This window comes from Pseudorca crassidens, chromosome 8 (genome assembly GCF_039906515.1).
Source record: "Pseudorca crassidens isolate mPseCra1 chromosome 8, mPseCra1.hap1, whole genome shotgun sequence".
In the NCBI taxonomy this organism is placed as follows: domain Eukaryota; kingdom Metazoa; phylum Chordata; class Mammalia; order Artiodactyla; family Delphinidae; genus Pseudorca; species Pseudorca crassidens.
The window spans coordinates 27,306,903-27,595,260 of NC_090303.1; the positions used below are offsets into that span (position 1 = coordinate 27,306,903).

The 288,358-nt window shown below is 35.4% G+C and overlaps 1 protein-coding gene across 4 annotated transcripts; it reads right to left on the minus strand.

Annotated features, from left to right (window-relative positions):
• Positions 1 to 28,767: 28,767 nt before the first annotated feature.
• Positions 28,768 to 195,663, minus strand: PCLO (piccolo presynaptic cytomatrix protein). Of its 4 annotated transcripts, none has more exons than XM_067746086.1 (22): positions 193,885 to 195,660; positions 191,503 to 193,517; positions 174,560 to 176,747; positions 169,037 to 169,173; positions 163,155 to 163,245; positions 140,296 to 140,421; positions 120,997 to 121,105; positions 120,391 to 120,458; positions 119,107 to 119,321; positions 113,062 to 113,112; positions 109,832 to 109,956; positions 100,912 to 100,938; positions 93,599 to 93,692; positions 92,299 to 92,370; positions 90,562 to 90,742; positions 88,763 to 88,957; positions 87,413 to 87,487; positions 72,058 to 72,199; positions 67,970 to 68,043; positions 35,975 to 36,109; positions 35,416 to 35,561; positions 28,768 to 33,467 (listed from the first exon to the last, which is right to left on the minus strand). In XM_067746086.1, the coding sequence occupies exons 1-22, from the start codon at positions 195,359 to 195,361 to the stop codon at positions 33,327 to 33,329; spliced, it is 7,884 nt and encodes a 2,627-aa protein (XP_067602187.1). In that variant the 5' UTR covers positions 195,362 to 195,660; the 3' UTR covers positions 28,768 to 33,326. The 4 variants fall into 4 exon arrangements, with proteins under 4 accessions (XP_067602187.1, XP_067602185.1, XP_067602186.1 ...); XM_067746084.1 differs by having other exon boundaries at positions 87,413 to 87,595; XM_067746085.1 differs by lacking the exon at positions 100,912 to 100,938 and having other exon boundaries at positions 87,413 to 87,595; positions 193,885 to 195,663.
• Positions 195,664 to 288,358: the final 92,695 nt, after the last annotated feature.

Genomic DNA, 288,358 nt, shown 5'->3' on the forward strand with positions numbered 1-288,358 from the left:
CACAGATGTAGAAAAGAATCTTATGGTTACCAGCGAGGATGGGAGGGAGGGATAAACTTGGAGATTGAGATTGACATATACACACTACTATATATAAAATAGATAGCTAATAAGGACCTACTGTATAGCACAGTGAACTCTACTCAGAACTCTGTAATGATCTATATGGGAAAAGGATCTAAAACAGAGCAGATATATATATATATATATATGTATATATATATATATATATATATATATAATTCATTTTGTTGTACACCAGAAACTGACACAACATTGTAAATCAACTATACTCTAATAAAAAATTTTTTTTAAAAAAGCAATGGAAAAACATTGAATCTTAAAGCTAGGGAGGAAATGATGATATTTCCCTTCTAGGTAAAAATTTTCCTTCAGACAGTTCCTTCTTGCCTAGTGACCATGACGTGCAGCCCATCTCCAGTTGTCCTTCCTCCAGAGTTCATTGCTCAGGTGTGGGCACGTGACTAATGGGCAGCAGATCCAAAGGTGACAGGTAACCAGTGAACTCGATGGACAGGCTCATTAAGATTAGCTAGACCAAACCGATCCACTTTCCAAGGAATTTGAACTAATACATAAAAGTAATATTCAAGTTATCAGAAGCTGTCATGTGGTTGAGGATCTATCCCAAGAAGCCATGAATTAGCTCGTTATATTCATAAAGTTATTCTAGATTTTGACTTGGAAATAAAATTAGGTAATTTTATAATTTTAAAGTCATCTGTAGGGGGCCTCTTAAATTTACCAGCACATGTGCTACATTTTTATTCAATATCTGAAGTCATAGATTGTTGTCTGATTCAATGAGTTTATTTACTTCTACTTAATGAGGTTTGTATTTTTTTTCTTCCCCCCACACACTGACAAACCACCTACTCTATTAAATAAATGTGAATTTCATGAACACAGTGAAGGATTTATGTGTGTCTGTGCACACACATCTCAGTGTCACTTTTGAACTGATCTCAATTATTTTGGAAACTCACTATTTGGTCCTCTGAACACCTCGTTTCTAATGTGTGGAGGGAGGGTGTTTCCCACCACCAAGAAGTTTTCTGGACGCCAACTTGGTGTCCTACAGTTCAACTCAATTCTAACACTACATACTTGGAAACAGCATCAGATTCCACAGGTTATGGGCTCAGTCCTACCAGACCACATGGCCCTCCACTGCCACCCACCTCCTTACAAACACACACACACACACACACACACACACACACACACACACACACACACACACACACACACTTCAGATGTGAATCGCAAGTCCAGGTTATCACCTGTGCTTCTGACTGATTGACTATAGATCAGCAATTCCAGCGACCCTCCTTGGTTTGGGGTAAATTTGCTTGAGTGGCTCACAGAGCTCAGAGAAACATTTACTTAACTGATTGTTGGTCTATTATAAAAGAATAAGACTCAGAAGTAGCCAGATAGAAGAGATGCCTAGGGTAAGGTATGAGAAAGGGCATGGAGCTTCCTTGCCCTCTTTGGGTGTGACTCCCCAAATCTCCACTTGTTCACCAACTCGGAAGCTCTTGGAACCCCTCTTTTTGAGTTTTTATGGAGGCTTCCTGAAAGGCATGACTGATTACAACACTTATGGCTGAACTCAGTCTCCAGCTCTGTCTTCTCCCCTGAGGCTGGAGGTTCAGGGGTGGGGAGGAAAGCGAAAGTTCCAACATTCTAATCAAATCTTTGACTCAGCTAGCAACCAGCCCCCATCCTTAGGTTCTTTCCAAAAGTCACCTCATTAACGTAAAAACACACTTTTGTTGCCCTTATAACTTAGGAAATTCCAAGACTTTTAGGAGATTTGTGGCAGGAACAGGGTTTGAAGACTGAATATATACTTTTTATTATAAATTGCAACATCACACTCACCAAAATAGCTTTCAACATTATAGATTGTGAACTCTATCAGGAAGGACAACTTGATTTAGTCAATTAAGTTTTTGGTGCTGTAGTTTACAGAAAAAATATAACCCTGAATTGTGGTGCTAATGTCACCTGGTTCAATTTTCTCTATCAGCTGACCTCAACTTCGTAATCCCATACCTTATACACAGTTTTGTTAACTCCAAGAGTTTGCTCTTGTAACAGGCCCTCACAAACAGTAGAGTATTAAGGACGTCAGTGAAAAGAAAAATTCCATTGAGATAATTTTTAAGTGCCTGACACCTCTGCCTCCTAGTTATCCTAGTTCCTTCACATAAATTGTGTTCAAGTGAGAGAATGTAATTTTATTTATTATTTTTTAAAATATTTATTTATTTATTGGGCTGTGCCAGGTCTTAGTTGTGGCATGAGGGATCTTTTAGTTGTGGCATGTGAACTCTTAGTTTTGGCATGTGGTATCTAATTCCCTGACTAGGGATCAAACCTGGGCCCCCTGCATTGAGAGCACAGAGTCTTAGCCACTGGACACCAGGGAAGTCCCAAGAGAACGTAATTTTAATAATAAATCACAAAATTGGGTGTGTGTTAGCAAGCTGGGGAAAAAACAAATTCCCGAAGTAGCAACCAGGAGGATTCCCTCCAAACAGGACAGAGGAAGACTATGCTTGGGAATTTGAGCAGCCCCAGAGGAAAGCTCTAAATACGCCAACATCGGGATTTCCACAAGGAAATGTCCCCGCCAGATCACTCTACATAAAGATCACGGTTTAAAAAATTCATCTGCTCTCAGAGTTTCCATTTGGGTTTCTAATGTACCACTCTTAAATATGAGCAAACACGCAAGCAACAAAACAGGTAGAAAAAAAAAGAAAAAGAAAATGTGAATTAAGTGGAGAGAAGAAAAACATTATTAAAATATCATAAGTATCCTCAGAGCCATGAGATATTGCATTCATAAACTAAAATGGATGCTTTGAAAAAGTAACATTCAAAGAACTAATAGAGATATTTTGAAAATTGAAACTATTAGAGCAGAAAAGAAAAAAATTCACAAGATTTGGAATATGAAGTCAACAATTCTCGCATAAAGTAAGGTAAAGAAGCAAATAAATAGGAAACAGTGAGGGGGAAAAAGAAAGGAAACAGTCCAAGAGATCTGATAAAAATTTCCAAAAAGAGAAAAAAAGTCCGTAGAAAGGATAAAGTCATGAATAAAATATTTTTCAAAAGATTAGCAGATCTGGAGAATATAAATTTGCACTCAAAAGGGATTCACACACAGAGTGCCTAACATAATGGAAGGAAACAGAGCCCATCAAAGTATATACCTGCGAATCAGAGGAATATTGACAAGGTGAGAGAGAAAGAGAGAGAGAGAGACAACTAGGTTTCAAAGAAAAGATAAGAATTTGAATGATTTCAGTCACATTTGGGCCTAGAAGACAGCAGAGAAATACCTTCAAAATTTTGTGAGACACCAATTTCCAATCTAGTGTTCTATACTTCGCCAAGCTATTAAGTAGAAAGATGATAGAATAAGGGAATATTCACATATGCAAATTCTCCAAAAATGTTTCACATGCATCCCTTTATTAGGAATATGCTGGAAGATATACTCCACCCAAACAGGAAGTAAACAAACAAACAAACACTCCCTTCTTCCCCAACAGGAGATGGAACCCAGGAAATAGGAGATCCTACAATGAAGGGAATTAAAATGATAGTGAAGTGTGTCCAGGACCAAAGGTGGGCACAGAGAGGATTGAGTCCAGATTTTAGCAGTTCAGAAGTTTCCAGGAAAGTTATTTTTTAGTAAGAAGAGAAAATTCGGAGAAGACCTAACGTGTTTGGATATAATAAGAAGTTTATTATATAAGAGAAGGAGCCTTTGGGGGTGAATTAGTGAAGAGTACATAAGAAAATATTAGCTCAAAGTTAAACAAAATGTACAAGAAAAAGTGATCATAGTATACGGTATTCAGTCCTAAAAAACGAAACCAAAATTTCACTCTTACCAAGGTGAAAGGATGTGTGTACATATGTGTGTGTGTGTGTGTGTGTGTGTAGTGGGGGGTGAGAAGGGATTTAGAAAAGATATAAATCCTCATCTTCCAAAAATGGGAAGTCAAAAGGTAATTTCAATGAGAAAATACAAGAAGTAGAAACATGTTTAAACATGTTACATGGAGATGCAGAGGTAAATACCAAAAGATCAAGTTGAAAAATTCAAAGCGGTTGCCACTTGGAAACAGGAAGTGGGATGGTAGAAGCTTAATAGAGTCATTAGAAACTTCAAGCTTTGGGCCAGCCTTTCCATAAATAACAACCTCAAATAAAGGGAGGAAAGTAAAAGGAAGTGAAAAATAATAAAATCTGGAAGAATATAATGAAAAATGATTCTGTGCCTTTCTCTATGGCTTGAATATGTAGCAATGAAGATATATTTATAATAAAAGACTTATTTTAAAAATTAAGTATATACATAAATAAACAAGTAATGTACAAACACACTGGCCTAGCCAGCCTATGGTATAGTGAACACATCGTTATTAGCAGCTTTTGGAAACAAAACCTTATTGTTCCTTTAGTTTTATCATTATGAGATTAACATTTTAAAAGGAAAAGAAGCATAAAGATATAGAAATTTTCTCCCACCGCTGTAAATACTACTCTTCTCTCGTTGCCCTTCATGTGACAGTAACACGTTCTCCAATGATCACAGTGATTTGTGTACTTGAATAGTACTTTTACTTAATTGCCTGATTCTGCTCATGATACTTCTTTTAAAAATTAGACTAGTTTTCTGATATGGGGGGAATTTTCAAATTCTCTAAATTTCACTGTTTTAGGTGTATTGAGTATCAGAAAGTTATAGTCTTCCTATCTTAATACAGACATAGACTTTTGTATATGACAAGACAGGTTTAAATACTAGCTCTGCTGTTCAATAGCTGTGTAGATGCTCAGCTTATATTGTATTTCTGAGTTTCAATTTCCTCATTTAAAAAATGGCAACTATAATGCCTACATTGCAGGTGTGTTATAAAGATTATAAATAATTTGTGTAACATAGTAGGTGCTCAATAAATGATTACTTTTGCTATTAATTTAGGTTCGCTAGGAAAGGGAAAAAATGCATCTTATATCTGAATTTTCTAAAATATGATGTCTCAAATTGATAGAGACCGTGATTTTTTTGACATAAAATACAATGGAATAGTATTGGGATGTTCTTCACGAACTGCAAACAGCCTGTTTTCTGTTTTCCACAGGAACTGCTTTAGGGATGCTTTTAGGACAGCCTGAGTGGCATATTGGTGGTACTAACGGTATAAAGTATTGATTTTGGTTTATATTAAATGCAATTTTATTTAAACAGGGCCCCCCCCTCCCCCCCTCCCCCCTCCCCCCTCCAAATACACTCTCTGCATAAAGACAAAAGTCTCCACAAAATACTGAGAGGTAGAAGTAGGGGAGGGTGCATTTGTATAGGATGTTGACATTTTTTATCTATATAACTATGTATAAGTGAATAGAAAACTAAAACACTTTAAATCTAGATTTTGCTATTAAGGACAAATGATGAAAGCAGAAAGCTGAAGACCCAAAGCTGTCAGAAAAATCTGACTAAGCCACGTTAGTCATTTAAGAAATAAATCATAAATAGATCACAATAGAAAAGCTGTCATCTCTGAGGGACTGCTGAGCATACACTTTGTGCATCTTCTCCATTAGCAGGATTGGCACTGATGAAAGAGCTCTTGGTGCACTTAGTATAATCATTCAGTATTGATCCCACATCTTTAAACCAAAGCTGTAGGACTCCAGCAGAGGGCATGATTCACAAATGCCGCAGAGGGGGAAGCGTTATCTATTTATTCTATCTATCTATCCATCTATCTGGAGATGGATCTGAAATTTCCAATTTCTCTCAACCTCAGATTGCTTTCCTTTTGTAGTGGGCTCCATTCAGGGCGTTAGTAATGAAAGCTAATATACTTCATGTTTTTTACCCTAGAAAATGGCAATGAGGGCTTCCTTGGTGACGCAGTGGTTGAGAGTCCGCCTGCCGATGCAGGGGACACGGCTTTGTGCCCCGGTCCGCGAAGATCCCACATGCCGCGGAGCGGCTGGGCCCGTGAGCCATGGCCGCTGAGCCTGCGCGTCCCGAGCCCGTGCTCTGCGACGGGAGAGGCCACAACAGTGAGAGGCCCGCGTACCGCAAAAAACAAAACAAACAAACAAACGAAAATGGCAATGAGAAACAGGAGGCTGGTTTTCTAGAGAGAGATTAATTATTGAATAAAATATTTAAAAATATTTACTGAAAAATGATTCTTTTTGGCAAATTGCATTTTTCTTTAAAATGCTTGACTATGTTTCTTTCTTTATGGATATGAGCTGCCTTATTGAGTCCAGAATCTGAAGGAGGGGGAAAAAACATATTTTTTAATGCCAAGTTAACAGCCTATCTTAGGAAGGAAAGGTGACTACAGTTGGGAAAGCACCCAGAGCTTGATAAGAGTTCTTAATAATGAATTCTAAACAGCACATGTATGCACACACACATAAACCCCACCACTGAATAATAATTAGCTTTTCTTCTCAGGCGAGTGTCTTAAAATCTATATGTTGTAATTTAAAAATATTCCTGAGGTCAAAAATATTCAGGGAATATGAGGAAACTGGTAGAGGAGCTGAGGGACGAATCTCCATCATCAGGATTTCTCCGCCTACCCAAAATGTCCTGACCTCAGAGGAGCTTCCATACAACGTTCCTCTGTGGGTGGGGTCACCCCACCCCACCGCCGACACCTTGTCCATCATAAACTTTATGATGACTGGAAGAAAAAAATCCCCAATAGCTCTCTCTCACCTTCTGACTCAAGATCCCAACATTTGATCTCGGTGTTTCTGAAAACGATGGGTTTGAGTTTTTAGCTTTAGCTTGTATTTGGCCCTCAGCCCTGAATCTGTCCTGTTGCACATAGGAGATTTCAGACATTATCTCAGATTGGGTAACATATAACACATTGAAGGCAAAGTGATAGTTTTAATAGTGACTTTTGATAATGTTGATGATGGTAATGAAAAACAACACTGTGCAAATAGAACAAAGAACAATGGAGAACATAGAAAACAAATACGAATAGAAAGGGCGATAGGCTGTTTCAACTGAGGTCCTGGACCCCAATGAAAAAAATAAAATATCCATCTCAATTACATATCTAAAAGTATGTAGGTCCTGGGATTTTTCTTCTTCCTTGGGAGCAGACACACTTTCATTTTCCATTTTATGAGAGTACCAAAGAATTGCAGAGGCAGTGGCTTGGCATTCCTTTGAAATATTTACTAAGGAGGCATTTCAAGCTCTACTAAATGTCTGCTGCACTATCATTAAAAGTCAGTATTAAAATTCAGGGACCAAAAGCATGTTTACACTAGGCTCAAACATTTCTTTCATACATTAAAAGAACATCAAGCCATCCAAAATCATTTGTTAAAAAGGGCTCTTCTTGTTTACTCATCAACAAATAAAGCACTTGGCCAGCATATTCTTAGCATTTTTAGTGTTCTGTTTGTATAATTTTTTATTTTTATTTATTACATGTAATAAAGACATAAACACTTATGCTTCCTAAAATTTTTACTATCAGATTCACATCTGATTTTTTTTAAAAATGCTTAACTCTATTCCTGCACTCAAACTTCTCAAATTATTTGAATCTATTTGGCTAGAAGGCATGATTTGTTTTCCAAAACTGTTTTTTTTTAGTAAGCAAACAAAAATTCCAAAAATAAAAAATCTTTTTCTCGAAAGGAAACTTAATAGAACACTAAAATTAGAGTTTGCAGATTCTAACCTAAGACCACTAAATTTCTGACTTTGGGAAACATTTCAAAAGCCTCTCCTCTGAGCTAAAGGAATAAGTAGATAACATAGTTCACACAACATATTTCTGAAAATTCCAAGATCACCAGACTTGAAGCTACAGTTGAAACATTGTATCTCTCTTTAATTGCACATTTATACAATTGCAAATTGTGTAATTTTTTAAAGGGCAAACTTTACCTATGCATTGTACTTGGTGTAAGAAATAGACTATTTGAGGGAAACATATTCATTTGGGTTAAATATCTAAACTTTACTTAAACAAACAAAAAGCCGTGTTCAGTATTTTCTAAAGTAGAATGGAATATGAGGTACACTGGTTTCTAATTCTAAACCCAATCCCAATTTTTCCATAGTCTTAAGTTTTAGTTGCCTTTAAACTTCTCTAGCCTGTTTCTGTGTCGTACAGTGGATTCTTGCATATGAGTTGCGGTAGCTGGGGAAGTGGCCACGCCTTCATGAAAACCTGCTGTGTGGAGACTAGTGGATCAAGCACGTTGATGAGCTACCCCCATGAGCCCTGAAGCCATGCATCCCAGCTACTCCCAGCCAATGGCTAAGCAGGACAGGGGATGAGACCCAGCCCAGGCCTGCCTGGAGTCATACTTCCAACGAACGAATTTTCCTTGGAGCCTTCCCTTAGCTTGCCCAAGATTTTCTCAGACTTGTTCTGTGATCTGAGGCTCCCTTGCTTGCCCAGCCTTCCTTTTCTTCTCTGTCTTCACAGTTGTCACCCTTCCATCTCATCCTGAACGCTCTCCCTGCCTGCTTCCTCTCCCCACTGCCTTATCCTTCACAGGTAATACCCCAAATCCCTGACACATCCAATCCTGCCCAGATGTCTACTCCAGATGTCTTCTTGGAAGACACAAACTGACACAAATTGTATACAGGTGACGAGATGTGGTTTGGGGTCACTGTCCACTTGGCAAGTGAGACCTCATCTTGAATGAAATGTGAGGCAAAGAAAGTTCCTGCATAAAGAGGCAGCCCAGGGCTTCCCTGGTGGCGCAGTGGTTGAGAGTCTGCCTGCCGATGCAGGGGACACGGGTTCGTGCCCCGGTCCGGGAAGATCCCACATGCCGCGGAGCCTGCGCGTCCGCAACGGGAGAGGCCACAATAGTGAGAGGCCCGCGTACCGCAAAAAAAAAAAATAAATAAATAAGGCAGCCCAATTGCCATGAGTTCATGAGTGGTGACTTAGGAAGATGTCCCCAGAGAGAGGAATGTCCTTGCTGGTGTGATGATTAAGGCGTTTTAAAGATATAGGGTTAAAAAAGCCCATAAGGACAGCACAATTGACTGTTTACTACTGAATTAAATTGAGGCTTTATAGAAGGACAATGACAAATTGAGGGCAGTTAACAAATAATTAAAATGTGATGGCTGGAGGACCACTATTGTAGTGTGAAGTAGAAGCCCTTGTTTCCTGTACTGGAAGAGCAGATGCAGTAGGGGAGCTGACCCACATTTCATATTTAGAACTGCAGAGCTCCAGAGACAAATTAAATGTTCAGCACAGACAGTACTGGTACCCTGAGGTCAGGGCAGTGGCTGGAAAAACGTGAACCTTGGAAATGCTGACCAAAATGGCCTTAACGCTCCCCTTTCCTTGACTAAACTTTAGACAGGCTTCATCCTGCCTCTAAGCCCCTGACCTCTCTTTCCTTCGAGCATTTACTTTAGAAAATGTGTTATATATTTTTCTTTGTCCTTTTCCTATGTAAATCCTTTAAAAAAACATCTTGACTGCTTTACAACCCAGGGAAGTATTTCTGGGGTGAACTGGGAGCCATCCTTTCAAAACCTAACCATCAGGAAGCTAGGGCATCTTCTCCCAGTTTCTCTGGGAAAGTAGGAGACTAACTTCCATGGGCACCAATTATACAGAAGGCCTAGTAACAGAGAAGAACATTTGTGAACTCAGGAATGACTCAATGTGCTAGACACACCCCATTGTCAACCCTGCCCCTGACATCCTCCAGCATACTTTTGCTAGCTCACCCCAGAGCTGGAAAACCCTCTTGACATTTGTTTCCATGGGGTTGAGGTCAGATGAGTTCTGGTCTCTCTCCCCTATTTCAACAGCCTTGAGTAAAGTTTTCCTGTGCAATTTTTGTTTTCACAACATCCCTGAGAATAGTAGTTCTTCAGATCCCTCTGACCTTGGGGACTTACAGAGGGGAGGAGGCTGTCCCTCCTTAGTAAGAGCTAATGCTTCTCCAGGCAGGAATAGGCTGCAAGACACCAAGCAGGTGTCCTTCTCAAGAGTTGCCCCTCCCTGCATCCTGGCTACTAGGCTGATGACTATGATTAAATCCTAGCATCATTTAATGAGAGATATGATGGGCCTGAGAAGGGAGGAATGAGGTTATACACTGAAGAAGCTACAAGTGGTAGCCAAGGGAATACCACTGGGATTAGGTTTTGAGGCTGTTTGATCAAGGGGGCCAGAATTAAAAACTGAACAAGAGCAATATATTGACTCGGCAGCATCTTCTTGGAATGTTTGATTTTATACCTGGGTAAGGACCCCAGAAAATGGAACACTCACCGCTAAGAGTGGCTCTTAGAAGCTAAGAATAAGATGGTTCACACTGAGCAAAGTGCAAATGCCTTTGTTGCCTGGCAGGTTGTAGAGGAAGAAGAAGAAGACTCAGGAATGTGGGCCCGGTGGAACTGATGTTATGTGAGGTCAGAAGACCCATTAGAGGATGCCAGCATTCAGGGGAATCCAGCATTCAGCAGGGCAGTCAGGAATGCATTGGTAGGGGTACCAGCATCCATAAGTTCAGGGGCGGCTCATCTCGGAGTGGCAGGGCAGTCATTAGAAGAAGTGCTCATAGAGCTGGTCTGATCACTCTCCATGAGGATGAGAAGCCCTGAAGTAATCGAGTCTAGGTGGCAGTGATTAACTGCCGGAAACAAGGGGCCCATAGGATTGGAGTAGTAGCCAAAGGGGGCTGGACTTGCAGGGAGTTACAGAGATTGTTAATAGAACATGACACCACCACACGCAAAATAGACAGGTAGCCACTGAGTGTGCTGTTTGACTTGTACAATCAGAAGCAGCCTAGAACGGAAAAGCAGGAAGCTGAGGGCTATTGTCTCAATAAAAACTCGAAATTCCTTGCTCAGTTCTCAAACCTAAAACAGAATTCATGGACTGAAGAGAGGACCACGTATCCAGGAGGAACAAGTCTGTAACACCACAGCAAGTGTATGCTGTACTGATTCGCCAGGTCCTTCTCCAAAGAGACTTACAGCCATTTTCTCATGTGATTATATACTGGGGAGACGGAAACACCCAGAGGACTATTAGACACAGAGTCCGAGCTGACAGTGATACTTGTAGATTTAGTATATCATCATGACCCCCTAGTTACTCTGGGGATTACAGGAGCCATGGAATAAATGGAATCCTGCTAAAATCTGGCTTAGAGTGGATCCACTGTGTCAATAGATATAACTGAAAGTCATTTCTTGGTCTCCAAATACACAATTGGCATGTCACTTGGAAGTTGGGGTATGCCCCATGTTGAGTCCTTGAATTTATTGGAAAGACCAAGTGGAAGACTCCAAAATTACTTCCTTTACTCTCCTCCCAGCCGAGATAGTAAATCAAAGCATCCCTGGGGGACAGGAAGGAATATAGAAATTGGCACCACCATTACAGACGTAAAGGATGCATGGCCCTAATGTTCATCATTCTGGCCCTCAGAGAAAATGAATGGATTGTGGAGAGTGACCACAGACTACTATAAGCTCAGGCAAGTAATGGCTCTGGTCGTAGCTGCTATGTTATATGCGGTATTGCTGCTAAAGCTTACTAATAAGGCTTCAAGTGCATGGTATACAGACATGGGTTTTGCAAATGCGCTTTAAAAAAAAATTTGTTCACAAAAGATCAGGAAAAAGTTGCATTTTTGTGGAATGGACAACACCATTTACTTATGGCTTTCCCCCAGGACTATATTAACTCTCTCACTCCTCTGACATAATTCAGATTTCTTCTGAATATATTATCTGGACAGATTATCACATTATTACACTGATGACATTACATTGATGCTAAGTTAGGCACTATGAAAAACTGGTGGCTATTAAATTGGAGGCCTTGCTAAGACACATTTCAGAGAACTGCTATTTCAGTAAAGTTTTTAGGGGTCCAGTGGCCAGGGACATTTGCAATATCCCCTGAAAGGTAAAAGACAAATTGATGTGTCTTACAATTCCTATAATAGGAAAGAAACCACAACTCATGGTAGAACATTTGGGGTTCTGGCCGGAACACATTGTGCACATAGAAATGCTATGATGCTTAAGTACAATGATATGGAAGCTTACCAGAATTGAATAAAATCCCAGAGTGGAAAAGGGTTCTGCAGCTGGCCCAGGCTATGGTACAAGCAGTCCTGCTACTCGGGCCACATAATCTTGTAGGTTCTATATTGTTAGAAGTGTCAGTGGTGGGAAAGATAGAATCCAAGTTTACGGCAAACCTTAGTGAGAGAATCCTAATGCGTGCTACTGGGCTTCTGGAACAAGGCCATGCCATCTGCAGTGGAGAATTCTACTTCATTAGAGAATCGTCTCCTGGCATGATACGTGACAAAGGGGCACCAAGTGACCATGTGTCTGGAACTGCTCATAATGGGTTGAATTCTCTTAGGCCCACAACCTCAAAAAGCAGAAGGCTGAGCAGCAGTCCCTCATAAGTTAGAAATAGTGCATTTGGGATCAAGTGTAAATGACAACAGAGGGCATAGGCAAGCTGCATGAGCAGGTGGCCCAGACCCCATGTCATTCACAATTGTTGTACTAGAGCCCCTTTGTGGGTAAATTCCCTATGACGAGCTGAAGAAAGAGGAAAAGGCCTAAGCTTAATTTCTAGATGGGTATAAGAATGCAAACTGAAACTGGATAACAGTGGAGAGCAGTATTTCTTGATAATAGTGAAGAGAGAAAACCTTCCCAATGGGTAGAAGTCCAAACGGAGAATCTGATCACTCACTCTTTGTGGAAGGAGAAGTGACCTAAGGGGAGAACATATGTACATTTCTGGCCATTTGCTAATGGCCTAGTAGACTGGTCAGGAGCATGGAAGGAAAAGATTGGAAAATCAGAGACGAGAAGGTCTGGGATAGCTGTGGATGGATATGTGGGAGTTGGCACTGAGTATAATTTTTGAATCATATATTAATGCCTAACAGAAAGTATCCACCAAAGAAGAGGCACTGAACAATGAAGTAGACAAAATGATTTGGCTCAGTTGACATTAGCCACTTTTGTCATTGTCCAGTCTAGAACTGGCATTAGGGACACATGAATGGAATGGCCAGTCACACTACGGGTATTTCTTGATCCTGGGCAAAGATTTTTTTTTTAATGGGCAAAGCTTAAATGATGTTTATGCTTACTGCTTTGTCTTTAATTGTCCCCATACGTTTCTATTGTGTTTAAAATATAGAACCAAGAATTATGATAATTATATAAACAAGTCATGAGGTTTAGAAGAAAATTATCAATACCAGAATTATGTAGCAAGACAGTATTCAACCAGAAGCACAGTAAGTTCCACAGAAAGTGAGCCTTACTTTATTTAATTAATTAATTAATTTATTTTTGCTGTACGCGGGCCTCTCACTGTTGTGGCCTCTCCCGTTGCAGAGCACAGGCTCCGGACGCGCACGCTCAGCGGCCATGGCTCACGGGCCCAGCTGCTCCGCGGCATGTGAGATCTTCCCGGACCGGGGCACGAACCTGTGTCCCCTGCATCGGCAGGCGGACTCTCAACCACTGCGCCACCAGGGAAGTCCGAGCCTTACTTTATTGATAGCACTTATTTAGATTCAGATTTTGACTCAGACTTTGTAGAAAAATCTTGTTTTAAAACATGGCTACTTATAGTGATTTGGTGGGGGTGGGGGGAGAAATTACATAAAATGGGAGCAAATGAGTCAGCAGAAAGGTTTTGTTTCAGGAATGCAATTGCATTCTCAATTTTGTTAGATTTGTGGGGTACCTTGCAGATTATGTAGTTCAACTCTTTAGTCTGGGAAAATCAGGCCTTGAGAAGGGAGACAGTGTCATAGCACTAATTAGTGGTAAAACTAGTGTTAGAATCCAGCTATTCTGACAGTCTATTATTTTTCCACTATGTCATATAGTCTATTGTACTTAGAATAATGTTATTTGAAAATACTGTCGTTACCCACATGAAATTCATATTCCTTGAAATAACTGATCTCTTAATTCGTCTTAATGGTGGCCCTGAATAAATCCTGCATTTGCTTTGTCCAAAAGAAGAATTAGGGTTTCCCTGGTGGCGCAGTGGTTGAGAGTCCACCTGCCAATGCAGGGGACCTGGGTTCGTGTCCCGGTCCGGGAAGATCCCACATACCGTGGAGCGGCTGGGTCCGTGAGCCATGGCCGCTGAGCCTGCGCATCCGGAGCCTGTGCTCCGCAACGGGAGAGGCCACAACAGTGAGAGGTCCGCGTACCGCAAAAAAAAAAAAAAAAAAAAAGAAGAATTAAAAATGCAACTTGAGGAAACGGTGATAATGCTGAAAAGTATGAACATTGATAACAGGTAACTTTCTAAATTATGAATTTATACCAGCTGTTTTCTCACATATTTAATAGTGCCATTTTTTAGAAAATGTTAATCAACCTATTCTACCCCTGGACACTCTTCTTTGATTACCATGTACCTTCTTGAGATGAGGTTATAGATTATCCATCCTCAACTCTAAGATTTCATTTAAAATTTAAATTTGCTTTTGATCAGTTTAACGACAAGAGCTCACTTTCAGGGTTTTTCCCATTTCCAATTCTAAACTTCAGATTATTTCTGTAGCACTAGCTAATCAGCATTTCACACCGCTTTTCTTGAATTTTTTTTTCTTTCTCAGATTCCTCATCAGTGTAAGTATTTTCATCACTCAGGTGATGATTCTGAGATCATAAGGTGACAAAAGTTTATCTGAGAATAATTTTCTCCTTCTTCTCTATATATTTTATAAATTCAATAGCCTTTTACTGTGAAATATTTTTATTATGTAAAATGTACTTTGTATGAGCACCTTACATTAAATTCATTGACAAAAATATTGAATGACAAGAAATGTTCTATCAGAAATTGTAAGAAAAAAGGTCCACTTGTCTAAGATTTGACTGAATGCTAGAATCAGAAAGGAAATAACATAAGGCCAAGAAAGTTAAAGTGATTTTTCCACTCTCCTATTCTCTAAAGTACTGAAACTTGTGAAAATCTTTTACTGTTATACCAATACCATTCTGGCCTCAAAGTCCTTTTTCCCCTTCTCCCTTTCCACACCACACTTTCTGACAAGCCATCATCTCCCTCCTAACCTTACTGCTTATAAAGACTAAGACAGATGTAACTCTCTGTTCTATCAGTGTTTCTCCTGACTTTCATCCCACCTGGTATTTATCCTTTTTCTTTCAAGAGAAAAGGAAAAGTGTCTGTGTGTATGCAGTATGTATGTGTAAGTGTATGTGTGTGTGTGTGTGTGTGTGTGTGTGTGTGTGTATGTTGAAGATGGGGGGTGAGTGAGAAATAAGTGACCAAAATGGCCTTAACATTTCATTCAGCTTTGCCAAACTTCAGACAGGCTTCTTTCTGCCTCTAGGCCCTGGACCTCTCTTTCCTTAGAGCTTACTTTAATTTTTTCTTAATATAATCTTGATATACAAAAGATATATATTTAATGGATAAGATTCAATGAGTTTGGACATATACAAATGTGGAAACCATCACCACAATCAAGTTAGTAAACATATTCATCGCCTCCAAAACTTTCCTCATGTCTCCCTTTTTAGTGATAAGAACACCTAACATGAGATTTACCCACTTACATTTTTAAGTGCACAATTCAGTATTGTTAACCCTAGGCACTACATTGTACAGCAGATCTCTAGAATTTACTCATCTTGCACAACTGAAACTTTATACCCATGGAAAAACAACTCCCCATGCAAGTGGGTGAACCGAACAAGAAGCATTTGCAATAGTTCAAGTGCGAGAGAGAATTGGAAAAACAGAAGGATGCAGTTTTTTTAATGGCTTGAATTTGAGGGGGAGAGTATAAGAGAAGAAGGTGTCAAGGATGTTGTCCAGTTTCTTGGTATGGTTTGGCAATAGGAACCACTATGAAGTTTTAGAAGGGACCTGTTATGGTCAGATATGGATTTTAGATAAGTCACAGGTGACTGTGCAGGGGATGCATTTGAAAGAGAGGAGGTGGCAAAGCCATTAAGAAGCTACTGTGGAAATCCAAGTAGGAGTTGATAGAGTCTGAATGAGGCATAACTGAATCAAATATTCTAGGCAGCTGTAATTCATTTAGTCTGCAAGTCCTAACTACTGTTAAAAGGAAGTAATTCAATAGTGTATGACTTTCTTTTCAAGGTCTACAGCAGATTTGAGTAGTCCCTTTCAAGGGAATATGGGAAGCATTCAAAAGCTCTAATCAATTGACAAAAATAGTTCCTTGAATTTCACAGGTAGAACAGAAAATTAAATTCTCCAGCTCAACAGAATAAAGCTGGCCCCCACATTAGAAACTTTTCTTCATTGAAAGCAGAAATGTCATCTGATGAAGGAAAATTGGTCAGTTTTGCTAATAATCAGTTATTGTCTCTGGTTCAGCTTTTTTCAAACTTTTAGGTGCAATACTGTATATTTTGAAGAAAGTGGTAATCTCTTATTTTTTTTGGAAACATTCTTTGAAGAATAGAGACTAAAATATGTTTAGAAATATATTATTTGAAAAATTTTCAATTGATAAATAAAAGATAGAATCAGATATTGCCCCCCTGGAATCATAACACTTATTTTATAGCAATACCATTATTACCAAAAATCAGAATTTATGACAGTTTATGCAATCTGATCCTGATACTTTATAAACCTCTCTTTTCAGGTCTTCTTTACCATTGTAAGCTTGGGAAATACAGTTTCTCAGTATTTTTGAAATAAGCAATGCGTTTTCACAACACTTGTTTACAATATTCCCTTAGCCTAATTCTTAGTCTCTTGTTTCAACTGGTAAATTCTAGTCCCCTTCTAAAACTTTACTCATAGTTCCCTAAAATTTCCCTGATTTTCCCAGGAAGAATTAGTTATTCCATCTTACTTAATTTTTTATATTATTCTTTTACCCAATCCAATCATCATTCACTTTCTTTACTTCCCTCCTTAACAATTATACCAGGACTTCCCAGGTGGTCCAGTGGTAAAGGCTCCACCTTCCAATGCAGGGGACATGGGTGGGTTTGATCCCTGGTCAGGGAACTAAGATCCCACATGCAGTGGTGCAACTAAGCCCGCGTGCCACAACTACTGAGCTCGTGTGCCTCAATAAGAGGGCACACTTGTCACAATGAAAGACCCTGTATGCCTCAACAAAGATCCCCCGTGCCACAACAAAGACTTGACACAGCCAAAAAAAACCAAAACAGTTATGCCTTCTATGGTCTGGCAACGTAAAGGTCCTGAGACCTGTGCTCCCTTGCACATCTATCTTTTTGTCTAATTCACTTAATTAAAATTTACAGTGTCTGTTCTCTGCTCCTAGAAATAAACCAAGTCAAGGCAGGGGAAAGCCATATGGAAGGAAGATCGGTGTGACTATGTGCTGTCACTAAGCTCCAAAGAGCCTTCAATACAGCACAGCATCCTTCTCTTCCTGTCTACTTGCTCTCCCACTCATTTCCAGGACTATTTTAAACCTCCTTTGCTCTTCAAATATCTAACTTCTATTCATTTCCTCTTCACTCAAAGCAGATGACCTCATAGCTCACTGAGAAAAATATAGCCATCAGAAGCAAAGACTCTTAACCTCTTCCTATCAAACTTACAATGTCTACTTCTGTACTAAAGATCTCCCTTTCTTTTTTTGTTTAATTAGGGTAGTAGTTTTAAGCCTTGGCTCCACATTGATAGTAGCACCTGGGGAGCTTTCAAAAAATACTTCTACCTGGGCTCAAACACCAGTGATGCTGGTTTAAATAGTCTGGGTTGGAGTTTGGGTATCCATGTTTTTGAAAGCTCCTCATATGATTCTAATGCGTAGTCAAGACTGGGAATCAATCCTTAGAAAAATTTTTCTTTCTCCTCTTAAAGAGGAGTTGCTGAACAAGTATTAACATTCCATCTTCTCATATCATACACTCAAACTAATTTGTTTGTTCTTTATATATAGAGGGAGTTTAGAGAATCACTCCCTCTCAAATTCATTTTTTCCATTGACACTGCAATTTACTCAATCTTCTCTCATATTAAAAACCAAACCAAAGGGAGGACCTTCAAGATGGCGGAGGAGTAAGACGTGGAGATCACCTTCCTCCCCACAAATACATCAAAAATACATCTACATGCGGAACAACTCCTACAGAACACCTACTGAATGCTGGCAGAAGACATCAGACTTCCCAAAAGGCAAGAAACTTCCCACGTACCTGGGTAGGGCAAAAGTAAAAAGGCAAAACAGAGACAAAAGAATAGGGACAGGACCTGTACCTCTGGGAGGGAGCTGTGAAGGAGGAAAGGTTTCCATACACTAGGAAGCCCCTTTGCGGGTGGAGACTGCGGGGGGCAGGGGGGGAAGCTTCGGAGCCACAGAGGAGAGCGCAGCCACAGGGGTGCGGAGGGCAAAGCAGGGAGATTCCTGCACAGAGGATTGGTGCCAACCAGCACTCACCAGCCCAAAAGGCTTGTCTGCTCACCTACCGAGGTGGGTTGGGCCTGGGAGCAGAGGCTTGGGCTTTGGAGGTCAGATGCCAGGGAGAGGACTGGGGTTGGCTGAGTGAACACAGCCTGAAGAGGGCTACTGCACCACAGCTAGTCGGGAGGGAGTCCAGGAAAATGTCTGGATCTGTCTAAGAGGCAGGAGAGCACGAGGAGAGGGGATTCAGAGCACCACCTAAACGAGCTCCAGAGATGACGCGAGCCGTGGCTATCAGCATGGACACCAGAGATGGGCATGAAATGCTCAGGCTGCTGCTGCAGCCACCAAGAAACCTGTGTGCAAGCACAGATCACTATCCCCACCTCCCCTCCTGAGAGTCTGTGCAGCCCGCCACTGACAGGGCTCGTGATCCAGGGACAACTTCCCCAGGAGAACACACGGCACGCCTCAGGCTGTTGCAACGTCATGCCAGCCTCTGCCACCGCAGGCTTACCCTACATTCCGTATCCCTCCCTCCCCCCAGCCTGAGTGAGCCAGAGCCCCCTAATCAGTTGCTACTTTAAACCCGTCCTGTCTGCATGGGGAACAGATGCTCTCAGGCGACCTACATGCAGAGGTGGGGCCAAATCGAAAGCTGAACCCCAGGAGCTGTGTGAACAAAGAAGAGAAAGGGAAATCTCTCCCAGCAGCCTCAGGAGCAGCAGATTAAATCTCCACAATCAACTTGATGTACCCTGCACCTGTGGAATACCTGAATAGACAGTGAATCATCCCAAAACTGAGGTGGTGGATTTTGGGAGCAACTCTAGACTTGGGGTTTGTTTTCCACATCTAATTTGTTCTTATTTTTATGTTTATCTTAGTTTAGTATTTAGAGCTTATTATCATTGGTAGATTTGTTTATTGATTTGGTTGCTCTCTCTCTCTATATATATATATATACACACATATATTATTCCTTTTTCTCTTTTTGAGAGTGTGCATGTGTATGCTTCTTTCTACGATTTTGTCTGTATAGCTTTGTTTTTACCATTTGTCCTAGGGTCCGTCTGCCCATTTTTTTATTATAGTTTTTAGCACTTGTTATAATTGGATTTGTTTATTGGTTTGGGTGCTCTCTTCTTTTTTTAATTACTTTTTAATTTTAATAAATTAAAAATATTTATTTTAATAACTATTTATTTTATCTTTTTTTTTCTTTCTTTTTTCTTTCTTTTCTTCCTTTTCTTCTGAGCCATGTGGCTGACAGGGTCTTGGTACTCTGGCTGGGTGTCAGGCCTGAGCCTCTGAGGTGGGAGAGCCAAGTCCAGGACATTGGTCCACCAGTCTTCCTGGCCCCTCATAATATCAATTGGCAAGAGTTCTGCTAGACATCTCCGTCTCAATGCTAAGAACCAGCTTCACTCAACGACCAGTAAGCTCCAGTGTTGGACACACCATGCCAAACAACTAGCAAGACAGTAACACAATACCACCCATTAGCAGAGAGGCTGCCTAAAATCATAATAAGTTTACAGACATCACAAAACACACCACTGGATGAGGTCCTGCCCAGAAGAAAGACAAGATCCAGCCTCATACATCAGAACAGAGGCACCAACACCCTTCCACCAGGAAGCCTATACAACCCACTGAACCTACCCTGGGGGCAGACACCAAAAACAACGGGAACTATGAACCTGCAGCCTGAGGAAAGGAGACCCCAAACACAGTAAGTTAAGCAAAATGAGATGACAGAGAAATATGCAGCAGATAAACGAGCAAGGTAAAAACCCACCAGGCCAAACAAATGAAGAGGAAATAGGCAGTCTACCTGAAAAAAGAATTCAGAGTAATAGTAAAGATGAGCCAAAATCTTGGAAATAGAATGGAGAAAATACAAGAAACATTTAACAAGGATCTAAAAGAACTAAAGAGCAAACAAACAATGATGAACAATACAATAAATGAAATTTAAAATTCTCTAGAAGGAATCAATAGCAGAATAACTGAAGCAGAAGAGCGGATAAGTGACCTGGAAGAAAAAATACTGGAAATAACTACCACAGAGCAGCATAAAGAAAAAAGAATGAAAAGAATTGAGGACAGTCTCAGAGACCTCTGGGACAATGTTAGACACACCAACATGTGAACTATAGGGGTCCCAGAAGAAGAATTGAAAAAGAAAGGGACTGAGAAAATATTTGAAGAGATTATAGTTGGAAAGTTCCCTAATATGGGAAATGATATAGTTAATAAAGTCCAGAAAGCACAGAGAGTCCCATAAAGGATAAATCCAAGGAGAATCACACCAACATATTAATCAAACTATCAAAAATTAAATAAAAAGAAAAATTTTAAAGCAGCAAAGGAAACACAACAAATACCATACAAGGGAATCCCCATAAGGTTAACAGCTGATCTTTCAGCAGAAACTCTTCAAGCCAGAAGAGCGTGGCAGGACATATTTAAAGTGATGAAAGGGAAAAAACCTACAACTAAGATTACTCTACCCAGCAAGGATCTCAATCAGATTTGACGGAGACATTAAAAACTTTACAGACAAGCAAAAGCTAAGAGGATGCAGCACCACATAACCTGCTTTACAACAAATGCTAAAGGAACTTCTCTAGGCAGGAAACACAAGAGAAGGAAAAGACCTACAGTAACCAACTCAAAACAATGAAGAAAAGGGTAATAGGAAAATACATACCGATAATTACCTTAAATGAAATGGATCAAATGCTCCAACCAAAAGACATAGACTGGCTGAATGGACACAGAAACAAGACCTGTATATATGCTGTCTACAAGAGACCCACTTCAGACCTAGGGACACATACAGACTGAAAGTGTGTTGATGGAAAAACATATTCCATGCAAATGGAAATCAAAAGAAAGTTGAAGAAGCAATTCTCATAACAGACAAAATAGACTTTAAAATAAAGACTATTACAAGAAACAAAGAAGGACACTACATAATGATGAAGGGATCAATCCAAGAAGAAGATATAACAATTGTAAATATTTATGCACCCAACATAGGAACACCTCAATACATAAGGCAAATGCTAACAGCCACAAAAGGGGAAACTGACAGTAACACAATCATAGTGGGGGACTTTAACAACCCACTTTCACCAATGGACAGATCATCCAAAGGGAAAATAAATAAGGAAACACAAGCTTTAAATGATACATTAAACAAGATTGACTTAACTGATATTTATAGGATATTCCATCCAAAAACAACAGAACACACTTTCTTCTCAAGAGCTCATGGAACATTCTCCAGGATAGATCTTATCTTGGATCACAAATCAAACCTTGGTAAATTTAAGAAAATTAAAATCATATCAAGTATCTTTTCCTAACAGAATGCTATAAGACTAGATATCAATTACAAGAAAAAAACTGTAAAAAATATATTGGGCTTCCCTGGTGGCACAGCGGTTGAGAGTCTGCCTGCCAATGCAGCGGACACGGGTTCGTACCCTGGTCCAGGAGGATCCCACACGCCATGGAGCGGCTGGGCCCGTGAGCCATGGCCAGTGAGCCTGCGCGTCTGGAGCCTGTGCTCCGCAATGGGAGAGGTCACAACAGTGAGAGGTCCATGTACTGCGGAAAAAAAAAACTAACAAAAAAAACACACGAAGGCTAAACAATACACTCCTAAATAACCAAGAGATCACTGAAGAAATGTAAGAAGAAATAAAAAAATACCTAGAAACAACTGACAATGAAAACACAGTGACCCAAATTCTAAGGAATGAAGCAAAAGCAGTTCTAAGAGGGAAGTTTATAGCAATACAATTCTACCTCAAGAAAAATCTCAAATAAACAACCTAATCTTACAGCTAAAGCAATTAAAGAAAGAATAATTTTAAAAAACCCAAAGTTAGCAGAAGGAAATAAATCATAAAGATGAAATCAGAAATAAATGAAAAAGAAATGAAGGAAACCGTAGCAAAGGTCAATAAAATTAAAAGCTGGTTCTTTGAGAAGATAAACAAAATTGATAGATCATTAGCCACACTCATCAAGAAAAAAAGAGAGAAGACTCAAAACAATAGAATTAGAATTGAAAAAGGAGAAGTAACTGACACTGCAGAAATACAAAGGATCATGAAAGATTACTACAAACAACTATATGCCAATAAAATGGACAACCTAGAAGAAATGGACAAATTCTTAGAAAAGCACAACCTTCCAAGACTGAACCAGGAAGAAATAGAAAATATAAACAGACCAATCACAAGCACTGAAATTGATAGTGGGACTGAAAATTTTCCAAAAAAGAAAAGCCCAGGACCAGATGGCTTCACAGGCGAATTCTGTTAAACATTTAGAGAAGAGATAACACCTATCCTTCTCAAAATCTTCCAAAATATAGCAGAGGGTGGAATACTCCCAAACTCATTCTACGAGGCCACCACCACCCTGATACCAAAACCAGACAAAGATGTCACAAAAAAAGAAAACTACAGGCCAGTATCACTGAGGAACAAAGATGCAAAAATCCTCAACAAAATACTAGCAAACAGAATCCAACAGCACATTAAAAGGGTCATACACCATGATCAAGTGGGGTTTATCTCAGTAATGCAAGGATTCTTCAATATACACAAATCAATCAATGTGATACACCATATTAACCAACTGAAGGATAAAAACCATATGATCATCTCAAGAGATGCAATAAAAGTTTTGGCAAGGTTCAACACCCATTTATGATAAAAACCCTCCAGAAAGTAGGTATAGAGGGAAATTACCTCAACATAATAAAGGCCATATATGACAAACCACCAGCCAACAATGTTCTGAATGGTGAAAAACTAAAACCATTTCCTCTAAGATGAGGAACATGACAAGGTTGCCAACCCTCACCACTACTATTCAACATAGTTTTGGAAGTTTTAGCCACAGCAATCTGAGAAGGAAAAGAAATAAAAGGAATCCAAATCGGAAAAGAAGAAGTAAAGCTGTCACTGTTTGCAGATGACATGACACTATACGTAGAGAATCTTAAAGATGCTACCAGAAAACTACTAGAGCTAATCAATGAATCTGGTAAAGTAGCAGGATACAAAATTAATGCACAGAAATCTCTGGCATTCCTATACACTAATGATGAAAAATCTGAAAGAGAAATTAAAGAAACTCTCCCATTTAGCATTGCAACAAAAATAATAAAGTACCTAGGAATAAACCTACATAGGAGACAAAAGACCTGTATGCAGAAAACTATAAGACACTGATGAAAGAAATTAAAGATGATACAAACAAATGGAGCGATATACCATGTTCTTGGATTGGAAGCATCAGCATTGTGAAAATACGTATACTACCCAAAGCAATCTACAGATTCAATGCAATCTCTATCAAACTACCAATGGCATTTTCCACAGAACTAGAACAAAAATTTCACAATTTGTATGGAAACACAAAAGATGCCGAATAGCCAAAAAAATGTTGAGAAAGAAAAATGGAGCTGGAGGAATCAGTCTCTCGGACTTCAGACTCTACTACAAAGCTATAGTAATCAAGACAGTATGGTACTGGCACAAAAACAGAAATATAGATCAATGGAACAGGATAGAAAGTCCAGAGATAAACCCATGCACATATGGTCACCTTATCTTTGATAAAGGTGGCAAGAATATGCAATGGAGAAAAGACAGCCTCTTCAATAAGTGGTGCTGGGAAAACTGGACAGATAGGTATAAAAGAATGAAATTAGAACACTGCCCAACTCCATACACAAAAACACACTCGAAATGGACTGAAGACCTAAATGTAAGGCCAGAAACTGTAAAACTCTTAGAGGAAAACATAGAACACTCTATGACATCAATCACAGCAAGATCCTTTTGAACCCACCTCCTAGAGAAATGGAAATAAAAACAAAAATAAACAAATGTGACCTAATGAAACTTAAAAACATTTGCACAGCAAAGGAAACCATAAACAAGACCAAAAGACAACCATCAGATTGGGAGAAAATATTTGCAAATGAAGCAACTGACAAAGGATTAATCTCCAAAATTTACAAGCAGCTCATGCAGCTCAATATCAAAAACAAACAACCCAATCCAAAAATGGGCAGAAGACCTAACTAGACATTTCTCCAAAGAAGATATACAGATTGCCAACAAACACATGAAAGAATGTTCAACTTCATTAATCATTAGAGAAATGCAAATCAAAACTACAATGAGATATCATCTCACACCAGTCAGAATGGCCATCATGAAAATCTACAAACAATAAATGCTGGAGAGGGTGTGGAGAAAATGGAACCCTCTTGCACTGTAGGTGGGAATGTAAATTAATACAGCCACTATGGAGAACAGTATGGAGGTTCCTTAAAAAACTACAAATAGAACTACCATAGGACCCAGCAATCCCACTACTGGGCATACACCCTGAGTAAACCATAATTCAAAAAGAGTCATGTACCAAAATGTTCATTGCAGCTCTATTTACAATAGCCAGGACATGGAAGCAACCAAAGTGTCCATCAACAGATGAATGGATAAAGAAGATGTGGCACATATATACAATGGAATATTACTCAGCCATAAAAAGGGAAGAAACTGAATTATTTGTAGTGAGGTGGATGGAGCTAGAGTCTGTCATGCAGAGTGAAGTAAGTCAGAGGGAAAAACAAATACCATATGCTAATACATATATATGGAATCTAAAAAATAAAAAAAAGGTCATGAAGAACCTAGGGGCAAGATGGGAATAAAGATGCAGACCTACTAGAGAATGGACTTGAGGACACAGGGAGGGGGAAGGGTAAGCTGGGACAAAGTGGGAGAGTGGTAGTGTATATATGGACATAAATACACTACCAAATGTAAAATAGCTAGTTAGTGGGAAGTAGTCACACAGCACAGGGAGATCAGCTCAGTGATTTGTGACCAGCTAGAAGGGTGGGATAGGAAAGGTGGGAGGGAGACACAAGAGGGAGGGGATATATGTATGCATATGGCCAGGAAATCATTATAAAAATTGTTATTGGCCTTAAAAAACTAAAAACAGAACCAGCATATGACCCAGCAATCCCAGTACTGGGAATATAGCCTGAGAAAACCATAATTCAAAAAGAGTCATGTACCAAAATGTTCACTGCAGTTCTATTTACAAAGCCATGGAAGCAACCTAAGTGTCCATCAACAGATGAATGGATAAAGAGGACGTGGCACATATATACAATGGAATATTACTCAGCCATAAAAAAGAACAAAACTGAGTTATTTGTAGTGAGGTGGATGGAGCTAGAGTCTGTCATGCAGAGTGAAGTAAGTCAGAGAGAAAAACAAATACCGTATGCTAACACATATATATGGACTCTAAAAGAAAAAAATGGTCATGAAGAACCTAGGGGCAGAATGGGAATAAAGATGCAGACCTACTAAAGAAGGGACTTGAGGACACGGGGAGGGGAAAGGGTAAGCTGGGACGAAGTGAGAGAGTGGCATGTACATATATACACTATCAAATGTAAAACCGATAGCTAGTGGGAAGCAGCCGCATAGCACAGGGAGATCAGCTCGGTGCTTTGTGACCACCTAGAGGGGTAGGATAGGGAGGGTGGGAGGGAAGGAGATGCAAGAAGGAAGAGATATGGGATATATGTATATGTATAGCTGATTCACTTTGTTATAAAGCAGAAACTAACACACCATTTTAAAGCAATTATACTCCAATAAAGGTGTTAAAAAAAAAAAAAAAGACAAGACAACCCTCAGAATGGGAGAAAATATTTGCAAACGAAGCAACTGACAAAGGATTAATCTCCAAAATTTACAAGCAGCTCATGCAGGTCAATATCAAAAAAACAAACAACCCAATCCAAAAATGGGCAGAAGACCTAAACAGACATTTCTCCAAAGAAGATATACAGATTGCCAACAAACACATGAGAGGATGCTCAATATCACTAATCATTAGAGAAATGCAAATCAAAATTACCAGGTATCACCTCACACCGGTCAGAACGGCCATCATCAAAAAATCTACAAACAATAAATGCCGGAGAGGGTGTGGAGTAAAGGGAACGCTCCTACACTGTTGGTGGGAATGTAAATTGATTCAGCCACTATGGAGAACAGTACGGAGGTTCCTTAGAAAGCTAAAAATAGAACTACCATACGACTCAGCAATCCCACTACTGGTCACATAACCTGAGAAAACCATAACTCAGAAAGAGTCATGTACCACAGTGTTCATTGCAGCTTTATTTACAATAGCCAGGACATGGAAGCAAACTAAGTTTCCATCGACAGATGAATGGATAAAGATGTGGCACATATATACAATGGAATATTTCTCAGCCATAAAAAGAAATGAAATTGAGATATTTGTAATGAGGTGGAAGGACCTAGAGTCTGTCATACAGAGTGAAGTAAGTCAGAAAGAGAAAAATACCGTATGCTAACACATATATATGGAATCTAAAAAAAAAAAAAAAAGGTTCTGCAGTACCTAGGAGCAGGATAGGAATAAAGACACAGACGTAGAGAAGGGACTTGAGGACACGGGGAGGGGGAAGGGTAAGCTGGGACGAAGTGAGAGAGTGGCATGAACTTATATATACTACCAAACGTAAAACAGATAGTTAGTGGGAAGAACTGCATAGCCCAGGCAGATCAGCTCGGTGGTTTGTGACCATCTAGAGAGGTGAGTTAGGGAGGGTGGGAGGGAAACGCAAGAGAGAGGAGATATTGGGATATATGTATATGTATGGTTGATTCACTTTATTATAAAGCAGAAACTAACACTCTATTTTAAAGCAATTACACTCTAATAAAGATGTTAAGGAAAAAAAAACCCACAGAGGCGTTAAAAACAAACAAACAGAAGAACAAACCAAACCAATCCACCAGCAAACGAACCAATCAACCAACCAAAACAAAAAACTTTAAATTTCTCCAGCCTACCTGTGGTGAGCAGTTTTCTGTATCAGCTTGGCTAGGCTGTAGCACCCAGTTATTCATCCAAACACGACTGGAGGCATTGCCGGGATGGCGTTTTGTAGAGATATATAACATCTCTAAACAGCTGATTTTAAGTAAGTTGATTATCCTCAATCATCTGCGTGGGTGTGGCTGATCTCATCAGCTGAAAGTCCTAAAAACCTTTCAAAAGCTTAGGCTCCAAAATGAAGAAATTCTACCTGTGGACTGCAGGTCCACTTCTGTCCAAGAGTTTTCAGTCTACCTTTGATACAATCCAGAGGTCTAAAAAGAATTAAATATTTGTTGAGTCCATTAAAAAAAACTGGTTCTGTCCCCATCACTCCACTCAAAACAGGCTACACATGTTCTAATTAACCTTATTTTGCTAAGCACCTTTTTCAAGTGGCTACCCAACTGACCCGTGCTTAGAAAGTTCATGCTTTTTTGCAGCTCTGCTTTATCTCCTGTTAGATATGAAGGGTCCATTCCTGTGCGAGTCGGCTGGTCTCACTATTTTGTTCAGTTGTTCAATTTATAGATATAAATAGATGTTGGATTTTATCAAATGTTTTCCACCATCTTATGATTTTTATACTTTAATATATTAATGTACTGGATTTCATTAATTCATTTCCCAATATTGAAATAATCTTGTGTAACTGGGATAATTCAACATGGCCATGAGTCTACCACTTTTATACACTGTTTGATTAGGTTTGTTAAATTTTGGCTTTTGGTATTGGCATCTATGTTACACTTGATCTTAGCAAAACATTGAGAAGGGATAGCACATTAAAGTTTTTCAATCAGTTCAATGCATTCCTAAATTTAATTATTTTATAGAGATAAATAGAAAGAAAAATAAAAGTAAAAATTCAAGTTAAGTAGATTTCCTACACTGTTTTAAGGTTAAAGAAATGATATATAACATTCTTGCCACAGAGAGAAAGTTATCGAATAAACTAAGATACATGTAAGTCCACTCAAAGACTTACCTGCTGGCCCAAGAGGGTAAATTTGAGGATTAATAAGAGTAACAACTTCAATGAATTAAAATGTATCAAATATGTTAGAGTTCAATTTCTTGATCTGGGTGGTGGTTATAAGAATGTCTGATATAATAATTTATTAAGTTATACATTTGTTTAATTCTGTTTCTGTAACCGTGCTGTTTAAAACATACTTTTTAAACTGAGTGAATGTATCCATCATATAATTTTCAGAGAAAATGTTCCAGAAAGTTCCATGTCTATATTAAGTATCAATCTATCAAGTTGATAAACACAAGAAGTCGAAGTTGATATCTTCAATATTTATTAGTAAGGCTGAGGCCACAGCCTTTATACAGCACAATTTGCGTAAGTTATCAAGATACTTCTTGTATACAATCACAAAACCAAGACATATTTTTACATAGAATAAAACTCAAGACAGATTTACAAGCATTTTTATACAAATCTCATGTATTTCAGTTCAATTTACACAACATTTAGCCCAAGAATTTTTATTTGTTCATTAGATTTTCCAGAGAGATTTGGGTAGAACAGAAAAAAAGGACACATTAGCAAATCACCAACACAGCATGCAACATACAGTTAGAAACAAGACATATCTCCAAGTACTCTATTTTTTATCTTGAAATCAATTTTATTAGGTTTTTATTTTTTCAGACAAGAAATTTATTTCCTTTAACATCAGATGTGTTTTTGTTAGGATATCAGCACACACATTAATTGGTAGTGGGAGCACCTGAGCACATCACCAACAAATATACAGACACAATCAAACAAGAATCATATTCACATGCTGAATGCCACAAGGATTTAATATTTCAACTTCGTCTAGGTTACCAAATGTATAATTATGTACAGGGTAACGAATTAAGAAAATGCTGTCAATCTACGTATCAGATAAGGAATCACTTGATTAAATGCTTTTGATTTATTATCTTTAATAATAACAACATGGAACATACAGAAAACATCAATGTGTCATATTCAATGAGATTATCTGTTTCACTCATTCATTCTTGTGTTACATCAAAGGCAAGTTATTATTAAAGAGACAGCTCGTAATTATTCATTGAGCTTTCTTTTACTTCCAGCTCCAAGCTCAAAAAGAGGGAAAATCACTCTGTCACACATAGAGTTATAAACACATATATAGCTGTAGTTGGCTGCTTTTGGAATATTAGACATTGTAGCAATGAAAATAAGTTTTTAAAAATATTGTTAGTTATGATTTAAATAATAAAGTAAAAAAATACTATAAACATCTTTATGATATCTTAATGAAATGAAACACTGATCAAATCGTTTCTAATAAATTGGGCACAATATAGTATATTATTTCATTTTATTTCACATCACCACCAACCTAGTTCACTACCTCTATCACCATGATCATCACAACCGTTCCTATAATAAGAATCAATATCAGCTGGTTACCAGCTATAATATTCCCACAATATGACTATCTTAATGTGTGTGATCCACAAAATTAAATCCACTGATATGCTGAAAATATGCATTTACTAGTGTGATTAATTACAATATGGGCAACACTAAGGAGCAAAGACAATCACTACCCCTTAGTCTTGGATACTCTTCCTTTAAACTGAAGTGATAAATAAAGAGTTCAGAGTCGCCAAAAGTCTCCTTAACCTTAAGTAAAACAGGGAAACACCAACTTCTTGCTCCTAGCGTTGTCTGTGTCTGTCACGACCATTCTAGATATCCCTGTCTTTTGTAAAAATTCACTCTGTGCTTTTGCTTCACAGCTAAAGGTTTCTTGAGGACCGAATTTTAAACCAAGAAGCAACTTCCGTCTCTGATGACTCAATGAAGTTGTAGGAAAAATTAAGATGCTTTTCAAGGTATAAGTGCTATAGTCGGACTAATCACGTGTTATTTAGAGACTACAAACTTTGTCTCTATTAGGATAAAAAAAGCTAATTCTGGTAAAACAAATGAAATAAAAAGTGGAAAATCATGTGCTGTGATATATACAAAAAGTAAAAAACACCACGAGCCCTATTTGCAATTAAAAAAGAAATAGTTTTGTTGTAAGAAGGGTAATCAATATCATTCAGAAGAAATGCATTTGTAGAAGGATCAGTGTTGCATAGAATAATTCCAGTACAACCTAGGTGTTTGGTCAGCTGCAAACTTGGCACACTTACGCTCTCTGAAGGGGGATGCTGGTGCACAAAAAGAAGCTCTGTCACTTAACTCTCTGGATTGGCCTGGCCCCATCACCAGTTGTTGGAACAGAGGGGCACCTGTAATGGAAAGACTCCTACTTTTTCAGGTCAAATAGCTACCAAGGTATGACCTTTGTTTCGGTGGCACCTCCTTTTGTGTATCCTAAAAGAAACTGCAGCTGGAATGAAGTAAACTAACTGGTCATAAACCTCTCACGCACACTTCTGGATGTAAGTGGCTGCAGAAAAGGATCCACGGGAGCCAGAGTTTCCTTTAAGGACAAACAGCAGAGCCTTTTTATGTCAGAAAGAGATCTTCCTGAACCCTTCCCTTCCCCAGTTATGAGTGATGATTATAAGCTTCCTAAAGTGCTAAATTCTGCTGGAAATAACCATGGCAACCATCAGCAGATCTAGTTGTCTCTAAAAATAGAATCCTAGCAATATCAAATCCTTAGCGATCCCCTCGCTGCACGTTCATTTTACAGCAATATCAATGATAAATGACATTGCATTTTCGGGGGAGAGGGTCTTAAAAAATAGAGGGAAGAAAAGTGACTTATCTTTCTCAGATTGGAAAGGAGTGAATTTGTATTTTTTATGAATATAATAAAGATATGTAACCTGGTATTTATTAGAAATTATTTTTTAATGTCTTAAATTCAATCAATTCCTCTCAGATTTCAAGTATGTTTTTCTCTAAAAATGAGAAGATTCAATATCTGAGCAATAGATTTGGAGATGATTTCTCTGATCCCACTAAAACCTCACCTTTGAATAAAGAATCAGCTCTTAAGCTCAGAATTCACAGAGAAGCAATTTAATTAATTTATTTTTGTGGATATGGGAATAGGATAAAATCGGCATAATTTACTTAATTTATGATAATCCGATTTGCAAGTCATTTTCATTGAATTTTCTCCCCTTTTTAGGTTAAACGAAAGTTTATATTTTAAAGAAAAAAATAGTTTTGGAGCCAATGTACTGCTTTTATCCATGTCAGTGCTTGCTATTGGTTTGGAAGATGCTTTTTCACATATAAAAATTGGGAAATAAAAAACTGCATAATACTTATTCCTCACTTATGTGTATAAAACTATATTTGGAAATGTGCTTTCATCTTCTCTCATAGATCACTTAGCTTGATCATCCCAACATCCCATTAGGAAGGCTAGGAATATATAATTATATTTTCCCACAAATAAGAAAACTGAGGAAAATTGAGTTTAAGTGACATGTGCAAGGTGACACAGTTCGTCAGTGGCAGAACCAAGACCAGAAGCCAGGCTTTTAATCCTAGCCGAGTGCATATCCTATAAGTCCACGTTACCTCCTTTGTTCACGTTGTTGGTTGATGGGGAAGAGGATGCTTCATTTTAATGACTTAGACGTTGGTCCTTTATTCCATATTATTAAAATAGCTCAAAGGATATTTTCAGTTTAATATAATGTTGATTTTTCACATATTTTCCCAACATTGATGAACTTGATCACTGTGATACTGTCACTAAAGTAGGAAAATAGAGCACTAAAGAGAACTTGAATTTAGTGTCAGGATTTTCATTGTACAAGTTAATGTACTAAGGGGAAAAAAAGACCATTGTGGAAGAGCAGGAAATGACACCAATTTAATCAATGTCACAGATTAATACGATTTGTTTGCCAGAGGAAGAATTTTCTCTCTGTCCATGTATCATTCAAGAGAAAGAAAATATATGGGATAATACATTTATTTGCAATTCCACAAAGAACAAGTTATCATGCTTCCTAGAACATACTAATTTAATCTAGGTCCTTTGCTACGTAGACTGAAAATGTCTTGGATTAAGGGTAAATTATGGAGTTTTTGATGTTTCAACCAAGGTTCCAAAAGTTTGTGGGGCAATATTCTTTTTTGTTAGCCAGTCATGGTTTTATTTCTAGATAAATGTCATTTCATTTCTACTTAGTATTGTCTTAACTATACTTTATTTCAAGTTTTACTAGTGTGCTTTTACAACATGAATTCTAAAACTGGTGATGTTCACCCTTGTAACATTTAGACACAGAGAAAACCTGTACAACATGATCTAAAAGCTATAATTTCTACATCCCTGGTTCTCTTTTTCCTGTAAACACAAGCTCCTTACTTCTAGTCTGGACACATATTGTAGGTGTATCCTATGTCAGAATCTCAAAACAGTTAGTTGTCTAGAAGATAAGATGAAGAAGAGACTTTTTAAAACTGAGATTTGTTCCATTAGTTTTTTCCTTTCAACCAAGTTCTTTTGCATAAAGGATTACTTTTGTCTGCATTAGAAAACATATTAATCTTTGAGTCTCAGCCTTTAGATAGCTGTAGCTCAACTCTACTCAAAAATTTTTGCATTAAGCAAACAAAATTTCTCTCACCGTTTTTCTTGACAGCCACAAGAAATCCAAGGTTTGAGAACTTTTTTTCTTGTCTTCAATATATGAACTTTTTCATTTGAGGTTTTTTTTTCTATGTTCCACAACAATACATTTGCAAGCCTTTGAGTATGTTTTTGCCTTTTGTTCTTCTTCTCATGGTTACCCCTGTAAACATAGCTTAGAACAATAGTATTCGACTATAGTCTTGATTTAAGACTGTTTAAAGCACTTTCTATACCCTGAGCAGACACATGTCTTCAGTGGGCTTGAGTAGGACTGACCAAAAGTTTGTGCCAGTTGACTATTCTTTTTCTGAGATCCACTTTGTCTAGCCAGATACAGGCTTCACCAATCAAGGTCTTTTTCATAAACTTCCCTCCATTGGAAAAAAGTAAAATCTAGAAAAAATAGCCAAAATTATATATATTTGTGTGTATATTTTCAACCTCTTTTATGGACATTTGCTCATCAAAGAAGTAACAGAGACAAGAAAGGGTGAGGGTGAGAGAAATAGCAGGCATACTTGTAGGAGAACTAATAACTAACATGTCCTCAAAAGATTTGCATAATATTAATTAATTTACCTCAACATTTCCCAAAGGCAAAGACATATCCTGAAGGACAGGAGAATTCTAGATAATATTAGCTAGCTAGATAAACCTAGCTAACTCTAACTAGGTTTGTGATTAAACTGATTGAAAGTTTCAAAAAAGAAATTTGCTAGGTGCATGTTTTATTACTTAATGAAATATTAACTCAAATACAGAATTATTTGAGTGGTGAGTACATAAATACGAGTTTACAAGGCGGATAGAACATAATACTGTTTTAAATGCCATTTAATTTACTGGGAATTTTATTATAGGAAGCACTTCCAAAGTGGCTTCTTGTCATATGTAGAGCTTACACTAGTTGAAATTCCACGGGATCTCATACTCAAGGAATATTTTTCTTTTAGGGATCAGTTGAAAGAAAGGTAGAGAAATTGAGATGGAGATAATCATTAATCCTTGACAATTCTTCTCTCATGCTCTCTCTTTCTTTTCAGAATCTCCTTCAGATAATTCATCTTTATTCCTGATTAAAATTTACTGTTATGTTTCTGACTTCAAAATCTACTTTTCTGTCTCTTTTAGCCTCTGGTTTGGGGATTTCAAATGGCACATTATATGTTTTACTTGGACCCTGCCTTCCTATCAAGTTTATCACATTTCAGAAAAACTCATGTTCTTTCTCCCTATCCATCCCTTCTGTAACTACTCAATCTCTGTGATTGACACATTTGTTCACACAGATTTCAGAGTATCCTTTAACTTTTTTACTCCCTTCAACTCTAATGTCAATTAATCCTCTCAGTGCAGTTTTTGCTTTGCAATATCTCTTATATAGGTCTCTAGTACAGGCCTCTAAGTGCCAGTACCATGGTCTTCTCTTCCCACATTTTTTCATCTCTTCCCTCCCTCCTCCTTTTTCCTCTTTCATTCCATGTCTCTCTATCTACTAAAGATATACTATGCACAAGCATTGTGCTAGGCTACAAAACAAAGAGCAACGAAAATCAAGCCTTGCACTAGAGAAGCTGATAGTACAGAAGCAGTGAGAGGTAAGTACACAAATTGTTGTACAAGACTGGGATTAATGGCCTAATGAGATAAGCAAAACATTATGTGAATAAGGTGTGATAAATTATACCCAGGGTCATTATTAAAGAGCTGTTTACATCAAAAGACATGGAAAATTGCGATAGATGGAGAGAGATGGAGAAGGGAGTATTGAAGGAGAGGAAGAATATGAGCAAAGAATTAGAGGTTTAACTTGATTTCAAGATTCTGGTGTGACTGGGGTCAAGCGTGAGTGGAAATGTATACAAGGAGATGAAATTAAGTCAATACAATTAGAACTCACCTTAGAGGACTCTGAATGAGTCAGGTTAATGATGAATCACTGGAGGGTTTCAATGTAACCTAGCCAGTGTTTTTAAAAGATACCTCTGCCATCAGTGTGATAAAATGAATTAAAGGGTAAGATATTGATGGCAAGTAGGCCAGGTATATACTGCTGAGATGATTTGCATAACAAAGATGAGGACACAAAGAGAATTAGTGTGGCAGTAAGCATGGAAAAAATCTATGTAAAAGAAACTGAGTTGGTAGGAGAGGCGACTTGGTAGCTAAATGGGTGGGATGAGCGGGTTGGGGAATTTTAAAGGGCCCCTGGGAAGTTACCTCTAAAAATTAACTTATAAAATATCACATAGTGTATGATTGGCATTTAAATATTGAATAATTAAATGGGAAATAACTACAGTATAAATGAAAATCTAAAAATTGGAACTGTATGAGTTACCTGAAGAGAATGTCCAGCAGGACTTAGGCTGAATCTAAAAGTTTCATTGAATGAAGGCTCTCGATCATGTCTACATACTCTTGTTTTTTTCTTGATCACCTTTTTTTGGGTAGAAATATTCATCACATATATTTTCACATATAAATCTGAAAATAAGAATTCAGCTTGTTAAGTGTCCATTAATAACACAATTTTCCACTGAAAGAGTTATAATTGTATATGGACAGTTCTCCTACATTTTACACAAAGCCAGTAGCCTGTGAACAATTTGTTTCAGACAACATAGAGTAATTAAAATATACATCAATTTTCTTAGCAACTTAAATGTTTTCTTGTTGTATAATAAATACATCACTCTACATTTGTGTTGAAAAAATCTAATTTTTAACTAGTAAAATATCAACTTGCTCTATATAAGAGAAACTCATTCTTATTTCATATTTTTCAGATATATTTGGTACACAGCCCAAATTTTAATTAGCATTTTTTAGCTATTTAGGACATACTCCTAAAGAGTTCCTAGATACATTATATTGCTCATGATCATAAAATTAGATACCTGGTAAGTGATCAGGAGATTTAAATTTGTAGGTGATATTTCTGCATTGGAGGATTTCAACTATGAGTTGTTCCCCATCTGTCTTCATTTCTTTCTTCAGTGCAATCTTGATTTCTCCCATTACCTGAGTTTTAACTGGAACAATTTAATTAAAAAGTTAAGGAATATGTCATGCCATTAATTAAGTGGTTAGTTCAATAATTTACTCGTATTTTCATTTATTGAGTGTTTATCAAGTGCTAAACACCTTATCGCATCCCGTGGATACACAGATGAATAAAATACAGTCCCAGCCCTTAAGGAGAGGAAGGCCTCATGGGGAGACTGATAAATTATATGCTTACAATGAAGTATGTTAAGTATAATGATAAGCAAGTAACAAGAGGGGTATGGAAGAAATGCAAGTAGGTATTACTCAATTGTAGATTTTTAGGCCAAAAGAGGTAATAGATGAGACTACAGGGGACTATAGGAAGACAGTCATACATAAAAATAATAGAATTCTAATATAATATATAGGCAGTATTAAGTCAAGTGAAATGCAAGAAGTTGTTTGCCAACAATTGCTCACTACTTACCAGGCTTGCAAAAGAACACTTGCTAATACAACTAAATGTCGTTGTATATTATATCTACTTCCATTCTATTTTTCTTGTAAAAGAAGTAGGCAACAAGAGTATATGGCAATAACATTACACAAGGGAAAATATGAGTGATTGAAATGAATTCAATGTATTTCTTTCTAGTGTTTATCTTGAATCTTTACATTACTGAAGAAGCTATTCATACTAGGTCAAATTCTTTATAGTTTCATCCTTTTCTCTATCGATGCATATATTTATCCACTTACCATTCACCAACAAATATTTTATTTTCCACCCTACTCTGTGATAAGCACTCTGTTAGGAAGAATGGATACAATGATAAGCCAACATACACATGCTTATTGGTTTTATGGTTTTTCTGTCTATTGGGAAGAAATCCATCAATGAAATATTTTCGTCAATAAGTGTACAATTAGAAAGAGAGGAAAGGTTCTGAAGTACAAGAGCATGGATACAGAAAAGCCTAGGAAAGGGCTTCATGAGCTGAAACCAGAAGAATAAGAAAGAATTAACTAGGTGACATGGGCGGGGAAGAACATTATAAAGAGAAGGAACAGTGTGTTCACAAAAGGCAACATAATGGGACTGAGGAACTAAATAAATATTCGTGTGATTATAAGATACTGTTAAGTGGTACTATGTTAAGAATTTGGGTTTTACCTTTAGAACAACAGGAATCTATTAAAGGTCTTTAACACGGATGTAGATCATTTGTTCTCAAATGTTTCCGTCTCAGGATTTATTTATAGTCTTAAAAAAAATGGTGGTACTCAAAGAACATTAAAATTTCTAATTAAAAAGTAAAATTGGATATTTAAAAATTTATTTATTGATTCAGTTAAAATGACAACAATATATCTATAAATAAGTATTTTAATGAAAAATAACTGTATTTTCCAAAGCAACAAAAAATAGTGAGGAGTGACATTTTATATTTTTCAAATTTCATTAGTGCTTGGCTTAATAGAGGACAGCTGGATTCTCATACCTGTTTCTACACTAAATCCAGATCAATATGCTGTTTTATTTGAAATATATGACAGTCTCACACAGATATATATACATAGTTGGAAAAGGAAGGAGTATTTTAATATCCTTTCAGACAACTGTGGACAATCTTTGATACTACATTAACACTTGAAAAGTGGTAGTTTCTTTAAGATTAGTGTAAATGTGAAATCTGAAACCGTATCAATGAACCTTTGGACTGTTACTTTAAAATACAATTGTCTATCTTGCACCTTGAATGGACCAGTTAACTATGCCTGAATTGGTAACATCCTATATTGTTCGTTTTGGAAAATACCGGTTTACTGAGTTATGCAGGTTTTCAAAAACATTGACACAATTCATACAATATTAAAAGCACATTTGTTAATATCACCATCGATATCATAAAAAAATTCTGACTATTGAAAAGCTGACAAGCTCAGGGAGGCAGGTATAAGTTTTGGAAATTTTTATTTTTACTTAAAAGTTGATTTTTATTATTGACAACAACTATTGCCAATTGTTTTTATCAAAGTGAAAAACTCACTTTGTTAATTTTTGAGAAAATGGCAGCTGAATACAGTCAGCCTTCTGCACCCATGGCTTCTGCATCCATGGATCCAACCAACTGAAGATCAAAATATCAAAAAAAAATTTTTCCAGAAAGTTCAAAAAAGCGAAGCTTGAATTTGCCACATGCAGGCAACTATTTACATAACATTTACATTGTATTAGGTATTATAAGTAATCTAGAGATGATTTAAAGTATATGGGAGGATGTGCATAGGTTATATGCAAATATCACATCATTTTATATAAGGGACTTTAGTGTAAGCAGATTTTGGTATTTGTGGAGGTTGAGGAGGCTCCTGGAAACAATCTCCCATGGATACCAAGGGTTAACGTTACCAACGTTTGAATAGGCAGAGTTTATCCGTCAGTTGTCTTTCAAGTAAAAATGATATTTCTTGTAAAAAGAGGCTGGCTCAGCTTGCAACTCAAATAAATTGCACTAACATGTTTTCTCAAGTCAACGTTCATATTTTGGTATGCAGCAGAAGTGCTTTGTGTGTAGTTCCCATTTTATCACACAGAATAGTCTAGAACATAGACTATTAGAAACACATGTACTTAAGGGTCTAGGTTTAATAACAAGAATCTTAATTTCTTTATAAAGGATATTGTTAAGTGAAACAGGCAAGTTTTTCATATAAGTGCATGGTGGTAAAAAATAAATAAATACAGTCACTATTACTACAATTTGGTGCTGCTGCCCTGATTTATGCTAAGTCACCAGCAGTTTTCTGCAGCATTGCTTTTGCATTATCAATGTAAATGTCAAAACAGTAAAATGGTAAATAATGTCTTAGTATACTTAAAAAATAATTTTGACCTGGATGCACTTCAACAGTCTTGGGGACCCACGAGGATTTCTGAACCATGCTTTGAGAATGACTGTTAAAGAATATAGTTGAGTAATCTCCAATTGGAAATTAAAGTAACAAAAGCATCATGTACAAAATCTATTAGATTGTAGTTATTTAATCATTTCAATTTAATTTTATCACACATTTGGATATGGGTTTTTAGAATGCATTTCTTCCCTGCATTAATTTTTGCTTTAATTAACTTATATTTTCATGTCTAGATGTACCCTAACATGTGGAAAACTATCTACCAATACCATACTTTGGCCTGCTCTCTTCCTTCTTTCAAAACACTAAGTTCCCCAAATAGGCAAAGTTGCCCTCCATATGTTTTATAAACTGAAACACAGTTCTTCTAGACATAGTTAAATCGTGATAATTCAGCAGCCAATGATCATAGATACTTCACAGTAGCTGGGTGTTAGCTTTACCCTTGAGAAATTCAAGAAAATAAAGTGCAAGCCAAGGATTTTTTTATACAGCTAAAGTGTCTTTCAAGCAGCAAGCCCATAAGTTTAAGCATAAGGAACTCAAGAATACCATAGAAAAATTCCTTCTCAAGAAATATATGAGAGGATGAATTTCATCACATCAAAGAGATAACTAGAGAGACTTCAGCCAAGGGAGTGATGGTGAATATTTAATACATTTAATTGTAGAACTGAGACTAAAGTAAGAGTCAGAATATAGGTGGGTAGAAGGGCAGCATGTAATTGTCATGTATTCTGATAGAGTATAAAGAATGAAACTGAAAGAGATGTATGACAAAGGGAGAGAAAGGGACAAGTAGAATGAGATTGTTGATTTTTGTATAGGTAAATGGTAGGTGACACAAGTTATACTATTTAAAATTGACAAGACAGATGGTAAATGGTAAGTAAGAAGAGCAAACATAATAAAAGGTATAAAAAAAGACAATGATTGGAATAAAGATACAAAGCTTTCTTAATTACAAAATAAATTAAAAAAAATTAAAGACACCAAACGGAGGAAGAAACACAACAAATCTAACATCATATACACAATAGTTATAAAACAAAATGCAGAGTTGTGATCAAACATATCTGTCATATTAATAAACATGAACAGGCTCAGTGAGCATATTTTTAAAAAGATATTCAGATTGGCCTATAAAGCAAAGCTTATGAGCTATGCTATGCTAAAACTTAGTTTCGTTTCAAATAGTCACAAATACATAAATTGTAAGCATGCCAGATGTATGGAAACAATAAGAGAGTAGGGGTTGATATCTTATTGTGAGGCTAAATAGAAATCAGTTTGAAATGTAGTAAACAAGACCAAAAAAGGACATTTTATAAAGTTAAACATCCATAAATCATAATGAAGACACAACAATTATGAATATCTATGCACCATTAAAATAGGTTGAAACTAGAAAATAAGGTGTAAAGATGTAGGAGATGAAAGCCAGAATAAAGAGAATAATAAAAAATACTTTAACACAGTATTTTCAGTACAAGACAGGTGAAGTAGACTAAAATACGTAAAGACAGAATACTGAGACACCAGAACAAATATAGCAGATCTCAGGATGTATATATTAAACACTATACTCTGATAAGAAAACAAATATCTTTTCCTCAATTAAATATGGAACATGGATCATATTGATTGATTATGTATTGACTTACAAAGTAGACAACGGTAAGTTCTATAAAATGAAGCTAATACATTGTCTGATAACACACACACACACACACACAAAGGCTTTAACGAAACAATTCTTGGCTGAACAGAAAAATACAATGAGAAAATACAGAAGTTCTGAAAAACAATGATAATGAAAACACTATCAGAATCAATGAGAATTAAAATAGTGATCAGAGGAAAATCACCAGTCTTAAACACCTATATCATTTAAAGCAGTGATCAGAAGAAAGTGCATATATGCATTAATATTCCATCAACCAAATTTTAAAAAATACAATAGATTTAAAATTCCAAAAGCTAGAAAAAGAACAACAAAGTAATATACAAGAAAGTACAAGAAAAAAAAATATAGAAAAATAGTAGATAAAATTAATGAATCAAAATTCTGGTACTTTGACTAGCATCAATAAAATAGAAAAACCAATAATGAACTTAGTCAATAACATGTGGCCTTAATATTATGATTTACAAATGGCATGTGGCCTTTTAACTATGACACTATGCTCCTCTCAGTGATTTGGTGTAAACATTTTAGTGTCCTGGATATACCCTAATACTATCAGCTCACATTCTGTTTACACATTCCTGACAGGCAGAAACAGCAAACATGTCTAATATATTTCTTTGAACTTGTGAGGGACCATCTAGCTCAGGTTACTGAACGATTTTAAATAAGTATAAACAAGCCCATTCAAATCAACCTGTTTTATTTTAAAGAACTTTGCAGGAAAATGAAGAATCTTCAATATAAAAATGAGAAAAGAAGACAGATGTTAGAATCTCCTTTCTTTAATACCTAGAAAAACTAGGGGAAAAAGTAAAGTTCAGGAAAGTATTAGCCAGTAGCAACTAACCAAAGAATAGTCTCCTGCCAGAAAATGCTGAGTGGTGTGTAGGAATGGAAAGGCAGATTCTGGGAAGGCTCAGCTTAGCAGCATCCCCAACCATACCACGTATCACAAAATTTTGCCAGGAAAAAGAGAGATGAATTGCCAAAATCCTGAGAATTATCACCAAGTCCCCAGCACAGAGAAGTGGATGAACAATGAGTTTAGGCAGCCCCAGAAAAGTTATACTAAACCCTTGAGAGTGGCAGCTTTGGCTAATCGCTAGGAAGATCTGAGGGTTTCACTGAAAATAGGAAAAACAACAAGTGCTCCCCATTTACTGGGGATCCAAGGTTAAGGAGGAGCAAAATCCAAAGCTGAGAGAGTCTTTTCATTGCAGTAAGACATACCTGGGCTTGGTTGAGTGAATGCTGGCAAAACAAAAGCAAAAACAAAACCAAAAACCATTTAAATCAAATCTCAAGAGAGAGCAAAACGTAGTCAATCAGGGCAGCAAATCTACCTGTGAAACAGCTCTATTTCTTTCCTCCAAAGGCATAGAAAATTGGATAGAACTACTACTGCTCCATCTCTCAAACAGTAACTGGGATAGAGGGGAAAAAAGAGTATTCTACCGGATAAGGAGGGAGTCAAGGAAAATACTCCCAGTATTTGGAGCCAATAGGAGTTGTGGACAGAATTGATCACACCACTGAACATGATGAAATGAAACATCAAGACAATTTTTTTCTCAGAAAAATTCACTGTTATGGGTCATATTCCTCTAAAACTCCAACATGCCAAGCATATAAAATTTATTGTTGCTGTTTACCACTTTCTCACTTCAGAAGAAAGGTAGAATTAAACACTTGCTAACTAAAGTTCTCAAAGCATCACATTGCCTATTTTTTTCTTGGAAGGTTAAATTCACATGCTTCACAGTGTGGTACTTGTGAAGTTCTTGTTAAATTTTTCCTACTCCAGATTGTTCCTTATTTTTTATACTAAAGGAGGAGAGGAACATACTTACTGAGGTGGTCTCAAAGGACGCTTGCATTAATTATGAGTTATCACTATCAATCGTGCTTGCCCTTTCACTAGTTCAGAAAACCTTTGTCATTGGAAACAGATGCATATGGATGGTGACAAAAACCTCTGTTTTCACTCTCTCCACAGGATGAGGGAGAGTGGTGGGTGGGGGGTCAGAAACTATAGATCTGCTTGGGCCTCTGAACTGAAGAAGACAAGGCACACATAGAGGCCATGTGTGGGTGTTTTGTCATTGTGTTTGGAGTAGAGAGTAAATGGGCAGTAAAAACTGCTTTGACCAGCCTCCAGGTCTCTTGGTGTCCCAAAATTTATGTTTTGGTTGTATTAAAAGAATAAAAATTAATCCTACTCTAGAGAAGATATTTATCTTACAACATGATACATAGCTATGATTAAAGGAGAAAGAAGACTGTCTTTTCTCCATTGTATGTTCTTGTCCCTTTGCCTAAGAATTAATTGACCATAGGTGTGTGGGTTTATTGCTAGGCTCTCTATTCTGTTGCATTGATCCATATGTCTGTTTCTGTGCCAGTACCATGCTGTTTTGATTACTGTAACTTTGTAGTATTGTCTGAAGTCTGGGAGGGTTATACCTCCATCTTTGTTCTTTTTCCTCAGGATTGTTTTGGCATTCTGGGTCTTTTATGGTTCCATGTAAATTTTAGAATTATTTGCTCTAGTTCTGTGAAAAATGTCATGGGTAATTTGATAGGGATAGCATTAAATCTGTATATTGCTTTGGGTAGTATTTTCATTTTAACAATATTAATTCTTCCAATCCAAGAGCATGGGATATTTTTCCATTTCCTTAAGTCATCTTCAATTTCCTTTATTAATGTTTTAGTGTTCTCAGCATGTAAGTCTTTTGCCTCCTTGGTCAGGTTTATTCCTAAGCATGTTTTTCTTTTGGATGCAATTTTATTTTATAATATTTTATTTTTATTTATTTTATTTTTGGCTGTGTTGGGTCTTCGTTGCTGCGTGCGGGTTTTCTCTAGGTGCAGTGAGCAGGGGCTACTCTTTGTTGTGGTGCACAAGCTTCTCATTGTGGTGGCTTCTCTTGTTGTGGAGCACGGGCTCTAAGTGCACAGGCTTCAGTAGTGGTGACACGTGGGCTCAGTAGTTGTGGTGCATGGGCTTAGTTGCTCCAAGGCATGTGGGATCTTCCTGGACCAGGGCTCGAACCCATGTCCCCTGCATTAGCAGGAGGATTTTTAACTACTGTGCCACCAGGGAAGCCCTTGATGCAATTTTAAAAGGGAGTGTGTTTTTACTTTCTCTTTCTGATATTTCGTTGTTAGCGTAAAGAAATACAACAGATTTCTGTATGTTAATCTTGTATCCTGCTACCTTGCTGAATTCATTTATCAGTTCTAGTAGTTTTTGTGTGGAGTGGTATAGGGAAAGCTGGATAGCCATATATAAATCAATGAAGTTACAACACACCCTCATACCATACACAAAAATAAACTCAAAATGGCTTAAACACTTAAATATAAGACATGGCACCATAAAACTCCTACATAGGCAGAGAACATAGGCAGAACATTCTCTGACATAAGTAATACCAATGTTTTCTTAGGTCAGTCTCCCAAGGCAAGAGAAATAAAAGCAAAAATAAGCAAATGGGACCTAATCAAACTTACAAGCTTTTGCACAGCAAAGGAAACCATAAACAAAATGAAAAGGCAACCTATGGACTGGGAGAAAATACTTGCAAACAGTGTGACCCACATGGGCTTAACTTCCAAAATATACAAACAACTCATACAACTCAGTAACAACAACAACAAAACATCCCAGTCGAAAAATGGGCAGAAGACCTAAGTAGACATTTCTCCAATGAAGACAAACAGATGGCCAATAGGCACATGAAAAGCTGCTCAACATCACTAATTATTCGAGAAATGCAAATCAAAACTACATTAGTCAGAATGGCCATCATTAAAAAGTCTACAAATAACAAATGCTGGAGAGTGTGTGAAGAAAAGAGAACCTTTCTACACCGTTGGTTGGAGTGTAAATTGGTGCAGCCACTATGGAAAACAGTATGGAAGTTCCCCAAAAAACTAAAAATAGAGTTGCCACATGATCCAGCAATACCACTCCTGGGCATATATCTGGACAAAGTTATAATTCAAAAAGATACATACACCCCAATGTTCACAGCAGCACTATTTACAATAGCAAAGACATGCAAACAACTTAAAAGTCCATCAACAGAAGAATAAAGAAGCTGTGATCAATATATGTATATATAACGGAATACTACTCAGCTATAAAAAAGAATGAAATAATGACATTTGCAGAAACATGGATGGACCTAGAGATTATCATACTAAATGAAGTAAGCCAGAAAGAGAAAGACAAATACCATATGATATCACTTATATGTGGAATCTAAAATATGACACAAATGAACTTATTTATGAAACAGAAACAGACTCACAGACATAGAGAATTTTGGTTGCCAGGGGGGAGAGGGGTGGGAGAGGGGTGCAAACTATTATATATATAAAGGATAAACAATAAAGTCCTACTGTATAGCACAAGGAACTATATTCAATATCCTGCAATAAACCATAATGGAAAAGAATATCAAAAAGAATATATGTATGTACAAATATATATACACACACACACACACACACACACACACACACACACACACACATACATATATAACTGAATCACTTTTCTGTACACCAGAAACTAACACGACATTGTATATCAACTATACTTCAATTAAAAAAAAAAAGAATTGGGGCTTCCCTGGTGGCGCAGTGGTTGAGAGTCCGCCTGCCGATGCAGGGGACACGAGTTCGTGCCCCGGTCTGGGAGGATCCCACATGCCGCGGAGCGGCTCGGTCCATGAGCCATGGCCGCTGAGCCTGCGCGTCCAGAGCCTGTGCTCCGCAACGGGAGAGGCCACAGCAGTGAGAAACCCGTGTACAGCAAAAAAAAAAAAAAAAAAAAAAGAATAGAAAGAAGAAGAGATGATGGATATATACAGGGCATAGTTCAAAAATGAGATGACAAAATAATAGGTGGGGTGAAAATGGGGATAACAGAGCTAAAACACAAATAATCCCATTTGAAAGCTGTTAATGAATTAGAAACATCCTGGGAACAAAATTAAATAAGATAGAAATCAATATTATTGACATAGAGGGAAGAAGGCTCAGGATGATACAGAGAGAAAAGTAAAGAAGTTACAGAACAATGGCAGATATATTAGAACTGAAAAATATGATCCAATATAACTTACTGCTCAGAAAAAGTAAATTCAAGAGAATAGGAAATAACATCTATTTAAAACATAAAGATATTTCTCTGAAATAACAGGAGAGTGAATCTCTGGACCAAAAAGATCATCCTACACTCACTGAAGTGATAAGTTGGTACACTGATATATCCAGCTTAAGCTACTTCAAGGATACAGAAAACATTCTTTAAAAATCCAGGGGGAAAAAAAAAGTCCTCTGAAAGAGTACATTTGTGTATAAAAGAAACAGCCTTCCTAAAATATTTAAAAGACTATGTCAAGGGTATAGAGGCTATAGTAATGAGGGAATGAAAAAGAGAGGAGAGAGAGGGGGAGAGAGGGAGGGAAGAGGGAATGAAGGGAAAATCTGAAGATGAAATCCAGGCCACCAATAAAACAATGGAAGAGGAAAGTGGAAGAAAGTGGATGAGTGTTGATTTCCTTTAAGCGGAGAGTTAATCAATAAAATTTAAATTTGAAATAGAGTATTAAAAAACATAATTACTCAACCTCTTAATATTTTCCATTTTGTTTCTTAAACTTAGTGAGATCTTTTATAAACTATGGCTAAAATATTTATCGAAATATTTTACGTGACTAAAATAGTTATTGAAATTAAGTTATTTCTTTATTTTTACAATGTTATATTCTTTTCTGTTAAATTTAAGAACAATATAATTATTTTTTGACAAAGAACAGGACTAATTTAATTCTATTTTAACAAAATTGTGTGTGTCCCTCTCTTTAGCTAGCTGAAGTGCTCCAAGTAAGTGGAACTGTACAACTGGCTTACTTTTATCTTGCCCAGCTTTCTTTTTTCACACTCTCCAGTGCTTTATTCTCCTTTAAGATATGCAGTGTTCTTTCCACTTTTTTGTTTTCTTAAAAAAGAGTTTACATATATTTTATCTTTGAAAAAATGTGTATGTTTTATCTGTAAGCAACATTTATACACATACCTAGATCTATATCTCCAACTACTTTATATTTTTAGTAAAGTATATTTTAAGAAAAAATTGCAATTAACAGAACACAATCATTATTTCACAAGAAATAAAGTTGGTAAAATCCCCATTTTACAGATGAGAAAATAGTGGCTTGCATGTGTTAAGTAACTTGCCAAATTGTTAAGCATCCTAGGCAGAACTTTACTCTAGATCTTCTTATTTTAAGCACAGGGCTCTCTTCTCTCATGCACACCTTATATTTTCTTATGAATAATATTTGTAGAACACTGGCTCATTCACGGAAATATTCATTTAAAAATATTTTAAAAAAATATTATCAGAATGAAAGGATTTTTCAGGGGCTATTTTGCTATTTTATTTTACCCAGACAGAGGACTTTAGAAAGCAGGGAAGGCATAGCAAACAATTATTTTAGTTGGTTAAACAATAGCTAGAAGTTATCGTCTACCTTTATACATTAGATTGATTATACAGAATATTTATATTAAAGAACAAAAACCAGCAATAAATACTTTCGGAAATATTCATAGTTATATGAGAGTCTATATGGAATTGATTTAGGTACACAAAGTAAAAAGTGTCTATTGATTAAGAAAATATTTCTTTTTTATTTGCATTATTAGTATTTTTAACACTTAACTGGATGGAGTACAAATTGAGGTTTACGTTTTCCCAAAATTGTAAGCATATTATATTGCAACTTGAGCAGTTTTTGCCAATGCAAGACCATTTCCAGCAAAAGTCTCTTTAGAGGCAATGTTTAATGAGCTGGAAGTGAATAAAATGTGGAAAAGTAAAGAAGCAAAGAATGTTACTTTGTAAAAGGAAAGTCTGTGTAAGGAAAAAAACAGCGAATACAATTCTCAACACTTAGATTTCTTTGCATTTGCAAATTTTCGTTAATAAATACTACATAGCAATGTTGCAGGTCACTGGTGCTAGCTAATACAGTCTGAAATGGTTTTAGGTAAGACGCATATTTAGCTCTGACAGTCTATCACCTCATAATTTGTTTCCTAGCTCCTATCACTCATTCCAAGTCTAAGAAAAGTTCAATATAGAATTAAGATGGATTAAAAACCAGGAATTCTGGCTTCTAGCCCTGTGAGATGGCAGGCCTGTCATTAAATATCTCTGTTTTGTATTTCCTCATATTGTAAAGTGAAAATATGTAATACGATTATTTACAGACCATTTATAATATCTGTCAACTTTACAGAATAATAAATTTTTAGGCATTTTTTGATATTATCTATATATTATTTAGTCCTGACCCTCTACTAAGCATATTCTATCCTAGATAATTTTGTCTGTTTACTCAGGAATTCTAAACCTTCTCATTATAGAAAGTCTTAATAATGTGCTAATACCTGTTAATAGCCAAAGTAGTGATGTATAGTTGTATTTTCCTTCATTTCAATTATTTTTACTCTATCAGTTTTAGTCTAAGTGATGATCCTCTAAAAAAAAGCTAGCACAACAATGGCAAATTGTTAGCGGAATGCCTAAAATGGTAATTATTCAATAAGCATTAATTCTTTTTTATGTCTCAACATTTGATGCAATGGAAGATCAGTTCTAGAAGTAATTGACAGTTTACACCTAGCAAGCGTTTCTATAGCATTAGGTCAATTGCTCAATCTATTCAAAGTAAACAAACAAAACAAAAAAATATATCTTGATATATCCATATAAATCAAGACTTTTTAAATGGAAATTTCTTTAATTAAAGGTCTTCTTCTACTTCACTGAGCCTTTCAGAGAAAGGAAGTGAGCTAACTGTAGCTTGTTCTATTCAACAGTCTCTCTATAATTTGCAACCATGTGTATCAACCCTACCCTACAGCCTATAATAAATTTTACCTTCCATGCTGAAATTCTCTCTCTCTTCCAAAAGTTCAAAGTGGTACTCACTAATTTGATGGTGGTATCCAATAATTATCTAAAATTGGTACTTCCTTTTTCTTTACACCATGTCCTTGAGTAGCAGGGAAAGCTACTAGATCTTTTAACAAGTCTGGTAATCTTATTTGTATTGAATTTCATCTCCTAGTATATTGATGTTTTCTAGCGGCTGTATTCAAGTCATTGATATGTTTTAAACTTAGTTCTCAGAAACATGTTTTCTGGACAAAGGTTCTTACCTGTATAGAACACTTTATATGCAGGATTGAATAGAAGGAGTGAAGAATTAGTTTTTAAAGGTTTATGCTAGTAATTTAATGTTTGAAAGCAAAAATGAAACTAATTTCTTCATTCTATATTGTATTAAATTCTATTCCAAGTACTCTCACTGTAAGATCTCCTGAAGTTGACGCTCCATAAATCAGCTTGCTCATACAATGAGAATGACACCATGCAGCCAACTCCATTATCTGACTTCTTTGCTACCTTTGTATATAACAGATGACTGTAAATGCTTGGGTCCAGCACTTTTTACTAAAACATACCATTAATAAAGTGTTAGAGAATTCCCAAGACAGGATATGTGAAATGCTTTGTGATTAGATATAAGTAATTCCTTTATAGGACAATTCAATATATTTGGTTTTCAAATTAAATGAATCCTCATCCCAAATATATTTCACAAAATGTAATTTTCCACTCTCTAACAGTTTAAGTATATATTCATCTGTAACCAAGTGAATAAATATTACTATAATATTATGGATAAAGAATACAGATTAAGTAAATTTTAAAATAACATATGTATAGCACAGAGAACTGTATTTAATATTCTATAATAAACCATAATGGAAAAGAATATATAAAAAAAGAAAATGTATATGTATACATATTATAACTGAGTTTTATATATATATATATATATATATAACTGAGTTACTTTGCTGTACAGCAGAAATTAACACAACATGGCAAATAAACAATACTTCAATTAAAAAACAAAAAAATAAAATAACATGTAAACATCAGTCATATCATCTCAATTTTTCCTAAACCATTTGAAATAGACAAAGGAATGACTAACTTCACTTTCAAGAAAAGAGACTCTAAAGCTCAGGTTGATTAATCTGCCAAAAGTCACATAGCTAGATTAGATGCTTCCAGCAAGACACCCCAAGGTTAATGCCAAAATTTTGATTATCTATTATGTAACAGCGATTATGTGCCAAATTCATGTATATGCTTGTGAGCATGCCTGTGTTGGGGGGTGTAAATTTCAGGTTTTGTGGGGAAGTTGTGCTGGAAAGACCAGGTACAGACAGGAGCAAATGCTCACCGATTCCCTTTCCAAAGCATTAGTTTGTGATCATATACTTCTTGATTTGCTGCATGTAGGGAATTACAGTATACTCAAATGGTATCCACAATGCATTCAATTTCTTAAACAACTCTCCTATTCCAGGCACATTATGTATGTAGACTACTACAGCCTTTAAAGGGTAAAGACTGTTCCTTATTTATCCTGGTCTTTTTAGCCCACAGAAAAGACACCTAGAATATGTTAGATATTTAATGAATGAATCTGTAAAACTTTCTCTAATATTTACAGCAAACCTACAAATGAGGTATCATTTTCATTTAGCTCTTAAGAAAGTGATTGATAAGGCTTGACTTAAAAGCCCATGCTCTTCCCATTAAACTAAGCTGAGACCATAGATCTGGAGATATTTTGGAATCTTTTTTCAAACCTATGGTTTTCACCCCCAAATAAATGCTTTTTTGTCAGTTTATTAATTGCATTCTCTGTTTACGTGCATATACAAGCCTCTGTTATTCAAAGCCACGGGGAGACATCCTAATACATGGTCATGTCTCAGGGCTGAATGGAGCCGAAGGAGGAGGCATTTTGTTATGTTTTCATTAAGTTTTTTTTGCAAGGCAAAAGAGTTCTATAAGCTTTCATTAAGGCCCTTATTTGAAATAACCCAGATTCAAGGAGATATTTTATACAATAAGGCAGGCATTTGGGTCTAATATGACTTAAGAGTTTTGTGAAAGTAGGCCAGGCCTGAACATTCTCTATCTCTTTTTACATAAAGAAAGCCTTTCTTTCTGAGACAAAGCCAGAAAGAACATCATTTTAGAAGGAAAAAATAGATTTTTCTGATTGATCTTCAGTGTTTTTGGCATCTTTTGTCCTTTTGGTGCATGATTCTTAGCATTCATTTTGCTGTGACTGAAAATAACCAGAGCTCTTTAAAAAAAAACTTTTAATTAAAGCCTCCCATCCATTATCTTGTATGAGACCTAAAAAAAACCCCCAAAATCCTCACAAAAACAAAACAACATCCGCTGTTAGAGAATAAAAATTGAAAACCTAAAAGGACATTACATTTTAAACATGTGCAGTTATGAAATACCCCTCAGATGTGTCAGGAAAACAAATCCTAAAATGACTGAAATGGGAGAGCTGGTATGATATAACAAGAGGGCAGTAATGTTCTTTTCCAGAGAAGCGTCAAGTTTAAGAAACAAGGCTAGTTTCCTGAGTTCACAAGGCATTGACTAGACCTCCCATCTAAACTTCTTGACCTCTGGTCTAAAACCAGGAAGATTACCCACCCAGGAGAAGTGATGGGTCTACACATATTCTCTTTTTACAGAGAAACCTTAGCATCGTCATGTAATGATTTTAGAAAATAAAATCAGGTAAGAGTATAATATTAGGGAAACTAGAAGTTCTTGTGAAAAATAAAAAAGTTTGTCTCTGTAAGAGTGAAGCTACCGATCCACTGTAGAACAATCCCCAGTTTCTTGTGATCAGGCAGTCAGGTAACCTCTGAATAAACCTGAGAAAACCACCTGGATGAGGGTTAAATAGATTATGAGAGTCATATGTTTCCATTGGCCCACTAGGTTACTTATATCATTTTGATTTCTTTGTGTTTAGATTAATTCTACCACTCTTAACGTACAGTACTTTTGATCCTCCTCTCAGTTGTAACCAATTCTCCAGTTTTTCACTTACTACTAATGCAATATTTGTTCCATTCTATAAAACCATTCCTCAATTCCTCAATACAATTTTTGCAGCAATCACTTTGTCTTCCTTGTCCTCAACTGCCATGCTAGATAAAAGAGCACACTATAATTCTACCTCAGTCTTGTATTCTCAGTCCACTTGGACTGTATGTGTATATATTTGCCATTCCAGTTCCCCTCTTCATCAGTCTTACCTGCTTTGCCCCAAGAAGAACACTCGCTTGCACTTCATCACCGGGGTGTCCTTACCTTATATGACTTCTGTGGGGTTTTAGAAATGAAGAGCCAGAAGGAGATGTGAGGGTAGGAGCAGAGAGGCTGGGCTATTTTTTGTCTTCTTTGTCTCCATCCTCTTTGTCAGCTAGTTTTGCAGTGGCCGTGCCTTGTTACAAAGGCTACCACTCCTGTCTGCGATCTCCTGTACCGTGGCTGTATATCTTGCTGGGTTCTGGCTATAGCTTCCCTCCCCATGCTTCATTAGACCCAGGGTAGGAATGGCTTTTTGTTGTGGCTGGTCCTTAATACGCATCACCTTTCCTTGTTAGTTCCTTTAACCTTCCCCACCTTGTAAATGGTCATTAAATTCTTTTATAGTTCCCCTTTGAATGTGTTACCTGCTTCCCACTAGGGCTTCGCAGGACATCCCCTGTTGCATATAAAGTCAGACAGTAATCCAGGGTTTGTTTTGTTTTGTTTGTTTGCTTTTTCTCTATAGGGAGACATTCTCCCAATTCCATCTATGAAACAGTCCCCTTTGATTTGTGGTGCCACTTTGAGTTCCCATATATTCCTGGGTCTATATCTATGCTTTGTATTCTATGTCATTGTTCCTTTCATCTTGCACAAGTACCAGGCTCTTTTGTCTTTATGTTTTAACACCTTGGAGGGTAACCTCACCCTTGTTTCAGTCAGGATAGATTAGATTCTGCTGTAGTAAGAAACACTACCAAAAGAGATTATCATACTAAGTGAAGTAAGTCAGAGGAAGACAAATATCATATAATATCACTTACATGTGGAATCTAAAAAAAAAAAAACAAAAAACAAAAAACAAATGAACTTATTTACAAAACAGAAAAAGACTCACAGACATAGAAAACAAACTTATGGTTACCAAAGAGGAAAGGGAGAGGGGAAGGGATAAATTAGGAGTTTGGGATTAACAGATACACACTACTATATATAAAATAGATAACCAACAAGGATGTACTGTATAGCACAGGGAACTATATTCAATATCTTGTGATAACCTATCATGGAAAAAAATCTGAAAAAGCATATATATATATATGTACATATATTCAGTTTGCTGTACACCTGAAACTAAAACACTGTAAATCAACAATACATCAATTAAAAAAAGTTAATTTAAAAAAACTGCAAGATTTTATTCTCTCTCACTGTACATATCCAATAAAGGTTGGCAGGGTCTCTGCTCTTTTTAGTCACACCATCTCAGGCTGATGGGGAGTCACAATTTTCCCCCTTGCTGACTGCCATGTCTGGAGGAAAAGAGAACTCTACAAGTCTCTACCAGCAGTTAAATGTTCAGTCCAAAAATGGCACACATCTTGACCATCCATGACTCATTGGCTAGAACTAGTCAAAGGGTCAACTGTGTCACAAAGGAGCCAAACAGTCTGGGAGTCAGAGAAACAGAAATAATTAGTGAGCAACAATAATGAACACCAAAACTTCCTTTGCTCCTTTTCAAAGTTGACTTGGATGTTGAAAGTTCTCTATTATTTCATATGAATGTTCGAATAATTATATTGAGTTCCTCAAAAATATCTAGCTGGTAATTTAATCAGAATTTTATTAGATTTACATTTTCATATTTAAATTGTTTCACTACAAAGCACGGAATGATTCTACATTTATTCAGATTTCCTTTTATGCCCTTTAATAGAGTCTAAAAGTTGCCATGGATATCTTGGTTATTGTACAAGTTAAACCTAAGATACTGTTCAGTTTTGATATTATGAGTGATATTATTATTTTTGTTGCTTTGTTGCTATTGTGTATTTATGATTAATTATTGGTGATCTAGAGTAATTCTTATTCGTTCTAACATTTATCTGTTGATTCCATCAGATTTTCTGCATACATATTCAAATTGTATACAAATAATTTGTTTTATTCTTTCCCTTCCAATCACTGTACCTCTTACTCAATTTTCTTTCCCTATATATTAACCGAGACCAATGCTATGTCAAATATTAATAGTAGACATCCTTGTCAATCCTGATCTTAAAAGGCATGTGCCAAAACTTCACCTATAAGTAAAATAATTTTTAATATAATCTTTACAAAATTAAGGAAAGGCCCTACCTTTCCTAATTTGCTAGGAACTGTCATCAAAAACAGATGTTTAATGTAAATCAAATGATTTTTCTTCATCTATGTAGTTTAATTTATTATATTAGTGAATATATTAAAATTATGTATTAATCTGTCATAAATATAGTTTTCCAATTTACATTATTATAAACAAAGCTAAAATAAACATTTTTTACACAACTCTTCACACATGGATAAAAGAATTTAGCTAGAATATAGTAGAATATTTAGGATATGTTGGAATCATTAGCCAATGATTAATCAAACATAATGCAAATTTTCAAATTTAGTTGTTACTGTCAAATTAGTCTCGAAACAGTTTATACTAACAATTTATGTACTGCTTTTCTATCAGCACTATAATAATTTTGTCACACTTCTGCAAATTCTGAATTTTTTTAAAGGACTTTTAGAAAAATAATATATACATACACATACTGAATCCTGATCCATTTCTTTTATATGCATAACAAATATCTACTTTCAGTCTTCATATTGTTTTTGTTTATGTTATAATTTTTTGAACAAAAGTTTTATTTTAATTGCAATGTGGTCAAATTTGTTAGTTTTTTACACTACAGTTTTGGTTTTGTGTTTAAATAGTTTTGTTTTTTAACAGTTCTTTCATATTTTGCCATTAGGAAGAAAGTCTCTATTTTCTTCTAATAGTTTTTCACTTTAGATACTCAAAACATCCTCAGTTATTCTTTATTGCTTTTTTACAGTGTGAGGTAGTAGGAATTTATTTTTCTTTGCAGGCAGCCAAATTTTCTTTAATCATTTCTTTATTTGCAATGCAAGTTTTGTTATAAATTAAGGTTTCATATACAGGAAAATATTTTCTGGTCCATCTGCTCTGTTTCATTGTTCTACTAGATAATACATGTGCTGTACCACAGTATTTTGTATACTATAACTCTCTAATTAATCTTGATAACTAGGAATAACCCTACTTTATCATTTTTATTCAAAACTTCCTAGCCTTTACTTCCTTTATATAAATTTCAGGGTCAGCTTTCAAAATTCCACTACAAACTTTTAGTTATTTAATTGAACTTTCATGGTATTCCCATATTAAGTGGGAAACAATTACAATCTTTATGATATTAATCTTTATGACATGCTCTATATGCCTATTCATTCAAGCCTTCTTTTTGGAATTTCAACAGTATTTTGCAATTTTCTCATAAAAGTGTATTTTGTTAGATTTATCTCCTGGAATCTTAGACTTTATCTCTACTGTGAAGAGTTTCTCTTTTTAAATAATGTTTTTGAATTGGTCATTATAGGTGACATAAGAAGGCTATTATTTCCTGCCTTGATTTTTCTATTTTTTCTGACTCTGATACCATTTCACCAGCTTTATTTTGAATAATAATTGTGTGATGTATATATTTCCACTTCTTTTATTTTCAACTCATCTGTGAGACTTTTACTTTAGGTAGATTTTCTGTAAATAGCAGGCAGCTAGATGTGTTTAACTACTTGGATGAAATTTCTCTTTCATTAGGTGATTTTAATACATCAACAAGTTAGAAGTAATTTGGAATTAATTTTACTTTCTGTTTAACTCCTTTGTTTTAAAACTGCACTTTTCTCTATTGTTTTCCTTCTGCCTCCTTAAGGAATGCTTTCATCTGTAAGTAACAGAAAAACTTACTTAGAATGATTAAACAAATAGGGATTCATTTCTTAATATAAAAGAAATCCAGAGATTAGCACAGGTTTGTCATTTCAGTAATGAGGCAGGCACCCAAGTTCTTTCTTTCTACTACGTCATTTTTAGTACTTGTTTTTTTTGCCCTTTTTGTCTAATGGTTGCAAGATGCATGCTACATATCCAGGCATCACGTCTACCTTCCAGACACAATAATATGGGTCAGAGAGAAAAGGATTTTACACCACAGGGTTCTCACAAAAATCAAATTAGCTAACATAGTGCTCAGCATGTTTAAGCTCTTGACAGATTTAAGTTATTTACATTTCCTCTTTACTATAATGGAAATCATTTCTTAGTATCCAATTTTTATAAACCCCAAATCATTTTGATCCCCAAGTCCAGGCAGTATATTGTACCCTATCCTTCTGGCAGGAACTTCACACTGATACCTCCAGAGTGTACCAATCACTAATTGGTTTAGGTGAACAGTGCCTCCTGGAACTGGGCTTTGCTCATCTTACATACATGAGCAGCACTGACCTCAGGCTTCCTAGTAAATGAAGCATGCAAGATCATTGATACTCCTGATAAATACAAAACACAATTACTATTAAAGTTGAAATTATTAAGTAGAGAATTTAGTAACCTATCTTCAAAGAACAAAAAATAGAATGTTCTATGGACTAATTGCTACTGCTTGCCACCACTTCTGAAAACCTGCTACCAATTTTACTATTTCTGATTGACTGAAGCTAAGCCCTTTTCTAATCAAAAATAGCTATCATTTCCTCAAGTGCTTCAACAGCAAAATAAAAGCCTCCTATATTCTCTCTATACTCAGTTTACACAGTGATACTCTGAATAAGTAGTTAATATTAGCTCTCTTTTAAGTCCTCATAAGTCAATCATTTTCCTCAAATGACAAAGATAGTATCTGGTACAAAAGCACTTGGCATTATTATCCCCCAAGTTAGTAAATTAGACTTTCTTTGGTTTCTTTTTTAAAGGTTGAAATTATAGGAAATGGATGAACCATAATTTTAGATTGGCCAAAGTATATTGAGAATATACTACTAGGTATTGCAAAGATCGGCATGTCACTTTAGCTCACAGTAAAATAATCCTTGAAATCAGACTCACATAAAAATGCTTCATCAATAGTGGATTGACATGAGTAAGTTTTCTGAAAAAGAAGAGTAAATTATTTTTAAATAATCAAAACACCAATAAATATTTTAAAAATTAAATAATCAGTGCTTTGAAAAGAAAGGCAATGACCTGTAAATTTTTAATGGAAATTTACCCAAATAATATTATCTTTTTCAAAATAAATTGATTTATTTTACTTTTATTTATTTTTGGCTGCATTGGGTCTTCGTTGCTGCACGCAGGTTTTCTCTAGTTGCGGCGAGTGGGGGCTACTTTTTGTTGCAGTGTGCGGGCTTCTTATTGCAGTGGCTTCTCTTGTTGTGGAACATGGTTTCAGTAGTTGTGGCACATGGGCTCAGTAGCTGCGGCTCGCGGGCTCTAGAGCACAGGCTCAGTAGTTGTGGCGCACGAGCTTAGTTGCTCCGTTGCATGTGGGATATTCCCAGACCAGGGCTCGAACCCATGTCACCTGCATTGGCAGGCGGATTCTTAACCACTGCGCCACCAGGGAAGCCCTATGTCAGTTTTAAGAGGACTGATAATGCAGTAGTGCATCCAAGATTGTAAATCTATTGTGGTGATATATGTTTAGCCAGAAGAAGCCGAAATAAAAAAGAATAAAATGTTGAATTTCTGGAAATAGTCCCCATGCCACATTGGAAATGATACGCTAAATGAATTATCCATTAATACTTGATGAATTTTGAAACTTTTTTCACGTTATTATAGAATATCAAAACACATTTCAGAAATTTATTCTAGTCCTCTGTTCTGTATTTCATTCCAAGCAAAACTCTTCTACCGTTTCTATGTAATAAGTAGTTATGATACTTATTTTTATTATTATTCTTATTAGTTACATTCTTTATCTATTTAAAAAAATTCCCTTTAATACTTAGTAGAAATTTTTCTAGCATCTATTTAAGAGGTTTTTGTGTGTGTTTGTTTTGCCATATCCCTGACTGCTCCATTCAGATTCATGGATTTCAGTACATGTTTGAAAGTATACGCGGATATATTCTAACATAAATCTCTTATTTTATCTTTCCAGTATCCCTTGTCTTCTTCTACCACTACACTGGGAAGGTCTGCCCCCAAATCCAAATGGGTCTGTTAGGTTGAAAACCACCATATTTCATTTTCTTTGCCAGAGTGATTGTTCCAGAGGTGGGCATCTGAGCCACGTAGGAAAAAGTAGAGTGCTTCACTTAGGATATTTGAGACATATTCTCTCTTTCCCTTCAGTTAAGAGCTTAAAAGTGGGTCCCAGAACAGCTGGGAGCTCTGTCCCCAGCCTCATGGAACAGCCTGAGTACAAGGTTAACTTGCAGGGAAAACTGAGAAAAGAGTTGAGAATCTAGAACAGGCTGGAGGCTGGTATTTCCTGAGGCTATTTCCAGCTATCAACTTCTCAGTTATAGCAACCTATAAACATTCTTTTCTTTTAAGTTAGTTTGTGTTGTTATCTGTCTCTCAACAGTGAAAGATACTGCCTTATATAGGTATAGTTGAGGAAATATCATGTTAAAAAATTGCACCCTGGATGTAATGAACAAATAAATGTCAAAATTACTCAATATTGTTTTCTAAAAATTTAAAATACTTTAGGTAGGTTTAATGGAGTATAAATAATATGTAGTAAGCACTCATGTAATGACAGGTCAGCTTAAGAAATAAAACATAAATTCAGATGAAGCCAATTATGGAACCCTTCCCCAATTGCGTCCTTTTCCCACATCCCCAAAGTAATCATTATTAATTTGATGATTATATTTTAATACTATTACTATGTATATATGTATCACCTAAGCACTTCTCACTACACTGGACCCTAAACCTGGTCTGAGACATCATCATCTGTTCCCTGGATAAGTGCAATAAATACCCAACAGTTCTTCCTTCTTCTGCTTTTCTTCCCTGCAGAATAGTCTCAAAAGAGTAGTTGGGATGAATCTTTTAAAACTTAAGTCAGACTGTTGCATTCCTTGGCTCAAAACCCTCCAACAATGTCCCACACCACTTTCAATAGGAGGCAAAGTTCATGCTGTGTTCTCCTAGGCTCCTGTTCCTCCTCTGACCTCCTCACCTCTGCTCTTCCTTGACACACTAGCTCCCTTTTCATTGGATGTGTGGGGCTCATTTCTCCTTAAAAACATTTTGTTCTGCCTGGACAATTCTCCCCCCAGGTATCCGCATGGCTCTCTTTCATCTCCTCCAGTGTTGACACAACTGTCTCTCAGTGAAGCTTTCCCAGAAAACACTATTCCCAACTTTTTTTTTAACTGCAGGTGCCCAGAATTGAGCTGCTCACACTCCTCAATTCATAGCCCACAAGCACTCAATCAGCATTGTCTCTGCCAGGATCCTTCTTTGTATAGTATTTAATTATCTTTATAGTTTTCCCTTTCATCCCAATAACTTCAACTCATCACCCTCCCAAAAGCAGCCACCCAATCTTGTATATTTACTACAATCCTTTCAATTCAACTTCCATATATTTGTTTATGTAAATATTTACATAATGAGGTAGCTATAAAAAATCTAGTATTACTTTGTATTTATTTATTTTTAATGGAAATAATATTGTGCTATAAATCTCTTTCTTGATTATGACAAATTATATGCCAACAAATTTGACAACCTAGAAGAAATGGACAAGTTTCTAGAAACATACAGCCTAGAAGAGAAATAGAATCTGTAATTTAAAAACTCCCTACAAAACAAAACTACACTAAAATCTGATACATTTGGGTTGGCCAAAAAGTTTGTTCGGATTTTCCATAGCATCTTACGAAATAGTTTTTGCGTAACTATTCACTTCAATTTCACAGGTGTATTACTAGGCTTGATTTATCCTTTAGTCTCTTGGAGTCTTAATGTCTTGATTCAAAAAATATTTATTGTGTGGGTATTTTGTAGAAGTCTCAGTGTTAGACATTGGGAATATCATAAATATTATAATGTCTATTTTAGAGGGTTATTGTGAGAATGGAGCTGCCAAATTTTTAAAGATCCCAGCAAAATGTTTAGCAAATAAATATCAGTTGTAATGTTGCCGTGGTTATTGCTGTTAAGGAGGATGTGCTGGGTTTTTTGAGAGGATGAGTCATCAAGTAGAATGGATAATATGTATATGTATTTATTTATTCAATAGCAACAATGTCACAATAAAATATGTAAGGTAAAGCCCTGTTACTGCTACTTAGTATTTCATACACCAGTGATAGTTGTCTGTGTGCCAGAGGGTTATGTAAATTACAGGAATCACAGTGGTATGTTATTTAATGGGTAAGAAGCATCTTCTGTGATAACAGTCTAAAACTGCATTTGCTTGGTGCAGGAAAATACTCAGATGCACAAGATGACTTGAGTAGATAGCAAAGCATATTTTTAAAATAAAACATTTAAACAGGCAAATGCTTCTTTTCTACAATTGTATTGTCGCAAAGCAAACAGTAGAATATACTGATTTTTTTAGAGACCAGCAGTCACTTAATAAAGCAGTGTGGACTTTCCTCAGAGTGTATTATCTCATGTCTGGGTTACTTTCTTACCTGTAAAACTGGTTCCTTTAGGGAAAGTGTTAGTTGGTTGAGCAAGGGCTACTTTTGTGAAATGTGCTGTTTTTGTGGGGTTTTTTGGGTCAGTTCTACTCTTTTTTACTTAAATGTAGGGTTTCTTTTTCCTGTAGAAAGTTATATAAATTTCCAAATGACTTTCTGGATAAATCAGAATGTTTCAGTTAGAGAAAGTAACTAATAAACTAAATGGTAGAAAAATGAATTATCTTCAATGAATTTTGCATTTTCCAAAATTCTGAAATTTATTTCTTGCTGGGCATTTAGAAAATTCATTTTGACTTTTGATTGAAGTGAAAAAAAGGTTAAAACTACTTGGTAGTTTGAATTCTACAGCATTTTTTCCCCAGAGATTTTGTATTTTATTGTTATTAGTTACAGTTAAATTTCTTAAAAGTGAAAGAGCTCCCTGTGTATAGCATTGGTGCTATCAGAATATCTTTAATGAGTATGTTAAACAGGGTACTTAGTTGCAATAACTATTACTTAAAAAGCTTTAAGAGAATGGATATTCATAATCATTTAGGGTAATAATAGGAAATTATTTATTACAAACTGCCACTTTTTTTCTCATACTTGTTAACACTGATCATTATCCCTCATTTTTTATTTCCTCATATATCAAAAGGTTGAATCATTTTACATAATTTTATGACTTCTTTTTCAAAAATCAATTCTCCCTTGGCCCAACTCTTCATTTCCCCAAACCCTTAATAAAATTGCCAAGAAAAATCTACTGTCAAGTCTTTTTATATGTTTCTTTGCTTCTTTATATTCATATTTCTCAGAATAATTTTGTATTGCCCTCATTAATTTATTGATATTTAAATTTTGGTAGATGAAGAGTTAGCCTTCCTCCACCTTGACATATAGTTATGTCACAATCTTGATTAAACTAATGTTTGGAATTTACATTAATGTGACTAATATTGTTCACTTCTGAGACCATTGGGTATTTCATGGAGTTCTCAAAGATTTCTTTTGTGTTTTATCCTCAAGTTATTAATTACTCTGTTTTACAATTTGCTTTGCTTTCTATGTACCTATTCCTAACTGTTCCCAAAATTTCCAAGAGTACTCAACCCCTCTGAAGACCATTTTACACTTGGCTAGATACTGACGCCTGTCAATTCCTCTTTTCCTTCCCACACTAACACCTCACTCGTCATCCACTTGCAGCTAGAACTCACCATATCTGCTCAGATTTTCCCACGTGTTCTCTCTGCCTGCTGCATGACTACTGTCTTTAGAATCTCCTCATTTCACCATTGACGTCCCCACTCTTCTTTTCTCTACCCTTCTTGTCTCTTGGCTCTCAAGTTGTGTGTGTGTGCGGGGGGGGGGGGGGGGGGGGGAGGGGTCAGTGTGAGTTTGAGTGTGGTTTATTCTCTATGTTGGTAGAACATACCCTCAAGTAACTTCCAGATAGGTAGCATGGGGACCTAACATTTTTTGAGAACTAGACATCCCAAAATGATTTTATTCAACCCTTATACTTAATGGATAGTTTGTGGATAGAACTTTAGTTTATACTCTCTTCCACTTGGAATTTCAAGGGCATTACGCATGACCCTCTTCTACGTGTCAATTATTGCTGTTGAGACATCGTATGGATTCTTATCCTTCCTCCTTTGTGTGTAATGTATTTTAATTAGGTTTATGGGAATATCGGAATCTTCTTTATATCTCTTGCTGTTTTGAATACAGTAATTTTATGGACATTTTTAATATCAGATAGAACAAGATTTAAAATGGTTTTATAAGCTACATAGTACCTATAATGTAATTGATATTAATCTCGGTTAACTGGCCATAATCATCAACAATGTTAGTTTTCTTTCGAATAGTTGCAGCTAGTTTTATAAATTTATTTTTCATGCAATAGCACTGTAACCATTAATGTTAAAAAATCTTGGAAAGTACAATAGGCAAGAGTCAGTTGATATTAGATTATATATCTGTAGATTTTAACCCACACTGTTTAATTAGTTGACTCTGGGTGAATGGTGTCATTGCTCTATGTCTCTGTTTCCATAACTTTAAAATCGAAATCATTATTCTATGTCTATATCCCCTACTGTTTTGTGACAATGAACCGGATAATGTAAAGGCATTTAGAACAAAGTAAAACTATATATCTGTAATATTTATATGTCTTGTTTTGTTAATTTTCTACAACTATGCTAAGAGAATATTCTTAGTTTATATTCATTCACTACCCTTTGCTATGTTTTAACGTCCTTATCTTGATTCAAAAGCCCCTCTCCCATAAATAAATCAGAGCACCAACTCCCAACGCAAGCAGTTTGGGGACTTCTAGGCAAAGAAGACATTTTCAAAAAATATTAAAAACTGCCATTAGAGATATGAATCCCTGAAAGTCTAAAATATTCTGGGCTTAAATTTAGCAAATGTCAATTCTTTGATGAGTGCTTAAGGATAAGAAACAGTCAAGATCTATTCCAGAAATTTAATTCATTTAATTCGTTTTTAGTGGTCAATTAATAACCTCCAGTGATGCATCTGTCTCACAGTAAAGACCCAGAATTATTTTTTGTTTCAATAATAGACAATTTTTAGGATATGCTTTCAATGTTAAATTCCCAGTCAGTAATCCAGGACTAGAAATCAGTAGCACTGAATTTTAAACTCAGGCCATTTAGTAAAGCATAATAAGGTCTAGAAAAGACATCCTTCATAGAGGGGAGACATTACTATACAAGGGATCACATCAGATTTATTCTGGGAAGAAGAGTAGTTTGAAATACTGTAATAAATATATGTATCATCTTTTCAAAACAAACTGGAAAATGCAGGACCTTGAAAACATCTTTTCTGGTGGAATGCCAAAGGCAGAAAAAGAAACCATTTTAGAAAACATGAGTTTAAAAGTCTTGGGGAAAATCAGGTCAGAAGTATTCACTTACATGATATAGGCGATGACTGGGACAATGACCGCTAGCATTTATTGACTACGTGCCAGCCACAGTGCCAAGCGCCTTACACTCGTTATTTCCATCAATCCTTGCAATACACTGATAAGGTAAAATACTACTGTTATTCTTACTTTTGTAGATTAGGAATCAGAGACTTAGAGAATATGAGTAACTTGTCTAATATCATACATATAAAAATCGTCATGTGCACACTGGCGTATAAAGATATACCATGTCGTGCTTCCCTAGTGGCGCAGTGGTTTAGAGTCTGCCTGCCGATGCAGGGGACATGGGTTCGTGCCCCGGTCCGGGAAGATCCCACATGCCGCGGAGCGGCTGGGCCCGTGAGCCATGGCCGCTGAGCCTGCGCGTCTGGAGCCTGTGCTCCGCAACGGGAGAGGCCACAACAGTGAGAGGCCCGCGTACCGCAAAAAAAAAAAAAAAAAGAAAAAAAGAAAAAAAAAAACCCGACAAAATTTACATCATACATATACCTCAAGTCCAACACAAGGTTAAGTCCATATTTCTATGGGGACAAAACAAAATCTTACACTTTAAATTGGTATCTTCTTCTTATCTGCTTAGAACAAATAAATTTCTGTCTGATTCGATAATTTTCTCCCCAACCTCTGCCTATATATTTTTCTTAATGTAAAATTGTTCATAAAGGTTTTTTTTAAAATATCTTTATTGGAATATAATTAGTTTACAATGGTGTGTTAGTTTCTGCTGTACAACAAAGTGAATCAGCTATATGTATACATATATCCCCATATCCCCTCCCTCGTGAGCCTCCCTCCCACCCTCCTTATCCCACCCCTCTAGGTGGACACAAAGCACCAAGCTGATCTCCCTGTGCTATGCAGCAGCTTCCCACTAGCCATCCATTTTAAATCTGGTAGTGTATATATGTCAGTGCTACTCTCTCACTTCATCCCAGCTACCCTTTCCCCCACCCCTGTGTCCTCAAGTCCGTCCTCTACGTCTGCGTCTTTATTCCTGCCCTGCCACTATGTTCATCAGTACCGTTTTTTTAGATTCCATATATATGCGTTAGCATATGGTATTTGTTTTTCTCTTTCTGACTTACTTCACTCTGTATGACAGACTCTAGGTCCATCCACCTCATTACAAATAACTCAGTTTTGTTCCTTTTTATGGCTGAGTAATATTCCATTGTATAATGTGCCACATCTTCTTTATCACACTTGTAATAAATGTTTAACATTTACTCTTCTTGCTAGATTGTAAGCTCCATGAGGGCAGTCTGTCTTAATCATTGTATGTAGCACAGTACTTGGCACATAGTATTTGCTCAGTAAATATTGTTGTCTGACCATAGTTTAAAAGAAAACTATGTTGAAATATTATTTTAGATTTCTTTTTAAAATTTACTAATGATATGAAAATTTTATTACATGAAGAGCATAGTGAAAAGGTCTTAATGAAATGATTTATAAAATGAATCTACACCAAGTGTTTTGTCTCCTTATTTAGCTATTTCCTTTGATATGATCAGTACCAATTTGTTTTGTGTTTTTGTTATACTATTTCAAAGGAGGGGACTTTCTAGTGCATTAATTGTAAGTGTACACACTACACCCTGTGAAAAATAATACAGAAAAGCAAAGAAATGTGAAAATGAATTTTTTCATAGATTTTGAAGACTCGACTAAATAAATGGAGAAATTTTGTGTTCCATTTTAAAGCTCCTACAAGTATAATGTATATTTACTTGGTATCTAAGTAAAATTTCTTCACTTGGGACTTTAATCATCACAGTACTTCACATAGTACTTCTTTGTTTGTTGTTAGACATGGATGCTTTCTAACTCTGGCACGTGGCTAGGCCTAACTGAGATACCCCTCTCTGTGGTATGCTACTGTTCATGTGGGGGCAGGGACCCTGCTACAGCCAGGGCACTGCTAGCCCACTGGCAGCTTCTCTGAGGCCAGAATATCCCTGTAGCTGGTCCAGGGTATACCTGCTGGATTTTGAAGTATAACTTTCCTATAAAGGTTTAATATTTATTGCAGTTTTCTTTTTCATATTATTAGCAATCTCTTATGTATCTCTTATAGAACTACTCATAACTTCACATAAATGTGTTACCTGTAAATTTGCTTATCGTCAAAATGTCATAAGTAACTCAGTCAAAAATAATTTGTCCAAAATATTGCTGCCAAAAGGGCATGACTCACATTACATTACATATTCCATATGGTTCCCGTCCTCAACTCCCACCCCTCTGCTCAGTAACTAATCTGAGATTAACTGTTGATAAGGGTCAGTTCACTAAAATATAAACACATTGACTCATAAGTTTAAATAAAATATAAAGTAGCCTCCGACTGGCTTCTTCTTGGAAAACAAGCATGTTTTGTGTGGGACTGATAGGAACTAAGAAGGTAGCATTAGGATGAACAATTTCTATTCTTTTCAAATGTTAACATCTATACTAAAATAATTTAATTTATAAACTTTAAGGTTAAGAGAAAGATGAAGTTAAGTAGTTAAAACTTTTGGGAAAAAGCCCCCATGAATTGCTTCTCTGTATACATGAAGTATAGGGTCAGATGAAAATCAATGGCCATTACTTTAATACAAGATTATATTGTTTATTCATTCACTTAAACATTCTTGAAGCAACTTTATGGGCAAGGCTTTCTGCTAAGTGCTGGGACACCAAGATGAATAAATCATAGCTCTGGTCTGAGAGTTGTTCAGCCTGATGAAGGAGACAGGCATAAAAATAGGTAAATTTAAGTCAAAGAACAATAATAACACAAGATGAAAATTACGGTATAAATAGGCACAGATTTTGTGAGTGATAGACAAGTATAGGAGGAGAAAGAGGGAAAACTGAATTCAGGGCATATGTCGTTTGAGGCATCTATGGAATTTCCAGGTGAAGTACTGTACCAGCCCTACGCCTGTGTGCCCTTGGATGCATCTTTGGTCTTTCTCTGCCCTGCTTTCAGAAGAGCTGCTCCCTAGCATGTTTTCCAGCCTCCCCTGTTAGTTGGCTTCCAGCTGATTTGACCAGGCCCTGGCAGAGACTGGAGAAGGGGAGGAAGGGAGAAACTGGGATATTTCTCCCCATCCTTGTCTATCTCAATATATATTTCTATCTTTTGTTGTGTCTCTTCCTTACCTGCTGATCCCAGCAGACAGGCTTATCTTGGTTTCAGCTCTCCCTGCCCTCCAGCCTTTAGGGACAGGAGCTTTCTTCTGCTACCTCCGTACCCCCTGCTGGGTTTCTCAGCATCTTCCACACGTATATAATAATTGCCAGCCATAAATGTCCTATTTTTAAAATAGGTATATTTTTAATATGGTTTCTATTTTCTTGGTTGGGCACAAATGCCTGGTGGATATCTGAGTCTGAATTCCAGGGAGCTTGGATGGCAATCAACATATAGACAAGAGTTGATGAGTTTATGCAGAAGGAAGATGGGTAAAAGGAATGGTGGATTGAGGATGGGACCGTGGGACCATGGCAACAAGTAGAGGAAGCACAGTCTTTGAATGAGTTCAAATAAAAATTTTTAGTAGAACCAGAAATATGTGATATCTACTTAAGTCCACTAGGAAACTTAAGCATCACTTAGACCCAGCATTTTTCAGATCAGGTTTCTAAAGATAGAAAGATCAGGTCACCAGTCAAGACAAGATTTGAACCTTAAATCTGGGTTTCCTATTTCCTCATCGAATGTCCATGTGGTACCATGGCATTAATGATTCTTTTTAATAGCGTGTGATTTGGTGTCATTTTCATGGATTCAATCACTTGCTCTTACCTTGTGTGATGTTTGCACTTCAGTTTCTTTTCATGTAAAACCAGGTACCTTCATAGGTAATTGTACGAATTAAATGAGATAATATGTGAAAAGTACTTAGAATAGTGTTAAGTACTTAGAATAGTTAAAATTATTGAGAGTGTAAATCATGATGTATACCAGTGCTATCAGATCTTATCAAAACATTAGGAAAAAAATTTTTTAAACGAAGGAAAAGTCATTGTGCACCTTAGAGATACTGATTTTGTGTGGAATAAAAGGATTTTTTTTGCATTTTGTAATACACTTATAATACTATTTAATAAAACAAAGTTTAATTTAAAATTAAGTTTTCACTTTAGAAGTTAGTTCAGTCATTATTTTTCTACAAAAAGATTTTTACACCATTAGTTTCCTCTTAGTTCCACATTTTTAAGGTTTGCCATTGACTTAAATGAGGTTTCATGATTTTCTATTTGTATAGTATTTTAAACAAAAACATTTTTTTAAATTTCAAGATATTTTTTCCCAGAGAAAGTCTTCAAGTTTCATTCTGTAATCCTCATTCTTCTTTCCCTTTAAAATTTGTAGTACCCCAAAGTGCTTAAATGTTAAATATGAATGTTAAATGAAGTGACAAAGTCATTCTAATTTAATAGATCATATGGATAATGGTGACTTATTTCCTACTGCTTTTGGTATTAGTACTTAGAAATTAACGTTCATATTAAAACAAAAACAAAGCAAACAGTATAGCATACAGATACAACCAAAATCCAGTGTATTGTAAACTGTAACTTACCTTCAGTGTCTGCTAGTCCTACGCCTACTCCTGGCTGTTTTATAGTCTCTTGCCCATTCTGCCCCATCTTTCCTCTGTTTAAAAAGGAAATAAAAGTTTATATATTCAATTATAATCCTAAATGCAAATGAGGAGTCCAAGTTTGAAAAAATAGAATGATATCATATATTCAGACCTGCAACAAATTACTTGAATGGCAAATGTTGTACGAACACAATAAATCACTCTATATCATATTAATTTTAAAGTGGAACTTTGTTTATCATTCCTATTGAGTCCAAACATAGAACCTCAAAATTCAGTGTCCTATTCATGGACTCATTTATCAAAGACATGACCATCATGAAATCTTCAAATTTTGTTTTAGAATTTTTTTTTTCTGCCATTTTTAACTCAAGAAGGAGAAGGGTTTCTTATATAGTCACACTTTGTTATAAGGAGTTGTATAGATCCTTTGGTGAGAAGGGAATGTTGAATTGAATAATTTATAAATATAATATTATAATTACATGGATTATTATTTCTTTCAGATCCTTCCTGTATTTTCAGCTGTGTGTAGCACATTGGCTTTTGAAGTCATACAGCTTGGTTTCTACTTCTGGCTTTGCTACTTTAAGCTATACATCATGTAAGGTAAATCTTTCAATCTGGTGAAGACTATTTCTTCTTTTGTAATTTAAGGATAGTAACATGAGCTACCATTTGGTTATGGTAAAATCACATGGAAAATGTAGGTAAGTGCTTAGCATAGTGCCTGAAACATCATAATATTCGATAAATATAAAGTACTAATAGGTAGATGTGTACATAACAGCTTTAGAATTCAGCCAAAGGCTGCAAACCATTTTTAATTTCAGCCTTAAACGTCTTCGAAGGCCAAACAAATGAAGAATTCATTATACTCTGAGCACTGTGGGTTCAGAATATTGATAACGTAAGAGCCAAACGATGATAGGTCACTTCTTATTTCTTCAGAGAAAAAGCTACATGGCGTACAAAAGATTTGGAAGTTGCCTTTATATGTAGTTATATAAGATGTTCTAAAAAAATGGAATAAAAATGCTTAAGTGTTAAAAATGGTGCTTGAACAAAGGAATGTCTTGATACTAGACTTTCTAGACAATAATTCAAACATAGCAGTATTTACTAACAATTCATTCTTACTCTCACAAAAAATATTTAGTTTGCCCAACCAGCTGAAAATGTAACCATACTTATTGCTTAAGACTCCAATTAGATCTTACTTGAAAACTGCTCTAACGATCCTCTCATCATTCTACTGAAATGGTTCTGCACATAACGAAAGAGGAACTGATGTAAATTCAAAAATCATTTTATCTTGAAAGCCATTACATTGCTCCAAGATGACAATTCTAGGTCAAAGTTTTAAACACAAATTTTTATTAAGTGATTATGTGAAGGATAAAGTGCATGAAGAAATGTTATAAATTATATCTATAATTATATATAGTTTGCATCTGAATATATACAAAAAAGTCTTGATTAAGCAATGCACAAAACTTCAATTTGTGTAATTACTTCAATGAGATTCAAGACAAACAGCTGATAAATTAAAAAAATTAACTTTGTCTGCCAGGATTAGACATGGAGAAAGCTTAATAACTTAGTAGCAATCTCACCTTTAGCAGTATACTATACAAGCAGAGCGGGCCAAAACACATCTTGTTACTGAGCCAAACTCAATTGAAAGTGAGGATCGTTTTAGTAGTGCTAATCGAGTAGATGAGAGTCCTGAAAAATTACTATCCTATACTTTGCCAAACTTTAACAAAATAAGTATAATTTTTAGTAATTGTAATAAAAAATTTTTTGATAATTTTTATTTGATCTTGAGGACTGCATTTCATATTTTAATGATGCTATTCAGCTGCAGTATTTGCTTCTAATGAAAACTGATTTTAACATTTGGTATTTAGCCAAAATGTGGATTAGGTGCATTTCTAAGATTATACAGAAAACTTGCAGCACTGTGAAGCTAAATGAAGTACAAAGGAAATGTAACTGTGTGGGTCTTAAAGGATGCAATTTTTCTGAATTCCCAATAAATAATCTTCATCCCAGGACATTCTGACTGCACAGGTTATAATTTATCTTTGTTAAACAATCACCAAATAGTTATTGAATACTTATGCTAGCCCAAGCAAAACTGTGTCAGATACAAAGAGAGACAGAAAAGAACCACCAAATGCTGCTTTTTACTTATATCCGGTAATGCTTTAGAAAAGAGAATTTTCTTTGTGCTCATATGGCAAAAACAAAAGCATCCTACGCAGTTTTAAAAGCTTTTGATTTACAAGAGAAACAGGAAAATGGGAAAAAGCAAAATTGAAATGTGGTTTGTATGTAAAAAAACCAATCTACTTCCACTTCAGACATTCAGATATTGAGGAAATAATGTATTTTACGCTCTGAAAGTTGTAACTTTATCATCAGTGTTAGATTATATATTTTGAAAGATACAGATAAATTGGAAGGATAGTAAGTGATGTGTGGTGCAAAACCTTTACAAATTTATATGATATTCACAGCTTGGAGAGAGGAGTGTAATGAATTTGTAGAAATTCTCTTCAGTTAAATTGGATCATCAGAGTCTGCGGACTAATGAGATCACACTCCTTTTAGAAATAACTGTCAATATAAAAAGAACTGATTAAATACAAATAACTCCATTGAATCCACAGCCTAGGTCTCAAAAAAAATAGACAGATAATCCAATAATTAGTCAATTTAAGTAGGAAAAATGTAACCCGAAAATCACAAAATAAACACATTTTTCACCTTACAAATCCATTTTCCCCATTATTTTGCTTTTATAAACGTGAGCCATTATCTAAATATTAGAACTATTCTGGGGATCAAAAGGAAAGATTCATAAAAAACTGTGATATTTAAACAAAGAGAAATAGAAGTTCCACTCCCAGAGATGGTTTCACTTAACAGAGAAAATGAAAAAGACCCTCTAACAAGGGCCCAGACTAGGGATCTTCAAACTCACTTTGCAAAGGGCCAGACAGTGAATGATCTGAATGGTCCCTGTTGTAATTATACAAGTCTGCCCCTAGAGCACAGACAACATTAGGCAACACATAAGCAAACTGGTGTGGCCATGTTCCAATAAAAGTTAATAATGGACACTGAAATTTCAAATTCATGTAATTATCATGTGTCACAAAATGCTATTCTTCTGGGGTTTTGGGAAACATTTAAAAATGCAAAAGCCATTTTTAGTTCTTCACAGACCCTACAAAACCAGGCAGCAGGCTGGACTCACCCTGGGTTAGATCCTGGAGCTGCATGGCCCAATGTTGTTTTTGTAAACTTAGAAAACTAGTTACTGGAGAAAGTCAGGAAGTTTAGATTTTGATATTGGAATAGAGATAACATATTTATCTTGGATGCTGCTAGATTTTGCCACCGATATGACTAAACCCATTCTAACACATTTTAAATACAGTCTGCTTTAGTTTTGCATTTTATTTGCAATATGATTTTCTCGAGGCTTAACGTATTATAAATTAACTTTATTCCAAGAATATCTATTTGGGGACCTATGTCCTGCTTGTTATTTGTTCTAGAAAATATGGATCCACTTCAAAATCTTCTATTTTAATGGTAGAGGAATTTATAGTTGAAAAGTCTATATGAGTGGCCCAATGTGCTATTTCAAATGTGATATATGAGTTCTTTAAATATGTTCAAATATCTCCTGATTCAAAATCAATTAATCTATGCATTATGCAATTAAAGCAGCCATGTATTACTGCTGCTGAACTTGATTCAGGCATAGCTAAGTTATTATTATTTTAGCAGTTTTTCTATTAAATACAGAATGCACTGATTAAGTAGTCCTGGTGGTGACCAGCATTCATGCTTAGAATTCACTAAGTTAATCCAATCTTTCCTGAACAGTCTATTTTTTACATAGGCATAAACAGCTGAAGTCCTTCAGGGACACTGACTCAGACTTGGATAATTATCTAGTTATTTCCTTTTCAATGTTAAGAAAAGCTTACTCATGAGGCTGTTAACGTTCCAGTGGAAAAAAAAGCAAACAAACCACCACTTACATCCTTGGAATAGGAAATAGATTAGTGTCCCCTGCAGTACTGCTGCTTCCTTCACTGTCCACGCTATACCCACTGCCAAAGCTGCTGCCCGAGGAGCCAGTGGACACGGAGCTTTCTGCAGGCCGGTGATTGGTGGGCTTGGCTGCATGGTGTGGGAAGAGTCAACACCACAGTCAATCAATGAACCTCCCATTGATATCCGAATGCATACTTATATGTTTCTTCATTTACGGGTGTAAAGAAACAGCTCTAGCAAGAACTCCACATCTCTTAACCTGCCTTTCATTTTCTTTTCCTTAACCAGTAACTCTCAGTGGCAACAATAAAGCCCTTGATTGTTTTTGTTGGATATAAAAGAAAAAAAAGATTAACTTCTAGGAATCAACCATCACATTTTTAGACTGAGTTAAACAGTATTATTACTTGTGATTTCTTTATAGAGTATTGCAATAATGATATGGCAAACAAATAAGAATTGTGGCTATTTCATGGAGAAAGGAATTTAGGAAGACTTGGGTAGATAGAAATGACAGAATATGTGAAAATTGCTTAATTATTTCCCATATTAATAACCAGTAATTTGTTTTTCTCCTGAGAAGTGAAGATGCAAAATAGAATAGATAATTTCAGGAAATGACTGAAAATCCTGGACTTGTTTGTATGTAGCTCTATCAACTACCTCCAGCATGTTTTTAAATTTGAAGATATTTATTTCCCCTTAGGCACATCCTAGTTTATGACTGGGATTTGTTTTAAATAACCCATGAGTTTGATTTTTTGTATATAAGAATCCATATTCCCATAGAAGAGTTATGAATTTGTGTTATAAATTATGCAGTAAGAGAATGGTAATATTGTTAGCAGAGTTCTAGATTAGAGATTTGGGAGGAAATTCTGATGCAAAAGGAATGAAAAGAAGGCAGGTGTAGGTGATTGGGATTGACATGTATACAGTGATGTGTATAAAACTGATGACTAGTAAGAATCTGCAGTATAAAAAACAAACAAAAAAACAACTAATACTAAACTTTCTTTGGGTTATTTGTATGGAAATATGTTAATATAAATGTTTCAGACATTACATGAAATTTCTAAAAATCTTATATGTTCTGGTATAATGTTATAAATCATAATTCTAGTTATTACTTTAAAATGTATATCTCAGAAATAACTAAAAAAAAAAAAAGAAACAGAAGGCAAGTGTTTCCTCTTTTTTTGTGGGGGTGGAGATTCTCTAGGCAAATTTTTGAAATTGTCATTTGTCTTGTGACATATGGTCAGAGTTTAAGAGCATAAGCTCTGATCACACGGATCTGGTTTTGTATCCCAACTCCTGCTGAAGTTAACTCTAGGTGGTCTCAGTTTCCTCACTTTAAAATAATGGGGTCAGTAAAGCCCCCCTCATAAGATTGTGATTATGAGGAGTGAGATAAAACTGGAACTCACTCTTCTTTGTCTTGTGATTTAATTTGCTGTACCCCCAAGCTCTTCTTCAGGGCTTTATCGTCAATGGCTGTTCCCCACTGAACAGCACACCTAGTCCCGGACAATGAATTCACCTTGATTCTCTTCTAATTTTAGATGTATTCTAGGCTGCAAAAGTACTTAAGAGTCTCTCTCCTCCATAAATACTCTCCTCCTGTTCACTCAGGAGTTTCTCAAGCAGTTGGACAGATCCACACAACGGGGTAGAGAGTTGATAATCATTTAATGATTCTAAATTATCAACATTTTTCTTAAGGAAATGTATAAAAACACAATGACAATCCGGTGGGTGGAGTTTTAACCAATATACCCAAATAAAGTGAAAAGCATAGATGCTGTGAGGGAAATCATCTGAGGGCAGGAAACTCTCCATCAGATTAGCCAGGATCAAGTCTTGCAAAGGCTTTAGCTTTTCCTCGCTTCTTCCCTTCTATTTCTGAACTAGCAGTTTCTCTAAAGCCACCAGAAATTTTCATACTATCTATTCCAGTGATAGTAGGATTCCTTTCTCAGAATAGAGAAGGAAGAAACATTTGATAATTAGTCAGTTATATATCAGGTATCTATAAATTGGGAATAGCTAGTTAGAAAAGGCTCTGAATCCTGTTACATAGCCAGTCACCAGTGAATTAAGAGTAACTCATAGGACTAGATTTCCAGGAAAAGAATAATAGTCATAATGTTTGTTTAATATTTTCTTCAACTTATGTAGAAGAAACCCAGCTGACGTATTTAGTGTTAAAGACCTTTTAAAAGGATAAGTTAAAAAATGTAAAGGTAATATGACTGATATAAAATTATGAACATTATAAAGAATATTAAACTGTATAAACAACCACATGAGTCAGATAAGTCAACTGATTGTAAACAAGGAAAAGCTATCATACCTTTTGATTGTCATTATATAATACAACCTACTAGATTGTTAACAATTTTTAGTATGATATTGAATGTAAAAATTTAATTTCATCAACTGGAAAATCTCAATATACCATTTTCAAAGACAAACCTTAATTAATAGACATTAATTTTAAAATCAATTTATCTTTACTAATTTAAAACTTTTTTTTATCCCAGAGAAATCTCACAATATATCAAAATATCCACATTATAGAAATGATGTCTTCTTATTTACATATCAAAATATCCAATCTTTCTTTTGCAAACTTTGATTTTACCTGATGCAATTTCTAGTTCTATTCCTCTTCTAGGAAATTTGAGAAATGTGAACAGAATGTAAAACAATATAATAATAGAAAAGGATCAAGGATAGAAATAAATTTAAGGAAAGCCAGTTTTGTCATACTGCCTAGGTGAATAGAAATTTCATTTGGAAAACCTGTGCAAGTGTCGTCAATATTTTAAATGCAATATTTTAAACGCAAACAAGTCACAGTTTATAAGAAATATTACAAGAAAGAAAACTAAATATAGGGCATATATACATATTTCAGAATAACTCTAAGTCTGCCTTAACATCTTTGCAAAACAAAATTACACGTAATGTTGAATCTAAAGAAATTTTGGGCGGTTAGGTGAATAATTCAAATGAGTCTAGATATTAGGCATTATCTCAAAACATCTGGTGCATGACTGAATTTTTTTAGACTTAACCTGGTATGTAAGCGTAGAGATAGATAGCCTGACAGTTAGTTTCTGAAAATGACTTAAACTAAAATGCAAAGTGGATCTTCCCTGTACAGGGCTATATATACATAGCATAAAATGAGACTAAAAATACAGAAATGGTGAGGTTTTGATAAGCTGGTGCTAAGAGTCCAAAAATTTTAAAAGTTCTTTTTCAGTTACTTGAAACAACACGTCTATTTGCTGATTTCGTTTAATTGAATCAGCCCCCACATAAGAAACCATCAACTCAATTAAACTGAACTAAATCTGTATTACTGCAAACTTCTTAATGAATAAAGTGCTTTTAGGATTTAATATTGGAGGCCAGGTCGTATGCAATTTCAAGACATCTCACGATTTCAGTCAAATTCTTTAGTTTGCCTCTCGAAGTCCTTTATCGTCTACTTCTTTCCATATATACCTCCCATAATTTTCCTTTGTATACCCTTCACTGAAGCCCATTCAGACCACTCACTCTGAATCCCTATAGTTCGGCTTTTTTTCTCCTGAGCTCTAGCCAAGCCTCTTCTTACCAGTTTTGTTATACCCTCCTCTGACCCTGTCACTTTCTCATATCTAAATTATACTCATCCAGAAAGGCTCAGCTCAGACAGAACCTGCTTCATACATTTTCCTCATCTTTACAATCAGAAGTGAACTTCTATACCTAGACTCTCATAGCACATAATTTTTGTCTTTTATGGCAACTGTCACTTTGTATCTTTAATCGTAGTTGTTACATTCATGTGGTTATTGGAAACAGAACCTACCTATGTTAGCTCCATGGTAGCATTCTTAAAAGCTTAATCCTGGGACTATGCTTAAGCAATATTTAATAAATTGACAGTAAAATTATAATAATGATAACATATTAATAATTCTTTCCTTTAACCAAACAACTTAAAACATCTGAGTGATTTAGTAGATTTTTCATTTTTAATCCAGTTCTGTTGATACAAATCAAAAAAATCTCATCAAAGATACCACAATATAGTTTTTTAACCCCACTTTCTTTGTCAATGAAATTTTGGGTAACCTATTTTTGGCAGCTTTTAAAATCAGAGATTCAACTTTAATCTGTCATACTGTATATAAAAATGTGATCACTCAACCAGATGTTCTGTTATCCCAATTCCCTCAAAACTGGCTTGACTGAAATATTTAATAATACATGAAACATGGGAGAGCATAGGCTTGTGAATTTAAAAAATTCATATCAGACCATGAATATTATATATATATTTCTAAATTGAAGTGACAAAATAATTTGTATGGTAACATTCCATGGGAGGCACTAGATGGTGCTAATACAGACACTAGTACTTAGGCTGATTGCACCTCTTGGTATACAGACAGATGGTGAGCTCCAGTTTATATTTCAGTGTAACGTCTCTCTTTCTATGTTCTTGTAGAAAATATTATTTTAAAACATTAAAACTAAATATGACTTTCCATAATTTTATGATTTCAAAATTAACAATTTAAAAATATTCTACTTGCTTTTTCCAAATCTTGAAATCAGAATTTCAGAAATCCTGTATTATGTACCTGTGTATTACATATGGAAATATTTATTTTACATTAGAATTGAGATTTATTTAATAATGAAAAACATTTTTGGAGCCATTTTCTTAAAGAGTTACATTTTGGGGGGCCTACCTTCTTTTTGAATTTTTATTTGTACTATTTATTAAGTACCAGCCAGAAAAAAGAATGTATCATATAAATATGAGATGGAAGAAGTCCACTCCTACAAAGAGGGTCCCTATATGCTAGAAGAATAAATACTAGCGTGTTGAATAATTTTGTGACTCAGTTATTGAGGGGGCATTTCAGGTAAACGAATTTTATTTTCAGTGAGGCAATTCAATCTGTTTTAAATTATTCTTTGACTTCTTCATTTTCTGCAGCTGCTAGGTGGTTAGAAAACATTTTGTTTTATTACTCCTCTGTGGCTAACCTTAATTAAACCTGGTAGTGTCTCTTTGACTGAACATCTGTCTTCAATTAGTTTGTTCTGTTGATTTTTCCCCTCTACTATATATACATACTTAAAAAAATGCAGAACTATCACTGTGCCTACCACACGATGGCAGCACCATGAGCAAAGTCTCGGATCAGAATTGTAGATGATTTTATAATTGCGGAATCATGGAAATTAAAAGCTGGTAAGGACTCTAAAGATAACCTGTTCCAGAACCATCATCTTGCTTATAGAAAAACTAAGCCCTGGAAAGTTTTAAGTGACTTGTTCCAGGTCACAAATCAAAACTGAAAAGTGCTCATCCACTTTTCTATCATATTGAATTGTCTCAAATTAAGAGAGGTTACCTACCTTAGAATTCAGTGCCTGGAATGTATGAAGCCTCACTTCCATTGGTTTTATATCTTTGGTCTCGCTCAAAGGTATTTCCAAATATTTCAGGAGTAATTTATTATGTAGGTAACCTGTAATTTCCCAAATTACTTGGTTGATGCAGTATTAGTATTATCTTCATAGATACAATGTATAGGATTTTAGGATCAACTGCTTGAAATTAAGAGAAAACAGTCAATAATTCTTTTGTTTATTCCAATAGTATAATGATGGAACTGAAATAACTACCTGGCTATTTTAGAAATTATATACTTACAGCATGCTTTTTTTTTTTGGTTCTTTAGCTGGTTTAACTTTAATTTAGCTGGTATTAACTTTAGTGACCTTTTCTACTTTATCTCCTTTACCTTTCACTCTCTATTTATCTATCTACCTTTTATTATTGCTGTTGTTTTAGTTGTTATATTTACTAAAGAGACTTTGCAGTTTTATCTCATTTGTTGATTGCATTTGGATGTAGCCCTGAAAAATGTCAACTTTTAATTTCCTCTGTTACCAGCACTGTTGGTAGTTTTCCCCTTGAATTACGTGCAATAACATTTTTAGGTTTTCTACTATCATCCAGGGGTATTAAGAAGGGGTGTTGCATCTTACAAGGACTTTAGAAATTTAATATACTTTTTTCTGAATTTACTTCAGTATATTCATTATCCAATTTGGAAAAATTTAAAAGAAGACACTAGAAAAATGGCATAGGTAGCTTCAATACAACTCTTTGTAGGAATGTTCACATACCTCCAAATTACAAGTTTTCACAAATAAAAATATTTAAAATAGACAACTCTGATTTCTACAATATATCAGTCATTTGTAAACCCCTAGGTGGGGTCAGTGAAAGGAAGGATGTCACTGAAATACTTTTTAAATGAAAAATTATTGGTGATTATATTACCTCTCTCCCAGGGTCGCTGAGGATGAAATTAACACTAACACTTGGCTTGGTCACTCAGAAAAAATAATTATATATATCAGAAAGTTACAACAAACTTATAAAAAATCAAAACATGTCCCTCAAGATATTCCATATTATTCACATAGTAGCTTCTTTCAGAGAGGGAGAGGAAGATGTGATGCCTCTATTTTCTATGTCGTGGGAAAGGTGGTAAAGCTTTAAATCATGTTCGCACTCTTCCCTCTCCATCCACACTGGCCTTACAACTGACTTTTTCAAGACATTTTAATAATCAGTTCAATCTTTTTTGATCTAATGCATCACTATTTTGCAGGTGTCTCCCATTCACTCCCTAGCTTTATGGATAATAGGATCAATGATCACTTTAGGGAACAAAAGTAAGAGCATATAACTTCAATACAACATGTGTTTGAAATGAGAGTAAAGTTAGCTTAATAACATGGTAGAGAAGGTTTTTTTCTTACATAAATACAATATGTGATGGCTCACTGTACTATAGTTCTTGCATTTATGCTATAATGTTGCCTTTTAGGTGTGTCTTCCTTTCTAAAGGTGTTTTTGGTTCAGAACTTATTTTGGAAGAAGACACTTAAAATAAATACAGTTTAAGTGGGGACCAAAATTTCAGAGTAAATAATGGAGTTTGATTAAGACATCACAAAGACAGTAAATTCATTTTATCTTTAATAAGTTTAGTTTATAATTCTAGCTACGTCCAAATAAATAGAATGAACAAAGAGTTTATCAAGGACCAAGTTTTGGTTTTGTGCTAAAAAAATGCTAACACAATTAAGATCTTTACCTTTAAATAACACAGGAAAAATCTTTACCTTTAAAAGATTAAGAGTAAGGAGAAATATATTTGACAGAAAAAAATCTTCAAGATCTACATCAATTTTTCAAGGGCAACTCAATTTTTCAATATTTATTTCATTCTCCTTTGAAACTGAAATATTCTCTCTCAGTTTGCTTGCAAAACAAGTGGTCCTGTTTGAGTGAAAGTAATTATAAAAATAGTTTTGAAAAATGTCCTTATATAATCCTGAAACTGATCACCTAGATCATGAATACTAAGATAACAAGGATGTTACCTTTAAACGGAATCCAAATAATTTGATTTATATAAAAATCCTGCCCAAAGGAGACATTTCCAGTGTAAACAAATACAAATTAATAATAGCATACTGATTTACATGGCTAATGCTACAACAAACACTGAGTATTATTTTTCATATCATTCAAATGTAGTCAGTGGCCATAAAGTAAAGAGGAATTTGGACAATTATTTGGTAAACACCTGTCCAGTCCCATGGAATACAATGTCTCTAATTAATTTCATTAATATTCCTACCTTCTCCAAATAGATCATTTTCAAACACTTTCTCTCCTCCTATACTTGGTTATATCCCAGTGAACTGTAAAGATTACGAGAGATAACCAGACCAGAACAAATAACAAAATAATTCTATTTTCAGATATTTCTAAACATGATGGTGTCTGTGTATATAAACTTAAGTCAATGACTAACTGCAATGTTCTACTTCAATTTCAGTTGAAGATAGACAAAAGTCATGCTTTTGTCAGTCTTCAAATTTTTCCCACATATCTTTAATCCGTTATTTGATAAATATTACTAGGATGGGATATTTATGGGGACAGTGATTTTTGTCTATTGTGTCCACTGCAGAATCACTAACACTTTGAAGAGTTTCTGAAACATACTATTCATTAAAAAAACTGTGTGTATGAATGTGAATAAATGATGAGCAACTAAAAGGGGTAATTCAGATAATATTTTCTATAAATGATAAATATTTTCAGAATTCCCTTTTTAGCTTTAATTATTTAAAAACACAATAAATTGTATGTTTGAAATTAAGGATCAAGGATTAAGTAAGAGGTAAGAAGCTTAACATTTCCTCAAATTTGAATCAAAGTGATGATCTTCAGTGTTTCTATTGTTATTTATGCCAACAATGAATTTGCAAAGTATAGGACCACTAATATAGATAATACAATAGAAGATTAAAGAAACAAATAATTTATAAATGTTTTTTCCAATAAATTTTATCATCAAAATAAGGACACAAATAAAATGTATTCTACCTTTATAATACTCCCTTTCATTCTACCTTAGGCTAGGAACAACTTGATTAAAGTTGACAGACAACTTACCAGTCAAACTGCAAATGTAAATAATGAAAATGGGCATATAATCATAACTTAATCTAAATCATGCCCAATAAAATATTTAAAATAAGAATATAAAATCATTTGTCAATCTTAAGTTATAAATTAACATTAAATAAGAAAAGAAAGTAGGGGTTCCAAAATGCAATACAAGATAGAAAAGGCATAGAAAATTTAGAGGCAAATATGATAATTATATCTTGTAAGAAATTTCTAATTATCCAACATCATTGACTATTGATAAAATTATGATTGTACCCAGGTATAGATCAGTGGCTCTTAAATATTTTGGTCTCAAGACCCCTTTTCCAGTCTTAAATATTGTTGAATTTCTTAAAGAACTTCGCTTTATGTGAAATATATCTATCAATATTTATCATATTCAAAGTTAAGAAAAATTTAACATAAGCAGTTGACAAATACATATTCCATTAGCCATCAGAGCAATGATGTCATGACATCTCATGGAAATGTAGGAAAAGTCCACTGCACACTAAGGAAGGAATGAGAGTAAAAAAGGCAAATAACATCTTAAGAGTCTTAAGAATTTTTTGACCTTGTAGAGTCCTGAAAAGGTCTCTGGGACACCTAGGGATCAATGGACACACTTTGAGAATCACTGGTCTACATCTACAGTGATGAAAATGAAGTATGAACTGTGAAAATGAAAAAAAAAAAAAAACAATTAGCACCAACCTTTTTTGACAATCATCTTAAACCAGTATATACATGACAATCATTCTATGGTGTCTTTTATTTTTTATTTTCTGCACTAAAAAAATCAAGTTCTAACACCTTACTTGAAAAGATTTATTATTATTATCATCACCCTCTGAATTTCTCTAAGCTTCTTCAGAATTTGTTTCACCCAGAACTTCACAACTCTAGAATTATAAGGTCTGAGTTAAATATTATATGTATCATAAAAATTTGCTTGTCTATTTTTGCCTAAAAACCCACAAAAAACTATATTACACAGAAATCCAGAGTAAATAATGAAATTTGGCAGGCATAAAACAATGCAAATTCGTCCCAAAACGGCTTTTCTCTACATTGTCTCTTCAATTTTCTTGTACATTAATAGTTGGATGGAGCCAAAGTAGTTATTTACTTTAAAAATGTCAGTAGCAATAAGAATGCTTTACAAGAAACTAAAAGTATATATAGAAAGTATAAATATATCCATATAGAAAGAAATTTGAATTGTGTAGTATAAAAATTACATTTTCTCTCTCTCTAGATTCCGACCTCATTTTACCTAAAGAGTCAGATAAAAATATAATGTGACCAGTATGTATAACTGAATCACTTTGCTGTATACCAGAAACTAACACAACATTGTAAATCAACTATACTTCAAAATTTTTTTTAAATAAAAATAAAAGCTATAAGATCTCTGAAAAAAAAATGTGATCTATAGAACTTAAAATAATGTGGTTTTTAGTTTCAAATGTCTTAATGAGGAAAAGTAGATTTTGCTTCTGTGTTCTTTTAAGAATAAAGTAGAAGTAGAAATTTTATTCCATTTTGTTTCTTATGTTTAGAAATAGGGACCTACCTCCTGACATTTTCTCTAATTTTTTTTTTTTTTTTGGCTGCACTTTGAGGCTTGTGGGATCTTAGCTTCCCAACCAGGGATTGAACCTGGGCCCCTGGCAGTTGAGAGTGTGGAGTCATAACCACTGGACCACCAGGGAATTCCTAACTCCTGATTTTCATCAAACATTTTCTTCTTAAAAACTTATCTCTTCTTGTTTGATTTGTATTATTAATATTTTGATTAGTTTCTGTTCAAATGATCATTTAATTAATTTTAGCTTTCAGTATTTTAAAACACATTGAGGTATAAAGCTATGGTTCTATCTACATTATTTCTCTTTATACATCTGAAAACCGTAATACCCCAATCAAAATATTGCGGAAATGTTTTCATTTGAAATCCGAAAGTTTTTTTTGTCACCTCAATGATTAAAATATATATCTACAGACTCAACAAAGTAATAAAATAAAAAGGCTATTTTTCACGGTCTGACTCATTATACATAAAGATTCCTTTCATCCTATCCCATCCCCATATGTCCCCCTCCCTCCCAAAGATTATCTTGCACAACAGAGAATGGGTGAAATATCATGATTTTACATAATGTAGTACATTCGGATGAAAAGTGGGAAAAAAATCAAGTAATTCATGGATAGATATCTGGAATTAGGCAATGTCATTAAGCTTTAGCTATTAAGCTTTAGCTATTAATTTAGCTATTATTAAGCTTTAGCTTAAGCTATTAGCTTTTGGCATTCTTCTGCCTCTCCCCAGGTGGCACTTCACCCAGTTCCAGGATCCTTCCTACCCAGGCGATAACGTTCCCAGCCCCAAGCTCAGATTGTACCCTCTGTCCATGGTCCCGCAGTGTCCCCATCAGCCTTCTCATCTTCCATGCTTCTCATTTCTTTCCTCCATCAGCATTTACTTGCCTGTCTCATTGGCTCTGGGTCCTGCTCTCTGCTGGTAATTTGGTAAATTAACTTTTTAAAAATAAATTTGTTTAAACCTAAAATACAATAATTTGCAATCAAAAAATAAGTTTAACTTTGTTAAAGACATGTCATAAATAGCATTTAAGGCACTTTGACATGTTAAAAATTAGGCCTTTCTCTTCTCGGATCATGTATTAATAGTCCCGCTCAATCATATAGGCCCCTGGTTAGATCACGCGACAAAGGCACACTGCAGTATGAACCAGTAATTCCTTACGTGGATGGCTTGACACACTCATGGCTAGTACTAGAAAAGAACAAAAGTATCCATTGATGATACGTCAGTGAATTCACCTTTGGGAGGGAAGGTGCACAAACAAGAGACAGTGTCATATGTTCAGAGCTATATATTTACTGTCTGTGCCTCTGCATGTGCAGCAGAGATATTTCTGGCAATGAATATTAAATGACTATAGAAAGATTTGAAAATGCATAACCAATCTTTCTAAGAAAATATGGAAACTCTTAAAAACCCAGAACTTTAGAAGAACACTTTGATTTTCAGAGACAACAAAGAAATACAACCCTTGCCCCCAGAGAAACAGGCAGAAAACTTTGAAAGCTGAAATCCAATTTGATGCTCTCAGATTTTTGCTGGCTATTTGCTGTGTTCACATCATTACAGTTTGTTTTCTTTCTATTTTAAACTATGCAAAGTTTCCTTTTTAAAGCTTTGCTGCCTTTCTTTTCTTTGCACAAACACATTGAAATGAGGAATGTTAAGTCTGTTTCTATTAACCTCTTACACACATTCCAGAAGACTTCACCTCCAAATGATCTCATTCTGATTTCTTTCCCTTTTGAACCCTCTCCTTTCCAGAAACAGAGAACACCAAATTCTTTCTGATCAAAAGTGACCATCTGCTTCGGGTCAGAACAGAATGGACCACTGATGAACTACTGCCTTTGTAACCAACACTTCTCTCCACTCCCAGTGCCCGCCCTGTTTCCCAACCCAGCCACCCATACCACTTGCCCAAGACAGCAGCTCTCACAGAGAGATGGCTTAGTCAGAGTTCACCACGGCAATATGGATAGGAAACTCTTCTTTGACAGGTGCCGCAAAGGAGCCTTACGGAAAGTGGAGTTTCCAGCAGCGGTCTGTGGAAGTAGCTTCAGGACCTTCTCCTAAAATTCGGCCACAACAAGGGACCTTCAGTCATAGTTCCTCACACAACTCAGTCAATGATTCATCTTCTTACTAACCTCTCCAAGCTCTCATCTTACTGCCCAGGGTGGAGGGATACTTCTATCTATCCTGCATGAGTGTTTCTAAACTTAAAGCTTACCTAAAATCTCAGATCAAACAAAAACAGCTCAGGAATTTAAAAATGCCCTTTATATATATATATATATATATATATATATATATATATATATATATATATATAATGTAATATATTCCATAGCAACTAAATTAATTTTCAAGGTTGTAAAAATACTTCAATTTGTTTTAGTTTGGGTATGGTTTTAAAAAACAACCTATTTTGAAACTCTTTTCCCTGGTTGGCGTTACCTTCTAAAACAGCCGGGCCTATATTCCACCAAACCAACTGGCTTGGAAAAAAACATTTCCAGGGATTTCTAAATACAAATGGAGAGTTGTTTAGGTGTCAGGATGACCTGGCACAATCTGTCTAAATCCTGTCCTTCAGGTTTCCTAGCATGCAACTAAACCCTGGAGGGAGAGAAAAAGTTCCTCCTTTCTTACTCCATAATTCTTACCTGACCCATATTTTCTGCTACTTCAAGCAGAAACCCGCTGAAAAGCTCACCAAAAAAAAAAAAAAAAAAAAAAAAAAAAATATATATATATATATATATGAAAAGCTCTTTAGGGACAATTTCGTCACCCTTGATAGCAATGACTGCAGATGTACACACCGCCTCCTCTACAGAGCCTGCTTACTGCTGCACTCGGCTTGTGCAGTGGGAAGGTTTTACTTCCCTGATTTGTGGCAGTTTAATTATCAGCCTTCAGAAAAGAGGATCAAGTAGGTAGACCAAGTCTAAATTGTATTCCGCCATAATTTCTAGCAACCTCTAATCATTTGTAAGGACTGGAGTGTAAATAGCAAATAAGTAAATGACAATTGTTTTTAGTGAAATCAGGAGGGTTTGATTTCAAAGGTGCCAATGTATTTAAAAAGCAAAGGCGTATTAGGTGCGGTCATAAACAAGGGTTAGATTGCCGATTCTGACAATTTCCAGGTATGTGTTCTTCACCAGTCATGCTGCCACACGCACACCCCGACTCTCTGATGGCTCACTCAGAAAACAGAAATGAAAATATCTGCAACGAATCCCTCACCCACTAGGTGTGACAAAATGAGAAAATGGGTGATGAAACACTTTGCACAATGTGAAGAACTATTCTAAATGTATGAGAATATCCATTAGAGCATTATTCAAAGAAAGGGAGTTAAATGCATTTTGCTGCAAATTTTAAGACCCACATCTAGGAAAACTAGGACAAACTATCATAGGAATACTTAAATCATGATAATTAAAAATAGAGTGAAATAAGAGAAGCATTTGACTACTGTGACATTTACAATTATTAAATATTTGCGGTAAGAAAATGAAGGAAGAAATCAACTGAACTTATTTGATGGAAAAAAAGGTGAGAGGTGAAATTTTAAGTACTCTTGGACAGTACTAGTAAGGCCAACTAGAAAAGGGAAACTGCTTTGGTGATAGTCTATAAATTGGGCTGAGTAAATGCATATTCACAATTATCTTAATATTTAAGCTGTTTCCTTAATTGCCTGCTAATTCAAGGAACATCACAGTGGTTTGGCCTTTGTACTGCCACATACATCCTCCATTGCTCCTAAATGTCTGATTAGTTGGGACAAAAGCATACTAAATTTTAAAAATTTCTGAGAATACAGAGAAATGCAATAGGAAAGTACAAGTCTTAATTTTAGTTTGTGGAAAGTACAGAATCATAGAATCAAGTGTTTTACGGCTGGAAGGGACTTAAGGGGGCAAACACTGCTATCGTTTTTTTTTTATCCTTTCTTTGATATATGTTTTTGAATTAAAATTAAATTTAAATTTGAATTACAATGAAGATAATTTTATAATCACCCTGGTTTGATCCCTGTCACTGGCAGTGAGTGGCATTCTTTCTTGGGGAAAATTCCACAAATTGTTGGTGTCAAGTTAGGGACAGATATTAACTTGCTTTCCTTCCTAAAAAAGCCATGGATCAAGTCTAGGTGCCTGTCTGGAGCAAGACTCATTGGATTTGTCTTCCTTTATCCAGAAAGCTGAGAAGATTGTGAAGTAGATCAGACGTGCAAGAAAGGAAGAGTGGAAGCATTGCCTAGAGTAGCCCAAACCCATTATTTATTGACATGTTTATGTAAGCTCTGGTACTTTTATTTGGTAATAACTCCCCATCTATCTTATGTTTCCGACATGAAACTTTGTCCTGCAACTCAATATTCTATCATTATAGCTTGCACTAGCAACGAAGCAGTAACTTTAAATTCTCTATTGCAAGGAATCAAATGAGAAAGCAAAAACTGACACACTCATTTTAAGCTGCATCATATAACAATGGCTCAGAACCCAGTGGTTTATGAATGAAATAAAGATACTTTATTTATTACACAGGCACTTGGATATTCACATGCCCAACACATCTGATACACTTGAAAACTATGGAAACATGAGTGGAAAAAATGTGTTCGTAGGATCAAGAAAGAACTTTCACCATGTAAAGGTGAATGAGTGCATTAACAATTTTTTCCTTTACTTTCCTCTAAGATTTCCAAAATCCACTGAATTTTTTAAAAAAGTTACACTTGAAATAATATTCAACAAAAACTGATCTACATTCCAACTGGTATGCTAACTCGAATTGTGAGCAGTTTAAACTTTTATCACAGTGCAACATATTTATAGTCATGCTTGAACAGATTACGTTAGTAGCATGCGTTCCATTCTGCAATATGAATACTGTTAATCTATTTCCCAACAAAAGTCAAAAGATGCCCAGTGCATAGAAAAATACAAATCACTGTAGTCAATATATTATGGGACTCATCTTGGGACTTACACAGTGATGATGAAGTCCTGAAATGCCATGCCCACAAAAGCACATTAAAAAGTGGATAAACATACTTTATCAGACAATCTCTAAAAATTAAAAGATGAGGGCTTTAAATTTGGGGGATGTTCTTGCTGTGTGCTTTGAATAGCGCCTTTCTGCTCACCTCCTTCTGGATTGACTGGTCCGTCAGACATCACCTTCCTGAGGGCTAGCTGGCTTTGGTCTTGGTTGCCATTAGCTGGTGGAGGCAGATTATCAGACTGAGTTCTTTGAATGGGGAGGACTCCTGCTATGCTGTGTCTGTGCTGCTTCCTGGCATGATTAGACTGACCGCTTTTATGTGCTGCTGTGGTAGTGTGGGTGAAATGGAAACCCAGAGTATGTATCCTCAGATGGAACCAGCTTGAATGTTATTCATGCAAACAGAAGTGATCTTTTGCTCTATCGAAGGAAGTTTTGTTTTCAAATGCCAAAATGACACCACATGCACAGCACTAAAGGGGGTTAAAACTGGCTGTTTCTTTGTAAATGATGACTTTGGGAGATGGGGAGAATATTCATCTATCTCCGTTGTTTGCCTGATGCCTCTTGGAAGTAACAGTGCTCCTACATTTTTAAAGTGTCTGTACTCACTAAGTTCTTATATAATTCTATCAATTGAAATTACAGCAGTTAAGATGGGTGAATTGTTACGCTTTAATTGATATCTTGGCTTCCAAATGATTTCCAGTGGTTAGAAAGAAGAATAACCCTATAAATTCTCTTGTATCATATACAAAGTGTGATCCAACAGAATGGATCCTTAATGAGGTAACATGGCCTCATCGAATATGCTTAGACATATATTAATACTACATACTTTTTTGAGAATATAGGAAACATTATTTTCTTTACAGATTTTTTTTCTCCAAAAGACTACAAAGTTTCTCACGTGGAAAGCCTCATTATCTCACATGCATAATTTATTAAAAATTTTAAGCGTAAAATGTTTTTTCCATTTCCCCTAGGTTCTAGAACTTGACTGTTGGTTACATGACTCTTCTGCCTAAAATTTTTTAGTGTTTTTCAGAGGTGAGACTCTCATTGCTAATCTGCTCAATGCTTATGTGTGTGCCTTTTTTTGGTGTAATGCCTGGAAAACTGGCAGCCACTTGTGCTTATAATTCCTGTATTCTAAAGGATATTTAAGTGCACACAAAAAGGACACACAACATAGTTTTGCCTGCACACATCACAGACACAGCTACCAAATACTATGAGCCAGGTTGGATGGATGGTGGAGACAAAGGAGAAACAGCCAGTTTTATTTCGTTCTATGTAAAGTAAAACAAAAAAGAACTAAATGAGAGAGAGCATATTTATGTATCGATACTGTTCCTACACAGACAAAGGGACAGAGAACAGAGGGAGCAGGGAAAGCACAAAACAAAGCAAATGGGGAAGGACAGCAGGAAAGAAAGGCAACAGATGAACATTAAGCTGCCATGCTGAGGAATTTATTTGCGTCTTTTACTTGGTTGAAGGCGGAGTTGTTGCACGGCGGCTTCGGCAGCGGCTATAGCAGCCCCTGCATCTTCCAAGTGGGTCTGAGTGACGCTGGTTTTGCTTTGACTGCGAGATGGTCCATGAGAGCGGAGATGGCCTTCGGATGAGGATTTCGAGCTACCGGGACTACTATGGGATTTCTCAATGGTGGGAACCTGCATGTCTGGTTACAAAAGGGTAAAACATGAGTTAAATTTGCTCCAACGTTCCTCCTGTCAAGCTGGGTCTCACATAATTTGAAACCGTCTAAGATTTAAGTTAACTCTGTTTCTTTTTTGGCGCGTTTATGCAACTGCTCACCATACAGCGAGGTGATTCAACATTTGGGAGACAATTTTTGGGAGGAAAGGCAAGAGGATGATAATCTTGAGAAGAAAGGTTTGAGAAGAGGAATAAATACATTCTAAGTAGTCTCATATAAATGAATATATTAACTTACAGTTTCACCAAGCAACTCTGCTAATTCTAGTAGGGACCAGGGAAGAAACAATAGGCTGACATTGCCGCAGGAGGAGTTTTAAGTAAAATTCTTGGAGGAAGGTGTGCGAGTCACTGGGATACATGGAAGTGGGGACTGTATTATATCATCATCTCAGGTGATTTTAGAGAATGTATATATAAGATCACACATTTACTGTGGTAGTCATAGAGAGACAGGTCTTTATACCAATCATCTTCCAGAATGTTAATTAGTGCAGAGCTGATCTGGCTAAGTGGAATCCAGAAATGATCTATACAACTCATAAGTAATCTACAGCACTTATTGTAGTCAGTTGTTTATTGTATTAACTCAGTGGCCTCCTGGACACGACCTCAGTTTTTCGTCTCCTAGAACACTTGCATTTCCAATCCAAATTGCAAAGAACCACTTTTCAATTTGCTGTACTTCCTGAGAAGAGGCGAAAAGGAAGGAATACTCAGATCCAATATAAAAATTTTTATTTAATACTTATAAATAGCTCAGCATATCCTGGAAAGATACTACATGGTTCTCTCATACAGGCAGTTAACTCATTTTATGATGAAGATTACTGTTGTGTTGTAGGATAACTGGTTAATGAACCTCCCAAAGGAAAAGCCCATTCCAATGGGAAAGCTGTGCATATTGCCAAACCCAATGTATGACGCTGCAATTAAAAAATAATAATAGTAGTTAAAAAAATCATAGAATTAGTTTGAATGCACCACTTAGGAAAGGTTTAAGTAATTTTCAGCATACCAATTGTTTTGATGACATGAGGAAAATGTTTTTGATATCATTAAAAAGCAGAATGCAAAACTGTTTATGTCCATATATTACATATATGATTTATGAGTAAGAATATACATATGAAAAAATAGGGATTTAAACAGAAGAAACATGCATAAATGGTAATGATGATTATGTCTAGTCAATGAACTGTTGAGGATTTTTATGTTTTCTTTATGAAATACCCCAACGTATTTTATAAAGTCATATTAACCTAGATTTTGAGAGCTGAAAAAGACCCAATAGCTCATATAACCCAACCTCCTCTATTTTAGAGGTTGAAAAACAGAGAACCAGAGGGGTGAAGATCACAAAGGCATCAACCTAATTAAGGGCTGATCTGAGACTAAAGCCCCTTTCTCCTGATTCCACATCCACTACTCTTTGCATGATATTATATTAAATATTTCCCAATATAATACCTTTCAAAAGATATTAAATATACAGGCACTCATATTCAAGAATATACTGAGTGAACAAAAAGACAAAAGCTTTTTTCTACTTGAAATATCTCCTACCCTTGGATGGGTCAGGGAAGATACCATGGCTTCTGCTTTTGATGACAGACGGCTTTGGGGACTGCTGGCTGCTTTGACTGGAATGGGACTTGCCATGATCAATGCTTTCAGTCTGTTCTTTGAGAGGATACCACCTAGGCGTGTTATCGAGGTGAGATGTGCTAGATAAATCAATCAATACCTGGAAAAAAGTGCAATAAGTGAGTAAAATTTATGGATTAAGCTGTAATTCGTTTGTTGTTTTTTTTCTGTGATCTGAAACTTATTCAAGGACATAAGTCAAAGGATATAGTATAACCTTTAGGATGATGAGGTCTTCCTCATTTTTCTTCACCCATGATACTGAGAATGTCTTGTGCATACCAGATGCTGTATAAACGTTTGGTTAACTTGAACTGTATGACATCTCTATTAATTAAATTATTTGGAGATGATGCAAAAAGGTAGAGTCACAAGTCAATCTCTTCATAAAATAAAGTCTTCTTTTGTTAAATGGACACATGATATTCTTAAACTGGGCTAGTGTTTTTTTGCAGATTGTTTGATTTTAGTTACAAGAGGGACAAAATGAAAAAGAATGGCTAATTTTCAATTACTAACTTATTCCCTCTATTTTAAAACATACTTTAGTTCACATTTGAAACAGAGAGATTACCAACAGTTTACAATAAGAAAGCGCTGTGTCATGGTTTAATTGGCAACATTTTTTCTTAGTGGTACATAAACAATGGTGCATTTTACAGTAGTTGGCATCTTATATTTGAGCAGATATTAAAAAATAAAACCACACAATGGATATATGCTTTAGGTTCATGTGAACAATAAATTATAAGGACTTCAATAAATCAGCTTTTTGAAATAGGAAAATAAATCAGATATAACCGTACTCTAGAGTAGTCCTGTCTAAGACCAAGATTAGTCCAAGTGGCTATACCACATGGAGCCTGTAGGTGAAGTTCAAATGATCTAGTTTTGATGGGAAAAAGGTACAGAGTGTAGGAGCCAAACAAGACATCATGTCACCTAGACTACTCAACTGTTTTCTATTGTCTCTATCAAAAGGATATTGTATTTTCTAGGTGTTATATATTTTTGGAGATTTATTTTTTTAACATTAATTCATAACTTCTGCTTTAAGCAAAGATCACTAAACAAAATATGTATTTTTGGAATATGACAGATGAAAAATATCACAGAATCTGACCATCCTGCCACACTTCATAATTAGGTTACATTCCTTGTGAATTTATAAAAATTGTTTTTACTGCTTTCTCCTACTTCTAGTTTTGCTTCTTAAAATATTTTGAGATGTTTTGTGGGACACTTAAACGAAGTATGTAAAATGTCACATCAAGTCATTCATACGTGCAATGAGGAATAGCAATTAAATAAACTGAAAATGCATTTGAAAAAAATCCAGCTCATTTTATAATACAATAAATTTATCTCCAATCTTTTACATAATCATTTGGATTCACAGCATGATTATATAACTTTCTATCAAAACAATTAATATTTCATCTTTCAAATTAATTAGAAAGTACATCAAGTGGTAAAGTGAAAATTATTTCTCCAGTTGCTATTCATCTATTCAGAGTCATTTGTAAATAAATTCTATCCACCAAAGAATTTTATCCAGAAATAGTTATCTTATACACTTAAGAAATATGCTTTCCATAAAGATTTAATTGATGGTTTATAATGAAGCAAATAAAAAAAAGGAAACCATAGGCTCACCTCACCAAGAAAATCATTGGAAGAAAATCTATCATAATCCCAGACTGTCACCTCCAGTGTTTTCTTCTTGAGCTACAGTTCAAATCAAAATGTCATTAACCTCGTTTCTCATCATAAATTTTCATTATACTCATATAATAGACTCATTTATATTTTCATTCCTTGAACTCTTTCCGCTTATGTAAAAATACTTTAAGTTTATATAAAACTGTATACTTACATTCAATATTATGTAAACTGTCAATCATTTTGTGGTCCAACCAAGTATTTGGTCATAAGATACCTCACTATTTTGCAAAAAAAAGGGTGATTTTTACTTATTTCCTGTTATTCTACCCCTGCCCATTATTAAAAGTACCAAGCAGAATCTATATATACTCTTTAAATACATGAAATTCATAGGTTGCAAAAATGTCTAGGTTATTCAAAGTATTTGGGTTATAGTTTTTTGTTTCAGTAAATTGCCAAAACACATTAGTAGCACTGTCTTATTTCTGCAGGTGAACGTAACTTATTTTAAACTCAAGAACCCAGATTACAATTTATATCCAGCTTCAATTTCATAGTCAAATTAGAAATCTTCCAAAGGATAAATGAGAAACCTCATTTTGAAAGACAACTCATTTGTAAATTGTTTTCATGGATGTCTTCTTCCTATTCTATTTGTATTCTTTTCTCTCTGAATTCATCTTTATAAACCATCAGTTATTTTCTATTATTGATACAAAGTTATGACATGAAGATTTTCAGAAACACATTGATGCAATTTTGCTTAGAGTCATCTATTTGTTGTGATAATCCTTTACACTAGTCTTCTTCACGCTTTCTTCTGTACAGTTTAGTTGCACAATGCCAGATCCGTAGGAAGCCTCAATTTAGAAAAGAGATGATCCCTAAATTGTTGCCAGGAGGGGTAATTCATTTCAGTGCATCTGAATCTTATTTTTTCTTTGTTTATGAAAGTCAAAATACAGCTAGCTGGAAAATATTTTCCCTCAAAATATGATAAATAGAGCCCAGTCTACTGAAATATTTGATTTTGAAATAATCAGTGGAAAATGTCCCACTAGTCTTATTCATTTTATTTTTTAGCTGTTTTGTGAAAATGTGCACATTTTCTTTCACTGTATCTTCGAACTGCACCCAGTTCCTTTTACTGGCTATATTTCTTGCATGTATTTTACTTAATTTTTTTTGTTTGTATGGAAAAATTGATATGAATCACAATCTTTCAGTAATTCTATCATCACTATTTTTATATTAGCCTGAATCTGTCATATAGAAAATAATCATTGCATACCTGTTCCATGGAGATACTTTTATAAATTACTGTTTGATTCCACTCAGGATTAAGACTTTTCTGAACATATTTAGTCCTTCTCTTGTACTCAGCACTGAATTGGAAAAAGAGAAAGAATTACCCTGATTATTTACCTTGACCGATGACTTCATAGTCAACCTGAAGGGCATGCAGACTTTTAAAGGTATTTTGTTTTGAATCACTATGTAATCATCTCCTCATCCTCATGTCTTAAACTGTATTTTAAGTTGAATGCACAATGACAATTCAAAAATATCTTGGATGCCTTTAGTTTTATTTTCCCTAAGGTATTTTTTTTTTAAAGAAAAGTTTTTAGGTCTTCTAACTAGAATACAATTTTAGAAATCTTAATCTCTCCTGAATGTGTGAGATAATTACATGAACTATACAGTAATGTCAATATCTTCTTGTCCCATAAATAATAATTGGATATTTAACTTTCCAATAGTTTTGCAACTGATCATGTCAGCAAAGCCAAATGGTCTCTCAATTCATTTTTTTGTGTAAAAAGCTGAAATAACTGTACTGACTGAGGAAAGGATGAAAAATGGCTGTTGCTATAGGTGAGATTCCATGAACATTTGTTACCTTATATTTATAGTAGATTTTGACACTCTTGGTAAAGTAGAATACTTAATCTAGTTATGAAACAATCTTAATTAAATACAAATTCTTGGTTTATGTCAATAGCTTATGTTACAAATGATGAACCAAATCAAAATTTTTCCTCATGCATTATAACTTGGGGCATTTCAGTTTATCCTTGACTCTTCCATACCCTCTGATCACCAGTTAGAAGCTTATATCTTACACGTTTAAGCATAACTTACTTTCAAAACTTATTCTAATTAAGTATGACAAAACATTTATAACAGGCATCAACCAGCTAATGGGGTTGGAATTATTGCTATTTGCTATGAGCCAATGGTGCCCACATAGACAAAGCTTTTCTCTAACACTCACTGGCTTTTTCCAAATGTTCTGCCTAGAAAACAAACCTGTTTGTTTGGGGTCCATTCACGTGCCTGGACTTCATAAACTGCCTTACCCTAAAGGTACTGCATCCTGACCCTGGATCTGTAGTTCTATTCCCAACTGCTGTCAGCAGACTAACTCTTGTTATATTCCTGGTCTCAAGCATTGCCAAATTCTGGAATACCTACTATTGTTCCCCAGATGCTAATTTACTTATTCATCCTAGATAAAACTATCCTAGATAAAACTAAAGAATCAAGCTCCAGTTCACCACTCACTTTTAGAGATGGGTCTACAGCCAAGTATCTTTTTTTCTCCCTCTGGCTTTATTCTCTTTCTTATCAGACATACACAAGGGCAATAATTTCCAACGTTGACTGCATATTAGGATCACTTTGGGATCTGAGTTCCCAGGGTGGTAGGTGGGGCAACTAGCACGGCACCCACATCCCCCTGCCCTTCACCCACAAGGAGAGTCTTATTTAACAGGTCTGGGGTGAGGCTTGAGCATCAGAATTTTAAAAATGATCTAGGTAAATCTAAAGTATTGCCAAATTGAGAACCACTGAGAACCACTGAGCTCACGTCTCCTGAGACCTCACATTTCAGCCACTGTGAACTGAATCCAATTTAAGAAATGAAGCAGCACTATTCTCATTTGTAACCAACCTATCTGAAAGTACAAAAAAAGAGAGCAGGATTTGACAATTTTTTCATTCAGCACAAAGTGCAAATAATTCTGGGGAAATGTATAGGCAATGATTCAAAGACACAGGAACTTTCATAGACTGTGAACAGAAAGTATACATTTGTACATATACTTTTTAGGTAAATTTGTCTATGTCTAGTGAAGTTCATGCACTCAAGTACCCAGAAAATTCCACTTTGACTTAATTCCACTTCTACTTTAGAGAAATTCTCCCACACGTACAAAAGGAATTTGTTAAAGAGCATTCATTGTTTCTAATAGTGTGTTAATAATATAATAAATAAATACATTATGATATATTTATTCAATTAAATTTAAGCAGCAGTTAAATGAAATATACCTTCATTTATCAAGATAGATAAATCTTAAAAAAAATCTTGAGCAAATAATTTGCAGAAGAAAACCTATGGTAAGTTATCATGATATAAAGTTAAAATTACATGAAATAATACTGTAAATTATTTATGTCTACTTGTATATATGTATGACAAACATTAATATCATATGACAGCTTGGGAATTATAGATGTTAAACTCTATTATGTGGTTGTCTCAGGAGGACAGGGGAATGGTTTCAGAGGACTTCAGGCGTACTTGTAATATATTTTTTATTAAAAAAAATCTGAAGCCAATATAGCAAAATGTTACGATTTGATAAAATTGGATAGCAAGAACACAAGTATTTGTGACAGTATTATCTATAATTTTCAGTAAGTTTAAAATATTTTATAACAAAATTCAAAACTATTTTAGCAAATTATGTCCCTTTATACTTTATGATTTTGATTCTTTAAATTAATGACATAAGAAGAATGAATATGACCACTTTTAAGTTAACAGCCAACTCTGGTTGCTATTTAGAATTCATGGCTATTCCTGTAGTAGGTACACTAAGAAAAAAACACATTGTGTAGTATGAGCTTTAAAGTTTCTGTCTGTTTTGGACTTAATTATCCAAGTGGTGAGACCATGGGAAAAACATATTAGGGATTAAGATTCATAATACACTGAACAGTGGTAAAATTGTTATTTTTTTCAAATTCTGAAAAATTGAACGCACAAAATTTTAAAATAAGATTGAAGATGGAAAGTTAATGTCAAATGCAAACTCATGTATTTTTACTAAAATTCTAGATATGTCAGTGTATATTAAAATAGCCTGAACTATTGAAATGTCTTCAAAAAGATATATTAGTTAACATATTTTAATTTATAATATTAATAATTGTTATATTTCACATGCATACTTTAGTCATTTTTTCACCCATATGTAGCAAAATTATCGAATGCCAACTCTGCACCAGGAATTATGCTCTATCAAAATGTACAACTGCAAAACTCTTAATTGTACTGACATACCATTATGTCATGAGAAGCACTTTATAAAGTAAGCACATTGAAATAATAACAGCTAACATTTACGAAACGCTACTTTTTCACAGGCGGAGTTCTAAGTGCTTTTCATGTGTTACATCCTCAAAGCAACTCTATGTGTCCAGTATTATTTATTACCCTATTTTATAGCTGATAAGAATTGAAGCTCAGAGGAATTCAGGCATGTTGGCAAGGCTGCATAGTTATTAATTCATAGGACCAGGTTTCAAACACAGGGAAACTAATTTCTTGCTCTGAAACATGAGCTATATGAACTCAGTTGATTAGGCCCATCATAAAATTTCTTAATTGCATATTTCATTAGCTGAAGTGTCTAGTTTGTCTTCTTTATTTTACAGTCAAAAACTGTACACTTCAACTTAAATATATGTTTTATATATATAACATAAATTATTTATAGTGTGTGTATATATACACATATAGAAAATGAGGACAGCTTTAGAGTTGCCTAGGGAAATATTGAATGGTATATCCTAAGACTAAGAGAGTGCTGTGGAACAACTAGGGATAATTATTATTAAAATTTACTTTTGCTCAGATACATTCACATATAACCCCAATTAGTCGGGAAAAATCTAGATGTTCACTTTACTAGGTTATCTTAATCTTACTAATAAGTTTGACTCTCTAGCTCTCTCAAGTTTCAAGGTCTGTGTCCTTTAGGGTTAACGAGGGTAAACACACCTTTCTCCTGATCCTGCCTCTACCAGCCCTGGTTGACCTGTGTAAATGCCAATGAGATCTCTTTGCAATCTTTTCACGCTTGAATTTCCTGACACGCAGAGATGGCCACATAAAGCTCTTCCTTCAAGAACCCTTGTCTGATGGCTACCATGTACTGACCATCTTGGGCATGATGTCAATGGGCTGTGTTCCCACTTTACACAATTGAAAACTCCACAGTTCTCATCTCCATATCAAAATCTGTGGATTTACAAGTTGAAGGTGGCCAGGTAAGCAGAGGGATTCTTGAATGTGAGCAGAAATCCAGGCTGAGAAATAAGTGGAGTTCCTTTTCCTTTCCTACCATGTCTGTTAAACACACTGCAATCCCTCATGGGAAGATTGCAATAATGACATTATTTTAGGACAATTAAGCCATATGTAATAATCAGAGAAGTTTTTTAATAAGGGAAAATAAAAAGTCAATTAATCAAGATGGAACACGGTGTTTATCAAACAAAAATCTAGGGACTTCCCCGGTGGTCCAGTGATTAAGACTTTGCCTTCCAATGCAGGAGACGTGGGTTCGATCCCTGGTTGGGGAACTAAGATCCCACATGCCGTGGGGTGCAGCCGAAAACTTAAAAAAAAAAAATCTAAACCTTTATTTCCTTAAAGTTTTGACTGATTTCCTTTTTCTTTCTCTTTTTCATTATTGGACAATCATTTTCTCATAGGTAGATATGATTTTAAGGCTGGCAGAAAAAGGTATTTAAAATTCAATTACCCTCTCCTAAACCAGAAGAAAAAAAAGTTCTCTCTGTAAAAAAAAAATTGAGAAAGAAGAATGGAATATAATGGCTTGTTTGTTCTTAACTTTCACAGAATTATCTAAAGTACTGAAGGTCTTCATTTCTTTTGTTTTTTCTTGATTGGAAAAAATACATATAAATTTCTTTATTGAAAAAATATATAATGAGTCCAATAAAGATATATATATATTTGTGTGTGTGTGTGTGTGTAGTTTTTTTCAAAATTACTCCTCTGAGGATGTTGCCTTTAATTTAGAAAGAAGCACAGAGCATATGCCATTTTATAAGCTCTGTTTCTCTGTGTGCAATAGTGCATTTATGGGCTGTCACTTGATTGTCCTCTGTGCTCCCTGAAGTCTGACACTATGGCTGTGTTCTCAATTCCAGCAGAGTCTGGAGCAGTCTGTGCTAAATAAATGGTTTCCGGATGTATCTTTAAAACATGTTTGTACTTCTCTTTTTCCTTTAAAAATCTATTAAAATAAAATGTTTTGGCCTTCAAATTGTAAATACATACAACACCTGAATCTGCTTTACATTCTTTCCAGAGGAAATAGTTTGAGATGCTAACAAGGGTGTTTAGAGAAAGTCCAGCCAGGAATTAGGCTTCCAGCTATCATGAGAGTAAAAATCAGCTTCAGTCATGGCAAAATCTCATTAGTGTGAAAAAATCTGTACTTTGTCCAACAGTGTAATGAGAGAAAACCACAGCGAAATCCTTCAGATATGCTCATTTCCATTTCTTAATTATCCGGGGACAAATTTTGAGTTCATGGACTCTTCAGGCTATTTCCTTGTCTTTCTTTCACCTCATCTTGGCTGACATTTGGGCTGTCAGAGCTTATGAGTATCTTGATTAAAGGATGGCAAGAGGAAATGAAAGGAGACAAGAAAACTGGACCAGTGAAATTCTTTTAGTTAACAGGACATTTAAAAAAAAAAATTTAAGAATGAAGGATGTATTATACTTATTATTGAAGAAAAGTTGTTTTATTTTCTATATAGTGTTGTTAAATAATTTGGTGTAATTCAGTAGCCCAAGCATTCTGCATTTCTTTTTTGCAGGGATAACTGACCATTGGCTACGTGGAGTTTATTATACATATTTCTAGCAATAATAGCTACTGCCATTTATTGAGAGCTTACTACGTGCCAGACATTATGCTTATCATTTTTGGTGCATTCTCCCTGTGTTTCACAAAAATCCCTGGGAGGGGGGCTATTATGATTCCTAGGTGGAAGAGGAAACAGTTTTAGAGAAACCTCACAACTTTTAAGTGGCAGGACTGAAATTCAAATCCAAGTTCTTAAGGACTTCGCTCGTGGGCCTCCTCAGCCTAACTTACAATGTCAGTACCTCACCAGTATAATTCCTTTCCACACTGACAATTCTCGAAGAGATGATGAAAGTGATTTCAAGATGAAAGATATGATGAGAAAGTGACTCTAGATCTTCTAAATTGTAATCTAATACATCCCAGATTATTTCGACCATTATTTACATTTACAGAAAACACGTTCTAAGTTAAATATAGACAATCATTATCATTCTGACAATTTCCCCCTGGTTTCTCTGGATAAAAGAGAGAAGCTTCTGAATAAAGTGACTGATAACGTTTGTTCTAAAATGACACTATCTCTTTGAAACAAAACTCATTTCGCGTATCAGTCTGAGAGATCTGAAGATGAGAGAGCCAGTCATAACAAGCAACCTTTCTCAGTATCAAATTTTACTGGTTGCCATAATTATGTGGTTGCAAAGAAACAGGAAGTTTCTGGGCACCAGAAAGGTTGTACTGACTAATACTATTCTTTGAGATATTTAAATATTTAAGCCTTTACAAATCAGAAACTGCCTCTTTTGGGCAACAGCTTGTCAGGTTTAGTAAAGATGCTGAATTTTAATGTCACAGACAAAAATCCTGTACCACTAATATTCTGGGTGGGACTAAAATTCCCATCACCCTGTTGCTTCAGATGGTACAAGATTCACCTCCCGAATTAAATAACACATTTAATTTACAATGCAATGAGATGTGCAAAAAAATGCTTTTGGCTATGTGTTGAGAAATATCCTTAGCTGACAATGTAATGATGCAACATGCTCTAGCAGAAAACAGACAAACCAAGGAGGTTGCTCTTATGCTGTTGCTAACACCCTAGAGCAGGCAGATTATGGCATCCTATATTACACAGCAATAATTTTGTGGTAGAGAAGGTATAAAGGCATGAAAATGTTTCAATATCAGGTCTAAGTGAGGGTAAAAGACCAGACAGCTATCATCTTTAAGATGACATACACACCTAGTACTGGTCATCCAGAAGATCAGTTAATTCCTTTTGAAAAATGACTAGATTTATTTGTTTGGTTGTCATAGAAGACTCAGAAGAATCTGAGCCATAATTTTTGCAAGAGAAGCTAAATGAATTTTAGCAGACAAATTATAAATGAAAACTTTAGTTATATCTCATTTCAAAGTGATAGTTCCTTATTCATACCTTTCTATGTTTTTGCTCTTTTCTACTTTTCTGGGCTCCAATGCACATACCTGCTACACATATTTAGTAATAATGTTGTGGTCAGAATAGTCTGCTATTAGCCTAATTCAACTGATACCAACATGTAGAAAAATAAAAATTACAGCCGAAGTTGAACTGCAGGTGAATGTACTTAAAAGGCAAACAAGAGAACTCTAGACATTTCATTGAAGGGTGACACTGAAAGAGAACCAACTCTACCTTGCATTCTGGACAACCATGACTTGACTGCATTGATTCCAAGAGCGAGAATGAAGGATACAGCAGGAAAGTAGGAAAGACAGGAAGAAAAAAGTTAGGAACAGAAATAAGGAAGAAAATGTGAGAATAAAAACTAGAGGAGCTATACCATAATATATTAACAACATGAGGCAGAAAATAATCTTAGAACTAAAGTGAAAATAATACCTCACAAGTGTAGTAAATTCCAAGGTCTTGGCCACTGTAATAATTAAGAGTAATTTAATGAAAGGGCTAGGAATTGAATACGAGTAAGCACATTAGCCTGCTTTTTGGTCAAATTCCACCCAGAAGGCATATTTTGTTTGACAAATGGCACGGGGATAGCTTTAGGTGGGACCTCACTCTTCATTTCACTATAGTTTCAACACTTTCTCTGTTACCTACTCCAGAATGGATTGACATATTCATGCCACCTGCCTGACCTTTCCAGTTATTCAAGTTTGCAACAGTCTAATGGAAACATATCCTGTAACAAATAAAGGATAACTACTCTCTTATAGTATAAAAGGTGATACTAGGATATTAAAGAAGATAGAAAATAAAAGACAGTGCTTTATTTTCATTCATTCATTAGCAAATGCTGATTGGAGATATACCCTTGGCAGTCATTTCCTCTTGTCCCATAATACTGTCATTAAATAACACTGAAGGTCTAATGACCCAAATCAAAGGCAGAATGAAGTTATCACTTTGTTATATTCATGTTAAAAAAAAAAGTGGTGGGATGAGGGATAAATAAGGAGTTTTAGATTAGTAGATACAAACTACTACATATAAAATATATAAACAACAAGGTCATACTGTGTAGCACAGGAAACTATATTCAATATCTTGTAATAAACTATGATGGAAAAGAATATGAAAAAGAATATATATACATATATATGTATAACAATCACTTTGCTGTATACTACAAACTAATGCAACATTATAAATCAACTATACATCAAAAAGGTAGACAAATTACAGTTATAACTACTACATAAAGATATAAACTAACATAAAATAAAAAATTCCCTTTCCTGTTCTATATGGCTAGTTGGTAGTGTATGAATTAAATTCATTTCAGCCTGCAGAATTCTCTTTAATATTTCTCGAAGGGCAACTCAGCTGGGAAAAAAACTGTTTCTCAGATTTGTTCTTCTGGCAATGTCTTATTTATTTGTTCTTCTGGCATTTATTTAACATCTTTACTGGAGTATAATTGCTTTACATTGTTGTGTTAGTTTCTGGTATATAACAAAGTGAATCAGCTATAGGCATATTTCTATCCCCATATCCCCTCCCACTTGTATCTCCCTCCCACCCTCCCTATCCCACCCCTGTAGCTGGTCACAAAACACCAATCTGATCTCCCTGGGCTACACGGCTGCTTCCCCTTAGCTATCTATTTTACATTTGGTAGTGTATATATGTTGATGCCACTCTCTCACTTCGTCACAACTTACCCTTCCCGCTTGCCATGTCCTTAAGTCCATTCTCTATGTCTGTGTCTTTATTCCTGTCCTGCACCTAGGTTCTTCAGAATCATTTTTTTTTTTTAGATTCCATATATATGTGTAAGGATACAGTACTTGTTTTCCTTTCTGACTTACTTCACTCTGCATGACAGACTCTAGGTCCATCCACCTCATTACAAATAACTCAATTTTGTTTCTTTTTATGGCTAAGTAATATTCCATTGTATATATGTGCCACATCTTCTTTATCCATTCATCTGTCTATGGACACTTAGGTTGCTTCCATGTCCTGGCTCTTATAACTAGTGCTGCAATGAATCTTGTGGTACATGACTCTTTTTGAGTTATGGTTTTCTCAGGGTATATGCCCAGGAGTGGGATTGATGGATCATATGGTAGTTCTATTTTTAGTTTTTTATGGAACGTCCACACTGTTCTCCAAGTGGCTGTATCAATTTGCATTCCCATGAAGTGTAGGAGGGTTCCCTTTTCTCCACACCCTCTCCAGCATTTATTGTTTGTAGATTTTTTGATGATGGCCATTCTGACCAGTGTGCGGTGATACCTCATTGTAGTTTTGATTTGCATTTCTCTAATGATTAGTGATGTTGAACATCCTTTCATGTGTTTGCTGGCAATTGGTATATCTTCTTTGGAGAAATGTCTACTTAGGACTTCTGTCCATTTTTGGTTTGGGTTGGGTTTTTTTGATATTGAGCTGCATGACCTGCTTGTATATTTTGGAGATTAATTCGTTGTCAGTTGCCTCATTGGCAAATATTTTCTCCCATTCTGAGGGTTGTCTTTTCATCTTGTTTGTGGTTTCCTTTGCTGTGCAAAAGGTTTTAAGTTTCATTAGGTCCCACTTGTTTATTTTTGTTTTTATTTCCATTTCTCAATGATGTGGGTCAAAAAGGATCTTGCTGTGATTTATGTCATAGAGTGTTCTGCCTATATTTTCCTCTAAAAGTTTTATAGTGTCTGGCCTTATATTTAGGTCTTTAATCCACTTTGAGTTTATTTTTTTATATGGTGTTAGGGAGTGTTCTAATTTCATTCTTTTACATGTAGCTGTCCAGTTTTGCCAGCACCACTTAATGAAGAGGCTGTCTTTTCTCCATTGTATATTCTTGCCTCCTTATCAAAGATAACATGACAATATGTGCATGGGTTTATCTCTGGGCTTTCTATCCTGTTCCATTGATCTATATTTCTGTTTTTGTGCCAGAACCATACTGTCTTGATGACTGTAGCCTTGCAGTAGAGTCTGAAGTCAGGGAGCCTGATTCCTCCAGCTCCGTTTTTCTTCCTCAAGATTGCTTTGGCTATTCAGGGTCTTTTGTGTTTCCATACAAATTGTGAAATTTTTTGTTCTAGTTCAGTGAAAAATGCCATTGGTAGTTTGACAGGGATTGCATTGAACCTGTAGATTGCTTCGGGTACAATAGTCATTTTCACAATGTTGATTCTTCCAATCCAAGAACATGGTCTATCTCTCCATCTGTTTGTATCATCTTTAATTTCTTTCATCAGTGTCTTATACTTTTCTGAATACAGGTCTTCTGCCTCCTTAGGTAGGTTTATTCCTAGGTATTTAATTCTTTTTGTTGCAGTGGTAAATAGGAGTGTTTCCTTAATTTCTCTTTCAGATTTTTCAGCATTAGTGTATAGGATTGCAAAAGATTTCTGTGCATTAACTTTGTATCCTGCAATTTTACCAAATTCACTGGCTAGCTCTAGTAGTTCTCTGGTAGCATCTTTAGGATTCTCTATGTATAGTATCATGTCATCTGCAAACAGTGACAGTTTACTTCTTCTTCTCCGATATGGATTCCTTTTATTTCTTTTTCGTCTCTGACTGCTGTGGCTAAAACTTCCAAAACTGTGTTGAATAATAGTGGTGAGAGTGGGAAACCTTATCATGTTCCTGATCTTAGAGGAAATGGTTTCAATTTTTCACCATTGAGAACAATGTTGGCTGTGGGTTTGTCATATATGGCCTTTATTATGTTGAGGTAAGTTTCCTCTCTGCCTACTTTCTGGAGAGTTTTTATCAAAAATGTGTGTTGAATTTTGTCAAAAGCTTTTTCTGCATCTATTGAGAGTATCGTATGTTTTTTTCCCTTCAACTGGTTAATATGGTGTATCACATTGATTAATTTGCATATATTGAAGAATCCTTGCATTCCTGAGATAAACCCCACTTGATCATGGTGTACGATCCTTTTAATGTGCTGTTGGATTCTGTTTGCTAGTATTTTGTTGAGGATTTTTGCACCTCTATTCATCAGTGATATTGGCCTATAGTTTTCTTTTTCTGTGACATCTTTGTCTGGTTTTGGTATCAAGGTGATGGTGGCCTTGTGGAATGAGTTTGGGAGTGTTCTTCCCTCTGCTATATCTTGGAAGATTTTGAGAAGGATAGGTGTTAGCTCTTCTGTAAATGTTTGATAGAATTTGCCTGTGAAGCCATCTGGTCCTGGGCTTTTGTTTGTTGGAAGATTTTTAATCAGTTTCAATTTCAGTGCTTGTGATTGGTCTGTTCATATTTTCTACTTCTTCCTGGTTCAGTCTCAGAAGGCTGTGCTTCTCTAAGAATTTGTCCATTTCTTCCAGGTTGTCCATTTCATTGGCATATAGTTGCTTGTAGCAATCTCTCATAATCCTTTGTATTTTTGCAGTGTGAGTTGTTACTTCTCCTTTTTCATTTCTAATTCTATTGATTTGAGTCTTCTCCCTTTTTTTCTTGATGAGTCTGGCTAAAGGTTTATTAATTTCGTTTATCTTCTCAACGAGCCAGCTTTTAGTTTTATTGATCCTTGCTATTGTTTCCTTCATTTCTTTTTCATTTATTTCTGATCTGATCTTTATGGTTTCTTTCCTTCTGCTAACTTTGGCAGCTTTTTGTTCTTCTTTCTCTAATTGCTTTAGGTGTAAGGTTAGGTTGTTTATTTGAGATTTTTCTTGCTTTTTGAGGTAGGATCGTATTGCTATGAACTTCCCTCTTAGAACTGCTTTTGCTGGATCCCATAGGTTTTGGGTTGTCGTGTTTTCATTGTCATTTGTTTCTAGGCATTTTTGGACTTCCTCTTTGATTTCTTCAGTGATCTCGTGTGGTTATTTAGTAGCGTATTGCGTAGCCTCCACGTGTTTGTATTTTTTATAGTTTTTTCCCTGTAGCTGATTTCTAGTTTCATAGCGTTGTGGTCAGAAAAGATACTTGACATGATTTCAATTTTCTTAAATTTACCAAAGCTTGTTTTGTGACCCAAGATACTATCTATCCTGGAGAATGTTCCATGAGCACTTGAGAAGAAAGTGTACTCTGTTGTTTTTGGATGGAGTGTCCTATAAATATCAATCAAATCCATCTTGTTTAATGTGTCATTTAAAGCTTCTGTTTCCTTATTCATTTTCCTTTTGGATGATCTGTCCATTGGTGAAAGTGGTGTGTTAAAGTCTCCTACTATGATTGTGTTACTGTTGATTTCCCCTTTTATGGCTGTTAGCGTTTGCCTTATGTATTGAGGTGCTCCTATGTTGGGTGCATAAATATTTACAATTGTTATATCTTCTTTGAGGATCGATCCCTTGATTGTTATGTAGTGTCCTTCTTTGTCTCTTGTAATAGTTATTATTTTAAAGTCTATTTTGTCTGATATGAGAATTGCTACTCCAGCTTTCGATTTCCATTTGCATGGAATATGTTTTTCCATCAACACTCTTACAGTCTGTACATGTCCCTAGGTCTGAAGTGGGTCTCTTGTAGACAGCATATATACGGGTCTTGTTTTTGTAGCCATTCAGGCAGTCTATGTCTTTTGGCTGGAGCATTTAATCCATTTATATTTAAGGTAATTATCGATACATATGTTCCTATTCCCATTTTCTTAATTGTTTTGGCTTTGTTATTGTAGGTCTTTTCCTTCTCTTGTGTTTCCTGCCTAGAGAAGTTCCTTTAGCATTTGTTGTAAAGCTGGTTTGGTGGTGCTGAACTCTCTCAGCTTTTGCTTGTCTGTAAAGGTTTTAATTTCTCCATTAAATCTGAATGAGATCCTTGCTGGGTAGAGTAATCTTGGTTGTAGGTTTTTCCGTTTCATCACTTTAAATATGTCCTGCCACTCCCTTCTGGCTTGCAGAGTTTCTGCTGAAAGATCAGCTGTTAACCTTATGGGGATTCCCTTGTATGCTATTTGTTGCTTTTCCCTTGCTGCTTTCAGTATATTTTCTTTGTATTTAATTTTTGATAGATTGATTAATATGTGTCTTGGAGTGTTTCTCCTTGGATTTATCCTGTATGGGACTCTCTGCACTTCCTGGACTTGATTGACTATTTCATTTCCCATATTAGGGAAGTTTCCAACTATAATCTCTTCAAATATTTTCTCAGTCCCTTTCTTTTTCTCTTCTTTTTCTGGGACCCCTATAATTCGAATATTGGTGTGTTTAATGTTGTCCCAGAGGTCTCTGAGACTGTCCTCAATTCTTTTCATTTTTATTCTTTATTCTGCTCTGCAGTAGTTATTTCCACCATTTTATCTTCCAGGTCATTTATCTGTTCTTCTGCCTCAGTTATTCTGCTATTGATTCCTTCTAGAGAATTTTTAATTTCATTTATTGTGCTGTTCATCACTGTTTGCTCTTCAGTTCTTCTAGGTCCTTATTAAACAGTTCTTTTATTTTCTCCACTCTATTTCCAAGATTTGGGATCATCTTTACTATCATCTGAATTCTTTTTCAGGTAGACTGCCTATTTCCTCTTCATTTGTTTGGTCTGGTGGGTATATACCTTTCTCCTTCATCTGGTGCATATTTCTCTGTCTTCTCATTTTGCTTAACTTACTGTATTTGGGGTCTCCTTTTCACAGGTTGCAGGTTCATAGTTCCTGCTGCTTTTGGTGTCTGCCCCAGTGGGTAAGGTTGGCTCAGTGGGTTGTGTATGCTTCCTGGAGGAGGGGACTGGTGCCTGTGTTCTGGTGGATAAGGCTGGATCTTATCTTTCTGATGGGCAGGACAGGGTCTGGTGGTGTGTTTTGGGGTGTCTGTGAACTTATTATGATTTCAGGCAGCCTCTCTGCTAATGGGTGCGGTTGTGTTCCTGTCTTGCTAGTTGTTTGGCATGGGGTTTACAGCACTGGAGCTTGCTGGTCGTTGAGTGGAGATGGATATTAGCGTTGAGACAGAGATCCCTGGGAGAGCTCTTGCTGATTAATGGAGCTGGGAGGTCTCTCATAGTCCAATGTCCTGAACCTGTCTCTCCCACCTCAGAGGCTTAGGCCTGACAGCCAGCCAGAGCACCAACACCCTCTTAGCCAAACGGCTCAGAATAAAAGGGAGAAAAAAAGAAAGAAAGAAAGGAAGAAAGGAAGAAAGGAAGGAAGGAAGGAAGGAAGGAAGGAAGGAAGGAAGGCAGGCAGGCAGGAAGGAAGGAAGAAAGAAAGAAAGAAAGAAAGAAAGAAAGAAAGAAAGAAAGAAAGAAAGAAAGAAAATAAATAAAATTATTAAAATAAAAAATTAAAACAATATTATTAAAATAAAAAAATAAATACATAATAAAAAAAGAAGAGAGCAACCAAACCAATAAACAAATCTACCAGTGATAACAAGCGCTAAAAACTAAACTAAGGTAAACATAAAAGTCAGAAACTGGGGGCTTCCCTGGTGGCGCAGTGGTTGAGAGTCCGCCTGCCGATGCAGGGGACATGGGTTCATGCCCCGGTCCCGGAAGATCCCACATGCCGCAGAGCGGCTGGGCCCGTGAGCCATGGCCGCTGAGCCTGCGCGTCCGGAGCCTGTGCTCCGCAACGGGAGAGTAGGCCACAACAGTGAGAGGCCCGCGTACCACAAAAAAAAAAAAAAAAAGTCAGAAACTGGTCAGTTGCATATAGCAAACCCTAAGTCTACAGTTGCTCCCAAAGTCCACTGCCTCAACTTTGGGATGACTCATTGTCTATTCAGGTATTCCACAGATGCCGGGTACATCACGTTGACTGTGGAGATTTAACCCGCTGCTCCTGAGGCTGCGTGGAGAAATTTCCCTTTTGCTTCTCTGTTCACACAGCTCCTGGTGTTCTGCTTTGGATTTGGCCCCGTCTCTGCATGTAGGTCTCCCTCTGTTCTTTTGGGAAGTCTGAGGTCTTCTGCCAGCATTCAGTAGGTGTTCTGTAGGAGTTGTTCCACATGTAGATGTATTTTTGATGTATCTGTGGGGAGGAAGGTGATCTCCATGTCTTACTCCTCTGGCATCTTGAAGGTCCTCTCCAATGTCTTATTTATTAAAAAAAAAAGTCTTTATTTTTGAAGGACAGTTTTGCTGGATACAGAATTCTTGTGGACCATCTTTTTCCTTTAGTACACTGATTATGTCATCTCCCTACCTTCTGGGCTCCATGGTTTCTGATTGGCAATTAGTTGTTTATCTTATAGAGGATCCCTTGGATATGATGAGCCACTTCTCTTGCTTCTTTCAAGATTCTGTCTGTGGATTTTGATAGTATGATTAAGAAGAGACCTGGTATAATTTTTTTCTGTTTATCCTGATTGGATTTTGTTGAGCTTCTTGGCTGTGCAGATTTTTTCCAACAAATGTGAGAAATCTTTTGCCATTATTTCTTCAGAAATGTTTTCTGCCCTTGCCTCTTTCTCTCCTCTTGGAATTGCCTCTCTGTGTATGTTCGTATACTTTATGATATCCTAGGTTTCTAAGGCATTGTTCCCTTTCGTTCATTCTTTTTTCTTTCTGTACCTTAAACTAAACAAACTCAATTGACCTGTCTTCATGATTGCTAATTGTGTCTTCTGACTAAATATATTGTTTATCTCATTATTAAGACAGTAGATCCTAAGACCTCACCACAAGGAGATTTTTTTTCCTTTCATTTTATTTTACCTGTATGAGGCGATAGATGCTAACTAAAGCTTTATTTTATAATTTTAAAACACCCATTTGAAAATATGCATATGAATAATAATATATCAAGTCAGTTAATGAACATTTAATGTATTGAATAATACACATCCTATAAAAGACTAACTGATTAGTCCTTGAACACTGGTTTCACAAATACATTTTGAAAAGTAAACTAATTCTTTAAATCTTCCACAAATAATTCCTGAAATGATTTTACTGTCTACCTGATTGGTCATAGCACAAGTGCTTTCCAGAATTGAAATACTGATGTGTTCTCATCCAGTCAGGTTTTGTTACCATCATGGCTCTCCTAAAACCCTTTAAGGCCTAATTACAAATTTTTAATTCCACCTTACTTACTAATTGGAAATAAATAAATATGACATGTAGATAAAACTAAGGAAAAGATATTAAACTCCTTAAATTAGAGACCAGAAGACACTATCACTATTTTTTAAACCACAGGGCAATATTTACAATACTAAGAATATAGTGCTTCTTTACTTACCCTCGCCCTGGAAGAAGGTACACTTTAACAAAGGGGTCTGAGTAACCATTGTTGTCTCGAGCGACAAGGTTTCTTGCTTGGAGAATATGTATTATGAGATTTCCAAGATCATAGTTGATTTGAAGCTTAAAGGGACAGAAAATATTCCATGAACATTATGTTTTTTTGTATAAAAAACATATAATAATTATTCAGTATTTTACAGTATTTAAAAAAAGTTCTCATAAGAAGCATCAACTGCTACTTTCATTTTATTTGAAACTGAACAGACCAGTTAATGTCTAATTTAATTGGCAACTCCCAGGCACACATTAATTACTAGTAAATGTGCTGTTCATTCTTTCTACGGTGAAAGTTCTGGCCTGTCAAAAATTCATTTAGGATAATCACACAGTGAATGCTAGTTCCATTTTTAAACTAAATTTGTACTCTTAGGAAAATCAGAAATGTTAACATTCATAAATACAATTGGCAGAATTTTGAAAATAGATTAACTAATTGATGGATTTATTAGAAAATATCTTTTGCATTTCATCAAGTAATTAGCAGTGGGTGGAAACATTATTTAAAGACAAAGATGTTAGTACTGAATTGTAAGAATATTTAAGAATGTGTAGATTTTATCCCTTCCTATATTACATTAGCTGATAAACCTATAGCTATTCTTTCTGTGCGTGCTTTCTTAATAGTGATGCTAAGAAAATGAAATATTGTTCTTTAATTTTAGAAGCTGAAGAGAAAAGAAGAGGCACTGTCTCATAGATGCTTAATGGCTGTTGTAAAACTGTCACTGAATAGTAAAAGGCTTACAATTCAAATTAATATTTGAGAAGCCTGCATGATTCAAAATAATCAAATTAACTAATTTTTCACCATTAAAAATGAAAGATTCTTTTGGCATCATTTAGAATAAGACAATTCTGTTTGTTGCTCTTTCTGTTTATCAAATAACAGAAGGGAAGGGATCTATATTTTGAAAAAGAAAATCCATAAATAAAAAATGAATGTATTTTTTATAATCATACAAAACAGATATGCTATGTTTATGTTGAAAATGGAATAATTTAGATGAGATAATCTTCATGTTAATGATTAAAATAATTTCCTAATTTCAGCATAATCTTGATCTGGTTATGTTTTGTGGCAGAAAACAAATCTTTGCTTTCCTCAGTATAGAAAGGCCCAGAGTCTCTCTGACTATCATGGAAGCAATATGAAACATGAAACAAAGGGCTGTGAAGGAAGAGGAGAAATGAAAAGTTTAGAACTGCAGTAACTGTGCTCTAACGGAGTACTGAAATAGAAGAATTATTCTGCAATTAATTTCACTGAGGTTTAGAATGGCTTCCAAATCTTTAAGGAGAAATTCTTTTCAATTTTCTCCTTTCTCTGCTAGCCTGAAAGTCCACTTTTAACTGGTAAGGCAGTAAAATCATTTCTTATTGAAACTGAGATTTGCAGGCTACCCTAAGAGAGTGCTTTCCAAAATGTACTCTGTAAATTTGGTGCCTTAGAGAACACTTAGAGTTGCTTGGAGGTTACATCTGAGAGAGAATGAGATGCCCCCAGTAACCCTCAACCAGAGCTACGCCATGCTGGTAATTCATTGTTTGGGTGTTTACATAAGGTTTCATTTGGAATAAGGTTTTGCTGAAAGACAAAAGATAAAATGTAAAAAATTGAAATCACTGTCATAAGAAAATATCCCCCCCCAAAAAAAAGGAAAAGAAAAGAAAATAACCTGGGTGTGAAGACGGAAAATTATTAGAGTAAATTTCCACTATAGAATTAAATATAACGACTGAAGGGAAAGGAAAATAAAATAAGGACAAATAAAAACAACAAGCCAAAAAGAAACAGCACATATTGGCCCATGAGCAAGAAGTTTAAAAAAATGAGCAGAGAGAAGGAGATATTATGAATGAGAACACATAGTATTTTCTGTGCTGCATGTGAAATGAAGAAAGATCAGGTCTGTTTTTCTAGAAGTGGGAAATAGCAGCGATACAGCAAGATCAAGAGCACACAGGTGATCCCGACTCCATCCTGCTGGGTCCTTCTTACTAAGGTGCCCACGTTCTGCACTCTTTCTCCATTTCCACTCTCATACTGCGCTTCTGCTTCAATCAGGGTGTACCTAGATAACACTTAATTGATTTCTTTGTCTTTGTGTCCTACCCTTCATAATACTTTCTAGAGGCCAAGGCTCTATGAATTTTCTATCACATATTGCTTTGAATTAGCCTCTCCCTCACTCGAAAATATTTATTTCCTGATCACTCTATTATGTCATGGCTAACATCCCTTGGCTTCTGTTCAAGGTTCTCTTAATTTAGTCTCAACTTACCTCTACAGGAACATTTTCCTGCAGCAAAGCAGATCTGTTCCTTTCACTACCCTCTGGCAGAAGAATGTTCCCTTGTACCATTTCTTCCAGGAAAACACTCCCCCTTTCTCTATGCTTACCCTCAAATTAGTTCAAATCTGTTACACTTTGTGAAAATGTACTGTAGATGCAACTAAGACTCACTGTTCTCTTTCCCTTATCTGAAATGTACTATCTTCAAATAGTTATTATTTGGTATTGTGTTAACTCTTTCCACATGACATTTCTTATCTACACTAAATTACTTTTTGGTACCATCTAAAGTACAGTTTTTCTAACATTTTTGAATTTGCCCATGTACAATGCAATATAAACACAGAAACACACATACAAAACTAAATAAGATAGTGATTTACACTATTTTCTTCTATTTTCCTGGTCAAAATACTCTCAATTGATTTGATAAATTACAGATTGGTTATGACCCCCAATATGAAAAACACTGCTCTAAAAGAACTGCTGAGCAATTATTTGACAATTATTGATCAGAGGAAGAAAAGAGGACAGCATTAGACGCATGAAACTCTTAAAGAGGAACCTTCAAATTTCCCGGAGAATCTGTCATGTTTGAAACACTTTCAACATGTATGAAGTAACCGAGGCATAATACATTTATACTGTTATCAGGCAGACTTTGAAGTATAGTATTCCACAGATATCGTTAGATTTAATAAAACATGTATTTGTGTTAAAATACTTTTCTGTAAAATTGTATTTTTTCATTATACATCTACATATGTTATAAAACAGGAAAGGTTCTAACAATGCTTACAATTTCAATAGACCAGTGGGAAAAAGAGCCACAAAAGATGGTATAGCAATGATCTTTTAAAAACTTTCATACCTGAATTTCCCCCGTAATTGGATGAGAGACAACCTTTGTTGCATCAGTAGGCTGCAATATCAAAACACAGATTAATGGATAAAACTTTCATAGGATTTACCATTTCAACTTCCTTCTGAATTAATTTCTGTTGGTCAGAGCACACCCTGCCTGGAGAACACATTTCATCCATTTGGCTGCTCCAGATTAGGGTGTCTACTTACACTTCTCAACACATGTTTAATCTTATAAATACATAAATCCCTTTTTCATTTTGTGAAGCCTGTTTTGAGGCTATAATTTTATACCTGCAGTAATCTACGTTCAATTACCTAAGAAATGGAACAATTTTGGTTGAAAGTATTCAATTTAAATATGAACAGATTTTAAATATCTATAAGAGAATGAAAATGGTACTGTTTTCATTCAACTGCCTAGGAGCCCAGAAGTTATAAAAGTCCATCCGTATATTCCTTTGTTGGGTTCTCAGCCTATTCCTACTCTATTCTAGAGTGGAACACCCAGGCAATCACTTCTTAGTATTTCATACTCCTTTAATTAAAATTCCATCCCAGTCTATATAAGTTCTCATCTCCTTAATAATTTCCTTATGTCAGTAAAGCCTTAAAAACCGTTAGGACTGTGATCTGGTAAAGTGATTCATTCTGCTGATTAAGTGACTAATTGCTGAATTGTTACATTTCAATAGAATGTACAAATCTGTACCAAAAAAGAGATGCTGTTCCTGACTAGATCTATAATAGAATTTCAGGCAACGTGGCATCACTATAGGGAAATATTTACTAAAATGGAGGCAAGCTTGTTACCCTACAAATAAGGTCCTGTCTCCCTATATATACATAATATTGGTTTTATTTTCATAATTAACGAGAAAAGGAGAAATTCATAATACTTAGGTGTATATACTTCTTCTGCTACCTTTTCTTTTATAAATTTATGCTAGAAATGAGAGCAATCAAAGAAGACAGCTATATTCCAGGTCTTGTTCTGTGAAATAAGAATAAAAATAATGTAATCATTGGTAAAGTTATGGAGTAAGGGTTAAATTTTCTAAGCCATATATCCTTTATTAGTTCAGCTCTTTTATAAGAAACTATGCTCTGGCTGCAAAGGATAAACTGCTAGGTAATGAACCATTATATTTACTTAATAATTATTTTACTGTTTAAATTTTAAGAGAAAGAAACTGAATCTAGAAAAAGGACCACACAACTTCCTCAAACTATTTCTATCTCAATTAAAGAAGGGGAGTTTCCTAAAACCAGATATCCTTGCATCTCAGTTAGGAATGCTGGGGAATAACTAGAGATAAAAAGTCAAAAATAAGACCAGAAAAAAAAAAAGAATAATGATAATGTATTTTGTTTTGATTTATTTTTGACAGTTGTAACTCATTTGACATATGACTGTGCAAACATAACTAGATTCAACACAGAGAATAAATGTATGGACCATCTTTAAATGTTCTGGGGTATGGCAGTGAACTCATAAGAGCACAGAAGGATGTTGTAATATCTGTTGTACAGTGGGCAAACTACCAGCTCCAGATAATTACAGTTTAAGATTAGAGACAAGTATTTCTTTTCGATAATGTCATACCTTTGTGAGGCTGGTTTGTGATGACTGTGGTGATAAAAAAAAATGTACTGCAAGAAAATCAGTGAGATCAGTGTGGAACAGGAAATGAGAATGTCAGTGTCCAAACCAATTCCACCATTTGAGTAGCTGTGCAGTGCCCATCAGGCACATACCCCACTGATACATAATTTGAATTATTAACAATGAAATAAATATATTATTTTTATTTCATTTTATGGGTATTATTTTTTCCAATGGTTACTAAGACGTTAGGGTATAAATACTAGTTAAATTGTTAGGACCTAACTACATAATAAATTAAATTGTTTTATGTATTTCTTTGGGCATAAGGGCATCATGAAAAAATTACTGAGATGTTGTGTGCCATGATAGAAAAGTTTGGGAAAGCAAGAACCTATTTCATTAGAACACTTAAAACTAGTAAGCACTTAGTTCAATTATTTATTTATACCATGACTTGGAAGAAATTATTCAGATTTTAAAGATAAAATGAAAAAAGTCTGATTAGATTTCAGACATAAAAGACCTTGAGGCAGTAAACTAAAAATTTTGAAGACAAAAATTCATATTGAATTAGTAAGCAAAATAATAAAAAGTCTTATATACATAACATTTAACTTAAACATATATCTAGATTCATATTTTACTTACATTTACTCAGAAGTAATCACTTAAACTAGAGTATTAATAGATTAATAATTACTTATGAATAATCATTCAAAATGTTTAATAGATGGTGCTCTAAATATCTAAATGTATAATTATGCTATGATTTAAATTTTTAGTTTTAATACATTCTATTACATTAATGTTTTATTATTTAATATATAGTTAGCCTCATACCTAGTAAAAACAAAAGGATGTTAAAACTATAATTTTCTAAATTAACTGAAGAACATATGCTATATTTTTAAATATTATATTACCTGACTCAGGAACATGTGAGTTTTAGACAACTGCTTGATATTTCTCTAATCTCTCAATATCAATTTTCTTAACATTGCAGAATTTAGAGAACAAATAAAAGTATTGCTTTTTATGCATACTACACGTTGACTGGCCAAGAAATATCGTTAAATTCATTCATTCATTCAGCAAAAATGTTTTAAGAAATTCAGTACCAGCTAAATGTTGATGATAACCCCCCCAAAAGATGAATAGGTGGTAGTACCTTTCTTCAAGAGTGTTAACATCTATTGACTATACATTTCTATATATATATAAAATCTCAAAAATAACCAGATTTGATTATTATTACTACTAATAAGAGTTAAAAAGGAATATACCAACGCTGTCCAGTAGAATATAATGTGAGCCACACAGGTTATTTGAAATATTCTAGTAGTAACATTAAAAATATAAAAATAAATGGGTGAAATGAATTTTTACTGACATATTTTATTTGATCCAAATCATTGAAAATATTATCATTTCACGATTAAATCAATATAAAAGTTGTAATGAGCTATTTTACATTCTTTTTTTATACTACGTCTTTGAAATTTGCTGTGTAATTCACTTTTACAGCATATCTCAATTAGGACTAGCCACATTTCAAGAGCTCAGCTGTCACATGTGGCTAGCAGCTACTGTCAGGGACAGCGCAGCTCTATAACTCTTTATCTTAGCAAAACTTCTATAAAAACTACATAGGCCACATTCCTGGCACAGAAAAGAATGACCACATATCATAAAACCTGCTCATATTATTTCCTTGATGTTTGTCCTACAATACCTGTTTTCATCTTCTACTCATTACCAAAAAAGTTAACATATTACAAAACAATTATATTTTGTACCCCCATAATATTACAGAGACTCACAGGTGCCATGACGTTTTAATTTAATTTTAATTTATTCTGTTACGGTCTATGCAAGCTACTCTACCATGCACTTAGGGAGCTAGAAGAAGCAAGAAATGGTTCTTGGTTCTCAATGAGTTTGCAGCCCATTTGGGAGGATAAAATAAGGAGACAAGTAATTATAATCAAGACACAAATTGTCTTAGGAGGTACATAAAGCATCTGGCACTTTGGATGGAGGGAAGGAGGAAGGAAGGATAACTTCTGACTTAAGGAAGGATTAGAATACGGAAAGACGTTGTGGAGGAAGGCTTCCTGTTATTTTATTTTCACTTATCACTGGCTCTTTATTTTCCACAGATTGTAAAAGCCATACATGGCATGTAATGTCTTCCAGTTTACAATCATCTAGGCTTCTCCTCTATTTCTTACCCCTGTATCTTTTGTACACCTATGTCCTAAGCATACAATTTTCTGTTTCTGAGATTTTCTTCATGTTGCATTCTCTTCTTTGGATGTTGGTTCCTTTCTCCCCTTTACCAAACCAGTTCATTAGCTAAATGCCAGCTTTTCTAACCCCACTCTCCTAAGAGTGCTCCGTGTACTTCTTAATGACCACCAACATTACAGCTTTACTAAATTTGTTTATATATCCTCTTCATCTATATGTAGATCAGCACTTTTCAAATTACAAGGGGCACCACACTCACTTGGAGAACTTATTAAAACCCAGGTTGCTTGGTCCCATCCCTGGGGTCTCTGATTCAGAAGGCCTAGGGTGGGATCAAGAGTCTGCATTTTTAACAAGTTCCTAGATGATGCTGGTGCTGTTAGACTGGGAGCACGCTTTAAGAACCACTCATCTACGTAGTATACAGGGAAGGATTTTACCCCTCCTTGTATCTTGGGTACCAATTATGACCCGTGACACTGAGGTGGCATCCAAAAACGTCTGTGGAAAGTAGGAATGAGTTTAAAACCCTAATAAATAGAGTACTTATTAGCAAGGCTATTGTAAAGATCTGACAACATTAAGCTTATGGTGATAATCTTCTAAGGAAAACCATTGACCAGGCTCTCTTAGAATGAGCAGGACAGGGTCTTAGACAGAGGTAGAGAAGCTGACATTCCTGGGAGCAGGGCTTCATTTTTGACAGGACAGTGATCCAATCAGAACATGGTGTCACAGATCAGATAGTTGTAGGGTAGTTTAAGAGGAAGGAAAAGAGACTGGTGAGTGGAGTGACCAGCAGTGAGTGCAATACTGTTGGCCAAAAAAATAATGCTTAGCTAAAGAAGTTGGCAAGTTCAGAGAACATAAAAAATTATTAAAGACTTATTAAAAAAGTAAAATTCACAGGATTAAGATTCAGTGAATGAAGATAAAAGAAGAGGCAAATGTCGTACATTTGTACTTAATTTTCTGGGAGGATGGTGATGTCAAATGCTGAAATAAAAAATATCTGGATGACAGACTTATAGAACTACAATGTGCTTGGTGTGAAAACTTTGCTAGCCAAGTCTGTCATGTCTTTAGTTCTACTGTGTGGAGATACTGAGAAAGGAATCAGAAATGGTATCAGTGTGTAACTCCAGAGACAGGGTGCCTCCACGAGGTAATTCTTCAAAATTAACACATGTGGTAAAATACAGTTGTGTTAAAATTTATTTTGAAATTGAGTCGATCCTTGAACTTATTCCTCACAAAACCTTACTATACTTAGTTTGAAACAAGTCATTTTATGATGCAATGCTTAAGATCATCCTACCATTCTTTTTTGCTTCTGAATAAAAGGGTTTTTTTAGTGACATCTGCTGTGTTTTTACACTTAGTAGAAGAAACTTTATTTTCTGAAGTCTAGTCAACTTATCCAACCACAGCCTGTCCTTCCTATATATCTCAACATACAAAGAAAAAATCTTATTTGTGGTTAAACAAACAAACAGAAAACCTTTTTAAATGTATTTATCAACCATGAAGAGAGTTTCTCTATTAATAATCAAATCTATGGGGGAAAATCACAAATTGTCTATATTACCATCTGGTTTTATAAAGTTAAAAAATTAATTCATGTTTTCTTTTAATTCCCCAGTAACTCCAAAATAATAATGTTAGAAACGTTTGTTCTAAATGAAGAGCTGCATCAAGAGAAAATTTATTACTACGGAATTCGGGATAAATTTCAAAATGGCAATACTATATTACTGGCTTTCCTTCTTTCTTGTTGTCCTAAATTATCATCATTTCTTTGTCCGTTTTACCTTCTACTTAAGTTACAAAATCTATTGTAATGTATATCTTGTGTTTCCAAAAAGATACAAAGATATATTTGATATACAGAGGCTCAGATTTGTGTAACAACAACAAAGAAAAAGAACATGAAGCATTAGAGACATTTTTCAAGTTCCCCATAATAATAACTGCTACAATATTTTAAGAGATGTAGAAATACATCATTTTGATACATCCTGATCAGTTATAAACTCAGAAATGGAAACATTTTTTGTTTGTTTCAGTAGATCATTAGGAAAGGAGAAATCACATGAAAAACACCTTAGGAAATAATATTGTATTTCCTATCTCCTAGTCTGAATAAGGAGCTAGAAAATAAGTAACTCGGAGGTTGCATTGGACACTTCTCACCTTGCTGCTGCTGTGTTTCTTTTTGCTCACTGAGGGTGACCCTGGTTGCCCAGGGCTGGGAACAGAACTGGATCCTGCTGATGTAGGACCTGAATGAACGTGAGATCCTTTTTCAACGACGGACGACAGAACCAGTGGTGACTGCTGTAGCGAGACCTTCTGGAGCTCTGCAGCCAACTGCTTAGGATCAACCCCTGGGGATTTTGCTTTATCCACTGCAACAAAATGAAATGGCTTCACACAGTCTCAGTTTCATAGGTACTTAATACCATGGAACTTATCTGAGTTCTAGATAACAAAGTCATCTAGAACTTATAAAAGTTTTATAGTTACTTATAAAACAAGCTAAATAAAAAAAATACATGCAATTGTACCTTTATGAATCTATTTTTAAAGAAGTCTGGAAGGTTCAGAGAAAAGTGAAAGAATACTAAATTACAAAGGAAAATGGAGGTTCCTATTATATCTTCAGAAAAATGTTTTTAAATGTTTTATATAGAGAATTCTATGCATGATAAAATATTGTTTTACTCACTGGCATTTAATTTGCATGACTGGCTGTTTTTCCTTCTTGAAATCTTATATATCTATTTCTCTAAGCGAGAAATTTCAAAGAACATATTTACATTTACAGATGTATGAAAATTTCTATAGGCCTTGGCCTGTTCTGTTCAGTGCAGTGACCCAGCCTCTTAGAAATGCTGACTACAACATAGGAAGTGCCCAATAAATATTTGTTGAACAAAGCTATAGTGAAACTTTTAGTCTTATAAGTGATTTAAATGTATAGACTGTATTTGTTATCTAAGAGATAAATCTACCTCATCATGTAGTTATGAAATTATATGTTGAATTTTATTTATCATAAAAGGCAGTCAAAAGGTTTAGGAGTAAGTGTTCCAAAACCAACTGCTAAAAAAGAACCAGTATCATCTAAAAATTATATAGGACCCCAAACAAATGGCTCCATGGATTACTTTCATACAATGAATTTAATTTTAAAGAATTAAAAATATAAACTCTCACAGTAAGAATTTCATATGAATTTCTTTAATGGGTCTAACATGTAAATATGTGTTTTCCTAGAACGCTAAAAGTGTAGTTACAATGCTTTTGATTTTCTTTATGATTACATAAATATATAAACATGTCTATAAATTTATTTTTGCCTATATCTATGTATATGTCTATGTCTTCATCTACAGCTACATCTGCCTCTACAATTACTCCTCCATTTAAATCTACATCTTTACCCACAGTTGGAAGCAGACTGCTTTCACTTACCAGCTTTTGGTGGTTCATGAAGTTCTAGGTGCTGGGGATTTTCAGAATCTGATAGCATACTGAGGTCCCTAAAAATTAAAACAAAACAAAAAAAATTAAGAAAGCAACTGAGGAAGTCTGAGACAAAAGGCCTTTTTTCCCAACTATGCTGAATATATTTTTTCAGTAGGTAAATGAGAAGTGGTTAATGATATAAAGCAATTTCAAAGCATGCTCACCCTTCTAACCAAATCTATATTTGCAATGCTGTTAAAAGTCAGCTGATAAAAATGATTATTTAAGGTGAAATCTTTATGGATTAAATATAAGTTCATTTTGAAATACTGTACACATCCATGAAATCTAAATGGGTTTAGGCTTTCATTTAAATGACGCATGTTTCAATAAAAGCATGAAAGGGGACATAATCAGAAACAAAATTAGCTGGATTCTTTCTATGCTTTAGACTTTGATTCTGAACACAAGAAATCTATAAAACTTGTATTCACTTCATGTTCTAATTACAGGAAATCTTGCTGACTGGCAAAGGTTCCACCTTAACAATTTTAAATTAAAAGAGACATGAATAGCCAAAAAATGGAAACAAAAAGATGGGGAAAAACTCACAGTCTTACACATATTTCTGCTTCCCCACTTTGCTGACTAATGATACTCTGCACTTCTTCATATGTTTTGGAAGTTAAAGGAATTCCATTCCATTCCAATACTTGCATGCCTACAAAGACAAATTCAAGTATAAAATAAAAAAGGTGTGCTGTCTCATCTGGGTCCACAAGGCACAGAAGACATTGCTTTGCATGTAAAAACCAACTCAGCACACCATTTCAGAGAACATCAGTTCAAAGTTCTCTGGAACGTTAATATCAAAATCATATGAAGTTTGATTTCATCAACTTACCTGAACATATAAAATATGTCAAACAGAACATGCAAAACGTTGCTCTTGAAAATCTATTAAATAGTATCAAACACATGCATTTTGTTCACACTGCTTTAAAGAAAACATTCTTGACTGTATATTGCTTAAACCAATTTTGTGTGGGAAAAAAATAATTGCAACCACCAATATAGTTTTTCCACGGGCAACAAGCAACTAGAAGAGTGTAAACTTCCATTCTATTGCAGAATAGGAGTGGTAGAAAAAAGTCATTAGGATTTTGTTGCGAAGCTCCCTTTAAGAAATTGTTACAGCTTCAACTTTGCTCAAATAAAAAAGATTCCCATGGTGTGTGTTTTTCTTCGCTGCATGCAAGACAGTCCTGAGTAGAAGCAGCAGAAATGTTATACAGAAGGCAGCGTCATGGGTGTGTGTGTGGCCTGTGCAATAGTATGCCCTGTGCTCAGCAGGGCCCCATGCTTGGTTTAATGCTTTGCTACTGCCATCTTGAAATTCTTAACACTGTTTGAACAAAGAGTCCTATATTTTTATTTTGCACTGGGTCCCATAAATTATGTTGCTGGACTGGTTACAGAGCATTTCATGCTTCCTCTCTTCCTAGAAAGGTAATTTTCATACAAAAAAGTAGTAACATAATTAATATTTCAATATTTTACATTTAGTATTTTTGTCCATTTTATATGAGCTGTCAAATAATTTTGGGAACGTATTTGGCACAAATCACATGGTCCTAATATGTAGCTATGTGGGCTAGATATAAATTCGATGAAACCATCCAGAGTTATAGTGCCCAGATATTTGTGAATGCTACCAGCTTTACCTGAGAAAAAAATACCTGTATGCCATGACTAGGTTATAATTTAAATAAAAAGATATACTTGTTGAACAATTAGGTTTTCAATGAGCTTCACAGATGCCAATGTGAAATTCCCTATTACTCACTATTGGCTTCCATGGGAAATTCTCAACATGGCATGACTGGGTCTTTAAAAGTTTTAATGATTTTGATATACATTGGAAAGCATATTACCAGTTGCAAACAAGTAAGGGAAGTTCTTTTACTATTGGGAAATGGCAAAAGAAGTCCATAAAAATGCCCACAATAACACAAACAAGAATGACTTTTCTATAACTTACTCCAAGAAAACTTTATCTTCAGATGGGCCTTAGGTTTATTTCAACAATCCCAGGCTGTTGTACACATAAAATGAGAAAATTACATAAAAGACAGTGATAATACCACTAAAGAAAAATTTAGAGCTGAAAGAGGAAAAGCACACTGAAAAACACACTTTTTCTTAGTCACAAGAAAGAGTACATTTATGAACAGATGATTCTGAATTGAAACAAATTAATAGTGCTATAATTCAGAAATTGCATTGTCATTTTTCTGCAGGAGCAAATTCTATGAAAGGAAATAGCTGCATAATCTTCATGCTTCTTCTGTTGAATTTACCTGTCCATTTTTCACATCTTAAAGGGGCAAACTTATAAAACATATTTATCCAGTGAAATGAATAAATGCTTCTAGTTGTAAACAGGAAAACTATTTAGACACATTAATAAAACCGATGAAAAATACAGATAACTAGGATCTTAACCTAGATATATACCTGAGATCATGAACTACATGATTTGCTCTGTCCTAAGATATACCAGCTGAACTTCTTTTTCCCTTACTGAGTTTCCCACTAGCACTGGGGCAGTACTGCAGTTCAAAAGATTTTGCCAGCTCTTTTATCCTTTTATTTTTGGTTTCAATGGTGAGAATGCGATCTATAGGGAATGTGACTTGAACACAGTTCCCTTTCCTCTGCCTCTCCAACTTCCTACAAATCCTACAAGAACCACAGTAAAATAACCAAGTGAATATACAAACTACTTTTAAATTCATAATATGGCTTTTAGTCATTGTGAGAATTAAGTACTCTTAAGTATGTGTCTTCAAATATGATATCTTTGAAAATACTTTAATTGTAAAATCTTATAAACTATTTTAAAATGCATGCAGAAATTGTTTGATCATACTACACAGAAACCAAGGTAGTATTTTACCATTTCAATGATTTGAATGTAAGCATATTCAATCTTAAACTTTTTACTCTGATTTTGGTTTAGAAATAATTCCCAGAACACAGTGAACACATGAATGGTTTTATCTATTATTTAGCATTATGAGCAAACACATTTTCTTCATGTTGAAATTATATCAACATGTATGTTAACCAGTTGTTCAAGTTTGAGATTGCATAGATGATACTTCAATTATATCCCTAGAAAGTGCCTCTTCTAATAACTTTTAATAGGAAAACTAAGATAATATGAATTTTTTTGAATGTGCAACAGTCATGATAGAATTAGCTGCTCAAAGTCTTACACCTAATAGGTTATTAAAAACTGAAGAAAGACAATAATCAGGTAATTTTTGAATTCTAAAAACATCAATCACTATAAAACATTCTCAAATATGTGTTTTTATAACTTCTGGGATTACTGAATTTCATATGTTTCTCAAATTGGCAAAAGCTATTCTTATCTTTACAATTCAGAAGTTCATGTATGTTATTTCTCTGTCTATAATATTTACCATTACTGCAAAAACATCTTCTGTATTAAAATTATTGCATTAACAGTCAAAATCTTATAAGTTAATGTATATCCAAACATATATCACACGAAAGCTCATGTCTTTTATTTATTCCACAAATATTTATGTGGCAGGCACTACACAATTCATCACCTTTGTGATGATCCCCACCTATGTATCTACTATTTTATGCTGTTATAAAAATTAATAAAAATGATACTCCACTAGAAGAAGCAGAAGTATCTTGGCAATTCGTAAAATGAAGATTCACAGAGAAGGAAATTCAAAAGTGTTTTAAGTATATGAAGAAAAGCCCAGACTCATTAGACATTAGAAAGTTCAAATCAAAGCAATAATGATGTATTACTTAACGCTCATCATATTGAGGAAAGTTTGAAAGCCAGAAAATACAGCATGTTGACCAGGATATGGGATTTAGGGGACCTTGACTTCAAGAGAGATTATAATTGCTTGGAGGTTTTTTAGCTTTATCCCCACTCTATGATGTGAGAATACTATGACTGTTAGGATGAGAAAAGACAACTGCTCATTTACAATTTATACACATGTAATTATTTTAATGGGAATGCAGACAAATGCAACCACTCTGGAGTGCAGTGTGGCAGAACGTCGTTAAATTAAGCATATGTACACCCTAGGACCCAGAAATCTTCTTGACTTTCTATTTGTGTGGAGGTGGTAGTATCAGGAAAAATGGACAACGAGAGCTTATTAAATACTCATGATGGAAACACTTCGCAGTTTTAGGAAAGAGACCATACCAGGTGTTAACACCAAAGGGCAGATCCATCTTAAAATCATCTGCCGAGTAAAAACAAGTGAGAAACAGGATCTGATCTATAGGGCAATGACATTTATGTTCATTAAAATGATATTCACACATACTAACATTATATATCATACAAATAAACAACAGACCATTACATAAATTATCATGGTTTTTCATGGAGGGAAGAACAGATAGGAAAAGAAAGTGAGATAAAAAGAAAGAAACGAGTTAATAAATGAATGAATAAACAAACAAGCAAACAGCCCCCTCCACCACACACACAGAGGAGGGGACCTTATGGGAACCAACAGGGCTGGTGTGCTGTGAAATGAGAATTGGATGCAGCTGGGATAAAAAACCCCACAAAACAATTTAAAAATATGCATATAATAAATTATTTATAATTTATTTTTTATCCTTTTTTCCACTGATATTATTAACTATGACTCTAGATTAATTTTCTAAATTTGGACATCTGCTCTCAATAACCCTCTATAAACTAGCAGCAGTAGGAAAAACTCAGCTGAACTGGTTATCTGCCCTGGCTTTCTAAATAGCAAACAAACCCTGCAAGTGATTTTCAGGAGTCCAATACATTGTCCCCAACAGTTATACTAATTACTCATTCATTTTCAAGTTAGGCAATGTTAGTATAAGAGAAATGCATAGGTAGATGGATTTTATTATTTTTCAAAACTACACTTTAAAATATTTTACAATTTTAGCCTATTTATACATTAATATGAAAGAAAGAAAGAAAGAAAGAAAGAAGGGTGGAAAAAAGGAAAGGAAAAAAGAATGGAGGGAGGTAAAGTTAAAAAAATAGTATTTGAGTAGTGTCTTGCTTATTTACAGATTAAAGGAGATGTCCTCAATTATGATAAGATGTTCAATACTGTACACCTGAAACACTTTAAAAATCAGCAAGGTATGGCTTGCATATATAAATTCGCAAATGAAATTTACATATTACAAAATTATCACATTTTGAATATAAAAAATTATCTAGGAAATATCAAAGACTACTGTTGAACTGTCTGAGCTTACCCACAGTTTTTTTTTTCTAGGTCTGAGTCTACTGAAAATATTTAGAATTAATGACTTCCACACTTCCAGATGTAAAACAGATATGCCTCCATTCATTAAAAAAATTGTAAAGAAAACAGATGATCACATATTTTGCAGTATTAATGGTCAATAATAAAAGGGTCATTGAAGGAGGATTACATGAATGAAATGTCTTGCAAAGGCATGTCAACTAATTCATAGACTCATTATAAAGCAAGATCTGTATAGAGGTGCTAGTTTTAGTCTTTTGTACAATACATTAGAGAAGTGAAACATGAAGTGACATGACTTTTCTAACATCACACAGTTAGCTGATGGTAATGCAGAAATATGAACTCCATTTAACTCTCAGGCCAATGCTACTGTCAGTAAAGAGGAAAACTCATTCAAATTATGCTAACCAAAACTACATAGTAGCCCACTTGAATATAAACAATGTTCAAATGTGTAAAACCTAGCACAAAGAATACATATATTATCTATACTGACATATTTAACCACAATAAAGAAAGATAACTTAGAAATTATTTCATTATCTATATGACAATATCATTTGAAGATTTGGGCATGCAAAAATTGAAGATCTTATTGAACAAACAGAAAGTTGTTGTGGGATATATCATTTTATGGTGGGTAAACAGTGACCATTAGGAAAGCTGATTGGTTTTCTCATCTCTTTTCTCCACTTCACTCCCAGAAGGGAAACCAATTTCACATTTCTACAGGCACAACGATGGCAAATTAGGCTGAGGCCCGCTGGAAGGGAAAATGATGTAGGAAGGATTGTTCAATATCACTAATCATCAGGGAAATGCAAATCAAAAGCACAATGAGACATCATCTCACACCTGTTAGGATGGTTATTATTTAAAAAAAACCCAAACAAACAAACAAACAAAACCCCACAAAAGACAATGAAAGTATTGGTAAGGAAGTGAAGAAATTGGAGCTAGTGTACTCTGGTGGTTGCAATGCAAAATGGAGCAGCCACTATGGAAAACAGTATGAAGCTTCCTAAAAATTAAAAGTAGAATTACCACATGATCTAGCAATCTCACTTCCAGGTATTTATCCAAAAGAACTGAAATCAGGATCTTAAAGAGATATCAGCGCTCCTATGTTCTCTGCAGTGCTATACACAAGAGCCAAAATGTGGAGCCAAAATGTGGAAATAACCTAAATATACATTAACAGATAAATGGATAGAGAAAATACGGTTTATAAATATTAAGGAATATTATTCAGCCTTTATTGTTCAGCATTCAGGAAATCCTGTAATATGAGGCATGAATGAATCCTGAAAATATTATGCTAAGTGGAATAAACCAGTCACGGGAGGACAAATACTGCTTGATTCCATCTATATGAGGTATCTAAAATAGTCAAACTCATAGAAGCAAAGAATAGAATGGTGGTTGCCAGGGCCTGGGGGAGGGGGAAATGGGCAATTTCTTATTAACTTGTATAAAAGTTCAGTTATACAGGACAAATAAGCTTTAGATATCTGATAAATAACATTGTGCTTTTAATTAACAATACTGTATCGTACACTTAAAAACCTATGAAGAGGTTTTTAAGTTTCAATGTTAAAAGTACTAAACAGAATTTTAAAAAGAAAAAAAGAAGAATGTAGGGTGAATGAAAGGAAGGGGAGGTAGAGAGTTCTAGGGAGAAGATCTCCCCCAACAATGGTGGCTGGAGGTTGCAAGGGCAGAAGAGAGCAGTATCCTGCTTGCTTATATTATCCAGGGAAGATGGCATTACCTAAAAGAACAATTTCTGTACGGTGCCATTAGAAAACTTGACCTTAGATTTGGTGGCTCAACCTAGGCAGAATTACTCTCGTGAAAATTTGGTCACAGTTTAAAGGAGCCACCCACTGCCAAGGAAGCATGCAGGCTTGGACACTGCTCTCAATGCGGTGTGGGTCAAGGTACAGAGGCCCAACCCCCAGTGTTCTAGAATGTGTAAGAGCCTCACTGGGAACTTCCCCAGTGCTCGTGGGGCAGGCAACGTCAAAAAATTGAAGTGTTTCAACTTCTCACCAGTAGATGAAGGGAAGATTGGAACTGACTACATTTGATTTACAGAAGAAGTCGTACGTTTCTTACACTCCAGTATAGGTGTTGCAAATTCATGCTTTTTAAACAGAGTTAAGGTAAATAGGGGAATATATCCATGATTTGTGGGTACAATTTGAAGAAGATTATCGTGATAGGATTCTGTTTCTAATCACTCTGACCACTAAAATAATCTATTATTCCAGTTCAATATTTCCTGGAAGGATTGGTACAGATACCAAAGTCACTCTATGGCTACGGTTTATGGTGTTTAGAATTAGATATGTTACTTGAAACAGGCTACAACAGAATGTGGCTGAATAAGGCAGGAAAGGGGTTATGCATAGATTAGTAAAATTTTATTGACCCCCCCTGAAAATAATATAACATGTGGAGATATCCAATGATAGGTTTGTGATGCTATCATCTCATTTCAAATAGGGTGCAGTTCATAAATTTATAAACTTTTCTCAGTTTAATTTCCCTATTTATTTTGTTAAAATACTCAGAATGGATGTTTTCTATTGACTTTCTAATTAAATGGCATGAACAGATTAATGTCATCAAATCTAAAGGATATCATGACCAGCTAACAGTAACAGATTAATCCAAAATGCACTCAAGATTATATATAGAGATACAGAGTTGGGTTAAATGGACATAGGAAGCTAGGGAAAATGACACAATTGTGCGTGAGAAATGCTTGTCTTAACTGGTGCCTCCTCTACTTGCAGTATCCCTAGCGAACCAGCAAGGATTTTAACTTTAATTATGTTCTTAACCTTTTTTGATACTCATGTGTTCTGTACTATTCCCTTTATAAAGTTATTTAAATGTACCCCACTACTCAGACAATGGATTTTAACATAAAATATCATCAATTTATACCAGGAAAAGTGTTTCTTAATAAATACAGGAAACGTTTGAACCAGTGGCAAAATCATCATCCTCTCCACTGAGCATATATATAGAAGATACAAATTCCACTTCATAACATTATTTGACAGACAAAATGCGCAGAGCTTTGCTTTGACTTCTGAGTTGTAACTTTAAATCATGTGCAAAATTGGACAAAAAGGAAACTATGTTTTGAAAAGTAAAGTTATAAAAAGAAATCTCCCAATCAAAATTTAAGAGCAAAAAATTCCAATATACTATTCTAGGGTATAAGAAAATACATTTTTTTTTTTACAAAGAAGGAGAGTTTTTTAAAAAAATCATAACCTAAGTACTCATCACTAGAAATATTACAACATGGTCAATTTCTGTGCATAAAAATGTTGTTTTTATATTTTGCTTATTTGAGCCAAAGACACTATATAATTATTATGAATGGTATAATCAAAACTAAGAGTAAACTTTAAATACATAAATTCTTTCATCATTTGAAGAGTTAAAGGATAGAAATAAAACAGAGAAGTCATTTCAAACAATAAAAAAATCAATAACCATTTTATCACCCTAAGAGAAACTTTACAAAAATAAAATGAATTATGTGTTAAGTTACTTCATAAGAAGTGCCAGTATTCTATTAACATCATGAAGAAGAACTAGCAAATAATTCACTTTGGCTGGATGGATGTTCAACACATAACAAATGCTATTTGATGGTAGAATTCTATTCAAAAAGTTCTCACAGTAAACAGAATGTAATTTCAATCTCTATATATAATATAGTATATACAACGTATTACAATTATTGATTTTTCCATTAATAAACCAGAGTTGTTTAAGAAGACACCTTAACAGCAATATCTGTCAAATAATAGAGAAAAAACTCAGCTATTTTCCCTCCAGCTCTTTAAAATTCACGTAGAGAAATGATCTCCTCTAATTCACAAGCAAACATGATTAACAATCACAAAAAATAATGGTAACATATTTTAGATGAATTACACAAAACTTTCAGATGTATACCATCTAATTATAAGAAGTCTTTTTGATTGAAATGAATAAAATTAGATCTATTTCACTTATGTTAATCGTACCAACATGGGACTTCATTGTTGTTTTTTTACGAAGTTATTTTGACCATTTTTTCTCATTGTATCTTTACAGCACTTCAGTAAAATAGGTAGGGTAAATGTAACTATTACTATGTTTACAGATCTGAAATCTGTTTTAGAAATTATACTGAGTGGTAGTTCAAAAAGCCAGGACTCCTGATTCCTCATCTACGTTCAAGAATATTAGCATTCTGAGGGCTTCATTTCTGTTTAGGTTGTATGACTTCTATTAAAGAACGTATATTTATTGTATTAATTAAAATAAGATTTAAGACTTGAATGTTAAATGCTCTGTAGGTCTGTTATATTATGTAGAGATTTAAGTTTTTTAAAAAAATGGTGAAGTACATTTTGGCCTACTAAACTTGAATACTGTGTACAGGAACAAATGAATGAACATATCGAGGTCATTTTCACTGAGCTGAAATTTAATACACATGTTGTATTAGTATTTATAGATATATGATATAATATCATTTATCTCCACATCCCCTGTTTCCACCTTGGTCTGAACAGCCACATTTCATGCCTGGATTATTTCTACAGCATCCTAACTGCTCTCCTTCCTATTCTTTACTCCTTCAAACTGTTCTCCTTATAGCAGTCAGAGTGATTTTATTTAAATGTCATTCAGCTTGTGTCAGCCCAGTGCCTTCTCATTTGACATTAATAGAAGCTGAAGTCCTTACACTGACCTAGAAGATGCTACCTCTGTTACTTCTGTTATTCTGTTACATCGGTTACTTCTCTGCCGGAAATTCCTGCTTTCTTCTCTCTCACTCACATCCTCACTCAGTGCCAGCCATGCTGGCCTCCCTGCGGTCTTATTATTCCTGGCACACACCGGGCAGGCTCTTGCTCTGGGCCTGTGCCCTTTTCATTCCTCTGCCTATAATACCAATAACTCCAAGCTCACTCCTTCCTCTCCTTGGGGGCTTTCCTCATTTTTTGCCTTCTTGGCGAGGCCTTCCCTGACATCCCATCTAAAATTTCAACCCTACCTTCCTATTTGGCATATCCACTCTCCTTGTTATCTTTTTCTCCTTAGCACTTATTACCACTTATTATGTGATACTTATAAGTAGGTTTTACTTTCTGTCTCACCTACTGAAATGTTTGGTCCATGTTTTCTTCATTCATATCCCACAGGACCAAGAGAGGTTGCTCTATAGACCATGTATTTACACACACACACACACACACACACACACACACACACACACACACACACACACACACGCTAGAACTTAGAAATCTCAAGCACCATACCTGACAGTGACGGGGATCTAGTAAAAACTAGAGAGTAAAAGAAAACAAAAGTAGCCTAAGAGGAAAAAAAAAGCAAATTTATTTTCTTCCACCACTCTCAGTGTAACTTAGTATATATATGAAAAACCTGTAGTCTGATATGAAAATCTGCATTCCCACAGAATATTCTTTCTGCTCCAGCCTCGTCACTATATCTGGAACATGGCTGTACTCCACCACTATAAATAAGTAAAATATGAACTATGTAAAAAATTAACCAATGAAAGAGATAAAAGTCTAAAAAGATCTGTTTCAGTTCCTGGAGAGTTCTTTGCCCTCAGGAGCTTACAGTCTGTTCTTAGACATTACCTGAAAGTTACCTGGAATTCTCTGGGAGGGGAGGAGGCATATCTGTAACCCACACTTAGTTATGATACTGGTTCTGACAGAAGCCTGCAGAATCAACCAATGTATTCTGCATTTCTATATTTCTCTTACTGAAACTAGAAGAAAATACACATTGTCAAAAAAGTTATTAAATCATGGGTTTTCTTTCCGTAAATACATCTTTCTCCTAGTTCTTCAAGTTTATTTTATATTTTTGTTCATTCAGACCCTGACCAAACTTTTCCTCCACAGTCAACATCCTCTATCCACTGCCCTTCTAGGCTGTAACCACCTTGAAAGCAAGGTGGAATTATAGAATGATAGAATTCTAGGATATACCTGTAGAGTAGTTACTGAAGAAACGTTTTGACCCATTTGCATTCTTTATTATTTCCCATATTCCTGATATTCTCACCTCTACTCCTTCCTAAAACCTTCTTTCTGAACTCCCTTTTTATCACCTCCATCTATCTTGTCAGTATATTACTGCTGCATACCAATACGTCCTTACAGTTCCGCAGTAAGCACTTCAGTGTTCTCCCCCAATAAGAAACAATATCTCATGCAGGGATGAATTCAAGTATTGTAAGGCCTGAAGCTTATGCAATTTTAAGAAAAAAGAGAAAATTATGAATACAAAATTGATACATGTGAATATCTGTTAAAAGGACAAAATAAATCACAACAAATTACAAAAGTTAAAAAGCTGACAAATGCCACAAACATCACATATGTTTTTTAACTTCCTGGAGCCTTGGAAGGGACGTGTACAGGTGAGGAAGGAGCCCTGAGACGTAAGGGTCATGATTTATCCATTCTGATTTCATTCCTTTCATTCTATGTAATTAGTCTCACATTCTTAATTCTAGGGCTCACATTTCCGTCTTATGTAACATATATAACTTATTATAGCACACATACTACTGTTTTGCTTCCTCTTTCCACACCTTAGATTGTATGATTCTTCTCAAGGTTCAATCTCTCTGCATCTCTTCAACAGATAAAGTGTCTCAAAAGTATGCATTACAGAAGGGTCTTGTGGAGGGCCCCCTTCACTTAATGCTGAACATCCAGTGAGTTTCTGGGATTTGTCAACAGCCATAAAAAGGAGTTGATGAGAAAGATCAGTCCACACACTGGGTGCCAGACACCTGACATCTGACACCTACACCACGATTCTATTTACTAACAAGATATGCTTTCAGCGACTTACAGACCATGAGAGTTACATAAGCAGATAGTCATTGTATGTATGTCCATAGACTTTAATCAGACATGAGATTAATAAATTGTTGATAAGAAGAAAAACTTAGAAGCCTTTTTATAAGACTAGCCAAAAGTATGGTTTTACGGTTAGGAGGTGATATATTTACATGGGACATGACTTAATCACTTCAGGTTTTAAATTTTTTTAAAATTTATTCAGGCCTAATAAATACCTAAAATGATATTCCATTATAGCAGAATACCTCTAGCAGATCAATGCTCCTTTACAGGAAGCCTGAACTTTGTGAGATTAACTGTCATCTATGAAAATAATTTCGTCTATCCTTAACAAAGTAGTTTCTTTAGTCTAGATCTTCATAGTTAAACTAAGCATGAAAAATACATCAGCTCCTTTCATACTCACAGTTAACCCCATGAGATAGGTCTTGAAACCTCCTAACTGAAACATCAACCCATCCAGATGAGATAAAAGGAGACTCAGAGGACATAAACAACTTGCCTAACCATCATGAGGATGACATTAATTCAGTCTTCTGACTTCAAATCTGTGCTTTTTCCATTAGGAATATTCCAAATCCCTGCAGTTCAGAGCTCAGACCTGACCACGGTCAATTATCTACACATGTTCAGAGAGAGGGGACGGAATTCAAGCTTAAGTAGCACATACTATTCTTATCATCAAAGATCTCCAAAGTAAGTACCATCTTTTCACTACTTCTGTGAAATACTATATCAAACACTATATTAAATGTTTCTGACACATTATTTGTAAACCTGATAACAATTGTGCAGCCACTATTATTATCCCGATTTCCCAAATGAGAACACCAAAGTACTAAAAGTTAAACGACTTATCCAGGCAAAAAGTAGCAGAGCTCAATCTAAATCCTGATGTGTCTGACTCTAAAAACATTCTCTTTATATAATGAAGACCTTGAAGCACTGGCTGTTTGAAGATTTTTTACAGCTATTAAAGACAGTTCAGCATCCTTGCTTCCAAAATAGCAACTCCAAGTTCATACACACCAAAATGTAGCCTGTTATGGCATACTGATTAGACAAATCCAGAAATTTAAAAACAGAAACAACTGTTAATCATTAATCAGTATCACTTGAACATACATATATATTTCAAGCTATACCACTCTTATTGATAAAAGCAATCAAATTAGGATATGGAGTATTATACATACTAAAAAATGTGTAAAAAAAAAGGGCAATTATTTCATTTTCTTGATGTCCCTATCGGAAATACTGACTCAAACATAGTTTCCTCTGATTAATTTCAAAATAAATGGATAAAGAAGAGAAACATCTTTCTTTGTCCTGGCAATACAGCTAATCATTAATATGTAAGTATGATATCACTGCATCTTAAAAATAGTATATTACAACCTACCAGTCCAGGTACCCACAATTTATATTCTTTCTTTCCAGAAGATAGTTTCCTAAATATTTTTTAGAAAAATCCTTGTATCAACAAGAAATATGATCTTGTGCCATGTGTACCTGACACACTATCTTGCAGGAATTCTGAGAAATCTCATGCTAATGACCAATCCGTACCTGGTAATCCCCCTGGAACAAGAATAAGGAAGCTCACTCATCTGTGTGGTGTGTTTCCTGGTCTCCAGCTTTGATCACTGCCATGCCATCTGTAACATATGCCAAAAAAGCATAAGCAGAAGTAGAGACTTTCTTGCCTCGGAACATTATCCTTTAAGTCACACAGGAGTGTGTCCTCTACTGGAATTAGCTCTTCTACCATAGTTCTTCAGGACAGGGAATTCCAGAGGCGAACTTCTAAAATCAAAACCACCATGCCAAAAACACCTAACCTCACCTCCACTCCAATCACTGATTCTCAAATATAAATCCAACAACATTTTCTTGCCCGAAACCCTGTCAGTTCATCTTTAAGAGGTGCTAACTAGCCGAATCAATATCCCCTACACCGAGACAACTAGAAACTGAGAATTTGGAAATATCCATGAACTAGAATTTATGCCACAGGTACATTTCCTCACAGAATAGCATATAGACAAACTAAGATAAACTAATTTCTTTACAGGTCTACCTACTGGCCTGGGAGAAGGTAATTTTCCACATAGCTCTGGCTAAATCCTTAAGCAAACATTGTATATCACTGGTTATAACTTTTTGCTCTCCTAGTCTATGTTCCTACTGATTCATTAAGAAGCTTCTTGAAGCTACATTCAGAGCTTAACACTATATTCCTATCTTAGCTCCAAACAGCATTGTCCAAACAAATATGATTTTATTATCAATAATAAAGACACAATTTATCTTCAAAATACTTCAACTAAATTGATTTTCAGCTGGAAAACCTAACAATATAAACAAATATCTGTTTTTGGTTCAATGGCTAAAATGTGTTTAGTTCTTATGGGTTCACTGTTCTCTTGTGAAAACTGTTGAAATATGAAAGGTATCATGCAGGTAACATATTTCACAATTATGATGTTATGATACACAATACTAGGGGGAAAATCATTTGGAGAATAATTTCAGAAGTCCAGCGATTAAATAAAGCTTAGAACCAATGATATGCACATAAAGGATTAGGTTTGGCCCATTATACTTCCTAAACAAACTTTTATTTTATTTATATTTTCTACTCTTCCTTTTCTGCAGATATAAAATTGTTGTAAGTTGATATAAAATGATACAACTTGTTAATAAGTCTAACAATTGCTATGTGTTAATTTTTTTAAATGTCCTAATGTATTTTATTGTATTGATTCAAAATACAATGATTAAATCTCTAAGAAGAACAAAGGTCCAGCATTGTGAACCCATGGAAGACTCAAAATAAAAATTTTTTTTTTCTAAATTAACCTATACCTTCAATATAATCACTACCAATTTTCAACAGAGATTTTCCTGAAAACTGACAAGCCGGTTCTAGAATGTATATGCAAGACCAAAGGTCAAGAATTGTCCCAAGAGGATTTTGAATAACAACAGTATGGTAGATTACCTACCATATGTCAGGACTTAAAGTCATCATAATTACAACAGTGTGACGCTGATGTAGGGATAGACAAATAGACAAGCTAGAACAAACATCTCATAAAAGACCCACACATGTACAAAAAAATCAATATATGACAGATGGGGCACTGTAGATCAGTGGGCGCAACGATACACTCTTCAATAAATGGTGCACAGGCAACTGATTATCCATACTGATGGGGGAGAAAACTAAAATTTCCAGTCAGAGCACGATAGACTAAAAATAACTTAATTCTGTGTCTATAAGGACATTATATAAAGAGTACGATTTCACAATTTTTAGAAGGCAATATAGGCTAATATTTGAAGACTTCAGGGCAAGGAGAATTTCCTAAATAATATAGAACATTTATAAAACTTAATAGAAACAAAACAAGCCAACTATGCTAAAATTTCAACTTTAAAAAAAAAAAGACACTAAAAAAACAAGCCACATACTGGGAAAAGATATTTACAGCCTACATACTTGGAAAAGATATTTACAGCCTACATACTTGACAAACGATTATAACCAGAATACATAAAGATTCTCTAAAATTCAATTTAAAAGACATAAACAATCCAAATAAAGAATAAGCAAAAGAAAAAGCAAATCACAGATGAGGAAAACCCAAGTGCTAACAAGATTAGTAACATATTATCATACTCAACATGACTGAAGGTAAGGTGAACGAAGAAAACAATGGCCTATCATTTCACATTATATTTGAAAAAGAAAATGTTGAGAAAGAGGAACAAGGATATAAAGGTATAAGAACACTAATTTACTACGGATGAATGTAAAAATAGCGTAACACTTTGGAGAGCAACTTGGAAAAATCAACTACTGTTGAAGAAACCACACAACGTTCTCCTATATTATTTAATAAGATAGTCACTATAACCCAGGAATTGAACTTCTTCTAAATTTTTTTGCACTTTTATTATAGAAGAAACTTCTGTACATGTGCAAAAGGAGACTAATTCAAAAAATTAATTACAGCATTGTTGGAAATAGTAAAAAAAACTCATATATAACCGAAATAACCAGAGAATGTTTAAATTAAACTGTAGTAGAGACATACAGTAATAGAATTCTGTCCTGAAGTGAAAATAAATAACTAGAACGACATGTGTGTACACGTAGCTATTTTAGATAAACCATTTTAGATAAAACTCATAAACTCTGGAACTAAAAAAAGTGGCAAAAATACATGTACAGTAAACTATCATTTATATAAAATTTCATAAACAAGCAAAATGAATCCTTATAAAATTTATGAATACATACATAAAACTATAAAGAAAAGCAAGTGAAGGGTAATCTCAAATTAAGTCTAGTGGTTTATTTTGGGCGAGTAAGAGAGGTTTGGGAGAGGAGAGGTAACTACAGGAGGCTTTAATTGGTTTATAGGTACTTATCTCTCCTAAAAATATGAAACAAATAAGCAAAATGTTAAGACTTAAAACAATATGGTGAGTACATTGTTGTTTGCCATATTATTCTCTACAGCTTTTTTGTACACTCAAACACTTGTAATGAAAATTACAGGTCAGTGCCCAATTAACTGTTAAACTGCATACATCAAACCGTGAATGCTGAGACGCTCCCTCTGCCCCACTTCCGTCGGGGAACGCAGAACAGAAGATGTGTGATGTGGAGTTGCACAACCCAATAGATGAGAAATCTTATAAGGCAAATGTTTTTGTTTTTGTTTTTGTTTTGCGGTACGCGGGCCTCTCACTGCTGTGGCCTCTCCCGTTGTGGGGCACAGGCTTCGGACGCGCAGGCTTAGCGGCCATGGCTCACGGGCCCAGCCGCTCCGCGGCATGTGGGATCTTCCCGGACCAGGGCACGAACCCGTGTCCCCTGCATCGGCAGGCGGACTCTCAACCACTGCGCCACCAGGGAAGCCCCCAAAGCAAATATTTTAAGGCAGTTTTCCTGATTGTGGAGGAGGCCCAGACTAAGGAAAATCACATCCACTTTCAACGAACTAGCAAACATCAAACCCTGACTTCCTGTGTTTACCGTGTAACAGAGAAATGCAACCACTGAGCTGCTTCAGTAAAATTTTCCAAGATTGAGAGCAAAGCTCACTCACCATTTAAGTGCAAATGAATCAGAAAGCGACGTGTCAGGCAGCAAACATTTCCATGTAGGACTTGCTATTTTGAGTTTAGATTTTAATTTCTAATTTAAAACTCATCTGTTTTGTGCCCTTCACCCTCTCTCCACCAGACAGCCAACACAAAGACTGGGAGATTCTGGACTGGTGAAGAACCCAGTAGACAACTGTAGATTCTGGGTTGTACTGGCAAAAACAGGATCTAGATATTGACAGTCAAGATAGCATTGTGAGTCTAACAGAAATACTACCAAGAGTTGTAGTAAAGATTTATGTTTTAAGAGAAAATAGAGTAAATCTGGAAATCATAAATAACAAATTATATGTGTGAGTTATGTAACAACTGGACTCTAATAATCAGAGGATCTATAGTCATAGAGAGGCCTGGCTTAGCACTTGGCAAAACTTTGGGAGAATTAATAAATAATACAATTAATAAAAGTAAAATCTTAAGTCACATGCACACAGCTTTTAATGATTTCCCACTTTACCCAATGAAACAAACTGCAAAACTATTATTTCCAAAAAAGATGATGACTTTAATGGCAGTCTCTGAGTTTATAAAATCACAGATGTAATTTTAGGTTCATTTCAGTTTCCTTTCTTGAATGAGTTTGTATTATATCTATTATTAATTTAGGTGCATGAACTTAAAAATGGTCATATAAGTTGCCAAATGCAAAGAGCATCACTTCATCACAGAGTGCTTCACTGAAACTGTACATAAAAATCACCCTGATTTGTAGCATTTGCTGATTTTCACGGTGTAAGGACAAAGAAGGGTATGAAATTTTATCTTTAAATTATTCGAGTATCTTTGTCAACTATATCAGGCAAAGTTACTGTTGCAAATTTTATCTTAAAATAAAAAGAGCATATTCATTTCTTTCTGAAGTATGCTATCAGAAAGCAATCATATCACTCCCATCCTTACAAACAGGCCTCAATTCCTGTATCTTAACTAGACTGCAATACCAACAGAGTAGCATTAGGCATGATAGGATTATAGTCATAGAAAATTCACAGAGACCCAGTGTTTGCTCATAATGGTTATTTCTTGATTCATATAGTCTTTTCCTTCATTTAGCTATGTGGCTAAACCTCCAATTTTCCCTGTTGTATGAATACCATTAGAATATTTTCAATAATATGCTTTCAGTTATATATGTGGTGATGTCCTGGTAAACTGGCATTCTGAAAATCAACAGGCAAATAAATGGACAAAAAAGGCCTGATTCATAGCATTTGCCTATTTTCATGTTGTAAATACTGTCACCATGGCCAATTCAAGCTAACAATGTGATGGTACTGAGTGTGAAGTTGGGAAGAGATATTCAAAACATCTCTTAGTGAGTTGGGCAAGCTGCTTCCAGCAGAACACTGGGATGAATAAATACTGCCTCACATTTGTGTTTATTCGAATTGTCTATCAAAATATCTAGGGATTTTTTTCAGTAGGTTCCAATATATTTAATTTAAGACAATGACAGGGAATAATCTTAACATAATTGAGTTTCAAACAATAACAGGCAACATTTTATTAAACGATGAAACGACAGAAAAATGCTTTCTAAATAACATTTAATTTAGGATAAAAATAAAAGGATAGACTGAGGCTGCTTTATGATAAATATATTCGTGGTAAGCAATCTAACTGAAAACTTGTAAACTATATCTATGTTAGGTTTTGGAAAATGCAAATGACCACATCGTCTAATTAATGACTGAAAATTATCATTGTGTATCTTGAGAATCAAGCTGTAACCTTTTACTGAAAGAAACATCATTTTATGGCCCATAAGACACATCTGTAAAGTTCATTACTTTAAAATACTTTATGATGTAATGAGGTGAATAGAACAGTACCTAGCACAGGAGTTGGCAATTTTTTTTCTTGAAAGGGTCAGAGAGAATATATATATTTTAGGTTTTGTAGACCATACAGTCTCTGTTGTGAATGCAGTTCTGCTATTGTAGTGGGAAAACACCCGTGTTCAATATGTAAATTAATAATCCTGGCTGTGTTCTAATGAAACAATGTTTACAGAAACAGGCAGCAGATGGATTTGGCTTGTGGGTCACCCATAGTTTGCTGACCTGACTTTACCATGTACTGAATCATGTGATGTTTTTATGGCTCTGATTTCAATATAATTTTTCCTGGTGCTTATGAAACACTAATCCTTTTAATCAATGTGTTTTTTAAAAATATAATGTTGCCCCAGTCAGTAAAAAATCTTGACTAATTACTGTTTCTTAAACAAGATATTCCCATAGCACTCCAACTGCCAAAAAGGACAATGCAACTGAAAATAAAATGAATATAGCTGTGGACATACCTTCCTTTATATTACTCTACCAAAATATCATAATTAACCAAAAGGAGAGTTTTACCTAGACAGTAAAAGAAGCAAAAACTTTCATATCAAATTAAGATATATTTAATATGAGCACATTCATTTTAATTTGCTCTGAAATCCTTATTCTTACCTTCTACAAGTTTCCCTGTCTGTTCTGCACTTCCCCCAGGAAGAATGTTGGCGATATAAGCTCCAATTTCTCCGCTATGTCCAGGGATTTCTTTACCACCCACAATTCTAATTCCTAATCCATTACCTGTATTGAAAAATTAGCAAATTATTAGCAATAAGTTAAGAAACAACAGTTATCACAAGTTATAAGGTGCACAAAAAATGGGTTCTGGTATCTAGAAGTTAACTACAATATGAATATTGGAACTGGATACCAATATCAAAAGAACAATATTCTGATTTCAATAATTGTTGATAGGAAAGAGAACTTTCTGAGATCTTGGTCGGATCTATAATGATTAATCTGATATTAACAAATAATTTTTATTTTAGCCATATTCAGTAATATAATAAGGCTCTGTCCATTTTGATCAGATATTTTGTAAAAATTTCATATGAGGATGTTCCCAGTATAAGAAATTCCACAGCATATAATTCATTTATGAAATCAAGGAGCATTTAACTTACAAAAAGATACTAACGGCTATCATAAATTGAGAAGACACAATCTAAACATATAAATGACTGCAACTGATACAGTGAAAACACGATCATAACTTATGAATTATTATTCACATTTCAGCATTAACTCATAAACTAATACTGTTTGTGCATTAATATGGCACTTAGTACAGGGACAATAAAAGCATTCTTGATTGATGAGCAACTGAGTAAACTGTTCCTTATTCCACAGAACAGATTTTTCTGTAATTAGCCACATGAAAGAAAGATGGAGAATGATTATTGTGAGAAATCTAACTGAGACAGAAATAAACTGTTGATATTTTATCTTTTTAAAAAAATAATCTAAAAATTAGCTAGTGTTTACAGCACCAGATATATTTTTGTTACAAATGTCAAGATTTTAAAATGAAAGCACTAAAAGAAAGCAGAATTCTCCTTTACTGAAGACACAATTATCTCTTTAAAATAAACTTCATTCCATTCAGTGATTGAAGTGCCATTTTCAACTCTTTCAAAATCTCCAAAATTAAAAGCCAGCTCTCTTCCAAATCCTGTTCCCTTCCTACTTAACTCTTCAGAAACCATCCCTGGAGTCAGCATCAACGCAGTCCAAACATTCAACAAGTAGTAGCGGAATTATGGAACCCTTCTTCATTGATCTAGTAGGGATATATTTTGGAAAAATACTGTTTCTTATTTCTAGGTGATGTGATACTTCCAAATAAATTTCATCTTTCCTTTTCTTCCCCCCCTTCCCTTCCATCTTTCCATCCTTGTTTTTCCCCTCTTTTCTCCCTCTCTTTCCCTAGTACCCCCACCTCCATCCTTACCCCCCAGACCTACTTTTACAATAGAGCAAGTGTTCTGGAAAATGATTTAGCCTCAAAACAAAAACAAAAACGAAACAAATTAACTGTTCTTCTACAAGGGGTTGTCAAGGGTCAGAGTTAAGTAAGATACTAGCTCTCTCTGGCCCCACTTGTGGACCTTTTCTGTCACAAGTTTCTTGGTTCACTGTTACTGTTCTTTGTAGAGATTAATTGATGATACAAGCTGAACATAACTGGATGAATGAAGACTATCATCTACTATATGATTTTTAGTCTCAACTAAGCCTGGATAGAGACAGTTGATTTCTTAGACATTAGCCTTTAAAGATTCACCAGGACTGATTCTACAGTAAGACATCAGATAGATACTAATAAAGGGTAGAAGATGAAGAAAAGTTATTAGCCACTCTTCATTCAATTAGGTTAGCCTAGTTTTTTTCTTTTTTTAGTGTACTAAGACATTTTAGAAATTACAAAATGAGGACTTAAAAATAGCTGGTCATATTTAAAGGGTTATTCCATGGAATTTATCCAAAAAAATAAAACTAGATTCTTAATCTAAGGTTTGGTTTCACTTTCCATGGTTGAATCACTCACAAGTTGTAGTTCATCACTTATTAAAGATTTCATAAAACCCACACAGATCCTGAATTTCTAAGTAGTCAGTATAACCGTATCAATTTTAAGACATGGTCAGTCTGAGATCCCAAAAAATGATTCATGAGATTTCCTTAGTGTAAAGCCATAGTTTCAAGACCTTGCCTTATATCAAAATCTATCATAATTTATGCTAGACTACAGTGGAGTATATAGAGTGCTTGTGGCATGGGTCTTACTTCTTTCTTTTTTTAATTTTTAAATTTTACTTATTTTATTTATTTGGTTTTGCCAGGTCTTAGTTGCGGCAGGCGGGCTCCTTAGTTGTGACTTGCCAGCTCCTTAGTTGTGGCACATGGGCTCCTTAGTTGCAGCAGGTGGGCTTCTTAGTTGCAGCTCAAGAGCTCCTTAGTTGTGGCTTGCCAGCTCCTTTGTTGCAGCTAGTGGGCTCCTTAGTTGCAGCTCACCAGCTCCTTAGTTGTGGCATGCGAACTCTTAGTTGCGGTATTCACGTGGGATCTAGTTCTCTGAGCAGGGCTCGAACCCTGGCCCCCTGCATTGGGAGCGCAGAGTCTTAACCACTGCGCCACCAGGGAAGTCCCACTTATTTCTTTTTAAGCTTAAAAATTAGAACATAAATGTAGCTCATAAAAATAATTTCAGCACTATATAATATATGGTGCAGCCATATGCTTAGACTCTACAAAGAGAATTGTTATACCTTGTAAAGGTATAGCTAAAAAGTAGAACTTCAAAATCTATTAACATGTGACTATTTTTAAAAATTTGATTATAGTTTCATTCTGTAGATGACATTGTCTTGAGGATTAAGTAGCTGGGTCCTTCATGTCATTTGATTTTTAGTGACCGAGTACATTCTAAAACCCTGTAGTATAGGATGTGTGATAGGAAATTACAATCATACCTATCTTCATAAAGTAGCATGACACAATAATTTAATTTTGTAAGATACAGTTTCATGCTAGTGAATTCAAAACTTTCTAAATATACTTTATAAGCTTCAGTGTCTTTGGTAAAATGGGAGTAATATATAGCCATGAAAATACTATGAGAAATGATATTTGATATACAGTTGACCATTGAACAACATGGGGATTAGGGGTGCTGACCCTCTGTGCAGACGAAAATCCTCATATAACTTATAGCAGTCTTCCGTAGACAAGGTTCGTCTGTATACTCGGTTCCATAACCCTGGATTCAACCAACCATGGATTGGGTAGTACTGCAGTATTTACTATTGAAAAAATCTGCATATAAGTGGACCTATGCAGTTCAAACTCTTGTTGTTTTCAAGGGTCAACTGTATATAGAAACTACTCAGGCATATAGTAAATTTTCAACAATTACTTTTCCTCTTGTTGATGTTGCTATGGTGGCTCCCACTGTTTTTCACGTATAAAGTACCATAGAAATATTAAAAATCTGTGAAAGAAAAAGCAAGGTAGAAAATAACAACCCAGGAAAGGTAACATTTTTTGTTTATTTTACAATAGTTGCTTGTATCCTACTTTGGATGTCACAAGTACAAATTTAATTTACACAATTTCTAAGAATTTAAATCTGGATGTTTTGATTTAACGCTTATATAGTTGTACTTTTTTTTTTTTTTTTTTTTGAGGTACGTGGGCCTCACACTGTTGTGGCCTCTCCCATTGTGGAGCACAGGCTCCAGACGCACAGGCTCAGCGGCCATGGCTCACACGCCTAGCCTCCGCGGCACGTGGGATCCTCCTGGACCGGGGCACGAACCCGCGTCCCCTGCATTGGCAGGCGGACTCTCAACCACTGCACCACCATGGAAACTTTGATATTTTATGTATTGAATGCAGATAAAACAAATAAAGACACTTCTATAAAGATAAAACACCTCAGCTCAAATCTAAAAAGCAGAATGCCAATAAAAGAGTTGATAAACTCAAGAAGCAACATTAATTTTTAACTGAAATGCTTAAATCTAAATGGTCCTTGATAACTGGTATTTATATTATCATTGTTTTCAACTTTTACCAACATAAACTTATTTTCTTCTCTGCTTCTAGTCCATCTAGAAACATTGCTAAAATGCTTCCTCAGTTAGATGCCATGAAAATGCACTGGTCTTGCTCTTGAGTTCACAGTATGGCAGAGTAGAGAGGCCAACAGTTACTATAATGAACATAGGAGCTTTAGGAAAAGAGATCACAAAAAGTTAGAGTAACTTCACACCATATAAGCATAAATGTGGTTAAGGAAGTCTCGTAGGGAAATCTGAATTTCTGAAATCCATTAAAATATATAGGAAATATTTATAAAAAAGAGAAGTTCTATCATAAAAGTAACAAAATCACTAAGAAAATGTATTACTGTATCTTGATAACCTTAGGATGAACCTTAGGATTTAAATGCATTGACCTTTTTTTTTTCTTAGAATCCATATATATGTGTTAGCATACGGTATTTGTTTTTCTCTTTCTGACTTACCTACGAGGGGCAAGACGGGAATAAAGACATAGACCTACTAGAGAATGGACTTGAGGAGATGGGGAGGGGGAAGGATAAGCTGTGACAAAGTGAGAGAGTGCTCTTACGTTTACCAAACGTAAAATAGATAGCTAATGGGAAGCAGCCGCATAGCACAGGGAGATCAGCTCGGTGGTTTGTGACCACCTAGAGGGGTGGGATAGGGAGGGTGGGAGGGAGGGAGACGCAAGAGGGAAGAGATATGGGAACATATATATATGTATAACTGATTCACTTTGTTATAAAGCAGAAACTAACACACCATTGTAAAGCAATTATACTCCAATAAAGATGTTTAAAATAAATAAATAAATAAATAAATGCATTGGTGTTTTCAAGTGTATGTATTTTATAATTATGGGATCAGTATACTATTATGTAGTCAGTTCTAAAGTTCTGGTCCAGGATGGCAGCATAGGAGGCTCCTGAACTCACCTTGTCTCATGGATACATTGAAATATACAGCTATACATGGAGCAATTCCCACTGGAAACAATCCAGAAACTAGCTGAGCAACTCCTACACGTGGGGTGAATGAGAAAATACCCACATCAAAACAGGTCCTGGCATACCCTCAACTACTGGGAGTTGTTGAGAACAAAGAAGGCAGCTTGTACAATCACATAGGTTTGATAGACAGTCAAGAGTTTGGGCTAGGTGGAATGATAATGTTTATCTCCTACATGAGACCACTCCATCAAGATTGGGAGAGGTGGCTGTTTTATCCAGTGTGCAGAAACCAACAGAGAGTCAAGGAAAATGAAGAAACAGAGGAATATGTTCCAAATAAAAGAACAAGATAAAAGTCTAGAAACAGATCTTAATGAAATAGAGATAGGTTATTTACTTATAAAAAGTTTAAAATAATGGTCATAAAGATGCTCACCAAGGTAGGAGAACAATGCCTGAACAAAGCGTAAATTTCAACAAACAGAAAATATAAGGACATACCAAACAGAGGTTACAGAGCTGAAGAATACAGTAACTGAACTGCAAAGTTCGTAGGCCAGTTCAACAGCAGACTAGAGAACTGAAAGAAAGGATCAGTGAATCTGACAGGGCAGTGGAATCCATCCAAGTAGAGGAGTAGAAAGAAAAAAGCATGAAAAAGAATGAAGGTAGATTAAGGGACTTAAAGGATACCATCAAAATGAAAAGGCAACCTTTGGAAGAGGAGAAAATATTTGCAAATATATTTCTGATAAGGTGTTGATATGAAAATGTATATTACTATATAGAGAATTCACACAATTCAAGAACAAAAAAAATAAACAGTCTGATTGAAAAAATGGGCAGAGGAAAGGTATAGACATTTTTCCAAAGAAGACATACAAATGGCCAACAGGTACACGTAAAGGTGTTCAAAATCACTATCAGGGAAATACAAATCAAAGCCACAGTGAGATGTGACTACACACCTGTTAGAATGGCTTTTACCAAGAAAAAACAACAAGCATTGGCGAGGATGTGGAGAAAAGTGAACCCTTGTGCTTTGTTAGTGGGAATGTAAATTGGTACAGCCACTATGAAAAACAGTTTTGTGCATTGTTAGTGGGAATGTAAATTGGTACAGCCACTATGAAAAACAGTAAGGTAGTTTCTCAAAAAATTAAAAAAAGAACTACCAAATGATCCATGTATCCCACTTCTAGGTATATATCTGAAGGAAATGAAAACAGGATATTGAAGAGATATCTGTACTCCCACGTTCACTACAGCAATACTCACAGTAGCCAAGAAATGGAAACAATATAAGTATCCATTGATGGATGATTGGAAAAAGATGTGGTACATATATACAATAGAATACCGTTCAGCCATGCAAAAGAAGGAAATCCTGCCCTTTGGGACAACATGCATGGACCTTGAGGGCATTATGCTCAGGGATATAAGCCAGACAGAGAAGGACAAATACTGCATGGTATCACTTATATGTGGGGAAAAAAAGTCAAACTCATAGAGAGTGGTTGCCAGAGGTTGGAGATGGGGGAAATAGGGAGAAATTGGTAAAAGGGTATACAGTTTTAGCTATAAGTTGGAAAAGGTCTGACTGGTGACTATAGTTGCTAACACTGTATTTTATTTCTTATTTATTTATTTATTGGCCGCACCGCGCAGCACGTGGGATCTTAGTTTTCTGACCAGGGATTGAACCCACGCCCCCTGCAGTGAAAGCATGGAATCTTAAATCTGCCAAGAAAGTAGAACTTAGTCTCATACACAATGTATTCATAAATCAAATCACCACGATGTACACTTTAAATATCTTATAATTTTATAAGTCCATTATACCTTGACAAAGCTGAAATAAAAAAATTAAAAAATAAGCTGTGCATAAAATAAACATGAGCATACTAAGGAAAAATCTTCACATTTGCATTTAAATTTGCAGTTTAAATCTACTTTAATTTTACATGTTTATTAACATGTTACATTAAAAGCTCTGATATTTTAAAGTCTTACAAAAATGTCATTTCTATTATTAAAATAACATGAAAATATTATGATGTTATAATTAGAGCATTAAGTGTGGACAAAACTAAAATACTTGTTTCATTTCAATACTATCATGTTCTACATCTAAGCATCAAGGAAAAGCAAAATTTTTATCAGTGAACATACTATCTTATGAATAGTAGTCTTTAAATCAATAGAGTTTATTATTCATAATAAAGTTATTACAGAAAGAAGATACACTGCATAGTTTAGTCATGTCATTAGTTGGGCTGAAGAAGAAGATTGTCTCTATACATATTAATGCTAATGAAGTACTAAGGATAATGAAAAAGTCTCCAAAGGATAGTTCAATTAAATCTATTTTTATAGTTCTTGTTAATTATATTCCTGCATAAGGCTGTGAAAATTTAGTTTTACACTCTTGCACCGACTAATGTTATCAATTATCCAAGTAAATATTTAGGAAAATAAACCAAATTATATTAGAAGTCCATAATCATTTCCTTTGCGTGTCTTATCAAATGGTACATTAATTCATTAATACTTGAATACGAAGACCTAAAGAATATTTCACTATTTGTTTTTTAACTTTACTTACTTTCGCTCACTATAAGAAAAACATTTCTACAAATATAACAAAGTATATCAATTGCCTTATTAGCAATCCCTACTTGACTGTTTCCAGAAACATCAAAATGGCAACACCACATTCATGCCAAATACAATCCAACTCTAAGTCTGGGCATGCAAATTACAAACTCATCTATTCCCATTAACTTTTTCTAATCCAGCCAACTGCTGTATAACATCCTTTTTCCTAGTCTTAAATATGTAAACATACATGAAGAATTTGAAGTGAACATTGTATTTCACATTTCCACGAACAAAAGTTCACCACTTGTCTTTTCTATTGTAGTTTGAATAATATTAAGGCAAAAATGTTGCATGGGATTCATAGCATGTATAAGATGATATTCGCACTTACATCATACTGGATGAGATGGGTCCAAATTGGCCTGCCGTAAGACTGAAATGGCCATTGCCGTGGGAAATAAGGAAGATAAGTCATGGATATACATCAAAAGACACTGGTATTTTGGATTTGTTGAGCAACATCTTTCAAATGGCAGATGATGTATGTACTGATAAAGTATTTTTACTAAAAGGGCATAGGATTTCCTCTTCCTGAAATGCTTCAGAAATAATTCTCATGAAGAGTAGTTCTCAGGACTTCCACATCATAAATGCACATTTCATTCACACAATAAGATAAGGATTTTTTTCTTTATTTTAGCTTATATAAGTCAATTGCAAAGCTACAAGCATAAAGACAAAATCTGAGGGGTTTGCACGCTACTCCTATAAAAGGCAATTAAAATAAATTTATTCCCTGGAAGCATCATGCTAATTTTCAAGCAATATTACAAAGCTATAGTAATTGAAACAGTATGGCATTGGCATAAGAACAGACATAGACTAATGGAACAGAAGAGAGAGCCCAGAAATAAACCCAGACAAACATGGTGAATTACAACAAAGGAGCCAAGAATACACAATGGGGAAAGGACAGGCTCTTCAGTGAACGGTGTTGGGGAAGCTGGACAGCTACACACAAAAGAATGAAATTGGACCATTATCTTACACCATACATAAAAATTAACTCAAAATGGATCAGAGAGTTGAATGAAACCATAAAATTCTTGGAAGAAAACACATGTGGTAAGCTTCTTGATACTGACCTTGGCAATGATTTTTTGGACTGACACCAAAAGCAAAAGGCAACCAAAATCAAAAATAAATAAATGGGACTACATCAGACTAAAAGGCATCTGTACAGCAAAGGAAACCATCAATGAAATGAAAAAGCAACCTACTGAATGGGAGAAAATATTTGCAAATCATACAGTTGGTAAGGGGTTAATATGCAAAATATATAAAGAATGCATACAACTCAATAACAAAAATAAAAACAATCTGATTGAAAAATGGGCAGAAGATCTGAACAGACATTTTTCCAAAGAGGACATACAGATGGTCAACAGGTACATGAAAAGGTGCTCAAAATCACTAATCATAAGGGAAATGTAACTCACAATGAGATTTCACCTCACACCTGTTACACTGGCTATCATCAAAGACAAGAAATAACAAGTGCTGGTGAGGGTGTGGAGAAAAGGGAACCCTTGTGCACGGTTGGTGGAAATGTAAATTGGTGCAGCCATCATGGAAAACAGTATGGAGGTTCCTCATAAAATTAAAAATTAAATATGATACAGCAACTCCATTTCTGGGTATTTATCTGAAGAAAATGAAAACACTAACTTGAATAGACACATGCACCCCCGTGTTCACTTCAGCATTATTTACAACAGCCAAGATATGGAAGCAAACTATATCTTGTCTATTTATAGATGACTGGATAAAGACTATGTGGTATATACACACAATGGAATATTATTCAGCCATAAGAAAGAAGGAAATCTTGCCATTTGCAACAACATGGATGGACTTAGAGGGCACTGTACTAAGTAAGTCAGACAGAGAAAGACAAATACTACATGGCATTACTTATACGTGGAATCTTAAAACAAACAGAAAACCAAAAAAACAAAACAATCAAACTCAGGGATACAGAGAACAGATGGCAGTTGCCAGAGGCAGGGGGTGGGAGGGCATGCAAAATAAGTGAAGGGGGTTAAAAGTACAAATATCTAGCTATAAAATAAATTAAGTCATGGGGATGTAATGTACAGCATGGTGACTATATTAATAACACAATATTACATGTTTGAAAGTTGCTGAGAGAGTAGATCTTAAAAGCTTTTATCACAAGAAAAAAAAATTTGTAACTGTGTTTGGTGATGGATGTTAATAGAATTAGCGTGATGATTATTTCCCAATATATACAAATACTGAATCATTATGAGGTATACCTGAAAGTAATATAATATTATATGTCAACTATATCTAAATAAAAAATTATTCCATTTAGCAGTACTTAGGGTCCAAAATGAACTGATTCTTTGATATGAAAGTGGATGCTATGAAGTGAGAAAATAGGGTCAATTTATAGATATGGCTTTAATACTGACTTGTTTAGATACTGATCTCATTGATGGCAGGCCAGGACTTGGGGTAGGGTCATCTACTACATGTGTTAAAGAAAAACGTTGTACTGGGAGATGCTTATGTAACCCTATGATGTCACCGGAAAGAAAATAGTTTACACTTATTTTAGGGTAAAGCTATGATGTGCTTTCCCAAATGGTAGTTTTACTTAAACAAAAGATAGTAGGAAGAAAAATAATATCCTAATTCAAAATAGAGTATTAACTGTTCCTTTTGTACTTCTGAACATAATAGAGATTGTGCAGACATACACTATTGACTCGCAGTGAATTATTTCTGTATAAACCACACCCTTTGAGTCCATGTACCTGTGACTTGTTTTTAACCAATAGGACCTGACAAAGGTGATGTGATAGTCACCACCATGATTATACTATGTAAGACTCCATCTCAGCAGACTAGAATGAATCTTCTGCTGGCCTTGAAAAAAGTAAACTGGGATATGTGAGGGGGACTGAGTGGGCCCCGCAGATGCTGAGAGTGGTCCGCAGCTGACAGCCTGCCAGAAAATGGGGAATTTAGTGCCACAACTTGGAGGAACTGAATTCTGCCAACAATCTCGTGACCCTGGAAGAAGATCCCCAAGCTCTAGAACAAAATACAGCCTGGCCAACACACAGATTGCAGCTTTGTGGGATCCTTACCAGGGCACCCAGTCCATGCTTAATTTCTTGAACCATGAAAACTGTGAGATACTAAATGTGTGTTGTTTTAAGCCATTAAACTTGTGGTAACTTGTTATGCATCAATAGAAAATTAATACGAAGATGAAAGTTGTATTCTCTGCACAAGATATATAGGGACCTTATCTTGGTAGCAAAACCTGTGGAACATTTTATGTTTATAGTAGCTACCACAGTGATTAAGCAGCTACAGAGGACGGACTTAGAGGGCACTGTAAGAAAAAAAATAAGGAGATAAAGGGAAAACAGGCCATGAATAGATAACATTTTGCCCTTCATAAATGAAGAGGAAGAGATTTGTGTATCAGTTCTGCAATGCTGGGGTTATGGTATAATAGATGTAGCAAGTACATGGCATCTAGGCTGCACTAAATATATAACTGAATGAATAATGAATGGATGAAAATTGAAATGCCTAATTTTCCCCAAGCGGGGCTGATGCATCAGTGACAGTGATGTTAAAAATAATAAATTCGCATTGTATTCTGCTCTTAGAAAATGTCTGTAAAAGTATATTACCTCAATGAATCTTAAAAGTAAAAGAACAAACAAGAAACCCTCTATTTTACACAAATAAAATTAAGTTTTGTGAGGTTAAGTGCTCAAGACAACACCTAATATATGGCAATGCTAAAGCGGAGCCCAAACTCTTAGTCCAAATAAATAAGTGGCTTAGTGATGAGTCTCCTGTTGGGTTAGGGCCAGGGAACCTGGTTTGGAATCAGAAAGGGTGGTTTTGGGAGCAGCATAACCAGTCCTTCCCTTTCTCATTCAGTTGCAGAGGGGAGAGTGATGAGAGACATCACAATCAGGCCATTAAAAGGAGAAACTACCAACATATAAAAAATGTTGGGGAGTCAGTATCTCTCAGTCAGTAATGAGGAGAGGAAACATTTCTGGCTTAGGCAGTTTGCAGATTATACTGTACCATTTAATCTGAAGCTGTAACTGATCAGTTGGGACAGATTGTGCTCATTTTATCAATATAATTTCCATTTTTCTATTGATGCATAAATGTCTATGACTTGTTTATATCTTTATCAGACATTACAAAGATGAAAGTGTTACTTTTTAAGTATTACAGATTTTATCATTTTTGTATTTTACCATTTGTGTTAAAAAGATGAATGGCATATACATATCTGTTAAATGAATAAGTAGTTAATACTTACATATCTTAGTATACAAATCTATATAGAAGAAAGTATATACAGGCCTGGTACCATAATAATATTACAATTACCACTATTTGGGGGAGTAGTTGAGAAACTGATTTGGAGAGAAAAGTTCTGAATTTGCTGAGTCACTTTAGGGATACTGTAAATAAAATCTAGGTGTCCGTATTATTTTTGTGCTACAGGCTAAACCTGCTCTCGTTGAAATCAATTTGCTTTTGGTGAAGGAGGTATTCAATGAAGTTCAACAGCTTCTACTGTCCAGTATATGTCAGGGAATATTTTTCACTAAAGAGTTATTTAATAAAATTAATTTGGTTATATTCGTTACCCTGTTTAAAAAAACTGTTACTACTATCTGTAATGGAGAAGAAACGTTATATGTTGTTAGGTGACCAGGCTAAGAATAAACATTCCACTGAAATTGTGCTTTAAACAAAAAAAGAGCTGCTTTTATTTATTTTCATCTAGTTTTCTACTACATCAGATTTATTGAACTTTTAGTTGTCAGATGTCTCAAAATATATGACTTGAAACCAATGAATTCTATTTGGTGTCTCTACCTTGTGCCAATATTATTTTATATTTAATATATTATTTGTTCCTAATCTCTTCACTATCATCTTCGGGGATAGAAGGAAAAAGAAAGTAACTAACATTTCTAGAGTTTCTCCTATTTGTCTTATACTATTTTCTGTGTTTTTTAATCATCTCTATAACTTTTCATGTTAGTTACTATCCATACCATTTCAGGACAAAGCAGCTGAGACTAAGGAAGGTTAGAAACTTGTCTAGGTTGGCTAGCAAGTAAAAAAGCTAATATTAGAGCCCATTATCTTCTTGAGTCCCACGTCCTTGTTCTTTCTATATAACTTTGCTCATCGCTCTAATTGTCAAGAAAATATTCTAGAAGATCAGTATAAATCCTTTCTCCTTTAACTTAATCTCATTTCTTATTACCTACTTTCCATGGCCCATTCATATACATTTTACATTTATACCCTTATATTTAACATTAGCATCACCAATTTATCCTCCGTAACCTGTAGGTTAAGTATCTTGAATGTCTTCACCGTATCCTCACAGAATCAATTATTACTTCCTTTAATTTTGCTTTATTAAGAAAAACAGAAAAATATGTTCCTCTATCTCCAGTTAGAAGCATAGCCTATAATGTCACTTCCTTAGCAGGAACACACTTCCACAAGCAATATTTATCTTGACAGATGTCAGGAGAAGTGATGATGTGAATGAGGAACTAGTCCTGACACTAGATACTTCCTTTGTCACTAAGGAAATGCACACAAGCTTTCACTAAGATGTACCAGGAAGAAACTGGGATTTTAGAAGAGATTCAGTCCAAATAGTATTTTATTTCTATAGCTGTATACTTTGTTTATTCCTAAAAATAATTTGAGAGGCTTGCAAGAAATTATGTCATACATAATTTGGACCGCTGCTAAGAATGAAAGAGGAAAAGCCATCCTGAATGGGGAGGGAGAAATTTGGGGGCCAAGGCACCTTGGCAGAATCTGTTCAGTTTCCCAGAACTTGCAGCAGTTACTATGGAACACACATGTTCCCAAATGGACAGTGACACTTTTTCTTCGTGTCCCACAAGAAACAGAAGATATGACAAAATTGTTTTAACTTTCTAAGGCTTGGCCTTAAAAAAAAGTTTTCTCATGAAGTGTTCATGTAAATAACATCGGAGGCATGTTAAGTGTATGTCAGCTATAATTTATATCAACTGCATGGAGCAGAGTTCACCACATTTTTGCCTCAGTTCCCTTTTATTTTATATACCACATGTGAGGACAGCAGTGCAGTCTCAAATAAAAGTGATCAAACATTTTTATTTGATCACCTGGTGCAACTTATTTGATTATGGTTAAGTTTCTTTCAGAATTCAGCTTTGAAGCAAACAAGACAAAATCATGCTTCAATGATTTCAATGATACCCATACCACCTATCAAATTAAATTCAGATTCTTTACTTGTCTGGTCCACCATGATCTGGCCCTAACTTTGGTTCCTTTTATGTACTCTGTGTTCTATCAAAACAAAATGGAAAAAAAAAATAAAGAAAAACCCAAACAAAAATAATCTGTCTTCCTGCAATGATAAAGTCATTGAAAAGAAAAAAACAGCACTAATTACGGTCTAAGGCCTAAAATTAAGACTCAGTATTATGTGCTGCCTCATGAACTGCTCAAATTAGCAGGGTCTTAAATGATCTAACCATAAGATCCCCTCCCTACTCTGGTGGATATAAGGACCCCTAGCCAAACAGCCCCCTTTATCAAGGGGATCAAGTACAATTTCTGCTTATCCCTGAGCAGCTGGGTTTGAGTTTCCTCCAAGTCGAGGAAATTATTCAACCAAGTCAATCATATCTTCCTTCAAGAACCAGGGGAAGTCCAACCTTTTGATACTAAAATGTTGGCCTTCCACAGCTGGTTGTTTACGCTTTTCCTAAGTAGAACCCCCATGTGGCCTATATATTTTAAGGAAATAATGAATATCATGGCAGCATTTTTTCACTGCAGTATTGTGGTATCCTTTATAATACTGAAAAGGGGAAGGCAGCACAAATGTCCAACAATTGAGGAATGGTTGATGTAGATGATTAAATATCTACAAACATGATAAAAACAAGTAATTAAATTTGTTTACGAAGAACTTTTGATGTAACAGGAAAATGTCTTTGTTAGGCAATTTACACTATATTAAAAATACGTATGTAAGCTACTTTACAATATACTCCTAACTTTTACGGTGTGTGTACATGGGTATAAACAAGATAAAAAGGAAAGAGAATATAAGTTGTCAAATTACGATGGCTTTTATTTTCATCTTTATATTTTTCACTACTACCATAATTTACTGAGGATCGATAGCTCTATCTATCTGTCTATCCATCCATCCGTCCATCCAGCTATCTACACATACACAACACACACACACACACCCCCACACACGCTCATTTTACGTATACATACAAAGAACACAGTTGAAAATGATACATGCATTTAGCCATTTAGCTACTGGTAGCTGAAAGCCAGATGGGAGGTTTCCCTTATAGATCTCTAAAAGAGGAAAAAGAAATGAAAATCTTCATGAGAAAAAGGGGAAAGATGTGTTCTCTACATCCCATTGATAAAATTCTTTGAGCAAATGAAGATATGCAGTGCAAAAATTGTACGTGTACAAACATGTACCCGTGGTTTGTGCCATATTTTAATTTTCATTAGATAGTCTCATGTATTCATTGCTTCCTATGTATTAGCTCCACTTCTTCAAGTGTCTTGCAAATTCTTGGAAGCAGAGTGGTCGCCACAGGCTTTTCCCGTATCTGCCTCATAGCTAGGTTAAGGTTGAATCTATATTCAATATGAACTATTTATTTTTTTACAGTGGGCAAGTGAAAGATAGGTCTTTGTTTATCATAACTCTACTTTCTGTAATCCTATATTATTTGAAAAATTTTCAAGTAAATGTAACAGTTAAAAAAGGTAGCTATGGCTTCCCTGGTGGCTCAGTGGTTGAGAGTCCGCCTGCCGATGCAGGGGACATGGGTTCGTGCCTCGGTCCGGGAAGAACCCACATGCCGCGGAGCGGCTGGACCCGTGAGCCATGGCCGCTGAGCCTGCGCATCCGGAGCCTGTGCTCCGCAACGGGAGAGGCCACAGCAGTGAGACGCCTGCGTACCGCAAAAAAAAAAAAAAGGTAGCTAAATTTTTGTTTCAGTATTTTTATTGACTATGGAACATATTCTATGGAACATGGGGGTATTTTTTTAAACTAATTTGCTGATCATATCTTTGAGAAATACTGGGTAAGATATATAGAACTATTCTTACCACCTAGAAGGTTCCATCTAAAGTCTGAATACACATATCTATCTAAGTCACCTCTAAGTTTGTGGATTTTCTCTGTAAACACTCATAAGTAAGAAAAAAAGGAGGAGAATGATATCAGTATTTGGTGGAAATGGTTATACTTTCAATTTCAAAAGTGAACAGAAAATATGCAAGTGCAAAGTAAACAGTATAATTATTTTCATATCTTTTTAACATATTTAAGATTTTCATTTGCTTTCTTAGGATTCTGCATACATAATTTCTTTGGTTGCATATTGGGACAACATAATGGACTGACCAAACTATGTAAATAAGGCAATTATCACAAATGTAATCATTTCCATTAAAAAAATTATTGAAATATAAACCATAGTATGAGGGTTTATTTGCTGTGTATATACGTATGTATGCATGTATGTAAACTCCCTATCCTCTTCCAAAAATGAAAACATAATTCACTCAATGCCTATTCATATTGCCAGGATTTGAGATCTCCATTGATTCACAAAAGGAAGCGGAAAGTCTGACTAGCTATTGTTTGCTTTTAAAGCTGTTCTTAAATACTTCTGCTCAGATTTTTAAAATTTTAGGCCAATAAAACTCCTTCCAGTGAGTATTAAATGGGAAGAGACGAAGGAATTCTATGGCAGGTGGTACAGTTCCTGCATTGTTGTCACAACGAGTCACTAATGTTCTTTAGGAACAAAGCAGGGATGTCTGCTCTCACTACTCTGTTCAGTATTGTACCACACTTTTAGCAATTGCAATAAGGACAAAAATGAAACTTATCCTTATTGGAATGGAACAAGTAAAACTGTCTTTACTTGCAGATAACATAATCTTGCATGTAGAAAATCCTAAGAACTCCACAAAAAACTATTAGAACTAAAAACACTAGCAAGATTATAAGCCAAAAGGTCAATATACAAAAATCAAATGTATTTCTATAAAATGGCAATGAACAGTCCAAAATTGAAATTAAGAAAACAACTGCATTCTCAATAGCATCAAGAAGAATAAAATAATTTTGGAGACATTTAGCAAATGAAATGCTAGTTTTGTACACTGAAAACTATAAAACTTTACTGAAAAAAATGAAAGGATATCTCAGTAAATGAAGAGGTATTACATGTTCATGAATTAGAAGATTCAATGTTGGTAAGAGAGCAATTCTCTCCAAATTGATCTATAATTTCAATGCAACCTCTATCATAATCCCAGTAAGTTGGTACTAAAAAAATATGGAAGTTAAAAGGATCAAGAAGAGCCAAAACAATTTTGAAAAAAAAAGTTGGAGGACTTCCACTACCAGATTTCAAAACGTAATATAAAGCTATACAGTAAGCAAAGGAGTGTAACAGTTAGGCGTATATTCAAACAGTACAGAATTGAGAATCTAGAAATAAATTCTTGTATTAATGGTAGATTGATTTTTGACAAAGATACCAAGGCAATTCAATGGGGGACATTTTTTTAACAAAAGGTGCTTGTACAATTAGATATCCATTAGTGCTTCAAAAAAATGAACCTGGATCTCAGCCTCATACCATATACAAAAAACAGCACAAAACAGGTCACTGACCTGAATGTTTAAAGCTTCTGGTATAAAACACAAGAGAAAACATTTTGACCTTGGGATAGTTCTTAATACATTATCAAGAACAGCAAGGTTCACAAACAAACAAAATCAATAAATTGAATTCCATTAAAATGTTAAAACTTTTCATTAAAATACACCTTTAAGAAAATAAAAAGACAAAACACAGATTAGAAGGAAATATATGCATGCCATGTATCTTATAAAAGACGCATCCAAATATATAAAGAACTCTTACAACTCTCTATGAGGACAAACAACCCAAATAAATATGGGCAAAATTTCTTAATACATATTTCACCGAAGAATACGTATGCTTTGCTTATAAACCTAAAAATATGCTCATTATCATAAGTCATGAGGAAAATGCAAGCTAAAAATAACCATGAGATACCATCCACACTCACCCCAAAAGACAGACATTACCAAGTGTTGACAATGACATGGAGAAAGTGGAATCCTTACACACTGCTGGCGAGAATGCAACATGGTACCTTCACCTTGGAAAACTATTTGGCAGTTTCTTAAATAGTTAAGAAACTTACCATGTAACTCAGCAGTTCCACTTCTAGGATGCCATACAAAAATATCGTATGTCCAAACTAAAACATGTATGCAAATATTAAGAAAAGCCAGGCAAAATCCAATGGATAAACAAATATACACAATCTAAACAATGGAATTCTTCTTAATAATAAAAATAGCAAACTTCTGATACATGTTACAAAATGGATAAACCTAAAAAATACTGGTAAGGGAAAGGAGCCAGACACCAAAACTGTAAACTGTGTGATTTAATGTATGTGAAGTGCCCAGAAAGGGTAAACTCAGAGACATAAATTTCCTGCCTGTGGCTGGCAGAGGAGTGTTGGAAGTGGCTATTGCTATCAGACTCAAGGGAACTTTTTGCAACGATCGAAATGTTCTAAAACAAAACTGTGATGATGGTCACACAACTCCATAAATTTATAAAAGTCATTGATTTGTACACATACAACGTGCATATTTATGATATGTAAAGTTGTTGAAATAATAATTTAAAAAGGGCTATCCACAATGGTATTCCTACCAACTCAGATCCAATGAGATCTGTTATATTTATCTGTTTCTAGAAGCTCATGAAGATGGTGGACTAAAGAGGAATAGAAAATGAGCCGCTATTTCCACAGAAGACACTGCTGTCTTTTGAACCTGAACATTTTTAATGTTCTTCACTATTGCACTTCCTAATTAGTCTTTCTAGCCTTGCAGATGCAGCCAGTCTATTGCAGAACTATACATAAGCAAATATCTTTTTTAAAATCAGAAGAATTTCTTTGACTTGTTTCAAACAGCTGTGTTTCTGGAGCCATAAGACGAGTTCTAAATAAAAAAGAGACTAATTTCTTGAGCATTACATTTTATCTTTTTTTCTGATAATTTCTGTCTAAGAGAAGGGGAAATAACATTTGTTGAGTGTATAGTAAGTATAACATTTTGGGCTAGGTGCACTTGCAATTATGTGAGATGGAGAGAGCTGGTCTTATTTTATGGTTGAGCAAACTTATTCTCAAAATTTAAGTAAGGATAGAGCTGCACTCCAACTCAGGTCTTTCTAATTCTAAAACTCATGACCTGTTTTCTCCATTTTGCTGCCTTTTACTTGTTTGAATAAAGGTTTTCAAAACCACTGTACAGTTGTTGATCAACACCTATAAGAGTATCTTTGAAGTTTACGGTAAAAAGTTAAAGTGTCTATTTCCTTAAAATTATGGGCCGCTTAATAGAAAATTGTATGCATGTATTTTTCTCTGCATACATCATAAAAATACTATAAATAATGGTACATATGTATATGTGTGTACACACTTATACATATATACATATGTCTATGAAAAATAAAGTTTTATAAATTCCCGGCTTTGTCTCAGTTGTTCCTAAAATTTTACTGTAACAATTACTCACATTTCAGATTCTCCTACTAAAGTATGAGTAATTTGTAGATCAACGTCTTTGTTGGATTCATTCTAGTACTACAGCAACCAACACAATGTAAATCACACCATGGGTGTTCTCTCAATAACTATTAATGAATAAAAATTTTTAAATGAATTCAATATAAGTTTAAAAGCAGTTATAAAATATACTTTATTTGTGTAAGTTTTTTATAGGAAGAAATAAAAGCTTATTTAGAAGTTTTTAAACTTTCTCTATAAAGATCCTTAGAGAAGTATTTCTCAAACATTTTGGTTCCAAGGAGCCATTTATATTTTTTAATATTATTAGAGACCTCAAAAAGCTTTTGTTTATATGGGTTATAATTATGTGTATTTTCTGTATTATAAACTAAAACTGAGAATTTACAGTACTTATGAATGAATTTAAAGTATTAAAAACTCATTCTATGTTAAAATAAATCACATTTTTAATAAAAATGTATTTTAAAAACAAAATATTTATGAGAAAGGTGGCATTGTTTTATATTATTGCAAATCTGCTTGATATTAAGTTAAATAGAAGACAGCTGAATTCTCTTATCTGTTATATACAGTCTGTTGTGATGTCACACATCAATTAATCTCTGAGAAACTCTACTGTATATTCACAGGAAAATAAGAGTGCAAAAGGCAAATGCTACCTTAGCATTACTATGAAAATAATTTTGACCTTGAAAACCCCCTGAAAGAATCTTGGGTAACCATGAGGGTTCCCAGGTCCACATAGTAGAAAGAATTAAGAAAAAAAAAACAACAAACTTTCTAATCCTGTCTGCTATTTTGAAATTACTTTTGCTTCCAATAAATAGAAATATATTTTTTCCTTTTCTGTGATGTATGCTGGTTTCATATAATTCTTATAAAATATTTTAATGCTAGACCCATTTAGAATGGTCTATTAAAATACTAAAAAAGATATATTTTATTTCTACTTTCGATGGGTTTATATAACTAAAATGAAAATTTACTAACGACAATTTGCCCCTCTGTTTAGGAGAGCAGAAATACTACATTTTATTCTTCTCTCCTTCCTTGATTATATCCTTATCTTTTTGACAAAGGGAGTTAAATTATTAGCTTAGATAGCTTTTTCACTATTGATGAAGCTATTGGACACTGCTGTTTTTCTCTAAATGTGAGAGACAAACAGGAATTTAATTATTTTTTATTATGAAAAATTTCATGCATATAAAAAAGTGGTGACAAGACTATAATAAAACCCAGTGTGGTTGGTCTTCCAACTCCAACAATCAAATCATGGTCAGTTTTGTCCCATCTATTTCTTTACCACTCTCTACACAGCTAATTGTGAAGCAAATTCCACACAAGATATTGTTTCATCTGTAAATATTTTAGTATGCATCTCTAAAAGATATATTCCATTTTTAATGAAAACATTAACATAAAAATGACACTGATAGCTACAAATAACTTTAGTGTCACCAAACATTTTGTCACTCACACTAAGCTTCTGGTAGACCAGCAAATAACAGAGATTAGCCAGGAGTGTAAATGCTCTATGACAGGGTTTGCCTACTAACCTCAAATTACTGGAGGCTGTTTGCTAAAAATTGCCGTTTCTGGTTCTAGTCTTGCATATACATGCATTTAAATCCCTTTCAGGTACTTAAAGACTTATCTGAAGACAATACAAATTGCTTCAAAACGTTTACTTTAGAATGAGATCGTGCTACCGGATACATGGAAAATATATTCAGTAGTAACGCAGGGTAAGTACAACAAGGAAAATATTTTTATTATTACTTTAGGCAAATATCAAAATAAAAAGGAGCTTGAAGAGAGATAATATAATACTCCAGTAAATTTACCGTTCAAACCTATAATGCTCTTTTCTCATTTTGCAAAATCTATATACCGAGGAAAATGAATTTAGTTTTCAGACTAGAATATTATAACAAGAAATCAATAGCTCTTATTTCTGTTATTCTTATATTTTAAAATAAGAATTATTTTTTCTTAATTGTAGTAAAAGAAAACAAATTAAAAATTTTCCTAATTGTAGTAAAAGAAAAATTTAAATAAGCTGCAAAAGAAAAATAAAGTTGAAGGGATAATTACTTTGACATAGTATATTAATAGTAATACAACTAGAAAACAGACATATTGATATAGGGTCCTGATGATTTAGTAAAAATGCTTTGAAGATTTTTGTTGTACTCCCTGAAAAAAATAATTTTGGTATTGCTAGAAAGTATTATGTTGTTTTGCTTTATGAGCTGGAGGGAACTGAAATAGTTTGTAGCAGGTAATTATTTCTACAAAAATAGTCCCTGGATTTTAAGTCTCATCCCTGGAATGTTCATCAGTACTTAAAATACAGTCTGCATGCAATAAAATCTTGAAAGGTTGAATTATCTATCTCTGGCAGAAGAAAAATTACCCAATCTCAAAAGGAAAACAACAATATTAGGCTCTAAATCAATTCATTCTCTATGAAAATAAAGAGGACAATTGCTCAAAGCAAAACCTGTTCCGCATCTACATTCTCTAAGGTCTAAAATCTGCAAGGAAAAACAGGAAGAACACTGAAGAAATACCTCTTTTTTATTCTCTATCAGTCCTTAAAAAAAAAACCCTCCAACACATAGGCCATGTTAGCTATACCACCTATACATATATCCATATATATTCATGAATATTTTCTGTTGATGTACGGTGTCTATGAAACAAAGAGTGAGAATATAGGGAAATACTTGAGTGAGAATACAGGTAATTGTCATATTTTAAAAATTTATTAACTTTGAGAAAATTTATACTTCCATCTCACAAATATAAGAGCACTTTTTATTTGTAAACTAAATGCAACTTGAGATCTGGATTAGATTCTGCATCAGAAAAAAAAAAATTAGCGGGGATACTCAAAATTTGGATAAGGCTTGTAGATATTTCAGTACTATCATAAAAATGTTGATTTCTTGTTTTGATCATTTTTTGTGGTTAGATAGATGTTAACATTAGTGAAACTGGGTAAAGGGTGGGCAAAAGAACTGACTGTTATTTTCTGGGAGTCCAAAGTATTTCAAAATAACAAGGTTAAAATTTCTGTCATAAGTTTGGTTTACAAAAGAACACAAACAAATAAAAATCAACAAAATTGATACTCTTCAAATTGATAAGGTATAGGGGAATCTATTCTTTAGAAAAATTCAAGTTAGTTTTCTACTTTCTGTGTAAGAATGTTTCATGGTCCTATGACCATATTACTCAACAGTGCAATAATTACGTAGCATTGTAATGTCATGCACATTTTAAAAAATGAAGATAATTAATAGAATGATCTAAATATATATGCCATTTAGTAATGTATCATACTAATGATTATGCCATTATTGTCTTTTATATTCAAATGCACAGCCTGCTTATTTTTTGAAATTTTCCAATACACAACTTTTGACATAAAAAGTGGTGTTTTCTAAAATTTAATGAGTCATCTAAACTGAAATTCAAATACATATCTCAGTGCGACATTAAAGTGAAAAGAACTAGATTATTTGATTTCCTTTACCTGAAACTGTGTGATCCTTGGAGTCTCTTGTTATTTTTATCCTTGCATGAGGAAAGATGTAGTGCACAGTTTTCCCGTTCATCTGTATAATCTAAGACGTACATGTGATAAGGTGAAAAAGCAATGTTAAAGAGACTCAAAAGGCAATTTACAGAATTCACTTATTTTTCAAAGCACATTGATTCAATCAATGAAAATATATTAGAAGACCCTCAAACGATGACAATTTTAAGCATTTAATACTACACAATGACGTTATTGGTTTCTGAGTTCATTATAGTCTTTAGGTTTACAACCCGTTTCTCTTGCAAACTGATTTGTTGTGTTTGGAAAATCAACGAGCACATGTAACACCTAAAGGATGTCTGTTACTATGGTAGTGCATAGTAGTGATGACAGTGGATAGAGGAAGTATATGGAAAATTGATATCTGCTGACTTTGTTCTGGACAGCCTAGAAATAGGCATTGTCAATCTTCAGCAATCAAGTGATCCTAAGGGAGAAAAGCCAGAGAAGATCCTCATACGCTGCAGCTCTATCACTCTACTAGGAATGCATATTTATGTTATTTTGATTTCATTGTGGAATTTTGCTTCTGCTGAGCACATCTACTAGCACTTTCAATGTATACCTGATGCTGAGACTAATTCTTATAAATAAATCAAATCTTTCCTCATTCTAATATTTCTGAAGCCTTCTTTGTATGCAAAGGTGTTACTTCTCATTTACTTCTGATGTTCCTTTGGGTAGAAGAAACAACACTCAAAGTTCCTGTTACAAGCCTGTGATTTCAATTCTCATTACTGAGACTTGAACATGAGAATACTATAGACTGCATTATTGCTGTTTCCACCTGGCAAAATGAGATTTCTGAAACAAAAGTAAATTAGCAAATCCAAACTTATGCTTTATATTTTATGGAATTTGGCTTTCAAAAGAGATTTGTGAAATAATGAAAGATAGAAATAGTAAAATATTTATATACCTATATTAATAGGATTTTATTAGGATAGAATCTTGTATTTATCACCTCAGGAGAATTTTTGACTATAATTACAAATGAAATAACAGTAAAGAGACATTCAATACTAACAATTTCAGAATACGTTTAAGAAGTTTTTGGAACTACCAAACCAAAATATTAAACAGAATTTAGAACTAAAGGGATCTACATTTTGTGAAGGAAGATTCCTTGTAATACTCTTGTGATATTAATGTGTCTTTGAAAATCCATCAGTAAAACTGCTAGACTTCTGGATTTTAAAAGGAAAATGTACTAAAAAAAATACAAACTTAAATTATAGCCTTTAGCTTTTATTCTCTTCGGCAAAGAATAAGCTTAATCAGGCCTCTGATAGATACAAAACACTCCCCAGTCAACAGCAGAATCCTGTCAAGTCCAAGAATATTATATGAATTCTGCAAAGTAAAGCTAAAGTATTGTTTGCAAGATTGTAAAAATATTATGGTCAGTATAATCAGTCAATCTTGATAATTTATACTGAAGCTAACTTTGTATACCACTGAAAACCCTGTATATATTCATAACAAAAGAGTGTGCATTTTCCTCTTTTCTTCCATACTCTTGCCTCCCATTCTGTCTCTTTCTCTTTCTTACTTTCTCTCCTGGCCTCCTTACTTTCCCTCCCTTCGTCTTTTCTCCTTCTTCTACTTTCCTTCTTCCTCTCCTCCTCTCCTTCCTCCCTCCCCTAATCTGCATTTAAAGATCTTTATTTTTTACTAAAAATCAAACCATGTGCATTGAAAATCCTACAACTATTAGATATAACTCTACTTTGTTACTGTAGATAATTCACTAAAATTATGGATATTATTTCATTTTACTTCAAATGTCTTCTAATTTCACTTGGCCAAAAATAAACTAAGAAAACACAATTTTGCCTTTTACTCTAATTCTCCACTCTAGGGAGAAGCTGATATAATCTGATAGTCCCCCTACTGCATAGTCTAGAAGAGTAACCAGGTTTCCCAAATGTTTCATCAGTTTTATCAACTAGTCCCTACTGCCTTTCAATATGTATCTATGATGATATTAAGTAGAAGGGATGTTAAGCTTCTTCATTTCCATGAATATTGCTTTCAGAGCATCTCACAGAATTTCCTGTAATTTCAGCTTCATGAATTCGTTTAATCAATTAAAAACATTAAACTGCCTCAATTTTGATCAATGTGACCAAGAGTGTGAGGAAAGCAGAAGTATCCATCTCCCATGTTTGCACTAGCTGGATATTGGCTTTTTTCTAACCAACGCAGGTAAGTGTTGAGAGAGTTCTCTAGCAGATGAAGTCTTACGGCAGGTGTTGCTTCTGCCAACTAAGAGTAGGAACAAGGCCAGAGGGCGGGACTGACGTCAAGTAGTGCCTCATACCTCTCCCCAAGAGCCAGGTTTCTGATAGCATAGTCTTTTGATGATTCTACATTGACAGAACTATCACCTGTATGCTGCCCAGAAAAAGGGTTCTTCCTCTTCCCTACCTACAAATATTTCAAGAGAAATTATGTTCATGAACTGGCCCTTCATACTTATGAAATAACAACTCTTGTGTTAATATATCTTTTATTTATACAGTCATTCATGCTTTCCCTCACCTAAATACCTTGTATGACAGATGCAGGGGACAGAGTGCCCCTCTGGGGATCCAAACCCTGTGTTAGGCACTGCACATATACCATGGTGGATGGAGGAGACAGCAATTGCTCTCTAAAAGCCCGTAGACCAAGACACAATGCATGGAGTGCTACTGGAGCACAAAGGAAGAACACTTGTGGGGAGGTGGTGGTGGTAGTGTCAGAGAAGGCTCCTTGCAAGATGAGGCATGTACATGGAGACCTGAGTGATGAATAGGGTTAGCCAAGAGAAGAGAGGAGGGGGAATGATCAGGAAGAGGAAACAAGACATTCAAAAGCCCAGACGAAAGAGAAAGAGTGGCTCTTTCAGAGGAGCTCAATGTACCGCAATATAGTGGTTGCATGGGAATTGCACAAGGCATGGGCATTAGTGCAGAGTGAAGGCATTTTGTACTAGTAGAGAAATGTTGACTTTTGTAACAACCCTGTGAAGGGTATTAGTCCTATTTATAGATGAAGAAACTGAAAAAAATAACAAAAAATAAAAAAGAGAAAGGAGGCAGGTGATCTGTTCAGTTCACAAAGCAGAGTTGAATTTCTACTGAACAGTGCAGAGGTTAAACATAAATATATATATTTGAAAAGAAACAAATATAGTTTTGAAGATTTGGTTTATTTTTATGGTTTATATGATTTTTGACTCTAACTTCAGAAATACTCTTCAATTTCTCTAATGTATGTTTACATTAAATATTTTTTAAAGCAGACAAATTAGTGCTTGCATTAGTCAATTTGGTTTTATTACTTCTGCCTCCAGAGCATTTTATGAACATAAATTCTTATTATGCATAAGTTTTCAAATAAAAGCAGCTGGACTTATTGGTACCAAGAGTTCAATATTACCTTTTTGTGATTAAATATGCAAAGAAGTGACTAAAACAAGAATGCTATTTTGCTATTCCTTCTAGACCAAAATATAGTTTTGATGAGTTAATGAGGAAGACAGTATTTGAAGATAAATATTAATGCAAAAAAGCATGAATTTTGAACTTTATATAAATGTAATCAAAGCATATGTTGTCTTCAATAAAGCTTTTATTTAGAGAAATCTATAAAACAAAAGAAATTATTGTCACAAAAGTCAGTACATTTGCTACTTGTTTGGGAGAGGTTGAAAATTACAATCTGCAAAGGGCACTTGGAGGTTTCAGTGCGCAGAAAATCCTCCCTTTCTTTGTTTGTGTGGTGGTTATATGGCTGTTCACTTTATAACTAGTTTATAATTCTACATATTTTCAGTTTTGAGTATTGCAGTGTTTTTGTTTGTATGTTAGATAACAAAATACAAATGTAAAAAATATCTTTTAGCAAGAAAATACACATTATTACATTTACCTGTATATAATTCTAACAAGGATCCTTACATTTTCTACGTTATCAAAGAGAGAAATTAATTAAATGATTCTCAAATATAGCCACTCTAATTTTGGTATTAAATTGCTCTATAATTATATATTTAAACATGATGTGCTATGTCTTCAGTGAACCAAAATCATAAATCTGTAGATGTAACAGAAAATTATGAACAAAAAAGTCATTAGGAATATTTATGTTTAATCTATATACAATAATTTTAGAAAATATTTTTGGAGATGGACACAGATTATTTTAAAATATATCCTGTATAATATTAGTTGGATAAATTAGTTGGACAAGACTATTCTGATTGGATCCTCAGAAGTTTAGGGAAATAATTGTATGGAAGTTATTATTTCTTTTAGCTCTTCAGTTTTTATAGTTCATCTTATTAGGATTTCTTTAAAGGATTTGTGTTTTCATTAACTTGATCTAGGTTTGTCAGAAATAGTAAACTTCAGAGAAACAAACAAGATGGGTAAGATATAACAAGTAAGTCATTACAGAGAGATTCCTGTAATAAAAAAAATTCAAGAAATTATTTTCAGTTGACAAATTGATTGTTTTAGTAATTATAGATAAGAGGTAAATTGAAATTTTTAAACATGTTCAGAATGATTTTAATCCTTTAATTTTCCCACTTCTGAGCTAGATCTATTCTAGATCTAGAATACTTACAATATACAGAGAAGAACAGATTTCTACAAAATATGATAGCATCTAGAAAAACAAAATAAAATTCTGAGAAAACATTCAGAACAATTCTGAAAAATTTAGAACAAACTTCTGAGAAAAGAAAATTCTCATCAGCTGGAAATTTGTCTATGAAAGCTGAAACTGCTTAGGAAAAAAATCAAATCTAAGACCATAGATAATATGTTTTAGACAGTACTTATACATGTAAAAGTCTTGTTTTCTTTTACACCTTAATGTGACAAACACTGAATTATAGTAAATTCATATGGTTCTTCTGTGTTGTTCAAAATACAGTTGTCATTTACATCAGTAAGTCATTAATCAGACAGGGATGATTTAGGAGTTAATGTACATGATATAAGTAACTATCTCTTTGTGGGTATTTTAATGATCATAATGAATATACAGCCTGCAAAAATCTGGTCTGTTAAGGCAACGGATTTAAGGCCACGTGGCTTACCAGAGGAATCTCCCTCAGATTATCCAACTGTTAATCTCCTAAGATCTATCAAAATTCAATTCAAACGTCACCACATTTGTTCTAAAGTGAATAAGATCATGAATTATAATATTATATTTATGTAATAGTGAATAGTACCTCTAAGTTTAAGTTTTTCACCTATAAATAGGTATTAATAAAACATACTTTATGAAAGTTGTTCTGAAGATAAAATCCAAAAATGAATGTAAAACAAAAAAACACTTCCACATAATAGACCCTAAAACATCATCCCTTCACCCGCAACTGACGCCTTCCCTGTCCCCAGCTGACTTGGTTTGGTCATCCTCTTATTTGCTTGACACCTGAACATACTGTTATGGAGTATGTTACCCATACTGTTACCCAAATCTATTTCACCCAGTATTCTGTAAGCTCTTTAGGAGCTTCATGTATTCTCTGTGTATGGCAGTGTTGGGTATATTGCACAAACTTAATTATCTGTTAGAGGAAAAAAATCACTTAAATTGCCTTGGTAGAAGCATCATGGTTATGGTGTGACGTCAGTCATGGATGATGAAGTAAGGTTACTTAGTACTTTAAGATACTGAAAAGAAAAATTATTTGTGAACTTGATTGACAAAAGTCCCATTCATTGCAGGATAACTGAGACCATTTTAGGATGAAATGAATTTTTTTTTTTTTAATAAATCTGAAAGAGATTGCTCAATATAGCACTTACCTGCTCTTGATGTTGACTGAGTGGTCTAGAGTGGACCAACCTTTCTGGCAGTTTTCGATCCAGACCGTGTCCATTTTCCAAACGAGATTCCCTGGGTTTGTCAAACCAATCTGTTTCTTCACGACGCAGGTGATAGGCTTTGGAGACCAAGGAAACATCAAACATTCCAACTCTAACAAATACAGATGACAGAGGGCAGCAGATGTTCTGAAGTACTAACATGCTCCAGGCTTATTAATCATTCATGCATTTCAAGCACAATTCCCAACAGGATCAGAAAAATCACTTCCAATACTATGTTAAAAATTTTGTACCATGGAATAACCTAGAAAAAATGATGTGCCACCTGTGAAACTTTTCAAAGCAAAATAAAACAAAATTTAAATTTAGATTAGGTGAAAGAAGAAATTTAGACAGTGATTAAATACATAAATGTACAATGAATATTTCTCAAAGGTCATTCTATTCAACCTCAGTCCATCAGTATCACCTCCTCACCTCTCCCCACTACCCATCACCAAAATCCAAGGAAAATATATTCCTTGAATACAGAAGATTCTGTTATTTCCCCCACTCTCATATCAACCCAGTACCACTATGGCTTTGGACATCAAGTGAGCATTTTTTGAAAACGTGACATTTCTATGACATCCATAAATAAACAAAAGCATTTATTTTTAGGAGAATCCCAGGTATCATTGCTAGGAACATGTGTGCCATAATCACCTGGTAGCCTAATACTAAAAATATATCTATTAGCATTTTTCATTAAAAATTAAATAATTATTTTCTGTGGGATCACAGATTTTGGAATTAAAGAGTTGGTTGACTGCTTTTTGTACTTAAAATGTGCCAAAACTTGACATCTTAAAATACTGTTTAAAAAATACAACCATATTTGAGTATATAAATATTATTTAAAAATTTTCACCCCATTCAGTTCTTGGTACTTCCAAGGTCTTTTTCTTATTTAGTACCCCCAAATCATTGTTTACCTAATATACAGAATTTGACTTTATGTAATTTTATTCTTTGTAAAAGGATCCCTAATTAATAGCCTCTGGAAATACATTCTTGCTTCCTAAATGGCAGATGGAGTACCCCTTCTCAGGTGCTCATCCTGAAAGATCTGTTGATGATGCTATCAACCTATGCCTTCTTGAAACTCTAGCTTCTACAATGCCGTACTATTGAGTGTTCCTCTCTATCTCATTACACTTCTCTTTCTGTCTACATCACTGACTTCTCTTCTACTACTTTCTCCCAAGACTTTTTCCCAGGCAATTTCCATTAGCTTTTTACTGGCAGGGCTGGCAAACCCACAGCATATACAGCATTACTCACCTCTACACCTCCCGTGATCTTGGTCAAGGCCACTGATTAACCACAGCACTTTCCCCGAATAAACACAGAATGATAGATGATGTGTCATAATTTAGTCAGTCTTAGATTTGAGGAAATATGATACATACCTGGTTTGTGGCTGCATATGTACTTATCTGATCTCCCCTATTAGACTCTAAGCTGCTTGAGGGTAAGGCTCATGTCTTCTTTTGTTGTTTTTTTTTTCTCCCTCAATACTAAAAACAATGCCTTGCAAATGTCATAATATTCATTAAATATTCAGGAAATGAATGAAACACAGGAAAATTAGTCATCAACTAAAGAAAGCTAAATATCTTAATTATGATAAGCACATGTTAAAATAAATATTAATTTGTCCCTTGAATCTCATTAACAGTTACACAATCTTTTCTCACAATCTACTCAATATTTATTATGGTTTTTCATAGTTTTGACATCAAGTGACTAAATTTATGAAAGAAATATTTAATATAAACTTGATAAGTAAATAGAAAATCCATTATTTAATCTCTAAAACTTATTAGATTATCAACAAACATCATTTTATATTAATTTTTGTATATCTTTATTACATGTTTCTCATAAAAAATAGTCTATACTGATTTTAATAAATGACTATCTTGGATAATGCACTACATGATTTCACTTGAATATACAACTTTGCTTAATGCATTTAAAATAACAATCCTTTAAAATGTTTCCTTGGTTGTGTCTATACAGATAAGGCAGAATCTCAACCTGATATATAAATTTTGTCAATTTATTTCCAATTCTGATGACATACTTTGATTGTGTTATGTCTTATAATGACTCTATACGTAACCAAGTTAGGATGGCTAGCATGTTTTGCATAGGAATTTAAAGATCAACGAAGAAAAACCAGATTATATAAATCTGCTCTTATATTGGATTCTGTCTTCATCATTTACAGCAAGTTGGACTTAATTGCTAATTGTTTATAACTGCAATTGTCTGATCTGCCATGGTAGATCAGAACTTTAAAAACTAAATTTTATAATAATAATAATATTTTCCAAATTAAATAATTTTGCTGGAGATTAACATCCCATCGTTTTAAGCCACTGATATTTTCTTTTCTTAAATGTAAAATGCAAGAAAGCTATTTTGGGGTCTAGCATTATTCACATTATTGACTGTAACAATAGTTATACGAACAGCTTACTTCTATTCTGTACGAAATATTCACTGGAATTTTTTTTTAAAGACTGTATATACCGATGCTTTTTTTCTCTTTTTACATGGAGTATATTTTGAAAGAATGTTTTCAACAAAATATTTGCAGTTGTAGAAATACAATTTGACTGTTTCTAGTTTAGTTTTTCTCTTAACCATGAATGAATATTAAGTTGTAGACTTCAAGCTGATGGTCATAAATAGTAAGCAACATAAATTATGCCTACCTAGATTATACCTCAAATGGGATATTTCAAAATTAATTGGAGTTATACAGAATACACCTGAAAAACATCCTGTTGTCTATAACCTAGAGTTTGAGTTCAGAGAAAGCGCAAAAATTTGAAATCAGTTAAATTTGCTTTGTTTACATGATACTAAATAGCCTGTTGGAATGTTATACTTTTCAAAGTTGTTTTAGTATCATTCAAACACAGATATAGTATATATGTGGTTAATTGTTATTTTAAAAATCCCTAATATTTCATGAGTTTATAATGTCTTGAGTTATGTAATTGGAAAGAATATTTTCTATTTTTCTTAATTACCCAAGGAATCCAAGATTTCAAAAGAAAAGCAGACCACTGTTCACCAGAAGAAAAGTGATATGCTTATGAGATATAAACACAAAGAAAATAGATAACATTTTAAAACATACAACTTTTAAAGATAATCACTACAATTCACACACATAATATTACATATGTAATTCAGTTTGTTATAGTTTTTCTTTGTAGAATTCTATATCAACATGATTTTTATGACTAAATTTCTTGTCTGCTTAATTTAAAAATACATTTTAACTCAATTTGACTTTGTGTAAATTTCATTGTAATTGTTTACTTCTCTGGTGTCATCGTTACATATTTCATAATTTTGTATGCTGCATGATGTCTTATCCAAATTAGTTTAAATAAGTTTCTGGAGATTAACATGCTTTTTTTAAAGCTGATGATATTTCCAAATACTTACCAAATTGTATTTGATAAGTATTTTTTGATGTGTCTTAATATTTTATCAAGTTTTCATAGTCTTTGATGACTATAAGTACACATCATCCGAACATATGAGAAATAAAAATTTGGTTATTTTTACATGGTTGTACGTAAATGACTGCCGTATTTTGGAATATCTAGAAACATCTGTATGTCTGGAACCATGATGGCAAAACATCTGTGATGAATAAATTAATTTGTCAAATTCTCTCCAGGTATATGTTCATCAGGCACACACAGATTTTAGGTGTTTAGTTATGTGATTGACCTGTTAGTTTTTATTTTGCTATTTTACAGATACAATTATTGAAGAGCCTTTTTATTCTTCTGTAGCAGTCATTTTATATATATATTTATATACATATATAATGTGTGTAAAATGTGGATTGTGAAAAAAGAAAAAAAGTAAACGTTTCTGCATTATATAACTTACTTAACTATGTAGATTGATTCAAACAATCGGCTAAATAAAAAAAACACACAGAGTGTTTTATTTAATTGGCTGGTTATCAATAAAAAATGGTCAATCCAATAGCCTGTAGAGAATAAAACAAATCAGGAAGTGAATAGTCTCTTGGAATTTCACTAGAAAAAGCAGTCTCTCCTCCTTCAGATCCAGTGATTACCTCAGTCCTGATCAAACCTACATTTGAACTTCTAAAATTATATTGGTGTCTAGATACAGAAGAAAGAAAATCCTTTTCATGAAAACATATTTTCCTCTAAGTCCTCAGGGAAGATGTTAGATTTAAAATAAGAGATGTTCATGTTAACTTAGTGTTTTGCACTCTCTAAAGCCATGAAGTAATACATTTTTATTTGATGAGAAATGTTTTATTTTTAGGACTCAAACCACACCTACATTCAAATGTATACCACAGAGGGGGGAAAAAAAAAGAACCAAGTGTCATGAGTCCTCTTGGCATGGGCAAGACTTCACATCTCTGTACCTGTCCAACCCTGTCTTCAAATTTAGACTTGGTCTAGGTCATTTTCTAAAATCCTTATGGTTCTATATGATTAAACAAAGAAAATTACCATGAACCAGTTTTTAGTTAAGTACGTACTTGCCATAAATCTCTTGTTCAATATGAAAAACCAGTAATGACAATTTAGGTAAAAAAAAAATGGAATAATGCAAAAAGCAAAGTCATGGAAAAGGCTAACTGAACACACAAGGAAGGCTTCAGCTCAAATAGCTAAATTCACAAAAGCAGTGTACAAATTTCCAATTTTAAAATCTAAACAATCCTTCATACATATTGACAAGCATGTGGATAGTACTGTTATTTATTGTCAAAACCATACTTAGTACTAAGCTTTCTAGTATGTAATGCAAAATGTACAAACTTGTCAATTATGACATTCATAATAAGAGAGATTAAAATACAAACCTTTTATTTAAGTAGAATTATAAAACTCTACATTATGTTAACATTAAGGACTTATTTGAAAGTTCTCAAAAAGAGAACATTCTCTGAATTAACGAACACTGATCTCACAAAATGACATAAATAATTTTCTATTACAGAGTCTAGCAGAATAGTACTTAATGGCTCAAAACCTTAATCATTTCACAAACTGAAAGAAACTAATAACTTTAAAAATGCCTTTTAAAAAAATAAAAGAAACATACAATGAAAATATTTCCAACTATAGATTTAAAGGATGACCATATTTTATTGACACAATTATTTGGTAATGGTTTTGGAAAAGTGGACACCAAACAAATCAAGCAAACAACCAAGAAACAACAGTAAAAGAATAAACTAAAAAGAAATAAAGAAGAGCATGCTACGAAATCTATACACAAGATAAAATTTCCATTTACAAGAAATAAAATAGAAGTAAACATGCAAAAGACGCACCAAGAAAAGTAGAATACGTCCTTGGAGTAGGAAAATTAAACATGCAGAAACACAAGAGTTTGAGTTTTGAGAGTAACAAGGTAGTTTGAGGCCCAATTTACCTTCACTGTCTGACATGGCATGTTGGAAGTCATCCATGATGAAAGCTATGTCACGATCGTAGCCTCGAGTCCGTGATTCTTCTCTCATGTGTTGTTGAACTTCAGGCAATGAGTGACTTGATCCAAACTGATCCCTGGTGTCTGCAGATATTGGTGGCAGGGGTCCAGCTGCAGCCCTGGCCATTCCCATTGGCTGGCCAACAGGACTGAGTGGACTTTCCTCTTCAGAATTCTGGGCCACAATTGGTATTCTTCCTCTACTCTGGCTAATCGGCAAACTGGTAGGCTTAGTTCTGCCAGAGGGTGATGCATGACTAAAGGAAACATCTAGAGCTTCCGCCTCTTGAGCTTTCAGTCTTAGAGAAGAGCTGGAAGAATCTCTTTTAATTGATAAATCAAGCCCATAGACAGAGGAAGGTCTGGAAGAAGGTCTGGACCTGCTGCCACTGCTGTATGGCTTATCTGCTTCATCCTGCAGAGCTGACCGTATGGTATTTCCTAATGTGCCCAGCCCTGTGCCAAGAGATGATCCCAAAAATTTGTGTTGGTCTGTAATGTTTTTTCTGAGGCCAAAAGTGATATCATCTTGAAGAAGCCTTGCCCTGGAAGAAATGCCACCAATAGATGAACTGCTAGAAGTCATATAGCTCGAATAATCAGGTTCAAGGTCTCTACTTTCTTGAATAGGTGAAAATTTGGACATTTTAGGGTCAATTAGTGATTTCTTATGCTTTGACTGCTTTTGATAAAGTATGGCTGCTGGTAGTTGTTTTGCTGCTTGTTTTTCAAGTGTGAGTCTACTAATGCTATACTTTTCAGATTTTGGAAAATGTCTATAGCTAGTATCGGCATGGTAATAATGGGAAAGACCAGCGAGGTGATCTAAGCTCTCTGCCCCTCTACGGAATTCTTGTTTAATCTGATGTTTCAGAAGCTTTAACTCATAAGGATCCTCCATCGGGTCTTCCTCTGCTTTCACATAACTATGCAATCTGGAAGAAGTCTGCAGAGGTGCTAGGAAATCTGTCACTTCTTGAGACCTACGTGTCTCAGTGGTTCGAAGGAGACGGTCTGTTTTTGACAGATCTTTTTCATGAAGGCTAAATGCAGTGCTTAAAGCGGCTGTTCCTTTTGTAATCTCTCCAATGTCATCAATTAAGACATAATTTCGTGGAGTATGATGGTCAATATCTGCATAGAAAGAATCTGCAGATATGCTTGATATTGGGCTGCTTGCCATGCTACTTCTTTCCTCCAATCCTATTCTCAAGTCTAAGCTGTTGTACTTACTACCAAGGTGGGAAACAGCATATGTATTATCAGTAGAAACAGGTGCTATCATCAGGGGTTGGTTGCGAATCACCTCATAGTTTGAAGTTATCTTGGGCTCCAAATATAACGCAGTTTGCCGGGGCTTTTGTTGTATTACCATCATCTGTGATGGTAACTGATAAGCAGGTTGTGGTGTTGGTGTAGGTTGAGCTTGAGGTGTGAAGGACATCGTTGCCACAGCTTGGAAGGCTGGCTGAGTCTGATAAGGTGAAACTTCCTGATGGTACAGAGTCTGTTGCTGGAAGTGGGATTGTTGGGTGTATGGGGTGGGTGCTTGGGTAGGAAGAGCAGGGGAAGAGTATTGGTATTGGGTATAAGGACTTGTAGGAGGGACTAGTTGAGATTCTGTTTGGGTTTGTGGTGGTATAAACTGGCTGAACTCAGTTTGGGGAGCAGTCCTCGGTCGCTCAATGCCGTGCTGACTCTCGATGCGGGCGGGTCTGGTGCTGCTGACCTCACTGTCGGACATGTAATCACGATCCTCAGCTACTCCCTGGAGGTAGGCTCTTTCTCTCTTTTCCCTCTCCTTTAACAATGCCTCTTTCCTCCTGTTAATCCCCATTTCCAGGTACCGTAACTTGGCATCAATCTCCTTCTCTTCCTCATCAAGTTCTGCTTGTTTCTTTCTAAGCTTTGCAGATTCCCTCTCCACAAGATCGAGCTCTCTGTCTATATCCTGGAGAATCTTGGCTCGTGCCATCGTGTTGGTTCTGCAGATCCTTCTCCTGGAAACTGTGCCCACAGTGCTGTATGTTGACTGAGTTCCTGTGGAGGTCTCCTCGGGAGGTGGGTTTGGCAGAGTTCTCTTCACTTTTTTCTGAGTGCCAGAGGGTGTCGTGGTTTGAGAACCTTTTGTCTGTAATTAAGTAAACAAAATACTTAACAAAATACTTTATCATCAACGAAAAAAAGTAAAAGGTCAAAAAAAACATAATTTACATTTAAATAAAAGTGAGTTCATATATGTTTTAGCTATGAGTGCATAATAAAATTAAAATTCTACACATAATTTCAAGTATTAGTCACAAATGCAGTTAACTGAAAAATAATTTTCCTCTTCTTGGTAAATTGATTATTATTACAACTTTGTAACATTAGAAGTGAGTTCTGAAATCAAGCACAGAGTACACTGCTAGGCAGGATTATATTTTAGTTAGACTCTCAGGAGAACTCTTAAAAACTCATTTTCCATCCTACTGAATATACATAGTATTACTTACTGAAGGTATGCCCAGAGCATTCGTGTTAACTATCTAAAGGTTAAGTTATATTTGTTGAAGATGCTCATTGTGCTGTTCAATTGTTTGCTTCTATCTTCCCATTCCTACTTTCACCCCCTGAAGTGACTGTAATTCCTATTCCAATCATGAAGTGTTTTGAAATGAAATCCTCTCATTTGCTACTGTCTCTTTTTCCCCAAGAGTTATCTGAACCAATTTCCTATTTAATCTTTCAATATTTTTCTGACTATTTGAGTTTTCTATTTTCTTTCAATGCTATTATTCTTTAGTAATTTCAGCTTCTTCTAAATGCTTTAGTAACTTCTACATGAAGCAAAAGGAAGTGACTACAAACAATTCAAAAACTCATTAAAATCTTAAAAAAAATCAGATAAAGTTTATCAGTGAGCTGTCAGATATTTTCAATTTTATTTGGTTAATTTGTCATAAACTTGCATTCTAAGAATCACTGGTCTTGAGAATCATACAATTTTAGAATATCAGAAGACATGAGAGATTATTTTGACTATAATTAAAATAAGCTGATATACTCAGTTACCCAACCATGTAGCAGCATATTCACAACTAGATCTCAGGCCTTCTGCCTTCTAGTTGCATATTCTTTACTTTTTTCTTCTTGCTAATAATACAAAGACCTTAATTCTTCCCTTTTTCCCAATCACTAAAAATCAAGGACCCCAAAATAACAAAAAGTATATGGGAATTATGTCTAATTAATTATATCATATTTGTCCAAGACCCCCTTTTTTTTTTTTTTTTTTTTTTTTTTGCAGTACGCGGCCTCTCACTGTTGTGGCCTCTCCCACTGTGGAGCACAGGCTCTGGACGCGCAGGTTCAGCGACCATGGCTCACGGGCCCAGCTGCTCCGCGGCACGTGAGATCTTCCCGGACGGGGGCACAAACCGTGTCCCCTGCATCGGCAGGCGGACTCTCAACCACTGCGCCACCAGGGAAGCCCAAGACCGTGAACTTTTATTGCCTTTTTACTACTCCCAAATTTGTTACCTTGGTGTTTTTTTAATCTGTTTTCTGTTATTTTTCGGCTCCATTTATCGACCTAATTGTTTAATAGAAATAATCAGAAGCAATATCCTAAAGGTCAATTGAGGTTTATGTGTATTTCTGAAATTTTAAATATCTGAATGCAAATTCACAATGAATAAATGTTGTGAGTTTGTAAAATATGGCAGAGTGATTTTGAAATCATAGCTTATTCATCCTCACAGAGAAATCTCAAGGGGAATTGGAACCACAAAAGCAGCTGTTTGGCATGTTATTTATTCTCTCTCACCCTCAATTATTTTCATTGTATTTAATACTCACAATCAAGTCATAGGGTTGTTATGAAGAGCAAATGAGACCTCTGTGTAAAATATTTAGTACTCATTGTAGGCACCCATTTAAGTATTATTTCCTTATAAAATCCCCTTATTTCCACAGAAAACTGTGGAATTTGGTAAATTCATATTCCAAATATTTTTAAAAACTGTTTTTTAAATAAATGAATGCACATGTTATTATGCTTTTTAATATCAACTGACCATAATAAAATAGTAATAAAATTAAAAATTTACTACTTAATAATTTTCCAAAATACTAACAAATATATGTCTTCTGTTTTTAAAAAGTTTTTTCACAATAATCTTCTCAGTTCTCTGAATATAATGGAGGTCAATAGGAGGCTGAAATTAATGATTGTTTCTTTTCCTAGACTAGCATTTGGAAGATTTGGTATATGCATTAAGAGTTTTCAAATTTAAGATGTTCATGTGTACTACATGATTGTGGTTGTGAAATTGTTTGAGAAAGAGCGTTTAAGTGTATTACTTTGAAAGTGTAATGGCATTGCATAATATGAAGACATTAGAAAAGTCTTACTTTGAAAGTAAGAATTCTCCCTACCAAAGGAGGTTAAAAATGCGCACGAGGGCTTCCCTGGTGGCGCAGTGGTTGAGAGTCCACCTGCCGATGCAGGGGACACGGGTTCGTGCCCCGGACCGGGAAGATCCCACATGCCGCGGAGCGGCTGGGCCCGTGAGCCATGGGCGCTGAGCCTGCGCGTCTGCAGCCTGTGCTCCCCAACGGCAGAGCCCACAGCAGTGAGACGCCCGCGTACCGCAAACAAACAAAGAAATAAAATATATGAACACTGGTTAGCATACTCCTTTAACTTTGTAAAGTTAGGATGGAGGATGAAGATGAAGCTGTAAGATAAACACAAGGCTGCAAGCTGGAAAATATGACTACATGTCCTTCCTTGAAAAAGGACTAGAAGCAGAGTTTCACTCTCTGAAATGTCAGTGAAAGCATTAATTCACCTTCCAGGGGTCTCTCTACCCCAACATCTACAGTTTCCAGTTTTGACACAAAATAGCAGTTGAATATAAAAATATTCAGCATTCTATCCTATACATTGTATCATTAATAATGTGCTCCCAAAACAGACCCGTTATTTACCACCATCCCACCCTTACCCCTACACACAGCTAAAACATTCCAAATGTTGAGTGCAAGGGCTCAGTAATTTCTATTGCTTTACGATATACAAGAAAAATGAAAGACAACGGAGGAGTGACCTGTGAAAATGAAATTCTAAATGATATCACTCATGGAAAAATACTTTAAAAACTGATAAAACATCTAGAATCCACTAGGCATTGCAATAAGGCACAGTGCCTGGCACACACAAAATAAAGCCATCAAATTTCTTCAACTAGAGTACTGGGGAATAATTTCATAACTATTTCCATGAATCAAACTCAAAACAAGCAGTATCATCATTGTTATGAAAATATCACCGAATCACTGAAAAAATATAAAGACCTTTATCAATAAACAGTCTTGAGTCTCTACAGCTATGGGAGAGAATTTACCATTTGTGAATGTACTTGAAATTGTTTTAAGTAGTTCTTTAATTATTGTAATATTCTAGTAGCTAGAAAAAAGTGAGAAACTGAAACACAAGACGTTATTAGTCAGAAAATAAAAACAAAGTAATAGAACATATTTAAAAGTTACACACAAGTTATTTTTCAAAGTCTAGTAGCAGAGGCAAAAATGTTCTCCAATTAATATTGTGAAAGCGGCACTCAATATTTAATCAGGCATCTTTAAGCTTTTCCTTGATGTGCCTCTTGCCCCAGTTTGTCTTGTTTGCTTGCTGAAAGTCACTGCTCTTGGGCTGGCAGCCAAGCAGAAAACTAGTTTCCACCTCACTGGACAGACGCATCAGAGATGTCAGTCTGTGCAACACATATTGCCTTCTATTTTCTGGAATGTCCCAAACAGATTACTTTCTTTTCTCCTAAAATCTGTATAAGGTATTTTAGAAAGCCCTCTTAGAAGTTTTTAAGGTGATCATTTTTTATACATATGTATGTGTATGTATTTCTCCCTCCTCCCTTCTACCTTCTATCCCTCCCATCCATCCATCTTTGTTATTTCTAGATTTTACATTTTCATTAGAAAAACACATTTCTGTGCAAGACTACAGATATATTTCTTCACTGGTGTGTTGCTTCATTCAAAATTACGTTTTCTTGATCATTTTCCTAAGAGAAAAGAAAATGCTTAAAGGTACTGATGACCTCCTTTTCCTTTTCCTTTTACTCTCCTAACATCCAGTTATTACTATGTTTAAAATCACTCTTTTTGTAGTTATTACTTCAAAAATTTATTGGGGCAGCAAAACGTATTTTGCCTATATGCTCTTAGCTAAGCAGAAACAAGGTTTGATAACCAGTGAGTATAAAGAGAAACAAAGAAGTAATTTAAAAGCACTGACTAACCTAAAGGCTATGAAAACATGATAGCATAAGAATTAAAATCAGATCAGATCACTGGAAAACAAACACAGATACCTCCTATTTTCTCATTTCTATACGATTTAATTTTTACATAGTGCTGCTGGACTAGGAGACGGAACGCTATGAAGAACTATCTAACGTTGACTCCTTCTTCAAGGGCAAATCCATTTACAGTTCTAACATGCTACCACAAGATAATGACTACATCCCTTTACCAGAAAATGTGTTAATGGTTTATACGAGCAATCTGAAGTGGAAAATTAAAGTTAATAAAAATTTCCAAGAATTAACTTGAAAACTTACCCTAAAACATAAATGTATATTTAAAAAGTAAGATACATCTCTTCCACCTGCTTTTTTTCCCAGCATGCTGAATATTATAGTATTGCCTGCCTGTGACTTACTTCATTTTGAGAACAAATTATTGATCCACAAAGAGGGATTGTAGTGATTCCAACGCTTCCAAAAATATCTCCTCATTTGCATTTCTCATTGACAATCTCTCATCAGAACAAAAATAATTGTATTCAGAACAAAAATAACTGTATTTCAAATGCTGTAAAATGTAAATCTCTAATTATGCTACAGTTTTGTACATGGAGTATTAGAATGATGATTGATTACTATGTGATATGTTTTCCAGCACTTCAGATCATTAGCAATTTAAGGAATGATTCAATAACTACTTACCTAAAGCCATGAGAAACATCATGACCTTTTAATAGTGGCACAGTCTTTACTAAATTATCTTGAGATAATAAAGATAATTTATGTTTAGACTCTTGAAATGCCTAACCACAAAATCACAGGAATCTCTGTTATTGTTTTTTGTTCCTTTCTCATTGATTTATTATCCTCTGGCCTATAAAACCTTGGAACATGACATTAAAATACTTCCAAGCTGCTTTGACCTACATGAGTGCAGTAAATAAAAATAGTTATTTTTCATAAACCTAAATCACATGAAGAGCTTTCCCCAAGTTAAATTAAACAACAAAATTTCCTTGGCAAGGAGGACCATGGTCCTTCTTCCATATGAACTGGAGAACCATCTGGTTCTTTAGAAGACAGTGCTATTAAGAACTGGTAAAGGATGGCAATTAAATTAAGTGGCAAGAAATATTTTTTTTTGGTCTTCTAAGATGATAAAGCTCATGCATGGACTTATGTAAATTCAACAATATTTTTTCTAAGTGTTATTTTAAGAGGTTAACTTTTCAATCCTTAATTCTATAAATTCAGTTACATGAGAACAGAGGTATACTTGGATGGGTGATTAGATGATTTTCCAAATGGATAATTAATGAAACCTGAGCTTATTGACTGCAGTGCATTTGAGTGAGCATTTACAGGCATCAGCTCATGCCATAAATGGAAGAACTGGTTGAAAGCGCCGCAAAGAAGCTTATTCTAAACAAAGTAACATTGTTTTATTAGAAACATTACTATCATTTTAATACCTATGACACACTGAAGAAATTCATGCACATTTATTAATGTCAAAAGGAGAAATGTCATGATGTTGGGTCTTTCGTGAAGTATCCTGAAACTCTCTACAACTAGCGCTTATTAGTACTTTAAACAGTGATTTCAGCTCGACCTTCTAAAAAGTAAATGACTAACCCATAAAAGTAGCCTCTATGCCCGGAGACTGAGCTCTGTGATTAGGGCTGAGTTTTATCAGAAAAAACACTGGAGACTTGTCTTGTCCCTGTCATGTTAAAATATACTACCCAACAGGTCAGAAATTAAAATGTGGTCCAACTTATTAAGAGTGATTTACTTATGTAGTTAAAATGGTTTATCCGTGAGCCCAAACAATTTTCATATATATCTTTTTCATTCAGTTGAGGAAGGAGGAGGAGAGAGGATGAGTATAATCACTTTTAGCTTCAACTCTTCTAATGTTACTGTTTACTCCCTCATAGGGGTTATTTACTGTTCTTCACAAAGTTAAGCTTTTATTTGTCATCTTATAAAATTTTTTCAACGAAAATAAATAGAGATAGCAGTTCTATAATTTAGCTTAAAGATTTCTTATATTGTGCTCAACCATCGCTTTTCTCTACTGTTTTAATTTGAATCTCTAGCAAACTGTTCTTAAGGAGAAAAAAAATAGATAAAAATTCCCTTTGTTGTTTAAAGCTTTAGACTAAGTTACCTCAGTTTATTTAGCCAGTTCATTTCAGGCTCAATTTACCTCACTATACTTGTTCTGGTGCTTTCCTAATTCAAACTCTACACATAAGTCAAGATACAGAAGAGGAGCAAAAAGAAAATCCTGTTAAATAGAAGAAATTCATTTGCTACAAGATGGAATTAATGTTGGGTGGGTATGGAGGTGCAAAGAACACTGACCTGGACTTCAGATTTCTCATCTTTAAAATATGTAATAAAATAAATATAAAACCTACAGAAAAGAAATGGTTTGGATCTTTACCAAGCAACTGAATTTGAAACTATTTTATTAGTTATATAAGGCTATAAAAGTATTAACTAGCTTATGTATAGATGTATATGTATAGGCATATATGTCTATTACAAACATGTATTTTTATGTTGAACATAGTGATAAGAAAAAGTAAAGCAACTAGTGGAATACATTTTGATGCCACTATGTACAATATACCTCAAAACTTTTCCAAATTTTTATATCACAATCATTTTAGTTGCTTGTTATTTTATTTCCGTAATAGCACATGTGGCAGATTATAGAATCCTACATAAGTAGTAATTTAAAAAAACATGAACAGGGCTTCCCTGGTGGCGCAGTGGTTGGGAGTTCGCCTGCCGATGCAGGGGACACTGGTTCGTGCCCTGGTCCGGGAAGATCCCACATGCCGCAGAGCGGCTGGGCCCGTGAGCCAGGTCCGCTGAGCCTGCGCTCCGCAACGGGAGAGGCCACAACAGTGAGAGGCCCACGTATCGCAAAAAAAAAACAAAAAAAAACAAAACATAAACAAATATACAAAAGTGCATGTCTGTTTGTTGGGACGAGATGTATTTTCGAGAATATGTAGGTAGCTTTATGTAGAGTCAGTTTTAAACTGCACAACTGTTCGAAACAGGTAGTGTACTGAATTAAGAATATTATGATAAAATACTTAGGAAGCTAATAACTGTTAAATGATGCTCAGTGTTTTTAAACTGGGTCAGTAATAATCAATGCTCTATTAATTCAGAACTCCCCCGTGTTAAACTAGTATTTCCTAATATTTAGGGTTACATTTTCAGCAAAGGTCTTTCACTGAACATTAGGAACATACGTCTGTTTCTTATGTTTATTGGCATAGTTTGAAATGTTGACGTTGAGAAAAAATAACACAAATAATCTGATTTTTTTCCCCTTCAGTCTGAAAAGGTTTGCTTTGAAATTAATCCTTAGATACTGATTACAATGAAACAGCAAAGGTTACCTACTGAACACTAGATTGATGAGATCAATTTAAAAATTTTCTGGTTTTCACTGACATTTGTCTACATGTATACATTCAATCTGACTTTTATCAGACCCTAATAATAATGACCATAAATTATTATTTTACTGCCATTTATTTTGAAAAACACTTTAACATACTATTTCCTATTTTATAATATAATAGTATAATAATATATAATAATATCCAAGATTTTAATCATAAAGAAGAAATATGATAAGAAAAGTGTACTAGCAATGAAGAGGGTGTAAAAGCTATAGAAAAAAATGAGGCCTCAGCTATTTAGAAAGCCAGTCTTTAATATATGAATACTTTTTCTCTCATATATGTAAATACTACCATTATAAAACAGCTTATTTCGTCAAAGTCAGTTTTAATAGACTGGTTTCTTATGTTGCTTCCCAAAGACAGTAATGAAAAACAATCCCTAAAAAATATTATTCTTCAAATCACACTTGGTTATCACGGTCATTATTTCTTAAATCTGTATATTCTGACAGAAATAAAATTGACAGAAATAAAATTTCTCAATTTAGGTTATGGAAATTACTCTCAGAAATAGACATTAAAGGGTTCTAAAAATCTTAAAAATAGCTATCAAAACAGCAGTCAGTGAAGCAAAACACATTCTTGTAAAAATCAGCTCATGAATACCATCTGCTTTGCAATAGGATCCTGGCTTAAACTCTAGAACAAAAATATTTTAATAAGGAGTTTGTCTATTACTAAAAAAGCTCTAAAATTGTTCAACAAGTCTAAGGGTAGGAAAAACAGTTTTAACATTTGGCAGTTTATGTAATTTTAAGACCAGACAGAGGTGACAACATTTTAAATGTAGCTTATTTTAGTGCACAAAAGTGGCATGTATCATTATTGATAAAATGTGCTATTTCTTTTGATAGAAAAAAAATCATTGCTTTTTTTTTGAAGACAGATAAATCTTGGAATGATGAATCTAGTTCCAAACAAATCCTTTGAATTTACACTGCTATTTCTTCCAATGGCTATGACATTCTCTCCTGATTTTGTAGAGAACATGCTACATTAACCTCCGTTTTTTTTTTTTTATAACATTTTAACAATTTATTTGAGCAAAATCCACTTGAGTCAGGCGGCATCCAATCTAGCAGATAGAAAGAAGCTCTGAAGAGCTGTACAAAATGAGTTTTACAGGTAGAGGTGAGTGGGAACAAGGAAGTTATACTTTGCAAAAAGAGTGAGTTTAACCTCCTTTCTTGACGTTCGTGATCATCTGGGGTCATGATGTAAACAGTTTCATTGTGTGAAAGAAAGAAAAAGAGCATGAGGAACACGTTTTGGTGCTCTGGTTTATGAAAGTTTCATAGGTGTGATGCTCGAGGTAATCCACAGACACACACAAAAATACTGGACTGAAATAAATTTGAGAAAGCGCATTGTCATCCGTTCAGCAAAAGAAGAAAAACACAGGGGAAAGCAGAAGGAAAAACTGTAACCCTGAACTACACAAGAAGTGTCGTACGGATAATGAATAAGATTTTATTTGTTTTGCTTTGTTTCTATTTTTTTTTGTTGTTGTTGTTTTTTTGTGGTACGCGGGCCTCTCACTGTTGTGGCCTCTCCCGTTGCGGAGCACAGGCTCCGGACGCGCAGGCTCAGCGGCCATGGCTCACGGGCCCAGCCGCTCCGCGGCATGTGGGATCCTCCCGGACCGGGGCACGAACCCATGTCCCCTGCATCGGCAGGCAGACTTTCAACCACTGCGCCACCAGGGAAGCCCTGTTTCTATTTTTTGTTTTAGGTGGGAGCAAGGAATTGGTGAATTACCCCCAAATTAAAAGCAGTTTGGCGGATAAAGCGGTCTGTTCACTAATTCATCAAATTAATTTACTGCTATAGAGAACCTACTGTGAACCAGGCATTGTTCTGGGCACTGGGGATATAGCAGTGAATATAATTAACAAAAATGCTCACCCGTAAATTCTGGTTGGGGAAGAAAGACAATACATGAAATTATAAAGGAACAGACATAGTACTGTTGATAATAATATGTGATATGGAGAAAAATCAAGAAAGGCATAAGGATAGAGTGTTAGAAAGTGGGTGGTTTTCATTTGGTCAGTCAGTAAAGGCCTTATTACCTAAAAGAATAACTTTAAAATGGTTATAAAGAAAAGGAATCTAAAATTTCTAGAGAAGCACCATTATATACTTCATAGACCATGAAAGGTACACAGTTACTAGGAGATTTGAAATTTTTTTCTACTAACCCATAAGGTAAAGCTCTTTAATGACAGTCAGCAAATTTCTGCTGAGGAAATACAGAAACTGCCAAATGTACCCCCCCACCCCCCACCGTGAGGAAAGGGAATTAACAGGATATCTACAATTGCCAGACTTAGTGATGGGAAGGTAGTGTTACTTTCATTCAATCATTACAGATGATTTGATCACTCTCCACTAGTGTCCACTCATTTTTCATTATGTGACTTCCATAAAACATCTTAATTGAAGAAGTCCACTGATGAAAGTTAGAAAAAAATCTGTGTGCATACCATTTCTTCATTACAAAGCTTATTCCTTTCTGTGTTTTTACTAAATCATGATGAAAATACATTATTTTCAAGTGGTATCTAAGTAGCAAGCTCAGTCCCATGGGAAGGAATACATTCTAAATTTACTTTAGTTGTATCTCTTGGGAATTTTCCTGGGGAGCAATCAGAAGAACTCAAGTAAAAACGTGGTAATTTTTTTTTCATCTTTACTCAGAGTTAAAATTTTCTATTTGTAAAAGGAAGCAGACCACAAGATAAAAGTGTTTGGTTATATAAAGTTGTCAAAAATAGAATTTGGCTTTGGGGCTGTGACTTTGATACCAGAGTGATAAGGTCTAGAAAAGAGATATAGCTCACCTCTTACAGACACAGGGGAATATTACATAACTCAATAAAATGATCTCTGATAACTCCCTGCACCAGTTATGCCCACTCTGTATTATTTTATGATTTTATGTTAATTAGTGCTAATTTAACCAATTAAATCTATGCGATATCTTAGGGCTAAGCATGAACTCAAAGTGTCAGTGAAAGACTAACCAGATGATATAGACTCCTGCCTTGAAATTTGTGTGTCAAAGGTGTAACCACAGTTCCATGATGGAAAAACTCAATCAGAGTTAAAGGATCTCAGATAGTTGGATTCCTATAGAGTAGGAATGGAATAAATTTAAATCTCTAATGTTTAAAATTGCAGAATTAAGACAAATGTTTGGAAACTCCAGGAAGAGAGATTTTACCCATATGGAAGAACTTTGTACTAATGAAAGCTCTCCAAAAAGCTTGGGAAATAGTTACTAAGAAAAAAATAACTGAGTATGGAAAGAGGACCAAATGCAGACAAAGCAACAAACCATAAAAACAGTCTGGGCTTCCCTGGTGGCGCAGTGGTTGAGAGTCCGCCTGCCGATGCAGGGGACGCGGGTTCGTGCCCCGGTCCGGGAAGATCCCACATGCCGTGGAGCGGCTGGGCCCGTGAGCCATGGCCGCTGAGCCTGCGCGTCTGGAACCTGTGCTCCGCAACGGGACAGGCCACAACAGCGAGAGGCCCACGTACCGCCAAAAAAAAAAAAAAAAAAAAAAAAAAGACAACAAGCATGGTACTGAATTAGCGAGAAGAATCAGAAAATGTCCCATAAGCCTCAGAAGAGACTAACAAAGAATAACTGTCAGGCGCCAAGTTTAACATTTTAACCCTGGCCAGGTCACTGGTTTATTAAAGAACCATGATATAGGCACTAGCCTACTCTGGGCTTTGCTCCTTATCTGTAAGGTGGCTGGACTAATAGCTAAATGCTATTTAACTTGTGCTCAGTTGTTTCAAATATCTATTCCGTAACATCTTACAGAAAAACCCAGACCAACTTTTTGGTCAACCCAATACATAAAAGTAAACAAAGTGGAACTGACACTTTAAGCAAAGGAGGTATCGGTTTAGATTATCAACAGGACTTGCTAGGATGGGTCTAGATTGTGGCAATGAAAAGGTCAGCAGCCAGGGCCTTTTAAGATGCATGTCTTAACCCATTGCTTCTATGCTTATAATCCTTCCTTTAATACATTTATTCAATAAATATTTAAGGTCTGCTTTGTGCCAGGTGCTCTTCTAGGCTCTTGGGACTACAGAGGCAAACAAAGTAAGATTCCTGATCTTGTACAGGTTATCATCTACTGGAGAAGGAAGATGATATTTGATTAAATATATATTAATAAGTAATACACACAAATTTAGAGGGTGCAGGGATTCATGCTGATAGACATTTAGAGAGTGAGGTAAGGACAGCTTCTTTGTGGAAGTGAAATTTAAGCAGAAACCTGTACACAGGAGCGAGCCAGGCAAAGATCTGGGGAGAGAGAGATCCCAACAGGGGTCCTGGGTGGGGATGAGGTTGACACATCCAAAGAAAGGCAAGGTCAGTGGTTGGAGCAGAGCGAGAAGGGGGGTAAATGCAGGAGTGACCAATGAGGTTGTGAGTTGGGATCACATGGGTCCTTGTTAAGAAATTTCTAATGTATCCTGATGAACCTGTTGAGAATCTACTGGAGAGTGTGTGACAAAATCTGACGTACACTTAGAAAATCACCCTAGGTGCAGTTCGGAGAATAAACTGTAAGGAAGGCAAGGGTGGTGAGGTCCATGGGCTAGGGCACAGGGTAAACAAAAAATGATGGTGGCTTGGTCTAAGCTCCCCACAGCCAAGGGAAGTAATCCAAACTTGAACTCAGCAAATCAGATCCCCCGGGACCTAGTCCTTCCTTATCTTTCCAGTTTCACTTATAGTAAACCCCTTCCTCCCCCTCTTTGCTTTATGTCTGTCTGTTCACCAGTCTGAACCTTTGCACATCTGTTTCCTCTATTTAGAATAACCTCCATTTTTCTCTTCATGGTCCAACAGAGATCTCACCTTCCTGTTTCAGAACCTCCTCTTTGAAACATTTCCTGGAACTTCCAGGAAGAGGAGAAGTTACTATAGAATCTCATATAATATAAAACTGATCTTTCATGCTGAATTACAAGTGTTACTATGTCGAACTGTATGGTGTAATTTTTTTTTCAATTTTATTGGTGTAAGAAAATTAATGATATAGAAATTATTGAGCTAAACTTAAACTCACAACACTATGAATATCACTTAGGTTATTCTTTTCAGTACAACTGACATTTAGTAATTCATGCTTATAATTGAGAAGCTCGTTTTAGTTTAAAACACTCAAAGAGTGTTTAGAAATTTGCCAAGAAATAAATTTAAATATTCACATCTTAGAATCAGAGTATCTAAAGTGCTAAAACCATTGCCTGTATATAAAATGGTCTACCTTGTGTGTGCAATAAAACAGTATTTTTGAGTCTGTATACAATTATTCCATATTAAAGCATGCATTGAGTGTGACCAATTAGAAAAAAGGAACTACTGGATTGTGCTCCAAGGCTCAATACTCTTAGGATTTTTCAGGCTCAGAGTATTTGGTAATTCTGTTCAACTTCTTTTACGATTAGACAGTTAATCAGTATCGCTGGTACAATCAATAATACAACTAATATGACCCACTGTATCTTTCATTTTGTACTTCTAAATCCAAAGTGAATACTGCGAGGAAAAAATATTGACACCTGAATCTCTTCTATCCCAGAGCTCATTTGAATTAAGGCTATAGGGCCATACGTTAAGTAAATGATGAATACACCAAGTGGAAAAGCCTGTTCTTTCTAATGACAGAAGCCTTGAATATAACTTTAAAATACTGTTTAAAAATGTATTTTCAAAGATTTCCAAGTAACTCTTTGGATGAGTTCATAGGGCACAGCTGTAAAAATAAATACCTATACATTATAGCCGAGTTAAAAATATTTTTTGCAATATATTTAATTCTAGAAACAGTTATACATTAAAACAAATCTCTGTAAACTGAATGAAATCTCAGTGCACCAGTGGTTCCCTGACTTAAAACAGTTATGACCTGTCCCCCACATAAAGACAATTACACACTGTTTGAGAAAGTCCATAATAACAAAATGCCCCTACGAAACTAGAAAACTTGTAAGAATTTTTAATTTATTAATATGTCTATCAATATGCCTATATACCTAAAAATTGACTTACATACAGTGACATATTTTTCAGCCCACAGCCAATGTTTAATGTATATGGGTTGCTGGCAACAGAGTGATATCTCAGAAAAACCTACTTAGATGCTTCGGGATTTGAAGATCTAGACTTCAGAAACCAATGCATGAGGGGAACTCTTAATTTGAACATAAATCTAGTTTTAAATAGAACTATCAGATTTATCAATAACCTTCTGAAGAATTATATATTAGGTTTTCTTTAAGTAGGATACACCTTCTTTTATAACTGATTACTAACATTTCTTATTTTCAGCTATAGAGATCTTCACAAATGTGTCCACATACCTATATATGTTCTTTTCCCTTTGAAGCATATTTTTAAATAATTAAACTCTATTATTCAAAGGAACATTAAAAATTAATTTTTCCTTTGTAAGAACTAGGACTAAGGCTTATCTGAGGTAGATTAAGAAAGTTTCCAGAAACAAAATAAACATGGATGAACTATGAAGACTATTTTACACTTTCTGCTCTAGAAATGCTCTCTCTGGAGCAACAAAGGTTAACATTCCGGAGGAAGGAAGAACAGACTGATTAAATGATCTCCACAGATCTTCCCACTAAAGAATCCCAGTATCCATGGGTTTAAATGTTTGGTCATCCTTTGCCTTATCTATTTATCTTCAATGCTTATTCCATCATACTTGAATATGAATATTAACTGTACTCACCAAAATCAGTCTACAATTGACACCTGGGAGATTTCAAGATTAGAACAAAATTTCAATCTCATTACATCATAATAACCTTCTCTCTCATTTTGGTCTCACATAATATGGTCTTTTTTTTGGCATTTTTACATGGATGTATACTTTTCTATCTTTTCCCCCAAATTTCTAATGAAATAGTCCTCACTGAAATTTAGAATTAGGCACCAGGAGCCTTTACTGCCTCCTAAAGTCTGCAAACACACAGTTAATATCAACTCATCCATTGTCTTCTAACTGAAAAGAAGCACTCTTACCGTGTAGCCCTCGGTATACTGAAAAGGAGCCCTGGAACTTTCGTCTGCTGTTGGACTCAGAGGCTTGGGGTCAGACATGGAGCGTTGCATCATCTTGGCTGTCTTAGGACTTGCTGGGGGAACTTTAGCCATATCGGGGTGCAGTACTTTCTGTGGACTTATATCATCAGGGAGGGGTTTCTCATAAGGTACAAAGGCTGATTCTAAGGCTTTGCCTGGTGAAAGTGGTGAGATGGGTGAATAAAGGACTTTTGGAGATTTGGGTGGGGAAGGAGCCAGCTGTAATGTGGAATCTGCCCGAAGGTGAGATGAATACCCGATCTCTAAAGGTGTTGGGCGTTTCTTGTCTTTGGGTGGAGATGTGGTACCCAGATATTGAGGACTCTGTGTGTCTGAATCTGCTTCTGTTTGACATCCTAAACTGCCCCCTTTGTAAGTCTTTTCTGGTGCTGAAATGTGTTTAATTATTTCTACCTTGGCATCCACGCGTGCCCGTATCGAAGGCGTTCTTATGGTTCCGACTGGTTCAGTTTGCACAGATATCTCTGCTACTGTTTGAACTGCTATACTGGAGACTTTGGAAAGGAGTTTGGCCTTGTCTGCCTCTGTAGTGCTGTCACCGTATTTCCCTACGCGAGCTTTTCTCCTTGATCTAGTAGGCATATCCCATTCATCCTGATCTTCATCATCCGTTTGGACGCTTGTATCGACACTCTTTTTAGTTCTCCTTCTCCTACTCACGTAACTCCGATCCGCTGACTCTTCATCGTCAGTTTGTACCCCGCTGTCCACTATCTTTTTAAAGCAGCGGGGATCATCTGCCAGATTTTCCCCCATCTCATCATAGTGGCCACGGACTTTAGCTCCAGAACTTCTCTTTTTGGGCTGCTTCTCCTCTTTTACAACCACGTCTGTCAGAGGTATTTCTGAAACAGTACTCAGGATGCCAGGTGGGGCAATGTACTGAGTAACCCCGTCCGACTGCACTGTGTACCATCCTTGGCTTTGTGGTATTTCAATCGCCACCACGGCAGAGGCTGTGGTGGTTGCATCTTCGGTCGCCCAAAACTGACCACCTTCTGGGGCAGCATACTGACCTTCCAGAATGGCCTGCTCTGTAGTGGTTTGTGGAGAAGCAGTTCCAGAAGGGTCATAGTTATACTGGTAGATCTGGCGGATCTTTTGCTCCTCGAGCTGCTGGTGAAGCTGTTGCTGCAGCTGCTGGATCTGCTCCAGCTGCAACTGTTGCTGCGCTAACGTCTCCTGTCTCATGATGAACTGGGCTTGCCGCTCCTCTTCTTGCTGATACAGGAGGTGCTGCTTCATTGACTGCAGCTCCTCCAGCTTTTTTTGAACCATGAGCTTTTCCTGTTCTCGGAACCTTTGAATTTCCTGCCGTTCCCACTCTAATTCCTCAGCAAAACGCTGCTGCTTAATTTTCTCCAGTTCCAAGAGCTCGCGCTCCAAGTCCAGTTGCTGTTGTTGCTTACCTTCTTCGGGGACGATTAGAAGCGCACTTTCCTCTCCCACCACTTCAGAAAAGACTTCAGACGCTGTGGTTAAAGTGGGAACCGAGTCCATCGTCTCAGCTGTCAGAGTTTCCATAGTGATAGTTTGCAAACTGGCATTGATATCAACACCAGTCACTGCAATGTCTGTTTCAGATGCCCCTGTTGTCAAGAAATATGATCTAGGCATTGGCTGGCTCTGGTGCAGGGCGGATAATGAAGTCACAGCGTCAGTTGTGTGCACACCAGACAAATCCCTCACGGTTTTGCTGAAAATGGAGCCAGGTTGTGTGGTGATAGCAAATGTGGAAGGAATTGGAGTTGCTACTGAAGAATAGACAACACCATTAGATGACCTCAAAACACTCCCCACACCATACTGAGGTCCTGGAGGTGGAGTCATTCTTGCTGTGGAATACTGTGGGGTACTAATCCCAACTCCTGAAATGACTTGTCGTGTTTCTGGATATGGACCTGTAGTCTTGCTTGAATAATCCATTACCTCACCTGAAACACAGGGTAGAGTTATAGTGCAGTTCCCAGAACGAATGATGCTTTTGGGGTTGGAAAGCCCACTCAGTCTTGAAGAACATAATGAATGGGACTGCATGCAAATCCACAGGCTAACCTACCTAGGTGCGGAATAAAAGCAATGTTGAACATGCAGGCACATGCAGGCGACTTTGCGTGGAACAGATTAAAAAAAAAATGAAGAAACAAAAGCGCACATGTACTCCAAAATATGGTGCCAAAACATCCAAAGAAAGATGAAAAGTAACAAAATTGGGAAAGGGACCACATTGTCATCCTGAAATGAGATGAGGAACACCATAATGGTATTTCACGGAAAGGTCTGTTGCTACATCATACTGACCTGTAGTAATTCTCCCTGAAGTTAGATCTACTGCTGCATCAGTTCCTCCAGAATAATCAAAAGCATTCTTACTTTTATAGAAAAAATGTCCAGCTTCTGCTAAATTAGTGTCAGACATGGAAGGTTTCATTCCCCCAATCCCTCTATAACCATACGGCCCTGCTCGATCATATTGATAGTGATCATCCCTATAACCAAAACGATCCTCAGGAAGAGTTGTTGCAGGCTGCTGTGCCGTGCAGCTCCTTCCAAAAGGTAACTTATAAACCATATCACAGCACACAGCTCTTCTTCCTGCGGTCAGATCAACAGGTTTTTCATCATCTTCTATTATTTTGGTCACCACATTTGAAGTAGCTTCATCCATTGTTACAACAGTTCTATGAGACTTGGAGGTACTGAGATCCACTACTTCCCCATCAGTGACGCCCTGTGATGTGGTGCTATCAGTCCATCCATTTGTGACACCACCAGGAAGTGCAGTGATGGGTTTCGTAAGAGCTGACGTCACTGGGTGTACAGAAGTGCTTAAAGATAAGTTTATTGGTGCTTCCTCCCTAACTGTAGGAAAGGCCTGGCCACTTGGTACCCTGCATGGGGGCTCTACATGCTTTGATGTAGTGAGCTGGAGTGGCATTGCTGTTGCATGTTCTAGACTCACTAGGCTTTCTGTGGCTGTGGTGTAACTTGCAGTAGCTGTGCACGTGACAACAGTCACTGTCTCAGCGACCAGGGATGTTGGAGTCACTCCTGATGAAGCTGCACTGAGATTTATAATAGAGGGCTGGACAGCACTAATTTGTCTCCCATACATTTCACTTATTGTGGTCTGCCTCTTCACATCCATCATGGAAGCAGAAAGATCCATACATTTTTCAGTTACTTTAACTTCTACTTTGGGTACTGTACGCAGATCAATAGCATCACCAACAAGTTGCAACTTGACATTTTCTTTATACTGTTGCTTCTCTAAATGGAGGTGATCTAGAGCAAGAGGCTCTGGAGGAATGGATATAGAGACGCTGCTGAGACCAGTACTAGCGATTGTACTTTTGGCTGTTGAAAACTCAGCCTTGGAAACTTCAGCTGGGAGAAACTGTGTAACTGAAGTTGGGGGTTCTTGAAATGAAGATAGTGTTGTGACAGGGATAGCAGAAAATGTCTCCAAAGCTCCTGAGATGTACAGGCTCTGTTGTGAAGAACTTGAAATTTCTGTAGCTTTTATAGGAGGAACTACAGAAAATACTGGCTCAATGGAAATCAGATCTTTGGTGGGTGATCCCAAGGGCCAGCTGGTAATCACTTGACTCCCTGAAGAATCTGTTGGAGTCCCAGGTTCAGATGGCAATGTGATAACCACATAAGTTTCCATGAGGGACTTGGAAAATCTTGGCGAGGACTTGTTAGAGTGAGGGGAAAGCGGAGAGGTAGGGGAAGGCAATTTATAATCTGCTGAAGTCACTAAATTTAATGTCATATTTGAAGTTATAGGTAGACCTGTTGGTTTGGGCTGCGTATCTGTTGGTTTTGCGGTAGTGACTGGAGGTTCAGGAACTGCTGGTTTAGGGGCAACTGGAGGTTTGCTTGGCTCAGGTCTATGTGTAAATACAAGTCCAGATGGAACTGAAGATGGCTTAGGGGGGACAGGAGGAGGTACAGTGGTACATATTTTTGTTATAGGTAACCCATTACTTCCTGGAGCAGCTGTGGTCTCTACTGTAGCAACAGAATCTACTAGAGGTGGAGCTGCAGTAGTTGCAGTAACTGGAGCTGGAACCGTTACCTTTTTTTTAGGATGAATAGTTGGTTTAGGTGAGGTTGGTGGGGGAAGAGGTGGGGGTGGAGGAGGGGGTGGAGGGGGAGGAGGGGGTGGGGGAGGAGGGGGTGGGGGAGGAGGTTGGGCTGAGGCATCCAAAGAAGAACCTCGAAGGAATGGACGAGCTTTAGTTGGAAGACAGGAAATAGAAGGAGTGCCAGATGGCACCTGAGATGCAGGCTTTGCTGGACCAAAAACGTCTTCAGATAAAAAGCATGTAGTTGAAACCTGCTCCTTCATTGGAAGGGCTGTTAGAGAAGAAGGTGACTGATCAAACACAGTTTCAGAGAGGCTAATTTTTGTTAGTTCGGCCTCCGACTCCTTCCTTGTATCTCTGTAAGCTTCCAAAACTTCCAGAATAATTCCATCCCCTGTTTCCTTCTTGGCTTTCTTCACTGCGTCTTTTTCAGATACAGATAAGTCAGTGGAAATAGTGTCAGCAATTAGCCCCTCAAGTTTAGTTCCTACAGATTCTATGAGAGAAGGTTCCCTATCAGATAAGGAAATCACAATGTGACCAGCACTAGTTCTACCATCTGGTATGCTCGGCCGATCTAAAGATATGTCTTCTGGATAGTCTATAATGCTGCCTGGGAAATATGTTGATGAAGAAATTTCCGCAGAATCTTCAAATTTAGTTACAATGTCCACGGGCTCAGTATAAGCTGTGGTTATGCTATCCAGGGTACTAATGGGCGAGGAGCTATCTGTGGTACAAACTGAAGAAACAGATGATGTGAGAGAGGGTGTGTCAGAGGGTGGGGCAGACGTAGCACTTTCTGAAGGCTCAGAGTAGGTCAAAATCAGTGACTCATGTGCAATTATCTCTTGAATTTCTCTTGTATAATCAGTCACATATTCATCCTCAATTTCTTCTGTTGAAAAATGTTGGGTTATTTTAACATCTGGGATGGAGAGTGTGGCACTGCTGGTCGAATCTGTAAGAGATACGCCTGAGAGAACACTTGATGTCAAAGATGCATCAGGCACCCTGTCAAAGTCCACAGTAGAGTCTGTCATATCATCCCTGATGGGGGGCTTGGTTGGGCTGGATCCAGGTGTTAATTGCATCTGTTGCCTTTTTATGAGTTCTTCGTAGGCAGCATCAGCATCTAATAACTGCTTTTCTTCACTGGTAGAAGTTACCATACTACCCAGATCCACAATCTCATGGCTTTCTGGGATGATAAAAGAGCTTGAAACAATGTCTTCTTGAGGCAAAACAGCATGTAAGCTTTCTAGCTCATAAAACTCTTTCTGAAGGTCTGTAATTTTCTGCATGGGATCTTCATAAATCTGTTCTGGAAGTCTTATTTTTTGCTCTCTCCCTCTCTGCTGTAAAAATCCATTTTCTTCTTCTTGCCTCGTGAGCAGACTGCCATCAACGGAACCATTATATGTGTCCTCTACTAAAGATTCATAAATATAATCCTCTATTAACATCCCACCGTACAAAGGCTCTTTTTCAAACATTTCGTCTCGTTCACTTGCAGCTGGAAAAGCTTTATATTTCTGGCTTTTATGCATCATTTCTTCATACATCTCCTCAGCGCTTTTTAATGCCTTTTGGCTACCTTCTTTCTGCAAAATAGATTGCTCATCTGTCGGTGAGTATAAAGACACAGCTGTGGGCAATTTATAAACTTTTTGTACTTCGATTATCTTTTCTGGGCTTATTTCAAAGCCTTCTGGGTCTGACTCTATGCTAGGTGAATATTCAGAACAAGAAGATCGATGGAGCTCTTCCATTTCTGCAGCTTGACGTAATTCTTCTGTTGGAGACGCATCTTCGATGGGAGAGAGATTACTGGGTGGTGTCTTTGGTCTTTCCCTCCTTCTCTGAGCTCGAAGTTCATCTTTGTCTTTCTTTGATTTCTTACTAGAAGTCTTTCTTTGCTGCTGTTCTAATTCCCGTTGCTTTTCTTGCTCCTTCAATAATTCTTCTTCCTCTCTCAATTCTTCTTCTTCTGAAGAATCTTCAATCGTAGGTAAAAGAGGGCCATGCGATCTGTGTCGAGCTTTGCGTTGCTGTTTGCTCTCTCCTTTTTTGTGACTTGGGCTACTGTCGCTGTCCTCATCAAGTGACGAAACTGATGTAGGGGACGTGCCAGGAGTGAAGCTGGAAGCATGAAGACTAGAAGATCCTTCCCCCCTTGACCGATCTTCCGGAGAGTCTGTCAAGCTTTCCATTTCTAATTCTGGCTCTTCATCAAAGTACAAAGCTGTTTTTTTCTGTGATGACTCTGCAGAGTATTTATCTGCGATCGTGCTATTGAGTTCAATCGTTTTGAATCGGCGTAGCCCTCCTCCTCCAGCAACTACAAGTTCTTCACTCTCCTGACTTTTAGTTTCTCTGTATTTAAGTTCAGGACTTTCATCAAAGGTCTCGTCTTCATCATGCCATGAATGGCGTCTCCCTGCATCATCATCAAAGCTTGCACTACTTTTTCGCGTCAGCCGCCTGTGTTTCCCTGCTGTTCCTTTTCCCTTCCCTTTGGTTTCTTCCTTCTTCTGGCTTTCAGTACTACTACTAATCTCTTTGAGCTGGTTCCTAATGAACTCATCATCTTCAGAACCTGAAGCATCTTCATCAGCACTCATTTCTATGATTTGCTTTCGAATGAAGTCTTCCTCTTCACCTGATCCTTGACTATCTTCATGTTTATAGTCATCGCTGCTTGATGAACCAACACTAGTTCTCCGTTTTCTTTGTGGAACAGGTGAGTTTTCACTTTCACTACTGTCTTCAATTGAATCATAAGGCTGTCTTCTTGTAGGCAACTCATCAACAAATTCAGACTTTTCTTCATGGTCCTTTCTGGAAGGGATGCCTTGTTGGCTCTCTTTCTTAACAGTGTCTTTCTCTTCTTGACTCTCTTTAAGCTCCTCTGAAACTGTAGATTCCAGTGTTTCGGCTAAACTCTGAGTTTTCTGTTGGTCCTTAGGCTGCTCAGAAGAAACCTCGTGGGGTTCTGTTTTCTTTTCTGACTTTTCTTCAAGTGTACTTGCCTGAGCTTCCAAAATGGATAGGACCATACTTTCTAACTTAGCCAAATCCGAGGGGCTGGATGGGCTGCTTTCTTGTGAAAAGGAGTCCTTTTTGAGTCCCTTGAGCAAATCCTTTTCGTCACTGGGAATAAGACTTGGAATTTCACCAAGCGAACTTGATATTCCGTCAGAAGAATATCCTGTGTCACTCAGACCTTGTGGGCTTTTTGGCTGCTGAATACTTGAAGTGTCTGATTTGTCATCTTCCTTTTCCTAGCAGGAAGGAAAAGATACAGGAAAACTTAACATGGTTAAACTAATAACATGGCCTCTCCAGTACTCTCAAATAACTATTACAAACTGAGGAATAATTATAGGAATTTTTTCAACTATATAACAGTATTTTTTTAAAAAAAATCTTTGAGCACAAAAATAAAAGTGGTTGATACATATAAAGGTTAGTTTTCATTTAACTTAAGTTTAATTAAATGTCTATTTTCAATCACTAATTGATTTTATTTCATCAATGTTGTATCCTTTTACATCTCAATACCATTTTTCTTCAAAAAGATGATTATCTTTCTCGGTACATTTACTTTGGGAAAGAGTTCAAATGGTTGAAGAAAAATTTTAGTAAGTTTCCATTAACATAATTAATACTTTTCGATTATGAGGACAGGCAAACAAAGAATCAGAGGATGGGCACTGTACTTGCCTCCAAGTAGCATGGGATATTGAAAAATTTACTTAACAGAAACAAGTAGGTAACATGGCCACAGTATGATACTCATCTCACCTACCGCTAAGGACTTTTTTTTTTTTTTTTGAGAGAGAGATTCGAACAAGGCATTGCCTTTTAAGTACACTTTGAAAGATGTAAAACACTATATTTTACTTAGTATGACTGTTAATATTATTATTCTGTATCACTTGAAATGAATGTTTAGAAAGCGTAAACTTTGAAGAAGCTATGACATAATTGGTCTGACTCAAGGTTTTAGAAAAAGAGAAATATCCAGTTAGTATTTTTCTAGAGTTAAAACACATTTATCTTCAGCAGCCCATCTCAAAGAAATTTAATAAATTTCTTATAAATGTCTTCGGATTTTAAAATACTTGGAATTTTACCTTCACACTATTTCAAAGTCAGCTCCCTTCAACCAGCACCATAACTAACTTGTGAATGTGAATAGGGGCTTTCCAGGGAGCTGGGACACTTCAGAGACACATCAGTCTTAAACAGCTGCTTTCTTTGGGCTGTGATGAGGCCATGCCAGCAGTTTGCTTTAAGAATCAGAGAGGCCTTAAGCGAAAGTATGAAACAGAGACCTTTTTGCATAAATCCAAATTAAAAATACCTATGGGCAAAATGAAACCCAAGTGATCCAGTTAGTTTCCATGTTTTACAGAGTGTCAAAATAACCCCACAGCCCTATGGAATGAAGAGGTCAGAGGAAGAGTTGCAGGAGGACATGCTCTGTCTGACCCTGGCCTATAAGGCCACCTGGATTCTACTAAGTATGTATCTTGAACTAACAATCTTGATATTTTCAGTGGGTGTATGGCCATGGGTTTCTCCTACCTATCCACAGCTCGAATGAACAGATGTCAGGTTGCACAAAAAACAAATACCATGCAAACACCTCTTTCTTCCTTCTTTCCTGCCTTGTTCCTTCCCTACCTTTTTCTTTCATTCTTTTTCTCTTCCTCCTTCCCCTCGTTCTCAAATATAAAAGTTGTTGGGTTGATACTCATTTTACATTCATTTCCATCTCAATATCTGTCTTTATTATGAATGGCTAAGGATGTATCTCGAGCATATAGGGTAAAATGCACATTATATGGTAAAATGCTTTTTGCTGAATTTACAACATGGCAATTCAGAAAGACAGTCGGATACGTTCTTTACAACTGTCATGCAAAAGCAATGAATACTCTCTGGTTTACTAAGAATTAACTTTCCTAGACCATTTCAGATGTCTTTCCAGAAAAGGATTACTTATCTGCTGTTGTGAGACTATAGTAGTTGGGTCGACAAGCACGCAACCAATTGGTTTGTTTCTCTTAAGAGCTACTAGACACAAGAAAAAAAAAAAACCGGAAAAGCAGTGTTCTCATAAAATATTTCTGGATGGTCACAGTGGAGGGATATTTCCACCTCCTCACATCCCACACAATACCAGCACAATATTTTGAGTCCAGTATGCTTTCTATGCCTTTCCTTGTCTGCCTTCCCACCCTTCACTAAATCACAGTAAATACCGTAACCACAAGGGTGGGGTACCTAAACTTCTTGTGGAAAAAAGGTCAAGAAAACGATCTTTCATAATCAAATTTTGATGGTGTCATTTGTGTTCTTTATTTTGAGTCTGCACATATTATAAAACATAACAATGTAATAAAATTATACATATAAGGAGGAAATGCAACTGCGGTTACATATAACAATTCACTGAGTATAATAAAGAATAAATTATAATTGTATACAATGAACTCTGAAGGTTCTACTGACATTTTACAAAAATAAGATTAGGATCAGACATACATAACGTAACAAAGAAAATTAAGGTACACTAGACAGAAGACTCAGACGCATAAACATCAAAATCCCTACCCTACAATCCCCCTTACGTGCCCTTCTGGATGTGTTCATGCTTTCCTGCTTTTCTCAGTGCTATGTTCTACCCACTTCTCCCTCTTGCCACTTTCTTCCTGGTCTCTTTCCTCTCCTCCTCACGGGATTCAATCATCATTTACCTATGATGATGCTGTGATGATTTTTCACCTAAATGACTTCCTCTCCATATTATAAGGTGGCAAAAGTCTGCAAAGATGTTGCCCTACAGGTTTGTGGGTCTAAGATAAAGTGTTTGGAGTGGTTAATAAGGAAATCAAGTTAGGTGACCAAAGGGCATCTGGCTGAACTGTTTAGAAGGAACAACTGGTCATGTACTTATTGTACCACGAGATATTGAAAAAATTCAAAATGTCAATTTTTCTCATACTAACTACCATGGGTATAAATTCCCCTGACAGAGGTGAGTGACCTTCTACTTCATTACTGTTAGCTTGTTAACTATCAGATCATATACCGACTAGCCCTTTTACCTCTTTAAGATACGTACACATTCCTCTTTTCACCTGCTGCTGCTAAAATTTAAAAAAAAAAGCTTTTCTTCACATACAGAGATCAGCATACTGAGGTGCTTATGTGTCCATCCATTTACCCTTTCTGCAGCTCTCACTCTCATTTGTGAGATATCTGGGTGAAAGTTCTAGTGCAATTTGTTCCCATGCAGGTTAACTGGTCTCTCATAGATTTAACATCACAAACCCGTGCTTTATTGAATAACATTCCTTAACGAGGGAATAATTTGATCAAATAACAAAGAGTAGCTGGCACTGAGAAGAATGTAAAACATAGCATGTAAGTTGGGTCTGGTTTTCTCTATTCAAACTTCAAATGGATGTCTGAAGTACTGTAACCTAGATGACTATATTCAAACGATCCATGTGAGGGAGGCTTATATTCTTTCAAATTTCTAACTCCCTAGGACTAAAAGATTGGCAGTTTTCTCTCAGTTGCCTCAAAAATGTGCAGTTGCATACACATGGAATCTAAGAATAAAAAAAAATAAAAAGGGGCAGGACAGGAGTAAACACATAGAGGTAGAGAATAGACTTGAGGACACGGGGAGGGGGAAGGGTAAGCTGGGACGAAGTGAGAGAGTGGCATGGACATATATACACTACCAAAGGTGAAATAGATAGCTAGTGGGAAGCAGCCGCATAGCACAGGGAGATCAGCTCGGTGCTTTGTGTCCACCTAGAGGGGTGGGATAGGGAGGGTGGGAGGGAGGGAGATGCAAGAGGGAAGAGATATGGGGATATGTGTATACATAGAGCTGATTCACTTTGTTATACAGCAGAAACTAACACACCATTGTAAAGCAGTTATACTCCAATAAAGATGTTAAATTGAAAAAAATGTGTAGTTGTATGCTTATTTCTGAGAAAAATATTAAGCTATTTAGTAACATATTAAGATTTAATAAAATAGATTCAAATGATTCTTCCTAAAGTACATGCGTAGATTACATATATAACACATATATACATATGTGTTTAAATATCACTGAATTTTCTCATTTATGCATTATTTTCTTCATTTGAATAGATAGGAGTTGGAATTAATTATCCATTTAATATTTTACATGTAGTCCAAATACAACCTAGAATGACCTCCAAAATTATTACCTAAGAATAAAATTACAGGCCTAGACCCCTTGCATGAGAATTTTGTTTGTCGTCTTAGATTGAGGCAGTGAGTGGGAAGATCCATAATTTAAGCACTTTAAAAAAGAAAAAAAAGCAATGTTATTTTTCAGGAACACATTTTCCCTGATGAACACATTTTCCTTGTATTTTCCTAAGTACATTTAGCATTCAACTCTATTACACTGACTTTTATTTTTTTGTATATATTGCAGTCTTCTCTATGTACAGAATTATGGTACTTGAGCCTTTCTAGTCTGTGTATATGAAACAAATCTTCAAAATTTTCAGAAACCAAGATTCATATTTTTTACTTACTAACGAAAAGCAGAAAGCACAGAATCCTTTTCTTTCCAATACTCCACTGCCATTTATTGACCTGAAGACCAGTCAGAGAGAGGCAGTGATGAATTGAGACCCGCTTGAAACCTTCCCATGGTGTCATATCTTGAGGCCTTCCCTAGTACCAAGACACTTGTGTACTGCCAAGCTTAGTTCTGCCCCTTTCACAGATTTTGAAACTTTTAGCCTTCCATGTTGAAGGAAAACGGAAGGTTTTTAAAAACTAGCATTGGGGTTATGAACTGAATTCTTGGTTAAATATAAGACTGTACAAAGAAAGGAGGCAATATTAAGTTTTTGCCTAACGTATCCCAAGTCATTTATATTAATGGGCCAAAGTAAAACAACAGATGAATAATCTTTAATCATTTATACAATGTTTGGGTCCAAATGGATTGCTAGTCTGAGTGTTCCAAGCACTGTAAACAAGATTAAATCCATAAATTCACTGGGTCTGGAGATAAAAACTGGATAGTCCCACATACATGGGAATCCTTTTCACTTCAGAAAACCTCATCATTTTCCATCCTATACAATTATGCTGCCTTTAGATACCATGGCTATATATAACTTGAATACTAACCCTGGGTCATTTTAACCATAAATAGAAGTTTATGCTAAAGGATGTTCAATTTTTTTTTTTATCAAGAGAGCTATAACGTTTCAATGTAATATATCAAATGTAGACAAGCAGTATTCTGTTTAAGTGTATAGGTAGAAAGAGAATTCTGTAGTGACGTACAATTTTAAAATATTAAACTAAAAAAGGAGAATGTACATTTCAAAATATTTATTATATTTCAGGATAAATTTTAATTCCATTCAACTAACACACTTTGAAAGACAGGAATGAGTGGAGAGACAAAATGATGTAGCAATAAAGAAACGTAAACAGTATACTATAACGATATGAATGACGCAAATGACAAATAAATGAATAAATAAAATAATATAAATATATAAACAAAGTAAAAAAATCACACAAACTGGAAGCTGCTAAGGGAGACGAATACTTAAAATAATAAAAAGGCAGCATCCTAAAGGTGTCACAGGGAAGAAGCATTCTGTGCAGTGTTTAGGAGCCCAGCCTTTATAGGCAGAACAGGACTATAATCTTAGCTTTGCTGCTTCCCAGCCATATGATCTTGGGCACAACAAATTTAGTTTCCCCCTCTTTAAAACAGATATAATATTTACCTCAACAACAAGTTGTGTGGATTAAATGATAACATAACCAACACAATGCCCAGAACACAGTAAGAGATAAATTGAATATTATTTTGATTTCAAACAAAAAGTAATCTAAAACTAATCAGCATAGGGTGTTCAGCAGTAGAAATGACTGCCACCAGGGAGAAGAGTGGCCCAGATGTCCAGGTGGGGTTTTTCTGATAGGATGCAGTGCCAGTGCACAGACAAGAACTGACTGCAGATCCAGAGGGCAGAAAGCATAAGCCACCTTCGGGAATCGTACAAAGGCATATGCGGCTGGTGTTCTACCTCTCACTCATGGGGAATACTAAGTTGCTTGAAAGTTATAGTGGAACCATAGTCCAGAGGGCTGAGAAAGCCAAGCTAGCTATTTAGACAGAAGTCTCGGTTGTGGGGTACAGAATCCTGGGCGGGTGGGCAATATGTAAATATTTTTAGAAAGTATTCGGATCTTTTTGTATTTTTAAACCCAAATAGAAATTACATTTTACTAATATTTAATAAATAGATTGACATCAGTATTCTTTTACTTCTTATGTCAGTTGGTCAGATGTTCTATGAAGACTCCTGGGAGAAAACTGGGAATTACACTGTAAAAATTTATAGCAAGGGCAGTCACTTTATTGCTCACCTTTATATTGAAGGTTTGGCTGGTTTGGTGGTTTGACTATAATCTTAGCTTTGCTGCTTCCCAGCCATGTGATCTTGGGCACAACAAATTTAGTTTCCCCTCTTTAAAACAGATATAACCAACCAAACCAACGTTCCTATAATAGGTAAGTGGTAGACAAAATATTCTTGCCAAAAAATCATGTGTCAAAGTTAATAGTAATAATGCAAGACATACACAAACACATTAATAAAGAAAACTGACACAAAACTGGCCAAAAAAGTTGGACATTACCAGGAAAACCATTTGATATCTGTCTTACATATGTTATTGCTAATAACAAACCTTGACTAAACACATAATGTGCTTAGGCTACTTATAGCAAGTCATCCTAAGACACTATCACAAACTTCTAGAATTTTTGGCAAATAAATATTCCAGTACTTCACACATTTTCAATGAATTGAAATAAACACTTAAAATCGTCTTTGGAGCTGTCTTATTTAATAGTAAAAGACAAAAAAGTCACATAACATTTGGGGAAACTTGATTTTTCTGCCATGGAAACAATATGGTGACAAATTAAACTACATTTCTTTGTCAGCCAATATTGCTGGAAAGAAAGAAAGAACTGTGGAAGGTTCGGGGGAACATCATTAGAACAAAGTAAGTAGCAAAAGGTCTGGTAATAATAAAATCAACATGCAGATATTTCTAACATGCTCAGTTTATAATATTCACTAGTTCTGTTTCAATAATAAAATACTTAAAGGATTACTACTGTGAGCCACCAAATGGCTCAATATTCAGTGATTTGTTTAAAAAGGTATATATATATATTTAAATGAAAAAACTGTATATTAAATTCTGAGGAGTGGCTCTTTTAATTGGAATTAGTTTTTTAAAAAGGTAAAGTTACATAGATAGCAGTGCATGTGAAATTCATTTACTGCATCTGTTACAAGTAAGCCGGTAATGAAGATGGATAATTGGAAATCATGTAATTATGCTACATAAAATGACATATCATTTAAAAAAGTTGTCATGTCTGCCTTTTCACAAAAACTTTAAACAGAATACTTTAATCTTTTTATAAACATTGCAGATGAAGAACTGCAGTGGGTTTTAAAGTCATTTGTTAAAAAACATATTTTAAAACACCACATTTTCTGATAGTTAGCAAGAGGAAATGATTGGTATCACGTTAGAGTAACATTTATTTCTGGAATTTCCACAAGTTAAAAAAAACAGTTTTCAATTCCAAACATAGAAAACAGGTAGCAAGATTTGGCAAGTACAAACTTTGATACACTTCTCTCATTTCTGGTATATCCTGTGGACTAGCTTTTTTGTAATTGAGCGTCATTAAAACTAAAAGTCAAAATATCAAAATAAACTTAAGCTGAATTTCAAAGAACTCTATCATAAAATGTTAGAACAAGATTTTCAAACACTGAAGCACAGTCAATCAAAGCTCTCTCTAAAATGCTATTATTAATCATATTTTACTGTGACCAAATGTATATATTTAAATAAATATAATAAAAATGGTGATTTTAGCTTATTTCACTGACACATTTCTGTGAATGTTTATATTGCAAATAATATGTTAGTAATAGTGCATAGATTTAATTTAGAAATAAATATATATACACATATTGAACTCGTTAAAAGAAAAAGTAGTGGTAAAAGGAAATTATTAAAAATGACACATTTGTAAAATAAAATAAAGTACATTAACAAAATATTTGGATACTTCTTGTTTAGATTATATTTAACAAACAACAGAGGATCATTAGAAATATCTGAGTGACAGAGTTAAATTATCTGAACTCTGGAAAATAATTATCTGATAACTATATACTGGAGAAGGGAAAAAGAGAAGGCCTAGTGACTAGTAATTAGATTACCCAAATCATTGGTAGAAGGTCACGAAGGCCGTTAGGATACTGTCCTTAGGAATAGGAGCTAAGCAGAAACTGCTTCTATAGAGAGTTGGATATGATTTGAACACACTGAGTTCCAGTTTACAGTGAGTTTCTGAAGTGGAATGATCTACTCAGTATTTGAAAATGTAGGTCTAACACTCAAGAGGGGCAGAAGGCGCACAAGGAGAGTTAGGAAATGTTCATGTGGCTCCCCTAAGAGGAAAGAAGACAGAGTTCAAAGAAGAACCGATCGGAAAAGAGAAAGTAATAGAGATAATCAAAGTAGAACTCATAAGGGGTGATCAGAAAGACAAGAATAGAACAAAAAGGGAAGAGTCATGAAGCTTCACAAAGAGAGAAATGGTAAAAAGCATCAAGTTCTGCAAGGTGGTTAACTGGGAGAAGCAGCAGGTGGTGGTGGCGGGGTAGCTAGATCCAGCCATTAGAATGGAGAATACATAGGCATCTGCTTTCTCTGAGTTGGATAAACTCATATAACAAAGGAAGATCAGGATTTATTTAATGAGTGAGGTCTTATATACCAGAGACAGTCTAGTAACCATGTGTTAAAACTGTAAACAATACAACAGCTGAACCAGGGTTGGGATGGACTAAAAGTTCTAATTAGAATTCTAATATTAAGTTTTAATACCAATGAATCATTTCGTTTTCCTGCAAGTCATTGCTGCCATCTGTGAATTAAAATTATTCAGCCTGATATAAGATTTCTTGAAGCTCTAAAGAGTTCAGAGTTCCTCTAGAAATGGTATTATTGCCCGTGCAAATATAGGTTAAGATGAGGTACCCTTAAAAGTTTCCACTAAAGAAAAAGAAAATATATAAAGAATAATATATATTCCAGATGATGCTTGGATTATAAATAACCCTCCAATATTAAACACACTGAATAAAACTGAACAAAATATATTAAACTGATTTCACACTAAATACTAAAATAAACTTTAAAAAAAGTTTCTCCTGAATTTTAGCCATACTTCTTTTTTTAAAATCACAATTATTTAATCATTTTATGGTTGACCACACCTTAAAAAGCTTTCAAGTGAGAAGAAACTTGAGTCTTGCTTAACCAAGTGGCTAAGTAAACAGAAATTCCAAGACAAACATTATTTTATGTTAAAGGAGGATACTGATTTTATGTTCATAGTGGAAGGAAAAAGCAATCATTTAAAATTATAAGAGGGCTTCCCTGGTGGTGCAGTGGATAGAACTCCACGGTCCCAATGCAGGGGGCCCGGTTTCGATCCCTAGTCAGGGAACAGATCCCACACACATGCTGCAACTAAGAGTTCACATAACACAACTAAGGAGCCCACCTGCCGCAACTGAGGAGCCTGCCTGCCACAGCTAACACTCAGCACAACCAAATAAATAAATATTAAAATAAAATAAAATAAAATTATATGAAACCCTTCTTTATCACTCCATAGATTTTTATAAATTATTTGATCAGCATAAAAGCTAATAAATGTTATATCTATGCTTTATTTAAATTAATTAAGCTGTCAGAAAGCCAAAGTTCATCATTTTAGCAAACAACTGTTACATTTTTCTGAAAACGCTATTAATTGAAGGCTTTCACTTACAAAATTACCATTAAGCACTCAGTGTACTTAGGTGGACATTAGTAAATTATAGGGGTAAATCTGCAAAGTTAGGAAAAAAACATAACTTACTGTTTTTTCCTTCCTAGGTTCCATCTGATCAGGCTTTGCCGAGCATGTTGCCTGTGGCTGTTCTTTTATTTTTTGAGTCATTCCATCATCTTTCTTAGACAAACTCTGAGGTGCACCAGATGGTAAATCTTCCATCTTGGTCAGTGGTTGTTTCTTTTCTTGCACTGCCTCTGGAGCCACTCTGCCTTCAGGTTTTTCTTCAGTAATCTGTACTTGAGTTTTAAGTAAGTCATATTTCTGTTCCTCCTCTAGAGCTGATGTTTTTGCTCCTGGGGGTAACTTTTTGTCTTCAAGAGCTGGCCTTTTGTCTTTAAGGGTTGGCTTTGTTTCTTCAAGAGGCGGCTTTTTTTCTTCTACGAGTGGCTTTTTGTCGTCAGGGGTTGGCTTCTTTTCTTGAGGGGCTGAAGTTTTGTCTTTCTCTAGTTTACTCTCCTCCTGGATTTGATCTGTGGTTCCCTTAGGGGGAATTGTTTCAACTGAAGGTGTTTCTTTCACTTCTTCTGGAATGATTTTTTCACCTTCTGTTTTTTCTTCTTGTTCCCTCTTTTTCACTTTTACTTGGGCAGGCATTGCTATTTTCTGAGACGGTTGTTCTGTAGGGACAGGCATAGGAGAGGCTTTTGGTCCTGTCTGTGCAGGTGGCATTTTGCCCATGTCTCCAAGCTGTCCTGATATTGCTCTCTGGGTTTGGCAATTTAAACAAAGCCATTCCTGAATCTGCAGATAAAACAGAAATTAAAAGATTAACTATATTATATACATCTGTTCTGGTGCATTTACCAAGGTTAGCACTTGGCAATTTCTAGCTGCTTTTTTGTATATGGAGAAGGTGGGTCATTGTTTTCTGGATCAATGAAACGGTGACTTAAAGAAGATTGCAAAAAGACTATTTGAAATCTAAAAAGAGGAGCCCTTAGAGATCAGCAATTAACTCACCTCACCATAAAAAAAAAATGTATCAAAGATAGACCCAGGGGAATATCAATTTTTTGGTTAAAAAAAAATCTGAATTTGTTCCAGATACAACTATTTTTAAGCCTCGTGCCTTCAAAATTGTGTTTCCATTCAAAAACTATTAAATTTCATAGTAATTTTAACAGCCAATTAATCATAAGTTTTTTTTAGGACTTAGCCTATAATCTCCTGTCTCTTGACTTGGATCAAATGTAGTTCTATCCACCAGAGCAGAACTTTTACAAGGCACACGTAGAGTTTTCAAGAATCACTTGTGCTAATTCTCCATCTAATTTAAGATTAAAAAACAATGTCATTCTTAATAAGTCACATTTCTCATGCAATTGTGTCAAGAAGCATTCACAGGTTAAAACTGTCTCATATTCTTTTTCCCCAGAGTTTTCTCAATTGCTAATTAAAACACTTCCTTATACCTCTAAGTGTAATCTATGGGCCACCTGCACCAAATCACCTGTGGTTGTCCCTAGACATGCAAATTCTAGGAACTACACCAAAACAAGTTTATCAGAATCCTGGGATAGGAGAAGGAGGATCTGCCTTTTTAATAACCTGTTGGTTAATTTTTTTGCAAACTAAAGGCTGAGAACAACCCTCTCATAATACATATAAATAATCACATGGGAGAGAGATTGTCAGACCAATAATATTGCAGAATTCCCCCCTTATTGTTGTATGTTGTGCTTTTTCTTACATCATACCTATTAAAATGTAAGAAATAAAGACTATACATGTAGCTTCTAATTGTTACCATTTAATGAGTACCTATTCTCTAAAGCGCATGGGTGGAGAGTCATGCAAATAATATCATGTTCGTATATTGTATTGTCTTCTGAGAAGTTCAATTTCAAACTGCTTTTCATATTGGATCATTCTTTCCAGTACCACAACTTTAATTATTTAGAGACAAAAATCATTTATTGTTCTAGAATATTATTGGACATCTGAGATTCATTTCTTACTTCAGCTTTCCATTTCTTTAAAGACATAAAAACGTTGCTTAATACTAATGACTGTTTTGCAATCTGTAAGCTGTTATAATTCTTACTTGGTGATCTAAAAGAGTAAAGACCCAAGTCAGTTATTTAATTTCAGTAAAATGTTGTCTATAAAACATTAGTATGTATTACGGGTTCATTTGCTTTTTGTGTTATGATCATCCAATACCAATTCTGTTCTTGATTTCATGTCTAAGCAGCAAAAAAGTGAACTGTGGCTTCTCTATATAGTAACTTTATACAGAGTCTTGGGAAAGAAACTGATTTGATCCCTATGTCAAATTCTAAAAGCTCCAGCCCTTGTGCTGAATAGTCCCTAGAGGAGGTACTTCCATAATACCTACAGGAAATCAATCTTAACCTGTCCTGTGGTTTTAAAAAACATTACTTGGTGGGGCCACATCTTAGGATATTTTCATTCAGAGACTGACATTTTAAAAAACAAAAACAGACACAAATAGCTGTGTCATTGTGCTGTTTTGTCACATGGACTCTAAAAACCAATGCAGATGTGTGCTATGCATTCCTGTCAGGGCAGGTCTGAATGTAAATAAGTTAGGAAGTTTTTAATATACCAGAAATAAAGGTTTCATCCCACTGGAAATTCTTGTCAATTATAAAAATGTGATTACTTTATCTGAGTTTTAGGGACAAATTATACTTCAAAGGTGTCGCCTCTTGCTACTTATAGCATATGATGCCACAATGGTACACAGCTCTTGTTAAAAGGAAAATGTGTTGAGAAAATAAATGTAGTGATTATTTCAGGTAGTATACTCATTATTTTCATACATTTGAAAATTTAGGTAAGAGGATAAAGAGTATACTCTATTTAATCTACTATGTCACATAAAATGCTCCATTTTCCTGATTTAAAATAATGTTTGATAAACCTATAAGCAGTGATAACCCACTCACTACTAAAAGCAAACAGAAGGCAATAGCGTCAGTCTAAGAGAAAAAGGACCTTACGTTGAGAGACTCATTGGCTAGTTCAAATTCGTGTTTTGCTTAAATTTGCATCCTGATTCAGTTAAACGTAGTATCTTTTTTTTTTGGCCGCGCCCTGCAGCTTGTGGGATCTTAGTTCCCCAACGAGAGATGGAACCCAGGGCCCTGTCAGTGAAAGCGAGGAGTCCTAACCACTGGACCGCCAGGGAATTCCCTAAACCTATTCTCTTTAGTCAGTACTATCCTGTAATTATTTTTAACATGATGTTGCTACACGTGGTCACTTGGTTACATGACTGATTTGTGTTTTGAAGAAGATTATAAGGCCAAGCTTAATTTTTTTTGACTTTACACTTTGTCACCAAAATTAATTTGGAAACTGATGTTACTATCATATCAAACAATTATAACAGCATTCACTTATGCATCTATTCTGTATATCTCTAGTCTATTTATAGCTATGGATTACATATACTCTTGGGAAATTATACGTGCAAGGCTTATTTGATCAGGAACTCATACTCGAGTAGAAGAAAGATGACATGGGTTAAAAATAAGTATAATATGCAGGGGAAAATTAAGGAAGATGGAATGGATTTAAAAGGATTATCTGATGAATCCATTTAGAACATAAGGAATTTGATAAATTGTAAAGCACACAAGAGTATTTTTTCACCAATTAGAAATACTGAATTGGTGGTCTCATATGTGTGTCTCTTCTTTCTGCAGCCCTAGAACCAAAATTAGACCACCAACAAATTCAGCAAGTAGAGGAAATTATAAAATCAAAAAGGACTGAAAGGGAAAAAACACTATAGTAGCATCAAAATTTTGTATTTCTTTAAACATATAAAATTAAATTTTGTTTATTAAGAGAAAAGACAAGAAAAGGCAGAGGCTAGGGTAAAATCCAAAGTAGGAAGGAGAAAAGTAAAATTGATCAAATTTTGACAAAGTGGAGAAAGTAAAAATGAATTTTCAAGAAAGTTCATTCAGGACAATATAGGCCATCACCATTATCACATCATCATTAATTATAGACACAATTACTAGAAAAATTTTCTTCACAAAAAACAATTTGGGAAATACTCTATAACCACATAAGATGATGTAAAAACCTGTGGTTCACAATTTTTTTTGCCTTTTTTATCAAAAATAATCCCAAAGATTTTTGTATCACTGTTCAGGAGCCTAACTTAAGAAGTATTATATTTCTGGGTCCAAAGAAATGTATCTCCACTCTTAGTTCCTCAATAGCCTCGATACTATTAGACACAACATTATTAAATAGTCATAATGTTCCTAGTTCAGCAGCAATCTGGAGAATTAAGCAAGATTTCTTAAATTCTATTAAAATTCAATGCATAATATATCACTGCCATATATGACTTTTACTAGCTGAAAACTCTTTCTATAATAGTTACAGTTGTGACACACATGACTATTCATATTTTGCCTTAAGGTTAAATATAAAGTGAGTTACAGTTTTATCTTTGAAGCATTGCCTTATAAAGACAGTGAGACAATCAGAAAATGAATATATATTATATATAATGTACTGTATATTACATATATAAACTGAAGGCATTTCTATTATATTACTGAGTTTATTACATAGAAAAATAGAAAACATAGATCTTATGGAGGCTTTTTTAAAAACATACTAGTCATTATTATGGATGCTCTCAGGCCATTTCCATTTGTTTTTCTGTGTTTTAAAATATATTTTATTCTCAGTATACTGTAAGTATCTCCTAATGGTATAAACATATTAAAAGTTTACATTTCATCTATATTATTATTAAATGTTTTAAATAAATTCAGAAGAGTCTATACTATGAGACCAATCACACTTTTTAGTACTTTAATGTTAATATCCAGGATATCAAAATTCATCTCCAAGTAGGAACAATTCTGATAAAGTGTATAAAAAATAACTCCATGTTGATCATAACGTATTAGAATATATCCAGTTGCCAGCTAGTACACGTTAATAATGTATTTATTTTAACATCAAATCACCAGGGCTTCAAAACAACACTCCAAAAATCCATTAATCTTAAGAGCAGAGTAGGAAATGAAGGCAGTAAAAACCCCCCAAAACGGATGCTGCTGTGCTACTCAGCATTTTTCGATCAATAAGTAATTTTCTTTATATAACATTTCAGCTGTAACTATAGCAACAATACCATTAAGGAAAATCTCAGAGCTTCAGGCCCGTCTATTTATTTTTCTAAAAATCTTTTCTGAAGCATGATAATAAGACCTGCAGCAGGTTTAAAATCTGCCATTAGACTATAAATGGTAGAGAAGTGATGGTCCCAAAACCTACACAAGCATTCATATTTGTGTCTGAGAAATCTTAATAGTATCTTAACATGAATTTTCATTAAAAGACCAACTGGACTGATTTGGAAGCTCATATACTTTCCATCAACAGAAGTATTTAAGTAGAGACTGGGTGGCCCCTACTTAAAATTCTGTAAAGGAAAACCAAGCAATCAAGGGGACTGGTACTATAATACCATTGAGTTTCCTGCCTACCATGAAGCTTTTGAGTCAACAATAAATATTTTACACACATTTTTGTCTGTTTATTTGCTTATCATTCAGAATGTTATTTTTTTTTTAAGCTAAGAAATAATTACACTAATAATCTGCTTAGACGTCACTGTTTTACTTACTGACACATTCAAAAACTGGGAAGCAATGTTATCTGCAACTTGTCACTTGTATCTATGCCCCCTATAGTCTCGGCATTAGGGTTGTTCTATTTCTCTAAGGGCCCCACACTCTTCAACTTGACATTCTGAAAATCAGATTTTTTGCTTGTTAAATTCCTAAATTTATTTCCTTCGGTCATTTGTAAAAGGGAAAAGGATTGAGTTCACAGTTGATACACTTTTTTTTTTTTCAGATTACACAATTGTTCAGACTACACAATCAGGATATTAAAAATCTGTGATCATTTATGAGACTACATTTTACAAGTGAATGCAGTAATGTGTTTGTGATACTTCTATTACTGTGTCCCTCCTAAAACTGAATGGGATTATTTTTGTTCCTTTTATAATCATTGAAACAAGAATAACTCATATCCAATATATGTAATTGACTGACCGAGGCTCTTCCTTATTTACTTCATATGTAGATGTAAGAATTCTATTAGAGTATATTAGAACATTAACATTGATATGAAAACTAAGAAAAAACCAAGTAGGCAATTTAAACATCAATTTCCAGTGGAGTTAGTGAATGTGAAGGGTAACATATCAATAAGGAAACCTAACAGAATATTCGTACTTTTAGGAACCTGCACTGGGGTTACCATTCTTAAGTCTAAATTGATCATTGGTCATGTCCCTATTCATCTCTTCTTTTATGTTTATTTCTGTAAGACCTCCAAACCCTTATCTATCACATGAAGTCTGTTGCACTCATTTGATGTAAGTTTCTATATAACATGTGTTTCTGCATAATGTAAAACTACATAAACGTTTCCATAAATAGCAAGATGCCAACTAAATATACATGCCATCATGTATATTACAACAGGGTTAATATTACTGCATACTGCTGATTGACATTTTTCTACGTCCATTTTTCTTTGAAGAAAACCAGGATCATTTTTCTAGTCACTTTCTCATCACAACTAATAAGTATTTTCCTAAACTAAGAAAGTAAACTCTGGGGCTTCCCTGGTGACGCAGCGGTTAAGAATCCGCCTTCCAATGCAGGGGACACGGGTTAGAGCCCTGGTCCGGGAAGATCCCACATGCCGTGGAGCAACTAAGCCGTGCGCCACAACTACTGAGTCTGCGCTCTAGAGCCCGTGAGCCACAACTACTGAGCCCGTTGTTCCACAACTACTGAAGCCCGCGCGCCTGGAGCCCGCGCTCCTCAACAAGAGAAGCCACCGCAATGAGAGGCCCTCGCACCGCAACAAAGAGTAGCTCCCACTCGCCGCAACTAGAGAAAGCCTACGTGCAGCAATGAAGACCCAACGCAGCCAAAAATAAATAAATAAATAAAATAAATTTACCAAAAAAAAAAAGTAAACTGTTTGATGTTTTAAATACCATTACATAAATAATATATAAATACACACAAGCATTCATTAAAATACTTCTGAATAATTACATTAACACAATTTTGACAGAATTTGTTGAGGAAAATCAGGGGCTTAGTTTTCTTTTGGAAATATAGATACCTGAAAATGAATACTTATATTTATGTAAATATGTATATTTATTTGCATGGATGAGAACTAAATAGGGTTAATTTCCCTATAATGTCTTCTTTCCTTCCTTCCTTTCTACCTTCTTTCCTCCCACCCTCTCTCCCTTCCTTCCTCTCTCTCTTTCTATCTGGATAGAGGGCAGCAGGAACAGAGAACAGCTCACTAAAACTGTTTTGACTAAGTAATCTACCTGATTTGGGTTCAGTCAGAAGCACTATGATAACTGATCGCCTACCAGTGTGTATAAAGGACAACTCCAAGGACACAGATGATTTCTCACTGGTAACCTATGATGCACTAAACTTAAGGGTAATCATATGTACTTATTATGTTGACCTTAGCTAACTTGGCTCTAAGCAAAAATTGAAGTCTCAAAGGTAAGATATCTGTGGATTCACATTTCTATTTGTGATTAATTGTTCTAGTGTACTACACTTTGGGCTGATATTTATATAAGTTTAACATAAAAAATAAGCAACAGTTTAAAAATGTATTGTTTATGTTATATGAATATCAACTTCAAGTTTTTATATAATCAGTTCTCATCCCTCTGCTTTTATAGACTTGTATTTTATTATCTCCTATTACATGAGGTATATATTTTGCATGCATGAATAATTACATCAAAGAAAAAATACCTTTTTAGTCTTAGTCACTAGTCAGCACTTCAGGCAATGTGTGACTGAATTTTAAAATAAGATTTATTCTGAAGATTTTAATACACTTCATCACAGATGTTAAAATTACGAAGTTATATGCATTTGGAAGACAGATTATTTAAAGCACATTACAGCTGAATAAAATTTACCGAACATTTTACAGGATAAATAAAAACCAATCCCAATTTTAAATTTAAGCATCATTGTGAATATAATATTCAAAGACAGAATAATCTCACAGACTAGGGAGCCTGAAATATATCGGAAAGGGGCTTGCACAACTGGATGATAGAGAATGAATGCAAGGTGACTGGGGAGACTGGCTGGGTGTTAAGCCCTCCTACAACGCAGTAGAACATGGTGCAGTACTGGAGGTTCTTTGTACCTGGAAGAATCAATGTGTTGATTCGGCAAGGTGTAAACTTGTCTAAGCTGAACTATGCTTCCTAGGATTCCCTTCCCTAAACGTTTCCCATTATAGTTTAGCCCCAGAGACCTTCTGTGTGAGATGTGGAGGCCAGAAGTGAAGCAGCAGCCACCTTACTCTTTGGATGCTCAGACAGTTTGGGTACAATCCCCAGGTGCTGTTGAAGTTCATCCATACTGTTGCTTATTGTTTGGCTTCGGGCAGCAGGCAGGCATGCAGCTGCTCTACTTTCCTCTGAATTCTCCTTCAGCATCTTCATCAGCTTTTAGGCTGGAGGCAGTGAAAACAGACACGTGTTCTGGTACGTCCCCATGGCTTCCAGCTTGTCCTTGCTCTCAACTACTCTAAATTCATCGTCCTTCCCTCTACCAGCCCTTTGGACTGCAAGCTCCAGAGGCCTTTCAGCACCTTCCCTGCTCCCACCAATGTGTAAGGACAAATTCCTAAAATAAATCCCTGTTATATACATTCTATACTTGCTAATAGTTTTGCTTTTCTAATTAAAGTCGACGTGATACAGTCACGCTGAGTCTGTCGTTATTCAAGATATGATGACTTTTTATCATGAATGTTGGTGTATGTTCAAAGTAATTATGATAGACTATTTCTGATTTTAAGTTGCATGGCAAAGAAAGTACACTTCACTGGAATTCAACAGAAATAGTGACTGTCTTTTGAGTCTGTCAGTGTGACATGCATAAATGAGTCATTTGAAAGGTTTTACTTTTTAAAACTGTTATGGTAAAATATTAAAAACAGTCATTAAAAATAATTTGTGACATACACATACAATAAAAAAATTTTAAAGGGTTGAACACCCATGTACCCACTATCCACTTAAGAAACAGAACACTGTCAATATCATTAGAGACAACCAGGTGCCCTCTGCAATACCATCCTAGTCTATACTCACCACCAAAAACTGCTATATTAACTGCTGTATCGTTAGACCTTTGTTTTTGTTGTGGTTTTAACATTATACATATACTTTTAATATACTGTTTGCTTCTGGACATTTAAAAACTATATATAAATAGTTTTGTGCTATTCTTATTTTTTCTTTTTATTCTTTTCAGTGAACACTATCTTGGTACAAAAATCATCTATGAAGTAAGTGTGGAGCATAAAGAATAACTTTAGGGCTTCCCTGGTGGCGCAGTGGTTGAGAGTCCACCTGCCGATGTAGGGGACACGGGTTCATGCCCCGGTCCAGGAAGATCCCACATGCCGCGGAGCGGCTGTGCCCGTGAGCCATGGCCGCTGGGCCTGCGCGTCCAGAGCCTGTGCTCCACAACGGGAAAGGCCACAACAGGGAGAGGACTGCGTACCGCAAAAAAAAAAAAAAAAAAAAGAAAGAAAAACTTTACAGTGAACACCTGCGAGCCACTGATCCAATTAAAGAAATAGAACATTATCATTATATTTAAAGCGTCTTTCAGACTCACTCCTTTATCTTCTCCTTTGAGTTAATTACTATCCTAACTTTTGTGTCTATAATTATGACATTTTGGGGTATATTTTTACCCTATGTGTTTGGATCCCTAATAATATACTGTTTGCTATTGACAATTTTGAAAGATGGTCACTACATTTCTTTTTTATTTTGATTCCCTATGATTTTAGAGTTAAAATTAAAGTGTCATCTATCTATCTATTTATCTATCTCTTTCAAAATCAAAGTATTTCCTCAAATCCAAGCTATGGTGCCATTAGCAAGTATTGATGATGATAAACATTATGTATAAGACCATAGCTAGATGTAGGCATTGTTACAAACTAGAGAGTGCATGACTTACCTGAACTCATTTAACTACATTTTTTAAAATATTAGAGACCCAACAAAACACATCTGTGTCAAACTCAGGTTAGGAGCTACCAGTGTACACTCCCTTCACTGTAAGGTCTTCACCAAGTTTTTAATTAAAAACTTGGTGAAGACCTTACAATCTGAGTTATCTCAGATTACTCAATTATTAAGAGGCTAATTTTTAAAAGAGACAGTATGATTATTCAAATATTAAAAAATATGGATAGAGTTTAACTGCAGGGCAAGAATAGAGACGCACATGTAGAGAAAAAACGTGTGGGATGAATGGGGAGTGCGGGATTGACATATATACACTACCATGTGTAAAACAGATAGCTACTGAGAACCTGCTATATAGCACAAAGAGCTCAACTTGGTGCTCTGTGGTGACCTAGATGGGTGGGATGGGGGGGGCAGGGAGGTCCAAGAGGGAGGAGTACATGTATACATATAGCTGATTCACTTCGTTGTACAGCAGAAACTAACACAACATTGTAAAGCAACTATACCCCAAGTAAAAAGATTCTGAATACTCAATTTTTAAACAGTTTTTACTTTACACTTAATAACTAACCAATATTGAGAAATCTCAGTGAGACTCTGAAGTAGTGTTATTAAATTCATTCATAGGGTATTTATCACATTTCCTATAATATGCATTTTATTCTGAGTATTAAATGTTTGATCTTTGCTCTTAGAACCAAAGTGATTATATAAGAACCAACAAAAACACAATAAATATATATTCATAAATTACGTGTAAATAATACATACTATAGTATACTATAATATAAATTCATATATATACCTCCTCATTCAGTCAAATGATGTAATTAAGGTAAAAATGATAAAATCAGGATTCGGAAGGTAGCAACCAAATTGGTCAAGTCAAGCAAACCTAAATGCAGTAGAATTTACTGTGGGCTCTATGACAGGCCAGACAGATTCAGAAAACAGAAAAAATGGACCAAAGCTTAAAGGACAGGACACACACACAATGTACATCCTTCTTAGCTGGAATATTACAAAAAAGTAGATAGCTACATGGATAATGAAAACAATATATAATTCATAATTCATATATGGAAGACAATTATCCATTATATAGCCTAGGCTAAAATTAGTAGGAATAAAGAAAAAATATCAAATTCAAGTAAACATTTAAGAAGGACTTTGTTCCTCAATATGGTATGACCAGAAGCATCTGTTTTAAAGCTAGTCATTTCTTTTAAGTTGTTCTTCTTCCTGTAGCCATTCATAGACTTTAGATTGAAGTCTCTTATACTGACCCTGAAATCCATTTGTATTTTAAAAATATATATACATAAATATACACACATAAATATATTGAAATATTGCTTTTTTATAGGATTACCTGTTCATGGAAAATTTTTGAACACTTTGAAACAATCACTGACCATTAAATTCAATATTCTGATTCCACTAAATATTTTTTAAGAATGTAATTTTTAGTGATGATGCAATGACCAATTGTGTGGATGGATTTTAATTTATTTAATGATCTCTCTATTAGAGGAATATTTAAAATACAACAATGCAAATGTAAGTCAGAATGTCAATGCAAGGATGTAGAGAGTGGTTTAAAGTAGCTTGTTTAATTTCATATATAAAATATTATTCATTTGCTTCACTATCTGGTACTCAACACTATGCCAATAATGTGTATTATATATTCAAGACATTCATGGTTCAATCTTTTGTTTAGTATTATATTGCTGCCAGCAAATAGGCAGATGTAGTCCGTCTAAGCCTGAAGACTCATTAGTTACTCGTGGAATCTACGAAAGAAGAGATATTTCAAGTAGGTTTAACTTCCACATGTGTTGCTTGTCTCTGGTCTTAGAGCCAGTAAGGATGGGATGTGGTGATGAGGGATTGAGATTGGCAGACTAGACAGTATGAAAAGTCAAACTGGCAAAGATATTATTAAATATTAGGTATCAAAAACACTACCATTATCCTGTTCATTTGTGCATTGCATATGCTACCAATTGTAGAACTATACTATAGTTTAATGGATACATAATAACAAAAAGTAAATACCAGCTTTTTAATAACCAGGTATTAAATAAAGGGTATAAATTCAATTGATGTTTTTCTTTTTTTTTTTACTGCTAAAGAACAAGCGAATTTACTGATGGATCCTACCAGATTCCAGGTCTTAGCCTCACAACCAGCATCGACTAGAAAGACCACTGAAATAATCTGAGGACTGAGCCCAGTCTGTATACCTTAGCTATCTCGAGGAGCCTACAACACCCCCGTCAATTCTTGCTATCTAGACTCTCATTCTCCATCTCATCAAATTTGCTCAGTGTTTCCCAGACAATGAGAATGTGACAACAGGGATGAGCCAGGGCGAAGGGAGGGGCAGACAAAGAAAAAAGGGAAAAGGTCTCACCAGAAACACATGGGATGTTTAGTTTTCACACCTATTCATATTGCTGTCAGGATCAATGTCTGAGTAGTGTTGTCAGGAACATGTGGTGTTCTAAAGCCCTTCGAACATACCAGAGGCAGAACTGCTCTAAGGGGAAGTTAGCGGTGAGCCTCACTGCCTAAAATGTTCAGCTGAATCAAATGAACATTTCTGAGTCAGAAAGTGGCATGATTGAGTATGTCATCTTGGAAAGAATCTGGTAAATCTACCCTGAAAAAAAACAAGAACAACACTGCTTTCTGAGTCTTTAAGTATGCATAGTGCTCTTGGCTAAAAAAAGAACTATAAGACAGAATTCTCATTTTTAACAGATAACTGATTTCCATTTAGCATGTAACTTCCTCCCTAGGCTATATGCATTTATTTGAAGAGGACAAGTTTTCCCTGAAGGAACGACAGTGCAAGGCAGAGATTACAAGCTTGCACAGATGACTAGGGTGGCAACAGAAGAAACTGAATGAGGGAACTGACAAAGTAAAGAAAAACTATTCTAATTTACAAGTATCCTAATGATTTAAAAATGGAAGGAACACAAGTTTGGGGAGCCAGTCAGTACGCCTAACTCTTTTAATCCTTCTAACAAACCTAGGAAAGAGTTTCTTTAAATATGTTCGTTATACAGATGAAGAAATCGAAGCACAGAAAGAAGTAATATCCTTCTCAATATCTAAAGCTAGAAGTGGCAGATGTCAGAGATGAGGCCATAGCTGTAGATTTCGATCTTAAAAAATATAAGGGATACTTAAACCAGAGTTAGAGGTGGGATTTCCCAGGGATGATGTGGAAAAGAAGAAAACAGAGGGCAGATTCTTGGAGAAGAGCTCCATTTAGACAAGAAGAAAAAACAGCAAAGCATACTAAAACAGGATCATACAAGAAAGTGGGAGGAAAACCAGCAGTGTTTAGCAAACTCAAGCAAAGAAAGGTAAGGACTTCAAGGAAGTGATAGGCAACACTGCCAAGTATTGCACTGAGGTTAAATAACATAGATCTCAAAAAGGTTGGCAGACATGTCTTTTTTTATCATTGAACCAAGTACCCTATTTATATATAAACATATATATATAGATTTCTTAATTGTTTGCTTTGTTCCTCTCATCTTTGCAATAATTGTTTTGATTTTTCTCAAGTGGTCAGCATAACTGACTGTGAACAATTGTTTTACCAGTGATTAAATATGTACTTCTACCTGAAAACAGTGAGTTATGATGTATATTACATTGTTTCATGTTTATGTGATAAGTTTAAGAATTTAAAAACACAAATGAAAAAACTCTAGAAGTAAATTCACGTTCTAAGTTAGAATATTTCTTTAAACAACATTAGATTTTGAAGTAGAAATGTATTTGTGGGTATCATTTTTTCCTTATAGAGCATTAAATAATTAGACTTTATGTGAACTAGTTACCACAGAATGAAACTCAATACTTCTTCCTTTCTTCTCTCCCAGTTTTTAAAATGGAAAAATTGGTTAAGATGTAAATATAAGAATATTCTATATGTTTTGTATATTAATGCATTCACTGAAACTACTGTGATAACCTTTATTCCTGGAGAAGTTACTGAGCTATCATACTGTATAATTCATTCAATTAATTTCTCATTCCACATATTTTCACCAGATACTATTGGGCTCTGTCAAGATAGAGATTAAACACACAGTTATTTAATAGGATGAGCCCAAGGTCTAGCAGAAAAAAACCCCACAAACTTACTATCCTTATGATAAATGTCAGTAGAAAGTGCTCTGAAAGCACGATAAAGATGCAACTAATGTAGAATAGAAGACAATGAGAGTCAGGGAAGGCTTTTCAGAAGAAGTGACAACTGGGATCAACTGTGAAGAACTAGTGTTAGCCAGACAAAGGAGAGCATGATAGGCTGAGGGGCAAGTTTGACAGGGAATTTATTATGACCAAAGGGAAATGTGCATGGAAAAGGAGAGTGACTAAAACACAGCAAATTCTCAATAAATGGGAGTTTCGCTTTCCTGCATTTCCATAAATTGTTTTATACCATATTATATGTCTTATACCCATATTATAGGTACCCCTTTGCATTGAAGACCAAGCTAAAAAAATATTTCAAACTTCAGGTATTAAAGCTTCATTGATTTTTTTAGAAGGAAAGAAAAACTTGATATTTAGCTTTAAATGTATGTTATATAATTATTAAAGTGGACTGGCTATTTAGCATTGAGATCCATATTATAAAAGTAATACTAACCAATATATAGCTTCCCATAAATTAAGGCACACAACATTTTGGTTGTGTTTTAATACTACTGATATACTGATACAATCTATGCTAAATAAAAAATTTTGTATATTTTGGAGATTAATCCTTTGCCAGTTGCTTCATTTGCAAATATTTTCTCCCATTCTGAGGGTTGTCTTTTCTTCTTGTTTATGGTTTCCTTTACTGTGCAAAAGCTTTTAAGTTTCACTAGGTCCCATTTATTTATTTTTGTTTTTATTTCCATTTCTCTAGGGAGTGGGTCAAAAAGGATCTTGCTGTGATTTATGTCAAAGAGAGGTCTTCCTATAGGGTCAGGACAGGAATAAAGACGCAGACACAGAGAATGGACTTGAGGACACAGGGAGGGGGAAGGGTAAGCTGGGACAAGTGAGAGAGTGGCATTGACATATATACACTACCAAATGTAAAATAGGTAGTGGGAAGCAGCTGCATAGCACAGGGAGATCAGCTCAGTGCTTTGTGACCACCTAGAGGGGTGGGATAGGGAGGGTGGGAGGGAGATGCAAGAGGGAGGGGGTATGGGGATATATGTATACATACAGCTAATTCACTTTGTTATACAGCAGAAACTAACACAACACTGTAAAGCAATTACACTCCAATAAAGATGTTAAAAAATTTTAATGAAATAATAAAATTTTAAATGTAATTTTATTATTTAGGAGACTTTTAAAACCTAATCTTTCTATATTTTCATTTTCTTCCTGCAAAACTAGGACAATCATATTCATACCTATGCTATTTAATTTCCTGATTTAGTCTGGAGAAGAGTGACGTGAAAGTTACTTGGTAATTTATAAGCTGTCTATAAACTTTAGCTGTCCTAAAGTTACTTTTGCTGTTATTTTTAAAACACGCTCTTAAATCAAGTTATACATATTCTTTATTGACATCAGTCTCAGAGAATCTCCTGACTTTTATAAGAAAATATTATTTGTTAATCATAATGTAATTTTATACTCATTTTATACTGTCAATTTTTAAAGGCAATCCTAAAACTACTAAACTATATATGAAATGTAAATAGGACTTTGTCTAGTTTTTAAAACTATCTTTCTATAACAGTCAACAGAAGAATAGGACTTAAAAAAGATATCTCTATATATTCTCACTGGTTTTACAGAATTAAATATATTTCATATCAGTAATATTCTAGCTCATATTTAGCTTATTAAATGCTTATTTCACATTCTGTTTGATTCTATTTGATTTCTTAGAAATTAGGATTAGGAAAAAGAAATGCTATATATATTAACATTTTGCTAAATAATATATAACATATCATTAGCATAAATACTGAAGATCTAACTAAACACTAAATTTTAGTACACGGTGCCAAACTTTAAAATATATATTTACATTAGCATACATACATATTATGTAATTATTTAAAACAACTATAGTTAATAAAATGTAATTTACATTGCAAGTGTGAATGAGGTCTTGGGCAAAAGAGCAAACTGAAGGAAACAGTACTGCTAAAGATATAATCAATCCTTATTTCAGAAGAATCATTTTTCCAAATGCCTTTGGGTAATATGTTCTTTTAGTTTCTGCATAAAAAGTCAAGGTAACCTTACCTCATTAGTCAGAAAAACAGCTAAAGATGTTATCTGCCTAGACTGAATAGGACTACTTTAAAACACAAATCTATTTTAGCAGCTACTAGGAAAATAAAATTTAAAAAACTGACACCTTGAGATTAAGCACGTTTCAGTTTCATTTGGTGTTCTATAACGATTTAGGTATGTGAAAAAAGAAAGTTTTTCTAATAATCGCTCAACATCTACAATCATGATATATATTTATGACTATAACAAATATAAAACATTTAGTTGTGTGAAGAAATTAATCTCAGTACTAACACTACCTCAGGCCATATCAAAGGTTGATTTTCTAACATGAAAATTTCCTTTCTCTTTCTGAGGGTTACTTAATTTTGTGGTGTCCTTTTCAAATATTACGATTCCAAGAAATATATTTGTTTTACTCATTTAATCAATATCTCTCATTAACTATTATTATCTTGAACAAAACAGACTTTAATTCTCTTATGGTAATGTCAAAACTGTCCATTCTCCTTAATTTATTCCAAATGCGGGGTACAGATGTGTTGCAGAAAGCATGAGACAGGTGTGCATTAAAAAACAAAAAAAAATAAAATCAGTATTGTAGTCAAGGGCTTAGGTATGGAGATCTTGAGCCTAACTCCAGAAACACTGTCAATATTGTAACAACCTTGAACAACAAAAATGCATCATCTACCTACCATGCGGTAAGGTCCCTCCTGTGACCTTAAACCTGTTTGTTTGTTATTTTGTTTTTCCAGCCTGCTACCAAAGTTCTTGCTCACGTAGCTACATTTAGCCCTGTATATTTTCTTCTCTATTTGAATAGAACATAATATTTTGGACCCTTCATCCCTGAGAAAGCTTTCAGTAAGGTCTATGCATGCTTCTTGCTTCATCTGAAGCTGTTCTGGGATGCTAATTATCAGAACAGGTGTTATTTTAAATGATAAATTTACTTATATTTTAATTTGAAAAATATCCTTGAGTAGAAAACGTGTATCAAATTGAAATATTCTTAGAATGTTGTATAAAATCAAGTGTGAAGCTGAAAGTACTTTCTATTGATAAAGTTGGAGGAATATTACAATAATTTATTGTTACCACCTGAACTTTCCTAAACCTGGAGCTTCTCCCTATATAAACTGACTGAAACTATTTAGTCCAACTAATGTTGCTAGGAGACCAGAAATGGATCCTCAACAGAGAGCAGTTACTGACCCATTACATAACCGTATGTCCTTAAATGTCCTCGATAAAGGCTGATGGTATAGTGACAAAAGTTCAAATTATGAAAAACAGTTATAATTGTTATGAAAGCAATTGCCTGGAGGTAGAGCAGGCAAGATTACAGTGCCCAGGCAGATGGCTTTCTGATGTTCTGTTTCAGTCCTAGAGTCCATTTAAAAGGATGAGAAAAAGGGCTTCCCCGGTGGTGCAGTGGTTGAGAGTCCACCTGCCGATGCAGGGGACACGGGTTTGTGCCGTGGTCCAGGAGGATCCCACATGCCGCGGAGCGGCTGCGCCCGTGAGCCATGGCCACTGAGCCTGCGCTCCGCAATGGGAGAGGCCCCAACGGTGAGAGGCCCGCGTACTGCAAAAAATGAGAGGCCCGCGTACGCCAAAAAAAAAAAAAAAAAAAAAATGATCAGGAAGAGTCAATAGACTGAACATTCTTCAAGCAAACCTCCATGATGTTTATTTTGACCAAGCTTTAGAAAAATCTGACCTGAGGCTAATTCAGCATTATACTGCGTCAAGCCCCTTCAGTGTAGTTATTTCACATAGCCCACTTGTTGAGGAGCCACGTGTTTTAATATTTAGCCAAACTGGGGTTCTAAATGATATACTGGTATCATCTTGTGAATGCTAATTGCTGAACAAGAGCATATGTTCAACAGGCAGTGCTGTGTATCTCTTTGGACTTGCTTTCTGTAGTGTCTACTATCAGATTCATAAAACATCTTAAATAAATATTTGATCAAAACTGTCAATGTATGTGGAAATAAACCAACATGAATCCAAAGCTACACTTATTACTAAGTACTAAAAATATTATAAACCAAATAGGGAAAAAAATAAAAATGTCCTCCATTTTAAGAATGGATAACAGAAGAAAGTTGATCGCTTTTTACTTATTAAAAATATCTTATAGGGCTTCCCTGGTGGCGCAGTGGTTGAGAGTCCGCCTGCCGATGCAGGGGACACGGGTTCATGCCCTGGTCCGGGAAGATCCCACATGCCGCGGAGCGGCTGGGCCTGTGAGCCATGGCCGCTGAGCCTGCGCGTCCGGAGCCTGTGCTCCGCAACGGGAGAGGCCCCAACGGTGAGAGGCCCGCGTATCGCAAAACAAAAGAAAAAAAAATCTTATAATATGCCCAGTACAGTTATTTAAAAAATCATTCTGCATTTTAACCATGTGCTTAAAAATCAGAGATAATAATACTGTTGTCTATCTATTCTCAAGTATACTTTTTACATTTTGTATGTGTGAATAAACTCTATTAAGTTTAGAAAAGAGTATTCATTTTATGTACATTTGAAAGAGAAATGGTATCAAATACTTAGTCAATGTCCTTATTTTTCATATACTTTTTTATATCACGCCTACCAATACATTATAATTCAGGGCAAGTCATTCTGATGAGACTACATTTTTCTTATAATTACTTAATAAAGTCACAAATTAGGTTACAACTATATTTAAGAAGGATGAAGGAGGAAAAAAACCCATAAGAACTCTACAATTGAGAGGACCACCGGAATCAGAAAAATAGATTATAGGTTGTTTTCCTTTTAAATCGGTCATCAAATTTCATCATAACTTACAAATATTATTGTTTGCACTCTCTGCAAATGGCCTCACTCATATACGATTTGTAGTAGTTTTCTTCTCAAATATAGTATACACAAAATAAACTAGAAATATGCTGTCATAATTAACAAGATATGGCATTTTTTAATAAGTCCAAATATGTTCCCTCTAAAGTAACAAGCCACTTCTTTTCCCATTAAATACTGAACAATATTTGAGTGAGGAGAGCTTCACTGGCACAAAGGAGAATGATTTTCTTAACTCTTTCATATTTCAATTATTCATATAAGTCCTATTTTAATTTAGCTGATTTTCACATTTTACTATTAATATTAAAATTTAGATCTAAACCAGGTATTGTTCTTTAAACAAATGTATGACACAAGATGCTGAATAAAATCCACTCAAACGAGTTAAATTATTTTAGAAACAAAATTTAAAGTACATTTAATTTAAAGTTCAATTTTCTTATGTGTAAAATGCGGCTGGGTTGGTGAAAAACTATGTGTTACTTTTCAAATTTAAAACTTGAATAAACTTCTATAAACACATAATTTAAAGAAATTAATATGGGGATATTCTATCAAATTATTGCAATATTATTTTTGATCACTCAAGAATTTCATTACCTCCAGAAATTTATTTCATTAAATGAACCTGTGATGTTTCATAGAGGCAAATGGAAATTGGCAAGGGCAGAGCAAGTCTTCAACAGTAAAAGTTTTCTTACTTTTATATAATGTATAATCTATCTATCTATATATTGCACCAAAAGAGGTAAGCATACAAAAAAAAAAAACAACAGAAAGGGGTATTCCATTTTACTTAAATCAAACATATTTTACAACTGATGACTCACAGTAGCTAGTAAGCACATTAAATATATGTAATGTGCTGCCCAGTTTAAACTATCAATCAACTTCAACGGATGAAGATCTGAGGATACAAAATTTTGACTGGGTTTTACAAATAGAATTACAGCAAAGTGGCCAATAGTCTAGGATAGATACTATATAAAGTAAAATCTTCATTTTTCTATATACTACTGACTTGACTTTTGGAAAAATAGTCAACTTTCTCAGTTTCTTCATCTCTGAAGTAGAAATAACAGCACCTATCATCTAAGCCTTTTTGGTTAAGAGAGGTAATGCATGCATAGTGTTTTTCAAAGCAACTGGTGATAATATGCCAGACATAATGGTGTGTGCAGGAAAAAACAGTAAAAATTTAGGGTTGAAATATTTGCTTTATATTATTAAGTCTATTATTATATGTCAAGTATTGAACAGAACTCTGCCTAATCAGGTAATACTTTAGAATCAGGTAGTAGCAAATAAAGTACAATTTTAAATAGTGCTCAAGTGTGCTATATTATGCAAGAATTTCATAAGAAAAATTCCTAATTCAAAGAAGGTTGCAGAAATATGTTTTGCATATAGTAAATTTAAATCTATTAGTTCCAACCAACAATCAGCACTGCTTTATATGTTTATATATTTTATATGTTTAAAGATGAAATTAAAAATGGAGAAAATTAACCTGCCTATTGCTCCCCATGGCCTTAGTCCTTCCCACTCACAGACACAGCTGTTCTTCTTAGATATGAAAGGTGGGAGTTAAAAGGGGAAAAACAAAGTAAGATGAGGGTAAACTCATTCAGATGTTATATGCTAATGGTGGCTAACACTGTAAACAGTTTTAAAAAACTTGGAGATAGCGCATTATCAATTACATAAAATTAAATTTAGTAGGTATTAATAATATAACTCTAAGCAAAATGAATGGATTCACACACAAACACATACTATTTATGCACTTTTTCTCTTTGTTATTAAATAATTTATACAACATATAGGTTATTCTGGTCTCTTATCTTACTACTGTTTGTTTCTCAGAAGTTTGAAGGTTGTTTTTAATTATTAACAATTCTGACAGAAGAAGACTAAAGAAACAGCAGAAATGTCTGTTGATATTTTAAAGGCAGTAAATAAGAATTACTGAAAACTTGGAAAATGGAAGAAATATGAAAAAAATCACATGAACTTGTAATTTGTTATATCTCATTCCAATCTATTTTTTTTTATTCCAATATTCTTTTCTACATTAATACAGTCGACATCATATACTACTCATTTACTTTACCTGTATCTATCAATCATCTATGCAGGAGGAGTTATATATTCATTTGGTACATATATACTTTTTCTTGCTACTTCCACTTAAGCTTATAATATGAGCACACTCAATGCTATTTATTAATATCTTTGCTTACATCGTTAAAAACAGAAATAGTATTCCACTATGAAAACAAAAATTATTTAACCATTTTCAATTATTACATACTTAAAATATTTCCAGTTTTCACTAAGGAAGCTCTTAAATTGTATTTCTAGGGCCATCACAAATCCATGTGTAACAATGACTTGGATGAGTAGGGTTTTCTTATCAGAGCATTTATTTCTGAATAGGCTGAATTTCTAAAGTACATATAGATCCTCCTAAATGAAAAAATAAAAGCTGGATTATTATTAGCTGCTATCTGGTGAAGGAGTTGTTTTCTTCTTCTTTGTAGAAAGGTAAAAACTTTTAGGGCAAAAAGCAATCCAATGATGTACAGAAACTAAAAAGTAAAATCCTTGGGTTTCCTGATCAATTACCTCTAGTCAAGAAAGGTTCTACCATTTTCTTTAAAGGCAGAAAAATACCAGACTAAAATCAAGTCTATTTCAAAATACCTTAGAGAACTTATTTGTTTCTGTGCTTCTAGATCCTTAAGAGGATATAATTTATTCAAATGATAAGATAGCATTCTTAATAAAAGAAGAAAAAGCCAGTGATTTTTAAGGTACCACGTTTATAAAAATTATCAGATATATATTCTCTGTAGATAGAATGCTGTTAATTTTGAAATTTTTTTTTCTTATAGAATTTCCCCTTTCCCTTTATTTCCATCATATGGTTTATCGTGTATTGAGTGCCATGGGGAAGAGGTAGAACATGGCTAAGAGAATTAGTAGTTACCTAGTAGTCTCTGGATTTGTGTTTCCCCGAAGTTCAATCCATTAAGGAGAATATGTTTGGTGTATCTGCAGCATCATATAGGGAGTACCTCAGATGAGAAAACATTCAAACTTAAGAGTAAAGAATTTCTTTGTGACTATGAAAAGATTTACTAGCCTTGGATGATAAGAAAGATTAAAGGACGTTTATGAAGAATAGTGAAAGGAGATGGCGGGAGAGGGGCCCTAAGTTATGCTTTCTAGGAAAACGCCTAAATAGGTAAGCATGAAGAAATCCTTCCTCAGAGAAGTTGTGGGAGTTGAGGGCAAGACCCAGAAAGTCCATGGATTCTTTGTGTAGGAATATAGGACCACTGAGTGTCAGAGCTTAATATGACCCAGAATTACACCAAAGCAGAGAAACATTTCTGTAACTCCTTTATTGCTTCCTAAACTAATGGAACCATGGGAAAAGGAAAAGAAATGGCTCACTAAATAGTGCAGACCAAGACCATGGACAAGATAGATTTTTCAATATTTACCTTATAGACACATGACTTAACTAACATACAGGTAATTATATTTAAGGTAACCACCCTGCCATGACTCTTTATAAATCTACTGGATCTTGTACACAGTGGGAGCTAGTCTAGGGGGATTCCAAATTGATTCAGATTAAGTTTTCACCAATTTAATGAATGGGGCTCAAAACAGAACCTGAGTTTGCTTACAGACAAATAAATGAGTGTAAGTTTGTTATGTGCACAAGACAGAATGTCAACTGTAATTCATAATTACTACAAACAGAAAAGACTTTTTTGCCCTCTATGATGTCTTTAGAAAGACTTATTTTGCATAAATGGTGTTGTTATTGATTCAATATGCTATCTCCTGAGAGATATCTAAATGTGATTATGCTCTCTGAGAAACATCATTAAACACTGATATAATTATTATCATATAAACTGAGAAAAAATTATTATAAAACACATTATGAAAAGACAACCTACGGAATGGGAGAAAATATTTGCAAACAATGCAATGGACAAGGGCTTGCTTTCCAAAATACACAAACAGCTCATGCAACTCAACAACAAAAAAACAAACAGCCCAATCGAAAAATGGGCAGAAGACCTAAATAGACATTTCTCCAAAGAAGACATACAGATTGCCAACAAATACATGAAAGGATGCTCAACATCACTAATTATTAGAGAAATGCAAATCAAAACTACAATGAGGTACCACCTCACACCAGTCAGAATGGCCATCATTAAAAAGTCTACAAATAACAAATGCTGAAGAGCACGTGGAGAAAAGGGAGCCCTCCTACACTGTTGGTGGGAATATAAGTTGGTGCAGCCACTATGGAAAACAGTAGAGAGGTTCCTCAGAAAAACTAAAAATAGAATTACCATATGATCCAGCAATCCCACTCCTGGGCATATATCCGGACAAAACTCTAATTCAAAAAGATACATGCACCCCTATGTTCATAGCAGCACTATTCACAATAGCCAAGACATGGAAACAACCTAAATGTCCATCAACAGATGAATGGGATAAACATGATGTGGTACATATGTACAATGGAATACTACTCAGCCATAAAAAAGAACGAAATAATACCATTCGCAGCAACACGGATGCAACTGGGGTTATCATACTAAGTATCAGAAAGAGAAAGACAAATACCATATAATATCACTTATATGTGGAATCTAAAATATGATACAAATTAACCTATCTACAAAGCAGAAACAGACTCATGGACATAGAGAACTGTCTTGTGGTTGCCAAGGGGGAGGGGGGTGGGGGGGATAGACTGGGAGTTTGGGGTTAGTAGATGCAAACTATTACATATAAAATGGATGGACTCTAGAAGGTTCTACTGTACAGCACAGGGAACTATATTCAGTATCCTGGGATAAACCATAATGGGAAAGAATATAAAAATGAATGTATATGTTGTGAGAAAACCATAATTAAAAAAGACACATGTACCCTAATGTTCATAGCAGCACTATTTACAATAGCCAGGACATGGAAGCAACCTAAATGTCCACAGAGGAACAGAGGGCTTCCCTGGTGGTGCAGTGGTTGAGAGTCTGCCTGCCGATGCAGGGCGCACGGGTTCGTGCCCCGGTCCGGGAAGATCCCACATGCCGCGGAGCAACCGGGCCCGTGAGCCATGGCCGCTGAGCGTGTGCGTCCAGAGCCTGTGCTCCACAACGGGAGAGGCCACAACCGTGAGAGACCTGTGTACCGCAAAAAAAAAAACCACACACACGCACACACAAAAAAACAAAAAAAAACCCAGAGGGACAGATAAACAAGATGTGGTACATATATACAATGGAATATTACTCAGCCATAAAAAGGAATGAAATTGGGTCATTTGTAGAGACGTGGATGGACCTAGAGAAGGTCATACAGAGTGAAGTAAGTCAGAAAGGGAAAAACAAATATTTTATATTAACGCATATATGTGGAATCTAGAAAAATGGTATAGATGACCTTATTTGCAAAGCAAAAATAGAGACACAGACATAGAGAACAAATGTATGGATACCAAGGGCAAAGGGGTGGGGTGGGAGGAATTGAGAGATTGGGATTGACACATATACACTATTGATGCTATGTATAAAATAGACAACTGATGGGAACATACTGTACAGCACAGGGAACTCTACTTAATGCACTGTGGTGCCCTAAATGGGAGGAAAATCCAAAAGGGAGGGGATATATGTACATGTATGGCTGATTCATTTTGCTGTGCAGTAGAAACTAACACAACATTGTAAAGCAATTACACTCCAATAAAAAATTGTTTTGAAATGTATATATATGTATAACTGAGTCACTTTGCTGTACAGCAGAAATTAATACAATATTGAAAATCAAGTATACTTCAATTAATAAAAATTTAAAAAAATAAAAGCACATTATGATAAAACAGGCAAATGAAATCAACACCAAAGATACAGATCCATAACAGTAAAGCAAATTATCAAATGAAGCATTATGAACTATTTCTAAGTTTTTCAAAAATGGTATTAATTTCTTGCTTATTAATTTTAAAATCAGCTACCACTTGCTAGTAGACCAGTAGTAATGTTTAATCCAAGTTCTCCAAAAAGCAGTCATCTACTTTTGTTTCATTTAATTATTCAATAAATATTTATGAACAATAATGCTCATAAAAAGTAATTATGAACAATAATGTTCCAAGAACTCTTACTATCCAGTGGGGATAAAATGTGAATTAGACGTGGACTTTTCCACCACATAACTGTGTATCTCAGTTATCTTAATACATCTGTCTGTCTATCTGTCTATCCATATTGTTACCATAACTTTAAAATGCTATGCTTTTATATACATTTGTAATATAAATTTTATACCTTCAGACATTTTTAAATGTGCCATGAAACACTGAAGTTAAGAGTGTCAATTTAAAATTTAATATCATGAATTAGCCATAATAATTTATTCATATCTTATTTACTCAAATATTTTATGATATACATTATTAAAACTTTAATGTCCCTTTCTATTCTTATCCTCACAACATCTTTGATAAACATAAAGAAAAGGGTATACATTTGTTATTTGGGAAATTTATATTCATGACAATGAACTGATTTTCTTTGAAGAGACTGACTTGGTGGTATAATGGTAGAAGTCATTTTCATTTTGAGAAGTTGATTAGTAATTTATTCAAATGTTTTGGGGCCACCGTTCCTTCTCACCACCTATCAGCAACCCTTTCAGTCATAACTTGATCATAGCTATATCAATGCTATTATAACTTAATATTTTTCAATAAAATTTTTATTGGAACTATTCAAAGAGATTTTTCAAGGATACACACTAGGAAAAGAGATACATGCCAATTCTAAACATCTAAACACTGCAGGATCATACAGTGATTTTAAAAGCTTTCTGTGTAGACTATTTTAGCCTTATTCAGTGAAAAGGCTGTTCATTGTCAAAACAAAATATCAGTGCACTACAGTGGAACATTATCAAACTGCATGTAACAACTACTAGGGTCTCTTCCCAGGGGGAATAATACATAGAGCAAATGTAAAAATGTTCTCAGTACCAGCACTTGCTTAAATTAGTTTCATAGAGCAATCATTTCAGACCTCTGTCCTATATATTCTTATTGGTATGTTAAACGATCTTATGGCATTATTATGTATAGTTCTGAAATTGCATTTAACATCAAAACCTACTACTGGCTCAAGAGACACAGGACTGTCAGACTCAGGAAGTCAGGCATCATCTTCTGCCTACATGAGAAAACACTTAACTCTCTTATTTCTATTTGCCTAAATGCTTAACATTAGTAAACTGACTGACACCAAGCTCAGCCCCACACTGTAAGAGCTACGTGTCTTACTATGTGTGGTCTTCTTTCCACAGACAGCTACAAAGAGAGATGTAGGCTCATCCTCCTAGTTTCCCTCCAAGATCACAGAGCTCAGCCCTGGAGGGGGAAAGAGATGAATGGCTACTCTCTGTGTTCCAGCTGCTCTCCACAATTAATATCAAATAAAAGAGTAATTAGTTAAGAAAGTAGCCTAAACTTCTTCAAAGAGTTTACAGTGATGTGTTGTAATAATGGAACACCCTATTTACCTTGTACTTTAAAGTCATCATACTAGATTGATACACCTCAATGTCTTATAAGACTTCCATAAAAATTGATGCCTTACTTTGTGAATTCAGAAAGAATACTGACATTTATATTATTGCCACTCTTTTAAAGTACATTTCACAAAGGAATTATTTCAGAAATGATTTCAAATTTTTCTGAAGTAGGACAGGAATCATCTAGTCATCTATACTCAATGTGTTGGAGGGGTACTTTAATGATTAAATATACCTAACAGTAACGATACATCTGATAATCAAGATATGTTCTCAGTACTGACTATAAATTTAAGCTCATTGAAGGTGCACTTGATCTTACCACCCAAGGTGAAACTCTATAAAGTGTCATTTTTTCCTCCCTCCAATAAATTGTATCTTTAGAATCAAACATGTTCCATCTCGAAAGAAAACTTGCTACATTTGGTTAAGTTTGTTCATGTATCTTACTCAAAGACAAAATTTACATAAAGGGACACAGCAAATGCAATGTATTTCTGTAGAATCTAAGAGAGTAAAAGATCCACCACTGTCTGCTATAAAGACACTGTAAGCCCTCTGAGGGTAGAAACTGTATCTGTTTATTCACTGTTGTAATAATAGTCTATCAATACCTAGTTATTGAATGATTAATGATACTTTAAAAATAGTTAGCTGTACTTTGAGATTTTATATATTTGTTGTGTTTTATGTTGAACCTAAGATTATTGTTTAAATTACTTCATGCAATGAGTCAAAACTGCCTCTCATTTAAAAATTTTAACACTCAACCTTTTTCCATAATTTAGATGTCCTCACTTCAACCTTTACCTCCCAAGTTAGTGAGATATTACTGCATCCACTAACTAGCTTTCCTAAGGCTTAAAGCCCATTTTTTTTCTTCTTAATAATTTTTTCTCATTAAAACCAGACACAGTCTATTATCATATCTAATTAGCTTTGAAAGTCTCATTTTACGGCTTCAGTTAATTATTTCACTATTTTTCCTATGACAAAAGAGATGGTTAAAATAATTACTCCAAATCAAACTGCTAACATGTGGTAAAGCCAGAATTGAAATTCAGGGCTTTATAAGAGGCTGCAAAGTCACTCCTCATTCTGGATCTGTTCCCGATTATGAAACAAAAGAATTCAGCTTACAGCCTCAGCTTGATAACTGTGTAGTGGACTCCGAGAAAGGAAAGATCCCACTTCCCTGTGGAAGTGACATATGAGGTGAAAACTAGGTAATGCAAAGGGTGAGGTGGTTAAATTGGGAGATGAGAGCTTGTGGATGGAAGTGATAATGTGTGGGAAACTGAGGCCCGAGGGCATAGGCCTTGTCAGGATTTTAAACGTAATATCTAAAGCACTCAAGAGGCCACCAGAGTGTTTAGCCAGGGAATGACTTGATCAGATATCTATTTTCAAAACAGCAGTTTATGTGGGAAATAGATTGGAGAGAGACAAAAATGGATGAAAGACTGGATTGTAAGAGTCCAGATAAGACATGGAGGGTGAGGTTTTGGTAGTGGGAGAAGGAATAAGAAAACTGAAGTTCTTTAAGAAAGTACAACTGATAGACATGAGTGTTTAGCTGAACGTGGGCAGTGAGGAAGAAAAGAAGTGTAAAGGTCACTCCCTGATTACTGGCTCAGATTTCTGAGTGGATTATTGGGTCATTTACTACGATTGCAAAATCAGAGAGAAAAAGATATTTGGATATCCAATATTTTAAAGGCAGTCTTTAAGATATCAAGTGATGATGCTGAGGTAACTGGATATATGGGTCTGAAATTCAGAAAAGAGATATGGTACAGAGAAACACATTTGGGAGTTACAGTGACTAAAGAATCTTTTAAGCTATGGAAACTGATGAACTCCAAGGGAAAGGACGTCCAGTGAGAAGACATGCGGAGCCATGGTCAAGCCCTGAAGCTATGTAACATCTGGAAGACAGGCTGAAGACCAAAATCATCTGATGCCCAAAAGCAGAGGCTGAGAAGGAGTAGGCAAAGACATAGGTGGAACAGAGGAGGAAGGTTGTATGTCCCAGGGAAACCGAGAAAAAAGAGTGAAAGAAGAGTAGCCCCTGCCCTTGGTAGGTTGATAGGACAAACAAATTGGGTAGCCAAAGCATCCCCTGGACTAAAATTCATTAGAGACTCTATAGCAAGAACCAACAGTTTTGGTAAACTGGTATAAGAAAGTGCTGGGGGCTTCCCTGGTGGCGCAGTGGTTGAGAGTCTGCTCGCCGATGCAGGGGACACGGGTTCGTGCCCCGGTCCGGGAAGATCCCACATGCCGCGGAGCGGCTGGGCCCATGAGCCATGGCCGCTGAGCCTGCGCGTCCGGAGCCTGTGCTCCGCAATGGGAGGGGCCACAACAGTGAGAGGTCCGCGTACGGCAAAAAAAAAAAAAAAAGGGCTGGATTGGAGTATGTCACAAAGTGGTAGGGATATGAGGAAATGCAGCCATAAAATACAAATAACTCTTCAAAGAAGTCTGGCTATGACAGGGTGGGTAGAAATAAATCACTGCACAAAGTGAATACAGTATCATGGGAGAAGCAATATTACACACTTTTCAAGGTCATAAAATCTAGAAACAGATGGCCTGGGTTTGGACATTAGCTCTGCTATTTCCTAGTTGTGTGGTCTTAGGTAAGTTATTTAATCTTTCTGTGCTTTAATTTCTTCATCTTAAAATTGGCAACGAGAACAATGTCATAAGGTTTTGCGATAAAAAAGGTTGACATATGTCTAGTACTGAGAATCATGCCTGGTACATAGTAAAAGTGTTTGCTATTCTTTTGTTCAACATGTAAAAATCTTTATTACGTGCAAATGTCGATTGGAAGAATCTAATACAGGAGGGAAAAAGTTAAATATCTTTATTATTATCACAAAGAGAGATCAAAGATGATTCTAATCACCTTATTTTTGCTTAAGAGTAGATTCTATTATTTCATAATGAGCATTTTGTGACTTTTATAATAAATATACTAAATATTGCTTTAGAAGAAAATGCATAATGTCATGAAAATTGCTCATAATATGCTGGGAAGAGAATAAGAATGATGATTAAAAAATAAATATTATAATGATTTTATTGAAATCATATATATATATATACAGGAAAATCACTAAAATAATATTTGTCAAAATATCAATAGTAGAGACATGTAGGAAGATGGCGGAAGAGTAAGACGCAGAGATCACCTTCCTCCCCACAGATACACCAGAAATACATCTATACGTGGAACAACTCCTACAGAACACCTACTGAATGCTGGCAAAAGACCTCAGATCTCCCAAAAGGCAAGAAACCCCCCACGTACCTGGGTAGGGCAAAAGAAAAAAAGAAAAAACAGAGACAAAAGAATATGGATGGGACCTGCACCAGTGGGAGGGAGCTGTTTAGGAGGAAAGGTTTCCACACACTAGGAAGCCCCTTCGTGGGCGGAGACTGCGGGTGGTGGTGGCGGGGAGCTTCGGAGCCGCAGAGGAGAGCACAGCAACAGGGGTGCGGAGGGCAAAGCGGAGAGATTCCCGCACAGAGGATCAACAGGAACGACCGGCACTCACCAACCCAAGAGGCTTGTCTGCTCACCGCCAGGGCGGGCAGGGCTGGGAGTTGAGACTCGGGCTTCGGTCGGAGCACAGGGAGAAGACTAGGGTTGGCGGCATGAACACAGCCTGCAGGGGGTTAGTGTGCCACGGCTAGCCGGGAGGAAGTCCGGGAAAAGTCTGGACCTGCCAAAGAGGCAAGAGACTTTTTCTTCCCTCTTTGTTTCCTGGTGCGCAAAGAGAGGGGATTAAGAGCACTGCTTTAAAGGAGCTCCAGAGATGGGCACAAGCCGCCGCTAACAGCACCAACCCCAGAGACGGGCATGAGATGCTAAGGCTGCTGCTGCCGCCACCAAGAAGCCTGTGTGTGAGCACAGGTCACTCTCCACACGCCCCTCCTGGGAGCCTGTGAAGCCCGCCACAGCCAGGGTCCCAGGATTCAGGGACAACTTCCCCAGGAGAACGCACAGCACGCCTCAGGCTGGTGCAACGTCACAACGGCCTCTGCTGCTGCAGGCTCGCGCCGCACTCCATGCCCCTCCCTCCCCCCGGCCTGAGTGAGCCAGAGCCCCCGAAATCAGCAGCTCCTTTAACCCCGTCCTGTCTGAGCGAAGAACAGACGCCATCCTGCGACCTACACGCAGAGGCGGGGCCGAATCCAAAGCTGAGCCCCTGGAGCTGTGAGAACAAAGAAGAGAAAGGGAAATCTCTCCCAGCAGCCTCAGAAGCAGCGGATTAAAGCTCCACAATCAACTTGATGTACCCTGCATCTCTGGAATATATCAATAGACAACGAATCATCCCAAATTATGAAGGTGGACTTTGAGAACAAGATTTATTATTTTTTCCCTTTTTCCTCTTTTTGTGAGTGTGTATGTGTATGCTTCTGTGTGAGATTTTGTCTGTATAGCTTTGCTTCCACCATTTGTCCTGGGTTCTATCCGTCCAGTTTTTTAAATTATTTTTCTTAATAATTATTTTTTATTTTAATAACTTTATTTTACTTTACCTTCTTTCTTTCTTTCCTTCCTTCCATCCTTTAGACAACGAATCATCCCAAATTGAGGAGGTGGACTTTTAGAGCAAGATTTATTAATTTTTCCCCTTTTCCTCTGTTGGTGAGTGTGTATGTGTATGCTTCTGTGTGAGATTTTGTTTGTATAGCTTTGCTTCCACCTATCCGTCCTTTTTTTTTAAATTTTTTTTCTCTTAATAATTATGTTTTATTTTAATAACTTTATTATATTTTATCTTACTTTATTTTATTTTATCTTCTCTCTTTTTTTCCTTCCTTCCCTCCTTTCTCCCTCCCTCCCTCCTTTCTTTCTTTTTCTTTCCCTCTCTCTCTCTCTCTCTTTCTTTCTTCTACTAATTCTTTCTTTCTACTTTTTCTCCCTTTTATTCTGAGCCACGTGGATGAAAGGCTCTTGGTGTTGCAGCCAAGAGTCAGTGCTGTGCCTCTGAGGTGGGAGAGCCAACTTCAGGACAGTGGTCCACAAGAGACCTCCCAGCTCCACATAATATCAAACGGCGAAAATCTCCCAGAGATCTCCATCTTAACACCAGCACCCAGCTCCACTCAACGACCAGCAAGCTACAGTGCTGGACATCCTATGCCAAACAACTAGCAAGACAGGAACACAACCCCACCCATTCGCAGAGAGGCTGCCTAAAATCATAATAAGTCCACAGACACCCCAAAACACACAACCAGATGTGGACCTGCCCACCAAAAAGACAAGATCCAGCCACATCCACCAGAACACAGGCACTAGTCCCCTCCACCAGGAAGCCTACACAACCCACTGAACCAACCTTAGCCACTGGCGAAGGACACCAAAAACAACGGGAACTACGAACCTGCAGCCTGCAAAAAGGAGACCCCAAACACAGTAAGATAAGCAAAATGAGAAGACAGAAAAACACACAGCAGAGGAAGGAGCAAGATAAAAACCCACCAGACCTAACAAATGAAGAGGAAATAGGCAGTCTACCTGAAAAAGAATTCAGAATAATGATAGTAAAGACGATCCAAAATCTTGGAAATAGAATAGACAAAAGGCAAGAAACATTTAACAAGAACCTAGAAGAACTAAAGATGAAACAAACAACAATGAACAACACAATAAATGAAATTAAAAATACTCTAGATGGGATCAATAGCAGAATAACTGAGGCAGAAGAACGGATAAGTGACCTGGAAGATAAAATAGTGGAAATAACTACTGCAGAGCAGAATAAAGAAAAAACAATGAAAAGAACGGAGGACAGTCTCAGAGACCTCTGGGACAACATTAAACGTACCAACATTCGAATTATAGGGGTTCCAGAAGAAGAAGAGAAAAAGAAAGGGACTGAGAAAATATTTGAAGAGATTATAGTTGAAAACTTCCCTAATATGGGAAAGGAAATAGTTAATCAAGTCCAGGAAGCACAGAGAGTCCCGTACAGGATAAATCCAAGGAGAAATACGCCAAGACACATATTAATCAAACTGTCAAAAATTAAATACAAAGAAAACATTAAAAGCAGCAAGGGAAAAACAACAAATAACACACAAGGGAATCCCCATACGGTTAACAGCTGATCTTTCAGCAGAAACTCTGCAAGCCAGAAGGGACTGGCAGGACATATTAAGAGTGATGAAGGAGAAAAACCTGCAACCAAGAGTACTCTACCCAGCAAGGATCTCATTCAGATTTGATGGAGAAATTAAAACCTTTACAGACAAGCAAAAGCTGAGAGAGTTCAGCACCACCAAACCAGCTTTACAACAAATGCTAAAGGAACTTCTCTACGCAGGAAACACAAGACAAGGAAAAGACCTACAATAACGAACCCAAAACAATTAAGAAAATGGGAATAGGAACATACATATTGATAATTATCTTAAATGTAAATGGACTAAATGCTCCCACCAAAAGACACAGATTGCCTGAATGGATACAAAAACAAGACCCATATATTTGCTGTCTACAAGAGACCCACTTCAGAACTAGAGACACATACAGATTGAAAGTAAGGGGATGGAAAAAGATATTTCATGCAAATGGAAACCAAAAGAAAGCTGGCGTAGCAATTCTCATATCAGACAAAATAGACTTTAAAATAAAGACTATTACAAGAGACAAAGAAGGACACTACATAATGATCAAGGGATCGATCCAAGAGGAAGATATAACAATTGTAAATATTTATGCACCCAACATAGGAGCACCTCAATACATAAGGCAAATACTAACAGCCATAAAAGGGGAAATCGACAGTAACACGTTCATAGTAGGGGACTTTAACACCCCACTCTCACCAATGGACAGATCATCCAAAATGAAAATAAATAAGGAAACACAAGCTTTAAATGATACATTAAACAAGATGGACTTAATTGATATTTATAGGACATTCCATCTGAAAACAACAGAATACACATTTTTCTCAAGTGCTCATGGAACATTCTCTAGGATAGATCATACCTTGGGTCACAAAGCAATCCTTGGTAAATTTAAGAAAATTGAAATTCTTTCAAGTATCTTTTCTGACCACAATGCTACAAGACTAGATATTAATTACAGGAAAAGATCTGTAAAAAATACAAACACATGGAGGCTAAACAATACTTAATAACGTAGTGATCACTGAAGAAATCAAAGAGGAAATCAAAAACTACCTAGAAACAAATGACAATGGAGACATGACGACCCAAAAATCTATGGGATGCAGCAAAAGCAGTTCTAAGAGGGAAGTTTATAGCAATACAATCCTACCTTAAGAAACAAGTAACATCTCGAATAAACAACCTAACCTTGCACCTAAATAGAGAATGAAGAACAAAAAAACCCCAAAGTTAGCAGAAGGAAAGAAATCATAAAAATTAGATCAGAAATAAATGAAAAAGAAATGAAGGAAACGATACCAAAGATCAATAAACCTAAAAGCTGGTTCTTTGAGAAGATAAACAAAATTGATAAACCATTAGCCAGACTCATCAAGATAAAAAGGGAGAAGACTCAAATCAATAGAATTAGAAATGAAAAAGGAGAAGTAACAACTGACACTGCAGAAATAAAAAAGATCATGAGAGATTACTACAAGCAACTCTATGCCAATAAAATGGACAACCTGGAAGAAATGGACAAATTCTTAGAAATGCACAACCTGAAAGACTGAATCAGGAAGAAATAGAAAATATCAACAGACCAATCACAAGCACTGAAATTGAAACACTGATTAAAAATCTCCAAAAAACAAAAGCCCAGGAACAGATGGCTTCACAGGCGAATTCTATCACTTAGAGAAGAGCTAACACCTATCCTTCTCAAACTCTTCCAAAATATAGCAGAGGGAGGAACACTCCCAAACTCATTCTACGAGGCCACCATCACACTGATACCAAAACCAGACAAGGATATCACAAAGAAAGAAAACTACAGGCCAATATCACTGATGAACATAGATGCAAAAATCCTCAACAAAATACTAGCAAACAGAATCCAAACAGCACATTAAAAGCATCATACACCATGATCAAGTGGGGTTTATTCCAGGAATGCAAGGATTCTTCAATATACGCAAATCAATCAACGTGATACACCATATTAACAAATTGAAGGAGAAAAACCATATGATCATCTCAATAGATGCAGAGAAAGCTTTCGACAAAATTCAACACCCACTTATGATAAAAACCCTGCAGAAAGCAGGCACAGAGGGAACTTTCCGCAACATAATAAAGGCCATATATGACAAATCGACAGCCAACATCATCCTCAATGGTGAAAAACTGAAACCATTTCCACTACGATCAGGAACAAGACAAGGTTGCCCACTCTCACCACTCTTATTCAACATAGTTTTGGAAGTTTTAGCCACAGCAATCAGAGAAGAAAAGGAAATAAAAGGAATCCAAATCAGAAAAGAAGAAGTAAAGCTGTCACTGTTTGCAGATGACATGATACTATACATAGAGAATCCTAAAGATGCTACCAGAAAACTACTAGAGCTAATCAATGAATTTGGTAAAGTAGCAGGATATAAAATTAATGCACAGAAATCTCTGGCATTCCTGTACACTAATGATGAAAAATCTGAAAGTGATATCAAGAAAACCCTCCTATTTACCACTGCAACAAAAAGAATAAAATATCTAGGAATAAACCTACCTAAGGAGACAAAAGACCTGTATGCAGAAAATTATAAGACACTGATGAAAGAAATTAAAGATGATACAAATAGATGGAAAGATATACCATGTTCTTGGATTGGAAGAATCAACATTGTGAAAACGACTCTACTACCCAAAACAATCTACAGATTCAATGCAATCCCTATCAAACTACCACTGGCATTTTTCACAGAACTAGAACAAAAAATTCACAATTTGTATGGAAACACAAAAGACCCCGAATAGCCAATGCAATCTTGAGAACGAAAGAAGGAGCTGGAGGAATCAGGCTCCCTGACTTCAGAGAATACTACAAAGCTACAGTAATCAAGACAGTATGGTACTGGCACAAAAACAGAAAGATAGATCAATGGAACAGGAGAGAAAGCCCAGAGATAAACCCACGCACATATGGTCACCTTATCTTTGATAAAGGAGGCAGGAATGTACAGTGGAGAAAGGACAGCCTCTTTAACAAGTGGTGCTGGGAAAACTGGACAGGTACATGTACAAGTATGAGATTAGATCACTCCCTAACACCATACACAAAAATAAGCTCAAAATGGATTAAAGACCTAAATGTAAGGTGAGAACTATCAAACTCTTAGAGGAAAACATAGGCAGAACACTCTATGACATAAATCACAGCAAGATCCTTTTTGACCCACCTCCTAGAGAAATGGAAATAAAAACAAAAATAAACAAATGGGACCTAATGAAACTTCAAAGCTTTTGCACAGCAAAGGAAACCATAAACAAGACCAAAAGACAACCCTCAGAATGGGAGAAAATATTTGCAAATGAAGCAACTGACAAAGGATTAATCTCCAAAATTTATAAGCAGCTCATACAGCTCAATAACAAAAAAACAAACAACCCAGTCCAAAAATGGGTAGAAGACCTAAACAGACATTTCTCCAAAGAAGATATACAGACTGCCAACAAACACATGAAAGAATGCTCAACATCATTAATCATTAGAGAAATGCAAATCAAAACTACAATGAGATATCTCACACCAGTCAGAATGGCCATCATCAAAAAATCTGGAAACAATAAATGCTGGAAAGGGTGTGGAGAAAAGGGAACCCTCTTGCACTGTTGGTGGGAATGTAAATTGATACATCCACTGTGGAGAACAGTATGGAGGTTCCTTAAAAAACTACAAATAGAACTACCATATGACCCAGCAATCCCACTACTGGGCATATACCCTGAGAAAACCATAATTCAAAAAGAGTCATGTACCAAATGTTCATTGCAGCTCTATTTACAATAGCCCAGAGATGGAAACAACCTAAGTGTCCATCATCGGATGAATGGATAAAGAAGATGTGGCACATATATACAATGGAATATTACTCAGCCATAAAAGGAAACGAAATTGAGCTATTTGTAATGAGGTGGATAGACCTAGAGTCTGTCATACAGAGTGAAGTAAGTCAGAAAGAAAGACAAATACCGTATGCTAACACATATATATGGAATTTAAGAAAAAAAAATGTCATGAAGAACCTAGGGGTAAGACAGGAATAAAGACACAGACCCTCTAGAGAATGGACTTGAGGATATGGGGAGGGGGAAGGGTAAGCTGTGAGAAAGTGCGAGAGAGGCATGGACATATATACACTACCAAACGTAAGGTAGATAGCTAGTGGGAAGCAGCCGCATAGCACAGGGAGATCAGCCCGGTGCTTTGTGACCGCCTGGAGGGGTGGAATAGGGAGGGTGGGATGGAGGGAGACACAAGAGGGAAGAGATATGGGAACATATTTATATGTATAAGTGATTCAATTTGTTATAAAGCAGAAACTAACACACAATTGTAAAGCAATTATACTCCAATAAAGATGTAAAAAAAATATATATCAATAGTAGTAACTTATGAGTGGTAGGGTTATAGAGTATTTTGATTTTATTTTCGGTGCTCCTGTACCTTTTAAAAATTTTCTACAATTAACATCAATGGTATTTTTATAAGAGGAAAATTCTATTCAAAAAATTAAAGACATTTTTCTCTGTTGACTGAAAGTCTACAAATAGAGCTTGAGCAGAACGCAAAGCTACTTAGTTGATATTTGCATCAATCTTGGGCAACTGAGTCACCACCAGCCTTTTCAACCCAAATCCCTGAGGTTTAAGCAAAAATCTTGTTATCTACTTACTGCTGTTCAAGCAATTTCACAAAATGCAAATCTGGCCAAGGCAAACTCCTACAGTGACTCTCCTTCCTTATGAATAAAACAGCCTGTTTGCAAGCTCTGCCACATGCATTCAGAAGTGGAAAATTCACTTAATATACTTTCTCTCTCAGGGTTTAATGGGTTTTTTTACATGGTTTATTTACTTAGAGGCCGTTCCTTTCCTTTCTCACATAACCAAATTGTGCCTTTCCTTCAAAGCACTGCTTGGTTACTTAATGCTGCCAAAGCATATACTGTAGTGATCTTCTCTTTCTACAGGTCTTATCTAGACTCTCAGCCACTTGGATGCAAGGACAAGCACGTGCACACACACACAATTTTTATATCTATGCATCTAGCTCAATACATTTTGCTAAGTGAGATGAATTAATTTGAAGCAAACTGGTTAGTGGACTTAAAGATTCTAAAGCCTCTTTGACATTTTGATAAAGAAGTTAGACTTTGAAAAAAGCTGTTGAAAAGAAGAGCAATCCTATACTTTTCTCATTTATGTCCAAGGAAAAACCTAGAATCAGTTTTAAATTTAAAAAATTTAGACAGGAAAGACTAGAGAATTTAGAGTCATAGACCAAATACATTTAGGTCATCACTGCCCTTCAATAGATAATTATACTTAAGCCTTCAATGAAAAGGGTCTTCTCACTACTAACACTGAAGACTAAATTGGGGAATAAGAGTGCACCAGCTGGGCTTCCCTGGTGGTGCAGACGTTGGGAATCCGCCTGCCGGCGCGGGGGACACGGGTTCGCGCCCTGGTCTGGGGGGATCCCGCATGCCGCGGGGCAGCTGCGCCCGTGCGCCACGGCTGCTGAGCCTGCGCTCTGGAGCCCGTGAGCCACAACTACTGAAACCCGTGTGCCTGGAGCCCATGCTCCGCAACGGGAGAGGCCACCGCGATGAGAGGCGTAAGCACCACAGTGAGGAGTGGCCGCTGCTCGCCACAACCAGAGAAAAGCCCACGTTCAGCAATGAAGACCCAACGCAGCCAAAAATAAAAAAAAATTTTAAAAAGAAGACAAACACGATAATGTCCCTTACATGTGGAATCTGAAAAAAAAAAAAAAGAGTGCACCAGCTGATCTGACCATGGTAAATGGGTAAATAGAATAGCAACCATCTGTTAGGAAAAGCTATTATAGGCTACCTCAGGAGAGTACAAGGTTGAATGCTGTTGGATCCACTCCAAACTGAATTTAAAGCCATTAGCTGGTGGCTCACCTTCTTATATCAGATAATTTTCTCCATAACCCAAGGATAATTATAACCATCATACTCTTTCTGTTATGTTTAAGAAAAGATGGAAGAATATATCTTTTTTTCTTTGCTTTTATGGTTGTCACTTTTCAAATCTTGAATAATTCTTTTAACAAGCCCAAGTGTAACACATAGTAACTGATCAGTAATGATAACTACAACTACAAAGTAAGAAAAGAAATTCTTCCTCCCCACCAAAAAAAAATCTATAAATTGCTTATAAAGAGGTAGAGCTGTGTCAACAAAAATTTTCAAGGTACAAACACATACACCACAGACAAGTTTATAAAGGTCACACATATAAGTCAGCTAGATGTCGTGCCCTCATATCAGTCACATGCATAACATTCCTCCTCAATTCTGGTGAAATCGGTCAAGAGACCTGGCAGGAAACTGCTGTTAGCAAATGAAGAACCAGTTTAAACTCATTCTGATTGGTCACTTAGATGGTAAATGCACATGAAGTCTTCGATTTATGTATATTTTTGTATCTCCAAAGACAGAACATTTTGCTATATCCAAAAGAGACACTACATAGTTAAAGCACAATGTAATAAAAACTGTACAATTAACACAGGACAAAACACAAAAAGGAAACAGTGAAAATGGAGGGGAAAGGAAAGGAAAACAATAAACTCAAGTTTAGTGGAGTCACAGGGGTTAAGCATAAACCATTTGCCGGAGCTTTCTAGAAGTCAAGACAGAGAAAATGGATTGGCTTGTTAAAGTACTGGGGGAAAACAACAAAAATTAGCTGAAATTTATGATATACTGTAATCACATTTAGTGTAAATATTTCACATATATTGAACTATTCACTAATCACAAATAATTCCTTTTTGTATATGAGGAAATTAAAGAATCTGAGTGACTTGTTCAAATGACCATATTCTCAGTCACAGAGTTCTCCAGAGAATCAATGAGAACGAACAGAATGTGTGTGTGTGTGTGTGTGAGAGAGACAGTGAGAGAGTAAGAGGGAGAGAGAGAGTGGGGAGAGGGAGGGGAGGGAAAGAGAGAGAGAGACTGACTGATTTGTTTTAAAGAATTGGCTCACACTATTACAGAAGCTGGCAGGCCAGCAGGCTAGAGACCCAGGGAACAGCTGTTGTTGCTTGAATTCCAAAGTAGCCTAAAGGCAGAATTCTCTCTTCCTTAGGAGACTTTAGTCTTCTTCTCTGATTGGATGAGGCCTACCAACATACAGAGTAATATGGTTTACTCAGTCCACTGATATTAATGTTAATCTCATCTAAAAATACTTTCACAGTAACATGCAGACCGGTGCTTGATCAAATATCTTGGTACTGTGGTCTAGTCAAGCTAACATCACATATGTTTAACATGATTTTGAAGCACATGGAACTTCTTGTGTCCTGTGCCAAAAATATCATTTTATTAATTTTCCACAAGTATATGTTTCAAGCCATTCGCCAATATAATGAGTCAGGATTAAGTAGGTTGATTTCTCAGAGGAGTGATATCCAGATAAATAGATAGGATAGATGATAGATAGATGATAGACAGATGGATGGATGAATAGATAGACAGATGATGGACAGATGATAGATGGATGGATAGATGATAGAGAGATGATAGACGGGTAGACAGATGATAGATAGATGATGGATAGATAGATGATCAATGATAGATGGATGGATAGATAGATGATGGATAGATGATAGACAGATGGACAGATGATAGAGATGACAGATGGATAGATAGATGATAGATGGATAGATAGATGATAGATGATGGATAGATAGATGATACATAGATAAATGGATAGATAGATGATAGATGGATAGATAGATGATGGATAGATAGATGATAGATGGATAGATACATAGATAGATGATAGATAGATGGATAGATAGATAGTCCATGGAAGAGACAGTAGAGTGAACTTGATAAGAACATAGTTAGTGGATTCAGACAGATCTTGATTTCAAGTTCCAGGCTCCACTATGTTCTGTGTGAGCTTAAGCAACTTGTAAACTTCTCTAAACCTTAGTTTTTTCATCTGTAAAATGGAACATAATACCTAATTCACAGAATTGTTGTAGGAGTAAGTGTAGTAATCATTATAAAGCTCTTAATACAGACCTACAACAATTGGTCAAAAACAAGTTGTATTTTTTAACAACAGCAATTCTGATTTGATGATGATGATGACAATTCATGGAAAAATAAGGTTTTACCTCTGCCACAAAAAGAAAATAACCTCCGAAGCAGCTGGGCAAACATACTCTCCTTGACTTTCTATTATAGTTATAAGAGAAAAACAGCCAAATAATGATGCATTCAATAAGCATGAGATAAATGAGGAAAAACAAAGGAAACGAGAGGATCAAGCAAACCAAACAGTATTGAAGAGGTGGCAATCCACTGGTCCATGGGTTACTGTCAACCCACTTTTATTTTTACCTGTCTCCAACATAATGAAAACAAAATTTTCAAAGCCAAACATTTTCAACTAAAGGATATTACTTAATTTTGAGATCATATCCTTCCTACATTTTTGACGTTAACAATATCCACACCATTTAAAATAATGATAGTAGCATTTAGTCAGGGTTTTTTCTTTTCTCTTTCTATGACTTTAGGTGACAAAATAAAAATCTGACAGATTTACTTCAGACACACTATTTTCTCTTTAATATTCTGTGAATTCTAAAAGTCTGGAAACCATGGTTCTAATGTATGTCAGTGGAGTTTTAGGTAAGAAAATTTTGAGATGTGTGATTGCACAAAGAGAAATAATCAGGACGCTAGCTATTCCTGTCATGGAAAAGAATACCAATTATTGGAAGGAATATCTATGCATGGTGGAGTGAAACAAGAATCACTAGCATATACAGAAAACCTTCATGACTAATTCACACTCTGTATTACATAACTAAATGTATTAGCAGGTGTGTCAGATAAAAAAAAAGAAGAAGAAGAAAATCAAGCCTCTGCCGAGGATCTTCCTTCATTCTCAAATTGAAAAAGAATGTTGGGAACTGAAACAGATATCTATTACTGAGTTTCAAACCTCCCAATACTTAGTTGCACTTCCCATGATCCTGTGTGTTGTCTGGGCTCCCTCCTGTGGTTTCCACTTAGGCTGGGGAAGACTGGGCTGGGCAGAACAAGATGTGGCCTCATGAGCACTCCTGCCACATGGCGCCCCTTACAGCAGGGGCCCACCCTCCACACTGTCTTTCATGCTGGCACGTCATGGTAGTCTCAGAGCAGCATTCCAAAAAGGTCCCAAGGCACACACGCTTATCAAGCCTCAGCCTGTATCAGCATCATGTTTGCTGGTATACAATTCACCAAAGTAAGTCCCTGGGCCAAGTGAGTACACAAAGACTTGGATTCTGAGTGGTGTGCCTCACGGGGGCATGTTACTGCAATATGCTACAGTGGGGACCCCATGCCCAGGTCCTCTGTTTTACCCCAATCATTCTGTACAGGCGTATTTGAAAACATTATGAATGTATACACTTCTTAAGCTCTTTTTGTCCTGGCAAACATAACACTTGATTTTAACTGTACAGAAGTGCGGATGATGAAGGCCTTTATTTAATGCAATTAACAAGGCCCTCCAACAGGATTTCATTAAGATAACAACGTCAACCAGGAGTCTGGGATGGAAAACAGCTACAGCTTCACAAATGATTTCTTCTATTGAATTTTAAATGGGGTCAGATTTACGCTGGACTATACAATTTAAGAGATAGTGATGAGTTAATAATGCATAGAAATTAAAAACCTTAACCTACAGAATACAGTACTTAAAATTAGAATTTTGTGTTTTAAATATAATAATAAAACTTAAAGTAGCTGTAAAACTTGAAGTAATCGAATACATATCACGTAACCTGGTAAAGTTAATAGATATTTTTAAGGCTTACTTTCCCAATTTTTTGAAAAAAAGATTTTTATGGATTTAAGAATTATGGGGGCTTCCCTGGTGGCGCAGTGGTTGAGAGCCTGCCTGCCAATGCAGGGGATATGGGTTCGAGCCCTGGTCTGGGAAGATGCCACGTGCCGCGGAGCGGCTGGGCCCGTGAGCCATGGCCGCTGAGCCTGCGCATCCGGAGCCTGCGCTCCGCAACGGGAGAGGCCACAACAGTGAGAGGCACACGTACCGCAAAAAAAAAAAAAAAAAAAAAAAAAAAAAGTATGCAAACTTTATAAATTTAACTGGGAAGACTTCTTTATCTCTGGCCTAGAATAGTTCACATAATATTGGATTTATTTATCTGATCTTTAAAAGTTATGTAAAACTCAGCTATGAACCCACCTTGTTTTGTATGTTTCTTAATGACACATCTCTAAGCAGCTTTACAATTTCTTCTGTGGTAATTGGCCTACTCAAGGTTTCCACTTATTATTGGGACAATTTGGGTAATTTATGCTTAATTTGTCTTTTTCCTCTCATTTTCAAAGTATTTGCCATAGTATTACATGTAATATTTCCTTATATTTTTTCTAAGTTCTCTTTTATCTGTGATTCAATTTCTTTTCTCACTTTTATCTTGTATATCTCAACCACTGCGCCACCAGGGAAGCCCAGTTTGCATAACTTTAATAGCAAAACCTGACCAAAAACTTATCAAAAAGGACAATGATACTTTGATAAAGATGGATGTTTCTACTAGAGTTACCAACAGCCCCTTGTAATATTTATAAAACCATACAGCCTGCTTTTCTTCCTCCCTTACTTTTTTTTTTTTTTTTGGCGGTACTTGGGCCTCTCACTGTTGTGGCCTCTCCCATTGCAGAGCACAGGCTCTGGACGCGCAGGCTCAGTGGCCATGGCTCACGGGCCCAGCCGCTCCACGGCATGTGGGATCTTCCCAGACCGGGGCACGAACCCGTGTCCCCTGCATTGGCAGGCGGACTCTCAACCACTGCGCCACCAGGGAAGCCCCCTCCCTTACTTTTATTACACTCTTTTCATGTCTTTGCTCAACCATTAGCTCCTCATTGATCACTACCTATTGAAAACTGCAATTCTCCTTCATGTCTTAGCCTCCACAATCTCCCTTTATGCTGGTCTGCTTTTAATTTTTTCGTTATCACTTGCCACATTCTAACATGTTAGATTTTCCATATTTATTAGATTAATTCATTTATTATCTGTTTACTGCCATAGATTGGAAACTTCACAAGGACAGGGAAATGTTTTTGTCTATTGTGTTTGCAGATGTATCCCAAGATCCTTAACCATAGCTTGTCAAGTACTAGGACCTCAATAATATTTGTTGAAATAATTATGTTGATTCAAATGAGATATATGTCTCCTCCTTAGAAACTTAAGTATTCTCCAAAAATAGTCAAGGCATATGGCAGGAAATTCTCAAAGGAAAAAAGTAAAGAGGTACAATTTCACTGCAAAACAAACATCAGCGAAAAATCACCCTGAAAAATTATAAAACAGGGTAATGCATAGTGTTGGCAATGAGTTAGTGAGACAAAAGTTGAACATATTGCTCTAAGATATGTAAATTGGTATAATATTTATTGGCTGTTTTGTTAATGTAGAGGGCAATGTAGAATTGCAAATTTAAATAGGTAGTCATCATTGAGGAACTGATATTTGAGCAAAGATTTGAAAAGACTTTGTGTAGTAAAAACAAGGAGGGAAAGGAAAGAAGGCTGTAAAACGTGTGTTATTTTTGATATGAAAATTGGATAAATAATGCAAAAAAGATGGTATTACCTATTTTATAGCTGTGAAAAAATAGAAACAAATTTCTAACAATAGGGAATTACTCAGGCAAATTTGTTCTGTAAATAAGACTACATAGCAATTAAAAGAAACTATGATGAGATATCCATTTATTATTACCAAGTGGAAAAAAAGGCAAGGAAACATATGTATCACAAAATATCTATGGGGAGAGGTCATTCAAGGTAAAATTTAAGAGTGTGGGCCTGTGGATTCATATTGCCTGGGTTTGAATCTCTTTTCCATCACTTATAGAACATGAAATAATGGCAAGTTACTTAACTCTGTAGTATCTCTCTAGCCTTAGTCTACACATCTGTAAAATGAGGGCATAATAGTACCTGTTTTAGAAAGTTATGATTAGGCTTGTGTGATAAAGTCTACGTAAAGCATATAGCAGAGTGTCTGAGTCACTGAAATGATGAATAAATGTTAGCTACTTTTGTTGTTTTTGTTGTTGTTATATGCTTTATTTGGACATATGTGTGTGAATAAAAAATATGGAATGATATATAATAAAACAATAATTGTGATTATTTTTAAAGATTGGTTTTCTTGTACTTTTTATGCTTTCTTTCCTGTTTTAAAGCCTACCTGTATATTCCAAGTAATACCTGTTATTTGTGTAATAAATACGTTCACATGAGCAGACACATGAAAACACATACAACATAAGAATATGTAAAACACATGACCAAACTATGTTTACTGCAGGATTCCCCTGTCCTCTAAAGATATAGATTATATACTAGTAATCTCTCCTCAAAGGACTGAATTATTTTTAATCTCTTAAATTTAAAGGCCTAAATAACCACTTTCAAGGTCAAAATAGTCATTTGAATGACACTATTCGTTAGAAATCAGCTTATATGAAACAAAAAAGGTTCTAGAAGTTTAACTGGCTACATACTATTGGGGCAGGAGTCTAATCTTTTTGAGTGCTTCCCATATATTAAGGCCCTTCATGTATTTTGTAATTTGGTGTTTCTACTATTTAATACCAACATTTAGAGTTTGCTAATATGAATACTTGAAATGGCGAAGAATGTGTAGTCAAGAGAAGGAATAAAATATTTTGCATGGGGGAAGTATAGAAAAGAATAATTTCCATAGAAATGTATAGGTTGTCTCAGCACAGCTAGTATTAACAGACTGAAAAATTTCAGCAAATATATCTAAATATATCCATCATCACATTAGTATACATAAAGAAAACTCACTGGTTAAAACTGAGATTACCGGAATATATATATACACACACACACACATATATTCTGTTAATCTCAACTTTATATATATATAAACATATGTGTGTATATATATGTGAATATATATCTATCCAGATAAGATGCACACTCAAAATAAAATGGCATAAAGGGAATGGGATGGAAAAAAATCTCTATCAAGCAAATATACCACTTGCAGCAACATGGATGGACCTAGGGAATATTATGCTTAGTTAAATAAGTCAAACAGAGAGAGACAAATACTGTATGATATCACTTTATGTGGAATCTAAAAAATGAAACAAACGTATACAGCAAAACAGAAACAGACTCACAGATATGGAAAACAAACTAGTGCTTACCAGGGGGAGAGGAAACGAGGGAGGGACAAGATAGATACTGGATTAAGAGATACAAACCACTATGTATAAAATAGATAAGGAACAAGGGGCTTCCCTGGTGGCACAGTGGTTGAGAATCCGCCTGCCAAAGCAGGGAACACGGGTTCAGGGCTTGGTCCGGAAAGATCCCACATGCCGTGGAGCAACTAGGCCCATGCGCCGCAATAGGTGAGCCTGCGCTCTACCGCCCAGGAGCCAAGACTATTGAGACCCGTGTGCCTGGAGCCCACGCTCCTCAACAAGAGAAGCGATCGTAATGAGAAGCCCACGCACTGCAACGAAGAGTAGCCCCCCGCTCACCATAACTAGAGAAAGCCTGCACACAGCAACAAAGACCCAACACAGCCAAAAATAAATAAAAAAAAATAAATTAATTTAAAAAAATAGATAAGCAACAAGGATACACTGTATGGCACAGAGAATTATTATAGTTATTATTTTGTAATAACTTTCAAGGGTGAATAACCTATAAAAATACTGAATTACTATGCTGTACACCTGAAACTAATATAATACTGTAAGCCAGCTATACTTCAAGAAAAAAAGGAGAGGAGATGGGAAAATTCACAATCATGGTATAGAAATTTTAAATAATTTCTTAGTTACTGATTGCTCAAGCTGACCAAAAAATTAGTAAAACTGAACAAATGTGACCTGATGATCATATATATGATCCTGTACTTAAAAATAACAAAATTAATATTCGTTAGAAGCAGAATTGGCCATTTATAAAAAGTGATTAGATGTCAAGATACAAGGCAAATATCAACAAACAGCAATAAACCAACATCATGCAAATGATGTTATTTAATCACAATACAAAAAATTCAAAATTAATAAAACCCATAATATGAGTCCCTATATAAAGAATTTAGAACACACATCAATACACACACGTACATACACACACACAGGATGTTTCATAGCTAACATTTACATCAATGTATATGTAACATTTTTATTGTATACGTGACTCATATTCAAAGAAAGTATAGCAAAACGCTAATATCTGCCTAATTTTAGTAGTGTTTCTTACATTATACAATTTTTAAACTTTTACTACATGTTGCTGTTTTTTATATATTAAGAAAGAGAGGTAAGGAATGAAATAAAAAAGATCTAAAAAAAGGAGGTACGAAAAGTAGCCACCCAAAAGCATATATGCAATGATTAATTTAAATGTAGAATGAGGCCTTAAAAAGCAACTTGTCACTGGAACTATTCAATCAGAGCCTAAATGGTTACTGATCTGTTATATAAAACAGGTTCCTACGTTTAGTAAGTAAATGCATTAGGCAGCACTTTAAATTCTTAAGATTTTTATATTTCAAAATCTGATTTTGGGGGGGGGCCAGGTTGCACTTTCTTGAGATATTTACATAAAGGCTAAGACAAAAATTCATCTCTTTACCAATTTCTATGTCCAGTAATATCCCATACAGAAAAATCACCTTTATCCTGATTCATTTTAGCTTATTTTAAAATAGGATTTTTAGTGGGTACTGTAAAAGGTATTTCAAAATTTCTGAATATAGTGGCTACTGGTTCCTTTTTGCCTCTATTCTTAGCTCCCAGACTAGCAAGTAATGGATCAACCACAGACCTAGAATATTATGTAATATCTGAACATTTTCAGAGATAAATAATTCCACTAGCACCAAATGCACTCACTGGCACAATGTTTAACATAAAGATAGAGAGTAATAATTTGAACAAATCATTTTGGTACTGTGAACTTAACACTAGAGAAGGACAACAGCCTGAAGTTGGCATGTTTTCTCTGTAATTTTTGGGCAGGTTACTTGGTCCATCTGTGACAAAGATTTCCAATTTCTATTTAATTATTTAATTTCTGATTTCTATTTAATTATGAATTCTATAAACTTTAGATAAATGGTTTAAGTGTAATAGAAAAGAGGTAATAGCTTGCTTTTCAAAGAGCATTTTTCATCCTAGGACCTGAAAGCACATAATAAAATCCTTTTCCACTTTTATACTACTTTGAGAGATTAATTAACACAACATTTGAAAACGTACAAAGAATATAAAGCCCATATCAAATCGAATGGCTTCTCAGTATAAGCAACTACCTGGAGCTGAAATAATACAGATTTAAAATAAATACTTATTTCTAACATAAAAATTGGGATTACATTAAAAATTTATGTAAGAGTTTCTTTATTCTAGGAAAAGAAAAATAGTATTAGGTTACATAATGGTTAGATGGGGATTAACTAAGCATGATGTTTAAAAGCACTTTCTAAATATTAGCATCACAAAGTCTTAGGGTTAGAATATAATTTATCATTTACGAAGTATTATCAAGTACTCAATTAAAATTTTTTTCAACAGTATATTAATTTGTAACATGGTAAGTCCTAAACACCACTTCCTTTCTATCTTTTTTTTTTTTTTTTTTTAACATTTCTAGATTCTACTTCTCACTGTTGAACAAGTTACCTGTTATCTTTCTGCCTCAACTAGCTCCACATTACGCTGTGGATAAGGTCTGCACCTGTTTTATAGGGTAGTTATTAAGGTTAAAGTAGTGACTGCCGTACAATCTTTGTTTCTTATTATATGCATTCATTCTATTCTGCATGCCCTTAATTATCAGTGCCCCCTAGGACTCCGTTCTAGCACCATTTGAAGAGGCACATCCTTTTCCAGTGTTGACTTGAGTTTCAAATCCATATTTAACAACTGTTCTACTTGACATCCACAGTTGACTATTTTTTAGGCATCTCAACTCACCATGCTCCAAACTAAACTCATGATCTTAAACCACATCCCCACCACCAAACTCTTCCCACACTTAGGTATCTCCAAATTCAAACGTAGTGAATAGCACCAACATCCATCCTAGCTGGCTGACAGGCAATTCTAGAAAAATGGAAATTATCCTTTCCTTAGCACCAATACTATTTTGGCCATCAAACAGGATAATTCTGCCTCCTAAATGTCGATTTACTTGCACTCCCACCACCATCCTTCCTTAGCTCTCACCCCAACTTACTGATATTACCTCTTTACTTGTCTCCCTACCTCCAGTTTATCACCCATCTGTAGCTCAGACCACCCACCCTTCACATAGTACCTTAGTGATATTTCCAAAGCACTAATATTATCATGTCACTCCCTGCCCACAATATATGAACATGCTTCCTCATGTAAAGAATAAATCTCCAAATATTTGGTCCAAGAAATCCTTCAATCATTTGCCCTATATCTTATCTGGCCTCATCTCTTACCACTCTCTCTCACTTCACACTCTGCTTTAGACCCATGCAAACACTTGCCAAACTTCAAACACATCATATTCTCTCTTTCCGATTTCAGCCCTACATGCTCTTCTTTCTGGCTTAATACCCACTGCCCATGCATTTGGGAGCCTCAGCACACACATGATCTTCTGTGCAACTATCCGGAATGCTCCCCTTATTTCTGCATAATTAATTGTGATCCCTTTTGATCATTAATGTCTTGAGCATAATTCTAACATTAATGCCTTGAGCATAACTGCTCTTATAAAACTGCCGTAATGGTTTGTATTCTACTTGTTTTCTCAAGAGAAAACGAAGAATTTGTCTTATAGGTCTGATTTCTTAACACCTAGGACAAGACCTAGCATACTCTGGCGACAGAATACAGAAATAAAGGAATAAAAAAATATAGAGATTGGTATGTCCATATATTTAAACACTTTAAGAAAAGTAAATCATATTTCTTCAAATCTACAACAAAAGTTAAATCTTTAAGTTTTACCAGCTATATCTCAGTTTGTATTTTTTGACTGCATTGTTATTTTTTATCTTTAATTTCCTGTCATTAGTAACCTCCTCCTAATAGCCTAATTTGCTTTATCACTTTTATGTTTATCTTTTATTTTTCTTGTCTTCCCCATACCACCATATAAAATTTATCCAATTTAAAAACAAACATCTTTAACTTCTAAAAATTAACTACATATATGTTTTATATCCAGTTGTGTACTAGATAAATTTCTTTCCTAAAAATCTATAGCTATTATATTCTTGTTTCTATATGACTATTTCTTACATAACGTTTTTGTTGTTGTTTATTTGTTTGTTTAATCTGGTATTTGTTAGATACTTGTTGGATATATTCTATACTGGGAATATACATATTCTACTAAAAGCATAAACACCTGAATTGGAGAGTATTTTTATTCTCTACCAATCTTATTATGTGATTTTATTTTGAGGAGCTTACTAAATAGAGCAAGACAAATTCATAGCACAATGTAAAAGTATGATATAATATTAAAGCTGAAAAACAAAGTCCAAGAGAATTTAAGATATATCTTCTAAATTTAGTTTTAAACTACTGACCTACCTCTTCTAAACTAGACTTCTTAAAACCCAACCACGACTAAATTTTCATCTCACTTTAAACCAGCTAAGAAGCCCAAACAACCAACAAATCAATAGTGGTTGATCTGCACTTTAAAGGTCCCTAGATTAGCTTCTCTATCCCTAGATTAGAGATAGTATTGAAATCTACAATGAGAGTGCATTAATGCATTCATACAACAAACACTGAGCGTCTCCTGAGTGACAGATTCCGCCAGGAACTGAGAATCAGAGAAAAGTATATCAGTCACAATCTCCAAAAACTCACACTTAACAAATTATGGTTTAAAAATTCAAAGGATCGGGCTTCCCTGGTGGCGCAGTGGTTGAGAGTCCGCCTGCCGATGCAGGGGACACGGGTTCGGGCCCCGGTCCGGGAGGATCCCACATGCCGCGGAGCGGCTGGGCCCGTGAGCCATGGCCGCTGAGCCTGCGCGTCCGGAGCCTGTGCTCCACAACGGGAGAGGCCACAACAGTGAGAGGCCCGCGTACCAAAAAAAAAAAAAAAAAAAAAAAAAATCAAAGGATCAAAGTGTCCAGGCAGGAAACACAAACAAGTAAAGCAAATCAGACACAGGAAAAACCACAACGTCAGCATAATGATGTTTTATGGATATTTTTAGGGATATAATAGGACGTGGTACGGGGCTCTTGTGAACTGGAGAATATGGGTCCTTAATACGGAGGGAAATCACTATGGAGAGCTTACTGTTGCCCTAAGGAATTAGCCCGGAGCTGCCTGAAACACAATTTTCAAAGAGAAGCCAGAAACCCTGATTTTCATATAAAACTCCTTGTGGTTCAAGTATTCATAGTTACAACCACTCTAAAAACAAAGCAGAACACTATGGGGACCAGTACAGTACAACTCAAGAAAAAACCCCTGGTGACTGGTTCTGGCCTGTTGGCCACCAGATCCTACCTCTAGGTTAAACTCTAGTTTTATATAATAACATAAATCTATTTAGTTATGGATATTTTCTTTCAACGTCCTACCAAAATGAATTTTATAACTTACAAGATCATATTGGACTTGAGCCAAGGTAGAGAAGGAAAGTCCCCTTGTCCACGCTGCCCCACCGGAGAAAGGCTGATGGGTTTCAAATTAGCTGTGAGTTCAAAGCTCATCCCTCATCCCATGCTTCCCTTCTCTTACTACTGTAGCTTTCTAGTCAGCCTTCTTATACCTCCATCTTCAGTTTGTATATATTTTCCAGATAGGAAATACAAATAAACATGAATATACCATTTATAATAAGAATAAAAATTAGTCACACGTGAAATATTCTATGATGATAATACATTTTATGAAGGCGTCTGATAGAAACTGAGAACTCAACACACGAATAATATGTTTTACCTCTCAATTTGGCAGTATGTATATACGTGAAGTATTGCAGGATTGAACAATTAAATTCTCCTTGGTATGCTACTGTATATTATCAGATGATGCCTCATGAAATCAACATGCCTTCTGATATATTGTGATCCTCAGGCAAATTTTAGAAACTGGTTTCTCTTCCTACTTGATAATGTTCACTTAGTGTCTTGTCTCTTTATAATAAACCAGTTTGGGGAAAAAAAACCCTCTCATACCATTTAAAATATTATTATTTGTCATATACATACACTATATATGTGTGTGTGAGTGTATATATATCTTATATTAAAATAGGAGTATGAGGGAATAAAGGAACTTCGGTAACATACAAGTCTTTGTCGCTTGAGTAATCACTCATATCCCTGGATCTCTCTGCTGCTTATTAGCCCTCTTAATAGTTGTAAATCACCAAAAGATGTGAAATTCAATACAATGCTGGGAGAGATAACTGGCTTGATACTTATACCTAACCTTAGATTCCTGCGATTAAGAGACTTCATTAGGCGCTTAAAGGTGAGCTAGAGGCAGAAATAAAATGTAGCAGAAAAAGATAGTCTTAAAAGATAATTTTCAAAATAAGAGCCGCTAAAATTATTCTCATACAGACATAAAATGAACACTTATCAAAGATTTTAATTAGCCCTTAATGAATGAGGTAATTAATACATGTTAAAACTGGTTCAAAAGAGAACTCAAAGTACCAGACATTTACAGTCAGATAAGAATACTGAAATGAACTTACAAGTGGATACAAAACGGCTGATCATTACTTACAGTGAGAAAATCAACTGACAGGAAACAATTTTTTTTTTCCTATGGACAGGAATTAGGAATTATTTACATTACTATCAGGTTTCAACAACTTATAGCTCTGTGAAGATGTAAAATGGCCTAATCAAAGGCAAGATAGATATAGACAGATATAGATATATCAGGTACAGATAATCGAGAGGGATAAGCCAGTCGGATTCTACCAAAATTCAGCCTTTTAAGACTTCTCCTTATAATATTCAGGAACATTTGCTAATTTCAGAATTAGGCCAAACACTGGCCCTGAACGAACATTAGCCCTGAAAAATCAGTGCCTAACATTACCTCGAACACATTTCCATCTCAATAAAGAGAGCAGCTCTAGAAATTTTAGCTAGATAACTTCAAATCCTTGATTTGACACACTGAAAACTCGTATCAGAAAGAACTTAAAAGAAATGGAATTCCTAACCAGAAGAGACAGAATCAATCTTCACCAATCAGTCTTCACCAATTAATGTAGATATGTCATGCTTTTAAATCAATGTAGTAGAAGTAAAAAATCAGATATCTGAAAATTTGATTCCAGTAGACAAGAAAATTGGCGAAGATAAACTTAAGCACTGAAGTTTAACACAACAAAACTCAGGTTAGAGTATTTGCTCTGGAATGTATTCTCTATGTGATCACAGGCAGTTTAATCTTTTAACCTCTATATGCCTGATGCTCTTCATTCAAAGTGATGAGACTATCGCTCTCTCATGGTTGTCGTCAGGAAAAAATTAAAAGTACATGCACAACAAGACCCAACACAGCAAAAATAAATTAATTAATTAATAAACTCCTACCCCCAGCATCTTCTAAAACAAAAAAAGTACATGCACAGAAGCCTTGCACAATATCTACCACAAGGTACATCTATTTACTACTAGGTAAATGACTTTTATGGATGCTTCCTGGAACAGAAGCTGGAACCTTGATGCCAGAGATGTCAGTCTAAATAAGGCAAATCCCTGCCTCAGAAAATTTTACAGTAGGGGATCCTAATATTTTGTCTGGATTCTAATCAATCCAAATAAAAAAAGTTTTTCAAACTTTCTACATGAGGAAACAACAGATGGAAATGAAACTTCTGAGACTATATTCCAAGAGTTATATAATGGATTTAAAATGGAACAGTGGGGCTTCCCTGGTGGCGCGGTGGTTGAAAGTCTGCCTGCCGATGCAGGGGACACGGGTTCGTGCCCCGGTCCGGGAAGATCCCACATGACGCGGAGCGGCTGGGCCCGTGAGCCATGGCCGCTGAGCCTGCGCGTCCAGAGCCTGTGCTCCGCAGCGGGAGAGGCCACAACAGTGAGAGGCCCGCGTACCGCAAAAAAAAAAAAAAAAAAAAAAGGAACAGTGGTGTGAATAAACAAATTTGCAAGGCACTTAATGTTTCTGGAAATATCAGGATAATAATTCCTATAGAAGAATTATTTTAAAATATATATTAGATATTCATAGTATGTTATTAAACATAGTCTGTGAGGGGTTTTATTGCTGTTGTTCCTGTATCCTTTGTAGCATAGCAATTCTTATGACAGTCTTAATATACCATTTTATACCACTAGCCCCTGCAAAGCAGGGGGAAACAATACATGGTTTCATGGAAAACAACCAGATACTTATTCAGCATCGATTCTGGATCCAGCTTTATGCTTGGCACTGTGAAGAAAGGCATTAGTATTAAACAGTCTCTTAAGAAATTTACTATCTTCCTAGGAAGGCAAGAGACACATATGAGACAGATAAGTCAGCAAGTAAAAAACAAAGTCAGAATGAGTGATATAAATGAGAGGTCAAGTCATGCCTGGAAAGGTCTTCAATTAAATATCTAGCTTGATCTACTGTCAAATCCAACAGAAATATTTATCAGTTGCTAGGAATTTATAAGAATGATGAATTATGCATTTGTATATGCACTGAATAGAGAATACAGGATGATAAAAATAAATTCCCCTCAAGAACTTGGAGCCAAGATGTGAAAGCAACCTGTGTCTATCAACAGATGAATGGATAAAGAAGTTGTGGAATATATATACCAGAATATGACTATACTACTATAATGGAATATTACTCAGCCACAAACAGAAGGAAATTTTGCCATGTGCAACAACATGGATGGACTTGGAGGGCACTATGCTAAGTGAAATAAGTCAGACAGAGAAAGACAAATACTGTATGATATCACCTGCATGTGGAATCTTAAAAATACAACAAACTAGTGAATATAACAAAACAAGAAACAGACTCACAGATACTGAGAACAAACTAGTGGTTACCAGTGGGGAGAGAGTAGGGGGGAGGGGCAACACAGGGATGGGGATTAAGAGGTACAAACTCTTATGTATAAAATAAACTACATGGATATATTGTTCAACACAGGGAATATAGCCAATATTCTATAATAGCTATAAATGGAATGTAACTTTCAAAAACTGTGAATCACTTTATTGTACACCTGTAACTTACATAATACTGCACATCAACTATACTTCAATTAAAAAAGAAGGAATTGGAAATAAGTACAGTTGCCTGCTGAGGTTTAACTATAAAATCAGTACATAATGGATCAATGAATACAGTATTTTCTTTGTGAAGCTCTTAGAGCAAAATTTCCTGAAAGTAACATAAATATAAAAAGAATGTGTGAGTCATAAGGGAGTGGAGGGGAATGGCTGTGTAACACTGGAAATAGAAAAAAGAATAGCAAAGGCTCAAAATTAACAGTACTCATCTCAGCACCAACTGGGAAGAATCCTGATTCATAGACCGACCAACTTTTTGGTTCCCTGAGGCAAGACTGCACCATTTATAAAGGTGGATGTACCAGGCTACCTCTTCCTAAATGCATTAGATGATCAAATTCGGCAACTAACATCTCTGCTGTCCTAATCTCTTGCTTAAAACAGCAAAGGATGGATTGCCTTAGACCTTCTCTGGTAGCTTCCCAAAGGAGAGTAAGAGAAAAATGCCAGAAAAAGGATGCAAGTGTCCTGCTCCTTTTTGGTTGCATTTCTCACAGTAAGTAATTATAGTAGGGAATATTTTTTGAGCAATTACTATATGCTAGACACTTTCCTAAATGTTTTACATGAATTAACTATTTAAACCATCACAACAACCCTATGAGCTATGCCTAGCTACTATCCTCATTTTGCAGATGAGGAAACTGAGGCACAAAGGGGTAATGGTTATTGCTTGAGATCACACAGTATGCCACAGAGACGAGATTCAGAGTCAGGCAATCTGACTCTTAAGTCTTTGATCTTTCTTAAATACTATATACTCTACTGCTTCTTATAGGATCTTAGTAGTTGACATCATAATTTTTGTGAGCTTGGTGGGCATAAATCAGTATCTCTAAATCCCCTACCAGTTCTAGACCCTGTAAAGATTAAATTTCTGGGCTCTCAATACTAGGTCTAGATTAAAAAAAAAAAATCACATTCTTGGGACTTCCCTGGCAATCCAATGGTTAAGACTCCATGCTTCCACTGCAGGGGCACAGGTTCAATCCCTAGTACGGGAACTCAGATCCCGCATGCTGCACAGTACAGCCAAAAAAAAAAAAATCATATTCTTGGGTGGACATTCAGCCCCTTCCATGTGGAAAATGATCTCAACAGGAGTTTCTTTTTATTGATACATTCATCTGCACATATACTCTACAAAGTTCCACACATTCTCATTTATTTCTATAAAATGTACATAAAACACTCTGTATCTCTGAAATAAGACTATATTTTAAAAATAAACAGATTTAGTAGTAAAAAATTGAGATTTGTATATAAGATACTGCTTTCTGATATAAACAGATGGTATAGGCAATGATCTATAACAAATTATCATTAGAAATTTTTACTGTGAAAATCAGGCTAGATAAAAAATAACATGTGACCCATATATGCACCATTTTGAATTAACTAAATGATGCAGTCATTATCTTCCCATTTCCTTAACACTGAAATATATCACAATCTTCTACCACATTATGAATTAGTTCCTTTTTTTTTTTTTTTTGAGGCAAGGAATACGACTTTATTCAGAAAGCTGGCAGACCGAGAAGAAGGCAAACTAGTATCTCCGAAAAACCATCTTATCGGGGTTCAGATGCCAGTTTCTTTTACAGCACAGAGAGGGGGAGGAGATGAGGAAGTAAAGTAAAAAGGCCATAAGTTTTGCAAATATGCCCTGTAATGGCCAGCCTTGGCGAGGGGATGTGTTAATTTCTTCTCTCTTGCAGCCATCCACAGGTGGACAGGGTCCGGGTGTTTCCCTGTAGTTCCTTTTTTTTAAAGTTTGTTTTTCTCCCACAACAATACAGCTTCTTAAAAAAGATCCAAGAATATAACTCTTTTATTTTACCCTAAAGAACGTATGCTTCTTGGCATGGCCAAAAGCCAGGGTTAAAAAAAACCTTTCCTTCGCACAATTGTTCATCACAGACTCTATTTTTTGAGATGTCACACATTCTTATGTCTATTTCCTTAAAATAATGCAGAAAACTGGCAATATCCAAGCACCAGCTCCTAATTTGTTTTCACGAAAGTGCACAGCCTGGGTAGAAAATCAAAAATCGGGAGGCAGGGGATTCTCTTCTCACCAGCTCACTGAGTTCCTGGTGTAGAAAGGACATGGCACAAGGTTGGACACCCACTATCAGAGGCTCAACAACAGATGGACTGACTAAGAATTAGCACTGCTGCCAAAATCTGGAAATGTCACAATAAAATAAACTAAAACACATAGGTTGAGGAAAAAGGGAAAAAAATATGTGTGAAAATGGGGACATGAAATTAGAATCAATGTTGAAGGAAGCGCAATTAAACACGTGATTTCAATTGCTGTAAGAAAAACTCAGTTCATGTGTAAATGTTTTAACAGAAGGAATGAAGAGGGATGCTTATTTTTTGATAGTTTTAAATGATGGTCATGACTTTCTTCTGTTTATTTAGGAAGCTTATGCTAAGAAGCAAATATAGAAGTCTGGGCCATTACAGAATGTGTCTTTTGATGTTCGCTTCAAAGGAAAGTTATTTTTTGGACAATTGATAGAGTTGGGAGAGGGTAGAAACATAGAACTGAGTTGATGTTGGAGCAATAGGTCTGTTATGCAGGGTCCTGCACACCAGGTACATGAAGTCATTCTTAAACAAGAGAGAAATCACTGCAGTATTCTGAGTAGAAAAATGTTAAGTATGACATCAAGAAAGTAAATATTCAGAAAATGATTCTGAGTGTTATACAGGGTGAGAAGAACGAAGGCTGGGCAGTAGCTTAGCTGAAAAGTACATTAGATACTCAGAAGTTGGGAGAAATTGAATCAACTTTGCTTTCAGGCTGTGGGAAGGATTCAACCAACACTCCTAGGACAGAGAGCAGAGTCCAAGACAATTCGAGTGATTTACCTGTTGGCATAAACCATGTTAGGAATAAGTAGTCCTCACTGGAGATGGGCTTCAAGTAGATAGAAAGAGGGAAACACGCTGTATTCCCTTTAGGAAGAAACTGTGGCTCTATGAAGGTCTAAAGGAGAACAAGAAAGGTGAAAATTTGAAGATTTGGAAGAAAAATAAATCTCTAAAAATAATTTATAAAGACTCAGAAAAAATAATTAGAAAACAATTTAGCCATTTTAATACAATGTTAAAAATGCTTTTTATAAAGTAGGAGGGGGAGAATTAGCAATGAAAATATATCTTCTATAAGGTTGTAGAAATGGGGGAGGAAAGGAAGAATGGAAAATTAATAATACAGTCACAGGATTAAACTCTATTTTGATGTTAGAAAAGAACAGTATAAACATTAAGAAAAATGTGGAGAACTTTACTGGAAAAAGAAAGAAAAATGAAGACAGACATGAAAAGACACAAAATGAAAGAACTGTAAGTACTCTAGGGAATAAAACCAGAATAACTGGCACAGGAGTAACAATCAGACACATTTGCCAATATCTTTCCGGAGTAGAAAAAAGACCAGATTATGCAGATGGGTTCACTGAATTCCAAGAAAAATCAATGCAAAGAGGTATACCTAGATTTCTTATTTTTAAGTTATTATTATAGCATCATTTTCTTGCGGAGTTAATAAAATACATATTACATTTACATCCACAAAATCAGATTGCTCTTTTGTATCACTAAATACAAAAGCAAACCAAAAAAATTTACATTTTCAGAGAAAAGAGACATTAAAAAACACAAACTATAAACAACTCAGTTATAGTTCCTATATGATGACAGGAAAATACACTATACCATATATAAAGACTTATGATGTAACATTAACTATAAGATTTTTATGGGGAAAAATACTTGACAACATACTTCAAATGGCTAAGAAATAAATGCAAAGAAGCACTCTGAAATGGCAATGCTGTATTATGAATGAATTGAATTTACTCTCCCTTTATAAGAATCTTTCCTAATGAAACACCTCAAAATGCATAAAATTGTTTATAGCGGTATTATTTATAAAAAAGCTAAATTGTTAGCAAGTTAAGGACTCCACAAACTGTCACACACTGACATAAAATTTATGCATCAAAATGTTTACAAAGTATTTTGGTGCCATAGAAAATGTTTACCACACAACTCTGTTAAGTGAAAAAGATAAAATATAAAGTTGTAAATGTGTGTAGAGAACTAATCTGTACAGAATATCAGAATAAATGTGAGGAATAAAGAAAATAAGTAATGTTAAGACTAGTTTCATCATCAGGGGAAACAGTTATGATACACTGCTTTTGTTTTGTTTTGTAAAATAATTTTATGTATTTTTAAAGTTTTCTAAAATGTTCTACTATAACCAGAAAAAAAAATAGGTACAAAAAATGTTAAACTGTGATATTCTGTCAAAAGAGTTTGTGTATTTTGGTATTTGAGCTGTAATACATGTGACAGAATTACCTAGTTTTAGAATGTTTCTAATATGGGGCATATTAAGAATATTATAAACCTCATTTTAAGTAGGGGTCTATAAATCATTCTGCAAGTATATATATATTAAATATTAATGAATATTTTAAGAGTAATACTAATTTCCCTTTCATTTTAGGGAGGAGTTAAACTACAGTTTAAGTTAGTGTTTTATTGTTTGCTTTAATTATTATACAAATGTCTTTGAAACTCAGTTTGGAAGGCTGTACATCAGGAGATAACTGGAGTGCACTTAGTGAAATATTCCACAACTTCAAAGAATTGATGGCAAGTTTAAAAGTATTCTATGTTTTAAACGTCACTTTCTTTAGAATTCTGTTAGAATACATAATAGAGAGAAACCCTTTTTGAAAATTTAAGTTAGGCAGAAAATACAACTTTGGAAGGAAATAAAGGAGGTGGAATGAACGAAAAGGGCTGGCACACACAAAGGTAGGTGAGAGTTCCAATTTACTTGTATTTTACAACACCTACTATGGAATTTCAATAAATATTGAAATAAAGTTTCAATAAATATTCCTGAAATCAATGTATTTATATATGAATGAATGAATGAGTAAATGAATAAATGAAAGTATCAATGTAAATTGTTAAAAAATCTTACAGAATTTTCAGTTCCCTCAACATATGTGCATTTTGCTTTGCTTGCTAACAGTGTAGCTATTTTAGCTTAAGTAGCCCAAATGAATTTTAAATCTTTTAGGGGTGGAGAAAGGCAGGAAGAAGAGCAGAAATAAAGACCTAAGTTTTGTTTCGATTTAAACCTATTTGGGCAAAAGTATGTAAATCTACGTTATAGTCTAATACACTGCATTTAATCTATTGTAATCAGTTGTCTTCAATCATGAATGTTTAACAGGATGATGAGATTTTAAGAGAAAAACAAATTAATGTAAAGCTATACATGGAATATCATTGGCTGGCCCATTTTTAATAGTCAGATTTGCTTTGCCAGAAGAGTGCAAACAAAGGGCAAGTGTCCGCTGTTAGTCTTTGAAGTTAACAGAAAGGATGGCATAAAATCTGAATGAATTACAGGAATACACAAAGCTATCATGTAGGAGAACCAGTGTCTCATTTTTACTGTATAAAATAATTTCTAATCTCTAGGCACTATGTGGCCCTTATTACGCTCTCTCTCTAAGAAGCAGGGTGTTTTTTCCTTACATATATCCCAAATCACTCTTTCTATACAATATATTATGGCTAGAAAACCATTCAGATTTGGAAACAACTGATGAATCAGTAAAAGACACTTAAATACCAGAAAGATGCAATATCTTATTTCAAAAGAGACAGAGAAAGGAAGCACTTGAGAATGACTCTTAGAGCATTTCAAAGTCACTATCAGTTAAAAAAACTCTTAGGAGATGAGTGGCTCTCAGAAGTAAACAGAGACATTCACAGAAAGATAGACAAGATGAAAAGGCAGAGGGCTATGAACCAGATGAAGGAACAAGATAAAACCCCAGAAAAACAACTAAATGAAGTGGAGATAGGCAACCTTCCAGAAAAACAATTCAGAATAATGATAATGAAGATGATCCAGGACCTCGGAAAAAGAATGGAGGCAAATTTCGAAAATATGCAAGAAATGTTTCACAAAGACTTAGAAGAATTAACAAACAAACAGAGATGAACAATACAATGACTGAAATGAAAACTACACTAGAAGGAATCAATAGCAGAACAACTGAGGCAGAAGAACGGATAAGTGACCTGGAAGACAGAATGGTGGAATTCACTGCCACAGAACAGAATAAAGAAAAAAGAATGAAAAGAAATGAAGACAGCCTAAGAGACCTCTGGGACAACATTAAACACAACAACATTTGCATTATAGGGGTCCCAGAAGGAGAAGAGAGAGAGGAAGGACCAGAGAAAGTATCTGAAGAGATTATAATCGAAAACTTCCCTAACATGGGAAAGGAAATAGCCACCCAACTCCAGGAAGTGCAGACAGTCCCATACAGGATAAACCCAAGGAGAAACACGCCAAGACATAGTAATCAAACTGGCAAAAATTAAAGACAAAGAAAAATTATTGAAAGCAACAAGGGAAAAATGACAAATAATATACAAGGGAACTCCCATAAGGTTAACAGCTGATGCCTCAGCAGAAACTCTATAAGCCAGAAGGGAGTGGCATGATATACTTAAAGTGATGAAAGGGAAGAACCTAAAACCAAGATTACTCTACCCGGCGAGGATCTCACTCAGACTTGATGAAGAAATCAAAAGCTTTACAGACAACCAAAAGCTAAGAGAATTCAGCACCACAAAAGCAGCTCTACAACAAATGCTAAAGGAACTTCTCTAAGTGGGGAACACAAGAGAAGAAAAGGATCTACAAAAACAAAACAATTAAGAAAATGCACATAGGAACATACATATCGATAATTACCTTAAACGTGAATGGATTAAATGCTCCAATCAAAAGACACAGGCTTGCTGAATGGATACAAAAACAAGACCCATATATATGTTTTCTACAAGAGACCCACTTCAGACCTAGGGACACATACAGACCGAAAGTGAGAGGATGGAAAAAGATATTCCATGCAAATGGAAACCAAAAGAAACCTGGAGTAGCAATACTCATATCACATAAAATAGCCTTGAAAATAAAGAATGTTACAAGAGACAAGGAAGGACACTACATAATGATCAAGGGATCAATCCAAGAAGAAGATATAAGAATTATAAATATATATGCACCCAACATAGGAGCACCTCAATACATAAGGTAACTGCTATAAAACAGGAAATCGACAGTAACACAATAATAGTGGGGGTCTTTAACACCTCACTTACACCAATGGACAGATCATCCAAAATGAAAATAAAGAAGGACACAGAAGCTTTAAATGACACGACAGACCAGATAGATTTAATTGATAATTTATAGGACATTCCATCCCAAAACAGCAGGTTACACTTTCTTCTCAAGTGCACATGCAACATTCTCCAGGACAGATCACATCTTGGGTCACAAATCAAGCCTCAGTAAATTTAAGAAAATTGAAATCATATCAAGCATCTCTTCTGACCACAACACTATGAGATTAGTAATGAATTACAGGGAAAAAAACGTAAAAAACACAAACACATGGAGGCTAAACAATATGTTACTAAATAACCAAGAGATCACTAAAGAAATCAAAGAGGAAATCTAAAAATACCTAGAGACAAATGACAATGAAAACAAGACGATCCCAAACCTATGGGATGCAGCAAAAGCAGTTCTAAGAGGGAACTTTATAGCTATACAAGCCTACCTCAAGAAACAAGAAAAATCTCAAATTAACAATCTAACCTTACACCTAAAGGAACTAGAGAAAGAAGAACAAACAAAACCCAAAATTAGCAGAAGGAAAGAAATCATAAAGATCAGAGAAGAAATAAATGAAAGAGAAACAAAGAAAACAGGAGCAAAGATCAATAAAACTAAAAGGTGGTTCTTTGAGAAGATAAACAAAATTGATAAACCATTAGCCAGCCTCATCAAGAAAAAGAGGGAGAGGATTCAAATCAATAAAATTACAAATGAAAAAGGAGAAGTTACAACAGACACCACAGAAGTACAAAGCATCCTAAGAGACTACTACAAGCAACTGTATGCCAATAAAATGGACAACCGGGAAGAAATGGACAAATTCGTAGAAAGGTATAACCTTCCAAGACTGAACCAGGAAGAAATAGAAAATATGAACAGACCAATCACAAGCACTGAAATTGAAAGTGTGATTAAAAATCTTTTAACAAACAAAAGTCCAGGACCAGATGGCTTCACAGGTGAATTCTATCAAACATTTAGAGAAGAGCTAACACCCATCCTTCTCAAACTCTTCCAAAACATTGCAGAGGAAGGAACACTCCCATACTCATTCTCTGAAGCCACCATCACCCTGACACCAAAACCAGACAAAGATACTACAAAAAAAGAAAATTACAGACCAATATCACTGATGAATATAGATGTAAAAATCCTCAACAAAATACTAGCAAACAGAATCCAACAACCCATTAAAAGGATCATACAGCATGATCAAGTGGGATTTATCCCAGGGATACAAGGATTCTTCAATATATGCAAATCAATCAATGTGATACACCATATTAACAAACTGAAGAAGAAAAACTATATGAGCATCTCAATAGGTGCAGAAAAAGCTTTTGACAAAATTCAACACCCGCTTATGATAAAAACTCTACAGAAAGTGGGCATAGAGGGAACCTACCTCAACATAATAAAGGCCATATTCGATAAACCCACAGTAAACATCATTCTCAATGGTGAAAAACTGAAAGCATTGCCTCTAAGATCAGGAACAAGACAAGGATGTCCACTGTCACCACTATTATTCAACATAGTTTTGGAAGTCCTAGCCATGGCAATCAGAGAAGAAAAAGAAATAAAAGGAATACAAATTGGAAAAGGAGAAGTAAAACTGTCACTGTTTGCAGATGACACGATACTATACCTAGAGAACCCTAAAAATACCACCAGAAAACTACTAGAGCTAATCAATGATTTGGTAAAGTTGCAGGATACAAAATTAATGCACAGAAATCTCTTGCATTCCTATACACTAATGATGAAAAATCTGAAAGAGAAATTAAGGAAACACTCCCATTTACCACTGCAACAAAAAGAATAAAATACCTAGGAATAAACCTACCTAGGGAGACAAAAGACCTGTATGCAGAAAACTGTAAGACACTGCTGAAAGAAATTAAATATGATACCAACAGATGCAGAGATATACTGTGTTCTTGGACTGGAAGAATCAATATTGTGAAAATGACTATAGTACCCAAAGCAATCTACAGATTCAATGCAATCCCTATCAAATTACCAATGGCATTTTTTACGAAACTAGAACAAAAAATCTTAAATTTTGTATGGAGACACAAAAGACCCCAAATAGCCAAAGCAGTCTTGAGGGAAAAAAACGAAGCTGGAGGAATCAGACTCCCTGACTTCAGACTATACTACAAAGCTACAGTAATCAAGACAATATGGTACCGGCACAAAAACAGGAACATAGATCAATGGAACAAGATGGAAAGCCCAGGGATAAACCTACGCACCTATGGTCAACTAATCTATGACAAAGGAGGCAAGAATATACAATGGAGAAAAGACAACCTCTTCAATAAGTGGTGCTGGGAAAACTGGACAGCTACATGTAAAAGAATGAAATTAGAATACTCCCTAACACCATACACAAAAATAAACTCAAAATGGGTTAGAGACCTAAATGTAAAACCGGACACTATAAAACTCTTAGAGGAAAACATAGGCAGAACACTCTTTGGACATAAATCACAGCAAGATCTTTTTTGATCCACCTCCTACAGTAATGGAAATAAAAATAAAAATAAACCAATGGGATCTAATGAAACTTCAAAGCTTTTGCACAGCAAAGGAAACCATAAACAAGACGAGAAGACAACCCTCAGAATGGGAGAAAATATTTGCATACGAATCAATGGACAAAGGATTAATCTCCAAAATATATAAACAGCTCATGCAGCTCAGTATTAAAAAAACAAACGCAATCCAAAAACGGGCAGAAGACCTAAATAGACATTTCTGCAAAGAAGACATACAGATGGCCAAGAAGCACATGAAAAGCTACTCAACATCACTAATTATTAGAGAAATGCAGATCAAAACTACAATGAGGTATCACCTCACACCAGTAAAAATGGCCATCAGCAGAAAATCTACAAACAACAAATGCTGGAGAGGGTGTGGAGAAAAGGGAACCCTCTTGCACTGCTGGTGGGAATGTAACTTGATACAGCCACTATGGAGAACAGTATGGAGGTTCCTTAAAAATCTAAAAATAGAATTACCATATGATCCAGCAATCCCACTACTGGGCATATACCCAGAGAAAACCATAATTCAAAAAGACACATGCACCCCAAAGTTCACTGCAGCACTATTTACAATAGCCAGGTCATGGAAGCAACCTAAATGCCCATTGACAGACAAATGGATAAAGAAGATGTGGTACATATATACAATGGAATGTTACTCAGCCATAAAAAGGAACGATATTGTGTCATTTGTTGAGAGGTGGATGGATCTAGAGACTGTCATACAGAGTGAAGTAAGTCAGAAAGAGAAAAACAAATATCGTATATTAACGCATATATGTGGAACCTAGAAAAATGGTACAGATGAACTGGTTTGAAGGGCAGAAATTCAGACACAGATGTAGAGAACAAACGTATGGACACCAAGGGGGGAAAGCAGTGCGGGGGTGGTGGTGGTGGCGTGATGAATTGGGCGATTTGGGATTGACATGTATACACTGATGTGTATAAAATTGATGACTAGTAAGAATTTGCTGTATAAAAAATAAAATAAAATTCAAAAAAAAAGAAGTAAACAGAAAGAATCTAAAAGAGGAAGGGGAATATGATAGTCCTGGTTTCAAGTCTTTTTCATTAGATGAATTAGAACTTTTAAATAAGATCATTACTTGGTAATGTATCCTATTTAATTATTCACAATCTGGAAAGCAGTAGCATAGCCCTACATACTAAAATTATTAAATGGCACACATCCAAAGAAGACCTTTAATTACTCAGATGCAGTTTGATCCCTAAGTGTTTATGTGATTATTTCTTTGAAAGAAGTAAGGATTTTAAAAAATCCATGTTTCGTGTGCTGCTGCATTCTGTTACATCCCACTTTTCATAGAGGTGCAGAATTTGCTAAGAGTGGATAACATTTGCTAACGAATGTCATGTTGACTGTGACACTGAGAAGAGCTAACAGAGCCAGAAACCACTGGCCAGAGAGTCCTAGATCTAAACTGAATTCACCATTCACTGGCAATGTGATCTTGGACAAGTTATGTAAAGTTTATGGCCCTCAGTTTCTCCATCTATCTAGCAAAGATAAAAATAGCTACTTCTTAAATCAATATTGAGAATGAAATAAGCAAACATACTGGAAAAACCGAGCACACTATAATATCGTATGTATTCAGTAGATACCCCCCCCTCTCTTTTTCTCTCCTTGCTTGCCTCTCCCTTCCTTTCCTTCCCTCTTAACCATGCATTTCCTTATATACTTACCATACCATAGAAATAAAAACACATTTTGGCATATTTGGAACAAGATTAGCATGCATTAAAACAAGGTAAAATAATATTATGATTAAGAATAAGGTGTCAATTTTTAGAATGCTTCATTGTAAGTGCTCTGACATATTTTAGTTTTCCTAAAATAGTATTATATATAAAAGGTAAAATTATAATCTTTATCACAAAATACGAAAAATAAAATATATTTATAAGGATCTCTTAAGACTACAAGGAATTGTAGTGTGTATGGTATAAAGCTGTTTATATGGACCCGTAAGCATTCTGGCAAGAGAAAATTATGTAAACTAAAATTTTAAAAATTCTGTATATAATTGTCAATCACATATGCAGTGATTTAGCTCAAAAAGCAAAGTGACTTCAAGGGTAGCTGGAAAATAATGGCAGTGTTACAAAAGGTAAAAAAATACCAAAATCTTATTGCTCAGGACCAACAAAGAGTCTTTACTGGAAGCCTATAGGATTGTTTTAAGAATCATCATCAATATCGGTGGAAAATCCTGTGTTCCATAAATATGTAAAAGACATACAGCAGGTAAACAATATATATATCTGTTGAATGAATAAAATAAATCATTCATGTTTCATGTATTTGTTATTATAAGATTCCATATTTTCTTTTGAAATAGAAATACCCATTTTTTAGACTCATAGAAACTACTTTAGCTGCAGGTCTTTTTTAAGCCTGCACAGAAAAAAATTCTTTAAATTGGAAAAGGTTATAGCACATTTATTTGCTTTATGTAAGAAACACAATAGCTCTTAAGTGCCTCTGGCATGAACAAACTGAAAAGCCTGCATATATGGCTACACATCTTGTCTTATTTGTAAGATAAAGGTATTTTTTTAAACTATATTTTTAATAGATCTTTACTGGAGTTTAATTGCTTCACAAAGGTATTTTTAAGAAAGAGATTTCTTATTTGTTCCCCAAGAACTTTTATGAACAAATGTTGAAAAACAGAAAGCTAACGAGATCTGACTGTGTCCTTAGACACATGACCCTATTTTTATTATTTCGTTTGAAGTAAATATCACATGTAAAATGTATACACCAAATCACAAAATCACACTTTTCAAAAACTGTTACACTAGCTATTTTGACATACAAAATTTACTGTCATAAAGCATGTTAATTTTTACACATGAATTATTGATGGCATATAAAAAGCTGATCTTGGTATATAACAAAGTGAATTTATAATTTCTAAATCTATTCATGTATTGATTTTGCAGATTATAATGTAAAAATTATAGCTGCAAGAGCAAAATACAAAAAGTTATTCTTTTTTAATAAATTTATTTATTTTATTTATTATTTTTGGCTGTGTTGGGTCTTTGTTGCTGCGCGCAGGCTTTCTCTAGTTGTGGCGAGCGGGGGCTACTCTTCGTTGTGGTGTGTGGGCTTCTCATTGCAGTGGCTTCTCTTGTTGCAGAGCACGGGCTCTAGGCATGTGGACTTCAGTAGTTGTGGCTCGCGGGCTCTAGAGAGCAGGCTCAGTAGTTGTGGCGCACAGGCTTAGTTGCTCTGCAGCATGTGGGATCTTCCCGGACCAGGGCTTGAACCCGTGTCCCCGGCATTGGCAGGTGGATTCTTAACCACTGCGCCACCAGGGAAGCCCCAAAAGTTATTATTCTTAAATGTAAAATATTATAGAGCTATTTACAGTATGATGACTGACAACATGACAATCCAGAAACAATTTGAAATGAACAAGAAGGAAAGGTGGTTAAAACACATTTAGAATTCAATAGTATGTTCTATCGGTTTGCTCCATTTAACCACACACCCTCCCACCTGAAACCCTATTCACATAGCCTGTTCACAAGCCACATTCTAACTGGGGGTTAAAGTACCATATAATAGGGCATATCTTTGAATTTGAAACTGATCCCTACATAAAAGTACTAATTTTAGTTCCCAAGTGCTTCAGCACAAAGATTGTGCCCCTGAGCAGCAAGAGAAATGATTAAAGTTACAGCAACAATGTTTTCCCTTGGAAAAAAGATGTATCTGGGTGCTGTGATTAAGGAAAGCTTAATACTGTTTGGGACCAAACTTTCACAGTTCAGTCAAAAACGAAGTCACCATGTCTTGTGCCAGAATGGGACAGGTAGGGAGTGAGACGAATAACTCTAACTTCTTCAGGCCATTGATAGAGAAACAATGGTGCCTAGGAAGTACCATGGTTTACCAATCTTGAAATTTCAGTAAGTCTTCCTGGAAACTTTATTTTCTGGAATGCATTTCAAACTAAGGAGACAGAAGAGCTACCCATTGAGTAATTCCTGAGAGTTGACTCATCTTAACCATTCTGTCACTCCATGACCATTTATTGCCCACTGGCTGTAGGCCAGTCACTATGTGAGGTGTTAATGATACAGACTCAGATAAGAAAGGGCTCCTGCTCAGCTTTAAGAGCCTCACAATCGATGGAGTGAGACTGACATTTAAAACTCTAATACAATTTGATAAGCCCAACAGTTGGGATCTGCACAGGGATCTGTGTATGTAGCAGAGAGCTACAACTAATTAATCTTGTCTGAATATGAAAACAGCTCTACAGAGGATGTACCTTTGATCTGGGATTTGAAAAAAATGCTAGGATTTCTTCAAAGTGAGAGGAAAAAAGCTATGTCAGGCATATAAAATGGCATGAGCAAAGGCGTGGGCAAGTTAGACCACCTGGAACTGTCTACAGACTGTTAGCTGTCTTCTAAAAACAACTGTAAATCAGTCTTTTGCCCTTGATTTATTCCACCTCCGTTTCTTTGGCCCTTTTGCTTTTGTGCAATTTACACTGCAGAGAAGCCAAACAGAAAGAAGGCTGCTGCAGGGCTGGGATTAGAATCAGGTGAGTGAAGAACACAATTTGGAGCAAATTTAAAGGGGCAGCAGTACCGGAAACGCCCGGCAGCCATGTAATATTTTTAAAAATCAAATTTAGCGCCCAAAACTCCAGGATGAATAAAATATAAAAACATTAAAGACAATAAAATATAAAAACAATAATGCATGGTTTTACAACCTTGCATTATCGTACAATGGGAGGAGTGGTTCCAATCAGCCCAAGGGTTCCAGGTGTGCAAGAGCCCCCCCAGGTCTACTTCAGGCCCTGGAAAGGCTGAGTTTATGAAAACATAATGGCATGCAAACCCACTGGGCAGCGCCGGGCTTTGTATGTACACTCACTTCTTTTTTTGTAGAGCTTTTAGTATTTGGTTCAAAAATACTGGAAGATATTTAGGTAAGTGTATATAGAGGCCCAATTTTCTTTCCTCAGGCCCTCATACGGCTCCAGAAGACACTGCCCTGCGGGAACTGCCATTCCCAGTCCTGCTCTGACTTGCTATACGATCTTGGGGGAGTCACTTAGCGCCTCTGGCTGCAATGTTCATACTTCCTCATAAATCAGGGATAAGAGCAACTACTGTAACAGTAGAGCTACTGTGAGGAAAATACTTTGAAAAGCCTTTGTAAATTGAATCTACAGCTTACACTATATCAATTTAGCAATCTCTGATCAACTGAAATTCAGCTATACATCACAGGCATGTTCCAAACGTCTATTTCATACCACACTATTAGGAACAGGCAACTGTAATCTCCCCTCAGCAGCCTGGGGCTCTGAGCACAAGTGTGTTTTACCACCAGACTGAAAGGATCGAAGGGCCTTTTACTTAAGAGTCCCTAAGCAGTTAGATCAAAGATCTTGGAACTTTTAAAACTCAGGGCAAAAGCTACCATTTTAAATTTTGTTCCAGGTATTCTCCCTTTTTACCATCTAGCATCCCGGATGCCATGCGGGCGCCATGTCATAGCCTCATTGATAAAATACCACATTACAAGGAGAACGAAAATGGTAAAATCAAGATGGAGTCTTTGAACAAATGCAAAGGCATTCTGACCAGTCATCAGAATCAGATTCTAAACATACTTGTAATGTCTTTTTTAAGAATCGTCTAACAACTACATAAGGAATAAAAAGCTGCACCAAGAAATGAGACTTCAAGGCAACCTCTCTCTCTCTCTGTCGGTCTCTCTCTCTCTCTCTCTCTCTCTCTCTCTCTCTCTCTCTCTCTCTCGCTCTCTCTCTCGCTCTCGCTCTCGCTCTCTCTCTCGCTCTCTCTCTCGCGCACACACACGCGCACACACACGCGCACACACACAAATGCTGGCTCCTATTTCAGACCCACTAGAAAAAGTAAGTCCCCTCAAACAAAGATAATCACTGACATTAAGGAGGCTTAATATCACATTTTATATAATCTTTTCAGTAATTCCCCTTCCTTTACTCATTTCCTTTACAGGTCTACCCTTGATATTGTCACTCTTTGCTCTACGAACAGGTTTGTTCTTATTCAGTGAGCTACTTTCTTCAATTCAGCGGCAGGGTTTATGATCTGGATGTGTAAATAGTATGGGATTTTTACCTTGATTTTTCTTACCTACTAAAATTGCGGCATCATCTTAAGACATGCAGTAGAACTGTTTTAACTTCTTCGCTCATGCCCCTTGCATCCACTTGTCTACCAGCCACTCCTATCCCTCTTTCAATCTGCTTCTATTTTCACCACACAGCTCTAACTAGTGTCTTAAGAGTCTTCCTGAGTGTTCCAATTGACAAATTCATTATCCTTTGAGTGCTGGACATTTCCCCTCTACTCCTTCTTCAAACTCTTTTCCTTCTCCTTCTACTGAAAAAGCACAAGGCTCTCCGGCCTCTCTTTTCATCCCGGCTAATCTCTCACTCTCCATTGGCTCCTCTTCTTTCTTTTTTTAACATTAATGTGCTCCAAGATTTTGTTCTCTTGTTACCTTTTTCCTCTCTATCTTGAGCTCAGACTTCTCCTGAACTCCAGAGGCAAATTCTTTTTTATTCGATATAACTTCTTGCAGGTCTACTAGTAACTTTTGATTACCATGCCCACATGAAAACTCTTCACTCACAGTGCTACCGTTTTCCACATCACCCAGACATGAAACACTGGCATCTATTTTGACTACTCTTTTTACTTTAGGCCCTACTTCCAATAATCTAGAGTCAAATCATCAAGTTTTAACATCTGTAACACTTCTAATGCCTGAGATGCAGCTGAGTGAAAATGAAGCACAGGGTGAAAGTTAATCAGAAAGGTTTGATTAAGAATACCAGGCCAACTCCCCACTACCTATTTGATTTTATCCCCATTACTTACTAACCCAAATATGATAGTTAAAATATTACCTAATAGGTAAAGATTAAACAAAATAACATTTGGAAAGATGGATACAATATGACACCACTAAACAAATGGTATCATTATTATTATGCCTTTTCTCTATATGTAACCTATTCTTCAAGTAGTATCTAAAGCTTCCTATCTATGTACAAAGGCACCAGTTTTTTCTTACGCTTTGAATATGCTCCATCACATACCACTTAGAGCCTATGCATAATTCAAGGCCCACCTTCAACAGTCCTTCCTCCACGAAGCCTTTGCTGATAAACTACCCTTCCATACTAGTTTAAACTTACTTGTTTGGGACACATGATGCTTTGCACTTCACTTTAGCCACTTTCAGCCCTTTATTTTTCAATTTTTGTTTCTTCTATTTACTAGACATCTCTCTCTCCACCATATTTTCAAATTCCTCAAAATATTCCTGCTGCAATGCCATTGCTCACCTAGACTATTATTGATTTTATCACATTCTTTCTCCCTTTATTTGAAGTCATATTTAGTTCATTCCCAGATAAAATGGTAAATTTCTTGGAGAAACAGTATCAAATTTATCTTTTTTCTTGTTTTCAGGGCGTAGTACATAGCTTTATTTAATGTGCTAAATAAACTTTTGTTAAATAAGTTTAATCTGAATACTTGTAAATTGAAAATGAATCCAGAAGAGTTAAGAAAAAAGTCAAAAGTATATCCTTCTTGCACTTGTTCCATTCCATGACAGAAAATCAGAATACATTTAAAATAAAATAAACTTCTCCTACGTTTTCTCCCCAAGGGCCAACATTTTTTTCTCCAAAACACTTCTGAGAAAAAGAGAACAATCAGATATAACTTTCCCGTAATGATGCAGGACAATTTTTAGAAGCAAATTACCACTCATCTCCTTACCTGAGCACTGCTTCTCCCTAGCCAAGTCTCTGCCACATGACATTATCAATCTAATCTTCGTGTATATGCTCTATTAAAAATCATCGTTCAATGCAAACCATACTGGTGACTTAATTACATAAATGTGTTACTGTGCTTAGGCAGCATCCACATCTGTGTTTTATTTCTAGTTAATACGTGATAAGAATTTAAAGCCTCTTGCTGAGGTTTCTGTCTCAAACTGCTGATACCATTTGCATTACAGAAAAATGCACTGAATGTTATACCACAAGTGACACCACAATAAAAATTCCTTATCTATCTTATACCCTTGATTACAGTTTTACTTTGAATAAGAAAATGTTTCATACACCTGAGGTTAATGTTTCATTTGGTTCCTTGACCAGTTGTAATGAAAATATTTTTCAAGTTCAGGGTGTATTTCTCTTCCTTTGTAAGGTATATATCTTTTATACGCTGCAAGGTTCATTCCGATGCTCTGGCAACAAGACTCTGCAATGTTCAGAGCTGTTTTCTTGTTGTTGTTCTCCCACTATCTGCAGGCCCAGGATTCTGAAGTACCAGCCATATCACCTTTGCTTCGGGTCCTGCCTTGTTCCTGTAAATCAATTCCAATAACCTGGCTTCTGCACTCTTTCTTGTGAGACATCCATCAAGAGAAATTATCCCAGAATTGGAAAACAGGTAAAATCCTTAATTGCATGTTCTTTCAGAGTAGTGCGGGGGTACATCTTTGACTGACTGTCTATTGACTAGGCTCTTTTATAACTCTGTAGGCCTAGAGGTTATCTTGCAGCAAATTGATATCAATTCAAATGATCCTTGTGTGAGAGTAATGAAAATGATTCATGTCTACACCAATGTAAATAAATGTTGTCCAGGAAAGGTGCAATTGGTTTTAGTCTGATAAAAACGATAACTCCAAACATTACAATATATTGTTCTGTAGGGTATCATCCAGCTTTACATGTATTAGAAACATTTCAGCATTCTTGACAGATTATATAAACTCCATTCTCCAAAATCTCCTTTGAACTCAATTTTGACATTTTACCAGTTACCTCACTAATTAATGAATTAAAAAAAAAATCTCTGACACGTTTATTTTATGTTACATGAGAGCCATGTTTTTAACTTTAACAAAATTATAATTTAGGAATCGCAAACCTTATATCACAGTTTTAATAATATAAAAATCATGATGTCAGTTCACATCTATTCTGCCCTTACTATGTGACAGACTTATTCTGGGTTTGGTCTCTAGCTCAGTTAATTTTCTCCGTAACTCTACAAAGCTATCGCTATTATTATTAAACTGATTTAGAGATGACAAAACTGAGGCATAAGGAGTCTAGCTTGTTGAAGGTTATACCTATGTGAAGCCAGAATTTTTTTTTTTTTTTTTTTTTGGTACGCGGGCCTCTCACTGTTGTGGCCTCTCCCGTTGCGGAGCACAGGCTCCGGACACGCAGGCTCAGCGGCCATGGCTCACGGGCCCAGCCGCTCCGCGGCACGTGGGATCCTCCCGGACCAGGGCACGAACCCGTGTTTCCTGCATCGGCAGGTGGACTCTCAACCACTGCGTCACCAGGGAAGCCCAGCCAGATATTTTTATTTGACTCTGTATATTGCCTTTTATAGCTATGTAGTTTTCGAAATGGATGGCTTCCTACCCAGTATGCTGTTTTGGGGGGACTGAGGTCCAGTCCTGATTCCTTTCCTTCTGAGACTCACTGTCAACTGATTCCAAAACTATGTTTAATGTCCAATCTGTGAGGTGACTCTCAAATCTTATAAAACATCTTAGTACAGTGATTCTCAAAGTTTACTAGGCATCAGAACTGCCTGGAAGACTTGATAAAATACAAATTATTGAGTCCCATCCCACAAATTTTTGATTCAGTAGGTCTGGGGAGGGGGGGATTTGAAATTCTAAAAAGTTCCCAAGTGACGCTAACACTGCCTGTGTCTGGAGGCCACACTCTGAAAACCACTGCCTTTGTATATACTGCTAAATCTCCTGCAGGATGACTGCCAAGTAATCTGGGTTAGACAATCATCTATTTCTTCTTTTTTTTTAAAACATCTTTACTGGAGTATAATTGCTTTACAATGGTGTGTTAGCTTCTGCTGTATAACAAAGTGAATTCAGCTATACATATACACATATCCCCATATCCCCTCCCTCTTGCATCCCCCTCCCATTCCTCTAGGTGGTCATAGTCATCTATTTCTTGATCATGATACTTGTATTGTTCACCTGCTCTTCCTGGATCAGTTTCACCTCCCCTCTGCCTCCTTTTGTTACCACAGAACACTTGTCCTCATATGCAATATTGTTCCAACGACATATGTAGATAATCTGAAATGTATCGGGGGGGATGACCTGAGCATAGCGACTGAACCTCCTAAAGGCTCCAGTACACAGCCTATTTGTCATGGCTGCCTTAATATGAATACAGGACAGTTAACATTTTGGTGGTGGTGGGGTGAGTGAGTAGGAAGTTCTCTGAGATACCACCTCTCCATTGTCATATGTCTGCAAATAATTACCCTTGAAACAGCTGCTAATTACATTGCTCCTACTGCCATCACTATTGTAATTGCTTCCTTCCTATCCCCTACTGCTTCCTAGCTCCAAGGCTGCTTCTTCATGGCCAAATAACTTTACGGGCACTGTGTCCTTTTTTCAAAGTTACCTCCTGTTCTGGCATTGATTTATGGAGTCAATGCGATATTGTTTAAACCATAATGAGAAACGAAGAGCAACAGATTTGGCATTCAACTCTCTGATGGTGTTCCACTGGGGTTGAAGAAAAGTAAATGGAAAAAATATTTTGGAAAAAAAAAGAGAAACACGAAAGTGAAGAAATATTGCTTATTATTTATTGACAACTCAAACCTTTTTTTGACAGTTCAGCAAGTCTGTTTGTGATCAAACTATAGCAGGTTGCCAGGCCACGTGAAGCCTAATGCACATTACTGACAGTGGCCTGGCTTGCAAATGTACTTTTAAAACAGCTTTCTTCCGTATCATTTTCTTATTAGAAGATTTTCCAATAGCTACCTAGTCTATTACCACATCATAAGACCAAAGTATATGACGCCAGAAGTGTTAATACATTTAGATAGAAGCTGGTTTGAAAGGTTGGATAGATTCTTACTGAAATATAATTTTCTATTGGAGCTTGTGAGCTACAGAACCAAACTGAATGGACATCAGAAAGAGCAGTCTACTTGTTTCTGATGGCTAGCAAGAAGGATCATCAACAGGCTTTGGTCAGGAAGAGACCAAAGGGAAAGAAGCAGTTACTTTTAAAATCATACTTCTAACTCATAAATAGGATGTTTTAACTTTTATAAATAGGATATCAATTCTAACTTGTTTTATGGCAAAGAAAAAAGAAAAGGCATATCCTGGGGCCCCAGTTTCCTCTGACTTCTTTTATGATACTCCCTCAAAATGAATCATCCAGAAAAATCTAAAGTGAGTGGCAACTATCAAAATGATGCCATACTGTTTACTTTTATTTTAAAACTTAGAACTACCATGTGATCAGTAATCCCACTCCTGGGCATATCTCCAGAGAAAACCATGATTTGAAAAGATACATTCACCCCAATGTTCACTGAAGAGCTATTTACAATAGCCAAGGCATGAAAGCAATCTAAATGTCCACCAACAGAGGAATGGATAAAGAAGATGTGGTACATGTATACAATGGAATATTACTCAGCCATAAAAAAGAATGAAATAATGCCATTTGCAGCAATATGGATGGACCTAGAGATTATCATACTAGGTGAAGTCAGATAGAGAAAGACAAATATCATAGGATATCAATGAATAAATAAGTTTACCAAAGGGGAAACGTAGCAGGGGGAGGGATAAATCAGGAGCTTGGCATTAACATACACACACTACTATATATAAAATAGATAACCAACAATGACCAACTGTATAGAACAGGGAATGTTACTCACTATTCTGTAATATTCTATATGGGAAAAGCATCTGAGAATGAACATATGTATATGTATAACTGAATCACTTCGCTATACACCCGAAAGTCACACAACATTATAAATCAATTATACTCCAATAAAAATTTTAAAAAATAAATAAAATTAAAACTATCTTCTAATTCATCACTTAAAAATACCTTTTAATCTATAAACTGTCACGGTAATGACTGTTTTTATTGGGACCACTGAGGGATAAAGTGCGTATTAACTACTGCCAAATAATGTTGGTTCTGTACAATTTGCTAGAATGTGGATTAAATTTTGAGTAAACTTCCTGTATTAGTTGACGTGTATAGGTGTGGGGAAAGGGACTGTTTTTTAATAACAGCTTTATTGGTATAATTCACATACCATAAATTCATCCACTTAAAATATACAATTTGACGATTTTCAGTAGATTCACAGATATGTGCAATGATCACCACTATCAAGTTTAGAATATTTTCAACACTTCTAAAAGAAACTCCATACACTTTAGTTATTACCCCCCCTATTTTGCCTTTTCCCCTACCCTATCCCCAGTCCTAAGCAGCCCTACTCTCAGCTCAGACTATTTTCCATACATTTTTTATTTTGTTTTATTTTTAATTGCTCATTTGTAAAGTTGTCCTAATCTTTCCTAGCTTTTAACTATTAGAAACTCCTTAATAGTTTTCCTTTGAGTTTGTGAGCTCCTCTTCCTATAGCTCTGAATAGTCAATATACTCTGTGTGAATGCATGGCATGAAACAACTAATTTAAGAGTCTTTTATAAATAAAGTTTGTATTAACTACAAAATAATCACTAATCTACTTCTGTCTCTACAGATTTGACTATGCTGGATTTCACATAAATGAAATCATATATGTATATCATGTACTCTTTTGTAACGGGTTTCATTTAGCATGTTTTCAAGGTTCAGCCATGTTTCAGTATGTTTATTCACTTTTATGGCTGAGCAATCTTCCACTGTATGAATATATCACATTTTGTTTATCCATTCATCCACTGGTGGACATTTGGGGTGTTTCTACCTTTTGGCTATTATGAGTAGTGCTGCTATAAACTCTACGTTTAACTGTATGAAGAACTGCCAGACTATTTTCTAAATTGGCTGCTTGGTTCTATTTGCACCAGCAGTATATTAGGGACTGGTCTGATTTCCCCACATCCTTGCCACCAGTTGTTATTTTCTGACCAATTCTTGTCATCCTAGAAGTAGTATCTCATTGTGGTTTTGATTTGCATTTCCCTGATAATTGAAATTGTCAACCATGTGTTTATTGGCTATTTGTATATTTTCTTTGGAGAAATATCTATGTAGATCTTTTAGGTTATTTGTATTACTGAGTTTTAAGAGTTCTTTATATTTTCTGGATACAAGTCCCTTTTCAGATATATGTTTTGCAAATATTTTCTCTAATTCTATGGATTTTTTTACCTTCTTGATAGTGTGATTTGAATCATAGAAGTTTTTTATTTTTATAAAGTCCAATTTATTATTTTTTTTCTTTTGCTGTTTGTGTTTTTGACTTCATGCAGATTTACCCCTGTGTTTTCTCCCAAGATTTTTATAGTTTTAGCTCTTACATTACATTTAGGTCTTTGACCCATGTTGAGCTAGTTTTTGTATACAGTGTATAGGCCCAATTTCATTCTTTTGCATGTGAGTATCCAGCTGTCCCAATACTATCTCCCAAAAAGACTATTCTTTCCCTACTGAATTGTCTTGGCACCTTTGTCAAACATCAGTTGACCACAAACATATACGTTTATTTCTGGACTCAATTATACTGCATTTATCTATATATCTATCCTATGCAGTACCATACTGTCTTGATAATTGTTGCTTTGTATTAAGCTTTGAAACCAGGAATGTGAATCCTCATATTTTGTTCTTTTCTTTCAAGATTATTTTATCTCTTCTGGGTTCCTTGCAATTCCATATGAACTTTAGGATTACCTTGCCCACTTCTATAAAAAAGCCACTGGAATTCTGAGAGGGACTGAATTTAATCAGTAGATCATTTCACAGAGTATTGTCATCTTAACAATATTAAATCTTCCAACCCATTAACATGAAATGTTGTTCCATTTATTTAGATCTTCTTTAATATCTTTCAACATTATTTTGCTGTTTTCAGAGTATAAGTTTGGCATTTCTTTTGTTAAATGTATTCCTGAGTATTTTATTCTTTTTAATGCTATTATAAATAGAATTGTTTTGATTTCCTATTCGGATTGTTCACTGCAAGTATATAGAAATACAATTGATTTTTGTATATTGATCCTGCAACCTTGGTGAAATCATTTATTCTAATAACTTTTAGTAGATACCTTAGGATTTCTTAAATACAAGATCGTGGTGTTTGAGAATATAGATCATACTTCCCTGTTTCCTAGCAAGTCTCATAAATTTTTGTTAGAAACTGGATCTTTAGAGAATAAATTATAGCAAATCCTAGCAAAAGTCCTCCAGTATCTATTACTATTTACTTGTTTAACGACTGACTGGATTATTTCAGTGAAGTGGATTCCCCTAC

Excerpts from the sequence above, each read along its gene's own strand:
- PCLO (XM_067746084.1), bottom strand. The coding sequence starts at position 195,361 with ATGACATTAAATTTAGTGACTTCAGCAGATTATAAATTGCCTTCCCCT. Across the intron at positions 163,246-169,036 it reads TCAGTCAACATCAAGAGCAG|ATTATACAGATGAACGGGAA; the intron begins GTAAGTGCTATA and ends TGTACGTCTTAG. Across the intron at positions 36,110-67,969 it reads AGGACTAGCAGACACTGAAG|TTAAAACTCAGGTAATGGGA; the intron begins GTAAGTTACAGT and ends AAATTGTTCCAG.